Source organism: Trichoderma asperellum, chromosome 1 (assembly GCF_020647865.1).
Source record: "Trichoderma asperellum chromosome 1, complete sequence".
In the NCBI taxonomy this organism is placed as follows: domain Eukaryota; kingdom Fungi; phylum Ascomycota; class Sordariomycetes; order Hypocreales; family Hypocreaceae; genus Trichoderma; species Trichoderma asperellum.
Genome location: NC_089415.1, coordinates 90,723 through 320,967, shown reverse-complemented (window position 1 = coordinate 320,967; position 230,245 = coordinate 90,723). Strand labels below are relative to the sequence as shown.

Below are 230,245 nucleotides of genomic sequence, written 5' to 3'. Positions count from 1 at the left end.
ACAAAAGATAAAAAAACAAGACCTTAATTAAAAAATATCACTAAATAATTAAAAAACAAAATAATCAAATTAAATGCCAATAGTGCAAGAAATATTAATCTAAAATATAGCAAAAAAGCCCTTTAAATATAATTACCATTAACTTAATTAAAATATTAAAAAAGAAGCTAGTAATTAATAGATATTTAAACCAGCAACCAGTTAAAATTTATATAAATAGCAGTTTAAATTATAACTTAATTGCTGATAGCTTAGTAGACCGGCTTAAAATACCACACATTATTAAAAAGACACTATTAATTATCTTTAGCATTACAAGTATAAATATAGGAACAACTATCACCCATAAGACTAATTATCTCCCTATAACAATTGCTAATTAAACTAAAGATATTAAATTTAATATACTAAACCCAAGAGACTGCAATATTTTACTAGAATACCTATAGTTAAAAAAATATAACCCTATAATTAACTAGAAAATAAAAAAAATAACTTAAAAAGAAAATATCTCCCTAAAGTTATAACTAGGCTAGGAAGGGGGCAAGGAAAGCAAAGATACACTTATAGACCTATAACTAAAACCTCCTGCGCAATTAAAAAAAAAAAAACAAAATAAAAAAAATAAAGCTAAGAAAATAAAAATACAAAAGAAAGTTAAATTTAACCTTAAAAAATCACCAGTACCACTATAATATAATAATCAGCAACAAAAAGCAAAAATTATATAAATTAACAGAATCATTACTAAATATTGCATAAAACTAGCTAAACTTAATACTATACTAGCAAAAGCAAAAGAATAAGCTAAAGTTAATAAAAAAAAGCCTTTAGCTAAAATACTACAATAATATTAAAAATATAAAAAATTATACCAGTAAATACTTAAGGAAAGACTACTACCTTATTTAAAATAAAATTATAAAATTATACTTAAGGATAGAACTTTACTAAAACTCTATAAGATTTACAATTTTAATAAAACAGAGCTTAAAACGCTTAAAGAATAGCTATAAATATAATTAAATAAAGGATACATTAAAGTATTAAACTCTTTAGTAAAGTACTTTATTATCTTTATACTAAAAAAGAATAAAAAACTTTATTTAATTATTAACTATTAACAGCTTAATAAAATAACTATTAAAGATAGAATGCCTTTACTACTAATTACTAAAATTAAAAAAAGATTATAAAGCATAAACTAATTTACAGCCCTAGATCTTACAGAAGCCTATAAACTTATAAAAATAAAAGAAGGACATAAATAAATAACTGCCTTTAAAATAAAATATAGACTATTTAAATATTTAATTATACTACAAGGACTTATAAATACACCAGCATTATTCTAGAAAAAAATTAACTTTATTCTTAAGGAATACTTAAATAACTTTATAGTTACATACATTAATAATATCTTAATCTTCTTAAAGACATTAAAAAAACATAAAGAATATATCTATAAGGTATTATAAAAACTATAAGACACTAAGCTCTTTATTAACCCTAATAAATGCTAATTTTATATACAATAAGTTAAGTTCCTTAAATATATTATTACACCAGGGGAAGTTTAAATAAATTTAATTAAAGTTACTGCTATCTAAGACTAAGAACTCCTAGAAACCCATAAAGGATTATAAAGTTTCTTAAGACTTGCTAATTATTACTAAAGATTTATTTAAAGATATAGCAAAATTACAAAACCCCTAACCAACACCACTCAACTTAAGAAAAATAAAAAAAGCAAGAAAAAATAAAAAAATAAAAAACTATCCTAGACTAATAAAATAAAATTAATATTTTAAAAGCTTAAGGATATTATTATAAGTAAACTAATACTTATTATATATAACCTAAGTAAGCCTATTAAAATAAAAACAGATGCTTTTAACTTTGCTTTAAAAGGAACCTTAAGATAATAAGATAAAGATAGAAGACTTAAGCCAGTAGCTTTCTTCTTTAGAAAACTATATAGTCTAAAGCTAAAATATTCTATCTATAATAAAGAATTCTTAGTAATTATTAAAGCATTTAAAGAATAGCAATACTATTGCCTAGGAAATAAGTATAAAATTAAAGTCTACACCAATTACTAAAATATATCTTACTTTATAACTATATAATAACTCTTTGCACAATAAACTTATTATTTTAAATTCTTAATAGACTTTAACTACAAGATCATCCACTGTAAAGGAATAAAGAATAGAAGAGCTAATGCTCTAAATTAAAAAGAAGAACATTTTAAAGAAATTCCTAAATTTAAAGCATAAATCCTATACAGAAATAACTAAAAGAATTATAAATAAATTAAAATTAATACCTTATTTATTATAGAAGAATATAATCCTATCCTTAATAAAATTAAAGATTAAATCAAAGACTAGCAACTAGAATAATTCCCTAAAGAAGTAATTATAATTAATAAACTCCTAAAATAAAGCAAATAAATTTAAATACTAGAGGAATTGCAAATAAAAGTAATTCAGGACATTTATCATAGCATAATTACAGCAGTACATTAAGGTATATAAATTACCTATAATTATATATTATATTATTACTATTTTAAAGAACTTAAACAAAAAGTCAAAGAGGTTATTAAAAAATACAACATATGCAAGAAAATAAAGGACAAATAACATCAGCTATATAGAAAATTATAACCTATTTTAGTTCTTAAATAAAATTAATATACTATTATATTTAACTATATTACTAATTTACCAGGGTTAAAAGAACTATTAACTAATATAGTCTATAACAGCATTTTTATAGTAGTAGATAAACTCTTTAAGCAAGCCTACTTCTTACTGCATAAAAAGTCCTATATTATAAAAAATTTAGTATATCTTTATATACAATATATTTTTATAAAATATAGACTACTAGCAGAAATTATATTAAATAAAGGAAACACCTTTGCTTTTAAATTCTAGTAAAAGCTTATAGCTAAACTTAAAACTTATCATAAGCTAAACACTATATACTACCTATAAATAGATAGCTAAACAGAAAGAATAAATTAAGTTATTAAGGCATACTGTCACGAACCAACCACATAAGATCCCTCTAGTACGTACCTCCGGGTGAACCACGGACAAGACAACCAATCATAATAAAGGAAATGTATTTTCAGCAAGATATATACCTACTCATGAGATAAGACTGCGACTCTAAGGAAGCATTCTCATTAAGTACAATGCAACTTACACAAGTGATAACCATAGAACGACTTACTATATAAGACCATTCAATACGCTCATTAAATATAGCTTAAATAGTCAGTTGTTAACATAGCATTCATATAACAATCAGATTAGACTCACATCCAAAGTTATCAGCTACATAACTAAAACCGCTCATAAAATCCCTCACATCTCTCTGCCAACATAAACCCGACGTTAAAGGTTTATCCCTTAGGAACTAATTACCCTATACTAGGTATAGGATCAGAACGTCACACGTTAACGACTCTTGTTCAAAAAGATACTTCAGATCTTTTAAACAATTTAAACCACTATGGCAACCTCAGGCAACTTCAACACCCCTACCTCTAATCCTATTAAGAATATAGATAAAGACATCGACCTCACTGGCGAACCTAACTAGGACAAGCTTACTACTAAGCAGTTTAAAAAACTTATTAAGAAACTATATAAAAAACAGAAAACACCAGCCCTAGGAAAGGACATTGGAGTTACCCTTAAGCTTTAACCTCCACCAGCATATAATAGCAAGCCTACTAAACTTCAATTATTTATCACGCAACTCAAGGCTTATTTTCAGAACTTCCCTACCATCCTCAAAAAGGAAGAAAACAAAGTATCCTTTACAGCATCTCATCTTTCAGGACTCGCTCTTAAATGGTTTAGACCAATTTAAGACGATTACATGGAATATAACTTCGCTGCTAAAGACGCTACCAAAGCTATTTTTAAAAGTTTCAATAAATTTAAAGAAGAACTTAAAAAAGCCTTTGAGGATATCGGAGAAATCAGAATAGCTGAAAACAAACTCACCACTATCTATCAGAAAGGAAAGTATTCAGACTATGCTGTAATATTTCAAGATCTGGCAACACGCGTCAATTGGGGAGAATTAGCACTTATTAAACAATTCTATAATAGACTTAAACCTAAAATCAAGAAAGAAGTCTATCAGATCGATCGAGAACAATACAATCTCTTGTCCTTTATAGAGAAATGCATGGAAGCAGATAATTTATTATGGGAATTAAAAATGGATCTCTCTAAACAAAAAGGGAAACATTATTCAGGATTCTAAGCAAATCAAGGTAAAAAACGACAGGAACCAATTGCTAAAGATAATAGTAGCACAGCTGGACCTATAGACCTCGACATAATGCAAAAAAAGAAAAAGGAATTTAAATATTACAATTGCAGGAAGCCAAACCATATGGCCAAAAACTACAAATCCCCAAAAAAGGAATAATCCACTATTCCTAAGCCAAAAGCAACACATGTCATAGACAAAGGCAATAAGACTATCCATCTATTGGAACGATCAGGATCTCCTAAAAACAATAATAACTACGACTTCTATGAATCTGCATCTGAACTCTCAGACTACTCCCAGACAATAAATATAGAAGCAAACGATAAAATCCCTGACCGACAACCTATCCCTTAAGTTAATTTCATAAACTTAGCAAACCTAGTTAAAGGCATCATCCCGGAAATAAATGAAGACAACGAACGATGCAATTATAGACGTCACTTTAGAGAAACCAAAGATATTATACAACATCATAAGAATTTCACCCTTAAAATTATAGCACTTAACTTATTCTAACGCAACATCGTAGAAGAGGTAAGCGCAGATGTAGAAAATACTCCAATAGTATTATACGCTTACTTAAATAACCTATGAAAGCAAACTTCAGAAACACAACATATTATCAGGGCTGTCACCATTAATTAAGCACTCATCTAAAGCCTTAATTATAAAAAAGTAGTTAGGGAATATAACTACATCGACCCAGCACATCCACTGCATCATTAGATCAGTTAGACTAATTGCATTACTTACAGATGCATAAAGTATTTTAAATAAAAGGCTGAAAAGAACGTTTTTCCAATACGCATCCCTTAGTGCACAATATTAAAGCCTTACAACAATTCATACTGCCTCACATAAGAAGCTACCTAACAATACCAATCCCTTAAGACAGTCGTTTTAAAACCCCTTAAATATCTAGATAAAACAAGCCTTTTCGGATGCATTAATCAATCCTGCAAAGTGCATGAATTAAGAAAACTATAGGATTGGCACAAGCAAGAAGAAATCAGAAGAGCAAAGCTAGATTACTAATAAAAAGAATTCAAGGACTGCAATAAAATAAAATATTCACAACACACAGATGAAAAGATCAAAAACTAACACTATTTAAAAAACTACTAAAGTCCTCTGCAAAAGGGCAGCAGAAGGACTTACGACACTTAGACATTATTGACTTAGAATACAATAGTAAAGAAGAAGAAAAGCACCCTAACAAAAGAATTATCTTAACAGTGTCACTAGACGGGAATCCACTTAGTATTTTAATAGACAGTGGGTCAGGAAGCAACTATATATCTACTACAACTGCAATACACCTGCAGTTACCAGCATATAAGAAAAAAAAACCATATCGACTTTTCTATGCTAAAGAATAAACCTTTAAGTATAATAAAGAATAGATAAAGCAATAGACTAATCCCCTGCTGCTATAAATTGACAACCGCACTATAAATGTAGTATATAATATAGCTAATATCCTAAAACATAACCTCATCTTAGGAATACCCTGGTTATGCAAATACAAACCCGACATAGAATGGAGAACAGGCCAAATCCGTTAGCGCAATAACAGAAGTACTCCAAACAGAACTAATGCAGAAACATTAGAAGAGGAACCAGGTCGCCAGAAGCCTAAGGTTTTCCTTAGCCCTTCAGACATCCCTCCTCAGTACCATTAGAAAAGGGAAAAAACAAAACAAGTTTACACGCAAAAGCATATTGCCATCCTACGCCGAGAACTAATAAGACTTAATAAAGAATTGCATAAGTTAGAAATAAAGGAACTTACCCCTAAAGAACGATTAGCATTAATCCCAGAACAATATCAGAAATATCAAAAACTCTTTAACAATTAGTTAAAAGAAGGGTTACTACCGCACTTGAAATAGGACCATAAGATAGTGTTAAAAAAAGGAGAATCACCAAGGTTCCATAAAATATACAACTTAAGTAAAGGAGAACTAAAAACACTCAAAGAATGGATTAAAACACAACTACAAAAAGGATACATCCGCATATTAAAATCACCTGTTAGATATTCTATCATCTTCATTCTAAAAAAGAACAGTAAACTTCAATTAGTCATTAACTATCGTAAACTAAATTAAATTACTGTCAAAGACAAAACCCCCTTACCATTAATCTTACAAATTAAAAATAAATTACATAAGAAGAAGTAGTTTATAACTCTCAACCTTACAGGAGCCTACAAGCTCATACAAATAAAAGAAAGAGACAAATAGAAGACAGCGTTCGCTACGAGATACAGGTTGTACAAATACATAGTTATACCACAAGGGCTTACCAATACACCCACATCTTTCCAGAAAAGAATAAATTATATATTAAGACTATACTTAGACGACTTCGCAATAGCTTATATTAACAACATCCTCATCTTCTCAGAGACCCTTAAAGAACATAAAAAACACATCTATCTTATACTACAAAAACTCAAAGAAGTAAAACTCCTTGTTAATCCTAAAAAATGCATTTTTCATTCTCAATAAGTAAAATTTCTTAAATATATTATCACCTCAGAAGAAATCTACATAGACCCTAAGAAAGTTGCTGCAATTAAGGAATGGCCAACGCCTACGACGCTCAAAGAAGTACAAGCATTCCTTAGACTCGCCAACTATTATCGAAAATTCATTAAAGACTTCGCGCAAAAAGCTACTCCACTAATAAATATAATAAAAAAAGGTATTCCTTTTAAGTAGGGGGAAGAACAGCAGAAAGCCCTCGAGGAACTCAAAACGGCAATAACATTAGAACCTGTCCTTGCTATATTTAACCCAGAAAAACCCATTACAATTAAAACAGACGCATTAATGTTCGCAATAGGAGGAGTATTAAGTCAACCCGGAGAAGACAGCAAGCTACAACCTATTGCATTTTTCTCACATAAACTCCACAGACCAGCGACACAATACGCCACATACAACAGAAAAATATTAGCCATTATTAAAGCACTTAAAAAATAAAGACATTACTGCCATAAAAGCAAGTATAAAGTTACAATCCTCACGGACTACAAGAACCTCGCTTACTTCACCACTACACGAGAACTATCAAGCCGATAAGTTAAATACTTTAAATTCCTTTCACAATTCGACTTCAAACTCATTCATTGCAAAGGATCGGAAAACAGACGAGCCAATGCATTAAGCAGAAGAATTAATCATAAACAAAAAGTACCTGAGTATACAGCATAAGCACTATAATTCAACAACAATGGAAACATTAAACAAGTATAAATTCACGCAATGTTTAAAGTCCTAAAAAGCGACCCCATGCTTAAAGAAATTAAAGAATTTATTAAAAACTGGAAAAACGAACAGTACCCAGAAAATGTCACTATAGACTCAGGATACCCTAAACGACACGGAAAAATTTAAGTACCTAAAGAACTATAAAAAAAAGTAGTTAAATATATTCACAAACATCCGCTGCATAAACACAAAGGTATAACAAAAACATATAACCAAGTTTTAATATACTACAACATTAAAAAGCTCAGAGAATATATAAAGTATATTATATTACACTGCAATATATGCCAACAAATAAAAGACAGAAGACATAAACCTTATAGAAAACTACAGCCATTACCTATCGCAGAACAACCTTAGGAATCAGTCACTTTCAACCATATTACTAATCTACCCTTGTCAAAAAAACCATTTACAGGAATATAATATAACAGTATTTTTATAGTAGTCTGCCGACTTATAAAGCAAGCCTACTTTTTACCGCATAAAAAGTCACACTCATCAAAAGACCTTGCTTATACCTACATAAGAATAATCGCCGCCGACCATAGACTACCTAAAGAAATCATTTTAGACTAAGGACAAATATTCGCTTTTAAATTTTAGCAAGAACTTATAGCCAAACTAAAAACAAACCATAAACTCAGCACTGCATACCACCCTCAGACAGACGGACAAACCAAACACATAAATTAAGTCATCAAAGCTTACCTACAAGCCTACATTAATTTTGCACAAGACAATTGGGTTAAAAAACTACCAGTGGCTTAATTATACTACAACAGTACACCATTAGAATCCACGAAAATAATACCTTTCTACGCAAATTATAGATTCACGCCCAAAGCATTTAGACCACCACAAGATAGACCTAACTTAAAAAAAGCATAACTACAAGCTGAATTAATAATTAACCTACATAAAGAAATATATGCACAGCTTAAATTCATCAGTAAGCGCATAAAGAAATATATAGATAAAGACAGAATTGCAGGACTAATTCTCCAGAAGGGAGACATAGTCTACCTGCTACAACATTCACGAGGCCATAAACTACCGAACATCAAGACAAACAGGCCAAGTAATAAACTTAACGTCAGAAAAATAAAACCTTACGAAATTCTAAAATAAATCAGAGAAGTCAACTACAAGCTAGCCTTGCCAGACATAATAAAAATACAAAATCCAGTCTTTTACATATTACAACTCAAAAAAGCATAAATTAACGAAGAAACCAGAAGGCCCATTTTAGACGAAATTATTATAGAAAATTAAAAGAAAGAATACAAGATTAAAAACGTTATCGCTGTACGCCAAAACTCCAAAACCCAGAACATCAAGTACCTCATCAAATAGAAAGGATACTTAAAACTTAAGAACTCATAGGAGCCCGTTAAGCACTTCAGCTCTCAGGCGCCAATAAAAAAAATTTCTCCAGACACTAGGCCTAAATCAGCAAGCACTGCATTTCAATCAATTACGTCAACACCACCGTTAAGCTACACATCCACCACCGCCTCTAACTCAGCACGCTCCAAGTCGTCCAATTCATCAAAAGACTAAGCCCCGCAACAAAGCATCTGCTCACCCCGCACATTAACCTATTAACACTGCTCCCGAAAACGCAATAATCACGCAAAACTCTCATTTATTTATTAAGACAACAACATTAACTATTGTTAATACTCTATTAATTTCTGTTGCTGCTCAAGAAGCTTACGCTCGGCCTGGCGCTCAGCAGCATCTAAACACTCCTTTTCAGCTACCAAACGCTATACTAAAAATACAAATTAGCAAAACACACACTTATTAAAAGCCAAGGAAAAACACTCACCCGCGGCCAGAGAAATACCATTTCCATCATACATCCGACCTCTACAGATACATTCTAAACACTTATTATACCCCATCACTATCTTATAGGGCAAGCCATGAGAATTACAAAAAGAACAAGGCATAATAAAGACCCCAATAGTCTTAATAACTATTATCGCTGCTTTACGATAATCAGTTAAGCTCTTAAGAACTGAAGAACGTTGTTTAAAAACACCACGAGGCATTATAAAGAAACACGGTTACTCACTACTAAAGGAAGGAAGAACAGGACCTTATATAGTCTTAGGCCTTAAGGACAAGACCAACAGAAGGGGGGCATTGTATCATGAACCAACCATATAAGATCCCTCTGGTACATACCTCCGGGTGAACCACGGACAAGATAACCAATTATAATAAAGGAAATGTATTCTCAGCAAGATACATACCTACTCATGAGATAAGACTGCAACTCTAAGGAAGCATTCTCATTAAGTACAATGCAACTTACACAAGTAATAACCACAGAACAACTTACTATATAAAACCGTTTAATACACTCATTAAATATAGCTTAAATAATTAGTCGTTAACATAGCATTTATATAACAATCAGATTAGACTTGCATCTAAAGTTATTAGCTACATGACTAAGACCGCTCATAAGATCCCTTGCATCTCTCTGCCAACATAAACCCGACGTTAAAGGTTTATCCCTTGGGAACTAATTACCCTATACTAGGTATAGGATCAGAACGTCACACATACTTATAATACTACATTAACCTTATATAAGATAATTAAGTAAAAAAACTCCCTGCAGCATAAAATTAATATAACAGCTCTATTTTAAAATCTACAGAAGTTATACTATTTTACACTAATTATAGATTTACACTAAAAGCCTATAGACTACCTTATAATAATCTAAATGCAGAAAATGCTTAAATTTTAGCTAAAGATATAATCTAATTACAGGAAGAACTTAAAGAATAACTTAAGTTCATTTAAGATTACATAAAGCAATAAGCAGACTATATAAAGATTAAAGAACCAATCCTTTAGGAGGGAGATATAACCTATCTACTATAGCACTTATGCAATAAAAAGTTACTAAACATTAAAATAAATCAACTAAATAATAAACTAGATTTTAAAAAACTTAAACTATTTAAAATCTTAAAGAAAATTAAAGAAGTTAACTATAAGTTAGACCTACTTAATAACATAAAATTAAAAACAGCTGTTTTTTACATTTTACTACTAGAAAAAGCACTAGTAAATAAAGAAACAGGCAAACTAATTATAGATAAAATCATTATCTAAGATAAAGAAGAGGAATATAAAATTAATAAAATAACTTATATATAAATAAATAAAGAAACAGGTAAATGAGAATACCTTATAAAATAGAAAGAATATAATTTATCCAAAGACTTATAGGTCCTCAAGAAAAAACTTAAGAGGAACGCTTAGGCAATCCTGCAGGGATACCACCAGTCTCTAGGGATGGAAATAGCAATGGGTTTAAATTAAATGTAGATTAATTAATAACGTTAATAGACTGGGACAGGCCGGCGGAATTAGGCGCTGCTAAAGCAGCTTAACAAGCGACCTCTACAGCTTCCCTCTCCTTGCGCTTAATGCACTCTAATTCCTCTAAATCATCAATACTATAAGAAATAGCTTATGCTGCTTTCTCTTTCTAATCCTTATGCTGCTTATAAAGACAAGCAATCTTGACTATTAAATACATTGCCTTCTCTTCAGCAGCCTTAACTTCATTATTTAACTAATCTTAACAATAGAAAATTTATAATAATTGCTAAGCAGTAAAAAAAGCCTTATAATAAAACCTATAATTTTTTATATATTTAAAACAGCAACTTAAATCTTTTGCTAAAGTAAGGCACTAAATACCTTTTTTTTTATATAAGTAATAAAGCTTTATTTCAGTAGAATAAAAGAAAATAAATACAGCAAGTGCTATACTTTTATTAATTTTCTTTTACTTTTAAAAATTAAGAACTTTTAATTTTTAAATATAGTAAAATATAATAAATATTAAAAGAAAAATATAAAGAAGGAAAATAACTTATTAGGAAGGATGTAGGTACTTATACATTAAACAACTAGGTCTTGAGGACAAGACTAACAGAGGGGGAGTATTATATTATAACCTAACTTTTATAGTTATAACTATAGGCCTACTGGATAGGCATTGTTAAATTAACTTAGGCCTGGTGCACTAATTAGCAATAGGTCAACATAAATTATATTTAATCTATCTTAATGTATACTTAAGATTAATAAAAATTAACATTAATTTATTATAATCTAGAGATACTAACTAAATATATAAATTCACTTCTTACGCTTATGTAAATAACTTAAATAGCTAGTTATTAATATAGTTTTATACCTATAGATTGAAAAGCTCTTCTAATCCCTACTAGTGACTATTATTGTAATATTATTGCCCATAGGTTTCCTAACCTATCCGCCAATATAAACCTAAAGAACTTATTCTAGGTTTGTCCCTTGGGAATCTATCCTATACTAACTATCTAGTGTACGGTTCATCACACTGCTGCCGCCGCCTTGTTCTTATATAAATAAACCGGCAACAGCTAAATCAAATAGTTTTATAATGTGTTCTTGCTTAATAGTTTTAATAGCAGTATAATAAGCTGGGTTTTTATTAATATATTTATAAAAGTATAAACTAATTTAAAAGTATGTTTTTTACTTGTTAGTAAACTAGCTTTTTATAATTTATTTAAATTTATATAACTTCTATTTATAAATAAAATTTAAATTAAAATTTTTAAATTTTTAATATTTTTTTATTTAAAAAGTTATATTTTTTAGCTGTAATTTTATTACTAATTTATTTAACTTTTAAATTTAAACTTAATAATATTTAATTAAATATTTTTATTATTTTAAATTTTATTCATATTAGCTAATTATATTTTTTTTATTTTTATATTTTATTTAAAATTAAATTTTTTAATAAAAATATTTATTTATTTGTTATATTAATATATTCTTAGGTAAACTCTATTATAATCGCTAGCAAGGTATACAAGGCTACTCTAGCTATAGTTCTATAATAACATCTATAGTATTGTGGTAATATAGTGGTGGGTCGATATTCTCAAAGACCCATCTTCTCCCTCAGAAGCTTCTTCACTGCCGCTGCCTTTATGCCCAGGTCGCGGGAGCTGCAATTTTGGGGCCTCCCAGAGTCGAGCAGCAAGGCCACGGCCATGTCGCAAGTTGCTACGGCCCCGCGCCCCAGATGCCCCTCGATCTCATGTAGCATGTCGAGCAGCATGCGCACCGCTGTATGAATCTGCTGCAGACTCAGGACCACGTCCGTGCAGGGGAGTTCACCTAGCCGAAGCTTGGTGCTTACGCCGCCGGCGATGGGGCTGATAACGCCCGTGGTTGTCCCAAGATGGCGAGGATCGCCAGTAGGCATCCGGTGTAGGTGCTTCTGAAAGTGGCCCAGTACGACGCCGTAGATTCGTACCAGCCAAATGTAGCCGCACATGATGAGCAGCATGGTCGGCGTGTCTGCCGTGGTGCAGCCCGCCGTCCTCTCGCTGTTGTCCTCGTCGCTGCTGTCCTCCTCCAACCCACCACTGATGCAGACGGTGCTGCTGAGGATGGACCCTGCGATGGCGCTGAACTGCTGCGAGAGGTCGAGAATGGTGCCAACTGGGTAGTCTTGCACGCTGTGGGCGCTTTCCGTGTGCCACGGGCCCTCCTCCAACCTCCGCAGCTGCTGCTGGATCTCGGATACCAGAGCCGTGAGTCGCTGGCCGGTCGTGGCAGCGTTACTGCTCCTGCTGATACTACTGGCCGAGGTATGTGATCGCGGCTGTTGGGGGTGGTAAATGGCTGTTGGGGGTGGTAAATGGGACGATGGTGCGAGGTCCGATTGGCCCATTTCGAACGTGCTCCCGTCGTCCAAGGCAAACCCTGACTGCTCCAGCCAGTCGTAACCAGCCATGTTCATGTCGCTGTCACGCTCGGGCATGGTGGAGGGGAAGCCGTAAAGCTCCACAGCCGAGCCATCCCAGGAGGTATTGAGAGCATCGCACGAGCTGGGCTGGAGGTCTGGAGCTGCCGACGGCATGGGTCCAGAGACTATGAGCGCTTCCAGCTCCGTGTCTGGAGTCGCAGCCGGACAGCTGGATGGCGCAGTTGTTGGCGATGCTGACGAGCATGTGGATGATGACGATGCTGCTGTCAACCCGGAGGTTGGTGGCGCGGGAACGGGCCGCTGGGGGCTTATTGGAGGTGGCTGTGTGGTCGTCGCTGTCCGGTCGACGCGTATGCTTGTGCGCTTCGAAGGCGTCCGTCGCCCAAACACGCAAGATACTCTGGCCCGCATGCACCGCTGGCAAGCTTTTGCTCCGGCCGATACAGAACATTTAAGCTTCTGGACGCGACAGCGGTCGCACGACATGCGCAGAGATAGAAGCGAGCTGTCACTGCAGCGCATGTCAACTTTGGGTAGCATTTGGGGTGATGTCGTAGCAGTAGTGGATGGGTCACGAACTCTGATCATTGCTGTAAAGGCGTCCCACGAGGTTCCATTACTCGCACCATGGCCGTCGGCAGGCAATGGTTTCTATATAGACTCTTGGCAAGATCGCGTGTCATGATCGCAATTCAGACCCTTACTTTGAGAATATTTCAGTTATATTGAATATCAGCAGCCAATTGATCCTCCTTTTGGCTACTGCACTCATACAATATACTTGCCTAATTAGAATACAGTACAGCTGCGCTATTTGCATTACACCTGCAATCCGTAATCCGTAAACCTCTTGAAATCACTTACGTTGGCGGTCTAGCAAGAGTGCATGACATGCATTTTCCCCAGGATTTGATAGCGTTGCAACTCTGACCAGAGTGGCCCTTCTAAATCGAGACTTGTTGCTACCGTATATCCTTATAAAACTGGACTGCGGGCCCTTTTTTATAAAATATCATGCTAGCTGTCTTCAGTAGCTTATTGGCTGATTATAGTAAACAGTAGAGGGGTAGAGGGATTTCCATCAGTACCCACAGTTTAATTTTTCGAGGGAATGCAGTATGCGTGGGCGAAAGTAGTTAACAGTGCATAGGTACCAACAAGGTTCTTTTAACTGGGGCCTTGAGATATTTTATGCTCTAATATAATACACCTGATATTACATCAGCCGGCTAACCTGATTAATTTCTAGTTGTATGCAAATGTAAATAGGCATGCAAATATCTTCCATCTCCCTGCTTATTACTCCCAGGGCCCATGTAACGATCCGGTATACCATTAAGCCAACACGGCAAAAAGATTAGGCTAATAACCACTATTGTAGCAGTTACTATAACAGAACCAGCTGCCTATAAACGTTTTGCAGTTACAGTAAACCAGGTTGTAACAGCCTATTTATCAAGCAATTTTTATAAATACCTTTTACTTTATACTTTTTACTTTATTAAATATATATTTAATATTTATTATTATTATTATTATTATTATTAGTAATATAATTTACGTATATAAAATATTGTATTACTTATAATAATTTTTTTCAAAATTTTATATAAAAATATAAATAGTATCTAATATTTTTTACAAAAGTAAATATTTATAAAAAATATATTTATAATACAGTAGTACAAAGTAACTAAAGTACCCCATACCAAGCGGGGTAGTACAACTACACTACTACTTCCCCTTTTCTCTAGGGTATATATAAGCTTGCATATACCCTTTAGTAACAAAGTCCTTAAGTTAAAGTTAATATACTTCTGCACCTGTAATATTCTAATCCCTATACCTGGTGTAAGGTAGCTAGTTTTTAAAAAATAAACCTTACTATTAGGTTTATATTAGTAAAAAAAATATAAATAATTTTATAAATACTTTTAGTTACCCCCAGGCTATAAAAACAGCTATAAAAATTAAGCATAATAAATACTTAAGTAAATAATTATTATTTTAGAAACTTTTTAAGACTAAGCACTATAGTATACTAAGTAAACAAAATTTTATTATAATACTTACAAACATAATATATTTCTATTTATTAATTGGTTCCAGCCATGTTATTCCGCATCGAGTCGCGGTATAACTCGATAAAAAGCAGAGCCGCTAAGGCCCCCCTAGATAATAAGGATCTGCAAGTCCTGCCGGGTTTGCCGAGTCGGGCCGCTCGGAAGCAAACCCGGGAACGGAGCAGTCAACGGAGCAATCGACGGCGCAGTCGACGGAGCAAATTGGGAGAAGTTCAGAATGCTATTGCTCCAGGCATCCAGTTCTCTCCGCCAGGGGACGTGGGGCATAACTGGCGATGCTCGTACAACCACGTGTTGACCCCTCCTTCACTGGCAACCTTCCGACTTCCAACCCTGCCAGAAGGCTCAGCTAGCAAAATCATTAGCGGGCCCCAGTCAGAGTGCACGTTTGCAGCTGTTCTGTTGGTGGGGACCTGGTGGTGCCATTGTGCTGAAAGGTAGCATACCGCTTGAGGTAATTCCGCAAAATGGCCTCGAGGACATCCGCCATACTGGAGTTGCACCTTGGACATATCCACGATCGCAACACGCTCAACTCCGGTCGTTTTTCTTGCTGGCAAGCCGAGAGTGCACTCCCGCCTCTTTTCCATTCACCTGTCCTTGGTCGTCTTCATCGGTGGTGGTACTATGCTTCTGGCTAGCGATTGATCTCACCATAACAAGTAACCCACCTTGGCTGCTTCGCCACCGGTAGGTGTATGGGCGGCGCCTTCTTGTTTCGAATAACTTTGGATGAGACGGAGATAGATCGCAAGTTGCTAGAAACCGAGTGTGAGACGCGAGAGTACGACAGGAAGAAATGGAAGTCGGGGGGCCGTATTTTATAGGCTCATGGCTAGTGAAGAGTGTTAGATTGAGGTCAGGTAAACTCTGTCTATGGGTGTGCACTACTACCACGCCAATATTGAATTGGTGCTATTAGCCACACCAATAGAACAGTGCGACCAGCTTCACCAGCTTCACCCACTTCGCCCGTCGTAAGCTAAGAACTGTTGGAAGGAACGAACATTGATACGTTCATCATTTAGAGTTTGCTTATGTAAATAGACCTATATAGGAACTTCGTGTGTGGTACACTATACAGAACGAACCTAGACCTCTAGATAATTCCATTACACTCTTTTACGTTCGTTTTCTTCATTCTTCAACAAGAACTCATGGAAGATCCAAGAACCTGGACCCAGCAGACAAGCTCTAGTCACATCTACCGAAACTCCCGGCCCGATTCTGCACCTGTTAGTAGAGATGCCATGTATTTTGCGTTAAAATAACGGAAACCATAGCGGCCAGGAGACCTTTCAATGTTCATCTAACAGCAAAGGTCTAAATCTCTAGAATCCGGTTTCAAGCTACCTAAAAGGTAATAGACCTCAGTTTAAAGGGCTAGCTGGCTTTAAAATTCACGACCCGAGACACGATATAAACATCATTTTGCCCATAAATAAGCCGAACAAAACCTTTCATATCAAAACTGAGGCCAGCGGGTACGGCGCATCAATCAATCAATCCGTCGGCACTCATCCACTGGAGGAAGTGGTGTAAGAGCTGGACCACTCTACTGTTCTTATCTAATTACTTCTTGGAGACCTTCTCGTCACGAGCAGTGCCACCGGCATTATGTGCCATAATTCCTTTCCATGATTCCACCCCGCCTGCACCGGTCACGGTGCCAACACAATTCATACAAGATTGCCCACTTCGAGGTATGTGACTCTGCACGAACCATACACGAATACGTAGCGTTGTGGCAAGATATGTCCTCGGGTATCCTCAGAAATGCCCATGCGTCGCCGTTTTCTGTAGGGTACAAGTAAGTGTCCCGGTGGACTGACAGATGCTTATAGGCATGTTAAACCAAGGCATACATGCCTCGTGCAGCAGTCAAGGTGAGTCAAGAAAAGTTAGTGCCAAGAATGCCTAAATAGGGCTAAGGATGAAGTCGACCGCGCTAGCATTGGTTATTCACATTCACATCTGCGGAACATCAGGAGAGATACAGACCTCCAAGAGGTTTTGCTATATAAAGGGAAGAATTTCACAGGGGCTGCCCGCATCCCATAGTTGAGCACTTGAAAGCAAGTGGATCTCGGTTGTAGCTAAAGAAAGCCATATCTGAACTTTATAATGTACTGCTATACCCCAACATACCTGACATCAAAGCAGGGATTGTTAGAGAAACAGACAACACATGCAGACCGCCTGCTTTTGTTTTTAGTGATGATCAGGAGTACAAGGAGCGGCCTAAAACACTAGCCAGCAGACGTCAACAAGTTAATGGTATAACATAGTAAATCAGATCCCGATCTGCAATAAACTCTTCTTACTACAATTTAACATTAACATAGGCGACCGAAAGAAGCAACTGGAAGAAGTAGACACACTGTAAGTGCTGTAAAAGTATTAAGATATTCAAACCATTTTGCTCCGAGGGAGCCTATATCTCTCCCTTGCCCGTTGCTACTTGCATCAAGTCTCTACCTTATTTATTTCTTTGTTTTTTTTTTTTTTTTTTTTTTTTTTAGGTAGCTGCTACCTTCCAGCCAAAATTACCGCTTTGAAACAACTCTTCGTCCCTCGTCATCAGTCACTACCAATTCCTGCGAGGTAATAAACCACTCAAACAGTCCGGCGCGTTTTGCCATACCAACCCAGTGCAACGCCGGGACGGTTGGCAGCTTCAGCACAGCCTCATTCTCGGGTTTCCTGAACAACTCCTCCGCATGCGCCGAAGTGACGTCGGTTCGAAGGACCGCTGTGCCAGGGTAGTTGACGACGCGCAGCGCGTTCTCTTCTGACTCCTCGTGACCTGCAATGACGGCGGCAGCTACAGCGGCAGCTACGTCGTCGACCGGCGCGACGTGAAATGTGCCGCCGAGTTTGGCAAAGTCGGGTCGCACACCGAGACGCAGCGAGTTGACAAGATAGCCGCGAACCAGGGCGTCTTCGGCCGGCGTCAGCTTGTCGGCCGGGGCGTGATCGACGGCCGGAGCCGGTGTGGGCCGATGCGCCGTCACACGCAGACCGGCCCGGCGCGCCGCATCGGCGAGGTACCGCTCGGCCACCCACTTGGACGAGACGTAGCCGTGGGCAGGGTCCGGCCGTGGCAGGCCACTGTTGTCACCGTCGGCCTCATAATCCGCCAGGGCGCCTGAGCTTAGGACGTCCAGCGTGGCGCCAGTGTGGAGGGCCAGCTTCGCGAGTGCCTTGGCAGAGTTCACGTTGACGGCTTTGAGACCACCGTAGCCGTCCCAGAAATTGCGGTCGGCGGCCATGTGAAGGATAATGTCGATCTCTGCCAGATCGGCGGCCGTATCAACAGGCAAAGACGGCAGCTCGGCTGCCACCACACGTATCTTGCTCGAGAGACCGGGGAAGAGGTTTGTCATGTTCCTACTCTCGGCGGGCCGAGCTAGAACCAAGATCTGCGCGATGCGCTTATCAGCTACTAAATGAGGGATCACGTTCTTTCCCAGAGATCCCGTTGCGCCGGTGACCAGGACGCGGAGTCCAGGACCGACGCTGTTTGAAAGGCCTGTCCGCTGCACCGCCGCTGGGATATCATCCAACAAGTCCAGCGCAATCTCCTTGTCCCAATCAGGGGCGGACCCTTGACTCTCCAGCAGTGTCGCCATGCTGCTAAGCTCGGGCGCGTTCATGAGCATGCCCAGGCGCGGTGCGTCACCAAACATGCGCTTGATGACAGATTGCAGTTTGACCAGCAGCAACGAGTTGCCGCCGACGCGGAAGAAGTCGGACTGCGGCGACAGCGGCTCGGCCGCCAACGACAGCTCCGGGAGCACGTCGGCCCAGAGGTCGGCAAGGCGGCGCTCGGCGGGTGTCAAGTTCTTCTGCTGCTCTTGCTGTTCCGCGCTGGACGTCTTGATCTCTGGGAGAGGGAGAGCCTGCACGGCCTTGCGGTCGACCTTGCCGTGGGCAGTAAGGGGAACCTCTTCAACAGGTATGATGATAGCTGGGACCATGTAGTTCGGGAGGGAGTTGGACAGTTGCGTGCGGAGCTGGTTGATTGTCTTGGCAACTTGCGTCTCGCTCATGTCCCTGTTCTCGATCACCACATGCGCAACAAGGAGTCCATCATGGTCGCCCTCGCCAGCACGCTGCGTCACCACGGCGTGGGCCAGCGTGCCGGCAGCTTCCCTCATGATGATTCCCTCAATCTCTGCCAGCTCGATGCGGAACCCGCGGACCTTGACCTGGGCGTCGCCGGCGACGCGGCCTTCGATGGCGATATAGCCGCGGGTGTCAAGCCGCCCATAGTCGCCAGTATAGTACATGCGACCCCAGCCAGTGGCCTTTTTATCCTGGGGTGCGAACGGGTCCGCGTGGAACTGCTTCGCTGTCACGTCCGGCCTACCAAGGTATTCATTCTGGCCAACGCCGGCGCCGCCGATGACTATCTCTCCCGGCACACCGATCGGCACGGGTCGCGACTCCTCGTCCATGATGTAGATGGCGTAGTTGGGCAGGATGCGGCCCGGGACGGGAACGGTCAGGTTAGGATCGTGTACATCGGCAACGCCCTTCATGGTAGACACAGTCGCCTCAGTAGGCCCGTAGGTGGTATAGAAGCGCAGGTTCGGCAGCACACGGCTCAGGTTGCGGAACGAGTCCAGGAGGCTCTGGGGCGAGCGTTCACCGCCAAACCAGGCAGAAGTCCAGGCCGTGCAACGGCGCAGACCATCTGGCGCAAAGCGGAACCACATGCTGTACTCGGAAGGCGTTGCTACGGTCATGGTCACGCCGTGCTCGGCCATCAGACGTGTCAGCTCAGCCGGGTCGCCGCGGGCGTCGGCGGGAGCGACAAGAAGGCAGCCGCCGGTAGCGATGGCGGAAAAGATCTGTTTCAACGAGCCATCAGAGGTGAGGGCAAACTGCTGGAGCACGACGCGGCCAAGGGTGGCAATGTCCCACTCTCGCACGAAGCCCTCAACCATGGTGCGGATGCTGGCATGCTTGACGGCGATGCCCTTGGGTTCGCCGGTCGAGCCGCTGGTGAAGATGATGTAGGCCGTGCGGTCCTGACGGGCTGCCGTTGCGATTCTCTCCATGCGCCCATGAGCCGTGGCGGGAAGATCGGATACATTGATGACAGCAACCCGGTCTTCAGCCCCAACGCCGATGTCCGGCGTGCGTGCTACCGTCTCACTGTCGGACAGGATGGCAGCCGGCCGCGCCGTTTTGACGTAGCTCTTCAGGCGCGGGATGGAGACTTTCAGATCCAATGGCAGATAGACGGCACCAACACGAAGGATAGCAATCATGGAGGCAATCCAGTCGGCGGATGGAGTCTGGAACACGCCAACAACAGACTGTTCGTGGCTTTGATCAGGCAGCTTCCCAAGAAGGGTACGCGCAATACTTTCGACCCGCTCATCCAGCGCCGCATAGGTATATACACGGCCAAAGCCATCTTTAACAGCGACGCTATCGGGGTGCTGGGCGATGACCTGGTCGAGACGGTGGGCGATGGTGGCGGGCCATTCGAGTGGCATGTCAGTGCCTATGTATCAAAGAAAGTTAGCCAGATAGTTAGCAGCTTGGGGGAAAGGAAGGAAGAAGAGAGGGGCAGAGACGAAAAATACATACCCTTGCCGAGTTCCAACGCCTTCTTCACATCAGCCTTGTCCCACTTGTCCACCTTTGATAGGTCGCCGCCCTGCTTCACCACCTCTCTCAAGACATTAACATAGCTTCGCAGGAACAAGTTCGTGGCCTCCTTGCTGTACAGAGCCCCTTGCATATGCAAAGCCATCAAGGCACCCTCGCCGTCATCGACAATCTCCAGTGCGATGTCGTATGGGCCTCTCGCCGCATGCCACTGGTGCTCGCCGACCCTACATCCAGCCCAGGGCATCTCCGCCTGCTCTTTAGTGAAGAGTTTATAGTCCACCAGCACTTGGAATACAGGCGGGTATGCGTTAGAGCGTGGTACAGCCAGCTCGTCCAGCAGCAAATCGAAGGGTAGGGCCGAGTGTTCGAGCGCACTGTACACGTTCTTGCGTGTCTCTTCGACGGCCTGCCCGAACGTCTGGCTACCGGGGTTACGATCGAACACCAGGGGGAGCACGTTCAAGAAATTCCCGATGCTGCCCATGAACTTGCTGTCGAGCCGGTTGGCGTCGGCGACACCTATGACGAGCTTGTCCGTTGTCTCAGCGGGCAGCAGCCGGAACAGAAGTGCCTGTAGAATGGTCAAGTAGCCATGGAACGATGTGGCCCTGCTGCTCCGCGTGAGCTGCTTCAACTTGGCGACTGTCTGGGCGTCGAGACGGATCCGGGCCATGTTGATCTTGTAATCCTGGAGCGGCTGGCGAACTTGAGAGCGAGCAAAGGAGAGCAGCTCGATAGGACGTGTGAGGTCTACCGCTTGGAGCGTACGGCGGAAGTAATCGATGGCTGGCTGGAGCTTGCCGGTTCTGTACGCGAGGAGCTGCTGCTCGCCGAAGGAACGGGCCTGTGAGGCGTCAGGCAGCGGCGCCAACGGTCGGCCGCGGTTATTGTAGACTTGGTTGATGTCGAGCATCAGCATGTTCATGCTGTGGCCGTCCATTGAGATGTGGTGTGTTCCCATGAGCAGGTAATGCCGTGTGTCAGAGAGCGAGAGCAGTCGTAGTCGAAGCTGCCCCCAATCGCCGAGATCCCACTTGTGGTCACGCATGGCGTCGAGCTCCTCAGCCGCCTGGGCCTCTGACTCGATCGTGGCCGTCTCCAGACGCACAAAGGCTTTCGACAGGATACCCTGCATGGGCGTCCTGCTGTCGTCGTTGGACCAGAAGAAACGCGTGCGCAGGGCCTCGTGCCTCTGCGCTACCGACTCGACGGCCTTGGCGAGATCGTCGATGCGGATGCGGCCTGTGAGCTTGAATTGGTAGGCAATGTTGAACGTCGTGGAGTCGTCGATGTAGTGGCTCAGGAACCAGAAGCGCTTCTGCCCGAACGTCATAGGCTCGGTGTGTTCTGCCAGCTTGATGGAGGCAATGATCTTTTCGCGCCTTGCTTTTTCAAGCTGTCTCTCCAGTGACAAGACTGTAGGTTTCTTATGCTCGGCATCGTCTCCCAGGTCCAGAGGCGTGTCAAGCGGCGATCGGGGCGTCGAGATGGCCAGCGGGCTGCCTGACCCCGAACTATACGATGTCTCCGTCGATGGCTTGGTGGGCGGGAAAGAAGCCGTAGCAGGAGCAGTAGCAAGAGCAGTAGCAAGAGCAGTAGCAGGAGCAGTAGCAGGAGCAGGAGCAGGAGCATGAGGAGCAGTAGGGGCAGCAACGATAGCAACAGGAGGATTGCCGCTGCCACTGCCCACCTTTTCCAAGCCCAGGATCTCGGCGGGGATGCCGTTCATCGCATCATTAAGTATAGACTCGATCGTCGACCCAGCACCCAGAATCTTGAGCACAGGAAGGTCGATGCTGAACTCCTGGAGGAACCAGGTGCGGACCTCAACCGCCATGATGGAGTCCACTCCCTGTTCTACGAGCGTCACCATCTCGTTCACGCTCTCGCCTTGAGGGATCATCAGGATGCGCTTCAACCGCTCGACAAAGGCTTCCCCGATGATGGTCTTTGCCTCAGCAGCGGACTTGGCAGCAGCAAGACGGGCGCGCGGACGCTCCGTCTTGCCAGTGCTACCACCACGCCCGCCCTGGATGGCAGCGGCGTCGTGTAGCAGGAGATGGCTGAAGCAGGGGTTGGCGAGCAATGTGGCGCCGTCGCGGAAGGGCGACACGCCAGTACACACCTCGGACCCGCCCTTCTGGCCTGGCCGGCCGGCGAGGATGCCCTCGGCGAAGAGCCCGAGGAAGTCCTGCTCAGAAACGTTGCGGTAGCCTATGCGCGTGAAGTGGTCCTTGTCCAGGTGGTTGGCGTGCTCGAAATAGCCCAGGCCCTGGATGGAGCTGATGGCAATATCGGAGCCGGCGACGCCACGCACGTTGCGCCTCTGGGCTGCGAGCGCGGCCATGAACTGGTTGGCCATGATGTAGGCCGACTGGCCCGTGTTACCAACGACGTTGGCCAGCGAGGTGAAGAGGATGAAGAAGTCGAGCGGCGTGTCATAAAAGAACTCGTCTAGGATGACGGAGCCTTCAATCTTGGGCGGGGCCGTCCGCTGTAGCGATTCGAATTTCATGTCGTCAAATAGGGCGTCGTCGATCATCATGGCGCCGTTGGCGACGCCGATGATGGGCGGTAGCTCAGCGCGGATCTCGTCAAGAGCCTCGCGCAGAGCCTCGCGCCGTGTCACATCAATCGACATCACCTTGATAGTCGCTCCCTCAGCCGCGCACGAATCGATAAACCGCTGGCTCACCTTGGGCCGCCGACTAGAGAGGACCAGGTTCCGCGCCCCATGGGCTACCATCCAAGTGCACAGCGACTGGCCTAGCTCGCCAGTCAGGCCGACAAGGAGGTAGGTGCCATCAGCGCGGAAGATTGTGCCATGGTCGATGGGCCGTACAAGAGCTCGCACCGATGAGGTCGTGGCCCAGTCGACGACGCTGAGCTTGGTGTGTATGGCAGGCGAGGAGGCGACATCCTGGAGTGCCAATACGGGAACCTGCTCGTTTGTCGATGACGATCCTAGCTGCCCTCGGGTTGCCACACCCTTCCAGGCCTCCTTGAGCGCTCGGCCGACCTGCTCCACGTCGTCGTCGTCGTCTGAGTGGGGAGACAGGCCGGGCTGCGTACGCAAGAAGTCAGCCGCCTTGGCCTTGGCTGTGTGTGGCGGGAGAGATCGGACCAAAAGGTCAGAACAGGCAGACGCAGGCTCGGGAGACAGGTCGATCAGGAGTGAGACATTGCGCGGCAAAAGTGTGCGCACCAGCCGCATAGGGAGCTTCTCATGGACGAAAATGTACGGTGAGGAATTATTGACATCTGTGCGGTTCTTTGTCGCTGTTGTAAAGACAACTTGTACGTCCTCTCTGGCTGCCACTTTGTCCAGGGCGTCCTTTAGGAGCTGGTCGGCCTCATGCACCACCACAGTTCCGGAGCGTAGTGCGGTGGCGGCGAGGATGGTCTGCGCAAGGAGATATGCGGCAACACCGCCAAGAGAGGTGCTGGTACTCCTATTCTTGCTCGCCGGCAGAGGCACCGTCCACTCGGTGGGCACACGTGCTCGGGACTCGACAGTAGTGTCGGCCAGCGCGAGGAGCCGTTGACCTGTCTCAGCCTCGGTGCCGACAAACAAGGTGAAGTAGCCAACCTCCCGGATCTTGAGAACCTGCAGCAGCGACTGCTCGACTCGGAGAGTGACGGTATTGCCCATAGTTCGAGGTGTGGGCAGCACACGCAGCGGCGACACGGTGGCAAGCTTGAAGGACATCCCGTCAGCCGCTGGCTCGAGCACCATCGTCGTCTCGCGCGGATCGAATTCATCATACACATCGCGGCGGTAGGTGTTGTACCGGTTGTTGGCCTCTGTGTAAGGGAGCAGTCGCGGGATGAATAATTGGCCGTTGACGTAGTGGTACTCGGGCTCGATGGTCCAGAGGACATTGGCTTCCTCCGCCTTCTTGAAGCGTGCACCCAACTCAAGGCGCAGCAGGGCATCGGCCAGAACCTCCGACGTTGCTTCCGTGGCGGCGTCGAAGTCTAGCAGCTGTAGAGTGATAGTAGGATATTCGTGGCGGAGAACGCGGGACACTCCGAGAATGATAGACGAGTACGGACGCTCAGCGCGGGCCTCACGTGTGACCCAGAGGATGCTATGGCCGTTCCGCCAGAGCGTCTTTAGGCCCTCAATCTTGGGCTCGGTTCGGGTCTCGAGGAGCTGCTCCTCCAGCTCGGTCAGGCATAGGACAGAGCTCCCGGAGGCCAGGTCGTACCCGCTGAGTTCCTCGATAGACTCAAGAAGCGTGACGGCTGCGTAGCGCGGGCTGATCAGGGCACTTACACCCTTGGCCAGCTGGGCAATGACTTCTGTGTGCCCGCCTACAATAACCAGCTGGCCGGTGCCCTGGGTCGGAGCAGGAGCGGCTAGGGGAGCACGCAGACTATTAACACGGTCATCGACGGCCTGGCTGGCAAAGATGGAGAACCATTGCAGCTTGTTATTGCTGCCGGTGGAAAAGGGGGTGTTCGTGTCGATGCCACTGAAGCCGTGTCGGCGTGTTAGTGAATGCCAACGATCCAGTGGCAGAGACGGGCCGTTACTGCCGGCCCACCACCCGGGTAGACCGCCGAGAATGGTGCTTAGACTCAGGGAGTCGTTGCTGTTGATTTCCAACGCGACTAGATAGCCGCCAGGCCTCAAGAGCTTCCTCACATTAGCAAGCGTCTCGTCTAGGTCGCCGGCGGTATGCAGGGTCGCCGAGGCCAGCACGACATCGTATGAGCCTTCCTCTAGCCCCTGCTCCGCTGGCGGCTGGTTAATGTCGTATGTCGTAAACACCAAGCGATCGGCGAAGTCGCGGAAACGGTCCTGGACGCCCTCCAAGGACTCGGCCGAGACGTCAGTGTAAGTGTAAGAGGAGAAGGCGTCGCCAAGGGCGGGCAGGATCGAGGCGGTCGAGCCGCCGCAAGTTCCCGCTCCAATCTCGAGGATATGCATGCGCGGGAACCGGTGGGCGATCTGGGCGGCAACGCGGGCGTACCACGCGTTCGCGTTCTCCTGCCCCGGCTGCGCCGTCAGCTGCTGGTAGAATCGGTTCAGCAGCCCGTCCCTGGCTAGGTGCTCCAGGATGCTCCCACCGCTGCGGATCTCATCAGCCAGATGGTTGCCCGCTACCTCCAGCAGCCGCATGTAGTCGTGCTTGTGGTGCTTAGCGATGAGAGAGTTGATAAAAGCTGCCGAGTCCTTGAGCGCCTCACACGGCACGTAGGGGTGATCCCCTCGCGACACAGCCTCTACGGTGCGAGCAGCAAAGTCCAGCAGGTGCTGATGATGGCCCAGGGCATCGGCCTTCTCCCACTCCGTCATGGCCTCGTCGAGGCGGCGTAGGTAGAAAAAGCCCACACGCTCGGCTGCCAGCAAGACTGTGTCGTTTTCGGACGACAACACGCCGTTGCAGCCGCTCTCTTCGCCGTCCTCGCCCTTCATGGCCACATTGGCGTCAGGGGCAGCCAGGCGGTAGTCGTAGCGAGTGTAGATAACAGTGTCGTCGCGAGGTGTTGGCGCCGCAAACGGCTGGAGCTCAACTGACTCAAACTGCACAAACGGGTGCGCTTGCGCTGACCCGCCAGAGTATACGTCAATATCGACCATCATATGGCCCTCGGGCGTCGCACGAGTGGACGTCTGGTACTGTAGGGTGCGGTCACGAGCCGCACTGGTGTTGCAGAAGTATGGGTTTATGACGACGGAGCGGATGGCCGTTGGCACGCAGAGAGTAAAGAGACGGTTGTCGTGGGGGTGGCTGTAGGCGGCGAAGCCCGTCTGGATGGCCGAGTCGAGCCAGCCCGGGTGGACCAAGAGCTTATCCTCCCAGCCGTCGCCAGACTCGTCCTCGATCTCGCCCATGGCCCAACCCATCTTGCGGTGGATCGTCCGCACACCTGTGAACGGCGAGCCGTAGGTATAGCCCAACTTGGTGAACTGCGAGTACAGGCGCTCGGGCTCCGCCTCCACCAAGTTGATCTCGTCATGGCGGACTGCAGGCAGCGTGTCTGACCCGGCTTCGTACAAGGCGGCCGTGATAGTAGCGCTGAAGTTGAGGGTCAACGGTGTGCTGCTGTCGAACGGTCGGCCAGAGTGGCAGGTAATGCGGCCGGAGAGCTCGCCGTCGGTGGACCGCACCACGCCCAGTGTCACCTTGGTTTCCATGCCGGAATTCTCGTCATCAAACGAGAGAGCGCGGCCGATGACGGCGTTATCAATGGTGATGAGCCCGAGCTTGCGGCCGGCAGCAGCAGCGGCGACGGCTTCTACGGCCAAGGAGATAAAGCCCATCGCGGGGAAGACACTCTGGCCCTGTAACGCGTGGCCCTGGAGCCAGCTGTTCTCGGAGGGGCGCAGGACATTGCGCCATGAGACCTCGTCCGCCGTCTCCGTCTCTACCAACCGTCGCCCCAAGAGCGGGTGTGGCAGCGCTTGCAGGTGTCGATGGGCGCCCGAGAAGCGGGTGAGCGAGTAGAAAGAACGGGAGTGGTCAAAGGGATAGGTCGGGAGGTTGGTCACGGCCTGCTTCGGCAACGACGCGGCACCAGAAATCAGCGTCTCAAACTCGTCGAAGTTAACCGACAAGGCACCCAGGTGCGTCCAAATGGAACCGACAGCCGATGCCAGAGCTTCTACGTCGTCCTTTTTCCGGGCTAGCAGTCCCGTATAGGGAATTCGGTGCCCGGTTGCATGTTCTATCGTATCGAGGGCCGGACCCTTGAGCGCGGGATGGGGACCGTACTCGATGGCCAAGTCCATCGGCCCGGCTTCAGTGACTGCCTGCGATATGGCCGGCTCGAACAAGACGGCGTTGGCCATATTGTCGGCCCAGTACTGGGAAGACTGGACGTCCTCTTTAGTCATGACACGACCGCCCTCGACGACGCTTGAGAACCACATTGTGCCGTTGCCCTCCTCCACGGCATAGCCGGCCCTTGCGAGGCCAGCGATATAAGGCTCCGCACACGGTTGCATATGGGCAGAGTGGTATGCCGTGTCGACTTGTAACCGGCGCGCGAACTTGCCTTCGTCCTTGAAGATGGCGACAGCCTCGTCGATGGCATCTTCGTCACCCGATAGAGTGATGCTGGTCAGGGAGTTGCGTGCGGCGACCTGGATCCCTCCAATAAGTTCGCAGAGCTCTTGAGCATCTTCAAACGAAGTACCGACGGCCATCATGGCGCCAGGGCCTCCAGCGCGGGCCAGCTTGGCGTAGAGGCCACGATAGTGGGCGACGCGGATCGCAGTGGTGGCCGACAGGAAGCCGGCGGCATACGCAGCGGCGATCTCGCCGGATGAGTGACCTACGACGGCACGCAACTGGATACCCGCGGCCCTGAGTAGGTCCACGAGTACGATCTGCACGGCTGTGCATAGCGGCTGAGATATGGTTGCTTCGGAAAGCCGGGAGGACTTGGGGTTGGCAAGGAGTTGCCCGCTCAGCGTCCAGTCGGGCCGGTCGCCATCGGGGAGCGTGGCCAGGGCTCGCTGAAGCTCGGCAATGCGCTGGGCAGCAAATGGTGACTCCTCGATGAGCCGTGCTCCCATTCGCGGCCACTGGGCGCCCTGGCCAGTGAACACGCCGAGAATAGAGGGCTTGGACACGTCGAAATAGCGGGTAGTCAGGTCGTTATCGCCGGCGTTGGCGTCGGCGAGCAGCTCATCAATCCTCTTGATGGCCTCGTCAATGTTAGCGGCAAAGATAGGCTTGCGGAAAGGGAGCGTCGACCGGCGTGTTTGTAGTGTGTAAGCCAAGTCGCGCATGTTGGTGTCCGGGTTCCCCTGTAGGTAGGTCCGTAGGTCATCGAGGGTGGCGCGGATGGCAGACGAGGAAGCAGCCGAGATGGTGAGTGGAGTAAATGCTGGCACAGCAGCAGCAGCGGCGGCAGCAGCCTTCTTGTTCGCTGCTTGAGGCTCATAGTACTCGAGAATGGCGTGTGCATTGGTGCCACCGAACCCTGCCACGGCATAAGCCTGTCAGTTCCACGACAACTCTCAACTGGCTTTCAGCTTCTATCAATCTTGGACCCACCGAAACTGTTGACACTAACTCGGCGCGGCTGGCCGGGAAGCGTACTTGGCCAGGGCGTGGCGGAGGTAGGAATCTTGAGATTATCGTAGAACGGGGCGACTTTGTCACTTAGCCTCTTGAAATGAAGATTGGGGGGGATTATGCCATGCTGCATGGCCATGGCAGAGCCGATCAAGCTGGCAAGACCGGCGGCACCCTCGGTGTGTCTGTGCGAGCCAGAAGGCCAAAGTGTCAGTACATGGTGAGACGGACAAAGGCAGTCTTCGAGGCAAAGAGTCGCTTAGGACGTACCCGACAACGGTCTTGATAGAGCCCACATATAGCGTATCGGTCGGCTTGCCATGCTCGAACAAGGATCGCGCGATGGCTTCCGATTCCTGCGGGTCACCGGCTTGCGTGCCAGTGCCGTGCGCGTGGAAGAACTGGGGACGATCTTTCGGATCGTTGATGTCGAGCCCGGCACGGGCATAGGTATCCCGGATGAGCTGTGCCTGGGCGACGCTACTGGGCATTGTCATACCTGCCGTCTTACCGTCCTGATTTACTGTGATTATCGAGGTGTATATTTAGTGTTGCGCTCAAGTATCTTGACAATGAATGCCGTATAGAAAAAGAAACATGGTAATAGGGGAGAAACTTACCAGCTGTCCCGCGAATTACGCAGTCGATGTGGTCGCCGTCTCTCAGTGCCGCACTAAGCGGCTTCATCACAACGGCCGCAATGCCCTCACCGCGAGCATAGCCGTCAGCTGCAGCATCCCACATCTTGCTGGTGCCCGTGGGTGACAGCATGCGAAGGCTGCTCTCTTTGATAAACATACCTATGGTGGAAAAGTTCCAGCCGTGTCAGCATCAACCAGTTCCGCCTGTCGAGAATAGCATTGTCCGTAGCGATGCTGCCAGAAACTCACCAGGAGCCAAGATCAGGTTGGCACCGGCCGCAATGGCGATCGGGCATTCGCCATTTCGCAGGGCTGTCACACCCTGGTGGACTGCCACCAACGAGGACGAGCAGGCCGTGTCAATAGTCATACTAGGTCCGTGCCAGTCGAAGAAGTAGGAGACCCGATTTGAGATGATGGCACGACTGTCGCCCGTGGCAGCATATGTCGGGGCCAGGTCCCAGTCCCGGTTAACGATCTGAGCCCAGTCATCACACATCATGCCGACATACACGGCTGTATTGGATCCCCGAAGACTTTCAATGGTTTGGCCACCGGCACACCTATAGATAGGGGGCCAAATGGGTCAGCTGGGACAAGAAACACAACAAGACAAACAACGTACAGAGAGTCGTAAACAGTCTCCATGACTAGGCGCTGCTGTGGGTCGATGGCCTCGGCCTCGGCTGGTTGGATGTTGAAGAAGGTGTTGTCAAACCGGGTCACGTCTTCTTCGATGAAATATGCGTTTGGCGCATTCGTGGCGCCGTGTTGGGAGCCATTGGTGTGGGAGAATCCGGTTATATCGAAACGGTCAGCCGGAACACGCTTCGAGAGGTCGCGTGGCGACTGGATCAAGTCCCATAGCTTCGAGGGTGAGTCTGAGCCGCCTGGGAAGCGGCATGCCATGCCAATGATGGCGATAGGCTCCTGCTCTGGCACTGCCATTTTAGATATGTACGGTGGACGGTGCCTCAGTTGCGTACTGTCTACGGCAGGATGGGAGGGATGAAGCACCAAGGGGAAGTGGTGAGAGGTCGAGGCTGAACCAGAGTCAAGCGAAAAGCCTTCAAGTGTTGAAGCTTTCTTGTCCTTAAGTGTTGAAGAAACGTGCCTCGACACTGGGCTGCAAGGATCACGGAAGCACTAACATTCGATGCTAACTTTGACAAGTTGTCTGTCCAATCTTGGATTGGTTGGAGGGTTAGAGATATGATTGCGAGAGAAGAACTAGAGCTGGGGGATGTTGATATGTTGGCAACTCCAGTACGACCACTTAAATTTAGTGATTAGATTTTGCCGGACATATTGAATCTCTTGGTCTGTGCGTCATCTTCTTCTAAAGGCTGTCAGACGAGACTTTTGGCAGCGATCTCGGTGCTTCCCCCGTAAGCAAAATGGGCCGGGTGGAGGGGCCTCGACTTGTATTCGGATACAGCTGAGACTCACGATGATTGATCAGACGCCTACTTTTCTCGGTATTTTCCGTCTTCCATACGATGGAGTGACCTTCTGTGCCTGAACTCAACCCTGGCTCTTAGCTCCTAGTCGTTGGCTCGGAAAATCCTAATAATGCCAACCCGATTAACACCGAGTTTTAAATACCATAGTCGGGAAGGCCTGGACAGCCCGTATACCATTTCACTTCTCTGCCTTGCCTCTGAATCTTCTCGGTGTGGCTAGGGCAGAATCAGTGCAGCAGGCGAAGGCAGCCATCAGCCGGAGTGTTTCGGAGCTTTTCGGTCAACGCTGTAAGCTTGCGTCAACAACGGCATTCTCTTGAGAACAGCATGAAGAACACCCCGGTATACATTCAATCATTTTCGTTATATGGTCTGGTAGGATTTCTGGGGTTTGCTGGCGTTCGGTAATACTGATTAGACAGACGCAGGGTGTCGCTGAACCCATTCCAAGCAGGATGCTTCCTACCTAGTTTATATACCGGTTTTTTAATGAACACTCCACGGAAGAAGCACCTATAGAATATTCAACAGTTTCGACGGTGTGTTTGGTTACTCAGCTGGACCATTTACAAGCAAAATGACCGTCCCATCTACGACGCAGACGGCCTTGGTCGGCGGTCCCAAAGGCGACATCATCCTTTCTCACTCGGCTCCGCTCCCACAGGGGCCGCTCCAAGACCATGAGCTGGCCGTGGCCGTCAAGGCCATCTCAATCAACCCAGTCGACACGAAAATGACGGGCCCCTACCACACCGAGGGCGCCATTCTGGGATGCGACTTTGCCGGGTTGGTAACGGCCGTGGGCCCGACTGCCGCGGAATGGGGCTTCCGGGAGGGAGACCGGGTCGCCGCCACCGTCATCGGCCTGAACTCGTTGCGGCCTAGCGTCGGGGCCTTCGCAGAGAACACGGTGTGCTCGGCGTGGGGTGCCCTCAAGATCCCCGACGACTGGACCTTCGCGCAGGCGGCGGGCGGCATGGGCGGACTCGCGTGGATCACGACGTCGTGGGCCCTGTTCCACGCCATGGGCTTGCCAGCCGGGCCGCAGCTCGAGCCGCTCAACAGCCGCCTCCCGCCGCCTCAGCTGGAGCCCAAGATCAACATCACCACAGCTCACAGCCCTGGTGACGGCTCGAAGCCGGCGACGACGGTGCTGGTCAGCGGCGGGGCCAGTTATACAGGCACAGCGGCCATCCAGTTGCTCAAGCTGGCCGGATTCACCGTCATCGCGACGTGCTCTGCGCGCAGCTTCGAGTTGGTGCGCTCGTTCGGGGCCGACGCCACCTTCGACTATGCCTCGCCAACAGCCGCCGAAGAGATACGCGCCTACACGGGCAACCTGTTGCGCCTGGCCATCGACTGCGTCACCAACCTTGAGTCGTCGCGCCTCTGCTATGCCGCCCTGAGCCGCCTTGGTGGCCGCTACGTGGCGCTCGACCCCTACAGCGACGCCGTGGCGGCGACACGCGCCGTTGTGCGCCCCAGCTGGGTTTTTGGCCTCGAGCCCCTAGGCGACGAGATCGCCTGGCCAGAGCCGCATACCAGGAAGCCAAACCGCATCGCCCAGGACTTTCTCGAAGTGTGGAACCGCACAATGCAGGGGCTCGTGGATCGTAAGCTTATCCGCTTCCATCCACAGCTGGTGCGCGATGACGGATTGGCTGGTGCATTGGAGGGTTTGGATGATATTCGGAGTGGGAGGGTCTCGGGCAAGAAGCTGCTCTACACCTTGTGAGGAATGAGAGAGTATGTATGGAGAAAAAACGGGCAGCTCAGTGGTGGGGTAGAGAGATTGGTAACTACATGTACAGGGTAGCTTGGGAACAACCGATCTAGTAACGCAGATATCATGGACAATAGCTGCGGTATCCAGCGTCACACAATGCAATTCCACGGGTGTATCTCAACGTAATGCCAAATCCCAAGTTAGTAGCCAAGAGATAACCATCTGACCTGTGGGGGCTCCATTTGAGGCTCTACGAAACTGCGAATTTCTAAATGAGATGTAAACCGTGGGTTCCAAACGAACCTGATGGGCCACCACTATATCGGATGGTTTCCTGCCAGCTGCGTAGTGCGTGGTATTGTGCATCTTTGCGGAAGGCTACTGAGAATTTCTACAACCCAAACAAACCCGTACAAAGCATTTCCTACCCCCTACCGCTCTTTTCGACGTTGGGCAGTGCAGCAATACATCTTGTAGCGCCGCTGGCAATGAGGCTCGAGTCTATTGCGCAAAGCATGTATCGGACATGGAGCGTATTGATGGCCCAATTCTGGATTTCGTAATTGTCATATATCCCAGCCAATCCCATTGTCTTACCATGTCGCCTACAAGCCTTACTGACCGATTCCAAAGCAGAGCGGAAAGTAGGCGTCTGGAAGCCGCCTGGTACACCCAATTCGATCGCTAGGTCGTTAGATCCGACCAGGAGCACGTCGACGCCCTCGACTGCCGCGATCTCGTCGACATTCTCAACGGCATCTTTGGTCTCTATCATCAGGATGACTGACGAAGCGGATGTGTTGCTTTCATCAATGACTCGGTCTTGCGGTGTCGTTTTGAGCGAAAATACCGGCAGCTGGCCGGTCATCGATCGGCAACCCGCTGGCGGGTATTTCGAAATGGAAACGGCAGCTTTCGCGTCCTCTAAAGATCGCGGTATTAGGCTCCGAAGCCATGGTGCGGGGATCCGGGGATACTTACGAGATGAATGTATATGTGGGAATATCACGCCCATCGCACCGCCGTCGAGGACTCTCTGCACGAAGCCATTGCCACACTGGTGTGGGACTCGGACGAAAGGGGTGATGCCTGTGAGCAGCCCAGCAACGGACAACTGGCTTACATCGTCAATGGACAGCGTCGAGTGCTCCAAATCGATGAAAAGCGAATCAAAACCGGCATTTTTTGCTAGCTGAACGACTTGGGGGTTCGTATTAAACTTGATGCCAAAGGCCTAGGAGAACAGGTTAGAATTGACAGATGCAGAGCTGCTGTGAGAGTTCCTGTGCCTCATTTGGCTGGGGGTTCAAGGCATACCTTGCAAAGCTGCCCAGCAGCAACCTTGGTGGCCAAAGTATTGACGCAAGAAGCCATTGTAAGCACCGAGAAGACTACTATTTCCACTTACAGACACTCAACGCAGTCAATGGAGGAATAAACCAACTCGAAGTCGTTTCAATGGACTCTCTTCCAATACTGCCGCTGCTGACCGCCGTTCTTCCGTGCTGGCGCCGGAGCCTATGTTAGAGACTATAATCGCATTATATCGGTGATATTCGCAACTTGTCGTTCTCCGAGTCGGAGGGTCATACGCCGTTTCCCAGGTTTCGGGCCTCAATTTTCCTATATAAGCCGTTTAATTTGTTCCTTTTATGAAGGATATTGTAAGCTGTTTTATTTTTCCCCTTGAGAGTAGCTGTTACCTGACTGTAACAACTTTCAGCTTTTTGACACTCTCAACCAACACCATTCCTCGCACCCTGTCATGATGCTCCGCTCCGCCAAGGCCAGCTTCGTCGTGAGGAGGACCAGCTCGCATTGCCACTCTTGTCTTCCAAGCTCGTCGGCCGCATCAGCCGCGACTTCGGCTCTCAAGACGACACAGAGAGCATATTTAAATGCGAGGGCCAAGAGCACATCTGCAGCAACCGAGTCCGCCACACAGTGAGTTGTAGAGGGTCGAGTAGTACACACCTCTGCATGCTAACGGTGTTCCCACCAAGTCCTAGCCGGCCATTCAATGTAAGCTCCGAAGACCAAGTCCAGCCATCTGCAAACACTCGCCCCAACGAAACGGACGAATCGTACGTTGACCACCGCCGCAGCCGCCGTTATATATGGCAAGACTAACGGTGCTAGCATAGACTCATCGGGAAGACTGGGGGTGAGAGCTCCAACAATACCATACCAAAGAACATTAATGGGGTTTCGGGTGTAAGCGAAAGCGTTGAGGGTCACGTTGCCAACACCGCCTTCAGGCTCCTCTCGCCACAGGTTAGGGCCAGATCTATTACGGATCGGCAAGCATGGTTGGCTCGAATTAACGCACAGAAAACGCAGTTGCCCTTTTCGGACTAAGATCAAGGAATAGAGTAAACTTATAGCTGACGGCAAACAAAATACAGCTATCTCGAGCGGTGTCAGTAAAAGTCAAGACAACCCCACAGTACACACCCAAATACAGCATATTAAAATTTAAAATTAACGCTAAACATAATAAAAAAAAGGGAATTTAAATATATATTATAAATATCAATAATAAAATAACTTATAAAACTTATTTTATATATATATTATTTTATTATAAAAATAATACTTTTAAGTTAACAAGTATGATTATTATTTACATTGTAATCGATGGCTCTATAGTGGAAAATACAGTGCTAGTGTAAGTAAAAGATTATTACCTTTTTATTACAACCTGGTTTACTGTAACTGCAAAGCTCTTGTAGGCAGCTGGTTTCGTTACAGTAACTGCTACAATAGTGGTTATTGGCCTAATCTTTGCCCTGTTAACTCAACGGTATAACAGATCATTATACAATAACCACTAGAAGCCGGTGGCCTAGGGTTTAAATCTAGTTTATTGCAGTTAGCACAATAAACTAGATCGCTTTAAACCTCCGCTGCTAATATGGCCTATAGTAAGTGCTACAGGGAGCGTTTAAGTAATATCTTAAGGGTTAGAACAGCTATAGCTACTGGGAGCTATCTCTTTGGTAGGGTTAAGGCAGCTTTCTGGTACTGGTTTGGAGTTGGGCCAATTAGAGTGCAAGGAGCTCAGACGGTGCATTGCTTAAACTCATGAGGTACAACTTGTTTACCAAAATCACACCTAAAATAGCGCTAACCAGATATAATTCAAGTCGGTGTAAGTACCTCCAATGCTGACAGAGCATGTACATGAAAGCTGCCTTAACCCTACCAAAGAGATAGGTAGCTACAGGGGGCTCTAGGGCTTGAAGATAAGCCCTGGGGGAGAGAGCAATATATTATGAGTATTGCTATTCGGGCGGTGCATTTTTGCTATTCGGGCGGTACGCCCACCTTACCAAGCCTAATCGGGCCTAGGTTTATGCAACCCATCTTTTCACACCAAATTACAGTGTAAAGTTCTGGCAGCTAAAACTATATACAAAGGCCAGACAGTAGTTATTAGGTACTATAGCTAGAAATGCAAAATGAAGCTATTGCAACTGTGTTTTCTAGGGCTTTATTTGCGTTGCCGGGATAACTTCCTTAACCTCTGCAGCAGCATTTGCAGCGCTGCTTTCTTCTATAACCGCAAGGCCTTAAGTGCCTTAAGTGCCTTGAGTGCCTGAGGCCCGGCCGCGGCCGCGGCCTCTCTGTCTTCCTCCTTGATTTCCTCGGCCTCTATTGCTTCCTGCAACTCGTGATCGCTTTGGCCTTGTCTGCAAGGCTCCCTGACTAGCAGCTTTAACCTCTGCTGCCGTTTAAGTGCGCCATATGCTTGAGGGTAGTCTTCGACCGCCCGGTTAACTAGAGGTCGGCAGGGAGAGTGTTATAATCGGCTGCAAGTTGCAATTAACGGGAACTCTGCTATTCTAAGGCAATCTCGGCCGGCCTCGTAGATTTTTAATAACATCTGGGTCTTGGATTTAAAGTAGCAGCTTGTTTAGGTCCTAGGACGCTAGGTTAGTAGACTTTATATAGAAAATTACAGAGAGAAATATTAAGGGCTTATTTAGCTACTAGCATAAGTAAATGACTTTCTTTATTAACGGCGCTTCTTCTAGGATTACCTTTTTAGCAATATAATGAATGTAAGGCAGTATATATTGCTGTATAAAGTAGCATAAAGTTGTATACGGCAGCAGCGTTTGGTTTCCCTTTACAGCAGCCTTAGTGTAGTAATGCTGCTGAATAAGAAGATTAACAGCAGTATAGTTAATTTACATTAAAAGTAATCCCAGCCAGGCCTGGCTGATATAGTGCTGCTGCAGCTTAACCTCTTGCCTTATAGCTATTTAAAGATAATCTTGCTTTTTTTTTATAATTATTTATATAAAGGCTTTATAAAGGTAAAGGAGATTGCCTGTGCTGGTTAGGAGATATATTTTAATATTCTTATGGGCTATTTCTATAGGACTATTTATTTTTTAACTGAAATTTTAATAGCGTTTAATGCAGCACTGTAGAAATTAATTAATAATAAGGAGATATTTACTAATGAAATAGTTAATAATGGCTTTTTAGCAGTTGCTATAAGTAAAGAGGAGCTATACTCAGGCTGCCTTAAAGTTATTTTCTTCTTCAATATATATAACCTTATTCTAAGCCTTTTTAAAGTATTCCTTGCTGTAATCTTCTTCTTCCTTATTACTAAGATCTACAGTGGCCTCTGGGGCGGCCTCTATAGCCTCTAGGGCAGCAAGTTCATTAGCATTAAAGTTAAATGCCTCATTAGAGTCATTATTCTTCTAATATAATATTATTTTAGCGTAGACATTTACATTAATGTAATAAAAGCAGGCTTGCTGCTGCACGTCTGGAAACACACGTTCTAATGCGTTTTTCAGGGCCTTTTCCTTATTAGTTATAATAATAAAGGGCAGAGGGACCTAAAGTTACTGCCAGAAGTCATTTAAATAGTTATATAATTAATTATAGCCTTCCTAATGCTTTATTTTAATTAACCTAAAGGTAAAGTTTATAATAGAGTTTTAATCTATAACATCAGTGACCTAAAAAAGGTATATTTTAAACCTATTAATCTTATATATATTATCTAGGCCAAGAACTTCCAGGAAATGCTTCTATATTGCTTTACACCAAGGGTAAGTCTAGAAAACTGCTTTAACTTTATAATCTTTATTATAGCTAATGAAATAATAAAGGTTATGCTGTTGCAGGAAATAAACCCACTGCTGCATTAAGGTAAGGCCGCTGAGCTTTAATTTCTAGATTATTTAACAGTTATTATAAATATCTTTAAATTAAAAATAAAAAGCACCTTCAGTCTACAACCTTATAATCTCTTCTATCTTACAGGCAGGGAGGGCCTTATACTCTAACAGCAACTTCTTAATCTTTTATTGCTTTTCTATACAGCAGCAATAGATACTATATACTAATAAATTAAAGGAAGCTTTATAATTATAGCAGCCTTCTAAAATATAAAAAGTCTACTTCTAGTTAGCTTTCTTTAAGGCAAAAGCTGTAATTTTAAATAGGCAGTTAACTTTACTTATTACTGCCTTTTTAACGCCTAAGCTTTAAAATGCCTAAAAGGCACCGCAGTTATAAATTATTAAATAATAGGTTAAAAGAAGCATGCCGTTAATATTAACTTTATTGCCAGGCGACTTCTTAATAATTACAGCGCCATTATTATAATAATAGCATTGCAGCAAGTTAAAAAGCTTATTAAAGAAGTTATATTATTATACTAGCAGCAGCAAAGGGATCTTTTAAGCTAAGGCTTCCATAAGACTTGCAGCAGCTTTAACTTTATCTTTAACTTTATCTTTAATGCTTAAAATAGCTTTATTTATAGCATTTTCCTTATAAACTTTATCTTCAGAGGCATTAAAGAAGTTAAACTCGCCATTAGCAGGCTAAGGGCTATCTCCAATATTATATAGCCAGGCAGAATTATTATTAAGGCCATTAAAAAAGTCTTTAAAGGTTAATGCACCTTCTATTGCAATCTTAATAGAAATTTAAAGTTATAATATTACAATATAAAGTTACAATGTTTATTTGCAATTAATTTTATATATCCTAGTGCACTACACTGTATTTTAATGGGCCGGCCTGGGCCCCGCTAAACCTAGCTAGAAAGGGCCTAGTCAGGCTAGAATACCGCCTGAATAGCAAAAATGCACCGCCCGAATAGCAATACTCTATATTATAACCTGGTTTACTATAACTGCAAAGCCTTTATAAGCAGCTGGTTCTATTACAGTAACTGCTATAATAGTGGTGTGACGTTCTGATCCTATACCTAGTATAGGGTAACTAGTTCCCAAGGGATAAACCTCTAACGTCGGGTTTATGTTGGCAGAGAGATGCAAGGGATCTTATGAGCGTTCTTAGTCACGTAGCTAATAACTTTGGATGAGAGTCCAATCTGATTGTTATATGGATGTTATGTTAACGACTGACTATCTAAACTATATCTAATGAGCGTAATGAACGATCTTATATAGTAAGTCGTTTCGTGAGGCTCACGATTCAGATCATGATCCTCTTATAGTGGCTCACTCTCTTAATAGAGATCCATCTAGGATGGCTCACTCTAAGGGCTGTGATCCTTCCCTAATTGGCCCATCGGTCCGTTGTATATCCGGAGTACATATCTTATGGTTTCAGGTCGTAATAAGTGGTTATTGGCTTAATATTTTGCCCTGTTGGCTGATTAATATAATGGATTATTATACTTTTATTGTTTAATTTTTTTTTAAAAAAATTATAAAAATATTAATAAAAAACTATAATAGACATTATATATTATTATTATTTAAAAAATCTATAAAAAAAACCTATTTAATTTTAATTATAATTGTAGGATCTCTAACAGAGTAATACTTATAGACTTTCTTATGCATTATACTCGTTACTTTTACATCCCCACTGTAACACTCGATGTAGATGGTCACATGCTCTTGTTGGTGGCATCCTGGATGGCATTATGTCTTGGTAGCAAGTTGAGCTACGATATAGGTTCCTGAGTTCGTCGGATCATGCATCTGCAATAGCATCCCTTTTCATCGTCCTATGTGATAAGAATCAGAGGGACTGTATAGACCTGGGTGATGTTGTGAATGGAGGACTACTGCAACTAGCGCTGCGTCTAATATGGCCCGGACTACTTAAGCAATTGAAGAAGAGAAGAAAGCGATGGACGCGATTTGGGCAGGCCAATAATGAAAGCAGGTCAGGATCTCTCCCTTTACAACCGGGACCAAAATGGCTGATAGATTGCATGAGAACAGATGGACAATATTGAGCAATGCTTCCACAATAACTGCGACATGTAAGGAGGTATCCAAGACAGCTTTAACAGAGTCTATTAGTGGACAATTCGAAGCCTGTTTCTTTTCAGTTCCGGTGTTGATGCTGTGATCAGCATCTAGGCAACAATGTCCCGCTCGAAAAACCATGAAAATCCCGATGGAACAGCGGACACGGTCTCTAGGCAGCCAACATGCTCCATGGACACTACAGCAAGGGCCTAAATCGAGATCCTACACATCCTTCCGTTGCTGTTCCGACTCGAACTCGGAGCGCTTGGTCGGCGGCACGTCCCATAGGAGCACCAATCTCCTATCAACGGATAACCAACCCAACACACGCCAGGCCCGGAGTGGTACAATCCCTCGGGCGCCTTAGGAGGAGTATACGATGATGAAGGCTAAAGAGATACAGATCAGCACATCTAGTTCTTAAGATGCATGCTTATTTATGGATACCTGGAAGCGTCCTACCGGAAGTACTTGAAGCTCCTTCATGACGGCTTGTTCGAACCATTCGCCCAGTGGGAACGTATTTGTACCTGTATTTGGGTAAAGTGAAGACTAGAAGTACGTGGATGATGCAGAAAATCGCGAGAAAGGCGCATGCAGCTTTTGTTAAGCCACATATGTCCCGAATAGACCCTCAACCGAATGCACTCAAGAACGGCTCATTATCAATCGGGAACTATGAATATTAGCAAGCCGAAGGATATAATGGCTGATCTCACCATTGTAAAAGAGTCTCACCGAAGCAGAGCAAGTCAGAGTCCGAAACTGATGCCAACGCAGAGAATGCGTCAAGCACAAAGATTGCACGCAAACCTTGGAGGACGGCGACGGCACTGGTTCCCAAGGCAGCGAGATCGATTATATATATGAAAGAGGAAATTGGGACGAAAAGAGCTTATTTTACGGTAAAAGGAAAGGCATCGAAGATACCTAAAAAGGGTCACGAGTTGATGCAGCTTGAATCGGGTTACCCCTCAATCCAATACTCTAATTTGTGTTTGGATAGGCTGAGTTATTACAGTAGCCGCCTGCCTATCTGCCTCAGTGTTCGTATTCCTGTGATGCGGGGAAAAAAAAAGTGCAAACAACCTTATTTTTTATAGGTTTGTTGTTCAAGGGCTAATGAAAGTAGAAACGGTCCCGGGTTTACTAATGCTAGCGCAGTGCGAAGGACCAACGTGGAGGCGGGTTGTTGGAATTTACAGCCATATAGTACCAGGCTCTAAAGGAGTCATGTTCTATTGACGGAGTAGACTTTTTCTAAGAGCCTAATCACAAAGAGTAAAACACAGCATCCACACAAAGAGACATTTCGCAGAAACCCAGAGCGACAGAACACATGGCCAAAGGAATCATCAAATTTATTACCATGAGTGTCGGCGTAAAAATGGACCGTCTCTTTGGTGTGTTGTTTCGACTCCCTTGTTCAGTCAAATTTATCACTAAATATCTGTGTAGTTAAAATTGGAAAGCACAGAGGATGCCACCAGACTATTTATCCGAAAGCTTTCTAGCTGAGCGATTTCTTTGAGGAAGTTGCTTCACTTGCACCGTGAGAAATACGGCTCTACTTCCAATTGAAAAATGGATGCCGTACTTTGTCTCTTTATAAGAACTCGTATTTCCTCCCACGCACGCGTACCAAACGGCTGCGGCTGAAATTTGTTGGTATCTACAATGTTATAACTTGATGGATGGACTCTGCAACATATTCAACGTTTCCGGTTGTCACTTGAGATAACTGTTAGCCGAGATAAAACGAAAGAAAGCAATAGCCTCAATGCGTTGTCACTTACAGCCTGTGAACGAAAGCCGACCAGTGGGAAGAAGGTAGACATGGAACATGTCTTTAAGGGTTGTCACTTGCTCTTGAGATAGTCCCGTCATGGAGAACATGCCAATCTTTTCGTAGCTGTGAGTTAGCCTTGCATAAATCGATACTTGAAGACCCATGGATGCTTACATCGGTCAAGAGATGCCGCCAGTTACCAGGTGTGTCTCTCTTCGTTAACTCGCCGTGCAGTCGTCTTCGCATGTCCCTCAACCGACCGCTCATGGTATTTAGGTCTTGTTGCCATTGCTCCCTCAGATCTGGGTTTTGAACGATGGTAGCGACGACCTTGGCCCCGAAGCTAGGCGTGGAAGTAATCTCGGCGCGTGAGATCTGTTTTAATGTTGCCTCCACTTTGGCTGCGGTGTTGTGGTTGCGTGTCACAACGTGCAGAGCACCGACTCGCTCTCCATAGAGACCAAAGTTCTTGGAGAACGATTGGGCCACCGCGAACTCAATGGCGCCGTTCGAGCGGGTGGCAAAGTGACGTAGCACCCAACCGTCATTGTCGATGTCTCCTGTTGCGAAGCCTTGACTGTCAAATACAGGACAAGTTAGTTAACGAGCTGACCCTCATGAGATCGCTCGTTCCATTAAATGTGGTGTGACAGACGAACTAAGCTGAATCAAGAATAGGGAACAAGCCCTTTTCCTCGCATACATTTGCGATAGCCTCCCACTGTTCCCTTGAAGGGTCCAAACCGGTTGGGTTGTGCGCGCAAGCCTGGAGAACTATAACATCCCCTCTCGATGCTTGCTCCTTCATCGTTGAGATCATGCCTTCAATATCTAGCGTGGATGTTTTGTAGTCATAATAGGGGTATAAACGCTGTTCCATGGCGGGGTTGGTGTGTCTCCAGATCTTTGGGTGATTCTCCCAGGTAGGATTGGACAGCCATACGGTTTTGGGTTGAGCGACGCAAGACAGGAAACGTGCAATCAGGTAGTTGGCACCAGTGCCTGCGATAGTCTGCATCGAAGTAATACTCCGGCTACCCAACGTATCCCCAAAGGTAATCTGTCGCGCAGTGGAGACCAGATCAGGGTATCCCATCTGAGGTGAGATATCATGGTTGAGATGCGGGTCCGCCTGGATGATTTCTCTCGCCTGAGGGAGGTCAGTGTCGTGTGGCCTAACCCATCGAACTCACAAGGGGAGGTAAAGAGAAGGATACTGGGTAATTGTAAAGGAGTAGAGGAACTCGCACGCAGGAAATCTTTCTAAGCAACCTTGGGCTTGAAGATCTGGACAGTCCTGTGATCAAGGGGGGTTAATTACCTTCTTTACGGAAGGTAGAACCCACGTCTTTGCATTGTCGTCGCGGTAAATACCAGGGCATAGGTTTACTTTCTTCTCCTCAGTATCGGCTTTAAATGCTTCGATTATGGCAAACGTGTTATCGGGCACAGCGACTGGAATCTGTTCGAGTAATGCCATGATCAAAGCAGAGAGATATGCTGGAAGTCCACAAGAAGATTTAACAAGGTGATAGATGATGTTGTCAAAATATGGGATAAATTGCATCACTCTAAGCCTAGGTGGGCGTAAGATCCTTACTTATGCGGAATACATACATAGTCGCGCTAGCTCGCAGTGTGTGTCCTGACCTGGACATGACCCTACGTACCTGTACACTATTTTCAACAGTGGGAGCTCGATACCGGGCAAATAATGATAATGGATGCGCATTGCAAGAATGTGAGTGGATGAGGATTAACTCGGCATTTCGGCATGCCGGACTATTTCGGTAGCGGCGCAAATATTATCGCCGTGCATATTCCGACCCTCAGTCATCAACCCTCGCTGAGTACCGCCGGCATCACGATGAGAGAATTCATGAATCTTTTTGTTTTTGGAGAATTTGATCCTTGGCTTTCTGAGCGAAGCCGAAGAGACTCTTAATAGTACGGGCCAATCATGCCATCCACGCGAGAAAGAACAATTAGATTCTAAACCATTGCTTGTTAGCTTCGTCAACTAGGGCGTTGATTGGTTATTTTATGCGAGATTACGACAGCGATACTCCGTAGTTTAGGCATATATCCGTTTGCGGAAAGCAGATGGACGGAACAGGGGGCCGCATGAGAATGCTCATTCAGGACAACGGTCACCAGCCAACTGTGGTAACCTAGCAGAGGTAGCCCCCGGGAGATGAACAGTTACAATTCTAGACAAATCCTAGAGGACGACAGTCCAAGGGACTCTTGAGCCGAAAATTAGTCAGCCTTTAACTTGAACTATTTGTCGGCCCAAGGGAGGGGTCTATCTCTTCAAAACTTAGTTAGGTGCAGCTAGGACAGGCGAGTCGAGGAGACCCGTGGGGGGAAACTGAAAGATTTTCTAGGCATCTTGTCGTGTAATTCCACCTCAAAACAACCTCTAGTAACCATGATCTTATCTGGCAAGATGGTTAGGAAGCCGACGACTGTAGACTCGTATCAACACAAGGTTGGCACATAGTAGGAGGATGGTTATGAACCATCCACCGCCGGGCTTCCGAGTTGCACCGAAGAAAGATCATGAATTTCTCTGTCAGCCGCTGCAACAGGCGTATTCCATGAATGAACCTCCGATCAAACATTGCCGGAATCGGTACCGTTCGGGTTGCATGCAAACACCTCTCCACCGAAAAGCCCCGAGCCACGACTGTAAAGAGGGTTGAGAGCTATTAATTACAGAAACAGTACTCGTCGTCTCCACAAGATCAGATCAATTTCTCTCTGCTGTCCAAGAAGAAGAAGGCAAAAACAAAGACGACGCAAACATCAAAGAAAAATGGGTTCAAACACAGATGCTCGTGCCCGCATTCAACAGGCGTACCACGACATCGGCAACCCCGTCTTCTCTGCCGCTGAGTTCACGCTCATCAAGGTCTTCATTGACTACAAGGGCTTCGATGCCATCCCGGATGAGGGTGACATCTCCGTGGCCGAGTTGGCCGCCAAAATCGGTGGCACGCATGAAGTGATCGACCGTATGACCACCTTCTTTATCTCCGGCAAGGTCCTTGCATCTACAGGCCCTGGCCGCGTCGCTCACACGGAAAGGTCTCGTCTTTACAAGTACGACGAGCCTACCGCCTGGCTCTACATTCACATGTTCAACAATGTGTTCCGCTCCTTCGCCCAGATGCCAAACTTCTTCGCGAAGCATGGTTTGGCTTCGCCTCAGAGCGCCAGCGTCACACCTCTTGGCCTTAGCCACGGTTTCGAAAACAGGCCCGCTTACGAGATCCTCGTTGAAAACAAAGTCGTGCACAAGGGATTCAATGAAGCGCTGAAGGCGCTCGGAGTCATGTACTCACTGAAGGGCATCTACGATTTCGGCTGGATGCGGGAGCCTCTCGGTTCTGGGTCGCGAGCGGCTATCGTAGATATCGGTGGGAGCCACGGTCTCGCCCTGCGCGATGCAATCCGCAACAACAAATTTCTCCCAGCCGAGAGATGCATTCTCTTCGATCTCCCAGAAGTTATTGAGAATACCAAGAAAAACGTCGCGAAGGAACAGGACGAGGACCTGCAGAATATCCAGATGATAAGCGGAAGCATGTTCGAGCCGTATCCCAAAAACGTCCAGGGTGCCCTTATCTACCAGTTCCGCCGGATCCTCAACGATTTCCCCGATGAGGACGTCCTGCGGGCCTTCCATAATGTGCGAAAGGCAGTGGCTCCCGACTCACGCATTCTGATTATTGAGGAGATGCTGAACCCAAAGCGTATCCCCATGAATGTCGGGTTGGACATCTGTCTTATGTGCGCTGCCGGGAAGAGGCGAAACGCCGCCATGTTCAGCGAATTAGCTGCGCAAGCTGGTTTCAAGCTCAATGCGGAATTCCAGCAAATTGCGTCTGAATTTGATGATTTTGGTGTACTTGAGTTCGTGTTGGCCTGAGAAGCTTTATGAGTATATATATATGTTGCGTGGTCCTGTACCTAACCCCAAGCTCTTGTATCCTTATGGAGTTTAAAGAGCAGCAGAGGAAACGGAAGAGCTGGATTGGACCTGCCAAGGTTAGCATTGAGTTAACTAGGGTTCTTGACCCTCTTAAGAATAGTTAGGCGAAATGTCCTAAACATGGCTCCATTTAATGCAGTTCGGGCTCTGATGTTACAATGTCCAAGATGAAACATGAAATCTGTTTTTAAAAGTTTGGGGGTAGGCAAGCTAGTACACGATAATATCAAATCGTTTGATCTCATGATGCAATTGTAATTGTGCACATTAGTGAGATACTACTATCGAATAGGCCGCTGCTCCTCCATAAAGACAAAAGGGAGGAAATTGCATGATCGCAACAAGCAGAGGAGTTTTCAAGGCCCAGCGTTGACTAGTCTGCCTTTGTTCAATTGTTTCTCTCTATCTTACGAAAATCTAACATATAACGAAGACTCCTATTTCTATAATCATGTTCCCGTGACTCCACCCACAATCCATTTCCTAGTTAGGCAGAACGGTTCGATCAATGGAGGCTATCCTCTCTGCACATTCCATCGCGCCGACCGAGATGAGGTTCGAGTCCACATGAGCCAGTATCAGACGAACCCCTAGAGTGTTAATGACCCAGTCCTGGAAGTCGAGGTCCTTATAGTTACCAGCCAGTCCGAAGACCTTGTTGTGGCGCTTGCATGCCACGCTGACAGCCTTGAGCGCAGCCCTAAACTTAGGTGCATCAACTTGGCCGGGTATACCCATATCACTCGACAGGTCGATACAGCCGACTATGAGAATGTCGACGCCGTCAACCGCCGCAATGGCGTCGACGTTTGTAATACTCTCTTCGGCCTCGATCATGACACCCACAGCCGACGCGCATGAGTTGACCTCGTCCGCCATAATCTGCATCGGCATGGTACGGAGGCCCACGGCAGCCTGCTGGAGCCACAGCGACCGCTTCCCATACGGGGGGAACTTGCACATCTTGACGGCTGCCTTGGCCTCCGCAGCCGAGACTATGTGCGGGAAGACGACCGCCATGGCCCCAGAGTCCAGGACCTGCTGAACGTAACCCATGCCGCACTGGTACGGCACGCGAACAATGGGCGTCATGCCGGCCATCATGGCCGCGCTCGCGAGCATACTGGCCTCAGTAATAGAGTAGGTCGAGTGCTCCATCTCGACCCACACAACATCGAAGCCGGCGTTCCTAGCAAACTGGACGACGAGGGGATTCGTCACCAGCCTGAGGACCAGAGCCTGTGGTGACATTTAGCCACTTCTCTCTCTATCACCGGATCCAGCCCAATCACCGAGATGATGTTGGGATGGTCTCCAACCTGCCTACCTTACATAACTGTCCGGCGCTAGCCTTGGTGTACAGAACATTCTCGCAGATAACCATTTTCGACGGTTTGGTGGTCCTGTTATAACTTGGGTGTTTGAATTGTATGCGTTGCCTGCTTGACGATGGAACTTTTTATTCGTCTGTTGAATGAATATGGCAATGATGTGATTGGCCCGAAACGGGAAATAGTGTAGAAGAAAAGATGAAATTTTGGTCTGGAGATTAGATATTTACATGGAAAATGAGAGGCAGTAATATTTCGATCGCGATCTACCTGTGGTGTGGCCGCCCCGACATGCCGGAGGCTGTATGCCGCTTTGCATGGCACTATGTTGCAGTTATGTTACGCTTACCAGTCAACTTTGAGTTGCATTACAGGGGCTTTGACCGGAGAAGTTCGGAGGAGGAGGATTTCGGCTGACGCTCCGATACAGATACGTGGCTGTTGACAACAACCCATCTACGGATTATAGACTGGAAATTCGGAAGTATGGCATCATCAGTTGCTTTCAGGGGCAGCGTTGAGTCGATCCTTTCATTGCCTGGCCAGTGGTCCTAGTCACGTCGGCATGAACTTGTGTTCAAACCTATCAGGATGAAGGAACGGGAAGAGACTACCCTTGAACACCACGAAGAGCGGCACACACAGCCAAATGACCCTTTTTCTGTGCAAAAAAACCTAGAAAAAACAACAACACGTTAACAGCATCCAATCCACGACCCCGAGGCCGCCAAAACCACCTGTCACACATAGAAAACGACTGGAAATAACAGAATCGATGTCGAACGACTGATCTTAACCGCGTATTGCATTTTTATTCGATTTTAAACGCCCGCTGCAGCGTTATTCTAGAATTCCGAAAAATTTCGGAAAATCGTGAAAATCACGCCGAGGCCCTGATGCAATTCACCTGAATACTTTTCAGCCGGCTGATTTGAATTGCATAAAGGGACGGCTTGAAAAGTATCCCTCGTAGCTTGAACATTCAAAAAGTAAGATCAATTGCTATTTGCAGTTAGGCAGGCCGCACTTACCAATTAGAGCTAGACTGCGCAATGTACTTTATTAGAGCCTTAATTTGTAAGCCTATATGCATTTTATAGTAAATAGGTAGTACTATAAAATTGTAATATACCGCTGTAAATTGCAATGCAGCACTATAAAATTAATCTTCCATGATATGCAGCGCTATAAAATTGCAATATAGCGCTATTTATAAGTGTAATAAATTGGAAGCTACAAAACTACTACTTTTCACTACTGGCTCCACTTTTTGGAGATACTGCGCAAGCCAGAGTGTATACATAAGCTGTCCCTAGGTGACCCCTGTAACCTGTACCTGTACATACAAGGTACAGCTTACCTTTCAACCTAATACATATACAGTAGTATTAGTTTTAAAAACATATAACACTAACTATAACCACTAACCACTATAACCAGCGGGAAATACAGTATAAATAAAATTTTGTTTACTGTATATTATGTTTTTTAATAACTAATTATTGTAAAGAAGGTAAGCTGTATATTGTACAGGTTTTGTCTTTTTAGTGTGAAAGAAAAGGTATATATGGTACAGGTACAGGTTACAGGGGTTACCTAGGGACAGCTTGTTACACCAGTCGCGCATGCCACGAGGGATACTTTTCAAGCCGTCCTTTGCATAAAACACCCGGATTGCCTAATCAAGCTAGCTAATTTCATAAGTATTTTTTTTTAGTCGGAATTACTATGGGTTAATCTAATAACCCCTATTAGCACTGTATTGCGCTAGCAAGGGCTACGCAAATGCCTGTAATTAGTATAGCTATTAGCTGGCTTTATAAAAATCTGCTGAATTTATACTGTAACAGCTAAAAAAAAATTACAAGAATGCTTTTATAATTTTTTTAAAAAATTTTTATAGAAGGAGCTTGGGTATAATACTAGTCATTGCTTGTTATGTTTCTATAAGCTACTAACTAAAAATAACCTTGTTTTGGCTGCTTTTTGAAGGTACACCTGAAAATATAGGGTAGGTAAAAATAAAATAAAGCTAAAAAGGTACAAGCAGCCTCCCCGCTTTTGCCGATATATCAAAAAGTTACTTTTTTCAGCCGGCTGAAAAGTATTCAGGTGAATTGCATCAGGGCTTAAGTTTAGCCACAATCAACAACAGAATCAGCAGCTCTACAGCCACCACAACCCCTGTAACACAACAAAGAGCATATAGCAAAGCTGTTCGCTATAGCTTTCTGATTATAGTGCCTTTCTTTTTCTTTCTAGCTAGTTATTTGAATTTTCCTATTTGTATATAATAGCCGTAAAATAACTAGTAGAAAACTATACCGCTTTTTGTGGTGTTTTACAGGTTTTGTGCCCAACTGTAAGGCGACGCCGAACAGTTAGTTACTAAAAGTGGAACCAACGGGTAACAGATAGACACAAAATAATGTGACTCCTACGTGCTGGTGAACATCCTTGCGACTGCGCTAATGGAGCCATATAAAAATAGATAGTTGTAGGGCTGGTTGGAATGTTATGCAGTGTATATTGGAGTCGCCTTGTTTTTTCTTCTCGTCCATAGGCTATGTTCCCTCCGACTGTGTAATAGAATGTAAGCACAAGGGTGAGTACGGCCCAGTGACAGATAATGTGCCGCCTTCCAATAGCAACCAGGATCCTGCCATTCATGGCTTAAAGGCTCCTCTGTCCATCCAGCCGCCCGACTCTGGGGTGTTCAAGTTCATTGACAGTAGATCCGCTGTAGAGATGCTCGTCGCTGAAGAGGAACTGGGCAGGCTCGGCCCCATAAATTCACTACCGAATGCTGTCGATGCTGGGAAATTGGCGATACACTCTGGAAAAAGTCAGTCCCTGGCGCAGAACGTGTTGGTGTTTGGGGTTGATAGGGAGGCAAATGTTAGGGCAGAAGGTTGGCAGAGACCAAGGGAAAGAAGGGAACGGGACGGGCATTGGGCAACACCGCCAGGGATCATCTAGTAGTTCGACAGCTTACCTTCGAATGCGTCCCAGGTGAACTGGTCAAGCGACATTTCTGTGTCCTGAGGCGTGGCAGTGGCAGAGCCAGTGAAAGGTGTGCCGCTTTCCTGTTCCTGCAGCCCTAACATGAGGCTCAGGTGGTCAATCGCCCGCCGGGCTTCCCGAGATACGGTGGTCGAGTGCAGCCAGAGGGGATACGCGTTGCGCAGAAGATTGTGAATCTTAGCGCCCGTGCCCTGGTCTAGGGAAACGTCCGGTCGGGACTTGGCCAGCTGTATATAGTAGCAGAGGATGCTTACGCCCAGCAAGAAGACGGCCCGCGGCCGCGAGGACAGGAGCATCCACCGCGCCCACCTCGCGGAATACAGCAGCCCATCTCCCTGTGTTTCCTCCAGCACTATCTGCTGGAACTCCAGGATCTTGATGGCCGCCTGGACACAAGCGTTACGTGAGTATTGGTAGCGCGGCTGGGTATAGGGCGGCGCGAGGTACTTGCGGTGAAGCCAAATTGTCAGCCTCTGTATGGCGAGCTGGAGCAACACGCGGTGCATGACGATCTGGGGTGCCACCATGAAGGATTGGCTGAGAGGCTGCCATCGGAAGATTGGTGGCAGTGAGGCCTCGGCCTCTTGCAGCTTTCGGTCCAGCTCCATAATCTCCGTGTACGGGTGCTCCTGGGTGTCGTTGACGACGTCGTTGACTAGCCCCGTCATCTTGTCTATCCTGCCCTTGGCCAAGCTGTAGAGCACGGGCGTGACCTCAGTCTCGGGACGCGATGGGGGCAGCTCGACGGTAGCGTCATCGAAATCTGTGTCCAGCAGGTTCCGCGGCTCAGCTGTGTCGTACTGCTGCAACTTGAGTACGCATGGCAGCGCCATCTGGCTTGAAAGACGAAGATCCATCTGCACGATGATGGCCCACACCCGCCGCCGCATCTCACCGGCAAATGGGGAAATGCTGGGGAACTTCTGGGGATCTCGGTGGTAGCCCTGGCTCAGGGCAAGCTGCACGATGATGCCTTGTACAAGCCAGAGCCCGATCTCGGTATCCTGGGACATGAACGACTCACAGATGAGATAATTGATCATGGTTTCTAGCACGTATTCACCGCCTCTGGTGTACTGGCTTAGGACCAGGCTGTGAAGAGTCTGTTCCCGGAACACGCGCACGCGTTCTGGAGTTTCCGGATCTGCCGGGTCCTCGATCGACTGTTGGTATAATGTGGCGACGCACATTACGCTAAATAAGAGTCCAATCCAGATGCACGGCATGACAGCTGGCTCCTGCCAGAACTTCTGGTACTATTAAAGTGGTCCAAACCGTCAGCCAACGAGGAGAATTCGGAGAACAAGCAGAAGCAGGGGGTAAAGAGAGGAGGGGAAGGGATGGCACTGGGAAGGAGATGTACATAGACAGTAGGCATTACACTCCAGCACGCAGCAAGCACCGTACCTCTCGGAGAAAATGTCCACTGTGAAGTATTCCTGGTACAACCCCTTGTGCGTTGAAATACCGTGCGACCATGCGGTCCACAACGGGCCGGGCTGGGATTGAAGCAAGAAGATGGGCTTTTGTGGCTTGGACGGGCTCGTATAGCAGTCGAGGGCCAGGGCATTGGAGTAGTACATGGTCGCTGGTGGCCAGCATCCGGGCCTCCTCCTCCTCCTCGTAGTGGTCTCTAAGCTCTGAGATACTTTCGAGGACGGCGGCCCAGTGAACGCTCCCGACGTAGCTGGCACCGATACCATGCGGGTGCAGACGCATGCTGCCAGGCTCCGAGGGTGCGGGGGAGTCAGCACGGTCCCTACTCCGCGATATGGACGCATGCCTCTGGGCTGGCACGAGCGTGTCCTCGTCGGCCGATGCCAGCGGGGCCGTAGGGACACTCTGTGGCGACGCGGTCGGCGAGGCCTGGAATGAAAGGTCCGAAAAGTCTCGGGCGAGGCCATCGGGATGCGCGGCCGGCGTCTGCTGTTGCTGCCTGACCAGGGAGCGCACGAGCTCCTCGAGCTGCTGGATATGATCACCGACGCTGACTTTGCTCTTGCTCTTCCGTGACCCCCCTAACTCATAGGTGCAGGACAAGCCGATTCCCCTGTTCGTGCAGGTCGTGCATGGTAGCTGACGGTCACACCGCACCCTGGGGGCTGTCCGTCAGTCTCATAGCCGTTGAGATTGCGACGGGCGAGTGATTTTACTTGCGACTCCTGCAAAAGGTACATGAAAGAAGCGGCTTCTCCCGCCGGCGATCTCGCAGTTGCGGCAGCGAGTCTCCAGCGGCAGTACCGGGCTGCTGATGGGGCAGGCTCGGCGTTTCTGTGTAGGCGGGTGGCTCCAGATGATCCATCGACGGCAAGCTTCTTCTGCTGAGATTGGTATAGCTTTGCTTGGGCACGGGAGGTTGTATCCCGGACGGCTTCTATCTGATATGAAGAAGAAGAGCCCTCGGCAGGTGCGGGCGGAAGTTGGTAGATGGGGCAATCGACGGAGCAATCGACGGAGCAATCGACGGAGCAAGTTGGCGGGGACGGTGCGAACGTAAGCCGCCTCATCTCAGACACGTGCCTTCTGCTTCATCAGAGGTGGCCGAGCAACGGACGGTCAAGTGGGGCAGATGTAGGAGGCCGTATCGGCCCAAGATCGAGGCTAATGGTACTTGGGGAGCGTCAATAGGGCCGCTGTACTCAGCGCCTCAGCAGGAATCGGCTGGAAATTGTAGGCTTCATAGGGATAACACTTGCGGCGGGAAATGTCCGTTCTTGTATCCATTTCTTCTCCTGGAGACGGAGCAAATCCGGGGCAAAATAGGGTGTCCCCGACATGGCCAACCACTTCCCTTGGTCTTAAGACCACCACGCAGGCTTCATTTCTTCTATCCTGTCATTGTAGCTTTCATTTTCCAATGAGGGAAGCGTCGAGCGAGAGAGGGCAAAAGACAAAAACTTGGAAACTAACGCAGCTTATTTCTTTGCCCACCAGCCTCAACCACCGAACCACACACAACTGTGGGTGACTGACAAGAGATGGCGGAAAGTCAAGCCGAGAGCGATCACACCGCTTACGATCATGAAACAAGCACCATACTCAGCTTCGATGCTGCAGTTCAGGGTGATTTCGGCCCTGCAAAAGATTCGAACGTCGACAAGCAAGGAGACTCAGCCGCGGGTGAAACGAACTCTGACGATAACGAGGCTGCAAATGTGAGCGAGGATGCCGAGAAGGGTACCCTGGCAGGTGGCGAGGTAGCTCCTACGCCAGACCCGAACATCGTCGACTGGGACGGCCCCGACGACCCTGCAAACCCGCGCAACTGGTCCAAGGCGTACAAGTTGGCCAACGTGGTGGTTGTCAGCTTGTCCGTGCTATACACCAATCTCGCAACCACCATGTTCGCCCCCGGCGCCACCATTATGCAGCGTGAATTCGGCTACAAGAGCAGTACGGTCGAGGTCCTGACCATCACCATGGCGTCGCTCGGCTTCGCCATCGGCCAGTTGTTTGTACCCCCGATGTCCGAGGTCTTTGGCCGCATGCCCATCTACCGCGCGAGCTCCATCTTCTACCTCGGATTCACCGCTGGCTGTTCGCGTAGCACCAATGTCGCCGAGTTTCTAGTCTTCCGCTTGTTGACCGGCTTGGCTGCTGCCTCATATATGTCGACAGGTGGCGGCACCGTCGCCGACCTCTTGCCAAAAGAGGAGAGAGGCGTTGCCATGGCTATTTTCACTGCCGGGCCGCTCTTTGGCCCTGTATGTTTCCCTTTGAGTATCTTGGAGGATTCAGCGAGCTAATGTTGAGGCTAGGTCCTCGGTCCTATCGTAGGAGGATTTGTTGTTGAGAACCTGGGATGGAGATGGTGCTTCTATCTCATATTGATGCTTGTGAGCATGGCCCCATTTACTCCCTCTTCGTCTCGTCCGGCTCAAGCTAACAATGGATGATGTTCCCACTAGGCCGGTGTAGTCACCATCATCACCTTTTTGTTCATGCACGAGACGAGCTCCGTCAATATACTCAAATCCAAGGCCGCTCGACTTCGTAAAGAGACGGGCAATCCGAACCTGCGCGCCGCCGGCGATAAGCAGACCCCAGTCAAGCAGCTCGTACTACACGCCATGGCCCGCCCCATGAAATTCCTCTTCAAATCGCCCATCGTCGCTCTCATCGCACTCTATATCGCCTTCAACTTCGGCGTTACCATGCTCCTCTTCGCCACCTTTCCGACCGTTTACGAGAACACCTACCACTGGAGCGTTAGTCTTTCCGGCCTGGCGTACGTCGGCGTCGGCATCGGCTGCGCCATAGGTGTCGTCACCTTTGCCAAGCTCAGTGATCGCCTGCTGAATGCTGAGGGAGGGAGCTACCGCCCAGAACGGCGCCTGATCATGATGATGTTTGTCTCTCCAATGTTCCCAATCGGCCTGTTCATCTACGGCTGGACCACTGAGTACAAGGTGCACTGGGTTGTGCCCATCATCGGCACCGCCATCTGCGGACCCGGGGCCGTTATTATCAATTCGTCGTCGCAGACGTACATCATCGACATCTTCGGGCCTCAAGCAGCGGCATCCGCACTTGCCGCCGTTACACTGCTTCGCAACCTGACGGGAGCTTTCCTGCCCCTTGCCGCCCCGACACTCTACGCTAACCTGGGTCTGGGCTGGGGAAATAGTGTGTTGGCCTTCATCACGGTTGGGTTTATACCTGTGCCGATTTTCTTTTACTTACGCGGCGAATCCATTCGGAAAAGGTTCCCCATCGAAATCTGAAGAGAAGGGATTGCGCCGCCCAGCCTTGATTGGCAATCTTCTATAATCCGCCGCCTGCTGAGAAGCGCATCATCCTGGTTTATTAATCACTCATTTTAAAGAGGGTTTTCTTTCCTGTTTCTTTGAGAACAATGTATTTACATACTCTCTGCTGTCTCTTTCTCTTCTTATTAGACTGTGCTATAGTAGAACCAACCTCGAGCCTGTGGCTGTGTTGGTCCATTTTGTGACCTAACGCGACAATATAATTGCTTTATCCAATAATCTCCCGATCACAGATCTATATATGGCTCAGTATTCTAATTCATATGGGTTAGTGTGCAGAAAGGGTTATAAAGAGCTATTACAGAGCCCCAAAGCTAGAGAGTAAGGTTTGAAAGAAAGACTTGTTGTTTTCTGACGACGCACAGGCCTTCAATCTCTATCCCATGGGCTTCCAAAGAAGAATACAACAGCTTGTTGCAAAGAGTAACATTTGCCGTGTGTTCGGTCCAATCAAAAGAGGCTCGCGAGTCCGAGAGTCCGCGGAAACCGATGTGACGATGTTTGTTGTGTTGTTGGTTGAGACGCAAGTCAAACTGGCGAAGGCCCATATGAGTTTTGTCAAACTGGCGAAGGCCCATATGAGTTTATTGTTCAATGTTGTTGACGATGTTTAAGTCCAGTATTGATGAGAGGCTCTGGGTCGGTCCGGTCCCTAGGCCAATATTATACGAGTACATCCACGCTCCGTGCACACTAACTGCGCTGGCGGGGGCCTAAAATTAGGGCCCTGGGTGCTAGTCTGCGATTGGGCTAGGGCGCTTGTGGCGGCTGCTTGGCGCAACGTCAGGGCCTCCGAGCCCTGTAAGGCAGCAGAGCAAAGATCCTCCAGGGGCATCGGCGCTACGATCTTGATGCTATTACAGTGACGTATTATGATTATGATCATTTAGTTTTTCTTTTCTCCTTTATAACCTGTTTATTAATACGTTTGTATTGCGAGTCACAGGTGAATAGGTGATAGGTTGTATGAGTGGCCAGGGTTCAAAACCATCTTGTAGCGTTGGACAGTAAAGATTCTTCACGTCCAGTTCTATTATCCTACGCCTCAGCTATGACCGGTATTTCAATACCGGTCACCACAAATGTCTTCCTCTCCCGCGGACCACTCCTCTGTCCCTCCTTAATTACTTGAAAGACGCCAACTGACTGACCGACAACCCAAGCTTTACACTCATCCTCCTTCAAGGTAAACCCCTTGTTCGATGCCGGGACTGTCCTCTTGAAAAAGGATGTGCCGGGTGTTTGGATCTTCAAGACACACCATCATATTTCCATGAAATAGGGGCTCGAACCCAAACAAAGACTTTATCAGTGTACCGATATTCGTCATTCTTCTTGCTGTACTCTAGCTCGGATATGACCTTACTATCCTTGGGGAGGAAATTCTCAGTGCTCATGCGGACTTCGTAGGAAATGTGACTGTAGTCTCCAAAGTCAAGTCCTTTGCAGTTGGTTTGCTCCATTTGACGAGGACCGTGGACTCGTCATCGTTGAGGACGTACTCTGCCGTTACCAAACCCGTCATCATCAGGGAAGAGCGAATCTTGGTCTCAATCTCATCCTGCTTTTCCTTGAGGGCTTTGAGCATCTCCTCAATCGGCGTAATCATTGCCTGAACGCTTGCCTTTTCAACCTCATCATTGGCCTTCATAATCATGCCTCCGATGGTTGCTCCAAAAGCACCTAATTATCCACCGATTAGACCACCGCCGATGCCACCTACGAACTCTGCAATCGTGAATGCTGCGGCAGCAGCTGATACTGCGGTTCCAACCCACTTCTTCACCTTTTCGACAACCTCCTTGATCTTGTCTATGTCATCTTTGACATCCTTTTCAAAGTTGCTTCTAGATCTGGCCTTAATGTTTTTAGGTTGAGCCTTGCGGCATACAATCCTTTTGATGAGATCGCTACCAAAAATCTCGGTGCCAACTTTCATGAGGAGCAGGACAAACTTGTCCGGTTCTCTGAGAAGAGCTGCTCCGATCTGCTCCCAGTTCTTTGGGCTCTTGATCGTTGTCCAAATCATTTCGAGGAGGTTAGGAATGGTGAATGATGCTTTTAAGGGGATCTCAAATGTCATGGGCTTGACCTTGCCCATGGCCACCGTCCTGATTACCCCCCAAGCACAATCACGTCATAGGACCAACCCAGAGTGAATTGGAAATGTAACCTAGCCCGCTTATACAATATCGGTTAACCCGATAAATATCCATCGCTGCCGCAAGGGGAAGAGGCCCATCTGACTAGAAGAATTATTTCATTAGATGGGAACGAATCGAATGGAAGAGGGTGGGCGAATTATACCATATAGATGCTTAAAGCAGCACGACTTTCCCCGTACGTAATTTCGAAAGTAAAGGTATCTCCATCAACTGATACAATCTCAAATGCCGTGATGCCCTCCACGCTATGGATCATCAGCTCGATGGCTTGATTGATCGCGGATTTTACCTCATCACAAAGCTCAGCCCGCGCCAGCGATCTTTCCCGCTCCTTATACTTGGTTCTGAAGCACGCAATGATGAGCACGAATGCTCTTACTCGAACTTATCCATAAGACCAGGGCAAAACACAACGACAGCAGCCTCATGCGTGTAAGAGCGGGCCTTGACATGGTGTGGTCACAGCGAGACCTTGAAGCCGATGAAGATGAATACAGCGACCTAAGCTACCTCTACAGACTAGACACCATCATCAGCTCCGCATGTACACTACCATTCTTTCATAAACATAGAAATTGGGGCCATATCTCGAAAGGAAACCCTTTATTATCTGTTGAGCGATGGTATTCATATGGTAGCAGCTAGTATAAGTCTAGTACGGCTGAAGAACTCAAACATTGGCAATGTTGTTGAAACGCCATCTGTAACTGGTACTTAAATTGTCTATGGCACTAAAGGCATACCTGATACACCCGTTATGCCGAAACCTTGCAAGAATAAGAATATATGGACAGTCTCTATAAAAGATCCCAGGGTTCTTTCTTCTAAAGTGTAAAACACATTAGCAATAGGATTTTAGTAACTTTTACTCAACTGCCAACCTATATCATTACAGTTGGATGGCAAGTTGAACAAGCATCTCCATGGTTGAATTGTTGACCTGCGAGGAATCCCACACAGTAGAGAGTATTGTAATGCTGCCATTAGAGTCCAGCTTGAATCCCGATATGCCATTCTGCGTAGGTGCCGTAGGGGAGCCGATCCACTCGTAGGCACCACCCGCCGAGGAGCCTACAATGTGTCGAACGGTAGTACCGTTACCGTAAGGTGCACTGGTCAGTGCTCGAGAAAAGTATTGTTGTATGCTCTTCCGACCTTCTATTCGAGTCCGCGTGGTACGATCTTCAAAGACGGCATCGAATGAAAATAACGACGCGGCTGCAATGCTGTTGCCAGTCGAAAGGGCGTCGTTAAGCTGGGAAGTAATATTACGTATCACAGGATTCGGTGTCGTTGTTATGTTGGATTCCCCAAACGTCTTAGGGAACTTGTCGCTGGGGCTTTTCAACGCAATAAGCCCGTCATGTCGCCCATCCCAGTAGTCCACCCATCGCGCAACTTTGCCGTCTTTGAAGTCCACGGCGGCTATAGTGCGAGTTTCATATCCAAACATATCTGGCGTATCTTCGCCAAAAACTACCGCACTGTTCATGTCGCCGATGATCGTAAGAGGATAGGATCTCCCGTCCGGCTTGCCCTGGCTTAAAAATTGCGAAAAGGCAGATGGAATATTTGCTTTATCCACCCCGAAGCCGATTATAGCGTCGAAGTAGACATCCCCACTGGGTGCAAAGTATGATGCCCAGCCATCGATGTTGTGAAGACTCTTGGTAGTGAAAAATCCGTGGAGGAAATCAACGAGTGCGGGCGTGGCGTGGCTGGTGTCAGCAATGTTGGGGTACAAGGAATACGTATTGCGAGCCTGATGAGTTGGCGAGGCTCCCACGCAGTTGATAAACGCCAGAATGGCAGCCGTCCCAATAGCGGATAGATTGTGCATCTTGAACTAGCCTCAGATAACTACAACGCCCCAGTAATATATGTTGGCTAAAGTAATTGCAAACCGGGCAAGAAGTTGTTAAATAGAAGACTTATTTATATAGTACATCCAGTAACACAAATCCCAACTGAGAAAATAACTGGAATAGTTCGGCCGACTGCAAAGGTTGCCAGTCACTATGCTGGCAACCTTGAAGAGGCACTTTATAACATATTACTAAAAGCCGCGCGCGCTGTCAGCTAATCTTAAGATGAAGAATCCAAGATTCCGCACTAGCCGAAAATGATAGACTTGTAAGCAGCGCGCGCTGTTAGATAATCTTAAGATCAAGGATACTCTGTTCAAGATCTACGCTAGCTAAGATATTATACTTGTAAGCCGCGCGCTATCAGCTAATTTAAAGCTCAAAACTGCTTTACTTAAGTTTTGTTCTAGCCGAGACTATTATACTAGGTAGTAAGCTACCTATCCAAGCAAAAACGCACAAGCATCAAGCGTGTATTAAAAATACTATATTAGAAATTTTAACACCAAAAGTATAACAGGAAGGTTAAATTAAAAAACAAAAGTAAGTTTATATTAAAGCAAATATTAATTTTAATTAGGTAATATATTACTAAAGGCTAATAGAATTAAATTTATAGTTATTGTGACGTTCTGATCCTATATGGTTTCAGGTCGTGACAGTTATTTATATATAGTATTGAGTTATTAATTAAAAAAGCAATTGTTATATTATTTAAGTATAGTATAATAATATAAAAATAGGTTAAGTATATATTTAAAATATTAAAATTATTTTATTAATAAATAAATAATAATAATTTAAAAGTAATTATTAAATAAATAAAAAAGCACATTATATAAATAAATAAAATAAAATATATATAAAAAGACTTATATAAAAAATAATTTATTAAATAAATAAATAAAAATTATATACAAAATGTTTTTATAAAAAATATAGTTATAGAAATATTATAATAGTTATTTACTTAAACTAAAGCTTAATAAAAAAATATTTAATATATTAGAAACTTAAGTACTCTAGATAAAATTACTAAAAAATTTATATTTTATTAACTTTGCTAATATAAATCTAACCTGGTTTCTTACCTTAGAATCTACTTTATATTCTTAGTATAGACTAGTTTATTATAGTATATGTCTTTCAATTCTTTATTTATTTTTCCCATCAGGCTTCAAGCTATTAAGGCAGCGGCGGCGGTGCAAAGGCAATGGTGTTAGCAGCCACATTATAGTAATCATTCAACTCCATGTCAAACGGATCCCACTGGATATACCCCTCATCAAAACCGAACGCCTGCGCCTCGGCGGGTGGCTGGCTTGAGATCTGTGGTATGCGATTATCGGGGCCAGTAGCTGTGACCGAGAGCACTCTTTCAGCATGGGTGGCAAATGTAGACCTAGCCTGTTCAATGCTCTCGACGGGTGCATCTCTCGGAAGGCCGGAGGAGTCGAGGCCAGACGGGATAAGTGACCCCTGAGATGGGAGGAAGTGTACATCGCCAGGAGAGGAGCCGCGTGTGCCGTTGCGGACCTGGTCGAGGGTGTCTATGATGATCTCGGCGGCGGCAAGGCTCTTGCCTACCTTGGACGAGCGACTGCGGGGAGTGGCATCCATGGTTAGCGCGACTCTGAGACTCCTCTTGAGGTCGTCGACTGTATGAGGACCTTGGGGCGGGAGCAGATGGTGGAGATGGTGAAGGATCTGGGCGACCTGGTAGATGCTGACACCGAGCAAGAGGTCTTCTGCGAGGCCGACGGGTTGCTGGCGGCTCATGCTGGCCCAGAAGTCGCACAATTGGACAGCCTTAGAGAGGCACTCGCGCTGGCAGAAGGTGATATAGTCCTGTGGGGTGGCTTCGGCAGCCGCCTTGCAGACAGACTCACGGATGCCGGGTATGAAGAAGCGATAGAGGTCGCAGTGGCACTGAAGCCAGATGGTGTGGATGATGAGGAAGCTATGTGCATCACTAGATTGCGCGACGAGGGGCAACTTGTCCTGCTCAAGGCGAAGATAGACGGGAAGGGATGCCTTGAACTCGTCGAGCTCGGACTGTAGCGCAGAGAGTTTGCTTGCGCTCTCTATGGGACTGACGCGCTCTCTTCGGACACTCTTAGTATACCTGCCGCGAAAAGAGACATAGGTCAGCAACGTCTTGGAGGGAATGGATACCGTGCTTTCCGGGTGAGCTGCGGAGTTTTACCTGAGAATTCTCTCGCGGGTGGAGTAGAGGCGCACCAGATAGGCCACAGCATCCATATCACCGTGTTGATTGATTCCATTGAGAAAGTCAGCCTGGGAATCGAGGCCCCTCTCGAAGCTGCGCTCATCGCACGGCAGGCGAATGTGAAGGTACTCGGCAGGGCACGTGGCCAGCTCATCAAGCCCGCCAGAGAAGAGGCGATCGAGGAGGTAGACGGACCAGATGAGGCGGCGGCGACACTCACGAGGGAGGGGGTCTAGGTCTGGACGCTCATAGTTTAGCTGGAGGGTGAAGGAGAGCCTCGCTGCCAGAGGCAGCAGGTTCCACGCTTCGACGGTGTCGCCGGCCTGAATGAAGTGCTGGATCACGAGCACCAGCGTCTGCAGCTGCTGGATTGATACTCGGTTGAGGCTGCTGATGACAGCATCGCGAGCCTCACACATCCAGGACCGGACCAAAGCATCGCTAGGTCCAGCCTCAATGGATCTGCCAGAAGCGCACAGCGCCTTGGTCAAGGTCGGATCGAGTTTACCCTGGTTCCACTCGGCCAATGTAGACGGTCGGTGAAGGAAGATACAAGCAAGGGGCTTGGCACCCGCAAAGTAAGCCTGGATGTACTGCCGCTCTGTGATTCTATAAAGACCTTCCGGTGAGAGGACTTGTGGCGAGTCCGTACCTATGGCAGTGGTCAGGCTTGGGTGAGAAAGGGCACTTGTGCTCGGACTGCCACTCGGGGTGAGCTTCGTCTGCAGATCCGTTTGTACTCTTTCCTCTGGGTGTTGGGAATTACCACCGTCTCCTCCGCGGTGACGCCGAATGCACTCAACGCGGCGCTTGGTGCACCGGTCACACGGGACACCGCCGGTGCAGCGAGCCTTGCCAACACGACAAGCCTCACAAGCGATGAGGGTACGCCGGCGTGCGGTTCCAGCCTGGGTCAGCTCGGCGGGCGGGAACGCTCCGGAATGTTGCTTCCCCAGGGCTGAGGTGGTCACATACGTTTGTCCCGCACCGCCAAACGAACAGGCGAGGCCCAAGCGTTGACACGGGCTACAGGTGATACCAGCGCGGTCACATCGGACTTTGCGGGCACGGCATTGCTGACACGACCGTATGAAGCTGGTTCTGGAGCTGGGGCTGCGGTTGTTACTGCCAGTCATGTTGCCGGGAGGTTGATCAAAGACTGGAACCCGGATCTCGGAGAGGCAATCCACGCATACGCCGGTGTCTTTCGGGGCAGAGATGCTAGGCTCTGTCTCATGGCAAACAGCCAGTGCCCTCAAACTGATCACGGACCCCCTATTTCTAATGATCCGATATGGCGAAGAGCACAATTGAGCCAGCAGAATAGCAGCTGTGACTCCGTACTCTGTCCAAGATGAGGAGGCACTTTGGTGTCGTTAAAATGCTATCCGGCGGGTGCAGGTCTAGTTCCGAGTTTGGTAGCTTGACTGTCCCATTTTATTGGTGAATCATCCCCGCTACCATGGGTCGAGACCCGCTGAAGATGCGTTGACCTCTTACCCTGCCGGGAGTTAAAGTTGCTAGTGCACACCGAGATCCGCCGTCACACAGCCGCATCGAATCACAATCACCTTGGACGTTTCAACGGCCAAGGGGTCATTTGCCCTGTTCTGGGGAAACTGGCCTGCTGCTTAACTGTCAAAGATCCCGGTGTGGATGGGATAGCTGGGATTGTCTACTTGGGCGGAAGGACGAGCTAAATGCAGTCGACCATCATCCCCTGTCGTGTAAGTGGCTACTTTGTCAGTTCTTCATAAATACGGCGTCACTTTGTAGTAATACATTGGGTCATCTCTGGTGAAAGAAATGATGATAGAGTGTGAGGTTGCTTTGCAGCAAGTGGCAGCACTTTCTAGGGGTGAAATCAGGGAGAGGCATGCATGACTACCTCATTTTAACCTAACAAACACACCGAACTCGCCATGCCCGTTTGACAAATGAAAGCCCACTAGGAGACAGGCACATGGAAATGAAATAACTTGATCAACACTAAATTTCAAGCTGACAGGCGTTTCTAATTTCATCCTAGCAAATGACCACTTGAAGTGTCCTCAGGCGTAGGCCTGTCGAAGTCATCCTCGCTGTTAGCCCTCGACATTCTCGACCTGAAACTCTTCAATTGTTTTCTTATTATCCTCAAGCACCTTTGCCTCGTGCTCACTGTAGAGGTTTGGAACTTGGTACTTGCCAAACTCGCGGATTGGTATGTGGTGCTTAAAGAGCCAGTCTGTCTCCTCGAGAGTCTTGCCTTTGCACTCGGGAACGAAAAACCAAACGAAGAGGAACGCCAGAGCACAGACAGGCGCATACACCCAGCCAATCTGCATCTCCAGGTGCGCGTAGGGCGCATTGAGCAGGTATGGTGTCGAGAAGCCCACAGCGAAGCTGGCAAACCCAATGTATTAACATCTCCACATGATATGCCATTTCTCGTTTGAGAAGGGAATTGAAGAATTACATACTTAGCAATAACGTTCATACAACACGCAATCCGCTGCGTCATGTCACGAAGATGAAGAGATGTTATCTCCGTAGTCACCACGTTGGCCAGCGGTGCGAATCCGATAGAAAAGCCCGCCGTGATGAGGCAAGCATCACAATCGTTACGGCTTGAAATCGTGGCTCCAGCGGCCATCCAGTCGTACCAATGCCTCCTAGTATTAGCATCCCTGCAAGTTGCATAAATGCGCTCAGAAGAAGCAAGGGCCTATGGCGGTCAGTCAGTCTACTCTAAGCTGCCCAGGATATTAGCTACTTTGGAGCTTACCGTCGCCCAGTCTTGTCCGACAGGGTCATTCCAATAAAGACGAATACCATGTTCGTGAGTGCGAATACCACAGTCATAATAAATGGGCTGATAGTTCCTAAGCTCTTAACGATGAGGCTGCCAAATTTTGACACCAAGTCCTGGCCACACGCATTCTGGAAGCCGTGCACTCCGCACGCGATAAATGTTCGCAGGATGTTATTCCGATGGAAGAGCTCGGAGAACTTGCCTTGATCCTTCTCATTTGCGACGGCGATCCGCATGACCTCGAATTCTCTGGTGATTTCTTCTTCCGAGAAAACTCCATCCCTGAGTTTGTGGAGATTGGTAAGCGCCTCATCATGCCGATCCATAATAATGAGCCATCGGGGCGATTCGGGAACGAAGAAGATGCCCGCCATGATAATGGCAGGGATGATATAGAACAGCCCATAAGGAATTCGAAATGCTCGATCATCTTGAATGCCACTAGTTCCCAAACAAATAATATTCAAGATGAGCCCACCCGCAATCAAGGCGAACTGATAGGTGCCGACGACGAACCCACGAATCTCTGCCGGGACAATCTCTGACTGGAATACGGGCACAACAGACAACTCCATGCCGACGTAGACATAGTTGAGGACTCGACCGGCCAAGATCTGTGCCCTGTTCTGGGACGTCACGATGATGGTTGCAGTGATTACTTCATACGCGCTGAGCAGGAACATAGCTTTGCGGCGACCGACCCGAGCACTAAGCCAGCTGCCCAAGATGATGCCTACAACCGGTCAGCCTTTCCTTTATGTTTCGTAATCTGTAGATTGATCTTGAACCTACCAGCGCCGAAGCCGATGTAGATGAGGCTGCTGAAAAGACTAAGCCAGACACCATCGAGCGCATAAGTTCCGTCAGCTGCCTTGACGCCGAAGCGGCGAGTAAACGCATCCATGGCCTGAGTGGTTGCGAAGCCTTGATTGTCGAAGCCATAGTTGAAGGTCGAGGTAGCAATCAGCACGACGGCCCCTGCTAAGGGCCGGTTGAAGTACCTCAGATATCCCTTCATGGTGGTAGTTTGCTCAATGGATAAGTAGAGCGATGGTGATTTGGGTTGGTTCCGTGACGGCGGAGTCTATCTTGTTCGCGGCGGAGGGAGGCAAGTCGTGCAAGAAAGGGGAGAAAGCGGGTTCCAAAGGCCGTTTGATATAGCCGGGGCGGACTCTTCCGATACTGTGAGATGGTGGAAAGGAGCTGAAAATATAGTGTCGTTAGTGTCCAATTTGGGACAAGAGTTCAGATGAAATTGTCCTGGGACCCTGGCCGCGAAGACATTCTTCGAAGTTGCTAGCTCCAACATGAAGAGAGCACAGAGTACTCCTAGGTTGAAACACTTGAGGCTGATTTCTCAGATGTCCAGGGTTAAAAATGCAAGTCTGGGGAAATAGCCAGTTAGCGACACTTATTAGTGGGTTTAGAAAATGCAAGTCTGGGGAAATAGCCAGTAGCGACACTTAGTGGGGCCCAGCAAACTTGGGAATCAAGTTGCCAATTCATCTTGATACAAGTCCAACTTGGGCAAATATGATGGGGCAAGCTTGGCAGCGAGCACCGGAGCGGATGTCGTGCCATCCGTCGTCTGGAGCGAGATCCGGTCCGCTAGCCCAGCTCCCCGCGGGACATCATCTGGACTCAGTATGCTCCACAATTGAGAACCGTTATTTGTGGCGTAATATTTTCGTAGGCTCCAGCTGCTTCACGTAGTTGGTTAAAGCGACACCACATCAGAACGACATCCGAAAGCCAACGGAACGCAATTCGGAAAGTACCCAGTGTCTTGGGAGGTCACATGTTTCAAAGATTCTCCGCTGGTGACATACATTTCGATTATTAACACTTAGGTAGATTGGACCAAAGTGGCAGATGTCTCCTTGGACGTAATAATGAGTCGGTTTCCTCTGGTTGAGAGCCCGAGCACTTAATTACCACCAAAAAGGGATCTCGGAATTCATATAGCGCCACTAGCTGCCGCTCAATAAATTTCATTAGCGTGCCAGTATATGTGTTGTTGATCGTTGGCCGTCATTTCATTCTCGCATCTCTATTCAAGCATACGCAGAATGGAAGACGCGAAGAAGAAGAGGCCGAACTTCCTTATCATTGTAGCCGATGATTTGGGCTACAGCGACATTGCGCCGTATGGCGGCGAGATAAACACACCCAACCTGAGCCAGCTAGCCAAGGATGGGGTCCGCCTCACCAACTTTCACACTGCTTCTGCATGCTCTCCCACGAGGGCCATGCTCTTCTCGGGCACGGACAATCATATATGTGGGCTGGGTATGCCTTTCTTCTCGTTTCTGGGCAAATGCGATGGTATAGAAGCCTGGCTAACCGAGTTGTCCAGGCCAAATGGACGAGTACCTGCGGGATAAGCGCGAGTATTATAAAGACAAGCCGGGCTATGAGGGCTACCTTAACTGGCGAGTGGCAGCCTTGTCTGAGATTCTCCAGGATGCCGGTTACTATACTATGATGTCTGGCAAGTGGCACCTGGGTTTTTCGAAGGAATTAGCACCGTGCTCCAGGGGCTTTGACAAAAACTTCACTTTTTTGCCAGGGTCCGGAAACCACCATGGCTGGGAGCCGCAGCTGGCTGACGGCATCAAGCATCCCCCATGCATCAAGACACGGGATTTCTGGATGGAGGGCGATGAATTTATCAAGATGACGGATCTGCCGGATACTTTCTACTCCACGACGTCGTTTACGGACAAGTTACTGGAGTACCTCAAACTGCGCCACCAGTCTGGCGCTGAACAGGGAAAGCAAGGTGACGAAAAGCCTTTCTTTGCATATCTGCCATTTATGGCACCCCATTGGCCGCTGCAGGCATCGAGAGAGGTGATGAAAAAATACGGTAGGCTCCTTGAGTGCACCCCCAATCCAGATTCATCAATATTCTGACCTTGGAATGTTCAGAGGGTGTGTACGACGACGGCCCTGATGCACTCACGCAAAAAAGATTGAAGAAAATGAAAGAACTGGGCATCATCCCGCCAGATGTTGTCCCTGCACCACCCGTGGGCTTGCTGGGCAAGGAGTGGGACGAGATGACTCTGGAGGAGCGTAAGTTGTCGGCACGCAAGATGGAGACTTTTGCGGCCATGGTGGACATCATCGACACTAACGTCGGGCGCGTGGTTGAGTATCTGAAGTCTGCGGGAGAGCTGGACAACACAATGATTTTGTTTATGTCTGACAATGGGGCTGAAGGGGCGGTCCTGGAGGCGGTACCCGTAAGTGCTTCATGTTGCGGGATGGCAGACTGTGAGAGATTAAGCACCACTAACTGGATTATTTTTGGTAGCTGATGGGAGGACCAGAGACATTTGGTGGAGTGATTAATGATCATTATGACAATCGATATGAGAATATTGGCAACAAGACGTCATTTGTGTGGTACGGTACGTGGTTGCGTGGTTGATGGTGCCCCTTTACCGACAACCTGATTTGACTCCTTTTTTATTTCTCCAGGAGGCTAACGAGGAACGCAGGGCCACGATGGGCTTGTGCGGCATCGGCTCCTTCACGGGCCTTCAAAACATGGATCACTGAGGGGGGTATCCGATGTCCTTGCATAATACACTATCCTCCTCTTACCGCGACAGGGCCATCAAGCACAGGTACAGGCACCATTAGCGACGCCTTCACCACCGTCATGGACATCCTACCCACGATTCTTGACCTCGCCGACGTCCCCCACCCAGGCAGGCTTTTCCGCGGCCGCCCCATCGAGCCCCTCCGCGGCAAATCCTGGTTGCGCCTCCTCTCTTGTGCCTCCATCACCGTCCACGGCGAGGACTCTCACGTCCATGGTTGGGAGTTGTTCGGCCAGCAAGCCATCAGAAGGGGTTGCTGGAAGGCCGTTTGGATTCCAGCGCCACGAGGGAAAGACGATTGGGAGCTGTATGACCTGGCGAGGGACCCTGCAGAGATGAAGGACCTAGCAGCGCAGGAGCCAGAGGTGCTAGCGGAACTGCTGAGGCTGTGGGAGGAGTACTATGCGGAGACCGGGATGACGAGCTTGCCTGGGCCGCCCCCAATCAAGGGGTGATGCGGTACACCTGTCTCAACATAGATTTTATCTAGATCAGCATCAAATAGAGTTGATATATATATATACTATGAACATATATAACCTTTACTAGATGAATATCTAATAATAGGGTTGATATATATATATACTATGAACATATATAGCCTTTTACTACTCCGTAGATGAATATCTAATAATAGGGTTGATATATATATATACTATGAACATATATAGCCTTTTACTACTCCGTAGATGAATATCTAATAATAGCGTTGATATATATTTGTACTATAGATATACATAGGCTTCATCTATATAAGCATCTAATAGAATCGATGAGTATATACTATCAACATAACTTGTAGCTGCTCAGGGTTATATTTATATATCTACTCGCATAATTTCGAGAATACTGTGAAAGTTACGGTACAGTACGTCACCCTTGCTGCATATTTACACTCGGTCCCTGTTCTTTTGCGGCCACTCCAGCCGGAGGCGCCCAGTAAGGGCCGGTAACATTCCCTGGCTTCTTTAGATCAAAATCAAAGCGATCTGGCAGCTCCAGTCCTAACTTCTGGTGTTTCTGGCTCGTGATGGCGCTGACGCCGTCCCGAAAGAGCCACACGTCACTCGTCATATACTGCCACTCCTCTGTCTTCTTGCGCATATCCTCCAGTATAGCCTGGTGCACCGGGTCCTTAGCTAGGTTGTTGACTTCTTCTGGGTCGGCCTCTAGGTCGAAAAGCTCCTCTGGGCCGCGGAAGAGGTAGTGAGCGAGGCGGCGTCGCCCAATCATAACTTCCGGGGTGTCACCCTCGGCCACGGCTTCTGGTTGTACTACGCTGTTGCGGATGCCCTCCCAACTTAGACTGCCGTACAAGTCTGTGCCAAAGGGAAAGTCGAGCCGCCAGGCAATGTTGCGGTGGTACTTGTACTTGCGATCACGCATGAAGCGCGTGGGCCAGTAATTCTGGATCTCGTGGAAGGTATGCGAGCCGAAGATGTACTGCTTCCACTTGTCCTTGGGAAGAATCTCGTCAACATCGAGGATGCGCAGAAAAGAGGTCCCCAGCCTTGGGGGCGAGGTGTCGCTCTGGGCCGTCTGGAAGGACGGGTTACCAGCCCAGTCGATGCAGGTTGGCAGAATATCGAGAAAGGAGACCAGGTTAGGGTTGACAACGCCGGCTTTGGCGCCTGGCTGGCGGACGATGAGAGGGAGTTTAACGCCGGCGTCGTATAGGGTTGTCTTGGAGTTGACAAAAGGAGCGCCATTGTCGCTGACAAGGATGACGAGCGTGTTGTCCGAGAGGCCTCTTGCTTCCAGCTCCTCCAAGATCTTGCCGACGCCGACGTCCATGCGGCTGATGGACTTGTAGTACTCCACCAGCTCCCGCCTCAGCTCAGGCACATCGCTGATGAACTCGGGGATCTCCACCGCCTCAGGCTGGTAGTCAGGCACAGTGATAGCCGCCACCTCGCTGTCTTCGTTCCCGAAGCCCATCCTCGTGGCGTCGCGATGCGGATCGCGGAAGCCCACCGTTAGATGGAACTGCCGTCCGGTCTCGGAAGCCTTGTCGAAGAACTGACCAGCCTGCTCAGCCATTGCCAGCACATCGCGGCTGTGGCTGGGCGCAAACCACTCCCATGGGTATACCTCATGGGGCCCAACATGGACCTTGCCAATGATTCCCGTCTGGTATCCCAAGGCGTTGAAGATGCGCGGGAGGGTCTCGATGTGCTCGTGTGTCTGGAAGTGGTTCCAGCCGTGGTTGAGCCCGTACTGCCCGTTTTGATGTGTGTGTAGGCCAGTGTAGATGGTGGACCGGCTGCCGCTACACGAGGCGGTGCTGGCAAAAGCGTGGGTGAACCGCGTGCCCTGCGAGGCCAGGCGGTCGATGTTAGGTGTCTTGATGGCTTGAAGGCCATAGCAGCCCAGCATCAGACCCAAGTCGTCCGCCACCAGCTGAACAATATTGCGGTGATGCTCCTTGGCCATGATGCTGTGGCGTTGTGTTACTGTTTTCCTAGTGTCGGGGGGTGGAGTGAAGTAATAATAAGGTATGAGCTGTGTGATACAGCAAGAGAAGGTGGACGAGGTGTAGGTAGCGAGGTGCAAGGTTGTTATAAAGCAGACCCAACTATAATGCAACCATTCACAGGCGCAGTGACATAAATGCCGAGCTAGGAAATTATTAGCTGAGTGTTATAATAAATCAAAATTGGAGCATTAGCATTACTTCAACATATCCTCGGCCCCGGTACCCGGCCTGTAAGGATATAGGTGGAAGTTGATGGTATCGGGACGGATGTCGATCCGTTAGCTGACCGAGTTCCGGTAATGAAGCAAGCTCTACAGTATGTTAAGGATAATAGTATAGCAAGCTGGATCCTATCCGATTAGTATAGAATATAATTTCTAAAGGTATAACTAACTATACACTAGATAGTTAGTATAGGGTAGATTCTTAAAGGATAAGCCTAGGATAAGTTTGTTAGGTTTATATTAGCAAATAGGTTAGGGAAATTTATAGGTAATATATATTATACAATGTATTTTAAAAAGTATAATTTTAAAAGTTAGGCTAGTATATATAATATTGTTTTTATTAGTTTATACTAGTAGCACTTACTTACCCTAGATTATATTAGCTTTACTTAAATTTATTAAAGCTTTTATATTAAACAAGATTTATAGATTTTATATATAAAAATACTTCCTGCTTTAATAATTATTACATTATTTATCTTTTAAAATTAATTAAATATAGCTTGATTATATAACTAAATATAAGAAATAATATTAGCAGCTAAATAAAATTAATAGAAAATACTATCATAAAAATCAAAATAATACTATTACCTAGGTAAATTAAAGAATATAATTATTTTCTTTAGCAGTATTCAAAAAGTAAAAGGTTTTTGCTATATCTAGATTTATTTATTTATAAGTTCTAGCATTTTTATATTTAAGCAGCTTTTAGTTATAGTTATACTTCACTATATTGTCTTTGGCTTATTAATGTCTTCTGGCTATATTCCCGCTGCTGGCAAGAAAATAAAAAGTACAACATTGGGCACTGTTAACTCAAGGCCGTGGACGACGAGTTCTTCTTTTCTGGCGTGCTTAAGGCATTGCCCGCTTTGAAACTATGCCTGCTACAAAAGTCCACGGAGAGGTGTCGTGAGGCCATGGAAAATGGCGATTTCCATTGCGACGGGTCGTGGACAGACACGGTACTATCCGACACGTTCCTCGTTAACGCGGTTTTCACGACCAACGTTGCTGGCGACTCCGACAACCCGGTATATGTGCACCGGCCGATCACATACGCTGTGTTTGTCAAGGTGGAAATATCGGATCTGTCGGCACATTCTGACAGGCACGAGCAGAGTTTCCATGTCCGAGCTTCATCGTGGGTCGCGTCGCAAAGGCCGAGCTGAACTATGACTTCTACGAGAAGCAGAGGGCGGAGTTGTCAAAGCTCAAGGAGAACGTTGAGGTAATGCTGAGTTAGGAGGACCAGATGATACTGCCAGAAACTGAGACCTTCTGGTACACGCGTATGTGTCCCTGAGTTCTGCGCAGTATGTGTAAGCTGAGAAATATTAAATTAGTTGTTCTAGCTTAACTAACGCTTTTGTTTTAATTTTATTAAGTTATATTATAACTTAATATAGAATAGTAAGATAAAATAGTATTATTACTATTTTATATATAGCTATCTCTATACTCGTAATATATATTGAAGCTCTGCTAAAAACTTCATTACTGTACTTTCGGATGTAAGTTTCCGATTGCCTTCAAATTCGAGATCAAGGCTTCCTTCTCGCGGCGTGGCGTATATCTCAGGACGATTGCGAGGAAGTAAGGGTCGTTCATAAAATGAAACAGTGCTAGGTAACCCCAAGAATGAAAACTCAGTTTCTTCTTCCTGCTGGAAGGATGTTCGCCAGCCAAAATCCGTTACATTTTGTGGCCAGTTTGTGCAGTCTCTTATGATCTCGACCATCCCTACAGCTTCATGTGACGAATCTTCAATGAATTGGCTTTGTAGCTGCGAAGCAACTTCGGCGAGAGTGCTGTTTGTAGTTATACACACTCGGATCGGGACCTCTGTCATGCAGGGGCCCACAACGTTTTGGAGATGGCTTGGTAGCATTGAACGGCCGGTCACAAGGCGACCAAACACCACGTCCTGTTGATCAAACTGGCGAGAAAGGGCGATTGCGCACGCAGCATGGAATATCACCGCAGGCGTAAAACCTCCAATGCTCTGAGTGTTTAGCATTGGAATTGTTTTCTTTATTGTCAATCTGTCATCTGTACTGTATGTGTTATTTGCTGAGTCGCTGAAACTCCATGTTGGATATAATGATCCATGAAGCCTTGAAGTCCAGTAAAACTTGCTTTCTCTCTTCTTCGTCTCATTGAAGGAAATAAACTGGGCAAAAGATGAATATGGCAATAGCTGTTGCTGATTATAGATAAGCGACAGAGTTTGAAGAACCAATCCCCAGCTAAAGCCATCAAATTGAGCATGCGAGATTCTGAACACAAGCTTATGCTTGCCTGAGGCGTGTTTGACACTGATGAAACGGATGAATGAACGACCCAATTGTCGAGGTCTTTTGAGATCTTTCCCGCAGATTGAATCTATAAACAATGCCATATCTTGGTTGTCTGCATCTACATGATCGTATACTGGCTTGAAGTTCGATAATAAAACTTGCCAAAAACGGCCATTAGCTCGGATGAAGACAGTGTGCAGGATGTCGAAATGATTCAATAGTTCGAAGCAAGCGCGCTCAAGCTTTGGGAAATCCACATCAGCAGGTAGGTCAAAAATCCAATGAGGATATCTGTTCGGCGGGTCCTGAAGTGCATCTAATATTGAGCGTTCTTGAAAATCTGTTGCGGGAATCACGTCCTTGACAGCTTCAAAATCAACATCCAGAGCCGGCTCTACAAATTTCTTCAGGAAGGATTGCGGGTCATCAGATTCTAGTAAGGAGAATGGCGATGGCAAATGGGAATATTCATCAGACTTGACTTCTTTGACCAATAATGCCAATTCGGACAAACGCGGTGACTTGAAAATGTCTGCAACGGTCAGCGACAAGTTTTGCTCCCGTGCCGCTGAGACTAGTCGCATAGCGGCAATTGACTCTCCGCCAATGCGGAGAAAGCTACTCTCAGCACCAATATTTTCAGCGTTGATCTCAAGAACAGAAGACCATAAGGTCTGAAGCCTTTTTTCCATTAGAGTGGATGGCAAGATTCGCGGTTTCCCATGAGATTGTAGTTCCACAAGCTGCTCTAGGGTTCGCTTACTTCCAAGTTCCCGTAGAGACCGTCGATCTGTTTTGTTTGTGGTTGTCATAGGAATCTTTCCTACATGAATGTATGCTCCAGGGACCATACTATACGGAATCAAGTCAGCAATTTCCCATACACTCATATTGAAAGCCAAGGAAATACTTACTACTGCGGAACACGATCCCATAGCTTCTCTTCCAACCCTTCCATGACTCGTCTAAGCTTTGACTGTACGTCTTCCTTGAGTTGGATTGTATTTTCTTCAGAAAGGCTCAAGAAAATGGCGAGAATTGGGTTGGTGCCATTTTGTGGCACAATGATCTCCGCAGCGATGCCATCACACAAGCTGGGATCGCCGAGACAGGAGCGTACATGATATTCCACTTCCGCCAGCTCAATTCGTTGACCTCGAAGCTTGATTAGACCGTCTTTCCTCCCCAAGAAGTCCATGGACCCATCCGAGTTGTAGCGCAAGAGATCGCCGGTCTTGTAAAGTGTACCGTGACGCCCTGGATGTTGCCCCGCGCCTAGCGAGAGCCATGTCGGATCCTGAATATAGGCTGCTTTCGTCTTGCTTGTATCGCCAAAGTATCCTTTGCTAACGGTTGGCCCTTCAATCATGAGCTCTCCAACGGTGCCAATAGCGGCAAGGCGGTCTGGGCGACCTGGTTGTACGAGCCAAGTCCTCGCACCAAACGGATTTCCGACGTGATTGTTCCGTGTTTTGGAGTCCAGGCAAGCAAACGATAGTGCTTGAGCGCATTCGGCTGGCCCATAAATTCCTATAACAGTTTCCGCCTGAGTCCAGCGAGATATTTCAGATGCCTGAATAGGCTCGCCTCCCATTGCCAAAATCTTGATGCCAGGCATCGAGGATGGCTCCTGGGATCGGGCAACCGAAGGTGTAAAATACACATAATCACACTTCATCCTATTGAACGCGCCGGCGATGTCGTTTTTGCGCTCCCACTCTGATGGAATACATAGACAACCTCCACATATCAATGTCTGTAGGTGGTTGGACCAGGAAACATCAAAACTATATGATACAAAGTCAAAGACACGGGTTCCTTCATGTATATGCAGGATATCTTTTTGATGGGTAGCTGCAGAGGCAAAGTTTTCATGTGTCGTCAATATGCCTTTAGGCACGCCTGTGGATCCGCTTGTGAATACAACTACTCATATCACTAACGTCAGCATAATGACTTGTTGAATGAAAGTAGAATCGAATGAGACGTACCATATAATAAGTCTGAAGGGCTAATATTGGGTAGCATGAAGTCCGTGGGCGCTTCTGGAATGCGACTACGATCAATACTGACCACAGTAGTTTCGGAGAGGCGGCTTGCCAACGCTTCATTGTTAACAGAAGACAGAATCAGTCTAGGGTTAACCTGTTGGACAATTGATCTCAGTCGCAATTCTGGTTGAGTCGAGTCCATAGCGATGCATGTCCCTCCAGCCCTCATTACGCCAAGAGCTGCAACAGGATACCACACTGACTTTTCGAAGCAGAGAGGAACTATACTTCCAGGTTGAACACCTAGAGCGACCAAGTGAGATGCCAGACGATATGATAGATTATCCAGCTCAGAATACGTCAAGCTTCCATCCCAAGAACATATTGCCATTGCTTGAGGCTGTCTTTTCATTGTGTTCCCAATTATATCATGCACACACTCGTGGACTGCAGTGGGTACTGAGCCATTCCAATTCCATAGCTCCTTAATGTCTTGTGCACTAAGCAGATCGATATCTTCTACCGCTTGAGTAGTCGAATTGCAAATCTGGCGCAAAATGTGCTCGAACTGATTGGCGATGCGCTCCATTTGAGCCGAATCAATGATGTTGGAGTCGAAGCTAATTTCCAGCTTGAGATCGTTGGGCTTGGCCAACTGACACATCACCATGGCAGCATTTGGATTAAAGTCGTCAAGGCCATCCTGAGTAGAAACAACTTCAGGTTGATGCTGGAATAGACTACCGCCTCCATCCGCATATTCAGTTTGGCTTGGAGGCTGTACAACTAATAAGGTATTAAATCGACTTGCGCTCTCTGCATCTGTGTCGATCCGTCGAATATCAAGCAATTCGGTCTGCTCATAGGCAATCATTGTAATTGCTTGTGCTTGCACGCTTTGTAGCAACCTATCCACCGTCGCTTTTGGGTCTATCTTGACTCTCACAGGGATGGCATTAATAAGAGGCGCGATCATGCGATCGAGACCAACTAAAGGCGCTTGCCGTCCAGTGACCATTGCTCCAAAAATCACATCGTTCGAATCCGTGTAGCGAGCTGTGAGAATGGACCAAGCTGTTCTAATAACTGCGAGATACCAAAATTAGTAACCTCAGCAACCAAATGTCATGAGTACTGATCGCTCCGTTGTTGAGCACTTACTTGTTGAAGCCGTGGCGTCTGTGTTCTGCCATTTCATGTCTGTTAGATGACGTCGAACAGTGCTGTCGGCTTTCGGTTGATAATTTTGATGCGGCAAGGCTGGAAATGGGATCGCCTCCAACTCTGAAAATTGATTACTCCAGAATTTTCTTGCTTTATCCTGATCAACCTTCATGATGTGCTGGATAAACCGTTGAAAGGGGGCAATGAGACCATCGCCTACAATACCAGCATATGCTTTTGTTACTTCTGCCAGAAGTAGATTCAATGAGTAACCATCATAAATCGCATGATGTTGAGTGATGAGGCAAAGCCGCCCTTGAATACTGGGGCCTTGGATAATTGCAAGTCGAGTAAGGCGTTTGTTCAACCCCATCGATTCGCTTTGATCTTGCGCAAGATATGCTTCAATACTTCCATAGGTTTTCCAATTGATAGATTCCTTTATCTGCACTTGAACAAGACCTTCCGATGGAACGTCGACTATTCTGTAGCGCAGAATAGGTGCTGCAGCCTGACTCACTCTTTGCCAAGCATTCCGGAGACGCTCTATATCGACATCGTCGCGCAACCGCAAAGAAAATCTGGCTATATATGAGTTTTCGGATTTTGCTGTCATTGAGAGAAGGGACTTCTGTACTCCGGTACAAGGGAATATGTCCTCGATTTGTGAGATGTCGACTGCACACTGTCTGGATATGTATGCAAAAGCTTGGTCTTTTGAGTATGGACTTTTGAGCAGTGAAAACGGTAAAATCATGTTACCATGCGCCGCAGAGTCCTCTGATTCAAAGTATGTCATAAATCTTGCCATTTCAGACAACCGCGTTGCCCCAAGGATGTTTTGCACAGTCAGATTGACTCCCTGACTATGAGCCACAGCGGTTAACCTCATAGCAGATATTGAATCTCCCCCAAGTCTCAAAAAGCTACTATTTTTTCCAATTTTGTCCGCTGGAACTTCTAGAACAGCCACCCACAGTTGTTGAAGATGAGATTCTGACTCGGTCAGCTGTGATTTGCCATCTGAGGAACTCCCTGGGCCGGCTAGTTGTTCTAGGGTTAAATAACTCCCCAACTGGCGCAGACGTTTCCGATCCGTTTTACCACTCATCCCAAGTGGAATATTTTCCAGCGGTATAAAGGCTGCCGGGATCATGTAAGATGGCAGTCGTTGACACAACTCGTGCTCAACATCATCCATAACATCCCATATGTTGACGCCATCAGCCTTTTGAAGCTGGATAAACACAACTAGCGCTGATCTTCCCGTAATCTTTGGAGTAATAATTTCTGCGACTGCTGTATGAATTTTCAGCCTTGTAAGCAAGCAGCTTCGGACATGGTGCTCAACTTCAGAGAGCTCGATTCTTTGTCCTCGGAGCTTAACTTGTGTATCCTTTCTTCCAACGAATATGAATGTTCCGTCAATGGAATTGTATTTTACGAGATCTCCTGTTTTGTAGAGTCGACCTTTTCGTCCAGGTATGGAACCGTCAGGACTTCCATTTAGTAGCCATTGTGGGTTCTCAATGAATGATCGTTGTGTATTTTCTTTGTCTTCCAGATAGCCTTTGCCAACCAATGCTCCCTCCAAACACAGTTCTCCCACAGACTCGATCGGTAATAAGCGCTCACTGTTTTCAGGGTCCACAACCCAAGCGGAGACGCCTACGGGATTGCCTATAGATAGTCGCGATGGTATTATATTTGGCACGTTATAGTATAGTGTTCCCGCAGAGCATTCAGCTGGTCCGTAAGATACAAAAGTGTTCGCATACGGCAACCACCGAGTAACGTCGTCCTTTGTAACCTCTTCGCCACCAAGATGAACATTGCGCAACGTCGGTGTTAGTGAAGAGTCAATTAGACGTGCTGTGGAAGGAGTGAGGAAGATGTCTGTGGCGCAAAATCTCCGAATGCTCTCCGTCAGATTGTTCTTTCTTTCTGCATCACTTGGGATACATAGAGTTCCACCGGCAGTGAGAATATGGAAGGCGCTCCAGTAAGATGCATCGAACGCATATGATGAGAAATCGTACATTCGTGAGCGATTATGGAGCCTTAAAACGCTTCGTTGATGTAATACCGCGCTGCTAAAGTTTCGGTGCTGCATGAGACAACCTTTGGGCGTTCCTGTACTTCCACTTGTAAAAATTGCGTACAATAGATCAGAAGGGTCAACAAATGGCAACTCTTTAGTAACACGGCCTGCTTCTTTGGCCATGGTAGATTGAATAAAGTCTGAGCTGTCGCTCACGAGCAAAGTCTTTGTACTCAAAGTAGAACTCAGTGATTCTTGTAAGGCAGAGGTCAGAATCAACAATGGATTGACTTGGTCGATGATTGACCTAAGACGTGAGGCGGGCAAAGTGGGATCCAACAGAAGGGCGGCGCCTCCCGCTTTAATAATACCAAGAAACGCTACCATGGCAAATTTTGACTTCTCAGAACAAATTGGAATGATCATATTCCGCTCAACACCGATTTCGACCAACTTATAGGCAACTGCGTTGGCTAGGCAATCCAAAAGCGCGTAGCTCAAGTCTCCATCCCAAGCAGAAATTGCTAAAGCATCTGGTTGGATCCGGGCAATCTCTTCAATAAGATGATGGACACATCGTTCAATGCTCTCTGGTTGATCAGAGTTCCATTTCCATATCTCATTGAGGTCCTGGTCGCTTGCCGTAGTAATATCTGCAACCGATGAATCGTCTAGAGTATGTGAACAAAGATTTTTCAGCAATTGGTCAAAGTTGGCTGCCATCCTTTGGATCGTTTCATTCTCGATAACAGTCGAATCGAAGCAAAATTCCAATTTTAGCTCATTCTCAACTAAAGTAGAAATCAAGGAGAATGCGTATGAGTTAAACCCATGGTAACGACGAGATTCAACCTCAGAATCAGCCGGTGTAGATTCACAATTAAAAAGATCATTTTCCTTCGTATTTTGCTCCTGCGGTTGGATGACCAAGAACGCTTGGAATTGACACGCTTGTTGCGCTTCATCACTTATCAAGCGTATTGCCGATAGCCCCATTTGTTCGTATGGGATCATATCGGTCGCTTGATACTGCATTTCATTAAGGAGTTTCGCAATGGTTATTTCTTTGTTGATTTTGGCTCTGATTGGCACAGTAGCAATGGTAGGGCCTACTAGCCTCTCAATACCTTCAACTGGAGCCTTGCGCCCATCTACCACTGTTCCAAATACAACATCCGTTGAATTGGAATACTGCGAGCATAGTAGTGCGAATGCCGAGCGCATCACTGTCGACGGAGTGATATTATCCGTTCGCCAAGTGATATCTCTAATCGACCACTCTAAAATGGAATTCGTCCGTGGTTGATATGTTGGGGATGGCAGGGCAGGGAATTGCACAGCCTCTAAATCCTTGAACTGAGCTTCCCAGAAGTTGATTTGGGCTTTCCTGTCTACGTTTCCCATATATTTGACAAATGACTGGAGATTAGAGTGAGTTAATGGTGTCTTGCCGTTGTAGAAATTTTCTAATGTTTCGAATATTAATGGCGTAGTTAGGCCATCGTAGATGGAATGATGCATCGTCAATACAAAATATGATTCCTTCTTGCTGTTTCCTGAACGCGCTCGGTCTTTGCTAGGATTTTTCGAAACGAGCCCACATCTCATGAGGGGGGACCCAAGTCCCATATATAGTTGCCTCTCCCTTGTGAGATACTCGTTGATATCATCTGCTTCAATCCAATAGCTGTGTTCGCGGATAACGACTTGCAATAAGCCTTGGTTTGGAAGATCCACAATCCGTGTTCGTAGGATAGGCAACGCAGAAACTACCTTCTCCCACGCTCTTCTAAATCGAGCGATATCGACTGATGGTTTGATCTTCAATATATTGCGACCAGTGTAATCGCCTTCACGCTTTATAGTCAGGGCTAATAGTCCTTCTTGCAATGGCGTGCAAGGAAATAAGTCTTCAACGTCATCATAGGCAATGTCACACATGGATGCTGCCTGTTGACGTAAAAGCTCTACTGGCTGCGTTGGATGAAGCAGCGTGTATGGGCCGATGGAAACGGCCTCTTTCTCCTCGTCCACATACCGAAGATGTTTTGCCATATCAAGCAATATAGGATGCTGGAAGATCTCAGCCACTGATAAACGTAAATTTTGCTGTCGGGATATTCCAACCAATCGCATCGCCTGTATAGAATCCCCAATTCTCAGAAAGCTGTCGTTTGCCGATATCTCAGAAGGATCTATCCCAAAGACAAGAGACCACAGTTCTCTCAGTTTGATCTCGGTAGGAGTCGATGGTTCTAGCTTCTTTCCTTCAGATTCTTGATGTGGGGGGTTGAAATCAGACCCAATTTCCAGTAATCGAGCTCGATCTCTCTTTCCTGTTTGCGTGGTCGGAATGGATGGAATTGGTATGTAGTAAGATGGAATGGCATATCGTGGTAGAACAGTTCTAAGCTTTTCGTTTAATCCTGCCGTTAGACTTTCTACTTCATCTTGAGTAGCCAAGTTGACAAATGCAACAAGAGTAAGGTTGCCACTATGTTTAGGCACGACAGCATCTACCACCACTTGAACTTCGTCTCCACCCACAAGACATTGCCGTATAGAATGCTCTACCTCTTGCGGGGCAACAAGTTGGCCTCGGACTTTGAGTTGAAAGTCCTTCCTGCCCAAAAAGATCAAATCGCCGTTGGTATCATATCTAGCCAGATCGCCAGTACGATAAATGCGGCCTGGTCTACCAGATTTACCCATTCCTTGCCCAAATTCTAGGAACCTTGGGTCTCTACAGAATGAAAGGTCTGTTTTCGTCTGATTTCCAAGGTAGCCCTCAGCGCACATGGGCCCTTCGAGTGCAATTTCGCCAACAGCACCAAAAGGTACCAGCTTGTTGTAGTCTCTCGGATCAATGAGCCAGCAGAGGGTCGGATGTCTCGAATCAATCCGCGCAATAACACCGCTACGCCACGTCTCGTCATCAACAGCGCAGAAAGTCGCCACAGAACATTCAGCAGGTCCGTACCAATTGATAATTTTTTGACTTTTCCCCTTCCATCTATCGACGTCCTGCCGAGTGAGGTTCTCACCAGCGAATACGAGGGTCGATAGATTGGGCATATCTTCAGGGCGAAGAAGTTTGGCCGTCGAAGGGGTAACATTAATATGATTGACTCCCAAGTTATTGATGGCGGCTGACAATCCATCCAGCCTCTGAGCTTCTGATGGTATACACACACAACCTAAACTGGCAAGCGCAGACATTACCTCGATAGTGCCAAGGTCGAAATCATATGAGGCAAACTGGAAGATTCGAGAAGATGCATCAATTGACAGGTGTTCACTGTGAGCTTTTGCGTTTCCCGACACCGTTCTATGGCTCCAGAGTATTTGTTTTGGTTCTCCTGTGCTTCCAGATGAAACAAGAATAGCAGCTGGATCGCTCATTTCCAATATCGGTAATGGCATGCGTACATCTTGATAGGGTGTCGCCAACAGTTGTTCGATCGTAAAACTGTTGGCATGTAGAGAAATCATCTCGATGAGAGACTCAGAGACCAATGCGATCTTGACATTGGCATTTTTAAAGACGGCGGCAATTCGACGCCCAGGAACGGCACTGGATTGCAGCAAACTAACAGCTCCAGCTTTAAAAACAGCAATTTGAGCGACGGGAGCCCATTTAGATTTTTCAAAACAAAGTGCAACAACTGAACCCTTTTCAGTTCCCAGCTGCATCAGTCTTTGACAAAGAGTAGTTGAAAGGTCTTCAACTTCTTGGTAGGAAAACTGTCCGTCCCAAGCATCTATGGCAATCTTATCTGGATGCGCTGTTGCTGCGGCCGTGATAATATCGTGAATGCATGTATTTGTCTCGCTAGGAAGCTTTGCATTTTTACTCCAGAAAAATTCCAGGTCGTTGTTGCTGACTGTCTGAATTGCATCAAGTGTAGCTGCCGCCATATTTTCCGAGCATATTTGTCCAAGTATAGTCTCAAACTGATGCGCCATGCGACGCATTTGCTCTTTCTCAATGATATTGCTATCAAAACTCATTCGCAAACGCAGCCCATTGGATGCTAATTCGCAAATAATCATCAGAGCATATGTATTGAAAGGATCGGTGCCTTGTGTACTAAGATTTGCCGAGAAGCTTCGAGCTTTGAACAACAGGTTATCTTCATGCAGCCTCTTTCCTTCAGCTATGGGCTGCACCACAAGCAGAGTTTGTATCATGGAAGAATCCAAATGCTTGTATAGATTCTCAATGTTTTGTAGTCCAAACTGTTCATAGGGCGTTATATCGATCATTTGACGTTGCAATCGATTAAGAAATTCTCCAACGGCCTCGCTCCAATTCAACGAAACCGCAACAGGTATTGTCGATATGGTTGGTCCAACACAGTTTTCTATGCCTTTGAGGTTTGCTTGACGTCCACTGACTGTCAGTCCAAACATTACATCACTGCATGACGTGTATTGAGCAGCTAGAATTGCCCAAGATGACCGTATTATTGTGGACGGCGTCGTTCCAGTATGTGGCCATTTCAGTGAAATTGAATGCTCAAGTTCTTCATTTGCCTGTGGCTGATAGTCCGAAGATGGTAGAACCGGGAATTGTCGAGGTTCTAAATTTGCAAGGTGGTTTTGCCAAAATTTAGATGCGTCCTGATGGGTTACTTGGCTTAGGTGCTTGATGAAGTTTTGGAACGGTGTAACAGCCAATCCAGGTTTTCCATAGTACTGTGACTCAATCTCATCCAGAATCATCTTCAGTGAGTCACCATCATACGTACAGTGATGGATTGTGAATATGAAATTGCGACCAATGATGGCGGCGCGGCAGAGTTCTGTCCCCAAACCCATCGGCTCCAGTTCATCATCCCGGACATAGGCTTCCACATCTTGGCCAGATCGTAAAGGAGACGCCTCGAGAACTACCTGCACCAACCCTTGGCGAGGAATATCGATGATTCGTGTTCTCAAGATTGGTAGTTTTTCCACTGTAGCCAGCCACGCCTGCTGAAGTCGCTCAGTGTCAACTTCGGCTTGCAGTCCTAAAACACTGCGTGAAACGTATTGTCCATGTTTCCTAGCTCCTAGAGCCAGTAAACCTTGCTGTAGGGATGTGCAAGGGTAAATGTCAACCACTTGAGATTCCGAAACTGAGCACAGTCTGGCCGCAAATGAACGACCTTCGGCCTCGCTAATGCCGTTTCCGAGAAGTGAAAACGGACGCACTACCTCCTCGAGAGCACTAATATCGTGCTTAATCTTGAATGCCATTTTCTCAAGTTGGGGCGCTTCGAAAATATCTGCAACCGTCAATAAATATCCTTGTTTACGTGCGGATGCTACCAGGCGCATGGCTGTAATGGAATCGCCTCCTAAGCGGAAAAAACTGTCGTTAGCATATATCGCATCACCATCAATGCCAATAACTTCGGACCAAATATGTTGTAATTTTGTCTCCATAGCACCAGAGGGTTTGCGTGTTTCTTTTCGTAAAGGCTGCATAGATGCCAATTGTTCGTGGGTTAATGAGCTGCCGATAAAGCGCAGGCGCTTCCTGTCAGTCTTTCCAGAGTGATTCATGGGAATTTTTTCGATAGAAACATAGACTCTTGGTATCATGTATGATGGCAGATGGTTTGACAGGTAGACTTCCAATTCTTCAGCTGGCAGGGCTCGCTTGACGAAACCTGCAACGCCTTCCTCATGAGCCTCGGTGCCCATGGGGCTAATAAACAGAGCCAAAATATCGCTGCCGCTACCCGATGGAGAAATGATTTCGGCTACAATTGCTACGTCAAGCTTTCCAAATAGAAAAGTTTGAGCATAGATCTCCACTTCATTCAGGTCTATTCTCTGGCCTCTTATCTTTCTTTGCGAGTCCTGCTTTCGGCTGATAAAGAGAATGTTTCCGTCAACGTCGTACTTGACAAGATCGCCAGTTCGATAGAGTCGTCTACTCTGTGGAGTCGGTTCATAAGTACCGCGACGAAACCAAGACGGAGAAAAGAAAGCTTTCTCGTTTAACGTCTGGCTATCTTTACCCGTATAGCTCGCAAGAAGAGGCCCTTCGATGCACAGTTCCGCAATTGTACCAATTGCCGCTAGAACTCTTGGATTTTTGGGCTCGACAAGCCAAGTCGCGCCAACTTTACTTGTGCCAATGATTCCATTCTTCCATGTCTTTTTGTCAATTGAATATGAAGTCGCGACTGAAGCTTCAGCCGGTCCATACCAGTTATATACTGCATCGAGCTGCTCTGTCCATCTAAACGCAGTCTTACGTTGCAATTTTTCACCCGCGAACACCAGAGTTTTCAACGAGGGCAGTCCTGTGGAAACAAGAGTTTCAGATACAGAAGGCGTTAAACATAGCCAATTAGCCTTGGCATCATTGATAGCTCCAGATAGTCGATTGGTCCTATCTGACTCAGATGGTATGCACAAACAACCTCCAACAGATAATGTTGCAAGTGTTTCCACTGTGCTAACGTCGAATTCATATCCAGCAAACTGAAATACCCTGCTACTAGTTGTGATATTGAAAGAATCTCTGGCCGCCTGAATATTGCTCGATAGGGTTTTGTGGCTCCATAGAATAGCCTTGGGCGTTCCTGTTGAGCCAGAGGTGAACAATATGAGAGCCGGGTCTGAGCAGTGGTTCTCACGGGGTGGAAGTACTCGAAGCCATTCTGCGTCGCTAAACTGCACCAACTCAGAGATAGAAAAAGTTGGGATTAGATCTCGGAACGGATATGCATCAGAAGAATTTGATACAATCGCAATTGTGGGTTGTAGGCTTTCGACTAAAGCTTGCGCTCGTTTGTTCGATGTCGGCGCAGACATCGGTAGCACGACTGCTCCAATTTTCAGAGCAGATATCATGCTAATAGCCATCCAGGAGGATTTCTCGAAGCTTAATATGACAATAGATCCTGGGCCAACTCCCTCTTGTTGAAGGCGGCACGCTAAGCGGTTTGAAGCATTCTCAAGCTCCTCGTAGTTAAATCCTCTATCCCATGACGAAATAGCAATAGCATCTGGAGAGTTTACAGCTTGCTGGTCAATTAAATCAGTTATAAATCCATTGGCTAGCTCCGGCAAGGTTGTATTCCAGTTGAATATTTGCTTGAGGTCTCCTTCGCTGCTTGAGGCAATATTGCGCAATCGTGACTTTGTCATTTGTTCACCGCAGAGCTGTCTTACCAAGTGCTCCAGCTGATTTGCAAAAAGCAGGGCTTGCTTCTGCCGGATCGCGCCTGAATCGAAATTTATTTTCAGTTTTAATCCAGAATCCTCTAGCTGACAGATTATCAGCATTCCAAACGAGTTGTATATGCCCACGCTGTCGTCCTGTCCGTCTTTAGTAACAAGGCTGAACGTAGATATATGCTGAGAGTCACTCCTAGTGTCTAATTCAAGTAACTGGGATGTTTCATGCACACTTCCATTGGTTTTAAAAAGTATCTTGTTGCGCTCTGCATAATTTGTCTCTTGCTTGAATATGTCAGTTGGGGGATTATGTTTGAGGGTTTTTGCATGGGAAAAGAGACCACCATCTTTCTGACTTGTCCCTTGTGTAGCTGGCTGAATAACCAGGAGAGTTTGGAATTGGCTAGCTTCTTCGTTATCTTCTTGAGCGCGCTGAATACGCTGGAGGCCAAACTGTTCATGGGCGGAGAGCTCTATGGCATGCTGTTGGACCTGTTGTAAAAGAGTTTCCACCGTGGAATCCCAACGAAATTTCGTCCGTATCGGAATTGTAGCAATTGTAGGACCAGCGATTCGATATATTCCGGAAACAGGGGCCTGTCTGCCACTTACAGTGGCTCCATACTTGACATCGTTCGAATTTGTATATGAGGCAAGTAACAATGCAAGTGCCGAGTGTATTACTGAAGATGGTGTAATACCGCTGCGTGGCCACTCCAAATCGGTGACTTCATGACTTATGTCGAGTTTTTCATCTGATACGTAGCCAGGAGATGGGAAAATGGTGGCCTCGGAGTCAGCAAACTGAGACTTCCAGAATGTTGCTGCTTCTGGGCTGTCTGCTGACAAGGCATACTTGATAAATGGCTGGAAGGGCTCAAGGGGCTGCAACGTTCCTCCGTTTTGTCGGTAAGATGCCTCGAGGGAGTCTAAAATAAGTGTTGTGGACCATCCATCAAATATGGCGTGGTGCATTTCCAGAACGAAATATGGGGAGCCACCTCGTATCACGCCTGCGCGGCATAAGGGAGTCCCCAACCCCATGGGCTGTGCTAGCTCCAGAAAGCTGTTGATATGTCGAAACTGTTGCAGTTGCACACGACTGTCCGCAACAACAATCTGCACAAGGCCTTCCCCAGATAGATCAGCGATTCTTGTTCGAAGAATTGATGCGCTCGTGACGGTAGTTCCCCATGCACCCTGTAACCGCTCAATATCAATATCTTCGGGTAGTTCAAAAACGGTTCTCGAAACGTAGTCCATCTTCAATTTCAGGGACTCGCCTCCAGAACGTGACGCGTCCCCGTCTCTGCTCGTCATTGAGAGCATTCCTTGCTGTAGTGGTGTGCAAGGATAAACATCTTCTATTTCGGCCACTTCAATACCACATAGGATTGCAGCCTCTTTACAAATATCCTCCTTGTTCTTTGTCCCAGCCAGCATGGAAAACGGCATGATTTCCTCAGCTTCGTGGCTGAGTGCTTGGTTCTCAGTCATCCGGGCGAGATCTCTTAGCGTTGAGCTCCTAAAAAGGTCTGCAACAGTCAATGGCAATCCGTACTCTCGAGCCTTCGCAACTGCACGCATCGCAGCCACAGAGTCACCTCCAAGTCGAAGGAAATTGTCTGTTGTGCTAATTAGGCCAGTGTCCAAGTCCAAGACCTCTGCCCATATCGTACGGAGCTGCTTCTCTTTGTCCGTAGATGGCTCGCAATATTCTTTAATGGAAAAAATTGTTGATTGCAGCGCAATAATCTTATTCCAGGACATAGCGCTTCCCATTTGTCGCAATGACCGGCGATTAACTTTACCGGTAGAGGCGACAGGGATATCATCGATTGGGAGGTAGATGCTGGGGATCATGAAAGCTGGTAACACATCTCGTAACCTATCTTCAAGACCATCCAGTAAATTTTTGACGCGTCCAGTATCCATATTTTTCGCCGAGACAAACATAGCCAAAGAGAAGCTATTACTTCCAAGGGGCTGAATAATGTCGACAATAATTGGAAGAGAGTCGTCAAGGCAAGCACGTACATGATGCTCAACATCACCAATTTCGACCCTTTGGCCCCGTATTTTCAACTGAGAGTTATCCTTCCGGCCAACAAATAGAAGCCTGCCATCAGGCTTATATTTTACAAGATCTCCAGTCTTGTAAAGTCTACCCCGCCGGCCGGCTCGGTTACTACTTCCTGCGAGTAGCCATGGGGGATTGTTGACAAATGTCCTCGCTGTCTTTTCAGGATCTGATAAGTAACCCTGACCAACTAATGGACCTTCGAGGTACAGCTCCCCAACAGCTCCTATAGTAGCAAGCCGGTCGTTATTATTAGGGTCGACAAGCCACGTAGAAAAACCAACTCCGGTACCGATATCTGGGCGACCTTCCTGGGATGGATTGATGACTGAGAAGGCACATTTGAAAGTGCATTCGGTAGGTCCATAGGTATTAAGCAGCCTCACGCGTCCAGCCCATTCGGTCACGTTTTGCCGATATGGCATTTCGCCACTTAGAAGTACCGTCTCAATAGTTGGCGGTATCGGACTTATTGTTCGCAGAACAGTCGGGGTGATGTTGATCAAGGTCGCCTTGAAAGCAATTATGGCGGACGAGAGATCGTTCACCATGTCCGGCTCTGAAGCAATGCAGAGACAGCCACCCGCGCATAGCGTATGCAAAAAGTTGCTCCATGCTACATCGAAGGAATACGGAGCAAAGTCAAACACACGCGCTCCTGGGTGAAATCCAAGCTTCTTGCCTTGGTAGTGAACTGCACTTCTAACATTCGAATGGCTAATACAGGCACCTTTGGGCTGCCCAGTCGTACCTCTATATAATCCCCATGTGTCAATAATATAATGCAACAAGTTAGAGATACACTTGAAGTGAGAGCTGTTGTAGCCTGCTTCACACAAGCACCACGTCCAGTTTTCCCAAAGGAAGCTAAAAAGGAAAGAAACGCCGAGAACCACTTACGACGTGAACGATATATACACAATATCGGATGGCAAAACAGAGGGTAATGAAGATAAATGCTCCCTTGGGAGTTCCTGAACTTCCAATAATGTGTCATCAAGCTGAAGGACTGGCACATCCATCAACAGAGCCGCCCTTGAGGCATATGTAGCTGATGAAACGATTAATCTAGGTTTTGTCTGGTGGACGATTGATCGCAATCTTGTATCAGGCTGAGTCCCATCAAGGGCGATCGCGCTGCATCCTGCTTTGATCACACCAAGCATTGCGATACAAGTCCATCGTGACTTTGGACATAAAATTGGTATGTTCGACTTTGGTTCGATGCCAAACTCGAGAATACGATGGGCAACCTCGTTAGCCAGGTTGTCCAACTGAGAATAGGTCAAATCACCATCCCAGGCGCAAATTGCTAGTGCATCTGGCTGGTTCCGAGCGATTTCCTTGATCAGATCGTGAACGCAACCTTCCACTGCAGGCGGTATCGAAGCATTCCAAGTCCATATCTGATCAAGGTCTTGTTCTGACACGGAATCACTCTTAGAGTTGGGTGGGACGAATCGTTCATCTGCCATGACCTTGGCTGAGCTATCGAGACCTTGTGTCTCAGACATGTTCGAAAGTACAATTATGGTCAAAACTTGTAACTTGGCTTACGTTCTCCGTTGCTGTATACTTGCGGAATTATTGACTGAGGTGGAGGTATAATGAAATACCCCTACTAGGATTTCATGTTATCTGCGGAGCTGTTCGCAGGCGAAGATAAGTATTCAAGTTCCAGCTCATCCGTTTGTGTAGAAACAATCACGGCATATGGTGCGTTTTACCTGCAAGCTTCTGCGAGTATTAGTAAAAACAAGCTAAAGATTGCAGAGGACAAGATAACGTACGTAAATGTCATTGTTCAGCCCGCGAGAGCTCTGTACCCTATAGCTTAGTGACTTTGATATATATAGTATCCTAGGCTAAATCCCGTGCGTATTCATTAGATTTCATCTTGACCTAACATTCATGTATTCCACAAACTACTAGGTGATGTTTTACCTTTGCAAAAATGAGATAGTATTATGGGCCTCACAAAACGCAACTGCGGAGGATGCCTTTTGCTTACCGCGCACCCGCAACATGTGCTGATCCAATACAGCCAAAAATCAGCACTACCGAGGTTTCTATTACCAATGTTATCTCCCATGGGTGGATTTTAACCTGTTTACGGTGGCTAGTTACTCGCCATGGTGTGATACCCCTGGGGCAGTTCAATCATTTCCCCGTACTCTAGCATGTGTAGAGTTTCCAAAAGATCGTGGACCTACTCCGTACTAGCAAAGGATATGCGGCCTTAGTTCCAAGCCGTCCCGACACCATGGCACGACTTGGGTCATTGTAACATTGTCTCCCTTGGAAGCCACAGCATGTTAAATACGACGTCTTACAACGGATAATATTATTACAATGCTCCGTAGCATTTGAACAACTAGGAAGAATAAGGTATCTGATAGCCCTACATTGTCTAACATCAAACCATGTTCGAGCGGCTTGATTTCTCCCATTTTTATAGCACCAATCCCTCTGAGCGGGAGGGCTTTTGCCGTCAACTTGTGTCGAGCTTGAAGCAGTTTGGCTTTGCTAGATTGGTCAATATTGGCATTCCGCCATCAGATATCGACGGAGCCTTTGAGACAGTTGAGCAATCTTGTGTGCATTGAAATGCAAAGCGTACGCTAACCACTCGCTAGAGTCGAGAGTTTTTCCAGCTGCCTTTGGACCAGAAACTGAAGTCTCCCCACCCTCCCACAGCAAACCCCCACCGAGGTTACAGTGCATTCGGCATTGAGAATGTCTCTGCCGTCTCAAACCATGGCACGTCTGTACTAAGGCCCCTGCTTAAGGATATGAAGGTTTGCCAGCGAGCACCGGACTTTCACAGATTTCACACTCTGATAACCAATTCGCTCGACTAGGAATCATATGACATTGGATCACCACAAGATGCACTTTATGGCAACATATGGCCGCCACCCGGTGTGCACGACGCATTTCAGCCCACTTTCACATCATTCTTTTCAAGTTGCTATCGCGCCGAACTAGCCATTCTTGAAGCCATTTCCGTTGGCCTAGGGCTCCCCAGGCAGACTCTGAGTCAGCTGCATTCTGAGCAGTCAAACGAACTGCGCTTGACGCATTATCCTGCCGTACCACGTGGCGAATTTTCCCACTCGACTCGTATTGCAGCTCACACTGATTTTGGCACCATTACTATATTGTTCCAAGACGACGTCGGTGGATTGCGTAAGAATTATGTTCAATTTTGTTTCCCAGTTGGCGCAAATCTCCCCCACTTTCCATGCGCTTTCTTTGCCTAAGCTAGCCTTAATGAAGAAGCTGCTAACGGTTTCCCTAGAAATGGAGCTGCCGTCCGGAAGTGGTGAATTTGTTGATATCGAGAGTGGCGGGCGTTACGAGTGTATACTCAATGTGGGAGATTGTCTGCAGATGTGGACCGGATTATGCAGCGCTCGGCATCGTGTACACTTGCCTGTCTTATTAGCGCAGGAAGATCAGACGAGACCAATGCAGGATACGGTGGAGGAACGCTTTTCCATTGCGTATTTTGCGAAGCCTAATCGAGCGGCGAGTTTACGCCCATTGCTACACGACACAGCGAAAGCAAAAGATGTGTCATTTATGACAGCGGGCGAGTTTCAGCATATGAGAATCTCAGGAACATACTAGCATTCTTCGTAGGATAGGATAAGATGTAATTTGAAGGAACCCATCTTGAAACAATTCATCGAAAATGCCAGGAGGTTGCGTAGAGCAGTTCTCCAGCTACCCATTCCGGTTTAATAGAAGCGCATCGCCCCTCACGAGCATGGATCCCACGAAGCCAAGAATATAACACGCCATGCCGATAACGAATGGCAATCCGAGATACAACTTATTATCCCACCCAATGGCAATTGCAAAGGATCGGTTGAGTATAAACGCACCAGCGGCTGATCCTATACCATCACAAACCGCAATAATAGCATAAAGAACAGAGATATGCTCACGCTTAACTAGATCGGTTAGCAGAGACTGTAGAGCTGGCCTTGTGCTGCAACCAAGTGTGAATACGAAAAGCCCTGCGAGATTACAGTTAGCCGGATGCGAGTAAGTTGAGGGAGTAAATAATCCCGACCTGCAATAAAGGCCGCCAATGATTGAGATACCGCCATAATGATGCAGCCAGCGCTCATGAACAAAAAGCCATACTGGGCAATGAATAGGTCCGCTTTTGCAGATACAATATGGAGCCTGACTTCAAAAACTCTCTTCAGGATTGGTAGAATGACGATAAAAATGATCAAACTTTCGATTGCTTGAATAGACAACGCTCGACTAGCCTAGCTACCAGTGAGAAAATAGGCCAACGTAGGAGGAAGGATGTGGATCTGTAACTGACTGAGGCAAGCGATAGGTCAAATTTTTTAGCAATATACTGAAGCATTAGTTCGGTAACAGGGTTCACGAGCTTGGCCACAGGGACTGTAACGAGTAGTGCAACAACATTACTGTCTTGCAAAAGTTCCGAAAGAACGTGGCTGCTGCCTCGAATAGACCCAAGAACCTTTGTTGCTGATCCTCTCACCGACTCATACCCATCTCTTAGTAGTGGAGCGGCAGGATGAGTCGCGCAGGGGCGGATGATAGAAAGCGTGGCAAGGCATAAAAGGCCAACAGGAAAATTTATAATCATGAGCGTAAATAGAAGATTATGGTCAAGTAATTGCGCCGCTACCGTGATTGATATGATTTCGGTCAGGAGCTGTGCAGCCATGAAAAAAAAGAAACACAGAGATCTGTGGGTACAGTTAGTGCGTCCATAGCCCCAAATTGGATGCTGGCGTGGGGGACTTACCTGCTGGAATCCGGAGTACTTTTCGCTGCAATTGAGTATATGATTGATGAGAGAATTGGTGATCCGCCACCAATTATCCTGAATAGCGGTGCTAGCACGGCGCTCCATATGGGGAAAATCTGCCAACAGTAGCAAACCACGATAATCCATGCGCAGGAGAGCAAGTATCCTATAACGTTGATCCCAGCAACCAGGCGCTCTCCAATGCGGTCAACAAGCAGGCCGTATGGGAGTGTAAAGACTAGACCAACAATGGCTTCCAAAGCTGCCAAATAGCCACGTAGGTGTGCGAGCCGCTGCTGAATGCTTGGTAGCTTGCAGAGATGCTCTGGAATGTTGCGATAATATTCTTCAGATTGGGGGTCGCTTTGGAGAAAATGCTCACGACAAATGCCGAGTTCGACAAGACGAACTGTTGATATATATCTCAAGATGTCGGCGAATGCATATAGGACGAGAAAAGTTGCTGCCAAAGCGGCATTCTGAATAGCAACTTTGCCCCATTCGAAGATGTCTGCTTTCTGTTGCTCTCTGCTCTCTGTATCTTCATCAGATGCCTGTATGAGAGGTGAAGACTCTGGGCCATCATCTGGTGCAGGCATTGTCAACCGTTATCTGGAAGTTCCATTACCACCTAGAATGTTTTCTTTCTCGTCTTGGTGATCCGAGCTTTGTTTACGGAACCCTGCTGTTCTTCTTCCCCATGTGGAGATCCGCCTTTATAGTTGGCCGATAGGTAGAAATAAGACAGCTCACGCTTCTCCAAGATTTCGTATACGAGTACCTAGTACGGGGCTATTATCCAGAACAAAACCACAAATAGATTAGGGAGGTGGATGCCCAAGGATCATCTCTCTCGAGCAATGAAGGAACCTTTGTTAAAGCCCGGGAGCTGCGGAGACGACGTGTGTAGCGTAGCTTTGGACCATCGATTCGATACCCTCTGTAATACAAGACTTACATGGTTGGCATTTAGAACGACCCCCATGAACAGTAAGATTTTGGCCAAATCAAGTCTATTACGCAATTCAATAAGCGAGTTATTAGATGGTACATAATCGAATATGGAAATTAAGACTTTGTTTAGTGCATCTCTCTTTTGTTGAAGTAAGATCAGGAAACTGCAATACGCAACATCGTTCGCATTGAGTATATCGCGCCCAGCTATAAGCACCAAAAAAGTGGGTATTCATTTACACCGTCATTTGTCTTAATATCAAGTCAGCACACATTACTGAAGAGTTATCATAGAGGTTATCTTGAAGAGTCTTCATATTACTTTGTTCAATTATTCTGCGCCTAATACACACAAATAGTTCCCGGATGAGACTTTGACACAACCCAATTTGAAAGCTATGGAATCTGGAAAGTCAACACCTAATCAACTCACATTCATAGGAGGCGGATGTCTTGCACAGGCCCTCATAAGTGGAATTTACTCGACAAATAGTAGCTGGAGAGATGGATGCAAAATCTCAGTTACAGCTCGTCGACAGGAGCAGATCGACGAATTGAAAGCGAAGTTTCCCCTTGCTACTGTTACGAATAATAATCTGGACCCGACCATTTGGAGTACGGTCACTTCACAACAATCCGACTCTCATGTTGTTCTTATCTGTACTCTCCCAATAGATGTGCCAAAGATCTGCCTAGAGTTGGCTGGCATCATTAAAACTCTAGATGTAACATCACGGCCAACTGTGGTTACAATGTGTCCTGGAATTTCAGTAGCTCAGCTCCAGACCTGGCTTCCTGAAGAAACTCCAATTGTAAGATCAATGCCTAATACTCCTGTTATGTGTCGTCAAGGAGCTACGGCTTTATTTCCAAGCGACAGAGCACTCTCACGGATAGAGCTTGTCGCCGCCGTTTTCCGCGAGGTATCTCCAGCAATTAGCGTCCTTCCTCAGGAATCTCTACTCGATGTAGTCGCAGCAATATCTGGGTATGTTGCATAATTTTTTTTCATTTCTATTGCTTTGTGGATGCGGAACATGCCGAATATGCAAAGATCATGACGTGCATAACTGGAACGGAAAGGAGCCTACACGTTTTGCAAATAGGTATGCTATATATTCTGTGCTAACTCTTGTCAGTTCCGCCCCGGCACATTTTTATTATCTTATCGAATCCATAATTGCTGCAGCAGAATCTCATGGCTTGCCGACAGATATTGCCCGCAGTTTGATCGTTCAGTCTTGCGTGGGCTCCGGGTTGTTATCGCAGGAAACAGATAGGTCTATACATACATTGAGGAAAGATGTTTGCGTTCCAGGGGGAAGCACAGAGAAAGCCATTAATTATCTCGCTAAAAAACAGCTTTCCAAAAATCATACAGGATGCTATTGGAAAAAGTCTACGAGCAAATAGGGAAATGGGGCGTGTTGGTTGAAAATGCAGCCAATACTGTTGGTTGTCTGTCGTTCTAAACGTAACGGTACATATGCCCGCACCTGCTGCTCATTAGGTATATCACTCAACTGTGTTTAAGCTAAGCGACCTTACAACTCTCCGAGGCGGAAGTGCTAGTTTCAGATTAAGAGAATGTGCCTGAGTATACCTATTGGATTGTCCATCTTGACTCGGGCTGTAAGATGTATTTATAATAGATTTAAACAAAGTGATAATTGACATGCTTGTTAGGCGGTTGAGATATGGTATTGTATTTGACCCACCAAAATATTACGGCAAACGCTAAATAAGACACTCCTAGGCCAAATCTTCGATGCTTTGCAGATACACCAGCTCATGGTAGCGACCCTTCTGTTTTATTAGCTGATGATGAGTTCCGCTTTCTACAATACGGCCTTGGTCGAATACGTAAATGACGTCTGCCTTTTGAATCGTACTGAGACGATGAGCCACTGCGATGGTTGTGCGGTCTCGCATCGCAGCATCTAAAGCTGCTTGGACCACTCGCTCTGACTCCGAGTCAAGAGCCGAGGTTGCTTCATCAAGTAAAAGGATTTTTGGATCTCGAAGAAGCGCCCGGGCAATGGCAACACGCTGTTTCTGTCCACCGGATAACATGCCACCCTTGTTACCAACCAGTGTGTCCAAGCCCTCTCTGTAATGCTAGTCAACAAAAGCAAAATTACAATTGGGAAAGAAGAGTGGTTGGGTCGCGGGGAATACGTACGGGAGCGAAAGAATGAAGTCATATATGTTGGCATCTTTACAAACCTTTATCACCTGCTCCTCCGTCACGCTCAGATCGTTGCTGCCGAGGAGAATATTGCTGCGAATAGTGCCTTGATAAAGCGTTGGCTCTTGACTGACGAGAGCAAGATGACTTCGATATGAATTGACATTCAGGTGTGAAATATCCTTGCCGTCGACATAAATAGAACCCGAAAGTGCATCGTAGAAGCGCTCAAGTAGCGCAATCGTTGTACTCTTCCCACATCCACTGGCGCCAACCAAAGCCACGAACTGCCCAGGTTTGACCGTCAGGTTAAGACCAGAAAGCACGGGCTGTGTGGGGCGTGTGGGATATCTGAAGTGCACGTTGCGGAATTCAATAGATCCTGCAACGTTGTCGATGTTATCGCCTTCCTTAGACCATACGTCAATCGAGGGTTTGCGGTCGAAGACATTTTTCAGCTCAGCAGCTGCATTCTTGGCTTTTCCGATATCTGGAGCGTTGGAGAAGACTGAGCCTGCGGCTTGAGCGCCATATATGACTTCGCTGAAGCAGACGAAAAATTGGAAAATGGTATACTCGTGCTTACCGAGTAGTGTGCCACCATACCAAAATCCCAAGGCCATGCAAAAAAAAGTAAGTGCTTGTGATAACGCATAAAAAGTCGAGGACTTCAGCACGGAAAAAAAACTAGTTCGTGCTTGATCATCTAGCTGGGCTTTGTAGGTGGCGAAAACATCGTCTTCACGACAGAGCGAAGCCACTGTGCGGATAGCCGAGGTTGCCTCGCAAGCATAGCTGGCGGACCTTTCGTAGGCCTTCTTGGACTGGGCTTGGAATCGAGCTAGCATCGAGACCCTGCAAAAGCCACAAAACAAGAGTACAGGCACGATGGAGATACATACTAAAGCCAGTTTCCATCCAATGGCTAGGGCAACGACCATTGATGCCGTCAGCGTCGTCGACACCATTAGAATAGTGCCAAGTACTACTCCACTGATGCCTGACAGGTATTTGGGTTCAGTGGAGAGAAAGGATGTCAGAGCGCCAGTGGTATGTTCGTCAAAAAAAGTCGTATCTTGTCGTAGTATAACCCTGAAAGTTTTGCTCCTAGTGCGGCGAAGTAACCTTTCTGAGCTGATTCCAAAACAGACGCCTTGTATAGAAAAGAGGACAAATTGGGCTATACCGAGGATAAATAACATGAGAGACCAAAAATTGGCATCCTGCCTGAGCTTCTTGTAAAGGGGCGGTGGTAGTGCCAATGTATTGATTCCCTTGGAATAGATAACAGCCTGAGAGGGCTGGCCACAGCCAGCCAAGATTGCAAAGGCAAGGCCAATGATAATCAATATAAGCTCAGGCCGATTAAAAGACGCGGTGAACTTGATCAGGTTCCATGGTAATAGATAATTTACAGCCTCGGTCATCTTTTCAGTCTGAGAGACGATTGATTGGTTGGCCAAATTTTGCTGCCTGGGTGTTGCCATTGACTTTTCATTGTACGTCGTCGTCTCGGATACTCCGCTTTGAGATGTTGGGACCCTGGAAATATTGTCTATAGAAATACCGGATTCTGCGGCTTCTTCTTTTTCCACAAACGCTTTTCTCTTGCCTTGGGCTTCGTTAAGGTTACCAGACTTCTGGGCTTCCACGAGGTTGAAATATTCGCCTTGTGCGCAGAGTAATTCTTCATGAGTCCCTTGTTCCGCGATCTTACCATCAACTACAACGACAATATTATCGGCCGTTTTTATGGTGGATAGTCGATGTGCAATTGTGATAGTGGTGCGCCCCTCGGCAGCTTTGTCGAGAGCAGCCTGTACAATTTCTTCAGATTTGGTGTCTAGCGCCGACGTGGCTTCATCCAGTAATAGAATCTTCGGGTCTCCAACGATCGCACGAGCAATAGCAATTCGCTGTTTTTGGCCGCCTGAGAGCAAGAAGCCTCGTTCCCCAACATGCGTGCCATACCCATCCGGCAGAGAAGTAATAAATTTGTGTGCGTTGGCCATTTTGGCCGCTTCTTCAATCCGATTTTGTTTCGCCTCTTCGGGCTCATTCTCGAATGGAGTGCCGGTCAGACCAAACTTTATATTTTCAAAAATCGTAGCGGAAAAGAGGACAGGCTCTTGTCCAACGAGCGAGATTTTGTTACGAAGCCACCGAAGGTTTAAGGACTGTATGTTATGCCCATCCAGGAGGATCTCGCCGCCTACGGGATTGTAAAATCGTTCTACCAGCCCGATAATAGTGCTCTTCCCAGAGCCAGAAGGTCCCACAAGTGCAGTTGTACGACCAGCTGGAATGAGTACACTTATGTCATCCATCACAAGGATATCAGGTCGAGAAGGATATCTGTGTTTTACGTTTCGTAGTTCAAGGGTACCCTCAACATGTTTGAGCGTTTCTCCGTCTTCAGCCGCTGGATCAAGAGGCGATTGGCGATCAATAGTGCTGTATATTTTGGCTGCGGCAGCCACAGCGCTATTGAAAGCCTGGCTGTTCGGAGCAACGTTTCCAAGTGAGTAAGAACCGGTGAGAATAGCCATAAGGATGGTCAAAATCTGACCAATGTCGGCCTCCCCATTGACTAGAAAGCGCGATCCTTGCCAAAATCCCAGACCATAGTTCCAGAACATTATAGCGTAAAGAGAGCCGATCATGACCGCTTGGATGATTTGCATTTTGATACCGGATCTTTCAGCTGCAATTAAATGCGAATCATATTGTCGTGCAAGCCTATCGTGGGTTCCAAACGCGGTGGCCGTTCGGATAGAGCTTATGACTTCTTCGGCAACAGTGCTGCCGTTGGCAAGGCTTTGAAACGACAGCTTACTGTAATGAATAATGAAATTAGAACCTCCACTCATGATCAGTAGCAAGCATACAATTGTTGATGTACAGATGAGGGCCAGTTTCCAATATGTAGCGTAGGCAATGATGAATGCGGTAATAAATGTGGCAATTGCTGTGAGAGTAAGGCCAATCTTTTGAGATATGCCATCTTGAATGAGATTGGTGTCAGCGGTTATGCGTGTGGTAATCTCACCAGCTCCAAGATTATCGAAAAAGGCAATATTCTGACGAAGAATAGCTTTGAGATATTCTTGCCGAATTTTTTGAGTGATATGCTCTCCGGTATATATAAAACCTACAGTCGAGACGTAGACTGTTGCGAATTCGGCAATGCCGATGTAGACAAAGTACAGAACATTCTTATTCAATTGCGCCTCAAAATCATGATACGCTATAGTATTAAGAGATATCCTCTGAAATGCCGATGTTAATTGCCCAAACAGTATCTGCGCAATTAACTTTAGGTCAGTAAACACATAGAGAGAGAGAGACATGAAGGGGGTAATCACTTTAGTATTCTACATACGGATAATAGAGGAAGTATAGCACCAGCAGCAATAGCGCAAAGAGCACTGATGGTGATGATGAGGCAATCCCAAACGTCTGCATAACGATAGAGCGTAAAATAGTTTACGCCGACATTGGGTGAGTCAAGCTGAGCATTGATGATCTGCGTCTCATCTAATTTTAAGCCGGCAAGAGTTGATTCGTGATGAGGTGATTCCGGCAGCGTGAGAACGCCGTTATTGGTTTCTTCATTACCATCAAGGCGCGATTTCAGTCCCTCGCGTCCAGCGACCGGCGGGTAGGTAGCATCAGCATCTGCCGCTTTCCTTGAAAACTTGCTGTCCCGCTTGCCAGGTGGCCTATCCATGCTTAGTTTCAATCTAGCATCAGAATACATGCAACTCTCATGCCCTTATCACTCTGCTGAACTTTAGTATGTCGTAGGGTACGGTGACTACATTCACATAGGCTTTATATGAAAAAAAGATAGATCTGCAATAAAGGTAACAATAATAAGGGGACTGAAGCGCATATATAAGCACTTGTATACTGCAGAAATGGGGCTCCTAAATTCTAGCGGGCACCTTGGAACCCTGTTGGAACTTTTGGTATAGCTCGATACTGTCCCGCCACACCCTACTGAGGTGTCTATATACCAAGTAATACAGGGCGAACCAAATATAAAACTAGTACCAAATGAAAATAAATACAAGTCGGACATATATAACACTTGTATATTTATTATTATAACTGAGGCTAGAAAAAAATTATTTGGATAATATATTTTAAAATATTTATTTATATTCTAATACCAATAAGGAATTTTATTATAATAGTAAAATATACTTAAATAATATAAGAAACTATTAAACTATATATCCTGACTGATAAGTAATTTAATTTTTCTTAGATTTTACTGTATTTGTTATAATCCGACTCTTGTAGTTGCAATAACAGGCCTATAAGCTCCCTTGGATTTATAAACTTTCATAACCTAGTGTTTTAACAAGGCTCCGCGGCCTACCTTCTATATGAGGAAGGAAGCCGCAGAGAATTATTAAGCTAAGCTTCTAATAAATATACAAAATCCTTAGTTAATAACTATTATAATAACTGCTATAACTACCTGTAGTAAAATATATACAGTATTTTAAATTAACTTTTTTTAAAGTTAAATTAAAGCTATTTATATATTATAATATAACTGCTATAATAACTACTAGAATAACTTTTATAATAATTACTATAATAATTATAGTATTATAATTACTACTATAATTTTTAATAATTAATTATAAAATTTAATAATTAATTATAAAAATATATAGTTATATATAAAAGTAGTAATTAAATATAAAAGTTAATAGTTAAATATAAGGATTAGTAGTTAAGTATAAGGGTTATTATAGCAGTTATTATAGTAGTTATTATAGCAGTTGTTATAGCAGGGAGCCCTATAAGCAGCGCTGCGTATTTAATTTATACAGGATCCCGCGTAAATTAAATATACAGGATCCCGTATACCTATTGGGCGCTGTTTATATACTAATTATTAACTAATACACCCGCTATAAAAACCCTTCTTATAACGCCCGACCTTTCTTTCTATTTTTTTTTTTTCATACCTCAATAGCCTTAACTTTATTTTATTTCCTCTTGTAAAAGTCCAAGTCTAAATTAAATATCCCAGTCTCCTTACTTCTTCTCACCCACTGCTCTCCGACCTCCTCCTCTGCAAGCTCTTCGCCGCGCCAACCATGGGTGGCTTCACCACTAACGCCACAATCAAGTCCTTTGGCGGGCGCTTCCTCAAGTTGTCGCACAGAGCCTTCCAAACCCGCTCGAACCAGAACTTCACTCTCTTCATTCCGCCCGGTGCGTCCGTCGAGAACCCCGCCCCCCTCCTCGTCTATCTGTCAGGCTTGACCTGCAGTCCCGACAACGTCACTGAGAAGGGCTTCCTGCATGCCCACGCCGCGCCGCTTGGCCTCGCCCTGCTCTACCTGGACACCTCGCCGCGCGGCACCAACCTCCCGGGCGAGCACGACGCTGACGACTTTGGCAGCGGGGCATCGTTCTACATTAACTCCACACAGCAGCCTTGGGCGAATCATTACAGGATGGAGGCATATATCACCAGGGAGCTGCCGGCGCTGCTGGCCGAGTATATCAAGGAGCTAGATATGTCCCGTGTGTCTATCGCCGGCCACTCGATGGGCGGTCACGGTGCGCTCACTTTGTATCTGAAGTATCCGGGAAGGTATAAGAGCGTCAGCGCCTGGGCCCCCATCGCAAACCCGTCCATCTGCCCATTGGGCCAGAAGGCCTTTGAAGGTTACCTTGGCGAGGACCGTGAGGTGTGGAAGAAGCATGACGCTACGGAGCTGGTCAAGAGCTGGAAGGGTGGGTCGCTGAACTGCCTGATCGACGTGGTATGTTGACAGCCATATAAGCTCGCAATGTGAGGGGACTGAGGTTCGTGGACTGACATTCCCTCAGGGCACGGATGACAACTTCTATAAGCAGGGCCAGCTGCTTCCGGAGAACTTTGAAACGGCTGTTAAGGAGGCTGACCTGGAGGGACTCGAGCTTCGTTACCAGGATGTATGTTGATCCACTGACTTTAGGCGTAACCTGTGCAGCCGCGGAACACTGACATCTAACCACCAGGGCTACGATCACTCCTACTTCTTCATCTCCACCTTCGGCGCCGACCATGTCAAGCATGCCGCCAAAGCCCTAGGTCTAATTTGAAGAGTGGACCATAAGTGAAACGGAATCTGGCCCAGAAATCTTCAAGATAAAATACATGCCCTGTGCTATACCCACAGCAAGAGAGGGAGGGAGAGAAAGAGAGAGAGAAACGAAAACACAGAGACAGAACACAGCCGAAAGCCCGCTTCGCAATGCCCCAAATAGAAATGCACAAGCCCAAAAATGTTTGGCGTGCTCTCCATGATGTTGTTGACCTTGTCCTGCATACTGCTGATCGCAATTGCACCTGGACGTCCATGAGTTAAGTAACGCTGGGGGAGCATAGTTACTGGTAGTGGCCTTTGCTCTCGGAAGCAGGAGGGTTTTGCTCTGTCCTGGTGCTGTTGTTCACAAATTTCGTACTCACTGTTGATATTTTTTTTTTTTTTTTCATAACGGCCTCTTGGTCGGAGAGGAACCAAGTCTTTTGGTAATAGTGCAGCATTATTTAAGATGTATAGAAGCGACCAAGATATACAGTATAGAAGAAGTATCTGTAATGCCCTAGCTATAGAGCTTCTACTACTCTCCTCCTGGCCAGCTTGTAATATTATAATACCTTTTTTTTTATACCCCTTAAAGAATTATAAGAAAAGGGCAAACTTATATATAATTATTTAACCTGGAAACCTAAAGCAGTTGCTAATTTTAAAACCATGTACCCTAGGCAAGGTTATTAATAATACTTTTTTACTATAGGGTAAGATTGTTTGCACTGCCTACTATATAAGAAATCTCTGACTTAGTATCCTACTGACTTTATATATACTTTTATATTAGTATATTATTATTGTATTCTTCTTTTATAATAAATACAGTAATAAACTATACTAGAGTTTATTAAACATTTATATATTTTATTTTAATATCCTATATTAAGTTATATTTCAATAATAACTAAAGCTATTTTAACGGTAATACAATGTATAATTAATAAAAGTATTACTTTTATATAATATAATAAGATTTTAAGTTTTTATATATGTTTAAATTGTAAATAGCTTACTTATTCATTTTATGTTAAGTTATAGTACAGCTTAATAAAAAGCAGAGCTGCTTTAATGCCAGCAGGGGGTATAGCTTAATGCTATTGTATCCCTTGTATAACTTAATAAAGCTTATTAGCTGCTTTAATAGTAAAGCAGCCTGTTATTGTTTAGCAGTGCAAATAGGTATGTAGACCGCATAATGTAGTAGTTAATAAAGACAAAACAGCAAATATTATTAGTAGATTAGCAATAAGAAAATTACAACTACATAAACACAGATCTGTAGAAGAGTAGCTATATATTATATGAAACAATTAGCTTACGTACTGTCTCTTTATATGCTCTTGTTTTTAAAATTTATACTTAAAGTGAAGTAATTCCATGAAGTAAATTAGCCAGTGTTTTATAATTGGTTTCAAAGTATTTGTATATTGTTTCTGTTGGTATAATAATTTATTATTAAAGGCGCACCGGCCGAGTTTCAGAGTACAAGAGAAATACATTCTATCTACTGCAATAATCATGTTCAAACCAATACTATATTTATGTCCCTATTGCTAGTAGATTATAGCATACAGTACTTTGGTTTACTAAGATTACCTAGGTAGGTACTTCAGTACTCTACCAAACCTTCAGTAATAATGCATATCAATATTATGCTATAATAATACCACCGAAGTCTCCCCGATTATTACACAATATTAACTGAGATATCTCCAAGTATTACAATGAGTAAAAACAATATTTATTTCCTCTCTTTAAACCTGTCTAACAGTCTAACAGAGAGGTTAAGCTTATGTCGCTATTAGCTGAGACTATGCATGTCCAGCGTTATTGAAGGAATTCCAGTGGTAAGTCGGGTCCTAAAATACAATTTCGAGTTAAATATTTTTCTTTCTTTTTTTTTTTTTGGTTAAATCTACACGAAATAGTAAAAGGAAGTAATAAATAAAATTATACATACCCCAAACATGAAGATTACCCGGTCCTGCTTTACTTCGGTTTGTCTTGTGACTCGAGTTGACAAGGTCACCATCGACATAATGTTCCACTATAAAGCGGAACGGATCAAACCTGCATATTTTATACTTAACTCGCCTGGACCGGGTCAATAATTATACATCCGGGTGTACATACCAGTAATCGAAGATTTGACTACCCATTACATGCCTGCCAACTCCCCAGCAGTTCTCATATCCCTTCTCACGAAGGTAATCGTGACCAAGAAGCTGTGTATCAAAGTCATAAGTCTCATAAGAAGAATGGTGAACGTGCGACACGGGTCCCTCGAAGAAGAAGAAGCAATGATGATCCACTAGCTCCAAGCCCCGATCGAGATGCAAAAATGTTGTAACATCTCGGCCATAGTCGTCGTAAACCAACTGTATCATGTCAATATACAGAAACAAACAATATGTCTAGGAAATAACTGACGTCGCTCGGTCTAAAATTGAAGCGGGAGATGTAAAAGTTGTACGTCTTGGCAAAATCCGTCACACACATGCCAAAGTGGCCAAGCTTATGTACGGGAGCAGGTCCTATGGATGTTATTTCCCATGATAGGGCCTCCGGATACTTTGGTATAGCTTACCTTTGTTGAATCTTTGGAATTGATTCCCCGGCCTCGTCTTCTCATCTGGCTGGCTGTAATTTAGTACAAGATACCAAACAGAGAGAGGATCTATTTACAAAGTTGAACTTGATCTTTTCGCGCACCGTAGGCCTGGTGTCTATGGGTGCTTGCCCCCACACAAGGTGGAAAGGGTATCCGTCGACGGGGTCCTCAAAAGTCACCCGAAGGCCACCGCCCGGCTCGTCTTTGAGTTTCTGAACGGAGGTGGCATTTGGTAATGTTTTTGATGCATATTCCAAGTCTTCCACGCTTTCTACAACAAACGCCGCACCACCAAACTTGTCTGCTGGGCCCTCTATAGCGCAGTAGACAAACGGCTCCGACCCAACACCACGGTAGTAGGTATTCAAGCCATTTCGACTTACCTCTTGAAATCCAAAGGCTTCTAGAAATTGGCGGGCTTTCTCAATATGTTTATGAATGTAGTACACGTGGGCAATCCGCACGAGATTAATCTTGCGAGTCACTGGATTCGACGCTTCCGCCATTGTTCCGGGAATATAAGAGGTTGAGTAGGAATGACGAATGGTTCTACTTCCATAAAGCTCCTGGCTCTTAGTGGTTCATCGAAATTATAAATAAGAGCAGATTTCGGAGGTCTGGCTGCCGAAGGAGTGTGATCAACTGAGAATTCTCTTCAAACATGCCTCGCCCATGATCTATTCAATTGATGCAAAGTCCTAGGGGACGCCCTGTGACGTGGAATCAAGATGGGCCGAAATTCTCCCCATGTTCACTTAAGACAAGTATACAAACTTGGACTGTAGTGCCCCCTGTCCAGGCTGATGCAATGGCGGACAGATTTCGGGGCGACTTCGCTAGAATTCCCACTTCGACTCTATCTCGCATGTCCACCCACTAAATATTCGGCAAGCGTATTCAATGTGTTAAGAAATGCTCGTGCGGTGCTCATAAAATAGTGATATTATGATATATTGAATAGATGTGTCTCTGGGATGTTAATTGCGGTTAGGATGAGTTGCAGTCTATCCACGGTGCCGAACTCTGATGCCTCTTGGGCACGTTTGCTGATCGATTCGCAACTGTCCTTCAAACTTGCGCATGAGATATCAACTGTTGCTTACGCGCAGTTGCCATTATTCTTCCTTGCGTGCACCTAACTCACGGGCTGAAAACACGAGACTGGGTACCATGGCTGCTTTTAACAGGACAACGAACTTCCCAGCTGTATACACTGACGGCATCAATAACGCCAATGGCAGAAGCTATTCGACGGCTGCAGCCACTGATAAGGACTCGGTCACAGATGTAGATACCGAGTTCTTGGTCGTAGGCTGTGGGCCAGCAGGCGCCTCTTTAGCTTGCTTTCTGACATCGTACGGTATGTTAGCCGTGTTGATAGCAAAGTCATATCGCCGGCCAACTAATAGATACGTGATGTCAGGATTGAAAGGAATCATGATTGGAGCAGTTCCCGGAACTGCCAACACCCCTCGCGCGCACATCACTAATATGGCAGCTGTCGGTGAGTTCCCAAAGAAGGCTACACAAACAAGTAGGATACTAATAACTCAACGCCAACACAAAGAATGTTTACGAGACATTGGGCTAGATAAAGACATCGATCAAGTGTCTTCAAAGGGGCACTGCATGGTTCACACCAGATGGTGTCATAGCATGGCTGGGGAAGAATATGCTCGCATTCATTCTTGGGGCAACGACCCGACGCGCAAGGTAAGAATCGCAAGCGGCTTGTTCCTTCCCTTGATACTGACTAAGGAAGGGGGATTACGAGCTTGCAAGCCCATGTGACCCTACCGACTTGCCCCAGACACTTCTGGAGCCGATTCTCATTCGTCATGCTGTCCACAATGGTTTTAAGGTCCGATTCGACACTACTTTGCTGAAGTTTACAGAGGACGAGGAGACGAAGATCATCACAGCCACTGTACAGGACAAAATTTCCGGCCAAGAATATCATATTCGGACGAAGTATCTCTTCGGTGCTGATGGCGCACAGAGTCGAGTTGTCCAACAACTTGATCTACCGCTCGATCGCAAGCCTGGACAGGGTTTTGCCATCAATGTCCTCGTTAAGGCTGACATGTCCCACCTCGTCGACTCGCGCAAGGGCAACCTGCACTGGGTGATGCAACCCGACAAGGAACACCCGGATTTTGGATGGATAGGCATTATTCGTATGGTCAAGCCTTGGGACGAGTGGATGTTCATCTTTTTTCCCAGCAGAGGTGCTGATCTGAACATTCAACCTACCATGGAAGAGTACCAAAAGCGTGTACGAGACTTTATCGGCGATGATACCCCTTTTGATATACTGAATGTTTCTCGTTGGTTTATCAACGAAGTTGTTGCGGATACGTTTTCAAAGGGCGATAATATGTAAGTCTGTCCAGCGCCTTACCTTTCGATTTGTAGGCTTTTAATAACCAATTCCTCTAGTTTTTGTCTAGGAGACGCTGTTCACCGTCACCCACCGATGAATGGACTTGGTAGCAATACCTGCATCCAGGACGCTTTTAATCTGGCATGGAAGGTAGCCTATGTCCATCGTGGCTACGGGGGTTCCTCACTCCTATCAACCTACACAACTGAGCGGCAACCAGTTGGAAAAGGAATAGTAACCCGTGCTAATCAGGCATTCCGGGACCATTTTGATATTTGGGATGCCATTGGTGTCTTGCCGTCCGATTTGAGTCAGCGGAAGCATATCTTCAATGAGCTCTCCGAGTTAAGCGTCCGAGGCATAGAACGAAGGAAAAGGTTAAGCCAAGCCATCCAAGGCACGACTCACGAGTTTCATGGACTTGGCATAGAAATGGGGCAGCATTACTCTGGTCAAGGCATCTACGATACGGACGAGTCTGCGCCATTCAGTCTAGCTGGGAAGGCAGCCATAGATCCTGTCTTATACTACAATCCAAACACCTATCCAGGTTCACGGCTGCCTCATGTATGGTTGAACAAGGCGGTTCCCACTACCCCTGTTTCTACCATTGACATTGCGGGGAAGGGAAAATTTGTGCTCTTTACAGGTATTGGCGGTGATGCGTGGAAGGGAGCCGCTAGCAAGATCTCGGCCGAACTCAGGGTGCCGATTGATGTTCATTCAATTGGCTTCCGCCAGGACTGGGAAGATTTCTACTTTGATTGGGAGCGAGTAAGAGGCGTACAGGAATCCGGGGCAATACTTGTGCGGCCCGACCGGTTTGTGGCTTGGAGAGCGGATATTATCCTGGGAGATAGCGAAGCCTGTGCTGCTAAACTCAGCGATGTAATGACTTCAATTTTGGGGTTGTAGAACATTTTTTTGACGCTAATCGCAAGCTTTAACTCAATTTACCGCTCCAATTCTAAGCCATCGTTAAGCCACAACAATATACAGAATCATCGTTATGGGAATGGCCTTGATATGTTGTCTTTTCCTATACCACACTCAATTTAGGAGTCCGGGTTTCTCCATTAAATGCCACAAAACTATGGTATACTGTCTGACATTCTTATATAACAAATGTAAGTTAGATACCGGGCGCGCTCTACAGTAGCACGTAGTTAGTTTTCGACACCTTTCATTTCCTTTTTATAAAGGCTAGCTGTATTAGGACGGCGCGATGCCGCTGCTTTATATAGAATTTAAGGCACTAAATTATAGCGCTTTAATTACTATAATATAGCGCTAATATTGCTATAATATAGTAATTAATCTACTATATTTAAATTACTAATTTACTATAAGGTAGCGCTAGAATAAAGCGCTATATTAAGAGTTATAGGTAATTAATTATAGTTTATAAACCGCTGTATTATAGTAATCTATGCACTATAATATAGCAGGCTTATAGTGTTTTAAAAGCGGCGCTACTATTTTTACTGAAAAAAGCTAGTCTTAGATATTTAGTACCTCGGGGGGTCAAAAACTAACTACATGCTACTGTATTTAGATGGCCCGAGTTCTCTCGGCCGATAATATTGCGACACTCGGTCTATTATCGGCTTAATTGCGCACAATGAAATCACCGAGCTTTTCATCCTAATGGAACCTAGTAGCCAAGCGGATGAATGAACTAGTCAATGCTTGAGTCGCCATGCTTTCTCCCTTTGTCTTAAAGCGATCGGACTTAGTTACCTACAGTCCTCCCTTACAATCGCAAACGCCAGTCTCCATTGCTGATAAATTAAAGGTTAATATTACGTTACACATGGGAAGTGAATCACTCCGCTTTTCTCGCTCTGGCGGATGCAGAGACTCGATGGTCCATGTGAAGTTTCTTAAGACCGAACCTACTCCAACGCTTACTATTGGGGCCATGCATAATAATTACCATCCATTTTAACTCTTCATGAATCATGTTGCATCGGAGACCTTCAAGGATGAAAGGAGACAGATCGACTAAGACAATTTGCTACACAATACGCAAGGTCTTAGGGGCCCTGATTACAACCTGCATTGCTAGAACTTCTTTCCGTGGCTTTGTATAACACGAAGATGAAAAGTATGCCGACGCTAACGACAGCATTGTTGTAGTGCTACATTCCTTTTAAATATCAGCTAAACGCGCGGTGTAGTAGTCTATAGTAAATACGCATGGATGTCAAGGCGAAATAAATTCAATCTAAAGTTATATTTTAGGAAACTACAATAATTACTTTAACTTTATAACTTTTGTTTTTAATGTAATTTTTATCTATTTCCTTTATAAAATATACTATTTCAAAGAAAAATACCGTTATATTTTTTTAAAAAATACTATTATATTTATAATTAGAGATATTATAAAATAGTATTCTATATCAAAAATATTTCGAAACAATCATGTCTTCTATACAAACTCTCAATGCGTCGCAGTCGAAGCTCTTTACTGCTCGTGGTAGACTTCATTGATCAGTGTTCCAATGCCCTCGATATAAACTCTCATATCATCTCCGTGGCGAAGAACAATTCTTGGGTTCTTTACCATGCCAATGCCCGGACCAGTTCCTGTGAGGATGATGGAGCCTCTTTCGAGTGTTGTTCCCTGAGACAAAAAAGAGATCATTTGGGGAATATTGAAAATCATCTCCCTACTGACCCGTTAGATACCCGTTCACGAATACAATGGAAATTTATACCTCGTGTTTGTGTCCTGAACAACACTAGAATTGTATATTGCTTTGATGTTCAGCTGATGCGGATCTGGCATCGCTTCTGGAGAGACCAGCACAGGGCCAATCGGCGCAGAACCATCCATTCCTGTAATCCAAGTATTAATTGTCGATAAATCGACAATATTTACAAGGATCATTCTATGACTTACCTTTTCCAAAACACCACTGGCTGTTCTTAAGTTGCTGGTTCCTGGCACTAACGTCGTTTGAGGCGGTGTAACCCAGGACATATTTGTGTGCTTCCGATTCTGGTATATCACGGCCATCCTGAGAAATTATCACTGCGAGCTCAGCCTCATAATCAGCCGAGTCATCTTGAGCAATTTTTGGAATATTGATCTTGGCAGGGTATGGCCCATTGAGCGCAGTCCTAGGTTTGATAAAGAGGACGGGAACGTCTGGGATGGGCATGCTGGCCTCCTTCGCGTGGTCTCTATAGTTAAGCCCCAGGCATCGAATGATAGGCGTTTGCTCAATAGACAAAGGTGGTAAGAGCTGCAAATAAAGGTCACTGGAGATCATCATCAACGCAGGGGATCCGATAACAGGTACTTACTTGAGCGACATGCAATGTCTGGCTAGTCACCACGCCATCATAAACAGAGCCAGAAATAACTTGAACAGCCAAGTCTTTTCCCTCAAATGCAGCTAACCCTACATCAGGATTCGTATCGACATCGACCTGGCCGAGATGGACCTGACCGTCCTCTTTCGCGATGAAGCGAATCAGATGAGTCCATCGAGATCTTTCTACCATTTTTCCTTGCTAAAATTTTGATTAGTGGAAAGTAGTTAAAACTGTAAAGTAGTTGCGACTATTGAGGTTCGGAAGGGGGATAAATAATTGCGAGATACAGGGTAAAATAGTCAGCTGCCTTTAAAGCGTAATACAACACACTTCGTGGACAACCGAATCAGGAAATCTAAATTAACAGGGCTGAAAATTAGCGGCACAAATAAAAAGCAAAAAGCTCACGCAGCTCTGCTGCAACCAATAACCAGCTAAGTTTCATTGGCCCTTATCTAGATCTCCGAAACCCACTTAGAGGGGTTCTACTGACCGGAGCATCTTCGCTCGAATTATCGGACAAAAACAATTTACAGGGTATTATACTTGCCTTGGGCGAAGTTAGCGCGAAAATAAAGATCCTTAGATTGACACACCCAGCATTGGGGGTTGCGGGGATCGACTTGGGAATACCTGACGGTTTACTTCTTGTAAGCGATGATGACTCTTATGTGACTGGAGGCAAGCTACCCGGTTACTTGATCTTTTCTACAGCGTCATTATACCAAACAGCGTTTTGGAGTGTCGACGGGGCTAATTAGTTTGTAAATGGCCCTTCATGGCATGAGAGTGTGTTAGATTGCATTGGGCAAAAGAATGCACTGATATCGGTATATATGCCCTATTTCAACCCTGCTATAATAGGTGGCAATTATTAATACTAAGGAAGAAAACGCCAAGTTCTGTCCGATTGGTAGGAAAACAAGACTTAAATCAGGAGGTATAGTAAGAACCAAAGTCACGTACCAACAACACATCCAGGCCCGGGCACTAAAGCGGATAATTCGTAAGGATAAACAATGTTATAATAGTAAGCCCAGCCTCGCCTGCGTATTATTTAAGTTTTGCAGACTATAACCATAGGAGAAAGAGAAATCTTACAATAAAGTCCGACAGTGGTTTTATTAGATATTCGCAAAAGAAAGCCCCTATAACGACATGGAAATTATCTTAATAGCTCTTTTAAGGTGGCCAAGAATTGAATAATTTCATTAGAGCAGCAACTATCTCTAGTAATCCTTGTTGTTATTATAACCTATTCTAAAACCGTAATCCACTCCAGTTGGTTGAGAATTCAGATAGTAGATCATGAAAATCACTTGGCAAATCGAAATTCTTCCAAGGGGAGTTTAATGTGTTGATGTTGAACGTTTGCCAGTCTTCCGTTTCAATTGCATTATCCATACAATCAAGCATCGACACACCTCTGGTGCAATGGTGGTGAACCTGTTCACTAGGGGACGTGTTTGTGCCCGACAACATGGGTGATTTGCAACATCTCAAATCCGACCCATGCCGCATCTGAGGTAGTTGAGACAATGTCTGGGTATTTGTTGGAACCAAACCAGTCGATGGAAGACCGCCTAGTATGTTTATGGGCGGCGATTCCAGACAAGCCGGTGGTGGCCCAGCGCAGTTTGTAGTCTGAAGAATTCGCATGGCCTGCTTGTTTTGTTCCACATTACCTGCTCTTGTCAGTGGTCTCCTCGGATGATACATGGTGCTGGTTACATACTTTGTTTCTCCTGTAATGATAGGATGGTTTCGTTTTGTCTTTTAAATGTAGTGGCGAAATTCGACCTCGAAGATATCCAAGATTGGCGTCGCGGACGGGATAGTCTAATTTGTCGGGGATCTGCGCTGAAGGATCTGTTCGTTGACTCTGAATCCTCGAGCTTTTCTCCTTCGAGTTGGGTTTCCAATAATTCCAAATTCTGCTGCATAGCAGTTTCTGTGTTCCAAAAATCGACGCATTGTTTGTATGTGAGGTAGAGAACATCAAAGCGTGACTTGATGAGTTTGTTTGTTTGTTTTATTATTAACGTCCACTAAGTAAGCTAGTTACATAAATCCCTGCTGGGCAATAGGACGGTAGGAGCCGCAGGTTCAGAGTCCGCGTTCGCTACGTGTCGTACGAAACAAAGGAAAGTTTTTGGTGTCAATCTGTGTTTTGGGGGGCAGGGCCATAGGGGCTTGTGTCCTCCACTAATGTCTGAAAGTGTTTGTATCCTTCGGGTCCTAGTAAGTAGGTGAGGGGGGTAATGCCTATTTGGAGGTCTTTTTCAGGGACTTCCGGTAGAAAGGGTCTGACCATCCTGCATTCTACAAAGTGGCCTTGTATTCTTAGCTCACCGCACTTGCAGGTAGGCCTGGTGCTGTGTCTAAACCTTTCGTGGTACTCCACGAAGTCTCCGTGCCCTGTCCTCTCCGCGTACAGCCTATGAAGTATAGCCCTCGGTAGCTATAGTTCTAGTGGTTTAGGGAGGGCGTCCAGTCGCCAGCGTCTATAGTAGGGCGGTCGGTTTTGGTCCCAGTCTAGCTCCCGGAGCCGTCTCCTCTCGCTTCTGGCCCACCTCTTGATGTGGGTTATTGTGGCAATCCTGGAGGGTGGTGTCGGAAGCTCTAACCCTTCCTTTGCGAGTTTATCTGCTACTTCATTGCCGTAAATTTCCTTATATCCTGGCACCCAGGCCACCTTAGTGACGGTGTTAGGTGAAAGATCCTTGGCTATTTTTCTAAGGCCTATATAGGCACCCTGTGTAGAGGCTGGGGTAAGGCCGAGGATGCCATCCACGACCGCTGAGTTGTCTAGAAAGAGGATGAGCTCTTTGATGTCTGGGTCGGATTGGATGCGTTCTTTGGCGAGTTTGATTGCCTCAAAAGCTCCGACCGCTTCTGCGTCATATACCTCTGCGTTGGGGAGGCACCCATTCGTTTTGGTGGCGCGAGCCTTGTGGAAAGTGACCGCTCCCCATCCAGTGTTGCCTAGCTCGTCCTGTAAACCGTCCGAGTACGCGACGAGGGTGGAGCTGGGGAGGTCGTCCAGGAGTTCGATGTGTCTTTTGGCGGCTTCATCCTTCGTGGACCCCCGATAATCCGGGCCTGGGAGGACAGCCCCGTTGTTGTGGGCGAAGAGGGAGGGCCTGACCGTGCGACCCGCCAGTGAGGTCGTTCGCTGGAGTCTAGTCATCGGGACCCCCGCGACTTTTCTGTCCGCTCTTTTGCTTATGGGGTGGTATCTGTCTAGACATGCAAACCTAGCCCCAATCCGGACCCTCGCTTGCGCGATGGCCAGTGAGGCCTTTGGAAAGCCTGATTCCCTGTGTATAACTTCCAAGTTGGTGGTTTTCCATACTGGGACCACTGCCCTGGCCGCAGTCTTAAAGGCTTTATCTAGTTTCTCGACTAAATTGTCTGTGCCAGTGCTTGTGGTCTTGGAGAGATCTGACCGGCATTGTCTGGTTTCCCCTGGCCACCATGCATCCAGCCCGTATAGAGCGACCGGGATGACGCATGCCTTGGCCGCCATAGCTACCGCATCTAGTGGGGACCCTTTGATTGTCTTGTTGAGGGATCTTAGGAAGTTGGCTGCCTTTAGGGCTTTTCCCGTCATAACCTCAACGTGCTTTTTGAACGAGAGCCTGGAGTCCAGGTGTACGCCTAGCCATCTCATCGAGTTTTAAGGGGGAATGGGTCGGCCTTCGAAGTCAATGTCGTCGGGATGGGTCTTCTTCCGTATGTGGTGGAAGTGGACCAGCTCAGCCTTGTCTGGGTCGAAGGATACCGCATTCCGTCGGCCCCAGTCCAGGGTGTCTTCCAGTTCCCACTGCAGAATTCTGGTGGTTTCTTTTGTGTCTTTTCCAATGGCCACGATGCCCACGTCATCCGCGTAGCCGAATCTGGTGTTGGGGTCGTTGAGCCAAAGGATGGGGCAGAAGTATAGCATGGAGATGATCGGGGAGATGGGGGACCCTTGTGGGGCGCCACATTCCAGGCTTGTGCCTTATAGCTTGGAGCCGTATCCGTAGCGAACTAGCGCCTCGCGGTTGCTCATGAAAGAGTCCACCCACAGGACGAAGAGCTTTGGCCAGCCTTGTTTTCTGAGTCTGAGAACCAGCCTGTTGTACATGACGATGTCAAAAGCCCCGGCTATGTCGAGGGTGAGCAGTGAGGCGACCAGTCCTTTAGCGAGGGCTGCCTCAATGTCATAGACCAGGCAGGCCACCAGGTCCGACGCCGCTCGTTTAGGGAGTGCACCGAAATATTACTCCGGTAGTCTTTTGTGTTCTAAGGCCAGTAGAGATACTCTCCGAGCGAGGAGTCTCTCTAGCCCTTTTCCGATACAAGACAACAGTGAGATCGGTCTGTACCCTTTGTGCGTGGTGTACGCCTTCTCGGGTTTGCCGGGCTTGGGGATGATGGTCACCTCGGCACTCCTAAAGGGGAGTGGGTGGTACCCGACGCTTAGGCACCCCCGGAAGAGGTCCGTGATGAAGTTACCGACTGCCGGCCAGGCGAGCTGTAGAAGTGCTACCGATATTCCGTCTGCCCCCGGGGCAGTGTTGCCGGAGCCTGTGGTGGCCTTTCTAGCTTCCTCCTCTATAACTTCTGTATTCCATTTAATTTTCTCGTCAGGGGGGAAGTCCCCGTCCCAGGGATCTGAGATGTCTTCTTCTGTGGTTTTTCTCTTGAGTAGCTTGTCCCTGAGGTAGGTTGCCCTTTCAATGGGGTCGGAGATGCTTTTATTCCCGTCTAATAATGGAGGGGGCTGAAAACGGTCGGTGGCTTTCCGCCACTTGGCCAGGGACCAGATGTTCTTGTCCGCGCTTGCTTCCGCAATGATCTTATCCCAATAAGCTCTCTTGCTTTTCCTGACGATGAGATTCAGTCGTTTCTTGGCTTCTGCCCTTTCGGGGGAGCCCTTGGCGCTCGCTTCCAGCGCTCTATGGGCCGCCTTGCATTCCTTGGTCCACCAGGGAGCGCTGTGTCCGTTCTGGTGTCTTGTTTTGCCCGTGGCTTCCAGCACGTCTCTGAAGAGGTTCTGGAGAGCCTTGGCGCAGCCGTCTAGGTTGTCCTTTGATGGTTCTTCAAGGTTGATTGTGGGGAGAGTCCACGCAAAGGAGTGCATCAGCTGACTGAAAGCTTCGTATTGTTCGAAGGGGAGGTATTTTTTCCCGGCTCCTGGGGTGGAGCGGGTGGGTTCCGGTAGAGTGGTAACGACTGTATAGTGGTCCGAGCCCGTATCTAGGGAGCGTTCCACCCATGACGAGGTAGAGCAGTTTGTGAAGACGAGGTCGATGCACTTCCCTGAGTCTCTCGTAGGAGAGTCCACCAGGGAGGGAAGGAGGTCGCACTCGTCAGCCCATTCTGCTATTCTGTTGCCCGCTGTGTCTGGTCTCCTGCCCGGTTGCCAGGTCCAGTGGGTGGCGTTGAAGTCGCCTGCGATGATGGAACGGGGAGGGGGGGGACCCCATTTAATAAGGGTTTCTGTCGTAGTATCCTCCGAGGCTCTCCGATAGATGTTCACGATTGTATAGCCGCAAACCTCTACCCAGCAGACGCACCCATTCTCCAGACCTGGAGGGGAGAGTTGTTTGCTGGGGAGGTTGGGTGAGATTCTAACGAATGTAAGGACTGAGGGTCTGGCGTCCCTCCAGTCGTTTAGGGGGTTATATGCTTGAAATCCAGGGTGATTTTTGGTCTGCCTCCTGTTCGAGGTTCTGTCCCATTCGGCGTAGGGTTCCTGAATGAGCACGATGTCGTAGCCACCTTCCCATGCTAGTGAGAGAGCGACGTCCTGATAGGGGCCGTTCTTCCCGACGTTAGCTTGGAAGATTTTAAGGCCAGTTTTTCTTCGGCGGCTGCGACGGGGCCTACTGTTCATAGGTCCGTCTTAGGGGGTTCGTTTTCCCCGTTCGGGGCTTCGTCCATGTTTTCATCCTCTTCCTCCTCGCCATTGTCCGACCCTACCGCATGGATCTCCGACCTGGCTGGGGAGCTCTCCATTAGGGAGCTCTCCTCGTCGGAGTCGACCTCGATCGTAAGGGTCTGAGCAGGAGTCCTGGCAGGGGGCATAGGAGCTGAGCTTGATAGTAGGAGCCGGACCCTCGGTCCCATTCAAGGGGCTTTGGGATCTGTGCTGGATTTATTCGCTGGGGAGGAGCTCGGGGTTTGGGCAGGCTTGGGGGGATTGGCTTTAGTAAACTCTTGTCGTCCTAGGTCTCTGATTGCCTTAAGCTGCTCTTTAGTGGCATGAACCTTTTTTCCGTCTCTTATAGTTGGCCGGGCGGGGCATTTGGGGGAGTCCGCCTTGTGCGGTCCGTTGCAGTTGGCGCATTGTGGAGGGGCAGGGCAGTTAACGGTGGTGTCGTTGTGCTTGTCCGAGGGCTTGCCGCACTTGAGGCACCTTTCGGTCCTGGTGCAGCTCCGCGGGTCGTGGAAACCGAGGCACCGTCGGCATTATATAATTCTGGGTTTCTGGACCCGGGCTTCCGCCGGGGATGAGTTGTTGAATAGCCTGAAGCCGGGTTTGACGTCCTCCTTGAACGAGATGAAGTAGCAGCACGTGTCCAGGGATTCTCCGAAGGGGCCTTGTGGCAGGCCACCGGGAGATCTTTGGCTCCGGACCTGACGCGTGCCTCCTCTGGGACTAGCGCGTCCGTGGAGTGGGTCCCACTTAAATCCGTGTATGTTTTCGACACGCCGCGTAAAAGGAAGACCTTCCATGTGCATGCTTCTTCGATTTTCAAATTGTCGCTTTCTGCCTCCGGCCTGAGTGCGATGATTTTGCTTCTGATGTCTTGATTTTTGACCCTGAGGGCGAAGCCTGTCGGAACTTCCTTAAAGTAAGTAATGTCCTCGTTGGTGATCTTCGCCGTTCTGATCATTTCTTGTCTAGCCCCGATGGCCGTCAGCTTTCTCCATGCGTGGTCTGGCGGGACTCGGACGAAGATGCGGTCATCGGGTTTTTCCTGGGGTTTGATGGTTTTGTTTTCTTTGTTTTTGGCAGCGGGGGCCGGCCCTTCGCTGTCGGGAGCAGAGTTTTTCTGGGAGTCGGGGCTTCTTTGCGGTTTTTTATTGTGAGTAGCATCTTGTGACGCGACCTGTGCCCACGTGACTCTGGCGCTCTTGTGGTCCGCTTTTCCAGTGGGCGCGGGAGCTCCCGTCAAAGTGGGGTCTTTCGGGCCGCTTGATTTATTCCTTGCGCTGCGAGGTGTGTTGGCTGACGCTGTTTCAGTTGGTTGGGCATCTTTCAAGTCGCTGCCCGTTTTCTCAGGGTTTTTAGGCCTCCCCGCTGGGTTCATGTGGGAGGCGACGAAGGTCTCGAGGGCAGCATTAAGGACAGCTCGTATTTGTTCTGCCACTGCGGAGGAGGGTTTGGTGGTATATTATGCTAGACAGGAGTCAATAGCCGTAGCTATGTTTAATACCACGTCCTGTCTAGCCCATTGCTGTGCATTAATCTCTTCGATCTGGCTCATGATTTTGTTTTTAGTGAGGGATTTTCCCTCTTTGTTGGGTGCGGTGGCTTCCTTCGGGCCGCTGAAGATGGAGGAGGTGAGGCCTCTCGACGGTTTCTGTGTGGCTGCGATCGCGCTCGGCTTCGCCCTGTTGAAGCTGAGTGATCACATGTTGTCTGTTTCAAAGTCTTCTCCGAAGCGTCTTCTTTTCTTGGGAGTGAAGGGGAGCACGGTGGTCTCCCCTGTTCCTGGGATCGAGGGAGTTGCCTCCTTCTGGGGTTGTGGTGCTGTCGCTGGCCCGGGGGCGACGGTGGTGGTTGTGCTCTGGGTATCTGGAGGGTTTGTAGATGTTCCCATCTCTCCAGAGTCCCCAGAGGGGGCCGTGAAGGTAAATATTGAAGGCGTTTTTGTTTGATAGCAAGTCAAACGGAGTGAGGTTCTTGATGGTTAGGCACCCAAAAGGTGGGGTACCTGTAGATGTAGGAGGGAAGCTTGGTGACTTGATGAGAGAAGTATTGGTAGAAAATCCACCGATACTGTTGCGAAATAGTTGCACAGCTGCAGCAAGCCAAATAGTGCTTGATAGGAAGGGATTAATGTACTGTATGTGGTCCTCGCAACTCCGATTCACAATATTGAGAATGCTGTCTGCTGCTTCAAAGTATTGCCTCAGAGCTATATTTTCTTGGTCCTGAAAATTCAAGACGCTCTTCCGAGCAGATTTGGACTTTGGTAACTCAATATGCCCGTTGAAAATGTCGTAGCGATAGATCATAAGCCGAGCTAACTGTGCCATTATATAAATGTTATAGATTGAGCTATGCAGCTGCCTCTTCGATTCAATTTGACCAGTTTCTCTTGCGTCGAAACTCAGGTACTGCTGACGATAACGAAGTGATTCAGGTAACGCTTGCATGAAACAGTGGATAGAGTTCATTAACGTCTCTAGATTCTGTTGCGATTCCTCGACTGAATTTGAATACAACTCTTTTGACATGAAAACAGTCGAGGATGCATTACGATTAGCTTCATTCACACACGGCACTCCTCTCGGGCAAGAAATCGTTTGAGCGTCCTTCATAAGCGAGTTGATGACAATAAACCACGCTTTGGGAGATTTGTTACCGCTATCCAACAGAGTCCTCCAGCGTGATGCTGGGTCCTGTTCCAAGAAACAACTTGTGACTGGCTGGCCCGAGTGCCAATATGCATCTAGCGCTGGGAGGAGAACTTCCATCTGGCACCAGTTTATAGCTGGTGGTGTTCTTCGTACCGTGCTGGCGAATACGTCCATTTCCCAAATAGCCCACCAGGCACGTCTTCGTTCTTCGTCTTCCTGCCATCGTCTCTCTTTATTTCGTTTGACCGCTTGAGTCGAATCTAGAAGATGCAAATTCAGCTCGTAAGCTAAGCGTACACACATTCCCAGTGACCTCCAAGCCCTGCCACGCACCCCTTGCGTAAGTTGACAGTGAGTTGCGATAACAAGGGCCTGTAAAACGCATAAAGGTGGGGTTTCATCTGCGCAGTCGCATAGCGCCTCATCGACAAGATGCAGGGCTAGGTTTACAAATTTCGAAGTTTGTTGTCCCTTGACCCGTTGACAATCATTCACCGATACGTTATCAGCTTCCGTGGGCAGGAATCGAGTAGCATAACCTGAAATCGCTGCCAGCAACGCTGATAACTGAGCAGCAGAGTCGATAGCATTTAATTTCGAACGGAAGGTAGGCTCATGGAAGAGGCTGAAGGCAACCATATTGTCGAAGTAAAGATGAAGTCTGGATTCCAAGAGTTACAAGAAAAGGACTAGATTGCGGATAATAAATCTAAATAGTAAGAAACAAGGAATGACTAGGCACTTACAACTCATCTATCTGATCTTCCGATAGCTCTAGAGTAAGGTAAACTTGCTGGTGTATGCTTTGTTTGTCAGCACTGCTCACGTGGATTGTATTACCATGCTCCTGACCTCCATCTGGCGTGGAGGTCTCGTGAGAAGGGTGCAGAATAAATGATAAGTCGCTCATATTTACAGAGCAGCCAATGTCCTGAGAGGTCCTATCCACCTCCTCGTCATTTGAAGAGTTCAGCGGTCTGCTCAGAGACTTCCCTCCAGATTGAGCATCGATGGCTGTCGCCTGTTCATTGTCGCTACTGCCGGTTACACCACTTTCAACCTCCTGTATGTCCTCCAAAGACGAGCAAGAATTAATGGATTCCGGTTGTATTAGCGTTGAATTTGAGCGCGATTGGATTCTTTCACGTCTCTTTCGACGTTGTAAGGTTCCTAGATATGTATCAGCATTCAAACTTCATTTAGTTGGTAACAGGTAGACTTCGTCTCGAGCCGCACATATTCTTCGCTCTTCGCGCCCCACCTACCAATCTTTGGTCCCGGCTTCAAATGGCGAGCAGGATATTGGCAACTCTGTAGAGTCCCTAAACACACCTGACATGAAGGCAGCTCGCGGTCGCTATAATCTTGATTAATAAGAAGCTAATGGATACGTTAAAACTGGAAGCCAAACCATTTAACCTTCCGCCTATATAGAAAGACACTGATTAGAATTGTAGTTAGAATTGGATCTCAGTTAGTATTACTTACCTCCGACAGGACTGGCAGGCGATGCTGGACTTGGGGTCACTACCCTGCCCGCCTCGATCGGCATTGGACCATATCGAGGACATGTTTATCTTGTCTTGTTAATAAATAAAGCACATGGCCCTAGATTAATATACATGGCAGATTATTAAATTGGAATAGCACGTGTCTTGTATTAAGACACCGATTATAGGATGTATTACTAATGATTATCTAACAATTACAGAACCCCGCTTCTCCGCATCCCCCGGATTTCATGTCTCCACTTAATAGTATTTGGTTTAGTACAACAGTAATCTATATATCTCCTTTCTTTTTTATATAAGAAATTGCTTTTTATTTTCTTTAGTAATTTATTAAGTAGAGAATATGCTTTTAAACTAGCTTATATATATATATATATATATATTTTATTAAATATAAAACAGTTTAACTTTTTTTACCTAAAGTATTTAAAAAAAAAAAAAAAATAAGCTCTACTTTCTTTATTTATTTACTAAAACTTAATAATTATAAAAATTACTAAAAACTAATAAAAAAAACTAGTTTTATAGCCCGGCCTTCTAAAACTTAAATTAATACTATATTTCCCTTTATTTTAATAATATATAGCAAATACAGGATCTAAACTAGCAGCTCTTACTATCCTATTGCCTAGATAAGGCTTTATATAACTAGCTTACTTAGTGGACGTTAATAATAAAAGAAACAAATAAACAAGCAATTTGTTGTAGTATAAAGCTGTCCTATGCAGCTCGGTTAGGGCGGGCGGATAAAAAAAATCAACGCTAAAGGATTCGCGCCTTACGATTGACACAAGGTCCTGCAATTCATGCAAATAACTACATCTGCAGTATAGTACTCAAATATAACAGCCTCCCTTGCGTCTTGCTATTCAATACCTAGCTGCATTATTGAAAATTGTACCGCTTAGAGCCATCATGCCTCTCCAGGTTTTACCACTAAGTGTTTCAGACTTTGAACAGCTTATTCACCATGCAGACTTCGGCGAGCCTGGGGATGATTGCGTAGCACCTCCTAATCCAGTGGCATGGCCTGTCACTACACGGTCTGAAGCACAATTACGGGCTCGCTGCGCCTTTTCTCTCCAGAAGCGTCGACTCTTACGTGACCCTACTGTGCACTTCCTGAAGGTTGTTGACAAGAAGGGGGCTGGCAGCAATACAGGTGAAGATGATATCATCGCCGTTGCCCGATGGCATCACTACCCTCAAGGCTATGATTATGATCTCGAAGCAACTTGGGAGATGGCTCCCGAAACCTTAACGCCTCTTTTGCCCTACATGATCAATGAAAGTCCAGAATCACTTCTGTCGTCCTATCCACCATCCAACTTCAACCTCGCCTTGCACAATTATATCCTCTCCGAACGCGACGCCTTTCGTTCACAATGGATTCCACAACGAAATCCATGTTGGCTTTTGATGCACCTAACAACACGTCCTAGCAATCGAATGCGTGGAGCAGCGTCCTTGCTAATTCGATGGGGCCTCGCAAAGGCCATTGAGGCAAATGAGCCCGCTTACTTGGAAGCTGGGGCGGCTGCCAGGCCAATCTACGAGAAATTTGGTTTCAAACAAGTTGGGGAGCTTAAAAAATTGGATTTGGGGTTTTATGGGATGGACGCTTACTTTGAACTCTCGAATATGAAGTATGATCCGCAGGGAGCAATTAGGTCCTAACAAATCAGAGTTAAGCTGGTGTAAATGAGTTGGAGTAGGGTTTTCAACCTGCGTCAACTGTCATATATCCTTAATGTAGCGAACAATACAAATACAATAGCAGCACATACAGCATATCTAAATCTTTCAGCAGTCTCTTGGCGGAATAGTTGCCGGCTTAGAAAGCTGATTGTCGCAGAGAATCACACTCCGCTACTCCAGCTGGCGCCCCTAAAAACAGACAGCAAATAGTTACAGCCGATAAATCCGACAACGAGGGAATAATACTGTAGTAAAACTTCTAATTAGCTCTCCGGATTTTAGTTAATCCAGTCTATCTTGCCCTATAGGATCATGGTTGTGGCCTGAGGTACTAGATTGTAACAGTAACTGCATTTAAACAATAGATATTGCCCAATATCTTTCTCTAATCTTTCTTTTATATTATTTGTATTTCCTTATTTTGCTGCGCTGAATTGCGCAAAGCAAACGCTCCCCCCTATATCCTATCTAATGCGAGTGGCTGTTATGCCTCCCTTTACTCAACCAGTAGCCGCGGTTTTTGGCGGAACAAGAATCGGCAACAGAGACCAGTTTATGCCCCATACCCATCTCGAGACATTCTTACAAACATTAACTCGACACCACGTTACCAAAATTGATACAGCACAGGTGTCACGAACCAACCACATAAGACCCATGAAGTACGTACCTCCGGCAGAACCTCGGAACTAATAGCCAATCATAGCCAAGGAAGGATAGCTCACCTATAAAGAAAGCATTAAAAAAGTAAGCCTACAACACCAAGGTGCCAGGCTTACTAGCTACTTGAATATATTATAAAGTAAGCTTATAAAATAACTTATTATATAAAACTATTTATTATACTTATTAAATATAGCTTAAATAATTAATTATTAATATAGTATTTATATAATAATTAAATTAAACTTTTATTTAAAGTTATTAGCTATATAACTAAAACTGCTTATAAAATTTTTTATATTTTTTTATTAATAAAAACCTAATATTAAAGAGTTATTTTTTAAAAACTAGCTATCTTATACCTAGTATAAGACTAAAATATTATATATTAATAACTTTTATTTAAAAAAATACTTTAGATTTTTTAAGTAATTAAATTACTATATTTTAAAATAATATTAAAAGTTAATTTATTTTAAAAAAAACTTTTTTTTTATTTATAATAATAATAAAAATATTATTATAAAAAAAAAACCTTTAATTAAAAAAATATAAATAATAATAAAATTATTAAATAAAATTCTTATAAATAAACTTAATAATAAAAAGGTTATTAAAAAAAATATAAAAGCATTTATTGAATAATAATTTTTACTTATATTTAATAATAAAATTAATAAACTTTATTTTTTTTTAAATTTAATTTAAAGTTTACTTTAAAGATTTTAAAATTACTTTTAATATAAAATATAAAAAAACTTTTTTTATAGCCTTTTACTTTAAAAAAACTACTTTTAAATAATTTTACCTAATATAAGATATTTACTTTAATAACTTAAAAATTTTTTTATTAACTTAAGTTTAAGAAGTTTTTAATGGCTTTAAATAATTTAAAAAAGAATTTATTAAAGTATTTAAAAATATTAAAGAAATTTAAATAGCTAAAAATAAATTTATAAATATTTACTAAAAAAAGAAATGCTTTAATTATATTATAAAGTTTAAAAACTTAGCTTTTAAAATTAAATAAAAATAGCTTGCTTTTATTAAATAATTTTATAATAAATTTAAAAAAAGTATTAAAAAAAAAGTTTATAATAAAAATTAAATTAAATATAATTTTATTTTTTTTATAAAAGAATATATTAAAGCTAATAATTTATTTTATAAACTTAATATAAAAAACTAAAGCTTTAGTAAAGAATAATTAAATTAAAGTAAAAAATAATAAAAATAAATTACTAAAAATAATAATAATATAGCTAGACCTATAGACTTTAATATAATATAAAAGAAAAAAAAAAGAAAAACTTTAAATATTATAACTATAAGAAATTAAATTATATAGTAAAAAACTATAGATTTTTAAAAAAAAAAATTATTATTTTTAAACAAAAAGTAATATATATTATAAATAAAGGCAATAAAATTATTTATTTATTAAAATAATTAGAAGTTTTTAAAAATATTAATAACTATAACTTTTATAAATCTTTATTTAAACTTTTAAATAAATTTAAGATATTAAATAAAGAAGTTAATAATAAAATCTTTAATTAATAATTTATTCTTTAAATTAATTTTATAAATTTAATAAATCTAGTTAAAGGCATTGCCCTAGATAATAATAAAAATAATAAATAATATAATTATAAATATTACTTTAAAGAAATTAAAAATATTATATAATATTATAAAAATTTTACCTTTAAAATTATAATATTTAATTTATTTTAATATAATATTATAAATAAAGTAAGTATAAATATAAAATATACTTTAATAATACTATATACTTACTTAAATAATTTATAAAAGTAAACATTAAAAATTTAATATATTATTAAAGCTATTACTATTAATTAAGCACTTATATAAAGCTTTAATTATAAAAGAATAATTAAAAATATAACTATATTAACCTAGTATATTTATTATATTATTAAATTAATTAAATTAATTATATTATTTATAAATATATAAAGTATTTTAAATAAAAGGCTAAAAGAAATATTTTTTTAATATATATTTTTTAATATATAATATTAAAACCTTATAATAATTTATATTATTTTATATAAAAAACTACTTAATAATATTAATTCTTTAAAATAATTATTTTAAAACCCTTTAAATATTTAAATAAAATAAACCTTTTTAAATATATTAATTAATTTTATAAAGTATATAAATTAAAAAAACTATAGGATTAATATAAATAAAAAAAATAAAAAAAATAAAATTAAATTATTAATAAAAAAAATTTAAAAACTATAATAAAATAAAATATTTATAATATATAAATAAAAAAATTAAAAACTAGTATTATTTAAAAAACTATTAAAGTCTTTTATAAAAGGGCAGTAAAAGAATTTATAATACTTAAATATTATTAGCTTAAAATATAATAATAAAAAAGAAAAAAAGTACTTTATAAAAAAATTATTTTAATAATATTATTAAATAAAAATTTACTTAATATTTTAATAAATAGTAAATTAAAAAGCAATTATATATTTACTATAACTATAATATACCTGCAGTTACTAGTATATAAAAAAAAAACTATATTAACTTTTCTATATTAAAAAATAAACCTTTAAATATAATAAAAAATAAAAAAAGTAATAAATTAATCCCTTGCTGCTATAAATTAATAATTATATTATAAATATAATATATAATATAATTAATATTTTAAAATATAACTTTATTTTAAAAATACTTTAGTTATATAAATATAAATTTAATATAAAATAAAAAATAAGCTAAATCTATTAGTATAATAATAAAAGTATTTTAAATAAAACTAATATAAAAATATTAAAAAAGAAACTAGATTATTAAAAGCCTAAGGTTTTCTTTAACCTTTTAAATATTTTTTTTTAATATTATTAAAAAAGAAAAAAAATAAAATAAATTTATATATAAAAGTATATTATTATTTTATATTAAAAATTAATAAAACTTAATAAAAAACTATATAAATTAAAAATAAAAAAACTTACTTTTAAAAAATAATTAATATTAATTTTAAAATAATATTAAAAATATTAAAAACTTTTTAATAACTAGCTAAAAAAAAAGTTACTACTATATTTAAAATAAAATAATAAAATAGTATTAAAAAAAAATTACTAAAATTTTATAAAATATATAGCTTAAGTAAAGGAAAATTAAAAATACTTAAAGAATAAATTAAAATATAACTATAATATTCTAATCCTATACTTAGTATAGGGTAACTAGTTCTTAAGAAATAAACCTTTAATATTGGGTTTATATTAGCAAAGAGATATAAAGGATTTTATAAGCAGTTTTAGTTATATAGCTAATAACTTTAAATAAGGGTTTAATTTAATTATTATATAAATACTATATTAATAATTAATTATTTAAGCTATATTTAATAAATATAATAAATAGTTTTATATAGTAAGTTATTTTATAGTTATTATTTATATAAGTTATATTATACTTAATAAAAATGCTTTCCTAAAGTTATAGTTTTATTTTAAAAGTAAATATATATTTTACTAAGAATATATTTCTTTTAATTTAATTAATTATTTTATCTATAGTTTACCTAAAGGTATATGCTAAAGGGATTTTATATAGTTAGTTTATAATATAATGCCTCCTTTTTATTAATTTTATCCTTAAGGCCTAAGACTACATAAGGTTTTATTTTTTCTTCTTTAATAATAAATAATTATACTTTTTTATAATACTTTATAATATTTTTAAATAATATTTTTTAATTTTTAAAAGCTTAATTAATTATTATAAAGTAATAATAATAATTATTAAAACTATTAAAATTTTTATTATATTTTATTTTTTTTATAATTTTTATAGCTTACTTTATAAAATAATAATAGAATATAATAAATATTTAAAATATACTTATAAAGGTTAAATATATAATAAAAATAATATTTTTTTAGCTATAAATAAATATTTTTTTTAGCTTTTAATAAATATATATTTTTATTAATTTATTTTTTAATATAATATTTAATAGCTAAAAAAAAGTATTTAAATATTATTAAATATTAAATTAAATATAAGCTTTTTAAACAGCAATAGAAATTAATAAAATATTAATAATAGTTAATATTATTATTATAATAAATAAATAAAAGTTTTATATAATTATTATATCTTTAAAAGCAGCATTAATAAATTAATATATAAAGTAAGTAAATGCTTTATTATAGGGCTTAATTTTTTAATAAATTAAATAATTTAAAGCATGCTAAATTAAAGGCAGTAGTAAATATATAGTTTAACAGCAGTATTAATATAATTAATTAAAATATAGTATTTATTAATTTAGGCCTAGTATTTAAAGGAATTTCTTTATTAATATTTAAAAATTAAAATATTTAATAAATTTTTATAAATTTTTAAATTTTAAATATTTTTTTTATTTAATAAAATATTTAATATTTTAAATTTTAGGGTTTTAATATATAATAATAATATTTTTAATTTTATATTTTTTTTTAATTTTTTATAATAATTTTATTTAAAATAAGTCTTTTAATTTTTTTATTAATTTATTATTACAACCTAACAACCATAAGATACATACCTACAGATAAACTATAGATTAATAGGCCAATTAAAAGGGGATTACTTATAAAAGCATAAGCCATCCCTAATAGATTATAAACACTAAAGTAAGCCACCCTAAAAGGATTACAATTAAAATCATAAGCCTTATAAAATAACTTACTATATAAAAACCATTTATTATATTTATTAAATAAAACTTAAATAGTTAATTATTAATATAGCACTTTTAAATAATAATTAAATTAATTATTTATAACTTTATTAGCTATATAATTATATTACTTATAAAACTTTAATTTATCTCTTTACTAATATAAACCCAATATTAAATTTATAAATTAAAAACCTACCCTATACTTAAGTATAATAATATAGGTCAAGACGTTATATATTAATAACTTTTATTTAAAAGATCTCTTAGAATCTTATAAGCAATTAAACCACTATAACTAAAAACAATATTACAGCTCTTTAAATTACTCTAGCACTTGCTGCAACCTTTAAACCTATTAAACTTATTAATATAAATAGCAATTTTACCATAAGCCATAAGCCTAACTAAAATAATTTAAAGAAAAATACTTTAAAAAAATATCTTTAAAATATATTTTAAATTAATAAATAATTAATTAATACTTTAAATAATAAAAAAAAAAAAATTAAAAAAAATATAAAAATTTTTATTAAGCAATAATTACCTTTTATATTTAATAAAAAAATTAATAAACTTAAACCCTTTTAAATTTAGCTTAAGGCTTACTTTATAAACTTTAAAAATATAATTAATACTAAAAATAAAAAGGTTTCTTTTATAGTATTATACCTTAAGGGAACTATACTTAAATAATTTTAACTTATATAAAATAAATATTTTAAAGATTTAATTAATCCTTTACCTGCTATTAAAAAAGTATTTAATAACTTTAAAAAATTTAAAAAAAAACTTATAAAAGCATTTAAAAATATTAAAGAAGTTTAAATAACTAAAAATAAACTTACAGAAGTATTTTAAAAAAGAAAATGCTTTAATTACACTATAAAATTTAAAGACTTTACCTCTTAAATTAAATAAAAATAAACTATATTTATTAAATAATTCTATAATAGACTTAAGAAAAGTATTAAAGAAAAAGTCTATAATATTAATTAAATTTAATATAACCTCCTATCCTTTATTAAAAAATATATTAAAGCTAATAATCTCTTATATAAACTTAATATAAGCATTTATAATAACTAAAGAAATAAAAGTAAAAATAATAAATAAATTACTAAAGACAACAGTAATACTCTAAGACCTATAGACATTAGTATAATTTAAAAAGATAATAAAAAAAAAAAACTTTAAATATTATAATTATAAAAAGCTAAATTATATAGTAAGAAACTATAAATTACTTAAAAAGTTTATTATTCTACTACTAAAAGAAAATTACATTATAAAAAAAAACAATAAGACTATTTTAATAATAAAAAAAGACTTTATAGTAGAAGAAGAAAATAAATACCCTTACTATTAGTTAAAAGCTAAACTATTAAATAATTCTAATATACTAGCTAAAGAATTTAAAATACTTAACTAATAAATAATCCTTTAAAAAAACCTTTAATTAACTAAAAATATAAATAAAGTAAATACTAAAATAAATAAAGATTTTAAATAGTAAAACTATAAATATAACTATAAGTATAATAATAATATCTAGAGATAATATAATAATCTAACCCCAGAAGTTAATTAGCTATTTAAATTTTAAAATTGCATTATTAAAGCCTAAGAACCTTTTAAAAATAACACTTCTTTATTTTTATATAAATAATTATTTAAACTTTAATAGCAAGAAGTAAAAAAATAACTTATTTTTTAAGCTATTATATTAAACTAAGCCCTATAATAAAACCTTAATTATAAAAAAAAATTTAAAAATATTAATTATATTAATCTAGACCATTTAAAATACTATTATATTAGCTAGGTTAATTATATTATACACTAATATATAAAATATTTTAATAATAAAAAAAAGTACAATACCTTTCCTATTAAAATCCTATTTCTTTCTATTACCTATATATACTCTTATATATACTTTTTATTATAAGATATTAAGTAAAAGTTTAAATCCCTTAAAGTAATTATCTTAAGAAAAGGAAAATATATAAAACTAAATAAATTTATAAAAATTTATAAAAAAGCCTTTTATAAATATTATAAAGCTTAAAAACTCTTTATATAATATAAAAAAAAAAATGCTTAAAAAAATATAATAAAATTAATTTCTTTAATTACAAAAATCTAAAGTATATATAATATATAAAAATTAAGATTTTAAACTAGTATAATTTAAAAAATATAAATAGTCTTTTATAAAAAGGCAATAAAAAGACTTAAAATATATTATATCTTTTAAACCAAATAATAAATATAATAATAAAAAAAAAAAAAAAAAAATATTTAAAAAAATATTATATAATATATTTTTAAATAAAGAGCTACTTATAGTCTTAATAAACAATAAATTATAATATAACTATATATCTACTATAACTGCAATATACCTACAGTTGCTAATATATAAAAAAAAAAGAAAGTATTAATTATAATATATAAAAGGAGTATACTTCCTTTATAATAATAAATAAATTAAATAATAAATTAATTACCTATTAATAAATATTAAAAATTATATTACTAAAACTATATATAATATAGCTAATATTCTATAATATAACCTTATTCTAAGGATACTTTAATTAAATAAATATAATCTTAATATAAACTAAAAAACCAGCTAGATTTATTAGCAAAATAATAAAATCTTAAAAAAAAGAAAATTAAATAGCTAAAAGCCTAAGATTCTCCTTAAGCCTACTATAATACCTCCTTAATATATTAAGAAAAAAAGGAAGATATTAAAATAAAAAATATAAAAATATATTATTATTTTATATTAAAAACTAATGCTACTAGACCAAGAACTTAAGAAAATTAAGCAATTTAATAATCTACTAGTATAAGTTCTAAAATAATATAGAAAGTATAAGAAACTCTTTAAAAAATAATTAAAAAAAAGACTTTTACTATACTTAAAATAAAACTATAAAATAGTCTTAAAAAATAAAGCTTCTTTAAAGTTTTATAAAATTTATAATTTTAGTAAAATAAAACTTAAAACCCTTAAAAAATAAATTAAAGTATAACTTAAAAAAAAATATATTTAAATCTTTAAATCTTTAGTTAAATACTCTATTATCTTTATACTAAAGAAAAATAATAAACTATAGTTAATTATTAATTATAAAAAGTTAAATAAAATAACTATTAAAAATAAAACCCTGCTACCTTTAATTTTATAAATTAAAAATAAACTATATAAAAAAAAATAGTTTATAACTCTTAACCTTATAGAAGCTTATAAGCTTATAAAAATAAAAAAAGAATATAAATAAATAACTGCATTTACAATAAAATATAAATTATATAAATACTTTATTATACTATAAGGACTTATAAATACACCTGCTTTTTTTTAAAAAAAAATAAACTATATACTTAAACTATATTTAAATAACTTTATAATTGCATATATTAATAATATTTTAATTTTTTTAAACACCCTTAAAAAACATAAGAAATATATTTATTTAATACTGTAAAAGCTTAAGGAAAATAAACTCTTTATTAACTTTAAGAAATATATATTTTATTTTTAAAAAGTTAACTTTTTAAAATATATTATTATACCTAAAGAAATTTATATAAACCTTAATAAAATTAAAGTAATTAATAAATAGCTAATATTAATTATACTTAAAAAATTATAAGTATTCTTTAAACTTATAAATTACTATTAAAAATTTATTAAAGACTTTTTACTAAAAGCAATCTCACTTACTAATATAACTAAAAAGAATAAACCTTTTAAATAAGGGGAGGAATAGTAAAAAGCCTTTAAAGAACTTAAAAAGGCTATTACTTTAAAAATAATTCTTACTATATTTAACTTAAAAAAACCTATTATAATTAAAACTAATGCATTAAACTTTATAATTAAAGGGGTTTTAAGTCAGCCAGGCAATAATAATAAACTTAAACTTATTATATTCTTTTTATATAAACTTAATAAATTAATACTATAATATTCTACCTATAATAAAAGAATATATACTATATTATAAGTATTTAAAAAATAAAAATACTACTGCTATAAAAATAAATATAAAATTATAGTTTACATTAACTATAAAAATATCTTATACTTTACTACTACTAAAAAACTCTTTAGCTAATAAATTAAATATTTTAAATTCCTATTATAATTTAACTATAAACTTATCTACTATAAAGGTATAAAAAATAAAAAAGCTAATATACTAAATAAAAAAAATAACTATAAATAAAATATATTAGAATTTATAGTATAAGCACTATATTATAATAATAAAAAAAATATTAAATAAATATATATTTATATAATATTTAAAGTACTTAAAGAAAACTTAATATTTAATAAAATTAAAGAATATATAAAAAATTATAAAAATAAGAAATATTTAAAAAAAGTAATTATAAAAGAAAAATACCTTAAATATAAAGAAAAGATTTAAATACTTAAAGAGTTAAAAAAGAATATAGTAAAATATATTTATAAGCATTTACTATATAAATATAAAGGGATATAAAAAATATATAATTAAGTCTTTATATATTATAAAGTAATTAAACTTAAAGTATATATTTAATATATTATATTATACTACAGTATATATTAATAAATAAAAAATAAAAAATATAAACTATATAAAAAACTATAATTACTGCTAGTAGTAAAATAACTATAGGAATTAATAATATTTAACTATATTATTAACCTACCTTTCTTTACTAAACCCTTTATAAAGGTAAAATATAATAATATCTTTATAGTAGTCTACTGCTTTTTAAAAGAAGTATACTTCTTGCTATATAATAAATTATATACAGCAGAAGACCTTGCTTATATTTATATAAGAATAATTACTATAAATTATAAACTACTAAAAGAAATAATATTAAATAAAGAATAAACATTTACTTTTAAATTTTAGCAGAAACTTATAGCTAAATTAAAAATAAACTATAAGTTAAGCACTATATACTACCCTTAAATAAATAAATAAATAAAATACATTAATTAAATTATTAAAGTATACTTAAGATGCTATATTAACTTTATATAAAATAATTAAGTAAAAAAATTACTAGTAGTATAATACTATTATAATAATATATCTTTAAAATCTATAAGAATTATATTATTCTATATAAACTATAGATTTACACCAAAAACATTTAAACCACTATAAAAAGGACTTAACTTTAAAAAAGCAAGATTATAAATAAAATTAATAATTAATTTACATAAAGAAATATATATATAACTTAAATTTATTTAAGATAGAATAAAGAAGTATATAAACTAAGATAGAATTACAGGACTAATTCTTTAGAAGGGAGATATAGTTTACCTATTATAGCACTTATAAAGCTATAAATTACTAAACATTAAAACTAATAAGTTAAGTAATAAGTTAAATATTAAAAAAATAAAACCTTATAAAATCCTTAAATAAATTAAAGAAGTTAATTATAAGCTAGCATTACTAGATATAATAAAGCTTTAAAGCCTAGTGTTTTATATATTATAACTAAAAAAAGCATAAGTTAATAAACTTATAAAAAGACTTATTTTAGATAAAATTATTATTAAAAATAAAAAAGAAGAATATAAAGTTAAAGAAGTACTTACTATATACTAAAACTCTAAGATTAATAAAATAAAGTATTTTATTAAATAAAAAAGATACTTTAAACTAAAGAACTTATAGGAACTAAAAGAATACTTTAACTTTTAAAAGCTAATATAGAGGTTTCTTTATTTTATAAAATTAATAGACTAAAGTCTATAAACTTTAGACTAATGCTAAAGGAGGATTAATTAATATTATTAAAAACCTCTATATACTAAAGATTATTTACTATACTATTTTCTTTATTTAACTCCTGTATTTTATAATAAACTAACTTACTACCCTGCTTTTTTATCTTATTCTTTATATAATAAATATAAGCCAAGCAGCTTACTGCCTTAAAAAGCTTAATTTATAATTTAAAAAGCTAAAATTAAAAAAACTCTAAGGCTTTACCTACAGCCTCTTCCTCTACTTCTAGCTTTTTTTATTAATTTAATACTTTTATTATTAAAACTAAAATATTAGCAATATAAATAAATATAAAAATAAAGCTTACCTATAAAAAGAAGCCACTAGGACTCTATTACAAAAATAACTACATTTAATATATTTATAATAATAAAAAAAATCCTCTACTATTTAATAAAGAATCTTTTTTTAAAAGTAATAAATATATAATATATTAAAATTAAAACTATAAAAAAGAATAAATAATGTAAGAAAGTTATACTTATAGGTTTTATAAGAAACTAACTTAAATACTTAATTAATTATTATACTATTATTTAAAGAAGTAAATTATAGGCAATAAAAATAAAAAGAATAAATATATTTATAAATTATAAAGACTAATATATACTTAATCTTAAAGATAAAATTAATAAAAAGAAGGCATTATATTATAACCCAATAACTATAAAATATATACCTATAGATAAACTATAGATTAATAGGTTAATTAGAAGAAGATTACTTATAAAAGCATAAGCTATCTTTAATAGATTATAAACACTAAAGTAAACTACCCTAAAAGGATTATAATTAAGATTATAAGCCTTATAAAATAACTTACTATATAAAAACCATTTATTATACTTATTAAATAAAACTTAAATAATTAATTATTAATATAGCACTTTTAAATAATAATTAGATTAGTTATTTATAACCTTATTAACTATATAATTACATCGCTCATAAGACTTTAACTTATCTCTCTACTAATATAAACCTAACATTAAGTTTATAGATTAAAAACCTACCCTATACCTAAGTATAATAATATAGATCAAGATATTACATTTATACTTTTTTAAGTTATAATATATAAAAAACTAAATTTTAAATTTTTATTATATTTAATAAAGCTAGTTTATAATTAACTTCTTTAATTTATTTTAAAATTTTATAGGGTTTTATTTTTTTAATATTAAGTTTATTACTTAACCTATTTATTTTAATATTTAATAGTTTATAGCTTTATAAATATTATAGCAGATAAACTATATTTCTTTTTTAAAGAATTAATTTTATAATTTTCTTTTTATTTATATATTTTTTTATATATTTATAAATAAATTTAAGTTATATATATATTTCTTTATATAAATTAATTATTAATTTAGCTTATAATTATACTTTTTTTAAATTAAATTTATTTTATAATAGTCTAAATGCTTTAGGCATAAATCTATAATTTATATAAAAAAATATTATTTTTATAAATTTTAATAATATACTATTATAATATAATTAAGTTATTAATAGTTTTTTAATTTAATTATTTTATATAAAGTTAATATAAGTTTATAAGTAAGCTTTAATAACTTAATTTATGCATTTAATTTATTTATTTATATAAAGATAATATATAGTATTAAGTTTATAATTTATTTTTAATTTAGCTATAAATTTTTACTAAAATTTAAAAGTAAATATTTATTTTTAATTTAAAATAATTTCTTTAAGTAATTTATAATTAATAATAATTATTTTTATATAAGTATAAGCAAGGTCTTTTAATAAATATAACTTTTTATATAATAAAAAGTAAGCTTGCTTTATAAGTTAATAAATTACTATAAAAATACTATTATATTATATATTTATAAATAATTTTTTAATAAAAGTAAATTAATAATATAGTTAAAAGTAATTAATTTTTAAGGTTATTTTATAATAGGTAATAGTTATAGTTTTCTATAAAACTTATATTTTTTATTTTTTATTTATTAATATATATTATAATATAATATAATATACTTTATATATTCTTTAAGCTTTTTAATATTATAGTATATTAGAATTTAATTATATATTTTTATTATACTTTTATATTTATATAGTAATTTTAATATATAAATATATTTTTTTTATAGTTATATTTTAATTTATTTTTTAAATATTTTTAGTTTTTCTTTACTTAAGTTATATATTTTATAAAACCTTAGTAATTTTCTTTCTTTTAGTATTATTTTATAATTTTATTTTAAATATAGTAATAACCCTTCTTTTAGTTAATTATTAAAGAGTTTTTAATATTTTTAATATTATTCTAAAATTAATACTAATTATTTTTTAAAAGTAAATTCTTTTATTTTTAACTTATATAATTTTTTATTAAGTTTTATTAATTTTTAATATAAAATAATAATATACCTTTATATATAAATTTATTTTTTTTTTTTTTTAATAATATTAAAAAAAAATATTTAAAAAGCTAAAGAAAACCTTAGGCTTTTAATAACCTAGTTCCTCTTTTAATATTTTTACATTAATTCTATTTAAAATACTTCTATTATTATATTAATAAATTTAACTTATTTTTTATTTTATATTAGGTTTATATTTATATAACTAAAGTATTCTTAAAATAAGGTTATATTTTAAAATATTAACTATATTATATACTATATTTATAGTATAATTATTAATTTATAGCAGCAGGGGATTAGTCTATTACTTTATTTATTTTTTATTATACTTAAAAGTTTATTCTTTAATATAAAAAAGTTAATATAGTTTTTTTTTTTTATATACTAATAACTATAGGTATATTATAATTATAGTAAATATATAGTTGCTTTTTAACTTACTATTTATTAAAATATTAAATAGATTTTTATTTAATAATATTATTAAAATAATTCTTTTATTAAAGTATTTTTCTTTTTTTTTATTATTATATTTTAAATTAATAATATTTAAATATTATAAATCCTTTTACTGCCTTTCTGCAGAGAATTTTAATAGTTTTTTAAATAATATTAGTTTTTAATTTTTTTATTTATATATTATAAATATTTTATTTTATTATAGTCTTTAAATTCTTTTTATTAATAATTTAGCTTTACTTTTTTAATTTTTTTTACTTATATTAATTTTATAATTTTTTTAATTTATATACTTTATAAAATTAATTAATATATTTAAAAAGGCTTATTTTATTTAAATATTTAAAAGGTTTTAAAATAACTATCTTAAAGAATTAATATTATTAAATAACTTCTTATATAAAGCAGTATAAATTATTATAAGGTTTTAATATTATATACTAAAAAATATAAATTAAAAAAATATTTTTTTTAACTTTTTATTTAAAATATTTTATATATTTATAAATAATATAATTAATTTAGCTAATTTAATAATATAGTAAATATACTAAATTAATATAGTTATATTCTTTAACTATTTTTTTATAATTAAAGCCTTAAGTAAATGCTTAATTAATAATAATAACTTTAATAATATATTATATTTTTAAAGTTTACTTTTATAAATTATTTAAATAAATATATAATATTATTAAAATATTTTTTATATCTACACTTACTTTATTTATAATATTATATTAAAATAAATTAAATATTATAATTTTAAAAGTAAAATTTTTATAATATTATATAATATCTTAAGTTTTTTTAAAGTAATATTTATAATTATATTATTTATTATTTTTATAATTTTCTAAAGCAATGCCTTTAATTAAGTTTACTAGGTTTATAAAATTAACTTAAGAAATAAATTATTAATTAAAGATTTTATTATTAATTTTTTTATTTAATATTTTAAATATATTTAAAAGTTTAAATATAAATTTATAAAAGTTATAGTTATTATTATTTTTAAAAAATTTTAATTACTTTAATAAATAAATAGTTTTATTATCTTTATTTATAATATATATTACTTTTAGCTTAAGAATTATAAATTATTTTTTTTTAAAGATTTATAGTTTTTAGCTATATAGTTTAGCTTTCTATAATTATAATATTTAAATTTCTTTTTCTTCTTTTATATTATATTAAAGTCTATAGGTCTAGCTATATTATTATTATCTTTAGTAATTAATTTTTATTATTTCTTACTTTAATTTACTTAAAATCTTAAATAATATTTCTTTTTTTATTTAAAAAGATTTATTTTTAATTTTTATAATAAATTATTTACTTTTATATATTTTTTTATAAAAAATAAAAGATTATATTATTTTTAATTAATTTAATAAACTTTTTTTTTAATTTTAAGTTTAAGTTTATTATAGAATTATTTAATAAATATTAATTCTCCTTAATTAATATATATTACTAGATTTTAAAATATTATAATATAATTTAAATACTTCCTTTTTTAGTAAATAATAGTAAGTTTATTTTTAATTATTTTAATTTCTTTAATATCCTTAAAGGCTTTTTTAAATTCTTCTTTAAATTTATTAAAACTTTTAAAAATAGCTTTAGTAATATCTTTAGCAGTAAAGTTATATTTTATATAATTATTTTAAATTAATTTAAACTATTTAAAAGCAAGTTTTAAAAAATAAAATACTATAAAAAATACTTTATTTTTTTCTTTTTTAAAAATAATAAAGAAGTTTTAAAAATAAGCCTTAAGTTATATAATAAATAATTAAAGTTTAATAAGCTTATTATTATATACTAGTAAAGGTTAAAGCTTAAAGGTAACTTTAATATTTTTTTTTAAAGCTAATGCTTTTTATTTTTATATAGTTTTTTAATAAGTTTTTTAAACTATTTAATAATAAATTTATTTTAATTAAGTTTATTAATAAAGTTAATATTTTTATTTATATCTTTAATAAAATTAAAGGTAAAGGTATTAAAATTACCTAAGGTTATTATAATAATTTAAATTACTTAAAAAATCTAAAGTATTTTTTTAAATAAAAGTTATTAATATATAATATTTTAATCTTATATTTAATATAAAGTAACTAATTCTTAAAAAATAAACCTTTAATATTAAGTTTATATTAATAAAAAAATATAAAGAATTTTATAAATAGTTTTAGTTATATAGTTAATAACTTTAAATAAAAGTTTAATTTAGTTATTATATAAATACTATATTAATAATTAATTATTTAAGCTATATTTAATAAATATAATAAATAGTTTTATATAGTAAGTTATTTTATAGTTATTACTTATATAAGTTATACTATATTTAATAAAAATACTTCTTTAAAGTTATAGTTTTATTTTATAAATAAATATATATTTTACTAAAAATATATTTCTTTTAATTTAATTAATTATCTTATTTATAATTTACCTAAAGGTATATACTAAAGAAATCTTATATAGTTAATTTATAATACTTCTTAAACTTAAGTTAATAAAAATCCTTTTAGCTTATTAAAGTAAGCATTTTATATAAAGTAAAAATATTTAAAAGCAGTTTTTTTAAAGTAAAAGACTATAAAAAAAATCTTTTTATATTTAATATTAAAAGTAATTTTAAAATCTTTAAAATAAGCCTTAAGTTAAGTTTAAAAAAAGTAAAGATTACTAATTTTATTATTAAATATAAGTAAAGGTTATTATTTAATAAATACTTTTATATTTTTTTTAATAAACTTTTTATTATTAAGTTTATTTATAAAGATTTTATTTAACTTATATATATTTTTTATTAACTTAATAGCTTTATTACTATTTATATTTTTTTAATTAAGGGTTTTTTTTATAGTAATATTTTTATTATTATTTTAAATAAAAAAAAAGTTTTCTTTAAAGTAAATTAATTTTTAATACTATTTTAAACTATAGTAATTTAATTATTTAAAAAATCTAAAGTATTTTTTTAAATAAAAGTTATTAATATATAATATTTTAATTTTATATTTAATATAAAGTAACTAGTTTTTAAAAAATAAACCTTTAATATTAAGTTTATATTAATAAAAAGATATAAAAGATTTTATAAATAGTTTTAATTATATAGCTAATAACTTTAAATAAAAGTTTAATTTTAGTTATTATATAAATACTATATTAATAATTAAGTATTTAAACTATATTTAATAAATATAATAAATAGTTTTATATAATAAATTATTTTATAATTATTATTTATATAAATTATATTATATTTAATAAAAATACTTCTTTAAAGTTACAGTTTTATTTTATAAATAAATATATATTTTATTAAAAATATATTTCTTTTAACTTAATTAATTATTTTATTTATAGTTTACCCAGAGGTATATACTAAAGGGATTTTATATAGCTAGTTTATAACAAACATACTATAATATTAAAAAGCTTAAAAAATATATAAAGTATATTATATTATACTATACTATATATTAATAAATAAAAAATAAAAAATATAAACCTTATAAAAAACTATAACTATTATTTATTATAAAATAACCTTAAGAATTAATTACTTTTAATTATATTATTAATTTACTTTTATTAAAAAAAACTATTTATAAATATATAATATAATAGTATTTTTATAATAATTTATTAATTTATAAAGTAAGTTTATTTTTTATTATATAAAAAGTTATATTTATTAAAAAACCTTGCTTATATTTATATAAAAATAATTATTATTTATTATAAATTACCTAAAGAAATTATTTTAAATTAAAAATAAATATTTATTTTTAAAATTTAATAAAAACTTATAATTAAATTAAAAATAAACTATAAATTTAATACTATATATTACCTTTAAATAAATAAATAAAGTAAATATATAAATTAAATTATTAAAGTTTATTTATAAACTTATATTAACTTTATATAAAATAATTAAGTTAAAAAACTATTAGTAGCTTAATAATACTATAATAATATACTATTAAAATTTATAAAACTAATATTTTTTTTTATAAATTATTAATTTATACTAAAAGTATTTAAACTACTATAAAATAAATTTAATTTAAAAAAAGTATAATTATAAGCTAAATTAATAATTAATTTATATAAAGAAATATATATATAATTTAAATTTATTAATAAATATATAAAAAAATATATAAATAAAAATAAAATTATAAAATTAATTTTTTAAAAAAAAAATATAGTTTACTTACTATAATATTTATAAAGCTATAAACTATTAAATATTAAAATAAATAAACTAAGTAATAAATTTAATATTAAAAAAATAAAACTTTATAAAATTTTAAAATAAATTAAAGAAGTTAATTATAAGCTAGCTTTATTAAATATAATAAAAATATAAAATTTAGTTTTTTATATATTATAACTTAAAAAAGTATAAATTAATAAAAAAACTAAAAGGTTTATTTTAAATAAAATTATTATAGAAAATTAAAAAAAAATATAAAATTAAAAGTATTATTATTATATATTAAAACTCTAAAACCTAAAATATTAAATATTTTATTAAATAAAAAAAATACTTAAAATTTAAAAACTTATAAAAATTTATTAAATATTTTATCTTTTAAACATTAATAAAAAAATTTCTCTAGACACTAGGCTTAAATTAATAAACATTATATTTTAATTAATTATATTAATACTACTGCTAAATTATATATTAACTACTGCTTTAGACTTAATATACTTTATATTATTTAATTTATTAAATAACTATAACAAACTATATACTAGATAGTTAATATAAAGTAAATTCCTAAAGGATAAACCTAAAATAAGTTCTTTAAGTTTATATTAAAGAATAGGTTAAAAAACCTATAGGCAATAATATTATAATAATAATTACCAGTAAAGACTAAAAGTGCTTTTTAATTTATAAATATAAAACTATATTAATAACTAACTATTTAAGTTATTTAAATAAGCATAAAAAGTAAACTTATATATTCAGTTAGCTAAATGTCTTTAATATACTTAAGGGTTAAGTTTATTAAGTTATACTCAGTATATTTAATAATAAATTCCATTAAGCAATCTATAATTAATTAATAAATTATAGTTAATTCATTTATGCCTACCCAATAGGCCCATTATTGCAACCTTAAGTATTAAATTATAACAATAACTAAGCCCTATAATAAAGCATTTACTTATTATATATATTAATTTCCTAATACTACTTTTAAAAATATAATAATTATATAAAATTTTTATTTATTAATTATATTAAAACTATTATTTATTACTAGTTTTATAATAATTATTATTTAATTTAATACTCTTTTATATTTATTTTTTTTTTTTAGCAGTTAAATATTCTATTATTATAATATTAATAAATAATATATTATAAAAATTAAAAAAACTTACTAGCTGCTAAAAAAATACTATTTCTATTATAAAAATAATTTTAGTATATATATTTTTTATAATTTTAATAACCTTGCACTATTTTATAAAAAAAAACCCTTAAACTTATAAAAAAATAAAATATAATAATAACCCTAATAGTTTTTATAACTAAAATAGCTGCCTTATGGTTTTAAGTAAACTTCTTTATAAAAAAAAGATAAAAGAATTTAACAATGCCTTTAGGCATAATAAAGAAAACTAAATTACTTATAAAAAAAAAACAAGTAATTTAAAACTTATATACTATTAGGCCTTAAGGATAAAACTAATAAAAGGGGGGTATTATATTATAAATTAACTATATAAAACCTATAAAGTATATACCTTTAGTAAAACTTTAAAATTAATAGCTAATTATAGCTAAAGAAAAATAGCTTACTTATAAAAGAAGTATTAAAGAAGTAAGCCTATAACACTAAAGTACTAGGCTTACTAGCTATTTAAATATATTATAAAGTAAGCCTATAATATAACTTACTATATAAAACTATTTAATATACTTATTAAATATAGCTTAAATAGTTAATTATTAATATAGCATTTATATAATAACTAGATTAGACTTTTATTTAAAGTTATTAGCTATATAACTAAAACTATTTATAAAATCTTTTATATCTCTTTGCTAATATAAACCCAACGTTAGAGGTTTATCCCTTAGGAACTAACTACCCTATACCTAGTATAGGACCAGAATGTTACAACAGGCATACGGAAATTCTAAAGCTACACTTGGCAGAATCCAGGCGGGCAGCAGATTTGTCATTGATACAAAATGGAGCCCTTTTTCATAGACCGAGTTCAGCATACCGTGGGCCACCAGCGAGCGTATTATACGCTCTGCTGAGGAAAGCATTAACAAATTAGCAGTTGACCAAGTAAGATGAAACCTTGCTAAGCCCACACGCAAAGTCATATTTTACAGGATTGATTACTTGATTACTGTATTTTCCCTATACCTCCTGCTGCTGCTGCTGCCAACTTACTTTAATTTTTGTCGAAAAGGTCGACATCTTCTACCTTCATAGGCCAGATCCAATGACACCTATTTCCGAAACTCTTGCGGCAGTAAATGCTATTCACAAGCGTGGCATTTTCCGCCGATTTGGGCTATCAGGCTTCCCTGCCACTGAGATTGAAGCCATATACAATCACTGCGCCGACCACAGCTATCCTCTTCCCGTCATTTACCAGGGCAGCTACAATCCGTTAAATAGACATAAAGAAACTGCCCTACTTTTGACTTTGCGCAGACTGCGCATCTCCTTCTATGCGTACGGTACATCAGCTGGAGGATTTCTCGGCAAGACCGCGGCACAAGCAAGGGAAATGGCTGACAATGACACCTATGTCTCAGCAACCTGTCGGCCGTATTTGCGCAACGCCAACTTTCTGGAGATACTAACCCAATGGAACACTATTGCAGAAACCGAAGGAGTGAATCCGGCTGAGCTAACGTATCGTTGGGTGGCGTACCATTCAGCATTACGCTCAGATCACGGAGATGCTTTCATTATTGGTGCTAGCAGCCCTGAACAACTAGACGAAACACTCAGCGGCATTGAAAAGGGTCCGCTCAGCGACAATGCATGTGCCTATATTCAGGAAATATGGGAAAAGGCAAAGGGAGTATAAGTTGCCATGAAGCATATAACTAGCGCATAGGATTATTACCGTCGAGACTTTGAAAGAAAGCTAGTATATTAAGTCATTATGTTCAATATCCTCTTGATGGTAAACCAAAAACATTACTTAAGAGTTTGCATTAAACTTATCTGTATGAGATCAGTGCAACAATACAATTCATTTACACAAAACTCAAGGTAATGCTTTATTATTTACTGACTAACAAGTGTTTCCTTGGTTACTTACAATAGCAACAATAAAAAAAAAAGTAAAGCAGCATGGATGACTTTATTGTAAAGCAAGCTGTTTTAATATATTATTTATAAAAGTTTTTTTTTTTATTATAGCAACAAAGCTAACTTATTTTAAAAAAGAAATATATATAAACTAATATATCTTTAAGGGTTCTTATATGAAATAACGCCTTGGTTATACAGTGGTATATATTCCAGATTTAAATTCTCCTAAAATTATACTAGTACTTATATACTATTATATAGGAACCTAAATTTATGTTTTTGCTTTACCTTACACAGATGGATTCCAGAGAGGCGGGGACCAGTTGCAGCTTGCCGAGAGAGGTTACGTTTCCACACGCAATCTTAACAATAGAAGCAAATTAACCCAACTCCATTCCATAATGCAGTTTAATCGCAGGTAAGGGTATCGCAGAATCCCTCTCCGGCAGAGCAAAAGTCGGAGTTGGGCTCAACACATGAGCCAATACCACCAGTACCGGTGCTCGCAGCAAAAAAGCAAACTTGATCACCAGGGCAGTCCTATATAATAGTTAATTATACAGTTATAATAAGCAGAATTAACTTAAATAATTAAGACTCATACATTGCAACTGGAGCATCCAGAAACAGTGCTGGCCATGACAGCAGTGAGAGTAAGAACAGAGGTGAAGACCTTCATATTGTCGGTTCGTTGGTAGTAGGATTTAAAATTAAAGTTAAAGAGAAGAGTGTTTGTTTTAATTGTTAATAGTAATACCTTTTAATTGTGATGTTTAAGGGGATTAAGAAGAGTATTTATACATTTGTCAATTTAATATATTAAAATTACTCTTGTAAATGTAATAGCATTGCTGGGCGACTGGACAGACACGCTATACCGTATACCGCTACTTGTTACTTTTCGGCCCATTTACGGAGTATATAATAAGCAATACAATACAGTGGAGTGGAGTAGTAAGACAAGCTAAACATAGGTGGCTTATATAACTTGTTTACGTACAATGTACAGCTTGGCTTCTATACTAAAAAAACACGAGCTGTATAATATAAGACTTGACTTTTATAACTGTGTTAACAAACTGAGCCAGCCAGCCCCCCCCCCCCCCCCCCCCCCCCCCCCATGTCACCTGAGCCCGAGCCCAGCACAGGTTATCTTTTCAAGTGCAGCAGAGCTGACCCAATATAGTATGCTGTATACATGTGTTGTTACTAGTTTGACTTATAGTATTATAACTAAAGAGAGGATAAAGCTAAGATATTACTATACTACAGTATAGCAAGGAGATATACAGGATATTAAGAACTATTTAAGAGTTCCAGGTTGAAGTTAAGGCGCTATTACGTCCAGTCAAAGCTTGAAGTTTAAACTCCGTAATCTCTTAAATACGAATCTCTCGTCAGCCCTATGCTTAATCTAGTAGCTGTCTTGGCAGTTCTCCAGTCTTTAATAATGCCAGGCAAAGCACTAGTCAAGCCAGGCTTTCTTCATTACATCTATTAGACCGGGCTTCCTAATTAGCTTAGTCTTCTAGAACCCGGCTTCTTTAGAGTAGTTTAATAGGAAAGACTTACAGAAGTCAATCGTACACTACCCCACTTGCAGGCATCAGGCTGCTGATAACAGTCCCCTCTATATAATATCAGACAAAACATATCTTTGTACGTCAACTGGAAAAACTCTACGCCGGCATGTAGTTGCTTACAGCCTTGGTGGCTCGGCCAAATATATAACACATGCTCTGAGTCAAATCCTGAAACTCATCCGCTATGTTCTTGCCTGGTGTCTTTGCGCACCGCGACTGGAAGATTTCGTCCAACACGACATAATAGTGCCCTCCCTCTGACGCCGTGAGGATGAAGATGACAGTCATGTCGTGGCTTGTCTCTGCATAATATTTCTTGTCTTGCCAGTCTGTAGCCGCTTTGAGTGAGCTACTAAACGGGTTGATTTTGTTCAAGACATCGCAATAGATGGCGTTGCCTGCTATTGCCGGTTATATATTAACATATACTTAAGGATATGGCGACTCACTAAGTACATGTAGCTTTATGACACTCGCTTATATTGATTTAAATAGCAAGCGGTAAGGAAACGTGAGAATGTCATGGAGCTGCTCTAAAATTTCTGAATAGTATTAAAGGTCTAATTTTCATAAGAGTGGTCTTAGAACAAATCATACATACTCTATTTTAACTGCTGCTGAGGTAATTGATAAGGCCGGATATACAAGTCGCCTACGGAAAATTCGGCAAGTAATAATTTAAATGCATAAGTAAGTTGCTTTACTGATGTAAAAACACTCTAGCAACCCATGGGGAGAAAATGCGTTGCAGAATGTGGGAGAATGGTCAGGGCTTTGGTTAAAGGGCTTGAAGGAATTGACACCAGATGTAATATAATATTTTACCAGTGAATTCCTTAATAACGGAGTCTTCTGGATGTTATTTGATAATGTTCTTAAAAATTTTAAATGGCTATATTGTACTCGGCTGTTTGATGACCATTGGAATATATCCCAAAAATGGATTCAAGCTTCTGTGCCCTGGGTACCAGCTTTTATCCTAAAGAAATTTCTTATGGAGATTACTGAATCTGCATTAGTTGTTCTTGTGTCATCGAATTTCACTAAAGTGATAAAGACTGAGGTGATTAAAAGCCTGAGCAAGCCTAAGCTAAATATAGGCTAAAGTGCCTGGTTTCACTTAATTAATTATCCTGAATTGATGTTTGTAACAGTTATCTTATATTCACCCGTAACTGGATGCGGTTGAGTTGTGTTTTAATTTTCTTCTCTGTGATGATATATATAAAACCGAAACCAAATCTTCTGTTCTACGTCATTGTTCGCTCAATCCCAGTCTGCTCAATAGCTTCTCCTCGTTCTCTAGCAGCTTCTTCTCCAGCGCCTTCTTTTCCCCGGTTGTGAGCTTCTCCACCTTTTTGATTAGATCGATTCGTTGCTGAATTTCCTCCAACTTCTGGTCTTGCTTCCAGAGATCGTCCTGATGTGTCGCAAGCTCTCGCATGCGAATTGTCTTCAAATACGGAAATAGGATCGCCTTGTATTCTTCCAACTTCTTGTCCACCAAACTCTTGGTTGCCTATTGCTCTTCCTCCACTATTTCGTAGAGGTTCTGACTGGCAGCAAGGGCATTCGGCCTTGCAAGCTGGGCAACCATGACTTCGTCGATCCAGAGGCTAGTGATGCTATTCTCGCCGAGGAAGATTGGGTTCAGACGTGTATATAACCCCCACGAGAGGTGCGGGAAGATCCTATCAATAAACTCGGATTTCTCTTGGGGCTTGATATCCTCTCACTTCGCCTCCAGGGCTTTTTGAAGAAGCTCCTGAACGCACCGAAACGCGAAGAGGTCCTCCCCCACCCGCTTGGTTGCCTTTTCTGATCTATCGAAGAGAACAATGTGCTCTTGAGCCAATTGAATCGCTGGAGATGCGACGCGGTTGTTAATGGGGCCGAAGAAAGGAACCTCGGACTCTCCCTCGCCACAGTTCACGAAAAGAAGCTGGTTGGAGAAGCCAGGCAGAGTGAAGAACTGGTGACGAGATACCCCGTTGCGAAACGTGTGCTTCCGAGTTGTTCGCAAGGTGACGTACTGCTAGGTCTTATTCATCACAAAGTCGTCGACGGTGACGGAATCGTCGAAGAGGAAGATACGGGTCCTGATGGGCACGCGTTCTCCTTTTCGGACAGCAACAAGGAGCTTTGCCGCCTCTTTCCTCATCTCCTCTCCGTACGTGGCTTTGAGCTTCTTGTAGTCAGCAATGGAGAGTGTTTTGTCGTCAAACTTGCTCCACAGCGGATGATTTGGTGGAAGAAGTCCGCCAAAAACCAACAATGCGGGTTAAGTAGCAAAAAAACCAACAATGCTGGTTAAGTAGCACACGATCAAGGTAGGGTCCTCGATGGCCTTTTGGGGGTCGTAGCAGTCGACCGGCCTGCTGTACGCATATTTGTGATATCCCTTGTTCGTCATGGAAGAAAAGATGGCTTTACCCTTTGTATAGATGTCTTGGATCTTGTACCCATACTCGAGAATGCTTAGTCGCTCACGGTTCTCCGCGGTTGGGCTTTGCGCGACATTTTTTTTGGCTTCAACATAATGGATGGGGACGTTGGTCGTGGATTGCTCGTACTCTGCTTCGGTGGCATTGCGCACAGCAGGCGATTTTACGACGATCGCAGCACCCCATAGACTGAAGTTATCCATAGTGGAAGAAGTAAGAGATGACCAGTTTTCCCTATGTGTCTGGGTTGGCTAAGATTTGGGGGGGAGTACTCTGCTCTTCTTCAAGGTTGAATTCTCTTCCGGAGAGAGTATTTCATACATGATTTCATATTGAGATGGCCAGGCCGTCGAGTCAACCTTGCAATTAGGAATCACCAAGTCGACATCTCAGCTACACTATACCACGCCATACACATAACACATAAGAAAGCTGAGCAGGGGGTAATGACCGAATGATCCACGAGCTTATTAGTCATAATGGGAAAGCAGTCTCGACGACTCCTAACGTAGTGTAGTTAAGCGGCAAGTGTTGTTGTGATTCGCCAAGGTTTTGCCGCTTAAAAGTAATAGTCAATGCCCGTTATAATTGTGCATTACGTCCTAGGACAGTTGTTTGTTGTTCTAGACTTGGCCCCTTTAAGCCGATCGGACCCACCAACTAGTAGAATGTTGCATGGCTAGTCACATCCTAGTCCGAACTAGCAACTGTTTAGCTTTGTTAAGAGTGTTGGTCGTTGCGAGGTTGTAATGCTTATGCTGCTTTCAGCTGTCTACTTAGCAGCCACAGACTTCCATTGTCTCGATTGAGTACACGGCTTGTCGCGTGCAATACTCCGACAATGCTGGTTGATGCAAGTAGAATATGTGTAAATGTAACTGGCCAATGGTTAACGGTTAACCCTTTACTTGCAGCTGTCCAGTTATGTGCCGTCTTTTCGTAGGGTTTGTTAAAGCATCAGGTACGCCCTGCAGGGTGGTCGGAGGTCGGTCAGACTCCAGCTTGCCATCTAATACAACGTGGCAACTAATATGACCAACGCCATGTAGGATACGAGGTCCGGCTAGAAAAAGAAACGGTTGCTTCGTTTAGTTGTGCAGCGAAGAGCTTTATGTGCTGCCGAGTTCAGGCAGGTGTGAAGAGTGATAGGCAAGACGAAAATTGCTATACATAGGACCGGGGTATGGTTTGTAGAACTAGCTGATCGATAAACACGCGGCGTCCCGTCCCGCAGAATCATATGCACGCAGTTACAGATTCACGGGTGGTGTTTGCCACGTTAACTTGCAGTTCATGGCGGCTACTGGTCTATCCGCACGTGGCGTTGCTCGAGGTGTGGAGTTTGTGTCTTGACTTCGAGAGCCTGGAGCGTTCCAATAGTCGCCACACTTGACTGCGCTTGAGAGGGGCGAGAAGAGATCTCCAGGAGACGGAATAGCATATAACCTAGCTTTCATCTCCCGTCTTTCGCAGTATATCTTGACAAGGCCCATACCTAACCCATACTTCAGTACAGACTCGAAAAGAAAAATCAATTTCTTATATTGCTTGAAGATGGGTTTCTTCGACTTTATATCTTCGGCTGTTAAGGATGTGAAGAACTTGGTGAGGCAATACTCCTTCAACTCAGCGCACTCGACTGATTTCTAACGTGGCACTATGGCACTGCTAGATTTTACATTCACCAATCGTGAAATCTCTGGCGCCACTCGCAGGTATTGTAGCGCACGCAGTGCCAATAGTCGGTATGTGAAACTCATTTTGACGAAAAGCTTGATGGTGCTTGTCTTCACTGACAAAATGCTGAACACTACACCAGGTCCTATCATCGATAATGCAGCCCCAGCCACTGAAGCTATATTCAGCAAAGACAACGCCTCTCCTAATCCAGGCGAAGATCCCAAGCCTTCTACTTCCGAGCAGCTTAATACACCTGTCACTAATACAGCAATAAACTATACTAGAGTTTGTTAAAGATTTAAATAGCTTTATAAAATAATATAGGGTAGTGTAACAACCTGGTCACTAAGGTCCTATAAGAGTTAGTGGCTTAGAAGATTTCCAAAGGATAAACCTGGTCTTATAGTTTATATTAGCAGATAGGTTAAGGGATTTATAAGTAATAATAATAATATAATATTACTAGTATATAAGCTTTAGAAGAGTATTTTAATTTTAATTTTATATTAATAACTAGCTATTTAAATTATTTAAATAAATATAATAAAGTAAACTTATATATTTAATTATATAAGCTAGATTATAGTATTTTATAAAATTTATTAATAAGTTTTATTAAATTAATATATTAACTTAATAATTAAATAAATAAGTTTTTTTTAATTAATTTATTATTTTAATATTAATTTAATTTAACCTACCCTATAGGTTTATTATTATAATTATAAAAGTTAAGTTATTATATAATACTTTTTTTTTTTAATTTTATCCCTAAGACCTTATAGTTTTAGTATAAATAATATATCTTTTACTTAATAAATATAGTTATTTTTTAGTTTTTTACTAATATTTCTTTTTTATTTTTTATTAACCTTTATTATATTAAATAAAATTATTAAAAGATTTTTTTATAAAAAAATCTAGTAATATAATTTTTTATTAAAAGCTATAATATTTAGCGCAAGTAAGTTTAATAAATATTATTTTTATTATATTTTAAAAAAATATAAATTTTATTTAATTTTTTTATTAAATTTATTATATTATTTAAAATATATTTATTTAAATAAATTCTATTATAATATTTAATGTTTAATACTTAATTAACTTAATTATTATTATAACCTAATATATTTAGTTATAGCTTAAGATATATACTATAAATTAACTATAAATTAAATAATTAATTTTATATAAATATAACATTCTAATCCTATACCTAGTATAGGGTAACCAGTTCCCAAGGGATAAACCTTAACATTAGGTTTATATTAGTAAGCTAATTAGCAAAGTTATAATATATAAGAATTAAAATTAATATATTTCTTATAGCCCTATTCTCTTAATATAGTAATAGCAGTAATAGTCTTATAGTATTGGTGCTTACTTAAGCTAGCAGCTACCTTTAATTATAGCCCGACAATAAAGGTACTGGTCCTGTTCTCTATACGCATAGGCTTTAACTTAATAAAGTCAATTTATAAAAACTACAGAGTATTGTTCTTTTTATTAATATAGACATTAGGGGCGCTGTATTTATTAATAAAGGCAATTATAACGTTCTGATCCTATACCTAGTATAGGGTAATTAGTTCCCAAGGGATAAACCTTCAACGTCGGGTTTATGTTAGCAGAGAGATGCAAGGGATCTTATAAGCAGTCTTAGTCACGTAGCTAATAACTTTAAATGCAAGTCCAATCTGATTGTTATATAAATGCTATATTAACGACTGACTATCTAAGCTATATCTAATAAGCATATTAAACAGTCTTATATAATAAGTCATTCCGTAGTTATCACTTATATAAATTGCATCATACTTAATGAGAATGCTTCCTTAAAGTCGCAGTCTCATCTCATAAGTAGGTACATATCTTGCTGAGAATACATTTCCTTTATCATGATTGGTTGTCTTATCCGTGGTTCACCCAAAGGTACATACCAGAGGGATCTTATATAGTTGGTTCATAACACAATGCCCCCCTTCCGTTAGTCTTATCCTCAAGGCCTAAGACTACATAAGGTCCTGTTCTTCCTTCCTTTAGTAGTAAATAACCGTATTTCTTCATAATGCCTCGTGGTGTTTCCAAACAACGTTCTTCAGTTCCTAAAAGCTCGACTGATTATCATAAAGCAGCGATAATAGTTATCAAGACTATTAGGGTCCTCGTTATGCCTTGTTCTTTTTATAATTCTTATAGCTTGCCCTGCAAGATGGCGACGGGGTATAATAAGTGTCTAGAATGTACCCGTAGAGGTCGGACGTATAATAGAAATAGCATTTCTCTAGCCGCGGGTAAGCGTTTTTCCTTGGCTTTTAATAAATGCGTATTTTACTAATTTATATTTTTAGCACAGCGTTTAGCAGCTGAAAAAGAGCGTTTGGATGCTGCTAAGCGCCAGGCCGAGCGTGAGCTTCTTAAGCAGCAATAGAAATTAATAGAGTATCAACAACAGTCAATATTGTTGTCTCAACAAATAAATAAGAGTTTTGCGCGATTATCGCGTCTTCAGGAGCAGCGTCAACAGGTCAATGTGCGGGGTGAGCAAATGCTTCATCGCAGGGCTCAGTCTCTTGACAAATTAGACGACTTAAAGCGTGCTAAGTCAGAGGCAGTGGTGGATGTGCAGCTTAACGGTGGTGTTAACGTAATCGATTAAAACGCAGTGCTTGCTGATTTAGGCCCAGTGTCTGAAGAAATTTTTTTATCAGCGCCTAAGAGCTAAAGTACTCAACAGGCTCCCATAAGTTCTTAAGTTCCAAGTATCCTTTCCATTTAACGAGGTACTCGATGTTCTGGGTTTCGGAGTTTTGGCATACAGCAATAACATTTTTAATCTCATATTCTTCCTCTTAATTTTCTACAATAATTTCGTCTAAAATAGGCCTTCCGGTTTCTTCGTCAATTTATGCTTTTTCAAGTTATAATACATAAAAGACTGGATTTTATATTTTCATCGTGTCTGGCAAGGCTAGCTTGTAGTTAACTTCTCCGATTTGTTCTAGAATTTCATAAGGTCCTATTTTTCTAACGTCAAGTTTATCACTTGGCCTGTTTATCTTAATGTTCAATAGTTTATGGCCTCGTAAATATCGTAGCAGGTAGACCATATCTCCCTTCTGGAGAATTAATCCTGCAATTCTGTCTTCATCTACATATTTCTTCATGCGCTTACTAATGAATTTAAGCTATGCACACATTTCTTCATGTAGGTCAATCATTAATTCAGCTTATAGTCATACTTTTTCCAAGTTGGGTCTATCTCATAGTGGTCTAAATGCTTCAGGCGTGAATCTATAATTTGCGTAAAAAGGTGTTATTTTCGTAGATTCCGATAGTGTACTGTTGTAGCATAATTAAGCCACTGGTAGTTTTTCAACCCAATCGTCTTATGCAAAATTAATGTAGGCTCGTAGGTAAGCTTCAATGACTTAATTCATGCATTCGGTTTATCCGTCCGTCTAAGGGTAGTATACAGTGCTGAGTTTATAGTTTATTCCTAGTTTAGCCATAAGTTCTTGCCAAAATTTAAAAGCAAATGTTCATCCTCGGTCCAAAATAATTTCTTTAGGTAGTCCATGGTCAGCGGCGATCATTCTCATGTAGGTATAAGCAAGGTCTTCTAATAAGTATAACTTTTTATACAGTAAAAAGTAGGCTTGCTTTATAAGTCAGCAGACTACTACAAAAATACTATTATATTATATTCCTATAAATGGTTCTTTTAACAAGGGTAGATCAGTAATATAGTCAAAAGTAACTAATTCCCAAGGTCGTTCTACAACAGATAACGGCTGTAGTTTTCCATAAGGTTTATGTCTTCCGTCTTTCGTTTGTTAGCATACATTACAGTATAACACAACATACTTTACATATTCTCTAAGCTTTTCAATGTCGTAGTACATTAAAACTTAGTTGTATATTTTTATTATACCTTTATGTCCATGCAGCAGATGTTTATAAATATATTTAACTACTTTTCTTTATAGTTCTTCAGATACCTAAATTTTTCCATATCATTCAGGGTATCCTAAGTCTATAGTAACATTTTCTGGGTACTATTCATTTTCCCAGTTTTTAACAAATTCTTTAATTTCTTCAAGCATGGGGTCGCTTTCTAGGACTTTAAACATTGCGTGAATTTATACTTGTTCAATGTTTCCATTGTCGTTAAATCGTAGTGCTTGTGCTGTATACTTAGGTACTTCTTGCTCATAATTAATTCTTCTGCTTAATGCATCAGCTCGTCCGTTTTCCAATCCTTTGCAATAAATAAGTTTAAAGTCGAATTATGAAAGGAATTCAAAGTATCCAACTTGTCGGCTTAACAGTTTTCGTATAGTGGTAAAGTAAGCGAGGTTCTTATAGTCCATGAGGATTATAACCTTATGCTTGCTTCCATAGCAGTAATATCTCCATTCTTTAAGTGCTTTAATAATAGCTAACATTTCTCTGTTGTATATAGCGTATTGTATCGCTAGTCCATGGAGTTTATGTAAGAAAAATGCAACAGGTCGTAGCTTGCCGTCTTCTCCGGGTTAACTCAATACTCCTCCTATTGCAAACATCAATGCGTCTGTTTTAATTGTAATGGGTTTTTCTAGGTCAAATATAGCAAGGACAGGTTCTAATGTTATTGCCGTTTTAAGTTCCTCGAGGGCTTTCTGCTGTTCTTCCCCTCACTTAAAAGGAATACCTTTTCTTGTCATATTCGTCAGTGGAGTAGCTTTTTGCGCAAAGTCTTTAATGAATTTTTAATAATAGTTGGCGAGTCTAAGGAATGCTTGTACTTCTTTAAGCGTCGTAGGCGTTGGCCATTCCTTAATCGCGGCAACTTTCTTGGGGTCCATGTAGATTTCTTCTGGGGTGATAACATATCTGAGAAATTCCACTTGTTGAGAATAAAAAACGCATTTTTCAGGATTAACAAGGAGTTTTGCTTCTTTGAGTTTTTGTAGTATAAGATAGACGTGTTTCTCATGTTCTTCAAGGGTCTCCGAAAAGATAAGGATGTCGTTAATGTAAGCTATTGCAAAGTCATCTAAGTATAGTCTTAATATATAATTTATTCTCTTTTAGAAAGATGCGGGTGCATTAGTAAGCCCTTGTAGCATAACTACATATTCGTACAACCTGTATTTCATAGCAAACGCTGTCTTCCATTCATCTTCTTCTTTCATTCATGTAAGCTCATAGGCTCCTGTAAGGTCGAGAGTTATAAACTACTTCTTCCTATATAATCTATTTTTGATTTATGAGATTAATGGCAAGGGGGTTTTGTTTTTGATAGTAATTTGATTTAGTTTACGATAGTTAATGACTAATTGAAGTTTACTGTTTTTTTTTGGAATGAAGATGATAGGATATCTAACAGGTGATTTTAATATGCAGATATATCCTTTTTATAGTTGTGTTTTAATCCATTCTTTGAGTGTTTTTAGTTCTCCTTTACTCAAGTTGTATATTTTATGGAACCTTGGTGATTCTCCTTCTTTTAATACTATCTTATGGTCCTATTCCGAGTGCGGTGGTAACCCTTCTTCTAACTAGTCGTTGAAGAGTTTTCGATATTTCCGATATTGTTCTGGGATTAGTGCTAATTGTTCTTCAGGGGTAAGTTCCTTTGTTTCTAACTTATGCAATTCTTTGTTAAGTCTTATTAGTTTTCGGCGTAGGATGGCAATATGCCTTTGCGTGTGAACTTGTTTTGTTTTTTCCCTTTTCTAATGGTACTGAGGAGGGATGTCTGAAGGGCTGAGGAAAACCTTAGGCTTCTGGCGACCTGGTTCCTCTTCTAATGTTTCTGCATTAGTTCTGTTTGGAGTACTTCCGTTATTGCGCCAACGGATTTGGCCTGTTCTCCATTCTATGTCGGGTTTGTATTTGCACAACCAGGGTATTCCCAAGACGAGGTCATATTTCGGGATATTGGCTATATCACATACTACATTTGTAGTGCGGTTGCCAATTTATAGCAGCAGGGGATCAGTCCATCGCTTTATCCATCCTTTATTATACTTAAAGGTTTATCCTTCGGCATGGAAAAGTCAATATGGTTTTTTCTTCTTATACGCTAGTAACTGCAGGCGTATCGCAGTTATAGCAGATATATAATTGCTTCCTAACCCACTGTCTATTAAGACACTAAGTGGATTTCCGTCTAGTAACACTATTAAGATAATTCTTTTATTAAGGTGCTTTTCTTCTTCTTCACTATTGTATTCTAAGTCAATAATATCCAAGTGTCATAAGTCCTCCTGCTGCCCTTTTGCAGAGGACTTTAGTAGTTTTTTGAATAGTGCCAGTTTCTGATCTTTTCATCTGCGTGTCGTGAACATTCTATTTCATCGCAGTCCTTGAATTCTTCTTATTAGCAATCTAGCTTTACTCTTTTAATTTCTTCTTGCTTATGCCAATCCTATAGTTTTCCTAATTTATGCACTTTGCAGGATTGATTAATGCATCCGAAAAGGCTTGTTTTATCTAGACATTTAAGGGGTTCTAAAACAACTGTCTTAAGGGATCAGTATCGTTAGGTAGCTTCCCATGTGAGGCAGTATGAATTATTGTAAGGCTCTAATATCGCACACCAAGGGATATATATTAGAAAAACGTTTTTTTCGGCCTTCCATTTAAAATACTCTATGCATCTATAAATAATGCAATTAGTCCAACTAATCTAATAATGCAGCAGATGTGCTGGGTCAATGTAGTTATATTCCCCGACTACTTTTCTATAATCAAGGCCTTAGATAAGTGCTTAATTGATGGTAATAGCCCTGATAATATGTTGTATTTCTGAAGTTCGCTTCCGTAGGTTATTTAGGTAAGCGTATAATACCATTGGAGTATTTTCCACATCTGCGCTTGCCTCTTCTATAATGTTGCGTTAGAATGAGTTAAGTGCTATAATTTTAGGGGTGAAATTCTTATGATGTTATATAATATCTTTGGTTTCTTTAAAGTGACGTCCATAATTACGTCGTTCGTCATCTTCATCTGTTTCTGGGATAATGCCTTCGACTAGGTTTACTAAGTTCATAAAATCAACTTAAGGGACAGGTTGTCAGTCAGGGATTTCATCGTTTGCTTCTATATTTATTATCTAGGAGTAGTCCGAGAGTTCAGATGCAGATTTATAGAAGTCGTAGTCATCATTGTTTTTAAGAGATCCTGATCGTTCCAATAGATGGATAGTCTTATCGCCTTTGTCCATAACATATGTTGCTTTTAGCTCAGGAATAGTAGATTATTCCTTTTTTAAGGATTTACAGTTCTTGGCCATATGGTTTAGCTTCCCGCAATTATAACATTTAAATTCCTTTTTCTTCTTTTACATTATGTCAAGGTCCATAAGTCCAGCTGTACCACTATTATCTTTAGCAATTAGTTCCTGTTGTTTTTTACCTTAATTTGCTTAGAATCCTAAATGATGTTTCCCTTTTCGTTTGGAGAGATCCATTTTTAATTCCCATAATAAATTATCTGCTTCCATGCATTTCTCTATAAAGGACGAGAGATTGTGTTGTTCTCGATTAATCTAATAGACTTCTTTCTTAATTTCAGGTTTAAGTCTATTATAGAATTGTTTAACAAGTGCTAATTCTCCCCAATTAACGCGTATTACTAGATCTTAAAATATTACAGCATAGTCTAAATACTTTCCTTTCTAATAGATAGTGGTAAGTTTATTTTCAGCCATTTTAATTTCTCCGACATCCCCAAAGGCTTTTCTAAGTTCTTCTTTAAATTTATTGAAACTTCTAAAAATAACTTTAGTAGCGTCTTCAGCAGCAAAGTTATATTCTATATAATCATCCCAAATTAGTCTAAACTATTTAAGAGCGAGTCCTAAAAGATAAGATGCTGCAAAGGATACTTTGTCTTCTTCCTTTTTGAGGATGGTAGGGAAGTTCTAAAAATAAGCCTTAAGTTGCGTAATAAATAATCGAAGTTCAGTAGGCTTGCCATTGTATGCTGGTGGAGGTTAAAGCTTAAGGGTAACTTCAATGTCCTTTCTTAGGGCTGGTGTTTTCTGTTTTTCGTATAGTTTCTTAATAAGTTTTTTAAGCTGCTTAGTAGTGAGCTTGTTCCAGTCAGGTTCGCCAGTAAGGTCGATGTCTCCATCTATATCCTTAATAGGATTAGAGGTAGGGGTGTTGAAGTTGCCTGAGGTTGCCATAGTGGTTCAAATTGCTCAAAAGATCTAAAGTATCTTTTTAAATAAGAGTTATTAACGTGTGACGTTCTAATCCTATACCTAATATAGGGTAATTAATTCCCAAGGGATAAACCTTTAACGTCAGGTTTATGTTGGCAGAGAGATACAAGGGATCTTATAAGCGGTCTTAGTTACATAGCTAATAACTTTAGATGCAAGTCCAATCTAATTGTTATATAAATGCTATATTAACAACTGACTATCTAAGCTATATCTAATAAGCATATTAAACAGTCTTATATAGTAAGTCATTCCATGGTTATTACTTATGTAAGTTGCATCATACTTAATGAGAATGCTTCCTTAGAGTCGCAGTCTCATCTCATAAGTAGGTACGTATCTTGCTGAAAATACATTTCCTTTATTATAATTGGTTGTCTTGTCCGTGGTTCACCCGGAGGTACGTACCAGAGGGATCTTATGTGGTTGGTTCGTGACAGCAATCTTGGAGTGCTTATGCTTGTTTAAGGCGGATCTATCAGCCTTAGGTTGCTTCAGGAGCTTAAAGACAGGCTTAGGAACGAGATCTAGGGTAGTAGTAAAGTAAGCCATTATAGATATGTTTGTTATGTTGTACAGGAGGAGTAAATGTAAGTTAGACTGAATTGTAAGAAGGTTTAAGTCAAGGGGGCACCATTGGTAAGCCTGTATATTTGGCGATTGAATTGTAAGATAGTTATTAATTATACCACGGCCTGTTTTTTATAAATAGGGCCCTGAGATAAAATAGTGGCGGGGCTGAAGAGCAGGGGATAATTATTAATGCTAGGTGATTAGTTAAATTACTAGTGTTAAAATGTATTAGCTGTAGTATATATTTTTAACTTTAGCTAGGCTATTATTTTAAATTATAAATCTGCTTGCTTATATATAATATTTTATTATAAAAAATTATATAAATTTTATTAATGTAAAGGATGATTTTAGTTCGGAGACCTGTGAAATAATTAGTTAATATATCCTATGACCTATATGATTTATTATAGGGAGCTGTTAAAGCCACTAGCTACACCGGAATAGGTGTAAATGTATTGAATCATGTAAAACATATGAAACGAAACCGAAAAAGACTTCTGTCTCAGTGACTGAAACTGATGCGAGGCTCTGTTTCAGTTTCAATACATTTCTATCCATCACTGGCGTGTGCCTTCTTCACAAGGGTTTTCACTAGCCACTAAACAACCACTAACGCCCTTCTCCCAAGTTAGCTAGTTAGTTAATGTAACGTCATTAACCATTATATTACATCAGAGTATGCATGCCGTAAACTATGCTGAGCGCTATTGCCAACAACACTGCCTCATTGAATCGCGGCGCAGCCGCTGAGGACTTTGGGTCATGACTTCCAGCAGCAATATGATCCGGCGTAACACAGAGCAATTGGTCAAGATAGACGGTGTCATTACTTTTATCTTGGCCATGACCCTGCTTCAAGCCGAAGGCGAGCAGCACGGGGTTTGGCTGACGAACATGCAGGTCGTACGACTCCAACGAGTTGATGTCCCTGTCTCCATAGAGCCAGCCGAATCCGAATAGGCTGCGAGTAGTGAAATTCTCGGGTATATCAACTACCCCGGGAAGCCCATGTGTTGAGCAACTAGAGCTCGTGTTGGTCAAATTTATTGGAGCGCCTGTCAAGGGCCATCCATCACGTTAGCAACTTGGCCGAAACTGCAGGTTTAGTGAAAGAAGATATAGAAACGTACTCGACGCGATGATTTCGTCGCCGCAGCCTTGCCCAGGGGAGAACTCCGGGCATTTACCGTTAGAGAAGGACATGGTTTCTCGGAAGGTCTGAATGTACTTGGTGCATGCGGCGCTCAGCACACCGTTGCACGAGCCGTTGCCTTCTGCTGCGGTTGTATTCTGCTCGCCAAGACGATAAGCGCACAAGTTGGTGTAGCCTCCGTCGAGGCTGTGGAGGAACTCGTCCGGCATGCTGATATAACTGTTCACTGTCTGCGTGCCTTTGTAAGAAACAGCATTGGGATCCCGCTTGTCCTTGAGCCCGACGGTCAGGTACCACGGTTTTGTGCCGTTGTGGCCGCCACTGCCGAGGTTGAATGAGACTGTGCCGGTAGAATTGAAAGGCGGCCCAAAGTCCTTGTTGGAGACATTGCAGTCGCTTGATGAGTTGTAGTTTATTGTACTAGTTGAGATGGAGCGAGCGGCAAGAAGGCACATCCACCAAACAGGACCACCAAGGAGCAAGCTGCTGCGTAACTTGGCCATACTTCTTGACAGGCTGAAGCGGCGCGAAAAAAAAAAAGAAAAGAAAAAAAAGGGAAGGGGGGAGCGGGGGGTTGCCTTTTCCCTTGAAAAATACGTTGAAAAGGAAAAGGCACAGAAACACATCAAAATGGATATGACTAACTAAATATATGATGAGAATCTGTGCCGTCTCGCTCCCTACCTAGGTACTCATACCCATGTCCAGAATATCTGGGGGTCCATGCCACTTGCGCTTCAGTGGGCCACGACTTTCTCTCCTTCCTCATTCTGTCTACTAGCGCTAGAGAGCCCGCCCAGACTTCTCATAGCAAATATCGGCTGTTCAACCATCTTACAAGTCCACTAAATTGATTTATGATGTAGGTTCCGACTTCCCGAGATGCTCTGAATTGCCTTCAATGTTCTTTTATACCTGTCCAACAGCCCTACTTTCAACATCCTGAAGCAGCCGAAATTGCGGCCACACACCAACAGAAAACGCCTAACCTATTCAACAGATACACGGAAACATCAAATCTGACGGTACACATGTACATGTGACACCCCTTCCACTGACCTGACGTCAAAACTCAACAACTCGTCTTGATCCTTTTCGTGTCTTCTGCGTTTGCCGAACACATTTAGGGCCTACTTGTGAATAGCGCTTTCTTCGGGCAGAATATGGGCCGTCTATTATGTCCATGATGTAACATGACTTGTGTGAAGCATTTGATCCACTGCACGAGGAATACTTGATCAATTAAAACAGACGACAAACTTGCATTGCTGCGACACTTTACGTTGATGATTAAAAAGTTTCTACTACTGTACTATTTATCCCTTCAACGCCCGTCTCTTCGTGCCAGCTACCATGGACTGGTTAGGTCCTCCCAATTCGAACAACAGAGGCGTCATGTGTGAGCCGGCGACACGTCTAGGCTGAGTGCAGTGGTTTTTCGTAGACGAGTCTCCGTGCTGGCTAATGGAGTCAGCGGTTTGACAGTCGATGCCACCAAGGCGCACTGTCAAAAAGATGTGTCAGTACGGAGTAAAAGCACAGTGATTAAAGTGTGTTGCATCCGGCCCGTGCCACCAAGGGGGGTGGTTGACAAAAACACCAGACGCCACCATCGTGTCCGTAGTGTACCTAGTTCTGTTGGCAATGATTCGAGTGGTCGCATTGTCCGTATGCATCGCTGAACTGGTACTCGATGCAATTCGAATCTTTGCACGGCACCCAGGTTACCGTGTGCTGGTACGGGTCGCATGCCTTCTCGCAGTGCTGGCCACGCTGTTCTAGTGAGCCATCGATGGTGTCGTTGGCGGAAACGGAGCCGATAGGGCTGCAGACCCAGTCACACTGCTGGCAATCCATGTCGGTGACGGCAAACCACTGCTTTATCCACAGCCGCTCCGTCTTTGGCGGCGAGTAATCCACAGAGTATGTGTCGCTGGTCGTGGTGCTTTCTGTGAAGGTGTAGCTGTTCTGGAAAGCAACGGCTGCCGCCTTGGCTATGTTGAACGTCACACTCAGGCCGGATGTGACTGACCACCCGATGGTCTTGGAGTCAATATGGGATAGATGGCACGTGTTGCCGTCGGTACATCTGTACAGAGGACCACTACCATACCACCAATAGTCCCATCGAGTTGCTTGATTCTTGCATTCATCGAAGCTCGCAGCGGCAGTTTTGGCCGCCACCACCACCCCAAGCAAGAGCTTTACCAGATGCATATTGTGATCAAGCACAAACCTCGACACTAACAAGTCGAAAAAGTAAAAAAAAGCAGTCGGTTAAAGCTTCACAAACTTGGGACTAAAATCTCTACAAGAGGGTAAAATCTCATGCTACTTATACTTTTTAAACCAAGCCGTGAAAGACTTTGATTTTGCAATACATGATTTGATGTTGTGTGTGCTATAAAAAGTAACCACCGACCCGTGTTCCACGATACAAGCTCTCTCCCGCTTCATTTAGTGGATTGCTGCCGTTTTACAGTCATTATATCAACCGAGCCGCACATGTCGCTGGGGTCCGTCTCGCTTTGCAAGGCGTTCTAGGTTTGGAAGGTTGCAATAAAGGATTGCTGCGTTCACCTGTTGGCTGGTCACCGCAGCTGCATAGGGGTGTGACCGCCCCGTGTACGCGTTGGTTAAAGAGGAACTTATTGACCCAATCTTCCCTGTGCGTAGTTATGTGAGAAAAACTGTTGGTGACTGAATTGTGAGATAGTTACCAATCGTGCCACGGCCCGTTCCTCACGGATGGGGCCCTGAGACGAAATAGTGGCGGGGCCGAAGAGCGGGGGATGAACTATTGATGCCAGGCGATTGGTTGAATTGCTGGCGTCGAAACGCGTTGGCCGTGGTGCATATTCCTAGCCTCGGCCAGGCCGCTATTTTAAGTTGTAAATCCGCCCGCCCACATATAATATTCTACTATGTATTAACATTAAGTCAATGTGATTCTTTTTTATCCTGTATGTTTAGTGGTTTTTACGCCCTGCATAAGATAACCTACTCCTAATTAGTTAGATAGCAAATCCTGTAGTAAATTTATTTTACTTATACTGTTGGTTCCAGGATAATAAAAAATCCCCTTTACTATTAAAATCAGGTTACTAAAATTTGTTCTTATGCTGTTGGTTCCAGGATAACAAAAGCTCCTCTTATTATTGAAATTAAATTGCTAATATTTATTTTTATGCTGTTGGTTCTTAAATCGCTCAAATTACCCTTTGCGTTGTTGGTTCCAGGATAACAAAAGTTCCTCTTATTATTGAAATTAAATTGCTAATATTTATTTTTATGCTGTTGGTTCTTAAATCGCTCAAATTACCCTTTGCGTTGTTGGTTCCGTATATGCAAACCCGTTGTGCAGCAAGTACTAATGTTAGCCTTTATATATTTTGTTTCGTCCTCTTGCGTTGAGTTCTTTGGCTCGTTTGCTCGTCCTGACATTTATTGTGTTCGGCGGTTAGTAGACGGCAATTAATTTTATATAGCAGATTTTTTAGCGCTAGCAGGACAAGGGGTAACTGGCAATTATACAAGGATAGTAGTCGCTAATTGCCTAATGTAGTAATATAGTAACCCTAAGCCCTATAATAAGTTAGGTTAGGGTTATGCTTAAGGAAAATAAACTTATAGTGTTACAACCCGACTTTTATGGTTGCAATAATGGGCCTACAGGGTAGGCCAGACTGGATTAACGTTGGAACGATAGATTAATTAGAAGAAACTTATTAACTCGATTATTAAGTTAGTAAGTTAACTTAATAAGACTTATTAATAAATCCTATAAGACACTAAAATCCAGAAAACTAACTAAATATATAAGTTTACTTCTTATGCTTATTTAAATAACTTAAATAGCTAATTATTAATATAGTTTTATATTTATAAATTAAAAAGCACTTTTAATCTTTATTAATAATTATTATTATAATATTATTGCCTATAGGTTTTTTAATTTATTTATTAATATAAACCTAAAAAACTTATTCTAGGTTTATTTTTTAAAAATTTACCTTATATTAATTATTTAATATATAGTTTATTATATATTAATAACTTTTATTTAAATAATTACTAAACTTATAGATAATATTAAAATAAATAACTTTTAAGACTTTATTAAACCTATAAATTAATTTAATATAAAAAAATAAATATAATAATAAGCGCCTTTATTAAACCTATTAAATCTATTGTTACAACCCAACAACCATAAGATACATACCCACAAATAAACTATAGATCAATAGGCCAATCAGAAGGGGATTACTCATAGAAGCATAAGCCATCCCTAATGAATTACAAATACTAAAGTAAGCCACCCTAAAAGGATTACAATTAAAATCATAAGCCTTATAAAATAACTTACTATATAAAAACTATTTATTATACTTATTAAATAAAACTTAAATAGTCAGTTATTAATATAGCACTTTTAAATAATAATTAAATTAATTATTTATAACCTTATTAGCTATATAATTACATTATTTATAAGACTTTAACTTATCTCTTTACTAACATAAACCTAATATTAAGTTTATAGATTAAAAACCTACCCTATACTTAAGTATAATAATATAAGTTAAAATATTATACATTAATAACTCTTATTTAAAAAATCTTTTAAAATCTTATAAATAATTAAACCACTATAACTAAAAATAATATTACAGCTCTTTAAATTACTCCAGCACTTGCTGCAACCTCTAAACCTATTAAACTAATTAACATAAATAACAATCTCGCCATAAGCTATAAGCCTAACTAAAATAATCTAAAAAAAGATGCTTTAAAAAAATATCTTTAAGATATATTTTAAGTTAACAAGTAATTAATTAATACCTTAAATAATAAAAAAAAGAAAATTAAAAAAAATATAAAAATCTTTATTAAGCAATAACTACCTTTTATATTTAATAGAAAAATTAATAAACTTAAACCCTTTTAAACTTAGCTTAAGGCTTACTTTATAGACTTTAAAAATATAATTAATATTAAAAATAAAAAGGTTTCCTTTACAGTATTATACCTTAAGGGAACTGCACTTAAGTAATTTTAACCTATATAAAACAAATATCTTAAAGATCTAACTAATCCTTTACCTGCTATTAAAAAAGTATTTAATAACTTTAAAGAATTTAAAAAAAAACTTATAAAAGCATTTAAAAACATTAAAGAAGTTTAAATAGCTAAAAATAAACTTATAAAAATATTTTAAAAAAAAAAATGCTTTAATTATACTATAAAATTTAAAGACCTTGCCTTTTAAGTTAAATAAAGATAAGCTGCATTTATTAAATAATTTTATAATAAACTTAAAAAAAGCATTAAAAAAAAAGTCTATAATATTAACTAAACTTAGTATAACCTTCTATCCTTTATTAAAAAATATATTAAAGCTAATAATTTTTTATATAAACTTAATATAAACACTTACAATAACTAAAGAAATAGAGGTAGGAATAATAAATAAATTACTAAAGATAATAATAATACTCTAGGACCTATAGACATTAGTATAATTTAAAAAAATAATAAAAAAAAAGACTTTAAATATTATAATTATAAAAAGCTAAACTATATAGCAAGAAATTATAGATTACTTAAAAAGTCTATTATTCTACTACTAAAAGAAAATTATACTATAGAAAAAAATAGTAAAACTATTTTAATAATAAAAAGAGATTTTATAGTAAAAGAAAAAAATAAATACCTTTACTATTAGTTAAAAGCTAAACTATTAAATAATTTTAATACACTAGCTAAAGAATTTAAAATACTTAACTAATAAACAATCCCTTAAGAAGACCTTTAATTAACTAGAAACATAAATAAAGTAAATACTAAAATAAATAAAGATTTTAAATAATAAAACTATAAATATAACTATAAGTATAATAATAACATCTAAAGATAATATAATAACTTAACCTTAGAAGTTAACTAGCTATTTAAATTTTAAAATTGCATTATTAAAGCCTAAGAACCTTTTAAAAATAATACTTTTTTATTTTTATATAAATAGTTATTTAAACTTTAATAGCAAAAAGTAAAAGAATAACTTATCCTTTAAGCTATTATATTAAACCAAACCCTATAATAAAACTTTAGTTATAAAAGAAAATTTAAAAATATTAATTATATTAATCTAGACTATTTAAGATATTATTATATTAGCTAGGTTAACTATATTATATATTAATATATAGAATATTTTAATAATAAAAAAAAATATAATACTTTTTCTATTAAAATCCTATTTCTTTCTATTATCTATATATACTTTTATATATATTTTTTATTATAGAATATTAAGTAAAGGTTTAAATCCCTTAAAGTAATTATCTTAAGAAAAAGAAAATATATAAAACTAAATAAATTTATAAAAATCTATAAAGAAGCCTTCTATAAATATTATAAAGCTTAAAAACTCTTTATATAATATAAAAAAGAAAATACTTAAAAAAAATATAATAAAATTAATTTCTTTAATTATAAGAATCTAAAGTATATATAATATACAGAAATTAAAATTTTAAATTAATATAATTTAAAAAACATAAACAATCTTCTATAAAAGGGTAATAAAAAGACTTAAAATATATTATATCTTTTAAACTAAATAATAAATATAATAATAAAGAAAAAAAAAAAAAATATTTAAAAAAATATTATATAATATATTTTTAAATAAAGAGCTACTTATAGTTCTAATAAACAGTGGGTTATAATATAACTATATATCTACTATAACTGCAATATACCTGCAGTTATTAATATATAAAAAAAAGAAAAAGTATTAATTATAATATATAAAAAGAGTACACTTTCTTTATAATAATAAATAAATTAAATAATAAATTAATTACCTATTAATAAATATTAAAAATTATATTATTAAAATTATATATAATATAGCTAATATTCTACAATATAACCTTATTTTAAAAATACCCTAGTTAAATAAATATAATTCTAATATAAACTAAAAAATTAATTAAATTTATTAGCAAAATAATAAAATCTTAAAAAAAAGAAAATCAAGTAGCTAAAAGCCTAAGATTCTCCTTAAGCCCACTATAATACCTCCTTAATATATTAAGAAAAAAAGGAAAACATTAGAATAAAGAATATAAAAATATATTACTATTTTACATTAAAAACTAATACTACTAAACCAAAAACTTAAGAAAATTAAGCAATTTAATAATCTACTAGTATAAGTTTTAAAATAATATAAAAAGTATAAGAAACTCTTTAAAAAATAATTAAAAAAAAAACTTCTACTACATTTAAAATAAAACTATAAAATAGTTTTAAAAGATAAAGCTTCTCTAAAGTTTTATAAAATTTATAATCTTAATAAAATAAAACTTAAAACTTTTAAAAAATAAATTAAAATATAACTTAAAAAGAAATATATTTAAATCTTTAAATCTTTAGTTAAATACCCTATTATCTTTATATTAAAGAAAAATAATAAACTACAGTTAATTATTAATTATAAAAAGTTAAATAAAATAACTATTAAAAATAAAACCCTACTACCTTTAATTTTATAAATTAAGAATAAACTATATAAAAAAAATAATTTATAACTCTTAACCTTACAGAAGCTTATAAGCTTATAAAAATAAAGGAAGGACATAAATAAATAACTGCATTTATAATAAAATATAGATTATATAAATACCTTATTATACTACAGAGACTTATAAATACACCTGCTTTCTTTTAAAAAAAAATAAACTACATACTTAAACTATACTTAAATAACTTTACAATTGCATATATTAATAATATTTTAATCTTTTTAAATACCCTTAAAAAGCATAAAAAATACATCTACTTAATATTACAAAAGCTTAAAGAAAATAAACTCCTTATTAACCCTAAGAAATATATATTTTATTCTTAAAAAGTTAACTTTCTAAAATATATTATTATACCTAAAGAAATTTATATAAACCCTAATAAAGTTAAAGCAATTAATAAATAGCTAATATTAACTATACTTAAAAAATTATAAATATTCCTTAAACTTATAAATTACTATTAAAAATTTATTAAAGACTTTTTACTAAAAGCAATCCCACTTACTAATATAATTAAAAAAAATAAACCTTTTAAATAAAGAAAAAAACAGCAAAAAGCCTTTAAAAAACTTAAAAAGGCCATTACTTTAAAGATAATTCTTACTATATTTAACCTAAAAAAACCTATTATAATTAAAACTAATGCATTAAACTTTACAATTAAAAGGGTTCTAAATCAGCCAGGCAACAACAGTAAACTTAAACCTATTGTATTTTTTTTATATAAATTTAATAAACTAATACTATAATATCTTATTTATAATAAAAAAATATATACTATATTATAAATATTTAAAAAATAAAAATACTACTGCTATAAAAATAAATATAAAATTATAGTTTACACTAACTACAAGAATATCTTATACTTTACCACTACTAAAAAACTCTTTAGCTAATAAATTAAATATTTTAAATTTCTATTATAATTTAACTATAAACTTATCTATTATAAAGGCATAAAAAATAAAAAAGTTAATATATTAAATAAAAAAAATAACTATAAATAAAACATACTAGAATTTATAGCATAAGCACTATACTATAATAATAAAAAAAATATTAAGCAAGTATATATTTATATAATATTTAAAGTATTTAAAAAAAACTTAATACTTAATAAAATTAAAGAATATATAAAAAATTATAAAAATAAAAAATATCTAGAAAAAGTAACTATAAAAGAAAAATATCTTAAATATAAAGAAAAGATTTAAATATTTAAAAAGTTAAAAAGGAATATAGTAAAATACATTTATAAGCACCTGCTATATAAATATAAAAAGATATAAAAAACATATAATTAAATCTTTATATACTATAAAGTAATTAAACTTAAAGCATATATTTAATATATTATATTATACTGCAGCATATACTAATAGATAAAAGACAGAAAATATAAATTATATAAAAAACTATAACTACTGCTAATAGTAAAACAACTATAAAAATTAATAACATTTAACTACATTACCAACCTACCCCTTTCTATTAAACCCTTTATAAAGGTAAAATATAATAATATTTTTATAATAATCTACTGCTTTTTAAAAAAAGCATACTTTTTACTATATAATAAATTATATACAGCAAAAGACCTTACTTACACCTATATAAAAATAATTACTATAAATTATAGACTACTAAAAGAAATAATATTAAATAAAAAATAAATATTTACCTTTAAATTTTAGCAAGAACTTATAGCTAAATTAAAAATAAACTATAAGCTAAGCACTATATACTACCTTTAAATAAATAAATAAATAAAATACATTAATTAAATTATTAAAGTATACTTAAGATATTATATTAACTTTACATAAAATAATTAAGTAAAAAAATTACCAGTAGTATAATACTATTATAATAATATACCTTTAAAATCTATAGAAATTATATTATTTTATATAAACTATAGATTTATATTAAAAGTATTTAAACTACTATAAGAAAGACTTAACTTTAAAAAAGCAAGATTATAAGCAGAATTAATAATTAATTTACATAAAGAAATATACATATAACTTAAATTTATTTAAAATAAAATAAAGAAATATATAAACTAAAATAAAATTACAGGACTAATTCTCTAAAAAGAAAATATAGTTTATTTATTACAGTACTTATAAGGCTATAAATTACTAAATATTAAGACTAATAGGCTAAGTAATAAATTAAACATTAAAAAAATAAAACCTTATAAAATCTTTAAATAAATTAAAGAAATTAATTATAAGCTAGTATTGCTAGATATAATAAAGCTTTAAAGCCCAGTATTTTATATATTATAACTAGAAAAAGCATAAGTTAATAAACTTATAAAAAGACTTATTTTAAATAAAATTATTATTAAAAATAAAAAAAAAAAATATAAAGTTAAAAAAGTACTTACTATATGCTAAAACTCTAAAACTAATAAAATAAAGTACTTTATTAAATAAAAAGAATACTTTAAACTAAAGAACTTATAGAAACTAAAAGAATACTTTAACTTTTAAAAGCTAATATAAAGGTTTTTTTATTCTATAAAATTAATAAACTAAAGTCTATAAACTCTAGGCTAATGCTAAAGGAGGACTAATTAATATTATTAAAGACCCCTATATACTAAAGATTATTTACTATACTATTTTCTTTATCTAACTCCTATATTCTATAATAAATTAACTCACTACCCTGCTTTTTTATTTTATTTTTTATATAATAAATATAAGCCAGGCAGCTTACTGCCTTAAAAAGCTTAATTTATAATTTAAAAAGCTAAGATTAAAGGGACTTTAAGGCTTTACCTACAGCCTCTTCCTTTACTTTTAGCTTTTTTTACTAATTTAATACTTTTATTACTAAAACCAAAATATTAATAATATAAATAAATATAGAAATAAAGCTTACTTATAAAAAGAAGCTACTAGAACTCTATTACAAGAATAACTATATTTAATATATTTATAATAATAAAAAAAATCCTTTACTATTTAATAAAGAATTTTCTTTTAAAAGTAATAAATATATAATATATTAAAATTAAAACTATAAAAAAAAATAAATAACACAAGAAGATTGCGCTTATAGGTTTTATAAGAAATTAACTTAAATACTTAATTAATTATTATACTATTATTTAAAAAAGCAAATTATAGGCAATAAAAATAAAAAAAATAAATATACTTATAAATTATAAAAACTAATATATACTTAGCCTTAAAAACAAAACTAATAAAGAAAGGGCATTATATTATAATCCAATAACTATAAGATATATATCTATAGATAAACTATAGATTAATAAGCTAATTAAAAAGGAATTACTTATAAAAGCATAAGCCATCTCTAATAGATTATAAATACTAAAGTAAGCTACTTTAAAAGGATTATAATTAAGATTATAAGCCTTATAAAATAACTTACTATATAAAAACTATTTATTATATTTATTAAATAAAACTTAAATAATTAGTTATTAATATAGTACTTTTAGATAATAATTAAATTAGTTATTTATAACTTTATTAGCTATATGATTATATTGCTTATAAGACTTTAACTTATCTCTCTGCTAATATAAACCTAATGTTAAGTTTATAGATTGGGAACCTACCCTATACCTAAGTACAATAGTATAGGTTAGGACATTATATCTATAAAACCTTATAAGCTATTTAACTATTTTTAAATAATTAATTTAATAATTAAAAGTATAAAAAATTAATAATATATAAAATATTAATACTTTATAGCAATAGCTTACTATACTTTATAACCTACTAGCAGTATTACTAGCTATAGTACCTGCTGTAGTTATATTTATTATATAATTTATTAAAGTAATTAAAAAATAACCTAAAGAAATTCTTAGGTCTTTTTATTTTAATAAATTTAATAATTTTTAAATTTATTTTAAATATTATTTTTTAAACTTTTTTATATTTATTAAATTATTTAAATATATTTAATATATAGAAATTTAAATAAATAAAGTAGTAAAAGATTAAATTAAGGTAATTTTAAAGGATTATTAAGAAAATACCTTTAATAAATAAAAAGCTTAAACTATAGTTATTTTTATTAATTATAATAATTTTAAAAAAAAACTAAAAAAGTCTTTTAAAATTATTAATAAAACCTAAAAAGCTAAAAAGAAATTTAAAGACTTTAAATAAAAAAGATTATATTATTAATATACTTTAATATTCCTTTAGCTATTTATTAAAGTAAACTAGACTAAAGACTTAAAAAAAAAAATCTATTACTATAGCCTTAAGCCTAAAGTTAAAGATAAAATATATAAAATAAATTAATAAAAAATTAATTTTATTAACTTTACTTAAAAAGCTATTAAAATTAATAATTAATAATAAAAAAAGAAATAAAAATAAAAAGCTAAAAAAAATAGTATTATAATTAAGCTTTATTTATAGGCTAACTAAAGAAAGAAAAAAAATAAATATATTATTAAAAATAATAAAACTAGACTAGGTAAAATAGACTTTAATATTATTAAAGCTATTAAGTTTAAAGGAAAATATAATTTTTATAGTAAAGCAGGCTATAAAAAAGCTTATTGCTATTTTAAAAAAAAATAAAAAAAAAAATAAAAAAAATCTTAAATAAAAAAATAAAGCAGTAATTAATATTGTAAAAGAAAGTGCATAAGTAAATATTATTATTAAAATACTTTATACTAGCTTTAGTTAAACTGCCTGTTATAATAATATATACTTAATATATAAAAGTAATAAAAATAAATTAATATATTATTTAAAAAAGCTAAAGAAAGTAAAATTTTAAAAAAAAGTTAAAATTAATACTTTAACTTTTTATAAATTACTTAATAATAAAAATTTAAACTTTAGTATAAAATTAATTTATAAATACTATAGATTTATTAATATTATTTATAAATATAATAAAAAATAAATAATAATTTAAAGAGAAAACTATAAGTATAATAACTGCTATTTATAAAACTTTAATTATAAATATTAAAAATGCCTAGACTATAGATTTATAGAAAGATATTAATATAGTTATAAAGGTAAATAATAATAAAATATAAAAGCTATATATAAACTTTTTAAAAAGAAAATAAATTAGCTAAAAAGTATTTTAAAAAATAAAAAAAAGTATAATTTAAAAAAGAATAGAAACTTTTAAATAAAAAAGCTAGTAAAAATAAAATTATTTATAATAAAAGTAAAAGAATTTATAAATATAGTTTTTATATAATTAATAGAAAATATTAATAATAAATTAATACTTTTTTAAATATATACTTTTTTATAAAATATAAAGCTACTTTTAAAAATATATATAATAATAATAATATTAATAATAATAAATATTATTACTATAATTTCTAAGAACTATAATATAATAAAATTTATCTAAAGTTTAATAAAAAAATATATAAATATTTATAATATTATTTATAGAATATAAACTATTATTATAAAAAGCTATAAAAGTTAAATAAATTAGTTTTATTTTATATATATTAATATAATTTTTATTACTTTTAAGACTTTAATTATAACTATAAAAGATATAATATTTATAATTTATTAAATAAAGAATATAACTGTATATATATTTTAAGAGTATAAGCAAAATAAAAAAAAAATAAAAAAAAAAGCAATAATATTTTAAAAAATATTTACTTTAAAAAATAAATTTAAAATAAATATAAAAATAAATAAAAGCTATTAAATAAAACCTAAAAGATATGTAACGAACCGTACACTAGATAGTTAGTATAGGGTAGATTCCTAAGGGATAAACCTAGAATAAGTTCTTTAGGTTTATATTAGCGGATAGGTTAGGAAACCTATAGGCAATAATATTATAATAATAGTCATTAGTAGAGATTAAAAGTGCTTTTTAATCTATAGATATAAAACTATATTAATAACTGGCTATTTAAGTTTTTTAAATAAGCGTAAGAAGTAAACTTATATATTTAGTTGGCTTAGACAGGATTGAAAGAATAACTATTAATCCTTCTGGGGATTGATATAATACTTATTAATCTTAAGCTAGATCGATGAACAGGTTTTCTGTAACATCCTGACCTATACTATTGTACTTAGGTATAGGGTAGGTTCCCAATCTATAAACTTAACGTCAGGTTTATATTAGCAGAGAGATAAGTTAAAGTCTTATAAGCAATGTAATTATATAGCTAATAAGGTTATAAATAACTAATCTAATTATTATTTAAAAGTGCTATATTAATAACTAACTATTTAAGTTTTATTTAATAAGCATAATAAATGGTTTTTATATAGTAAGTTATTCTATAAGGCTTATAATCTTAATTATAATCCTTTTAAAGTAGCTTACTTTAATATTTATAATCCATTAAAAATAGCTTATGCTTCTATAAGTAATCCCCTTTTAATTAGCCTATTAATCTATAGTTTATCTATAGATATATATCTTATAGTTATTGGGTTATAATATAATACCCCCTCTTTATTAATCTTATCCTTAAGGCCAAGCATACATTAGTCTTTACAATCTATAAGTATATCTATTCTTCTCATTCCTATTGCCTATAACTTACTTCCTTAAATAATAGCATAATAACTAATTAAATATTTAAGTTAGTTTCTTATAAAACCTATAAGCATAACCTTCTTACATTATTTATTCTTTTTTATAGTTTTAATTTTAATATACTATATATTTATTACTTTTAAAAAAAAATTCTCTATTAAATAATAAAAGATTTTTTTATTATTATAAATATATTAAATATAGTTATTCTTATAATAAAGTTTTAATAGCTTCTTTTTATAAGTAAGCTTTATTCTTATATTTATTTATATTACTAATATTCTAGTTTTAATAATAAAAATATTAAATTAATAAAAAAAGCTAAAAGTAAAAGAAAAGGCTATAAGCAAAGCCTTAAAGTCCCTTTAATTTTAACTTTTTAAATTATAAATTAAGCTTTCTAAAGCAGTAAGCCGCCTGGCTTATATTTATTATATAAAAAGTAAAATAAAAAAGCAAGGTAGTAAATTAATTTATTATAAAATATAGAAGTTAAATAAAAAAAATAATATAGTAAGTAATCTTTAGTATATAGGGGTCTTTAATAACATTAATTAATCCTCTTTTAACATTAGCCTAAAGTTTATAAACCTTAGTCTATTAATCTTATAAAATAAAAAAACCTCTATATTAACTCTTAAGAGTTAAAGTATTCTTTTAATTTCTATAAATTCTCTAGTTTAAAGTATTCTTTTTATTTAATAAAGTACTTTATTTTATTAGTTTTAAAGTTCTAGTATATAGTAAGTACTTCTTTAACTTTATATTCTTTTTCTTTATCTTTAATAATAATTTTATTTAAAATAAATCTTCCTATAAGTTCATTAACTTATGCTTTTTCTAGTTATAATATATAAAACACTAGGCTTTAAAGCTTTATTATATTTAATAACGCTAGCTTATAATTAACTTCTTTAATTTATTTAAGGATTTTATAAAGTTTTATTTTTCTAATATTTAACTTATCACTTAACCTATTAGTCTTAATATTTAATAATTTATAACCTTATAAGTGCTATAATAAATAAACTATATCTCCCTTCTAAAGAATTAATCCTGTAATTCTATTTTAATCTATATACTTCTTTATTCTATCTTAAATAAATTTAAGTTATATATGCATTTCTTTATATAAATTAATTATTAATTTTACTTACAATCTTGCTTTTTTAAAGTTAAGTCCTTCTTATAATAGTCTAAATACTTTTAATATAAATCTATAGTTTATATAAAACAGTATAATTTTTATAGATTTTAAAGGTATACTATTATAATAGTATTATACTATTAATAATTTTTCTACTTAATTATCTTATATAAAGTTAATATAATATCTTAAGTATACTTTAATAATTTAATTAATGTATTTTATTTATCTATTTATTTAAGGGTAGTATATAATGCTTAGCTTATAGTTTATTTTTAATTTAGCTATAAATTCCTACTAAAATTTAAAAGTAAATATTTATTCTCTATCTAATATTATTTCTTTTAATAGTCTATAATTTACAATAATTATTTTTATATAAATATAAGCAAGGTCTTCTGCTATATATAATTTATTATACAGTAAAAAATATACTTTTTTTAAAAAGCAGCAGACTACTATAAAAATACTATTATATTTTACCTTTATAAAGGGTTTAATAAAAAAAGGTAGATTAATAATATAGTTAAATATTATTAATTCCTATAGTCATTTTACTACTAACAGCAGTTATAGTTTTCTATATAATTTATATCTTCTATCTTTTATCTATTAACATATACTGCAGTATAATATAATATATTAAATATATACTTTAAGTTTAATTACTTTATAGTATATAAAGACTTAATTATATATTTTCTATATCCCTTTATATTCATACAGCAGATGCTTATAAATATATTTTACTATATCCCTTTTTAACTCTTTAAGTACTTAAATCTTTCCTTTATATTTAAAATATTTTTCTTCTATAGTTACTTCTTTTAAATATTTCTTATTTTTATAATTTTTTATATATTTTTTAATTTTATTAAATATTAAGTCTTCTTTAAATACTTTAAATATTATATAAATATATACTTATTTAATATTTCCTTTATTATTATAGTATAGTATTTATATTATAAATTCTAATATATTTTATTTATAGTTACTTCTTTTACTTAATGCATTAACTCTTTTATTTTCTATGCCTTTATAATAAATAAGTTTATAGTTAAATTATAATAAAAATTTAAAATATTTAACTTATTAGCTAAAGAGTTTTCTAATAGTAGTAAAGTATAAGATATTTTTATAGTTAATATAAACTATAATCTTATATTTACTTTTATAGCAGTAGTATCTTTATTCTTTAAATACTTATAATATAGTATATATTTCTTTATTATAGGTAGGATATTATAGCACTAGTCTATTAAGTTTATATAAAAAGAATGTAATAGGTTTAAGTTTACTATTATTGTCTAGTTAACTTAAAACCCCTTTAATTATAAAGTTTAATGTATTAGTTTTAATTATAATAGGTTTCTTTAGATTAAATATAGTAAAAATTATCTTTAAAGTAATAGCCTTTTTAAATTCTTTAAAGGCTTTTTGCTATTCCTCCCCTTATTTAAAAGATTTATTCTTTTTAATTATATTAATAAGCAGGATTGCTTTTAATAAAAAGTCTTTAATAAATTTTCAGTAGTAATTTATAAGTTTAAAAAATACTTATAATTCTTTAAATATAATTAATACTAGCTATTTATTAATTACTTTAACTTTATTAAAGTTTATATAAATTTCTTTAGGTATAATAATATATTCTAAAAAGTTAACTTTTTAAAAATAAAATATATATTTCTTAAGGTTAATAAAGAGTTTATTTTCCTTAAGCTTTTGCAGTACTAGGTAGATGTATTTTTTATACTCTTTAAGGGTATTTAAGAAAATTAAAATATTATTAATATATATAATTATAAAGTTATTTAAGTATAGTTTAAGTATATAGTTTATTTTTTTCTAAAAGAAAGCAGGCGCATTTATAAGTCCCTGTAGTATAATAAGGTATTTATATAATCTATATTTTATTGCAAATACAGTTATTTATTTATATCCTTTCTTTATTTTTATAAGCTTATAAGCTTTTATAAAGTTAAAAGTTATAAACTATTTTTTCTTATATAATTTATTTTTAATTTATAAAATTAAGGGTAGTAAGGTTTTATCTTTAATAATTATTTTATTTAACTCTTTATAATTAATAACTAACTATAGTTTACTATTTTTCTTTAATATAAAGATAATAGGGTATTTAACTGAAGATTTAGAGATTTAAATATATTTCTTTTTAAATTATACTTTAATTTATTTTTTAAGGGTTTTAAGTTCTATTTTACTAAGATTATAAATCTTATAAAACTTTAAAAAAGCTTTATTTTTTAAAACTATTTTATAGTCCTATTTTAAATATAGTAGAAGTCCTTTTTTTAATTATTCTTTAAAGAGTTTCCTATACCTTCTATATTATTTTAAAACTTATGCTAGTAAATTATTAAATTACTTAATTTTCTTAAGTTTTTAGTTTAATAGTATTAGTTTTTAATGCAAAATAGTAATATATTTTTGCATTTTTTATTCTAATATCTTCTTTCTTTTCTTAATATATTAAAGAGGTATTATAGTAGGCTTAAGAAGAATCTTAGGCTTCTAGCTACTTAATTTCTTTTTTTCTAAGATTTTATTATTTTACTAACAAATCTAGCCAGTTTCTTAGTCTATATTAAAATTATATTTACTTAACTAAGGTATCTCTAGAATAAAATTATATTATAAAATATTAACTATATTACATATAGTTTTAATAATACAATTCTTAATATTTATTAATAAATAATTAATCTATTATTTAATCCATCTATTATTATAAAAGAAATACACTCTTTTTATATATTATAATTAATACTTTTTCTTTTTCTTATATACTAATAACTGCAGGCATATTATAGTTATAGCAGATATATAGTTATATTATAACCCACTATCTATTAAAACTATAAGTAGCTCTTTATTTAAAAATATATTATATAATATTTTTTTAAATATTCTTTTTTCTTCTTCTTTACTATTATATTTATTATTTAATTTAAAAGATATAATATATTTTAAGTCTTTTTATTGCCTTTTTACAGAAGACTGTTTATATTTTTTAAATTATACTAGTTTAAAATCTTAGTTTCTGCATATTATATATACTTTAAATTCTTATAATTAAAGAAATTAATTTTATTATATTCTTCTTAAGCATCTTCTCTTTTATACTATATAAAGAATTTTTAAGCTTTATAATATTTATAAAAGGCTTTTTTATAGATTTCTATAAACTTATTTAATTTTATATATTTTCCTTTTCCTAAGATAACTACTTTAAGGGATTTAAACCTTTATTTAACATTCTATAATAAAAAGCATATACAAGAGTATATATAAGTAACAGAAAGAAATAAAATCCTAATAAAAAAGGTATTATACTTCCTTTTATTATTAAAATATTCTATATATTAATATATAATACAGTTAACCCAGCTAATACAATAGTATCCTAGATAATCTAAATTAATATAATTAACATCCCTAAATCTTCTTTTATAACTAAGGTTTTATTATAGGGCTTAGTCTAGTATAATAGCTTAAAGAATAAGTTATTCTTCTACTTCTTGCTATTAAAGTTTAAATAACCATCTATATAAAAATAAAAAAGTATTATTCTTAAAAAGTTCTTAGGCTTTAATAATATAATTTTAAAATTTAAATAGCCAGTTAACTTCTAGGGTTAGGTTATTATATCATCTCTAGATATTATTATTATACTTATAGTTATATCTATAGTTTTACTATTTAAAATCTTTATCTATTTTAGTATTTACTTTATTTATATTTTTAATTAATTAAAGGTCTTCCTAAGGGATTATTTATTAATTAAGTATTTTAAATTCTTTAGCTAGTGTATTAAAATTATTTAATAATTTAGCTTCTAACTAATAGTAAAGGTATTTATTTTTTTCTTCTGCTGTAAAGTCTTTTTTTATTATTAAAATAATCTTACTATCTTTTTCTATAATATAATTTTCTTTTAGTAATAAAATAATAGACTTTTTAAGTAATCTATAGTTTTTTACTATATAGTTTAACTTCTTATAATTATAATATTTAAAGTCTTTCTTTTTATTATCTTTTTAAATTATATTAATATCTATAAGTCCTGGAGTACTACTATTATCTTTAGTAATTTATTTATTATTCCTACCTCTATTTCCTTAATTATTGTAAGTGCTTATATTAAATTTATATAAAAGATTATTAGCTTTAATGCATTTTTTAATAAAGAATAAAAGGTTATATTAAGTTCAGTTAATGTTATAGACTTTTTCTTTAATGCTTTTCTTAAGTCTATTATAAAATCATTTAATAAATATAGCTTATCTTTATTTAACTTAAAAAGCAAGGTCTTTAAATTTTATAATATAATTAAAGCATTTTCCTTTTTAAAATACTTCTATAAATTTATTTTCAGCTATTTAAACTTCTCCAACATCTTTAAATACTTTTATAAATTCTCTTTTAAATTCTTTAAAGTTATTAAATACTTTCTTAACAGCAGGTAAAGGATTAATTAAATCTTTAAAATATTTATCTTACATAGGTTAAAACTACTTAAATACAGTTCCCTTAAGGCATAATACTATAAAAAAAACCTTTTTATCTTTAATATTAATTATATTTTTAAAGTCTATAAAATAAACCCTAAGCTAAGTTTAAAAAAGTTTAAATTTATTAATCTTTTTATTAAATATAAAAGGTAGTTATTGCTTAATAAAGATTTCTATATCCTTTTTAATTTCCTTTTTTTTATTATTTAAGGTATTAATTAATTATTTATTAACTTAAAATATATCCTAAAGATATTCCTTTAAAGCATCTCCCTCTAGATTATTTTAGTTAAGCTTATAGCTTATAGCAAGATTGCTATTTACATTAATAAATTTAATAGGTTTAAAGGTTACAGCAAGTGCTAAAGTAATTTAAAGAGCTGCAATGTTATTTTCAGTTATAGTAATTTAATTACTTATAAAATTCTAAAAGATCTTTTAAACAAAAGTCATTAATATATAACATCCTAACCTATACTATTATACTTAAGTATAGGGTAGGTTTTTAATTTATAAACTTAACATTAGGTTTATATTAACAGAAAGATAAATTAAAGTCTTATAAGCAATATAATTATATAGCTAATAAAGTTATAAATAACTAATCTAATTATTATCTAAAAATGCTATATTAATAACTAACTATTTAAGTTTTATTTAATAAATATAATAAATGGTTTTTATATAGTAAGTTATTTTATAAGGCTTATAATCTTAATTGTAATCCTTCTAGGGTAGCTTACTTTAGTATTTATAATCCATTAGGGATGGCTTATGCTTCTATAAGTAATCCCCTTCTAATTAGCCCATCAATCTGTAGTTTATCTATAGGTATGTATCTTATGGTTGTTAGGTTATAACATTTTCGATCTATTTTTAATTAGTTTATTGGATTATAGTTAATCCAGCCGTGCCTACCCTATAGGCCTATTATTGCAACTATAAGAGTCGGGTTATAACACAATACTCCCCTTCTGTTGGTCTTGTCCCCAAGACCTTGCTTAATTAAGTATAAGTATCTACCTTCTTCCTTTTACTGCATTAGTTTTCCTTCTTTAATACTTTCTTGGTTCTTTAATTAATAATTATAACAGATATTCGCAAGAAATTTCATCTAAAGATAAAGCATTAAAATATTCTTCTTAAGATTATTTTATTTTATTTTATTAAAATAAAGAACTATACTTATTATTTAAACAAAAAAAAACACTACTTCTTAAAGTGTTAAATGTCTAAAGAAGATTTTACTTAGTGTACTAAATGCATAAAGGATAATAGATTTTTATGCAATGCTTATCCTTTATCTCCTGCGCAGATATAAAAGATTGCTTTTTTTTATACTTAGCTTAAGGATGCCTTAGAAGAGGCTGAGGAGCGGCATAAGATTGTGTGACGAACCGTACACTAGATAGTTAGTATAGGGTAGATTCCTAAAGGACAAACCTAGAATAAGCTCTTTGGGTTTATATTGGCGGATGGGTTATAAAACCTATAGGCAATAATATTACAATAATAGTCACCAATAGGGATTAAAAGTGCTTTCTAATCTATAGGTATAAAACTATATTAATAACTAGCTATTTAAGTTATCTAAATAAGCATAAGAAGTAAACTTATATATTCAGTTAATTAGGCTGGATTATTTATAGATTTTAATAATCTATTATAGATTATCTTATAAGATTAATAATCCATTTATAGATTATTGGATTATTGTAATAATCTAATAATCCGGTTGTAATTAGTAGGTTAGTCCTACGTTAATCCAGTTTAGCCTACCCTGTAGGCCTATTATTACAACCATAAAAGGCAGGTTGTAATACAATACTCCCCTTCTATTAGTCTTATCCCCAAGACCTTTGTAAATCTTGGTATAAATAATGCATCCCCCACTTAGTAAGTGCAGTTATTCTCTAGTTCTTTCACTAGCAGTTTCTGGTTCCTTTTACTAACTTTATTATACTAGACAAGATTTTAAAATCAGTTTATCCTAAGACCACGCATCGCAAGTCTTTATTTAAATCAGTTATCGCTAGTGCTAATAAAATAAACAAGCATTATTCTTTCTGTATTTCTAAAGGTCATTAAGAATATTTATTATCTCCTACTAATTCTTCTTGCTGTTTAAAGTACATTAGGTTAAACCAGTTATATTATAACATCTAAGGTTTAACTTTAGAGCAATTAAAGCATATTGCTATACATTATTTCCATTTAAAAGATAAACTTAAAGAAGCTAAGGAAAAGCATTAATGTACTAATGCAAAAGTTAAGCATCTTTATAAGCAGAAGAAAATATAGTATAAAAAAATAAGATATGCTGTTTTACGGGGTATTATAAACTTAAAGGAATTAAATTATATTAAGCATAAAGAGGCAGAGGCCGCTGCTTATTAGGCTGTTATATCAGTGCCTAGTTCCGCCGGCCCATCCTAGTTCATTAACGTCGTTAATTAATCTACATTTAATTTAAACCTATTATTATTTCTATCCCTAGAGACTAATAGTATCCCTGCAGGATTGCCTAAGCATTCCTCTTAAGTTCTTTTTCAGGAACCCATAAGTCTTTAAATAAGTTATACCCTTTCTATCTTATAAAATATTCTTATTTATTTATTTCTTTATTTATTTACATACAAGTTATTTTATTAATTTTATATTCTTCTTCTTCATTCTAGACAATAATTTTATCTATAATTAGCTTGCCTATTTCTTTATCTACTAGTACTTTTTCTAGTAGTAAAATATAAAAAACAGCTGTTTTTAATTTTATATTATTAAGTAGGTCTAACTTATAGTTAACTTCTTTAATTTTCTTTAAAATTTTAAATAGTCTAAGTTTTTTAAAATCTAATTTATTACTTAGTTAATTTATTTTAATGTTTAGCAACTTCTTGTTGTATAAGTGCTGTAGTAGGTAGGCTATGTCTTCCTCCTAAAGGGTTAGTCCTTTAATCCTTATATAGTCTGCTTATTACTTTATGCAATCTTAAATAAACTTAAGTTATTCCTTAAGTTCTTCCTATAATTAAATTATATCTTTAGCTAAAATTTAAGTATTTTCTGCATTTAAACTATTGCAAGGTAGTCTATAGGCTTCTGGTGTAAATCTATAATTAATATAAAACGGTATAACTTCTATAGATTTTAAAATAAAGCTATTATATTAATTTTATACTGCAGGGAGTTTTTCTACTTAATTATCTTATACAAGGTTAATGTAGCATTATAAATATACCTTAATAACTTAATTTATTCTTTCCATTTAGCTATCTATTTATAGATAGTATACAGTACTTAGCTTATAATAAATTTTAAGTTTAGCCATAAGCTTTTACTAAAACTTAAAAGCAAAGGTATTTCCTCTGTCTAATATAATTTCTACTAGTAGTCTATGTTCTACAAAAACATATTGTATATAAAGATATATTAAATCTTTTATAGTATAGGACTTTTTATGCAGTAAGAAGTAAGTGTCACAAACCAACCACATAAGATCCCTCTGGTACGTACCTCCGGGTGAACCACGGACAAGACAACCAATCATAATAAAGGAAATGTATTCTCAGCAAGATACATACCTACTCATAAGATAAGACTGCGACTCTAAGGAAGCATTCTCATCAAATACAATACAACTTACACAAGTAATAACCACAGAACGACTTACTATATAAGACCGTTCAATACGCTCATTAAATATAGCTTAGATAGTCAGTCATTAACATAGCATTCATATAACAATCAGATTAGACTCGCATCCAAAGTTATCAGCTACGTAACTAAAACCGCTCATAAGATCCCTCGCATCTCTCTGCCAACATAAACCCAACGTTAAAGGTTTATCCCTTGGGAACTAATTACCCTATACTAGGTATAGGATCAGAACGTCACACGTTAACAACTCTTGTTCAGAAAGATACTTCAGATCTTTTAAGCAATTTAAACCACTATAGCAACCTCAGGCAACTTCAACACCCCTACCTCTAATTCTATTAAGGATATAGATAAAGACATCAACCTTACTGGCGAACCTAACTGAAACAAGCTCACTACTGAGCAGCTTAAAAAACTTGTTAAGAAACTATACAAAAAACAGAAAACACCAGCCCCAGGAAAGGACATTAAAGTTACCCTTAAGCTTTAACCTCCACCAGCATACAATAGCAAGCCTACTGAACTTCAATCATTCATCACGCAACTCAAGGCTTATTTTCAGAACTTCCCTACCATCCTCAAAAAGGAAGAAAATAAAGTATCCTTCGCGGCATCTCGTCTTTCAGGACTCGCTCTTAAATGGTTTAGACCAATTTAGGACGATTACATAGAATATAACTTTACTGCTAAAGACGCTACCAAAGCTATTTTTAAAAGTTTCAATAAATTTAAAAAAGAACTTAAAAAAGCCTTTGGGGATATCAGAGAAATCAGAATAGCTAAAAATAAACTCACCACCATCTATTAAAAAGAAAAGTATTTAGACTATGCTGTAATATTTTAAGATCTGGCAATATGCGTCAATTGGGGAGAATCAGCACTTGTCAAACAATTCTATAATAGACTTAAACCTGAAATTAAAAAAGAAGTCTATTAGATTAATTAAAAACAACACAATCTCTCGTCCTTTATAGAGAAATGCATAGAAGCAGATAATTTATTATAGGAATTAAAAATAAATCTCTTTAAATAAGAAGGAAAACATTATTTAGGATTTTAAGTAAATTAAGGTAAGAAACGACAAGAACCAATTACTAAAAATAATAGTGGCACAGCTGGACCTATAGACCTTAACATAATGCAAAAGAAGAAAAAGGAATTCAAATATTACAATTGCAGGAAGCCAAACCATATAGCCAAGAACTGCAAATCCCTAAAAAAGGAATAATCTACTATTCCTAAGCCAAAAGCAACATATATCATAGATAAAGGCAATAAAACTATCCATCTATTAAAACAATTAAGATCTCCTGAAAACAATAATAACTATGACTTTTATAAATCTGCATTTAAACTCTCAGACTACTCCCAGATAATAAATATAGAAGCAAACGATGAAATCCCTAACCGACAACCTATCCCTTAAGTTAATTTTATAAACTTAATAAACCTAGTCAAAGGCATTATCCCGGAAACAGATAAAGACAACGAACGACGCAATTATAAACGTCACTTCAGAGAAACCAGAGATATTATACAACATTATAAGAATTTCACCCCTGAAATTATAGCACTTAACTTATTCCAACGCAACATCGTAGAAGAGGCAAGCGCAGACGTGGAAAATACTCCAATAGTATTATACGCTTACTTAAATAACCTACAGAAGTAAACTTCAGAAATACAACATATTATCAGGGCTGTCACCATTAATTAAGCACTCATCCAAGGCCTTGATTATAGAAAAGTAGTCGGGGAACATAACTACATCAACCCAGCACATCCGCTGCATCATTAGATTAGTTAAACTAATTGCATTACTTACAGATGCATAAAGTATTTTAAATGAAAGGCTGAAAAGAACGTTTTTCTAACACGCATCCCTTGGTGTGCAATATTGGAGCCTTACAATAATTTATACTGCCTCATATAGGAAGCTACCCAACAATACCGATCCCTTAAGACAGTCGTTTTAGAACCCCTTAAATATCCAGACGAAACAAGCCTTTTTAAATGCACTAATTAATCCTGCAAAGTGCATGAATTAAGAAAACTATAGGATTAGTACAAGCAAGAAGAAATCAGAAGAGCAAAGCTAGATTGCCAATAAAAAGAATTCAAGGACTACAATAAAATAAAATGTTCACGACACGCAGATGAAAAGATTAAAAACTAGCACTATTTAAAAAACTACTAAAGTCCTCTGCAAAAGGGCAGCAGGAGGACTTACAACACTTAGACATTATTGACTTAAAATACAATAGTAAAGAAGAAGAAAAGCACCCTAACAAAAAAATTATCTTAACAGTGTTACTAGACGGGAATCCACTTAGTATCTTAATAAACAGTGGGTCAGGAAGCAACTATATATCTGCCACAACTGCAATACGCCTGCAGTTACTAGCGTATAAGAAGAAAAAACCATATCAACTTTTCCATGCTGAAGGACAAACTTTTGAGTATGATGAAGGATGGATAAAGCAACGGACTGATCCCCTGCCGCTATAAATTAGCAACCGCACTACAAATGTAGTATATGATATAGCCAATATCCTAAAACATAACCTTGTCTTGGGAATACCCTGGTTATGCAAATATAAACCCGACATAGAATAGAGAACAGGCCAAATCCGTTGGCGCAATAACGGAAGTACTTTAAATAGAACTGATGCAGAAACATCAGAAGAGGAACCAGGTCGCCAGAAGCCTAAGGTTTTCCTTAGCCCTTCAGACATCCCTCCTCAGTACCATTAAAAAAGGGAAAAAACAAAACAAATTCACACGCAAAGGCATGTTGCCATCCTACGCTGAGAACTAATAAGACTTAATAAAGAATTGCATAAGTTAGAAATAAAAGAACTTACCCCTAAAGAATAATTAGCACTAATCCTAGAACAATATCGGAAATATTGAAAACTCTTCAACAACCAGTTAGAAGAAGGGTTACCACTGCACTTAGAATGGGACTATAAGATAGTATTAAAAGAAGGAGAATCACCAAGGTTCTATAAAATATATAACTTAAGTGAAGGAGAACTAAAAACACTCAAAGAATAGATCAAAACACAACTACAAAAAGGATACATCCGCATATCGAAATTACCTATTAAATATCCTATCATCTTCATTCTAAAAAAAAACAGTAAACTTCAATTAATCATTAACTATCGTAAACTAAATCAAATTACTGTCAAAGACAAAACCCCCTTGCCATTAATCTCACAAATCAAAAATAGATTACATAGGAAGAAGTGGTTTACAACTCTCGACCTTACAGGAGCCTACGAGCTCACACAAATAAAAGAAAGAGACGAATGAAAGATAGCGTTCGCTATAAGATACAGGTTGTATAAATACATGGTTATGCCACAAGGGCTTACCAATACACCCGCATCTTTCCAGAAGAGAATAAATTACATATTAGGACTATACTTAGACGACTTTGCGATAGCTTACATTAACGACATCCTCATCTTCTCGGAGACCCTTGAAGAACATAAGAAACACATCCATCTTATACTACAAAAACTCAAAGAAGCAAAACTCCTTATTAATCCTGAAAAATGCATTTTTCATTCTCAACGAGTGGAATTTCTCAAATATATTATCACCCCAGAAGAAATCCACATAGACCCCAAAAAAGTTACCGCAATCAAAGAATAGCCAACGCCTACAACGCTTAAAGAAGTACAAGCATTCCTTAGACTCGCCAACTATTATTGAAAATTCATCAAAGACTTTACGCAAAAAGCTACTCCACTGACAAATATAATAAAAAAAGGTATTCCTTTTAAGTAGGGGGAAGAACAGCAGAAAGCCCTTAAGGAACTCAAAACGGCAATAACATTAGAACCTGTCCTTGCTATATTTAACCTAGAAAAACCCATCATAATTAAAACAGACGCATTAATGTTCGCAATAGGAGGAGTATTAAGTCAACCCGGAGAAGACAGCAAGCTACAACCCATTGCATTTTTCTCACATAAACTCCACAGACCAGCGATACAATACGCCACATACAACAGAGAAATGTTAGCCATTATTAAAGCACTTAAAAAATAAAGACATTACTGCCATAGAAGCAAGCATAAGGTTACAATCCTCACAGACCACAAGAACCTCGCTTACTTCACCACTATACAAGAACTATCAAGCCGACAAGTTAAATACTTCAAATTCCTTTTACAATTCAACTTCAAACTCATTCATTGCAAAAGATCGGAAAACAGACAAGCTAATGCATTAAGCAGAAGAATTAATCATAAGCAAGAAGTACCTAAGTATACAGCACAAGCACTATAATTTAATGACAATAGAAACATTAAACAAGTACAAATTCACGCAATATTCAAAGTCCTAGAAAGCAACCCCATGCTTAAAGAAATTAAAGAATTTATTAAAAACTGGGAAAACAAACAGTACCTAGAAAATATCACTATAGACTCAGGATACCTTAAACAATACAGAAAAATTTAAGTACCTAAAGAACTATAAAGAAAAGTAGTTAAATATATTTACAAACATCCGCTGCATGGACATAAAGGTATAACAAAAATATATAACCAAGTTCTAATGTACTACAACATTAAAAAGCTCAGAGAATATATAAAGTATATTATATCACACTGCAACATATGCCAATAAACAAAAGACAGAAGACACAAACCTTATAGAAAACTACAGCCGTTACCTATCGCAGAACAACCTTAGGAATCAGTCACTTTCAACCATATTACTAATCTACCCTTATTAAAAGAACCATTTACAGGAATACAATATAACAGTATTTTTATAATAATCTGCCGACTTACAAAGCAAGCCTACTTTTTACCGCATAAAAAGTCACACTCATCAGAAGACCTTGCTTATACCTACATAAGAATAATCGCCGCCGACCATAGACTACCTAAAGAAATTATTTCAGACCGAGGATAAACATTTGCTTCCAAATTTTAGCAAGAACTTATAGCCAAACTAAGAACAAACCACAAACTCAGCACTGCATACCACCCTCAGACAGACGGACAAACCAAACGCATAAATCAAGTCATTAAAGCTTACCTACAAGCCTACATTAATTTTATACAAGACAATTAGGTTAAAAAACTACCAGTGGCTCAATTATACTATAACAGTACACCATTAGAATCCACAAAAATAACACCTTTCTACGCAAATTATAGATTCACGCCCGAAGCATTTAGACCACCACAAAATAGACCTAACTCAGAAAAAGCATGACTACAAGCTGAATTAATAATTAACCTACACAAAGAAATATATACACAGCTTAAATTCATCAGTAAGCGCATAAAGAAATATACAGATAAAGACAGAATTACAGGACCAATTCTCCAGAAGGGAGACATAGTCTACCTGCTACAACATTCACAAGGCCATAAACTACCAAACATCAAAACAAACAGGCCAAGTGATAAACTTAACATCAGAAAAATAAAACCTTACAAAATTCTAGAACAAATCGGAGAAGTCAACTACAAGCTAGCCTTGCCAGACACAATAAAAATACAAAATCCAGTCTTTCACATATCACAACTCGAAAAAGCACAAATTAACAAAAAAACCGGAAGGCCCATTTTAAACAAAATTATTATAGAAAATTAAGAGGAAGAATACAAGATTAAAAACATTATCGCTGTACGCTAAAACTCCAAAACCTAGAACATTAAATACCTCGTCAAATAAAAAGAATACTCAGAACTTAAGAACTCATGGGAGCCCGTTAAGCACTTCAGCTCTCAGGCGCCAATAAAAAAATTTCTTCAGACACTGGGCCTAAATCAGCAAGCACTACATTCTAATCAATTACATTAACACCACCGTTAAGCTATACATCCACCACCGCCTTTAACTTAGCACGCTCCAAGTCGTCTAATTCATTAAGAGACTAAGCCCCGCAACAAAGCATCTGCTTACCCCGCACATTAACCTATTAACGCTGCTCCTAAAGACGCAATAATCACATAAAACTCTTATTCATTCATTAAGACAACAACATTAACTGTTGTTAATACTCTATTAATTTCTGTTACTGCTTAAGAAGCTCACGCTCGGCCTAGCGCTCAGCAGCATCCAAACGCTCCTTTTCAGCTGCCAAACGCTGTGCTAAAAATATAAATTAGCAAAACACACACTTATTAGAAGCCAAGGAAAAACGCTCACCCGCGGCCAGAGAAATGCCATTTCCATCACATGTCCAACCTCTATAGGTATATTCTAGACATTTATTATACCCCGTCGCTATCTTACAGGGCAAGCCACAAGAATTATAAAAAGAATAAGGCATAATAAGGACCCCAATAGTCTTAATAACTATTATCGCTGCTTTACAATAATCAGTCAAGCTCTTAAAAACTAAAGAATGTTGTTTAGAAACACCACAAGGCATTATAAAGAAATACGGTTACTTACTACCAAAGGAAGGAAGAACAGGACCTTATGTAGTCTTAGGCCTTGAGGACAAGACTAACGGAAGGGGGGCATCGTGTCACGAACCAACTATATAAGATCCCTTTAATATATACCTCCGGGTGAACTACAGACAAGATAATCAATTATAATAAAGGAAATGTATTCTTAGCAAGATATATACCTACTCATGAGATAAGACTGCAACTCTAAGGAAGCATTCTCATCAAGTATAATATAACTTACATAAGTAATAACCACAGAACAACTTACTATATAAGACCGTTTAATACGCTCATTAAATATAGCTTAAATAGTCAGTCATTAACATAGCATTCATATAACAATTAGATTGGACTCGCATCCAAAGTTATCAGCTACGTAACTAAGACCGCTTATAAGATCCCTTGCATCTCTCTGCTAACATAAACCCGACGTTAAAGGTTTATCCCTTGGGAACTAATTACCCTATACTAGGTATAGGATCAGAACGTCACACTCTGTTGTTATTATATATAAATATCTACATTATCCGCTTTATTGGTAGTGTCACTTATACTCTTTATCTTTTCTAAGTCTTCATTATGTCTTTTTATATTTAGAAGTTCAAAAGCTCTAACTATACTAAAAAACAAAAAAATAATAATAAGAGTATAGCTCTAATTTCATCAACTCTCTCGCAATCTACTAAAATAAAGCCTTTTTTTATTATAAAAAGAAAGGTACTTAGTGTTTAGCTTCTGAGAAAGATTCCAATTGTTGCTCAGAATGTATGAAAGATTATAAGGCTTTTACTGCTCAGCAGTCCTTATACATCTCTTATTGTCAGGATTAATTGGATAGTAAGATAGAGGCTGCTGAAGAGGAAGTAATGTTGCTTATTACAAGGGTCAATTATCTCTGTAAGCAGCGCAAGGATTAAATAGAGAAAGCAGCGCGAGCAATATCTCGCAATATTAATAATTTAGAAGAATTGGAGAGTGTAGAGCAGGAACAAGAGGAGAGCGGCTGTAATAAAGCAGCTCGCCAGGCTATGTTATTAGTGCCTAGTTCAACTACTAACAACGCATCCCATTCCAAAGACGCTGCTAATTAGTTTGCATTTATTCTAGATCCTCTATTATTTCCATCTATAGAGCCTAGTAATATACTTACAGAGACACCTAGGCGCTTTTAGAACTACTTTCAAGTAATATATTATATACCTTTTAACTATATAAATTATTAATATCCTTTACTTCTTACTAAAAAAAAAAAAAATTTTATTCTACTATTTTTTATATTAAAGAAACAACATATATTATTATTAACTACCTTAAATAAAGTTTTTATTATAATTAATTCCTTTTTAACATACTGGTCCTTTTACTAAATTTCAATATCTGCCAAGGTATGTTTTAAACTGCTAGTGCTAAAATTTAATGTTATTAAGAGTTTTTCTTAGCGGTGGCAGTGGGGTCCAGGCTCCACTATCGTAAACACCCATAAACCTGTTATATAGCAAAACATGTGGTAGAACTGGGGGTGGACACTGTAAGGTACGTCGTGTAATATACAGTAATTAATTAATCTCTGCAATGCAGGAGCATGCAATGCTACATAAATGTAGATGCAACAGTATTAATCACATAAATTCAGCCACAGGGTAAGCTAGACTCGGGAATATACAAACTCCGATCCAGGTTTAATTTACCACGCGGCAATGTTAAAAGCGCCCTTACGCTACCACCCAAGCCCTGACTTCTACGCCACTGCAGGCTACAACAAACGCCGCTCTTCGCCTTCAATAAATACTTCACGTAGCAAGCCGCAGAGGGCGCATGAAGAAACCAGAAAACATGCACCCAAAGCCAACAAGTCATGTCTGCCCTGCCGTATGCGCAAGGTCAAGTGCGACGCCACCGTAATCGGCCTCCCCTGCAGCAGCTGTACCAGCAGGCAGTGCGCTAAGGACTGTGTGCTACATGTCCGTAAGGGTCGGTCTAGGTAAGTGGTTCACTGCTAGGATAGCTTATGGTTCCTGATTGACGAGGCTCGTGCTAAAACTGATAAGGCTCATAGGAAAGCAATACACGTTTTACCAACTCCTAGCAGTATACAAGTATACCTAGAATATCTCTCAGCTGCTTCTCTCGTCTTCTTATTCTTCTGCTCCTTCAGCAATCCTTTTAAATCCCCACTAACCTATTAAAAGACCAGACTCTCCCCGGCTATATCCTAAAGTAGCCAGTTAAACACACTTAATCAATCTAATCAAAGATAATCTTCCACTTCCGATCATTCGGACTGCTAAAACCTACCTCAGACTGAACCAGACCTGCTCTACCTTAATATCCTAAATGACGCTGTAAAAGAAACAACAGAATTAAGTCAGCATCATACTATTTCTAATACCCCCTACCGTCTAAGGCCGGAAGAGAGCTTTACTCCTTGGAACTGCCTATGGACTAAGCTACCCTAATTAGACGACATTAATAATAAATATCTTGCCAAAAAGGGTGTCTTTAATCTACCTCCTCTGCAGCATTTGTAAGACAGTCTAGAATCCTTTATTCCCCCACCCTCTTTAGGTCTTCGTCTTTACTCTACTTACAGGGGAAAAAAATAACAAAAATACCCTAGTTAAAATATATTTTAATTACGTCTGTACTTTTGCTCCTGTAATTAACAAAGCTGATTTTATTCGCAGCTATTAATCCAGCGACTGCTCTTTATTCCTACTCCACGTCATATTAACACCGGCCAGTCTCCATGCGCCAGTGGATATGCTCTCTGCCTGTGGCTTTACTAGCCGCTCAGCCGCGCAAGAGTCGTTCTTCTCCAAGGCCAAGCTGCTCTATAACTTTGCTGCTAAAGATAACCTATTGTTAATGCTTTAGGGATCCATTATCTTATGCATGGTGATTCTTAACCACCCCACCGACCGGGACTTTAGCTATTGGTTTCATAATGCAATCCATCTTGCCACTAAGCTTGACCTACAAGACACATACGTTCCCTACTCCTAAATTGTAATACCTATAATAGTTATTGCAGGTACTAACTGCCTACTGACTCTCCAATAGGTGTATTCAAAAAGATAAACCCCACAAAATTATAAAGTTATATAAAAGGATCTAGTAGACTCTCTACATATGTCCCTTTTCTTATCACTATATTTTATTCCCCCTACTCTATGCTTACTATAGATATATAGTTTTTAGACATTTTTAACGTCTTTGTCAATACTAGACGCTCGCAACTACTTAAAAACACATCCGCTATTAAACCAAAGACGGAGGATGACTGGGAAGCTGAGGATGTCTCGGGAGCATCATCCGGCTTGCTATCGGTAGTCACGCCTTAGCAAAAAGCATCTCCTGTTGCCCTCTGCGAGTTATCTTAAATATATATGTGCTAGCTCTATGTGAATCTTTATTCTTATTCTGTTTTATTTTTATTTTCACTCTATACTAATACTATAAGCATAGCTAACTCTATTTAATCGGCCAGTGTTTGTCCATTGTAATAAACAAGCCACATCAGGATCCTCGCCAAATAATGCATCCACTCGATATATAGCGCAAGTCTCTTGCTAACAAAATACACGTGGGTGGAAATATTAAAACTGACGTATACTATCTAAATATACAAGCCATAAGCTACAGGTTTAAGTGCATATTGTATCGTCTAATACAACGCCGTTTGCAGCAGTCGCAATATGCGGACTGGAGCGAGTGGGCCAAAGAGCGGCTTTAATCCGCTATTCTTGAGTTAGACATGATCTCTATAAGGGTGTTGGCGAGTGGTACCCTTCAGGACTTTCCCATGCCTTTATACATTCTGTCCATTTCTTCTCATTTTCCTAATGCTTAAGCATGCTTTATAGAACGCACTAATGGAACTAACAAAGGCCTTGTTAGCATTACCACAATAACTACGCTGCTCGCTCTACACATTAAATCAGCCCTTAATCCAGCCAAGACAGACCTCGTCCATTCTATAGCTCGGATATCCATCAGCCAGACAATGCTTATTCTCACCCAGGGAAAAAAAATACCAGCCCTAAAAAAAGCGCTACCAGTATTTAAGGAGATCCTTGCAAAGAAAAATCTATATCCAGTTCAACCCAGCGTTCTCAGTCAAGCCCCTACACAGTCGCAGTCGCAGTCGCAGGACAACATCATAGCAGATGCTTACACCTCGCCGAACGCACAGTTTAATATAATTCCATCTTAATTAAAGCAGGGTAAGAGCAATCTATCACTCTATAGAGATTTCCTAGGACTTAATTTCTTAGATAATTGGAGATTGAGCAGCTGGAATTCACTATTTAATGTTAATATAGGCTCCCAAGGACAGGCGGAATAAAGGCATAAATAATTATTTAGCTATAGCAATAAAATAACCTAAGCCATTGCAGCAATCATTTTATTTATTATTATTTTCTCAATTATAATCAATTTGGGCAGTAAAAAGGATATTCAATATAAGAATGCTCATAGCTAGATAGCTTAAGTCTAATTGATCTCCTTTTATCTAATAAAAGACAATGCTTGTACTCTTTCGTTAAATATATCTAATACACACTTCCAAGGAGTCTATTACTTTATAAAATAAACAGATGGTAAGGACCAATGTCTAATACCTTAGTACATCCTGTCAGCCCCATACAGCTTTTAAACTCTTTAATAATGATATCCAGGCCAAGGCCTACGCCAGCAGAACCATTATACTAACAGCAAATTAGATCAAGAACACGATATTAATAAGAAACGAACTATATCTTTTCTGCTTGAAATAGGGGAATAAATGGTCTTACCGCTAAGCCACAGATAGCAATTCTTCCCCCAAAAATAAAGTCCGCTCCAAGGGCGATGGCCTTGAAAATGTCCGAGCCCCGGTAGACGCCACCATCTAAAGCTAGAGGGATCCTGCCCTTGGCGATTGGCGCAACTTTTCAAAGGATGTCAATAGTAGCAGGTGTAGTGTCTAGTTGCCGACCACCGTTGTTAGAGATAATAATACCATCCACCCCATATTTAATGGCATTCTCAACATCCTCTTTAGAGGTGACTGCAGCCGGAAAATAATTCAGTCAGTATATAAAACAGTATAAATAGCGGGGTCCAATGTACTTTTTACAGTAGAACTAACCTCCCTTCACCCAGAGCTTGAGATCTATCTAGCTTCGAACCCAAGGAATAAATTCTTCCCAGGTTTCAGAGGCACCTAAAATTAATCCATAAGAAAGTTACTTTAAATAAGTGCGAGGATGTTACATAATACATACTGACGGAAATTTCACTTGGTTTCACATGTTGTGCGGCGACGTTTAGGAAAGTCGCGCCTGGTGGAATAATGCTCCAATTGTTGCGCTCATCCGCCAGACGTCGGCCATACATGGGAGCGTCCACGGTCAAGATAACAGCGTTATATCCAGCAGCTGAACACCAAGTTGTCAACAACAGTTTACTATAAGTTATAACTATGTACTTAAAGTATAGGGCCTACCTTTGGCTCAGATGAGTAGGTTGCTCAAGACTTCGCGCTTATTCAGCGGGCTGATGTAAATACCGTACGGCGTAGGGCCATCGGTTCTTTGGGCCGCCACATCTTCCAGGGAGTCATTAGACAGGAGAGAAAGGACCATGGGCACGTTACATGCAGCTGCAGCCTTTAATATACCAATCTCACCATCTGCATAGATAAGTCAATGCATTACACTTGAAGCCAAGCCAAAGGGTACTGCCGCTTTCTTGCCCCACAATATGGTGCTCATGTTAATGTTCTCGACATTGCGCAGGACTCGCAGCCGTAGAAGATATTTATTAAACGCAGTTTCATTCCAATTAAGTCTACAATCAATTATATTTAAAGAAACAATCTATAATAATTAACCACTCTTTAAACAAAAAGGGAAGAAATCACGCACGTTAGTTTATCCATAGCGCCGCTATTATAGTAGTCTATATTTCTCCAGCATTAGCTTTATCACGCACACGCGCCCCAGTAAGAAAATCCCACCTTAATAAAACTGCGACAGTTTCTCAGATCCTGCCCTCTTAAGGTCTTTAATACAGGCAATCTGCTGGTCTTGTATATTAGAGGATATTTTCCCTGTAGATTTGGTTCTTCTTTGCAATAGCTAAACTTCTAATATGCAGACTGCGGATATTGCTTCAAGGCTGACGATTAAAAGATCAATTATTTAATTCATTTACATGGACTTCTCTTATATTAAGGCAGTGGCCTAGGATAAATAAAAGTGGTTTTAACAAACCCAAGATAAATTCGCTGTAGTAGTGCTTACTCTAGGCGCGTTTTACCTAGAAGCTAATCTAATCAGATAAAGCTACACTGTAATCAGGCTATTTTATTAATTGTGCTAGAATAGAACTCTCTCTTAAACAGGAGCAAACGTGCTCGATTACGATCAACCTTTGCTGGGTAAGCTCTATGCGGCTGTATATCAGATACTTTATATTAAATATATTCAGCAGATAGACTTAGGTGGTGTATTTCAAGTGCACAGATAACCTAATCAACGCTTACCCTCATTAGCTGTAAGTTATTCAGTCTACCAGGGTATATACATTAAAGTATCAAGGATATTCTTTTCTCTTATTAGTCTATTATTTAGGGATTTTTATACCTTAGTATATTAGACTTTACTTATATTACTCTTTTACTACAGCTTACCCTATAAGCCAACTACAACATATTAATTATAAGAGCCAGCTATAAAGCCAGCTGTAATATAAATACTATTGCTATAAATGTTTTATAAAAGTAATATTTTGATAAAATTATTAATTATAGCATATAAGTAGATAGAAAATGAAAAAGATTCACTAATAAGACTTCTGGGAAAACACACATTAACAACCTAATATAGGATTACCTACCCCTGGAGCCAGACAACTTACAGCTAATAACAGTTAGCGTAGATCAGGTTGTTAGTACACTAGTGTAGCACGACAATCTGGAATATTTAAAGCTGTGTATGTGCTAACCAGCTAGCTCATTAACTCATCTCTAAAAATCCCAGCTCCAGCTCTAACACACCATCCTGCAGGGATAATCTCTAGTCTCCAAAAGACTACAAACTTACCCATCATTTACTAAACATCCCTCCAAATAGCACGTAGACTAGACGCAGGGACAGAGACAGGACTCTGTCAATCACTCTATAACTACGTGGGTTAATCTATGCTATGCCAAGCTGCAGGGTATGCAAGTAGCACTTTATTAAGTATATGACAATCTTAACCATCAGCCTCCCAACCCTGGCATGTATTCTTAACGCTAACCTAAACCAATCAAGTAGCCAAGTAACTCAAGGGTAGGGGCAACATAGTAGCTACAATAGGCACAAGCGGGTAAAGAATACCATCTGGACACCGTATTACTAGACCAAAGCCACCAGCCTAAAAATGCTAACCGCTAAGAGAAAGTCTTTCAAAAGCTTAAACTATTGAGCAACTTTAGGAGGAAGCTGCAAAAAGAGGGAGGGTTTCAAGGAGAGTAAGGCAAATTAAAGGAGCTGTATTATATAAAAGCGCCGGTGGCTCTACGTATGCGTGCCTTTACAGTTGCATGAATACAAGAGGGCGATGTTGCTGGGTCTTATTCTTACTCATACAATCTTTGCATAGATAAAATACCAGCAATAACAAGCTTATATTAAAATCATAAACCAGAGCCGTTCAGTAGCAATTTAAATAAAATTGAAATCAGGCAGACTTCGTTTACTTAAGAGCCCCATTAATCCAGCCAAGTTTTAAACCAGGCAGGGGATACAGGTGTCAGCTGGGCGAAGACAGAGCTTCATGCCAAGCCATTGCCCACAGCCCAGTTCAGGGTAGATAAAGCTGCGTTAACAGCATCATCACCTAATGTTTTCGCCATCCCCCGGAAAAAGGACAACAATTTGAGCCCCGTCTGCGCTCGGCTTGCCGCTATCTACAAAAGAGTCGCCCCATTCTTCTTCTCCACCTCTTGAACAATTACAGCCTCGGCCGTCTCTAAGTCATCCAGCCACTGGGAAAAGAAAACAACTTACAATTTCTTCAGCAACAGAGCTATCTCCAGACAATCCTGTACAGTTAGCAGCAGCAAATCCCAGCCAATGGTTCAGGGGTTAACAATGTTATAATAGGTTTCCACTTCCTGAGTGCCACTACCCGTTGCTTTCGCATCCGAATCAATCAGCTGGCCCATGACCTCGGCCAACAGATCGATAGAAATCCAGTCCAGGGCCGTAGCACCGCCTAGATTCACGGGCAGTTTGCCGAGGTAAGCCAATGCATCTATAATCTATTTAATGGATCAGCACAAATTGCTGGCTTAGAAAACAGGAAAAAATGGAAAGACAGGAAGCAAAGGCAACTTACCGCTGGCACTCAATCCCTCCGCATCCATATACTACCTTCCCCGTAAGTCACAACAGGTCCTCCAACTTAACCCACGCGCAGGACCGAGAGACGCAGTACGCCTGATTAAGCAGCCTTACTGAGCAGGTGCTCAGCCACAAGCTTGGAGGCGCCGTACCCGTTAATGGAGGCATCTAGATTTATTAGCTTAGTTTCAGGTATAGGGCCCAAGATGTACGAGGGCCAATTCATGGCGCCACTAATAGAGAAGACAAAGAAGAAGCGAATCTTGTGCTAAGTCTCCGTGCAGATGCAAACCAGACTCTGGAGCCCGACGAGCTGTGTCTCAAAGGAGGACAGAGGGAGATTAAAGTTAACTTCCCATGCATTATCTGCCAACATCATTATTTAGTCATTTTCATAAGGGTATGCTGGGGGAACAATGCATATCACTCACGAATTATAGTCGTTGCTTGGTCTCGGATCTCTCTCAAGTCCGCCTGGCTCAGGCCAAGAGCCTCGGATGCCAAATCCATCTGGACAAACCGGACGTTGTTCTTCCGGTTCGAGGACAGCCCCTTCGACTTAAATATCTCGGCCTGTCTACAGGCCGCATCCTCCATGCTGCTGCGGTTCAAGCACCAGACTTTAGCAACACGATTGTTCTTGCACAGAGCATCAAGGAGATATAAGCCGATGGCCCCCGTCGTGCCCGTAAGGATGACGTATTCCTTTGGCTCCCTGGACAACACAAATGACGGCAAATGCTTGGAAATTGTTTGGGATACGGCCTTGGTGCGGTGGAGATCCGCCGTATCTGTTTCTTAGTATCCTTGACCGTTACTCTGCAGTTGCGCCCACACTACATGTGCTAGCCTGGCCATGGAAGCATTCGCATATATTATGCCGGGATTTATTTGGATAGGAGAGGAGGGAAAAGCAGAGCTAAGCAGTCTCAAAAGTCGGGTTACTTAGAGTAAGTCGAAGCCGTGTACAAGAAGGTTATCGTCATCTTCGACCTGTTCGAGTTCCAATCCCGGCGATACAATCTGAATGGCTTCCCGGATACCAGCACGGACAGTTCCCTCGCTGCTCCCTTCGATCTGCAGGGAGGCTACTGGCAAAGAGGATAAAGGTTCTAAGCCGACTGAGTCTCTGTAGATGTCGTCAAGCTCCTTGGTATAGAGCCGATCAATTCCGTAGCGTGCTACCGTACCTTTAGGTGTACGCAGGAAGGGCATGCGCACAATTCAGACAAAGTTGCAGTAAACCTGGGCAAAAGCAGGCAAAGTCTTATTGATAGCCTCAATGGCTGGCCACACTTCTTCCATGATCTCAAGGTCGGAAGCCTCCAATCAATCCTGTGCCGGGTTGAGCAGCGCGGCCGTTTAAAAGCGACCTTGGCCGGCAATGTAGACGGCGGAAAGCCAGGGGTGGTGAGCTAACTGGAATTTAGCCGCTGCAGGGTTGAACTTTTCTCCGGTTGCAAATACGACGAGGTCATCCTTGCGAGTCTCATACTTGTATAGTTCAGGGATTGTTAGATGGCGCGAGTATAAGTCTTTGGTTTTATATATGTCTAGCTCGGGAAATGTCAGGAAGATGGTCTAGGTGGCTGCCAACTCTTTTCTCTTAACAAACACTAATTCAAACAGTGTATCCGAATAGAGTCGCATCTTGTAGCCGCAATCTGGATGGAAATGGTAATACGCCCACTCATCCGGATGCGTAGTCACAGACGGCACGACCAGGCCTTCCGTTATACCCATAGTCTGCATGATAGGGACATGGGGGTTGATGATATTACCCACAGGCGCCGGGACAGGGCCACTTAAGGACATTACAAAACTTGAGTTTCGCAAGTTTGTCCAGGATACGAGGCGTGTTAGCAATGTCTATGAGAACAAGGGGTGACATAAATGCGGAGTCTAGTTCAATGTTGGGGGCGGAAAGACAATTGTAAATCTAAAGAAAATAACATAGAACAAGCTAAAATTTAGACCAGCAGCCTAGAGATGTAAAACACCTTACGTTTAGCCACTGACTTCTTCTGTTTCTAGGCGTGTAAATGCATGTGTAGAGGTACTTATATAAAATAAAGGTAGTGCGTTTAGCATTTTCGTGCCAGACCACTCTGCTAAAGTGGGCAACTTTCCTTAGATATGCTTCATCCTACAAGCGCATCACCAAAAGACGCAGTTGCCAGTGTAATCAGTATTAGTCATAGCAGGCCGGTCGAGCCAGTGGTGTAAAGTAGGCACAAAGTGTTATTGCATCCTTCCTGCCATTCCTTTACATAGCAATATAGCTTAACGACTTTAGGATCAAAAAGCTCATTCACTTCAGGCACTTAAATTAAGGGCGGCTTAATGAAGTCGAATTTGCCGACACCTGGTATTGTAATCTAGAACTCGCAGCCAAACTGCTTGATTAGAGAAAGATGTACTTTAGGGCTATTTCGTGGCGAGGACAGGAGGACCTTGTCGAGCATTAGTTGCAGAAAGAGCAGTAGTGGTAGGATGGGGATCACACCTTATTACTAAGTTTTATAGCTGCTACCACCAGAAGCAGGTATTTAATGTCATCTAAAAAAAGCACAAGAAGCATTAATATGGACCCCGCAAGCAAGAAAATTTCAGTCATATCCAGGACATACTCTGCCTAATGTAGCCTATTATCTTAGGCTCCGTTCTCACTTTGGACTAAAGCCACCAATACACTCTATTAATGGCATTAGCAAATATACTAGTGGTCACTACATTATATTCTTGTAAAGGCTGGTTATTGCAGGGAGTGTAGAACAGCACTTAATCGGGTTTATCTTGTATAATCTTATCAATCTCAACCGGGATCAGTCATTTGCCATAGGCAGGAGATAGAGGCGCTAAACCCATTGTAATAATTTAAAGATTATACAACAACCAAGATGACAGCCAAAGCTATAACTTATACAACTTGGAGGTTCCGGGTACTACTTGTAGTCTATTTCCTATTATTAAACCAGTTTTAGACTACAATAAGACCACAGGTTTAAAGCCAAAGAAGAATAAACCATATGCTGGAGACAGGCAATAAAGAAGCGCTGGAAGTCGCAAAATCTTCTTAATGCATGCTTTTAAAGACTTTGTTTATGTTAGGGAGGAGTTTTCACTTACAGGATGCATTAAATCTAGTTTGTTATCGGAAGGTTTCCTACCATTCGGGGCTAAGTTAAAGGTCCGAACACTTAGAATATATAGAATATATTAAAACATTATTTACTTAAATTAATCCTTTTACTACCTACTGGTTCCCACTTTTAATAGCTAATTGGTTGGTTCCGCTTTATAATTGAGTTTAACAGATCGAGAAGGTTGTAAAATAGAAATAAAATTAAAAAGTAAATAAAATATAGCTTTATATCTAAAATAAATAGCTTTATAAAGTATAATAAATATTCTTGGGTTAATTAACAACGATAATCACTATAGGAAATGTATATCTTGCAAATCCACATTAAGCTACAAATCGGACGCATCAGTGTACTTTACAGACGCAGTAACCACTCTATTATTAATGTAGATTGTTACAGCCTGGTCCCTTGTAAATGGTTAATTACCTTATAGGCAGCTGGTTTTGCTACAGTAACTGCTACAATAGTGGTTATTGGCCTAATCTTTTGCCCTATTTAACTTAACAATATAACAGATCGTTATATAGATTATATTAATGCTTATAGGCTACACTAACTATTTGCGATCCGGCATATAAAAAGCCAATAACTTAAATACAGTTTCTTACGGAGTTATATTATATTACTTTACAGTATTTTTAAAAGTTAGGCTTCAGAGACTTAATTTAAACCTAGATGGTCAGCATGCCTTTAATGTCGATTTGCAGCATATACACTATTGAGGAAAGTGTCCTAAAGTTGAGGCTTATATAGTGCTTATATAGCTTAAGGTATGCTAAAGGACTTGAAAAAGTAAAGGTAAAAGGGTCTACCGGTGGATGTATAATTTGTAAAGTATCTACCTGTAAGTGGAGGACTGTTGAAGAAGACATTATTCATTTAAGGTACCTGAATCGATGGCAATTACTATTAAGCTTATTCCACTACAAATGTAAGACGAATTTACAGTTAATCACTAAAAATGGAACCAACGGACAGTATACTAAGGTATTTTACTGCTGAGCGACCCACCTTAATTGCAAGTCGGGAGGATAGGATGCACTAAAATTAATTTATTATCAGATGGTTTCTCACTATTCGGGGCTAAGCCATTAAGTCTCCAAATGGTAGTCAAGCGTGTAAAAAATAGCAAAACCGCAAATATAATAGACTTGCTATTATATTTATCTTTCCATGTCCTAGAAGCTTTACTCTTCTTACTATTCTCAGGTCTCAGTAATATATAAATAATAATTCATTATAGAACCATCCCCCTGGAAGAATTTTAAAACTCTCCAGCTTTATGCTGGATATAAACCCGATCCTGTTACTAGATCCACCGCGGTGCCTATCTACGCTACATCTGTTCGTTAACCGGGACCCTTTGTATTATAAAGCCCCAGAGTCTAATGATTAATACTATAGAGTTTCACTTTTAATAATTCTGCCCAGGCAGCAAGATTGTTTGGTCTTAGGGAGCTAGGAAACATCTATAGTCGCTTAACTAACATTAGTAAACGATTCTTGGCTTTCTTAATTATTAATACTCTGAACAGATGCTGAAATATAAAATAACAGCCTACTGTAGATGTCTTTAAGAAACGTATTACTGCTCTTAAAGGCGGATTTGCCGCTCTAGCGATTGCTTTAGGCCAGGCCGCGCAGTATCTAACCTTGATCAGTCTAACCCGACCTAGTGACAATATCGTTGCCAGCTCGCATTTATACGGCGGCACATACAGTCAGCTTGCCGTGCTCCTTCCTCGCTTTAACATCACGACCAAGTTTATTTAAAGCGTGAAACCTTCTGATTTCGCCGCGGCCATTGACAATAAGACAAAAGCTATTTATATCAAGAGCATTAGTAACCTAGACCTCCTTATTCCAGACTTTAAGGCAATTGCCAAGATTGCCCACAACCATGGCATTCCCCTCATTATAAGTTGCCTACCTGTATACCTATGTTATAATAGACTGTAAACATAAAGAAAACAAGGAGAATTCTCCTACTGACAACGCTTGATGACATGTAGGTTGACAATACACTCGGTGCCGGTGGCTACTTTATTTAACCCATTAAGCATGGTGCGGACATTGTCGTCCACTCCGCTACCAAGTGGATCGGCGGCCACGGAACTACAATTGCCGGTGTAATCATTAATTTAGGACGTTTCAATTAGGCCAAGAATAGTGCCAAATTTCTAAAAATGGTCGAGCTATCACCGGTGTACCACGGCCTTAGTTATACCGCTAGCTTTAGTCCAGCCACGTTTATTATGCGTGCCCGCATAGAGATGCTCCGCGACGTGGGCTCCTGCCTGAGCCCCTATGCCGCACACCAGTTGCTAATTAGCCTTAAGACACTGGCACTGCAAGCCGAGCGTCACGCGCAAAATGCAGCCCAGCTGGCAGCATACTTCCAGGCCCACCCAGAGTATATTAGCTGGATCCTATGGCCCGGTTTAAACAAACACCCCAGCCACAACATAGCCAAGAAGTACCTAAACCGTAGCTTTAAAGAGATGCTAAGTGTCGGCGTCAAAGGGGGTGCGGACTAAAGAAGCAGGATAGTAAATAACCTAAAACTAGTGTTTAATGTAGCGAACGTGGGTGACGCCAAGAGTCTGGCCATTCACCCATGGTCTACAACACACAAGCAATTATCGGCAGAAGAGAAAAAGACCTTAGGGGTAACGGAGGATTTAATCCATATATCCGTGGGCATCAAGCATATTAATAATATTATTGCCAATTTCACACAGGCATTCCAAGAGGTTTATAGACAGTAAAGAGTTTTTTTATTTATTTTTATAGTAAAATAATAAAACTACACACTATAACTAAAGATCACTCTTGCAGAACTATATAAAAGATATAAAGACAGAAACAATTGCACTAAAACAAAATAACACTTTGCCCTGTTAACAAAGTATAATATCCTCATGCTATAGCAATCTATAGGGGTAAATATTAGCTATATAAACGAACTAAATAGACCATTAGGGTTAAAGTTTAAATACCAAGCCCGCCATGTAGCATTATTTTAAGCTTATTCAGGCGTGCTACAGTAATGTATGGGGTTTAGAGGTCCGAAGACAGATTCATAGAGCTTCTCTGGCACTTATAACTTGATAGTGAGTGTTCGTCAATATTGCGGTCGCCTCATTGGAGTGAAATCAATATTAACCCTCTCAAAATAACAAGGTAACTTACAGGTACCTATTAAGGCCTACCTAGCTGAGTTATAGCTATTAGTATCTCTGTTAAGGTAGGCATTCCCAAGACGCTTGCTCAACTTTTAAAGCATGAATAATATGCCTAGAGTTCTCTTACGCTGTAATTTGGTCCAAAATCCTGAAAGTTACATTCCTGCTATACTACCTCTAATGCGAGAGATGTATTTGTCAGCTCGGAACCCTCTGACTCAGATACATCCAAAAGCCTCTGAAAACTTAGTCAGTGGATTTATCTTGCAGATGCGTTTTGGACTTTACCATGCGCTAGAGTACTTAATATTCTTATTAGTATATGTAACGCCATTAACATTTACTATTTAAATTATACCTCAAGACTTAAAGATGCAACGTAAATTAACTAAAGTGGTCTCCTCTTCCTATCATTACTCTCCATTTTCATCCCCCTCTCTAAGGCCATTTCCCATTTATTCGCATACAGATATCGGCCCACATCTATCTGACATAGCGGAAACCGTTCAAAAGATGACATGGGTGTATTAAAACCCGCCTACCGCACTGCTGGAACCGGGCGTAACCACCACCTTTAAGAACCGGCCTGTGCAGCTTGTAGCACCCCCTGGTGGCGTGGTCGTCAAGCTTCTAGTTGTCGGGATGGATCCCCACCAGCGAGACCGCATGCGTGGAGTCGGCAACGTAAGCTATATTCCACCTTACAAGAAAGGAGAACCGGTCTCCAACTTCTCTATTGGTAAGGTCATCCGTACAGACAACCCCGACTGGGAAGACGGCTGCTTGATCGCCGGTATGCTACCCATCTCGGAGTATGCCGTCTTGGATCTCGATTACCTCAACTTCAAGGTATATGCCGCGAATGTCGTGCGAAAGGTGACCAACCACTACAATCTGGACCTCAAGCACTTCATCGGCACGCTGGGTTTGGCGGGTATGACCGCATGGCTCTCATTCTACGGCCACGTCAAGCCCCGCCCAGGCGAGACCATTTGGGTCAGTGCAGCATCAAGCTCGGTTGGCGAAGTTGTGGTGCAGCTGGCTAAGATGAAGGGGATGAAGGTGATTGCGAGCGTGAGCTCGGACGAGAAGCTAAAATGGGTGGTCGACGAGCTGGGCGCCGACGTCGGTTTTAACTACCGAAAGGAGTCTGTCGATGCGGCGCTGAAGCGGTTGGCGCCGGACGGATTAGACGTGGTATATGAGATAATTGGAGGGGACCACTTGCAGGCAGCAATTAAGAACATGAAATTCTTTGGGCGAATCATCAGCTGTGGCACGGTACGTGCAATTGTTTTCCACGAAGAAAATGATCTGTAGGCCACTTGCATGTCTGGATTTTGGCTAATGTTCTTTCACAGGCTTCCCAATATAACAAACCTCCCGAGGAGCGGTATGGTATCACCAACACGTCCGAGATCTTCCGTCGCCGCATCAAGATTCAAGGATTCATGTTCCATGATAAGGACATTTTCCAACACGTTATCAGCTTCTCGATGACAATGCCAAGATTGATTGCAGAGGGCAAGATCAAGTCACAATACACCATATTTGAGGGGATCAGGCAGGCAGAGAAGGCATTCTTATCCATGTTTACCGGTAGCAGCTTTAGTAAAACGGCGCTGAAAATCAGTAATGAGTGATTCTGGTATCTGTTAAATAGGCTCAATAAGAAATGCCTATCCGGTATTAAAAGACACCGCTTAATTAGTATAAAAGAGAGGTCAAAGACCAATATCGCAATTTTTAAATATACATTACTCTTGAATGGCTCCTTGAACGCTGTAAAATATACCGCTATATCTACAGCGTAGTTATGAGTGTCAAGAATTCTAAAATACTAGTGCAAATAGCTTCAGTAGTAAGTCTTCGCTCTCGAGAGGGCCCTGGCTCCTTAAGAGAAATAATGCACAGAGTGGTAATATTATACGGATATGCCAGCAATATTTTTACCCATAAGACACACCAGTGGGTGTGGTATAGGTCTCTAGTCTCTATCTTATATTGGTTAAGCGGTGCTTTGTTATATAGAATTAGGCCTCGAAACCTTACATAATGAACGAAATTAGCCACGCTTGAAGTCTTTTTACCCAAGGCAAGATCATAAAGAACAAGATATAAAATTAATAGCATCCAAAATGGAAAGAAATTGATAAAAATGTTATTAGTATCAATTTTTATATCAACATATTCATATTTGAAAATATAAGTCTATTTGCTTGTCATTGGCAGCAGTCCTGTTAGTCAGAGCCTAGCGCCATCCAGCCTCTATATTAAGCTTTATTATATCCCGGAGATAATCGTACCAAAAACCTTTCAAAATGTCATTTATCTAACGAGATTCGAATAGAAAGGCATCGTGGCCGTCCTCACTCATGATCTCCTGCAGTGTGGCGCAGGGTATCGACCGGGCCAGCTCCTCCTGATCGGCGAAGGTGTACAGGCCATCGCTCTTTATCCCATGTTATATATGCCACGGGGACATTATGCATCTCCACACCGGAATCGAGGATAAATGAACGCTGGACATAGACCTTCTGACCTGGAATCCAGTGTGTAAATTTATTTTCAGGTGCAGGTAGTTAGCCATTTTGCCTTATTTCCAAAACTGCTTTTTATTAGTCAACACTGCTAATCTACTAGAGGAGTCAAGTTCTAACTACAAACCATATCTTTAACTTTTCTCTTCCGCCACGAATTTAAAACATAGTGTTCACGTTATTGTATGTTAATCATCTTGTAAGTTCACCGTGGTGTCGGTCCTTACAATTATGCAATACCACAAGGTAATATCTGTCGCACTTCTAAAGAGCAATACTATCGATATTTCATCATTAATAGGTCTTAGTAATCTATTTCGCCAGCTAGTCAAACGCCATCGGAAATCTAAGCCATGCGTTTTTGGTCTAGCTTCCGAAAGGTACGGAAAGTTTCAGGCAAAGGCATCTAGAACTTCAGAGCTAGATCCCAAAAGTCATATACGGATGCAGGAGATGGGAAAAGAGAAAGGAATTGTATAATTTAGACGCATCCATTTCCATCCAGCATCGGAGGGTTTCAGGAGCTTACACCGAACAGTTATAAGAAGCAGGATTGCAAGACTAGATAAAAATAATACATTGTTAATGCAATAGTTAAGCTTTTGTGTTAATATAATAAAATAAAATAAAACCCTGCTTAATCTTAAATAGCCTATTTATATTTAAATATAATTGAAATTAAAAATTAAAAATTTAATATTAAATTAATAAACTAATAACTTATAAATAATTATAAATTAATATTATATTAATTTTAATATTTAATATAATTTAATATTAAAACAAATTAAATATAATTAAAGTTATAGTTTTAGAAATATTTATCAATTATAATAAATTTCTATATTTATTAATACTAAGTTATATTTAACTAGTTTAAATTGCTTAATAAGCTAATTAAAACCAAAACTTTAGATGTTACTATATCTAAGTCCAAAAACTACTAACTAATATAGCAACTGTAACATTCTGATCCTATACCTAGTATAGGGTAGCTAGTTCCTAAGGGATAAACCTCTAACATTAGGTTTATATTAGCAGAGAGATATAAGAGATTTTATAAGCAGTCTTAGTTATATAGCTAATAACTTTAAATAAAAGTTTAATTTTAATTATTATATAAATGCTATATTAATAACTAACTATTTAAGCTATATTTAATAAGCATAATAAATAGTCTTATATAGTAAGTTATTTTATAAAGCTTATAATCTTAATTATAATCCTTTTATAATAGCTTACTCTTATAATAGTAATTTATTTAAAATAGCTTACTCTTAAAGCTATAATCCTTTCTTTAATTAGCCCATTAGTCTATAGTATATCTAGAGTATATATTTTATAGTTTTAGGTTATAATATAATGCCCCTTCTTTATTAATCTTATCCTTAAGGCTATATATACAGTAGTATATAATTTATAAGTATATTGCCTTTCTTATATTTATAATTTTATAAACTTACTTTTTTAAAAATACTATTATAACTAATAAAGTATTTAAGTCTATTTTTTATAAAACCTATAAATATAATATTTTTATATTATATATTTTATTTAATAGATTTAATTTAAATATACTATATATATATTATTTCTAAAGGAAGGTTTTTTATTATATAATTAAAGATTCTTTTTATTATTATAAATATATAAAGCATAATTATTTTTATAATAATATATTAATTATATTTTTTTATAAATAAATATTTTTCTTTTATTATATAATAATTAACTTTTTCTTTTAATAATAAAAATATTAAATTAATATAAAAAATTAAAGGCTAAAGAAAAGGCAGCAGGCAAAGCCCTAGAATCTCTTTAGGCTTAACTTTTTAAGTTATAGTTAAAGCTATCTAAGGCTATAAATTAATTATCTTATATTTATTACACTAAGAGTTAAATAAAAAAGTATAGCAAGGAGTTAGTTTATTATAAAATACAGGAATTAAATAAAGAGAATAAAGTAGTAAATAATCTTTAATAATTAAGGGTTTTTAATAATATTAACTAGCCTTCTTTAAACATTAGGCTTAAGTTTATTAATTTAAGTCCTTTAGTCTTATAGTTTAAAGAAACTTCTTTATTAGCTTTTAAAAGCTAAAGTATTTAATAGACTTTTATAAGTTTTTAAGTTTTAAATATCTTTTTTATTTAATAAAGTATTTAATATTTTAAGTTTTAAGGTTTTAGTATATAATAATAATATTTTTAATTTTATATTTTTTTTCTTAAGTTTTTATAATAATTTTATTTAAAATAGGCCTTTTAGTTTCTTTATTAATTTATACTTTTTTAAGTTATAATATATAAAAAACTAAATTTTATATTTTTATTATATTTAATAAAGCTAGCTTATAGTTAACTTCTTTAATTTATTTTAAAATTTTATAAGGTTTTATTTTTTTAACATTAAGTTTATTATTTAGTTTATTTATCTTAATGTTTAATAGTTTATAGCCTTATAAGTATTATAGCAGATAGACTATATTTCTCTTTTAAAGAATTAATCCTGCAATTCTATTTTTATTTATATATTTTTTTATATACTTGTTAATAAACTTAAGTTATATATATATTTCTTTATATATATTAATTATTAATTTAGCTTATAATTATGCTTTCTTTAAATTAAGTCTATTTTATAGTAATTTAAATGCTTTTAGCATAAATTTATAATTTATAAAAAAAAGCATTAGTTTTATAGATTTTAATAGTATACTATTATAGTATAGTTAAGTTACTGGTAGTTTTTTAACTTAATTATTTTATATAAAATTAATATAGGCTTATAAGTAAGCTTTAATAATTTAATTTATACATTTAGTTTATTTATTTATTTAAAGATAATATATAGTGCTAAGTTTATAGTTTATTTTTAGTTTAGCTATAAGTTTTTATTAAAATTTAAAGGTAAATGTTTATCTTTAATCTAAGATAATTTCTTTAAGTAATCTATAATTAGCAGTAATTATTTTTATATAAGTATAAGCAAGGTTTTTTAATAAGTATAATTTTTTATGCAGTAAAAAGTAAGCTTGCTTTATAAGTTAGCAGACTACTATAAAAATGCTATTATATTATATACCTATAAATAGTTCTTTTAATAAAGGTAGGTTAGTAATGTAGTTAAAAGTAATTAATTCTTAAGGTTATTCTATAATAGGTAATGGTTATAGTTTTCCATAAGGCTTATATCTTTTATTTTTTATTTATTAGTATATATTATAATATAATATAATATACTTTATATATTCTTTAAGTTTTTTAATATTATAGTATATTAAAACTTAATTATATATTTTTATTATACCTTTATATTTATACAGCAGATATTTATAAATATATTTAACTACTTCTTTTTATAGTTCTTTAAATACTTAAATTTTCCTATATTATTTAAGGTATTTTAAATTTATAGTAATATTTTTTAAATATTATTTATTTTTTTAATTTTTAATAAATTTTTTAATTTCTTTAAGCATAAGGTTGCTTTCTAAAACTTTAAATATTATATAAATTTATACTTATTTAATATTTTTATTATTATTAAATTATAGTACTTACGCTATATATTTAAGTATTTCTTATTTATAATTAACTCTTTTACTTAATGCATTAGCTTATTTATTTTTTAATCCTTTATAATAAATAAGTTTAAAGTTAAATTATAAAAAGAATTTAAAGTATTTAATTTATTAGCTTAATAATTCTTATATAGTAATAAAGTAAGTAAAATTTTTATAGTCTATAAAAATAATAACCTTATGCTTGCTTTTATAATAGTAATATCTTTATTCCTTAAGTACTTTAATAATAATTAATATTTCTCTATTATATATAGTATATTATATTATTAGTCTATAGAGTTTATATAAAAAAAATATAATAAGTTATAGTTTACTGTTTTTTCTAGGTTAACTTAATACTTTTTCTATTATAAATATTAATATATTTATTTTAATTATAATAGGTTTTTTTAGGTTAAATATAGCAAGGATAGGTTTTAATATTATTGCTGTTTTAAGTTCCTTAAGGGCTTTTTACTATTCTTCCCCTTACTTAAAAAAAATACCTTTTTTTATTATATTTATTAATAAAGTAGCTTTTTATATAAAGTCTTTAATAAATTTTTAATAATAATTAGCAAGTTTAAAAAATACTTATACTTCTTTAAGCATTATAGGCATTAGCCATTCTTTAATTATAGTAACTTTCTTAAGGTTTATATAGATTTTTTCTAGAGCAATAATATATTTAAAAAATTCTATTTATTAAAAATAAAAAATATATTTTTTAAAATTAATAAAAAGTTTTACTTTTTTAAGTTTTTATAGTATAAGATAGATATATTTTTTATATTCTTTAAGGGTCTTTAAGAAGATAAAAATATTATTAATATAAGCTATTATAAAGTTATTTAAGTATAGTTTTAATATATAGTTTATTCTCTTCTAAAAGAATGTAAGTATATTAATAAGCCTTTATAGTATAACTATATATTTATATAGCTTATATCTTATAGTAAACGCTGTCTTCTATTTATTTCTTTCTTTTATTTATATAAGCTTATAAGCTTTTATAAAGTTAAAAATTATAAACTATTTCTTTTTATATAATTTATTTTTAATTTATAAAATTAATAGCAAGGGGGTTTTATCTTTAACTATAATTTAATTTAATTTACAATAATTAATAATTAATTAAAGTTTATTATTTTTCTTTAAAATAAAAATAATAGAATATTTAATAAGTAATTTTAATATATAAATATATTTTTTTTATAATTATATTTTAATTTATTTTTTAAATATTTTTAATTCTCTTTTACTTAAGTTATATATTTTATAAAACTTTAGTAATTTTCCTTTTTTTAATACTATTTTATAATTCTATTTTAAATATAGTAATAACCCTTTTTTTAATTAATTATTAAAAAGTTTTTAATATTTTTAATATTATTTTAAAATTAATGTTAATTATTCTTTAAAAGTAAGTTCCTTTATTTTTAACTTATATAATTCTTTATTAAGTTTTATTAGTTTTTAGCATAAAATAGCAATATGCCTTTATATATAAACTTATTTTACTTTCTCCCTTTTTTAATAATACTAAAAAAAAATATCTAAAGGGCTAAGGAAAACCTTAGGCTTTTAATAACTTAATTCCTCTTTTAATATTTCTATATTAATTTTAATTAAAGTACTTCTATTATTACGCCAATAGATTTAGCTTATTTTCTATTTTATATTAAGTTTATATTTATATAACCAGGGTATTCCTAAAATAAAGTTATATTTTAAAATATTAGCTATATTATATATTATATTTATAATATAGTTATTAATTTATAGTAGCAGGGGATTAATCTATTACTTTATTTATTTTTTATTATACTTAAAGATTTATTCTTTAGTATAAAAAAGTTAATATAGTTTTTTTTTTTTATATATTAATAACTGCAGGTATATTGTAGTTATAGCAGATATATAGTTATTTCTTAACCCACTATTTATTAAAACATTAAGTAAATTTCTATTTAATAATATTATTAAAATAATTCTTTTATTAAAGTACTTTTCTTCTTCTTTACTATTATATTTTAAATTAATAATATTTAAATATTATAAGTTCTTTTACTGCCCTTTTATAAAGGACTTTAGTAGTTTTTTAAATAATACTAGTTTTTAATTTTTTTATTTATATATTATAAATATTTTATTTTATTATAGTTTTTAAATTCTTTTTATTAGCAATTTAGCTTTACTCTTTTAATCTTTTTTTACTTATGCTAATTCTATAATTTCCTTAATTTATATACTTTATAGGATTAGTTAGTATATTTAAAAAGGCTTATTTTATTTAAATATTTAAGGGGTTTTAAGATAACTGTTTTAAAGGATTAATATTATTAGGTGGCTTTTTATATAAGGCAGTATAAATTATTATAGGGTTTTAAAATTATATACTAAAGAATATATATTAAAAAAACATTTTTTTTAGCCTTTTATTTAAAATGCTTTATATATTTATAAGTAATATAATTAATTTAATTAATTTAATAATATAGTAGATATACTGGGTTAATGTAGTTATACTCTTTAATTACTTTTTTATAATTAAGGCCTTAGGTAAGTGCTTAATTAATGGTAATAGCCTTAATAATATACTAGGTTTTTAAGGTTTGCTTTTATAGATTATTTAAATAAGTATATAATACTATTAGAGAATATTTTATATCTGCATATGCTTTATCTATAATATTACATTAGAATAAGTTAAGTATTATAATTTTAAAAATAAAATTTTTATATTATTATATAATATTTTAGGTTTTTTTAAAGTAATATCTATAATTATATTATTTATTATCTTTATTATTTTCTAAGGCAATGCCTTTAATTAAGTTTATTAAGTTTATAAAATTAAATTAAGGGATAGGTTATTAATTAAGGATTTTATTATTAGTTTTTTTATTTAGTATTTTAAATACATCTAAGAGTTTAAATGTAAATTTATAAAAGTTATAGTCATTATTATTTTTAAAAGATCTTGCTTATTTTAATAAATAAATAGTTTTATTGCCTTTATTTATAATATATATTGCTTTTAGCTTAAGAATTATAAATTATTCCTTTTTTAAGGATTTATAGTTCTTGGCTATATAGTTTAGCTTTCTATAATTATAATATTTAAATTCTTTTTTTTTCTTTTATATTATATTAAAGTCTATAGGTCTAGCTATACTACTATTATCTTTAGCAATTAATTTTTATTATTTTTTACTTTAGTTTAACTATTCCTTGCTAAAGCCTTAGTTTCTTATATTAAGTTTATAAAGTAAATTATTAGCTTTAATATATTCTTTTATAAAAAAAATAAAATTATACTTAATTTAATTTTTATTATAAACCTTTTTCTTAATGCTTTTTTTAAATTTATTATAGAATTGCTTAATAAAAGCAGGTTATTTTTATTTAACTTTAAAAGCTAAGTCTTTAAATTTTATAGCATAATTAAAACATTTTCCTTTTTAGTAAATGTTTATAAATTTATTTTTAGCTATATAGATTTCTCCAATATTTTTAAATACTTTAGCAAGTTCTTTTTTAAATTATTTAAAACTATTAAAAACTTCTTTAACTTAAGTTAGTAGAGGTTTATTTAGGTTATTAAGGTAGGCGTCTTATATTAAGTAAAATTATTTAAAAGCAGTTTTTTTAAAATAAAAGGCTATAAAGGAAGTTTTTTTATATTCTATATTAAAAGTAGTTTTAAAATCTTTAAAGTAGGCTTTAAGCTAAGTTTAAAAAAAGTAAAGTTTACTAATTTTACTATTAAATATAGGTAGAGGTTATTATTTAATAAATGCCTTTATATTCTTTTTAATAAACTTTTTATTATTAAGTTTATCTATAAGAATTTTATTTAATTTATATATATTTTTTATTAACTTAGTGGCTTTATTGCTGTCTATATTTTTTTAATTAAAGGTCCCTTTTATAGTAATATTTCTATTATTATTTTAAATAAAAAAAAAAGTCTTTTCTAAAGTAAGTTAACTTTTAATACTGTTTTAAAATATAATAGTTTAATTACCTAAAAGATCTAAAGTATTTTTTTAAATAAAAGTTATTAATATATAATATTTTAATCCTATACTTAATATAAAGTAGCTAGTTCTTAAAGAATAAACCTTTAACATTAGATTTATATTAGCAGAAAGATACAAGGGATTTTATAAGTAGTTTTAGTTATATAGCTAATAACTTTAAATAAAAGTTTAATTTTAGTTATTATATAAATACTATATTAATAACTAATTATTTAAGCTATATTTAATAAGTATAATAAACGGTCTTATATAGTAAGTTATTCTATAAGGCTTACAATCCTAATTATAATCCTCTTATAGTAGCTTACTCTTATAATAGTAATCTATCTAGGATGGCTTACTCTTAGAGCTGTAATCCTTTCCCTAATTAGCCCATCGGTCTATAGTATATCCGGAGTACATATCTTATGGTTTCAGGTCGTAACAGCAACCCTGATCAGGAGGTTATAATTCCTGATGAAAACCTGCAATTTCAGCGCCACCCCGACCTTGAATTTCACTTTGTTATTAATAACGGCACGCAACCACTAAAGGGCCTATTCTCAATACCAATATCCAATGTAATCCCGCCAAGATGCAGTTCCTTTGCCTCCACGGCTACGCTCAAAGTGCCGATGTCCTCAAAGAGATAATGGAAGAAATTACAGAGCATCTCCCCAGCAACTGGGAATACGAGTACTTTAAGGCAGGAATGGAGCTATCTAAGCTAGTACTACGTAATCCGTCTCCAAACGCTCATTATATTCCTTCTTCAGACTAAAACTAACCCCCCGATCCATAGCCAACTTAGACCAAGTCCCTTTGCTAAACTCCTGTTAGTGGAATTATCCGTTTTCTGAGGATATACAGAATGCCTTAGACCGTCTTGTCTCTTTTATCGAATCCGAAGGACCCTTTAATGGGCTATGGGGCTTCTCCCAAGGCGCTTCCATGGCCACCCTGCTACTATTAGAACACCAGAAAGTGAGTACCGGTACTCACGACTGGCCTTTCAAAATGGTCATCTACAATTCGACCTTTCTCCCATATCGTCTCGATTCCGGTTCAATCACATGGGACAAGACGGAAAATGGCCAACTACAGGCAACTTATCATCCTGGCGAACTCGACGCCTCGTTTGGCAAGAAAGACATCGACTGGAAGCAGGATAAACGCGCCGTGTATGACTACCAGGTGCTCAAGAGCAAAAGGGTGCAAGACAAGGGCCCCTTTCCAGTCAAGCTCCTACTCAAGTATCGACCCCAAGATGTCCCAGACAAGCTGACCGTGCCGTCCGTCTACGTGCGAGGTGCCAAAGACGAATACTTCTTTGTCAACGACTCAGTCTCTGAGCTTTTTAATCCCGCGACATCCAAGAAGATGACGCATCGTGGCGGCCACCACTTTCCCCGGTTTACAGACAAGCTGGTGAATTTCGCTGAATTGATCGTCGAGACAGCTGCCTCCCTTATCTAGCCTACCGGCTCCTGTTAGATAAACTCAATGCCTTCCTTTATATAATAAACGGTGTCAATTTCGAAGCCAACAACAACAGCATTCTGGCCCACATTGGGACTTACTGTAACCCCTACCGAACTGCCTTTAACAAGGATCCCCGAGCATTATATCAAGTGTTATACCAAACATTTAATTCTAGTATTGATTCAAAGTGTTTAATTAAGTCCTTTAACCTAGGCCCGAGGCAAGAAAGTGCATATAGGAGGTTCTTATTCTTCCCTCCTTTTCTTCCTTTTATTATTTGTTTTCTTTTGTTAATTTACAATATCCTGCAGATTAGGATAGGATTCTAATAGTTCTTATATATATGAAAGATAAAGTACACTCTAGCAAAAGCTAGATATTGAACAAGATCTAGCAGAGTATTTTTATTAATGGCCGGCAGTGAGATGTTTTTATAAATACATTATGCTTTAATGTAAGAAATAGAGTGGGGCTTAGATATAAGTTGATAGTCTACCCGGCTTAAAATGTTAACCCTCTTTCCATAATGCACGACGATAGAAGACCAAGGAACGGGAGAGAAATTAGACACTTCTAATGCGGTGACGCCTTTTAAAGCATAACTGGTCATCATCTTAATAACTGAGGACTCTTGGGAGAGGATACTTTGCTCAATAAAGTAGCAAAGAATCGCGGGTACTTGGTAGAGCTTGATATAATTAGATTGAAATTACGTTGGGTATTCTCTTTCCTCGGTAACGCTCTATAGTAGCTGGGTTTATGTGGTTACAAGACTGGTGGCTGTTCTTCCTTGTTATTTCACGGTGTAAATTACACCACATGCATAGACTGAACTACAAAAGGTTGATATGGTTTATGAATATGATCCTCGGTATTTCCAGAAGCGGGGCAGTTAATGATTCCTGAATACAGGTGTTTCATAGGTAACATTAGATGAATTTGCCACTCTCTTAATCTTATTATCCTCTTCTATTGTATATTATTTCTGGTGATTTAAGCAGTTTCTCTTACCCGATCGTTTGTCACAAGAAGGCCAGACGGTTGCTTTTGTTAGACATTTCTATTCCTAGGAAATGTAACGTAATGTAACAGACGAGATGGTGCCATCTAATCCAATCTTACAAACATTTATTAGCTTAACTTTAGAAAGTACAGTACCTTACCTTTTAGTATAAGGTGTATTCTATTACTGTATTACTTTGCTTTTTTCAATAATAAAGTACATAAAAATAAAAAAATTAAAGGACTAAACTCTATGCTTTATTGTCAAAGTTGCAAGGGTTATATAATAAATAATTGTCTAAATAGCAAGGGAATTATTGTCGAAGGTGTAAGGGAATTAAATCATCTAGAACCTCGATTTATAGTTGAAAGAAGTAAGGTAATACGGTAGTTGTATTTGCCTGTCTTATTTCAGGAGCATTACCCCACTTTGCGGGGACTCATCGGAAACGGGCTATAATACCGTAAAAAGTTGCCGCGGGCTTTAATATCGCTAAAACTCCGAATCCAAACTTCCGAAGTCAAGTAGCATAAAGTTATAATTCTGCAGATAACTGCCGCAGGCTTTTATAGTATTAAAGCGCCAAATTCAAGCTTTATAATTTAGTTTATATATAAATTCCAATAGCAATATATAGAAGTTCATGATTTAATCTCCGTCAGCATCTTAGACCTCAACACTGGCATTCTTGTTCCTCTTGTCGTTCTCATCATGGCGGCTGCTCCTAAGCCTTCTATCTCCTCCTCCGACAACACCCAGCGAGTCAAGGACTCCCCTCAAAGCAGATCCGGGATCCTATCTTACTTCTTCAATACGCGCCTCAACGAGGATGTCTGCATCCATAAATACTCCGGCAAGGGTACGGCTGATGACCCTTATGTAATTGATTACCTCCAGAACGACTCCCAGGATCCCTTAAATATGCCCATGGCGCAAAAGTAGACTATCACTGTCCTCCAGGCCATGTCCGCGTTGGTGGTGACCTTTACTAGTTCTATATACGCCAGCAGCATCTTTGATATTAAAAAACACTTTAGCGTGTCTAAAGAGGTGGCCACACTGGGCTTGGCGCTCTATGTATTAGGGTTCGCCCTGGGACCGCTGATCTGGGGGCCACTGTCCGAGTTGTACGGGCGTAGGCCTATCTATATAATTTCATTTATGGCCTTTACGGCATTCAGCGTGGCGGCGCCAGTATCCCCTAACATTCAGTCCTTGCTACTTTTTTACTTCTTTGGGTGTGCGTTTGGTTTATTATTAATGACTAATGGCGGAGGCGTTATTACTGACATGTTGACTAAGGAGCAGCGCGGAGCGGCAATAGGAGCATTTATTACGGCTCCTTTTCTTAGGCCTGCATTTAGTAGGTGGTAGATAATGCCCTTGCCCTTGTTCTCTACTGCAGTGTTGCCTTCTGTTGAATACCTGCTGATTCTTGGTTTATATATATATATATATATAGGGCCTATTGTTGGTGGTTTCCTAGACGAAAACAAGGGCTGGCGCTGGGTTCTCGGTTTAATCTTTATTATGGCCGGTGTAGTCTGGATTGCTACTACAATAGCCACTCCTGAAATATATGCGCCATTTATCTTGCGATCTCGAGCGAAGGCCCTCTCTAAGTTGACGGGAAGCGTCTATGTATCCCGGCTTGATGCAGGAGAGCCACCCAAGACACTTACACAGGAGCTTTTAATCGCGCTATCGCGTCCCTGGGTTCTTCTATTTCGCAAACCCATTATCTTGCTGATGTCGCTGTATATGTCTATCATCTATGGCACACTATATATGTTTTTTGCTGCAATTCCCACCGTCTTCTAAGGTACCTAAGGCTAGAGCGAAGGTCTCGCCGGACTTCCGTTTATCGGGGTCACTATTGGTGTCTGTCTTGCTACGGCATTGTCGGGTGTGGATAATAAACGCTACGTTTATCTGTGCGAGGCAATGGAAGCAAAGGGGGCCATAATTGAACCAGAAGCCAGACTGAGCACGGCTATGGTTGGCTTTATTGTTCTTCTAATTGGTCTGTTCTTATTTGCGTGGATGACGTATCCTTCGGTGCACTGGATCGCACCGGTTATCGGCGCCTTGCTATTCTCGTGTGGACTTGTCCTAAACTTTATCTCGCAGATCAGCTATCTGATTGACTGCTGTAAGTTTTAACCCTTACTTAGTGATGCCTGGGAATAATGCATATGCTCACCAATGTACAGATACTATATATACTGCTTCTGTGCTGGCGGCTGGATTGATGCTTTGATCCTTTTTCGGCACTGCATTTCTACTGTTTACCACCTAAATGTATGTAAATCTCGGAGATTAATGGGCGAGCTTTATTCCTGCGTTCCTGGCGCTTGGGTGCGTGCCTATCCCGTTTCTGTTTTATAAATACGGGCCGAAGATACGCTCTAAATGTAAGTATGCCTCTGAAGCAGTAAGGATGCTAGAGTTGATGCGTCGTGGGCAGAACGCCATAATTGGAGGCAAGCTAGAGGTGGCTGTAGAGACTGTTTAGGGGGATATAGCCTATTTACTATAGTATTTATATAATAAAAAATTACTAAATATTAAAATAAACTAGCTAAGTAATAAATTAAATTTTAAAAAACTTAAGCTATTTAAAATTTTAAAAAAGATTAAAGAAGTTAACTATAAGTTAAACCTACCTAATAATATAAGATTAAAAACAGTTATTTTTTATATTTTACTACTAGAAAAAGCACTAGTAGATAAAAAAACAGGTAAGTTAATTATAAATAAAATTATTGTTACAACCTGGTCCTCTGTAACTACGAATCCTTTATAGGCAGCTGGTTCTGTTACAGTAACTGCTACAATAGTGGTTATTGGCCTAATCTTTTGCCCTGTTTGGCTTAACGGTATAACGGATTGTTACAATTATTATTTAAGATAAAAAAAAAATATAAAATTAAAAAATTAACTTATATGTAAATAAATAAAAAAATAAGTAAATAAGAATATTTTATAAAATAGAAAAGATATAACGTATCTAAAAATATATAAATCTCTAAAAAAAAACTTAAAAAGAACGCTTAAGCAATCCTGCAGAAATACTATTAGTCTTTAAAAATAAAAATAATAATAGGTTTAAATTAAACGCAGATTAATTAACAGCATTAATAGACTAGAATAGGCCAGCAACAGGCAAATTAAGCTTTATTATAAAAGCCTAATTAACTATCTCCGCCTCCTTCTGCTTAATACAATCTAATTCTTTTAAATTAATAATTCCTTATACTACTGTATATATTATTTTTTAATACTATAGTTTTTTTTTATTTATAAAGGCATTTAACTTTTGCACTAGCCTAATAAAGATACTTAAGCTTTTACTAATACTTTTCTTCAGCTGCTTTAATTTCCTTTTTAAGTTTAATATACTAAGCTGCTATTTTATAGAATTAGGCAGTAAAAAGCTACTGTATATTATAAAGAGATTTTTAATTAATAATGCATTAAAAATAATACATTAAATTATTAAAAGAAATTAAGCACTTAAAACCCTTATCTTTATAATAAATATATTTTTTTATTTTAAATAAATAAATAAAAATAAATAAAAATAAATTACTATACTGCTCTTGCTCTTTAAAATATATTTTAAAAATATAATTAATTATAATAAATACTAAAGGATAAATAAAAAAAAAAATTTATAGAAAAAAGGATTTTAAAGGAAGAGTAATTTATATATTGTGACGTTCTGATCCTATACCTAGTATAGGGTAATTAGTTCCCAAGGGATAAACCTTCAACGTCGGGTTTATATTGGCAGAGAGATGCAAGGGATCTTATAAGCGGTCTTAGTCACGTAGCTGATAACTTTAGATGCAAGTTCAATCTGATTATTATATGAATGCTATGTTAACGACTGACTATTTAAGCTATATCTAATGAGCGTATTAAACGGTCTTATATAGTAAGTCGTTCTGTGGTTATCACTTGTGTAAGTTGCATCATACTTAATGAAAATGCTTCCTTAAAGTCGCAGTCTTATCTCATAAGTAGGTATATATCTTGCTGAAAATACATTTCCTTTATCATGATTGATTGTCTTATCCGTGGTTCACCCAGAGGTACGTACCAGAGGGATCTTATGTGGTTGGTTCGTGATACGATGCCCCCCTTCCGTTGGTCTTGTCCTCAAGGCCTAAGACTACATAAGGTCCTGTTCTTCCTTCCTTTAGTAGTAAGTAACTGTGTTTCTTTATAATGCCTCATGGTGTTTCCAAACAACGTTCTTCAGTTCCTAAAAGCTCGACTGATTATCGTAAAGCAGCAATAATAGTTATTAAGACTATTGGGGTCTTCGTTATGCCTTATTCTTTTTGTAATTCTTGTAGCTTGCCCTGCAAGATGGCGACGGGGTATAATAAGTGTCTAGAATGTACCCGTAGAGGTCGGATGTATGATGGAAATGGCATTTCTCTGGCCGCGGGTGAGCGTTTTTCCTTGGCTTTTAATAAGTGCGTGTTTTGCTAATTTATATTTTTAATACAGCGTTTAGCAGCTAAAAAGGAGCGTTTGGATGCTGCTGAGCGCCAGGCCGAGCGTGAGCTTCTTAAGCAGTAACAGAAATTAATAGAGTATCAACAACAGTTAATGTTGTTGTCTTAACGAATGAATGAGAGTTTTGCGCGATTATTGCGTCTTCGGGAGCAGCGTCAACAGGTTAATGTGCGGGGTGAGCAGATGCTTTATTGCGGGGCTCAGTCTTTTAATGAATTAGACGACTTGGAGCGTGCTGAGTTAGAGGCGGTGGTGGATGTGCAGTTTAACGGTGGTGTTAACGTAATTGATTGAAATGCGGTGCTTGCTGATTTAGGCCCAGTGTTTGGAGAAATTTTTTTATCAGCGCCTAAGAGCTGAAGTGCTTAACAGGCTCCCATAAGTTCTCAAGTTCCAAGTATCCTTTCTATTTAATAAAGTACTCGATGTTCTAGGTTTCAGAGTTTTAGCGTACAGCGATAATGTTTTCAATCTCATATTCTTCCTCTTAATTTTCTACAATAATTTCATCTAAAATAAGCCTTCCGGTTTCTTCGTCAATTTATGCTTTTTCAAGTTATAATACATGAAAGACTGGATTTTGTATTTTCATTGTGTCTAGCAAGGCTAGCTTATAGTTAACTTCTCCGATTTATTCTAGAATTTCATAAGGTCCTATTTTTCTGACGTCAAGTTTATCACTTGGCCTGTTTGTCTTAATGTTCAGTAGTTTATAGCCTCGTAAATGTCGTAGCAGGTAGACCATGTCTCCCTTCTAGAGAATTAGTCCTGCAATTCTATCTTCATCTGCATATTTCTTCATGCGCTTACTAATGAATTTAAGCTATACACACATTTCTTCATATAGGTCAATCATTAATTCAGCTTGTAGTCATGCTTTTTCCAAGTTAGGTCCATCTCGTGGTAGTCTAAATGCTTCAGGCGTAAATCCATAATTTGCGTAAAAAGGTATTATTTTCGTAGATTCCAATGGTGTACTATTGTAGCATAATTAAGCCACTGGTAGTTTTTCAACCCAATCGTCTTATGCAAAATTAATGTAGGCTCATAGGTAAGCTTCAATAACTTAATTCATACATTCGGTTTATCCGTCCGTCTAAGGGTAGTATGCAGTGCTGAGTTTGTGGTTTATTCCTAGTTTAGCCATAAGTTCTTGCCAAAATTTAAAAGCAAATGTTCATCCTCGGTCTAAAATAATTTCTTTAGGTAGTCCATGGTCGGCGGCGATCATTCTCATATAGGTATAAGCAAGGTCTTCTAATAAGTGTAACTTTTTATGCGGTAAAAAGTAGGCTTGCTTTATAAGTCAGCAGACTACTACAAAAATACTGTCATATTATATTCCTGTAAATGGTTCTTTTAACAAGGGTAGATCAGTAATATAGTCAAAAGTGACTGATTCCCAAGGTCGTTCTGCAACAGGTAACGGCTGTAGTTTTCCATAAGGTTTATGTCTTCCGTCTTTCATTTATTGGCATACATTGCAGTATAACACAACATACTTTACATATTCTCTAAGCTTTTTAATGTCGTAGTACATTAGAACTTGGTTGTATGTTTTTATTATACCTTTGTATCCATGCAGCAGATGTTCATAAACATATTTAACTACTTTTCTTCATAGTTCTTCAGATACCCAAATTTTTCCATATCGTTCAGGGTATCCTAAGTCCATAATGACATTTTCTAGGTACTGTTCATTTTCCCAGTTTTTAACAAATTCTTTAATTTCTTCAAGCATGGGGTCGCTTTCTAGAACTTTAAACATTACGTGAATTTATACTTATTCAATATTTCCATTATCGTTAAATCATAGTGCTTGTGCTATATACTCAGGTACTTCTTGCTCATAATCAATTCTTCTGCTTAATGCATCAGCTCGTCCGTTTTCCAATCCTTTGCAATAAATAAGTTCGAAGTCGAATTATAAAAGGAATTCAAAGTATCCAACTTATCAGCTTAACAGTTCTCGTGTAGTAGTAAAGTAAGCGAGGTTTTTATAGTCCATGAGGATTGTAACCTTATGCTTGCTTCCATGGCAGTAATATCTCCATTCTTTAAGTGCTTTAATAATGGCTAACATTTCTCTGTCATATATGGCGTATCATGTCGCTGGTCCGTGGAGTTTATGTGAGAAAAATGCAACGGGTCATAGCTTGCCGTCTTCTCCGGGTTAACTCAATACTCCTCCTATTACAAACATCAATGCATCTGTTTCAATTGTAATGGGTTTTTCTAGGTCAAACATAGCAAGGACAGGTTCTAATGTTATTGCCGTTTTAAGTTCCTCAAGGGCTTTCTGCTGTTCTTCCCCCCACTCAAAAGGAATACCTTTTCTTGTCATATTCATCAGTGGAGTAGCTTTTTGCACAAAGTCTTTAATGAATTTTTAATAATAGTTGGCGAGTCCAAGGAATGCTTGTACTTCTTTAAGCATCGTAGGCGTTGGCCATTCCTTAATCGCAGCAACTTTCTTAAGGTCCATGTAGATTTCTTCTGGGGTAATAACATATCCAAGAAATTCCACTCGTTGAAAATAAAAAACGCATTTTTCAGGATTAACAAGGAGTTTTGCTTCTTCGAGTTTTCATAGTACAAGATGGACGTGTTTCTCATGTTCTTCAAGGGTCTCCGAGAAGATAAGGATGTCGTCAATGTAAGCTATCGCAAAGTCGTCCAAGTATAGTCCTAATACATAATTTATTCTCTTCTAGAAAGATACAGGTGCATTAGTAAGCCCTTGTAGCATAACCACGTATTCATACAACCCATATCTCATAGCAAACGCTGTCTTCCATTCATCTCCTTCTTTCATTCATATAAGCTCGTAGGCTCCTGTAAGGTCAAGAGTTATAAACCACTTCTTCCCATATAATCTATTTTTAATTTATAAGATTAATAGCAAGGGGGTTTTGTCTTTAACAGTAATTCAATTTAGTTCACAATAGTCAATGACTAATCGAAGTTTACCGTTCTTTTTTAGAACGAAGATAATAGAATATCCAACAGATGATTTCAATATGCAGATGTATCCTTTTCATAGTTATATTTCAATCCATTCTTTAAGTGTTTTTAGTTCTCCTTCACTCAAGTTATATATTTTATAGAACCTTGGTGATTCTCCTTCTTTTAACACTATCTCATGGTCCCATTCCAAGTGCGGTAGTAACCCTTCTTCTAACTGATCGTTAAAGAGTTTTCAATATTTCTGATATTATTCTAGGATCAGTGCTAATCGTTCTTCAGGGGTAAGTTCCTTTATTTCTAACTTATGCAATTCTTTATTAAGTCTCATTAGTTCTCGGCGTAGGATGGCAATATGCCTTTGTGTGTGAACTTATTTTATTTTTTCCCTTTTCCGATAGTACTAAGGAGGGATGTCTAAAGGGCTAAGGAAAACCTTAGGCTTCTGGCGACCTGGTTCCTCTTCTAATGTTTCTGCATCAGTTCTATTTAAAGTACTTCCGTTATTGCGCCAACGGATTTAGCCTGTTCTCCATTCTATATCGGGTTCGTATTTGCACAACCAGGGTATTCCCAAAACGAGGTTATATTTCAGGATATTGGCTATATCACATACTACATTCATAGTGCAGTTGCCAATTTATAGCGGCAGGGGATTAGTCCGTCGCTTTATCCATCCTTCATTATACTCAAAGGTTTATCCTTCAGCATAGAAAAGTCAATATGGTTTTTTCTTCTTATACGCTGGTAACTGCAGGCATATCGCAGTTGTGGCAGATATATAGTTGCTTCCTGACCCACTGTCTATCAAGACACTAAGTAAATTCCCGTCTAGTAACACTGTTAAGATAATTCTTTTATTAAGGTGCTTTTCTTCTTCTTCACTATCGTATTCTAAGTCGATAATGTCCAAGTGTCGTAAGTCCTCCTGCTGCCCTTTTACAGAGGACTTTAGTAGTTTTTTAAATAGTGCCAGTTTCTGATCTTTTCATCTGCGTATCGTAAACATTCTATTTCATCGCAGTCCTTGAATTCTTCTTATTGGCAATCTAGCTTTGCTCTTCTAATTTCTTCTTGCTTATGCCAATCCCATAGTTTTCCTAATTCGTGCACTTTACAGGATTGATCAGTGCATCCGAAAAGGCTTGTTTCATCTGGACATTTAAGGGGTTCCAAAACAACTGTCTTAAGGGATCGGTATCGTTAGGTAGCTTCCCATGTAAGGCAGTATAAATCGTTGTAAGGCTCCAATATCGCGCACCAAGGGATGCATGTTAGAAAAACGTTCTTTTCGGCCTTCCATTTAAAATACTCCATGCATCTGTAAGTAATGCAATCAGTCCAACTAATCTAATGATGCAGCGGATGTGCTGGGTCGATGTAGTCATGTTCCCCGACCACTTTTCTATAATCAAGGCCTTGGATAAGTGCTTAATCAATGGTAACAGCCCTGATAATATATTATATTTCTGAAGTTCGCTTCCGTAGGTTATTTAGGTAAGCGTATAATACCATTGAAGTATTTTCCACGTCTGCGCTTGCCTCTTCCACGATGTCGCATTAAAATAAGTTGAGTGCTATAATTTCAGGGGTGAAATTCTCATGATGTCGTGTAACATCTCTGGTTTCTCTGAAGTGACGTCCATAATTGCGTCGTTCGTCATCTTCATCTGTTTCCGGGATAATGCCTTCGACTAGGTTTACTAAGTTCATGAAATCAACTTAAGGGACAGGTTGTCGGTCAGGGATTTCATCGTTTGCTTCCACATTTATTGTCTGGGAGTAGTCCAAGAGTTCAGATGCAGATTCATAGAAGTCGTAGTCATCATTGTTTTCAGGAGATCCTGATCGTTCCAATAGATGGATAGTCTTATCGCCTTTATCCATGACATGTGTTGCTTTTGGCTCAGGAATAGTAGATCGTTCCTTTTTTGGGGATTTACAGTTCTTGGCCATATGGTTTAGCTTCCCGCAATTGTAACATTTAAATTCCTTTTTCTTCTTTTGCATCATGTCGAGGTCCATAGGTCCAGCTGTGCCACTATTATCTTTAGCAATTGATTCCTGTCGTTTCTTACCTTGATTTACTTAGAATCCTGAATGATGTTTCCCTTCTCGTTTGGAGAGATCCATTTTTAATTCCCATAACAAATTATCTGCTTCCACACATTTCTCCATAAAGGACGAAAGATCGTGTTGTTCTCGATCGATCTAATAGACTTCTTTCTTGATTTCAGATTTAAGTCCATCATAAAATCATTTAACAAGTGCTAATTCTCCCCAATTAACGCGTGTTGCCAGATCTCGAAATATTACAGCATAGTCTAAACACTTTCCTTTCTGATAGATGGTGGTGAGTTTATTTTCAGCCATTCTAATTTCTCCGACATCCCCAAAGGCTTTTCTAAGTTCTTCTTCAAATTTGTCAAAACTTCCAAAAATAGCTTTAGTAGCGTCTTCAGCAGCAAAGTCATATTCCACATAATCGTCCCAAATTGGTCTAAACCATTTAAGAGCGAGTCCCGAAAGACGAGATGCCGCAAAGGATACTTTATCTTCTTCCTTTTTGAGGATGGTAGGGAAGTTCCGAAAATAAGCCTTAAGTTGCGTAATGAATGATCGAAGTTCAGTAGGCTTGCCATCATATGCTGGTGGAGGTTAAAGCTTAAGGGTAACTCCAATGTCCTTTCCTGGGGCTGGTGTTTTCTATTTTTCATATAGTTTCTTAACAAGTTTTTTAAGCTGCTCAGTAGTGAGCTTATCCCAGTCAGGTTCGCCAGTGAGGTCGATGTCTCCATCTATATCCTCAATAGGATCAGAGGTAGGGGTGTTGAAGTTGCCTAAGGTTGCCATAGTGGTTCAAATTGCTCAAAAGATCCAAAGTATCTTTCTAAACAAGAGTCGTTAACGTATGACGTTCTGATCCTATACCTAGTATAGGGTAATTAATTCCCAAGGGATAAACCTTCAACGTCGGGTTTATGTTGGCAGAGAGATGCAAGGGATCTTATAAGCGGTCTTAGTCACATAGCTAATAACTTTAGATGCAAGTCCAATCTAATTATTATATAAATGCTATGTTAACGACTGACTATCTAAGCTATATCTAATAAGCGTATTAAACGGTCTTATATAGTAAGTCGTTCCATGGTTATCACTTGTGTAAGTTGCATCGTACTTAATGAAAATGCTTCCTTAGAGTCGCAGTCTCATCTCATGAGTAGGTACGTATCTTGCTGAGAATACATTTCCTTTATCATAATTGGTTGTCTTATCCGTGGTTCACCCGGAGGTACGTACCAGAGGGATCTTATGTGGTTGGTTCGTGACATATATATTAAATAACTAGGTCTTGGGGATAAAACTAATAAAAGAGAAGTATTATATTATAACCTAACCCTTATAGTTACAATAATAGGCCTATAAAGTAGGATCCTCTAGATTAATTATAAACTAAAGGACTAATAAAAGTTAGCTTAATAAGCTTAACTTATAAGCCACACAAGCTTATAACACTAAGTAGTTTAACTAGCTTAACTTATAAGCTAATTAAGCCACTAAAATCTAAAAAACTAACTAAATATATAAGTTTACTTCTTATGCTCTTTTAAATAACTTAAATAGCCAGTTATTAATATAGTTTTATATCTATAGATTAAAAAACACTTTTAATCTCTACTAATAACTATTATTATAATATTATTACCCATAGGTTTCCTAACCTATCCGCCAATATAAACCCAAAGAACTTATTCTAGGTTTATCCCTTGGGAATCTACCCTATACTAACTATCTAGTGTACGGTTTATCACACTCAGCTCCTTGCACTATTATTTTCTCTATTAAGCATTAACTAGAGTACCTAGCACTATTGTTTCCTTTATCCAGCGCTTGGTTGAAATCCTCTATTAAGGAGGGCTGAATAGCCCTTGCAGCCAATGGACATAAAGCCTAGAGGTAAAAGAATAGCTTAGGGTAAGGGCCAGGGCTAACCCCTGCTATAGCGTATTACAGCATCTTCGCAACACGGCCACGGGCTTAAGATATTGTCAGCAGGGTGAATTTGAGGCCGGCTATCGCTAGATATATACTTGGCCACCAGGCCGTTGTGGAGCGAAGTTTATTATTTTTATTGCCTTGTATGAATTTGCTAACTAAATACGTTTTCTTAGGATTTTAGCTGCTGTAATATACAGAGTACTCCGAAGTAAATTATACCCTTTTACAACAAGCTATATACCTGAAGGATAATAAATATAAGTTTAGGAAAAATCCTACAAAAACTACTCCGCCTTGTTATTTAGTCTACCCCTATATTCTAATACTTTAATCCATAAATAAAATATTGTCAAAATAATATAAAACCTAATAATATAAAAAACCAATTGTTATAGTTAATAATATATTGCGGCTAGCAAGGTATTAACAAGGCTACTGTAGCTAAAAAATTCTTTAATACAGCTTCTTAAACTACTCTAATAACTAGATAAATCTAGGTAAAAGAAAGTATATAATATTATACTTTTATTTAACTTTATTTATTATAATACGTTTTCAATAAAATTAAAATCCAGGCTGTAGCATACCTAGTTAATAACCTCTATTCTATAATAATACAGCTCAGAGTTTATTAAAGGGCCTTATAACTGTTTCCTTTATTATCTATATCCTGAAAAAGAAAGCTACTCCTGGACTTCCACGAGGAGGGAAGGCAGCTTTGCTGTAACTTTAGCCTCCGCGGCATTAGGTTATTTTATATTCCGTGCAAGAATTGCTGAGTGGTATATTCCGGTTTCACCTTATTCTATATTGGGTAGAGTTAGTGTGTATAGGCAAGGTTAGGATGATATGTTTTTTTTATTGGGGCTAACCGGTCTTGCCCTAGATCGCAGCCCCCTGCTGTCCAGACGCTTCCTCAAGCCTTAGGCCAAAACTTTAACCTATAATGCAGCTAATGCGGCCAAGAGTTACAGCGCTCTCATTGGCCTGCTGCGGGTAACTCTATAAGTTACTGTTAAGTGATACAATAAGGATGGGGGACTGCATGAATAAGCTGAAAGTAAGGGAATATAGCATAAAGCAGTAAACTGCTGGTGACTGGACCTAGTTTTGTTAAATGCGCTTGCTAATAAAGGGAAGATAGTGCTAATAAGCGTAAATAGCTAGCGGGGAGAGCATAGGGAGCAGATATAGTAGAGTGACGATAATACTAACCATCCGAATGGCTTTGCACTCGCAAGACACTTTAGTCAAGCTGAGTAAGTATGGGCAGGGTAAAGAATGAGATAGAGGGATTATCTATACCAGCCAGAAAGTAAATAATAGAAGAGGACTAGATCTTTTCATTATTAAGGGCATTCATCCTTTTGGCCCCTATAAAGTTAACCCTCTCTACTTTACAGTTGCGGCATAGGCGGGTGAGAAGTATAGCTAAATTATCTTTATTAAGGTATATTATATTTTGCAAGAATGCTGGGATAATTAAATATACTACGATTCCAAAAGCAACGGCAGGGAGGCTTTTGATGATGAAAGCCTAGCAATAAATCTCATAGCTAACATTTGAACTAGTTGCTAGATAATATATGCGAGAAGCTACGCTTGTGACTGTTTGCACAACACTACAACACACATAGATCAATAAAGTAGGACTAGAGGTAGGACAGGATCTAGAGCATTATAAAGCATCCCTCCATTACTGCTGCTGCTGTTATTGGTACCGCTGCTATAATCGCCTTCTTACTCCGACACAGAAGTCAGTGACGAAGGGTTAGAAGAGGGTTTTAAGATTGGGTGATTAGAAGCAGTTAAAAATGAGCTTTGATATCTGTATGTAATGTTTTTGTAATTTTTGAGATAATAGGTTTGCAATTAAAGAGGCAATTTTAATTAAATAAATAATTGAGGTCACTGAATCATGGAGATTCTAACACTGAGTTGCCGCATACTCCTTGATTGAGTCTGTCTCAGAAACTTAATTGTCCTAGTGTTCGGGAGTAACTCGCCATATGCTCTATAGATAACTAAATATAGTCAACCTCCTCTTAAGTAAGTTGTGTTACGTAAATTAAAATCAGTAGTGGCATTTAGAGAATATAAAAGTAACGTTTTAAGGGTGTAGAAGTTCAGCAGCTACTGCTAGAGATTTTAATAAAAGATTATATTTATAAGACTATATAATACCGCTTCTTTATGTTTGCAGACTAGGAATACTAAATTAATTGCTTTTTTACTTAAGGCAAGCGATAAAATAAATATCGGATATTGACCGTAAGCGTGTCTTGTAGAAAGAAGATCTTTTATAGAGCATTGCTTAGGAATTAAGTTATAATGGTCACAAGAGTAGTATTCCATTCATGATTAATAGAATACAACCTCAATTTAGTACTCCAAAAGAACCATGGAAATTATAATTTAAGTTAAAGATACTATTTTATTTTCCATCTGCATATGTAACGGCAGGGCTTAAAGAGATCTCGCTAATCTAATGAGGAACAGTTGGTCTTTGCTTTCTGACGAGAAACTCTTGAATAGCACTGCTTTAACATGCAATAAAGGTGGTAAAGATACTTCTGCGATAGGTTTAAGATAATCTTGGAACGAGAATTTGACTAGCTTACCCGCAATTAAAAGATATGCCATAGTGAAAGACTGGTTTAAACATACGTGTGATACTATTCGTCAGTTTTTTGCAAACAGACTAAACAATATATCCGTTGTCAAACCCGAAAAAGACAATTAAGAACACTTCTGTTGCTCTTGTATTCCGCAGAGGAGTGGATTCTTTGGGAGCCAGTTATCTTCTAATATCTAGCAGCGGGGAAAATTATAACTTCATTATTCTAGCGCAACATGCTTTCATTACCCTTGTTTACGATTTTGGCACAGTTAAAGCACAGAGACAACTAAAACAAGGCAATTGGCAACCAAACTCACCAAAGCTTATTACATATCCAGAAAGAGTACT

The 230,245-nt window shown here is 38.0% G+C and overlaps 42 protein-coding genes across 44 annotated transcripts; 16 read left to right on the top strand and 26 right to left on the bottom strand.

Annotated features, from left to right (window-relative positions):
• Nucleotides 1-12,453: 12,453 nt before the first annotated feature.
• TrAFT101_000055 (uncharacterized protein) lies at nt 12,454-14,143 on the bottom strand. The gene is made up of 2 exons (XM_024908938.2): nt 13,972-14,143; nt 12,454-13,903 (listed from the first exon to the last, which is right to left on the bottom strand). The coding sequence occupies exon 2, from the start codon at nt 13,876-13,878 to the stop codon at nt 12,559-12,561; it is 1,320 nt and encodes a 439-aa protein (XP_024755764.2). The 5' UTR covers nt 13,879-13,903; nt 13,972-14,143; the 3' UTR covers nt 12,454-12,558.
• A 3,164-nt stretch (nt 14,144-17,307) lies between these two features.
• Nucleotides 17,308-33,074, bottom strand: TrAFT101_000054 (putative Hybrid PKS-NRPS biosynthetic cluster). The gene is made up of 9 exons (XM_024901257.2): nt 31,231-33,074; nt 30,407-31,117; nt 30,031-30,344; nt 29,761-29,940; nt 29,411-29,663; nt 29,120-29,325; nt 21,081-29,045; nt 17,478-20,994; nt 17,308-17,424 (listed from the first exon to the last, which is right to left on the bottom strand). Exons 2-8 carry the CDS (start codon nt 30,727-30,729, stop codon nt 18,023-18,025), a joined length of 12,213 nt encoding a protein of 4,070 aa, XP_024755762.2. The 5' UTR covers nt 30,730-31,117; nt 31,231-33,074; the 3' UTR covers nt 17,308-17,424; nt 17,478-18,022.
• On the top strand, nt 29,783-33,174 carry TrAFT101_000053 (putative secondary metabolism biosynthetic enzyme). The gene has a single exon (XM_066125899.1). It carries the CDS (start codon nt 31,822-31,824, stop codon nt 32,977-32,979), a length of 1,158 nt encoding a protein of 385 aa, XP_065981996.1. The 5' UTR covers nt 29,783-31,821; the 3' UTR covers nt 32,980-33,174.
• A 220-nt stretch (nt 33,175-33,394) lies between these two features.
• Nucleotides 33,395-34,344, bottom strand: TrAFT101_000052 (uncharacterized protein; the record flags this gene model as incomplete). Its single annotated transcript, XM_066125898.1, has 2 exons — nt 33,395-34,204; nt 34,288-34,344. 2 exons carry the CDS (start codon nt 34,342-34,344, stop codon nt 33,395-33,397), a joined length of 867 nt encoding a protein of 288 aa, XP_065981995.1.
• A 391-nt stretch (nt 34,345-34,735) lies between these two features.
• Nucleotides 34,736-35,328, top strand: TrAFT101_000051 (uncharacterized protein; the record flags this gene model as incomplete). The annotated part of the gene is made up of 3 exons (XM_066125897.1): nt 34,736-34,914; nt 34,974-35,054; nt 35,115-35,328. The coding sequence occupies 3 exons, from the start codon at nt 34,736-34,738 to the stop codon at nt 35,326-35,328; spliced, it is 474 nt and encodes a 157-aa protein (XP_065981994.1).
• Nucleotides 35,329-40,291: 4,963 nt separating this feature from the next.
• On the bottom strand, nt 40,292-41,125 carry TrAFT101_000050 (uncharacterized protein). Its single transcript, XM_066125896.1, has 3 exons — nt 40,977-41,125; nt 40,701-40,914; nt 40,292-40,627 (listed from the first exon to the last, which is right to left on the bottom strand). Exons 2-3 carry the CDS (start codon nt 40,722-40,724, stop codon nt 40,448-40,450), a joined length of 204 nt encoding a protein of 67 aa, XP_065981993.1. The 5' UTR covers nt 40,725-40,914; nt 40,977-41,125; the 3' UTR covers nt 40,292-40,447.
• Nucleotides 41,126-41,863: 738 nt separating this feature from the next.
• Nucleotides 41,864-43,507, bottom strand: TrAFT101_000049 (putative secondary metabolism biosynthetic enzyme; the record flags this gene model as incomplete). The annotated part of the gene is made up of 5 exons (XM_024902916.2): nt 41,864-41,969; nt 42,035-42,140; nt 42,202-42,604; nt 42,687-43,177; nt 43,349-43,507. 5 exons carry the CDS (start codon nt 43,505-43,507, stop codon nt 41,911-41,913), a joined length of 1,218 nt encoding a protein of 405 aa, XP_024754696.1. The 3' UTR covers nt 41,864-41,910.
• A 1,338-nt stretch (nt 43,508-44,845) lies between these two features.
• On the top strand, nt 44,846-45,961 carry TrAFT101_000048 (uncharacterized protein; the record flags this gene model as incomplete). Its single annotated transcript, XM_024901529.1, has 1 exon — nt 44,846-45,961. One exon carries the CDS (start codon nt 44,846-44,848, stop codon nt 45,959-45,961), a length of 1,116 nt encoding a protein of 371 aa, XP_024754695.1.
• Nucleotides 45,962-46,338: 377 nt separating this feature from the next.
• TrAFT101_000047 (uncharacterized protein) lies at nt 46,339-47,625 on the bottom strand. The gene is made up of 2 exons (XM_024902915.2): nt 47,352-47,625; nt 46,339-47,263 (listed from the first exon to the last, which is right to left on the bottom strand). The coding sequence occupies exons 1-2, from the start codon at nt 47,406-47,408 to the stop codon at nt 46,508-46,510; spliced, it is 813 nt and encodes a 270-aa protein (XP_024754694.1). The 5' UTR covers nt 47,409-47,625; the 3' UTR covers nt 46,339-46,507.
• A 1,653-nt stretch (nt 47,626-49,278) lies between these two features.
• TrAFT101_000046 (uncharacterized protein) lies at nt 49,279-52,851 on the bottom strand. Of its 3 annotated transcripts, XM_066125894.1 has the most exons (4): nt 52,533-52,851; nt 51,787-52,474; nt 50,351-51,635; nt 49,279-50,191 (listed from the first exon to the last, which is right to left on the bottom strand). In XM_066125894.1, the coding sequence occupies exons 1-4, from the start codon at nt 52,679-52,681 to the stop codon at nt 50,022-50,024; spliced, it is 2,292 nt and encodes a 763-aa protein (XP_065981991.1). In that variant the 5' UTR covers nt 52,682-52,851; the 3' UTR covers nt 49,279-50,021. The 3 variants fall into 3 exon arrangements, with proteins under 3 accessions (XP_065981991.1, XP_024754693.1, XP_065981992.1); XM_024910420.2 differs by having other exon boundaries at nt 51,787-52,851; XM_066125895.1 differs by having other exon boundaries at nt 50,351-52,474.
• Nucleotides 52,852-53,019: 168 nt separating this feature from the next.
• TrAFT101_000045 (uncharacterized protein) lies at nt 53,020-55,372 on the top strand. Its single transcript, XM_024905666.2, has 3 exons — nt 53,020-54,083; nt 54,138-54,215; nt 54,288-55,372. Exons 1-3 carry the CDS (start codon nt 53,358-53,360, stop codon nt 55,101-55,103), a joined length of 1,620 nt encoding a protein of 539 aa, XP_024754692.2. The 5' UTR covers nt 53,020-53,357; the 3' UTR covers nt 55,104-55,372.
• A 1,169-nt stretch (nt 55,373-56,541) lies between these two features.
• TrAFT101_000044 (uncharacterized protein) lies at nt 56,542-56,805 on the bottom strand (the record flags this gene model as incomplete). The annotated part of the gene is made up of 1 exon (XM_066125893.1): nt 56,542-56,805. One exon carries the CDS (start codon nt 56,803-56,805, stop codon nt 56,542-56,544), a length of 264 nt encoding a protein of 87 aa, XP_065981990.1.
• A 30-nt stretch (nt 56,806-56,835) lies between these two features.
• On the bottom strand, nt 56,836-57,249 carry TrAFT101_000043 (uncharacterized protein; the record flags this gene model as incomplete). The annotated part of the gene is made up of 1 exon (XM_066125892.1): nt 56,836-57,249. The coding sequence occupies one exon, from the start codon at nt 57,247-57,249 to the stop codon at nt 56,836-56,838; it is 414 nt and encodes a 137-aa protein (XP_065981989.1).
• Nucleotides 57,250-57,721: 472 nt separating this feature from the next.
• Nucleotides 57,722-59,199, bottom strand: TrAFT101_000042 (uncharacterized protein). Its single transcript, XM_024901531.2, has one exon. It carries the CDS (start codon nt 59,151-59,153, stop codon nt 58,203-58,205), a length of 951 nt encoding a protein of 316 aa, XP_024754691.1. The 5' UTR covers nt 59,154-59,199; the 3' UTR covers nt 57,722-58,202.
• A 1,057-nt stretch (nt 59,200-60,256) lies between these two features.
• Nucleotides 60,257-62,781, bottom strand: TrAFT101_000041 (uncharacterized protein). Its single transcript, XM_024907152.2, has 2 exons — nt 61,385-62,781; nt 60,257-61,303 (listed from the first exon to the last, which is right to left on the bottom strand). The coding sequence occupies exons 1-2, from the start codon at nt 62,542-62,544 to the stop codon at nt 60,364-60,366; spliced, it is 2,100 nt and encodes a 699-aa protein (XP_024754690.1). The 5' UTR covers nt 62,545-62,781; the 3' UTR covers nt 60,257-60,363.
• Nucleotides 62,782-63,492: 711 nt separating this feature from the next.
• On the bottom strand, nt 63,493-63,911 carry TrAFT101_000040 (uncharacterized protein; the record flags this gene model as incomplete). Its single annotated transcript, XM_066125891.1, has 2 exons — nt 63,493-63,793; nt 63,871-63,911. The coding sequence occupies 2 exons, from the start codon at nt 63,909-63,911 to the stop codon at nt 63,493-63,495; spliced, it is 342 nt and encodes a 113-aa protein (XP_065981988.1).
• A 32-nt stretch (nt 63,912-63,943) lies between these two features.
• Nucleotides 63,944-65,220, bottom strand: TrAFT101_000039 (uncharacterized protein; the record flags this gene model as incomplete). Its single annotated transcript, XM_024909151.2, has 3 exons — nt 63,944-64,115; nt 64,176-64,935; nt 64,995-65,220. 3 exons carry the CDS (start codon nt 65,218-65,220, stop codon nt 63,944-63,946), a joined length of 1,158 nt encoding a protein of 385 aa, XP_024754689.2.
• A 700-nt stretch (nt 65,221-65,920) lies between these two features.
• TrAFT101_000038 (uncharacterized protein) lies at nt 65,921-68,385 on the top strand. The gene is made up of 5 exons (XM_024910835.2): nt 65,921-66,491; nt 66,559-67,071; nt 67,134-67,450; nt 67,522-67,618; nt 67,709-68,385. The coding sequence occupies exons 1-5, from the start codon at nt 66,272-66,274 to the stop codon at nt 68,266-68,268; spliced, it is 1,707 nt and encodes a 568-aa protein (XP_024754688.2). The 5' UTR covers nt 65,921-66,271; the 3' UTR covers nt 68,269-68,385.
• Nucleotides 68,386-68,554: 169 nt separating this feature from the next.
• On the bottom strand, nt 68,555-70,341 carry TrAFT101_000037 (uncharacterized protein). Its single transcript, XM_024909150.2, has one exon. It carries the CDS (start codon nt 70,244-70,246, stop codon nt 68,687-68,689), a length of 1,560 nt encoding a protein of 519 aa, XP_024754687.1. The 5' UTR covers nt 70,247-70,341; the 3' UTR covers nt 68,555-68,686.
• A 1,098-nt stretch (nt 70,342-71,439) lies between these two features.
• On the top strand, nt 71,440-71,691 carry TrAFT101_000036 (uncharacterized protein; the record flags this gene model as incomplete). The annotated part of the gene is made up of 1 exon (XM_066125890.1): nt 71,440-71,691. The coding sequence occupies one exon, from the start codon at nt 71,440-71,442 to the stop codon at nt 71,689-71,691; it is 252 nt and encodes an 83-aa protein (XP_065981987.1).
• A 284-nt stretch (nt 71,692-71,975) lies between these two features.
• TrAFT101_000035 (NRPS) lies at nt 71,976-88,788 on the bottom strand (the record flags this gene model as incomplete). The annotated part of the gene is made up of 6 exons (XM_066125889.1): nt 71,976-73,671; nt 73,734-74,745; nt 74,811-75,896; nt 75,972-78,806; nt 78,894-88,027; nt 88,175-88,788. The coding sequence occupies 6 exons, from the start codon at nt 88,786-88,788 to the stop codon at nt 71,976-71,978; spliced, it is 16,377 nt and encodes a 5,458-aa protein (XP_065981986.1).
• Nucleotides 88,789-89,697: 909 nt separating this feature from the next.
• On the top strand, nt 89,698-90,907 carry TrAFT101_000034 (uncharacterized protein; the record flags this gene model as incomplete). Its single annotated transcript, XM_024904708.1, has 4 exons — nt 89,698-89,856; nt 89,911-90,072; nt 90,136-90,463; nt 90,576-90,907. The coding sequence occupies 4 exons, from the start codon at nt 89,698-89,700 to the stop codon at nt 90,905-90,907; spliced, it is 981 nt and encodes a 326-aa protein (XP_024754685.1).
• Nucleotides 90,908-90,975: 68 nt separating this feature from the next.
• On the bottom strand, nt 90,976-92,677 carry TrAFT101_000033 (uncharacterized protein; the record flags this gene model as incomplete). The annotated part of the gene is made up of 4 exons (XM_024902192.2): nt 90,976-91,299; nt 91,356-91,560; nt 91,620-92,016; nt 92,076-92,677. 4 exons carry the CDS (start codon nt 92,675-92,677, stop codon nt 91,004-91,006), a joined length of 1,500 nt encoding a protein of 499 aa, XP_024754684.2. The 3' UTR covers nt 90,976-91,003.
• A 753-nt stretch (nt 92,678-93,430) lies between these two features.
• Nucleotides 93,431-94,033, top strand: TrAFT101_000032 (uncharacterized protein; the record flags this gene model as incomplete). The annotated part of the gene is made up of 1 exon (XM_024901532.2): nt 93,431-94,033. One exon carries the CDS (start codon nt 93,431-93,433, stop codon nt 94,031-94,033), a length of 603 nt encoding a protein of 200 aa, XP_024754683.2.
• A 591-nt stretch (nt 94,034-94,624) lies between these two features.
• Nucleotides 94,625-97,577, bottom strand: MDR1_1 (GTPase-activating protein). Its single transcript, XM_024901530.2, has 2 exons — nt 95,215-97,577; nt 94,625-95,142 (listed from the first exon to the last, which is right to left on the bottom strand). Exons 1-2 carry the CDS (start codon nt 97,545-97,547, stop codon nt 94,785-94,787), a joined length of 2,691 nt encoding a protein of 896 aa, XP_024754682.2. The 5' UTR covers nt 97,548-97,577; the 3' UTR covers nt 94,625-94,784.
• Nucleotides 97,578-100,203: 2,626 nt separating this feature from the next.
• TrAFT101_000030 (uncharacterized protein) lies at nt 100,204-101,933 on the top strand. Its single transcript, XM_024904706.2, has 3 exons — nt 100,204-101,015; nt 101,083-101,187; nt 101,254-101,933. Exons 1-3 carry the CDS (start codon nt 100,341-100,343, stop codon nt 101,335-101,337), a joined length of 864 nt encoding a protein of 287 aa, XP_024754681.1. The 5' UTR covers nt 100,204-100,340; the 3' UTR covers nt 101,338-101,933.
• Nucleotides 101,934-103,157: 1,224 nt separating this feature from the next.
• On the bottom strand, nt 103,158-104,447 carry TrAFT101_000029 (uncharacterized protein; the record flags this gene model as incomplete). The annotated part of the gene is made up of 6 exons (XM_024904705.2): nt 103,158-103,189; nt 103,291-103,400; nt 103,464-103,708; nt 103,761-103,864; nt 103,918-103,966; nt 104,016-104,447. The coding sequence occupies 6 exons, from the start codon at nt 104,445-104,447 to the stop codon at nt 103,158-103,160; spliced, it is 972 nt and encodes a 323-aa protein (XP_024754680.2).
• A 931-nt stretch (nt 104,448-105,378) lies between these two features.
• Nucleotides 105,379-107,239, top strand: TrAFT101_000028 (uncharacterized protein; the record flags this gene model as incomplete). The annotated part of the gene is made up of 4 exons (XM_024910419.2): nt 105,379-105,445; nt 105,509-105,654; nt 105,704-106,320; nt 106,381-107,239. 4 exons carry the CDS (start codon nt 105,379-105,381, stop codon nt 107,237-107,239), a joined length of 1,689 nt encoding a protein of 562 aa, XP_024754679.2.
• Nucleotides 107,240-108,762: 1,523 nt separating this feature from the next.
• Nucleotides 108,763-109,840, bottom strand: TrAFT101_000027 (uncharacterized protein; the record flags this gene model as incomplete). Its single annotated transcript, XM_024907151.2, has 4 exons — nt 108,763-108,999; nt 109,048-109,168; nt 109,233-109,578; nt 109,640-109,840. 4 exons carry the CDS (start codon nt 109,838-109,840, stop codon nt 108,795-108,797), a joined length of 873 nt encoding a protein of 290 aa, XP_024754678.1. The 3' UTR covers nt 108,763-108,794.
• Nucleotides 109,841-117,118: 7,278 nt separating this feature from the next.
• On the bottom strand, nt 117,119-119,893 carry TrAFT101_000026 (uncharacterized protein). Its single transcript, XM_024902914.2, has 5 exons — nt 119,720-119,893; nt 119,643-119,657; nt 119,497-119,588; nt 118,978-119,401; nt 117,119-118,892 (listed from the first exon to the last, which is right to left on the bottom strand). Exons 1-5 carry the CDS (start codon nt 119,800-119,802, stop codon nt 117,293-117,295), a joined length of 2,214 nt encoding a protein of 737 aa, XP_024754677.2. The 5' UTR covers nt 119,803-119,893; the 3' UTR covers nt 117,119-117,292.
• Nucleotides 119,894-120,521: 628 nt separating this feature from the next.
• TrAFT101_000025 (uncharacterized protein) lies at nt 120,522-121,653 on the top strand. The gene has a single exon (XM_024909149.2). The coding sequence runs from the start codon at nt 120,658-120,660 to the stop codon at nt 121,417-121,419; it is 762 nt and encodes a 253-aa protein (XP_024754676.1). The 5' UTR covers nt 120,522-120,657; the 3' UTR covers nt 121,420-121,653.
• Nucleotides 121,654-121,860: 207 nt separating this feature from the next.
• Nucleotides 121,861-122,196, top strand: TrAFT101_000024 (uncharacterized protein). Its single transcript, XM_024909148.2, has one exon. The coding sequence runs from the start codon at nt 121,912-121,914 to the stop codon at nt 122,131-122,133; it is 222 nt and encodes a 73-aa protein (XP_024754675.2). The 5' UTR covers nt 121,861-121,911; the 3' UTR covers nt 122,134-122,196.
• A 19,844-nt stretch (nt 122,197-142,040) lies between these two features.
• Nucleotides 142,041-142,637, top strand: TrAFT101_000023 (uncharacterized protein; the record flags this gene model as incomplete). The annotated part of the gene is made up of 1 exon (XM_066125888.1): nt 142,041-142,637. The coding sequence occupies one exon, from the start codon at nt 142,041-142,043 to the stop codon at nt 142,635-142,637; it is 597 nt and encodes a 198-aa protein (XP_065981985.1).
• A 638-nt stretch (nt 142,638-143,275) lies between these two features.
• Nucleotides 143,276-143,546, bottom strand: TrAFT101_000022 (uncharacterized protein; the record flags this gene model as incomplete). The annotated part of the gene is made up of 2 exons (XM_024901586.1): nt 143,276-143,407; nt 143,472-143,546. The coding sequence occupies 2 exons, from the start codon at nt 143,544-143,546 to the stop codon at nt 143,276-143,278; spliced, it is 207 nt and encodes a 68-aa protein (XP_024754425.1).
• A 2,159-nt stretch (nt 143,547-145,705) lies between these two features.
• On the bottom strand, nt 145,706-147,097 carry TrAFT101_000021 (uncharacterized protein; the record flags this gene model as incomplete). The annotated part of the gene is made up of 5 exons (XM_066125887.1): nt 145,706-145,935; nt 146,008-146,141; nt 146,187-146,455; nt 146,504-146,674; nt 146,753-147,097. 5 exons carry the CDS (start codon nt 147,095-147,097, stop codon nt 145,706-145,708), a joined length of 1,149 nt encoding a protein of 382 aa, XP_065981984.1.
• A 10,560-nt stretch (nt 147,098-157,657) lies between these two features.
• Nucleotides 157,658-159,117, bottom strand: TrAFT101_000020 (uncharacterized protein). Its single transcript, XM_024911124.2, has 2 exons — nt 158,505-159,117; nt 157,658-158,429 (listed from the first exon to the last, which is right to left on the bottom strand). Exons 1-2 carry the CDS (start codon nt 159,028-159,030, stop codon nt 158,041-158,043), a joined length of 915 nt encoding a protein of 304 aa, XP_024754423.2. The 5' UTR covers nt 159,031-159,117; the 3' UTR covers nt 157,658-158,040.
• A 660-nt stretch (nt 159,118-159,777) lies between these two features.
• Nucleotides 159,778-160,804, bottom strand: TrAFT101_000019 (uncharacterized protein). The gene is made up of 2 exons (XM_066125886.1): nt 160,157-160,804; nt 159,778-160,031 (listed from the first exon to the last, which is right to left on the bottom strand). Exon 1 carries the CDS (start codon nt 160,742-160,744, stop codon nt 160,157-160,159), a length of 588 nt encoding a protein of 195 aa, XP_065981983.1. The 5' UTR covers nt 160,745-160,804; the 3' UTR covers nt 159,778-160,031.
• Nucleotides 160,805-193,396: 32,592 nt separating this feature from the next.
• Nucleotides 193,397-194,089, bottom strand: TrAFT101_000018 (uncharacterized protein; the record flags this gene model as incomplete). Its single annotated transcript, XM_066125885.1, has 3 exons — nt 193,397-193,512; nt 193,730-193,882; nt 194,014-194,089. The coding sequence occupies 3 exons, from the start codon at nt 194,087-194,089 to the stop codon at nt 193,397-193,399; spliced, it is 345 nt and encodes a 114-aa protein (XP_065981982.1).
• Nucleotides 194,090-196,572: 2,483 nt separating this feature from the next.
• Nucleotides 196,573-198,052, bottom strand: TrAFT101_000017 (uncharacterized protein; the record flags this gene model as incomplete). Its single annotated transcript, XM_066125884.1, has 4 exons — nt 196,573-196,748; nt 196,952-197,005; nt 197,269-197,602; nt 197,807-198,052. 4 exons carry the CDS (start codon nt 198,050-198,052, stop codon nt 196,573-196,575), a joined length of 810 nt encoding a protein of 269 aa, XP_065981981.1.
• Nucleotides 198,053-203,810: 5,758 nt separating this feature from the next.
• On the top strand, nt 203,811-204,811 carry FUB6_1 (Dehydrogenase fub6; the record flags this gene model as incomplete). The annotated part of the gene is made up of 2 exons (XM_024903044.2): nt 203,811-204,449; nt 204,530-204,811. 2 exons carry the CDS (start codon nt 203,811-203,813, stop codon nt 204,809-204,811), a joined length of 921 nt encoding a protein of 306 aa, XP_024765606.2.
• Nucleotides 204,812-213,894: 9,083 nt separating this feature from the next.
• TrAFT101_000015 (uncharacterized protein) lies at nt 213,895-214,775 on the top strand (the record flags this gene model as incomplete). Its single annotated transcript, XM_066125883.1, has 2 exons — nt 213,895-214,029; nt 214,140-214,775. The coding sequence occupies 2 exons, from the start codon at nt 213,895-213,897 to the stop codon at nt 214,773-214,775; spliced, it is 771 nt and encodes a 256-aa protein (XP_065981980.1).
• A 1,720-nt stretch (nt 214,776-216,495) lies between these two features.
• On the top strand, nt 216,496-216,726 carry TrAFT101_000014 (uncharacterized protein; the record flags this gene model as incomplete). The annotated part of the gene is made up of 1 exon (XM_066125882.1): nt 216,496-216,726. The coding sequence occupies one exon, from the start codon at nt 216,496-216,498 to the stop codon at nt 216,724-216,726; it is 231 nt and encodes a 76-aa protein (XP_065981979.1).
• Between the last annotated feature and the right edge of the window lie 13,519 nt (nt 216,727-230,245).

Coding starts and splice junctions, on each gene's coding strand:
- TrAFT101_000055 (XM_024908938.2), bottom strand. CDS start 13,878: ATGTCGTGCGACCGCTGTCGCGTCCAGAAGCTTAAATGTTCTGTATCG.
- TrAFT101_000054 (XM_024901257.2), bottom strand. CDS start 30,729: ATGGCAGTGCCAGAGCAGGAGCCTATCGCCATCATTGGCATGGCATGC. Junction 30,345..30,406: donor GAGACTGTTTACGACTCTCT/GTACGTTGTTTG, acceptor CCCTATCTATAG/GTGTGCCGGTGGCCAAACCA. Junction 29,664..29,760: donor CGTAATTCGCGGGACAGCTG/GTAAGTTTCTCC, acceptor CGATAATCACAG/TAAATCAGGACGGTAAGACG.
- TrAFT101_000053 (XM_066125899.1), top strand. CDS start 31,822: ATGACCGTCCCATCTACGACGCAGACGGCCTTGGTCGGCGGTCCCAAA.
- TrAFT101_000050 (XM_066125896.1), bottom strand. CDS start 40,724: ATGAAGGAGCTTCAAGTACTTCCG. Junction 40,628..40,700: donor AGGAGCTTCAAGTACTTCCG/GTAGGACGCTTC, acceptor GTATCTCTTTAG/CCTTCATCATCGTATACTCC.
- TrAFT101_000047 (XM_024902915.2), bottom strand. CDS start 47,408: ATGGTTATCTGCGAGAATGTTCTGTACACCAAGGCTAGCGCCGGACAG. Junction 47,264..47,351: donor GCGCCGGACAGTTATGTAAG/GTAGGCAGGTTG, acceptor ATGTCACCACAG/GCTCTGGTCCTCAGGCTGGT.
- TrAFT101_000046 (XM_066125894.1), bottom strand. CDS start 52,681: ATGGATCATCTGGAGCCACCCGCCTACACAGAAACGCCGAGCCTGCCC. Junction 51,636..51,786: donor GTGGACATTTTCTCCGAGAG/GTACGGTGCTTG, acceptor CCACTTTAATAG/TACCAGAAGTTCTGGCAGGA. Junction 50,192..50,350: donor CACCTGGGACGCATTCGAAG/GTAAGCTGTCGA, acceptor GACTTTTTCCAG/AGTGTATCGCCAATTTCCCA.
- TrAFT101_000045 (XM_024905666.2), top strand. CDS start 53,358: ATGGCGGAAAGTCAAGCCGAGAGCGATCACACCGCTTACGATCATGAA. Junction 54,084..54,137: donor CCGGGCCGCTCTTTGGCCCT/GTATGTTTCCCT, acceptor TGTTGAGGCTAG/GTCCTCGGTCCTATCGTAGG. Junction 54,216..54,287: donor TCTATCTCATATTGATGCTT/GTGAGCATGGCC, acceptor TGTTCCCACTAG/GCCGGTGTAGTCACCATCAT.
- TrAFT101_000042 (XM_024901531.2), bottom strand. CDS start 59,153: ATGCACAATCTATCCGCTATTGGGACGGCTGCCATTCTGGCGTTTATC.
- TrAFT101_000041 (XM_024907152.2), bottom strand. CDS start 62,544: ATGACTGGCAGTAACAACCGCAGCCCCAGCTCCAGAACCAGCTTCATA. Junction 61,304..61,384: donor ACCCGCGAGAGAATTCTCAG/GTAAAACTCCGC, acceptor TTTTCGCGGCAG/GTATACTAAGAGTGTCCGAA.
- TrAFT101_000038 (XM_024910835.2), top strand. CDS start 66,272: ATGGAAGACGCGAAGAAGAAGAGGCCGAACTTCCTTATCATTGTAGCC. Junction 66,492..66,558: donor CAATCATATATGTGGGCTGG/GTATGCCTTTCT, acceptor CGAGTTGTCCAG/GCCAAATGGACGAGTACCTG. Junction 67,451..67,521: donor CGGTCCTGGAGGCGGTACCC/GTAAGTGCTTCA, acceptor TATTTTTGGTAG/CTGATGGGAGGACCAGAGAC.
- TrAFT101_000037 (XM_024909150.2), bottom strand. CDS start 70,246: ATGGCCAAGGAGCATCACCGCAATATTGTTCAGCTGGTGGCGGACGAC.
- MDR1_1 (XM_024901530.2), bottom strand. CDS start 97,547: ATGGATGACATAAGTGTACTCATTCCAGCTGGTCGTACAACTGCACTT. Junction 95,143..95,214: donor GACTTCATTCTTTCGCTCCC/GTACGTATTCCC, acceptor CTAGCATTACAG/AGAGGGCTTGGACACACTGG.
- TrAFT101_000030 (XM_024904706.2), top strand. CDS start 100,341: ATGGGTGGCTTCACCACTAACGCCACAATCAAGTCCTTTGGCGGGCGC. Junction 101,016..101,082: donor TGAACTGCCTGATCGACGTG/GTATGTTGACAG, acceptor ACATTCCCTCAG/GGCACGGATGACAACTTCTA. Junction 101,188..101,253: donor TCGAGCTTCGTTACCAGGAT/GTATGTTGATCC, acceptor TCTAACCACCAG/GGCTACGATCACTCCTACTT.
- TrAFT101_000026 (XM_024902914.2), bottom strand. CDS start 119,802: ATGTCCTCGATATGGTCCAATGCCGATCGAGGCGGGCAGGGTAGTGAC. Junction 119,402..119,496: donor GAAGCCGGGACCAAAGATTG/GTAGGTGGGGCG, acceptor ATACATATCTAG/GAACCTTACAACGTCGAAAG. Junction 118,893..118,977: donor GAAGATCAGATAGATGAGTT/GTAAGTGCCTAG, acceptor CTTGGAATCCAG/ACTTCATCTTTACTTCGACA.
- TrAFT101_000025 (XM_024909149.2), top strand. CDS start 120,658: ATGCCTCTCCAGGTTTTACCACTAAGTGTTTCAGACTTTGAACAGCTT.
- TrAFT101_000024 (XM_024909148.2), top strand. CDS start 121,912: ATGCGAGTGGCTGTTATGCCTCCCTTTACTCAACCAGTAGCCGCGGTT.
- TrAFT101_000020 (XM_024911124.2), bottom strand. CDS start 159,030: ATGGCCAAGTTACGCAGCAGCTTGCTCCTTGGTGGTCCTGTTTGGTGG. Junction 158,430..158,504: donor CGACGAAATCATCGCGTCGA/GTACGTTTCTAT, acceptor GGCCCTTGACAG/GCGCTCCAATAAATTTGACC.
- TrAFT101_000019 (XM_066125886.1), bottom strand. CDS start 160,744: ATGCATCTGGTAAAGCTCTTGCTTGGGGTGGTGGTGGCGGCCAAAACT.